Below are 275,810 nucleotides of genomic sequence, written 5' to 3' on the forward strand. Positions count from 1 at the left end.
GCAGCAGCGTTGCTTGGAGGGGGGCTGTTGGTGCTCGCGGGGCTCGGAATGGCTAGGCTAGTTGGCTGAGGCGGCTAACAGTGCAGACTCCCACGATGCCAGTGGAAGTTTGGGCTTTCAGAAGTTTAGCCACAGAACCACCATGAAACATTCTCGCTCTCCTCTCTACGCCCGCCCCCTCGCTTTTCCCAGCCCCGCCCCTTTCTCCCTGCGCAGTTACTGACAGAGAGTTTAGGCCACAACTGAACGGAAACGTGGGGGCAAAGCCTCTCTATGGAGGCGGGATCGGAATCGGTGGGAGCTCTTGGAAGGTCCGTCTAAGGGTCCATGCCAAGTCATGTGATTCACAAGAGGTGGAGTTGTCGCCTTTCTCTTGATGACATCACATGCTCCTTCAGCAGGACGCAAAAAATTAATAAAAAACCAGACTGACCTCAAATAATAAGAAAAAACAGGCTGGCCTCTCGCTCACCATCTACAGCCAGACGCTATTTAGTGAAAAAACAGCCTCGGTTAGTGAAGAAGAAGCATTATGGCTGCAGCGATGCGGTTTGCCCACTTTCGGACAGCGCTGGTCAGAGCCGCGGCAGGGTCAAGGGGATGCCACAGAAGTGCGCCCAAAACCCAATACGACGCCGTTATCATTGGAGGAGGTAGGCTGAGCGTTGAACTTTCTCCCAGGGCTGAGACTCTGAACTTGCGTGTAATGGCATTTGTTTTATGGCCTGGAGGAGGCCTGTTGTGTCTAGTCTCTCAGCTCCGTGCAGCTACTTAAAAAAACGCTAAACTGCATGTCTGTTTTGTGCAGACAAATTAGCGGAATATTTCCTAAAAGAAATGAATATAGTTTATTAGTCCGACCACTGAGCAGAATACCCTTCAGAAGAAACCGCAGACTTTGACCTAATCTTCCTCTTTTCCATAATTTGTGACAGGAGGTAATAATTAATAGAATCTTCTTCAAAGAAACATGACTAACTAAAAAACTTTGTTTTTTTACTTAGGACACAATGGACTTATCGCAGTAAGTATATGTTGCATTAAGTGCAACTTGTAACCTAGTGCTACATTTTAGTTTTGTCTGTACTATTTATAAACGCTGATCTAATTTCTTCAGTCAGCCTATCTGCAGAAAGGAGGCCTTAAAACAGCTGTCCTAGAACGCAGGCATGTGCTTGGAGGAGCTGCTGTGTCTGAAGAGATCATTCCAGGTACCTGCCTGCACAATATTTCAGTACCATAAGGTCCGTAAACTAGAGCACCTGTACTACAAAGGTGAGCCACCTGCCTGGGGTTATTCATGAATGGATGAAGAGCTATAGTAGAGCTATAGTTCACCACATTTTACCCCCCCCCCCCCCAAAATCTCACAGTTCAAACAAAGGTAGTTTCTCAAATACAAACTGTCAAGTTGTCATTTCTCAGCAGGAACTTATTTTACAGTTTTGTATCATCCTGAAGTGTGGACAGCTGTCAAACTAGTCATAATCCTGTCAAGAGATATACTATACTAGAACCACACCAGCTGCAAGACTGTTCTCAATTACACCTGCTACAGGTCCAATCAGCCCTGCATGCTCAGAACTCTGAACACATCTGTTTCCAGTTATTACGCAGTCATTTAAGCTATACATACAAAACCCCATCTGTTATTTCCAAGGGCTACATTTATTAAATATCATTGAGGGTAATAAGAATAATAATAATAATATAATTAAACAGAAGTATATAATGTAATTATATAATTATATATACAACATTTCTTACTGTCTGTGTTGTGGCATATTATTATGAAATGATCTCCTCATTTCTAATCTTGTCCAGCCTTGTCACTCCCAACGAAAATCTCAGCATCTTCATCTCCGCCACCTCCAGCTCAGCCTCCTGTCTTTTAGACAGAGCCACAGTCTCCAAACCATACATCATAGCAGGACGCACTACTGTCTTGTAAACCTTCCCTTTCACTCTTGCTGCTATCCTTCTGTCACACATCAGACCTGACATCCGTCTCCACCCACTCCATCCTGCCTGCACCCTCTTCTTCACCTCTTTTCTACACTGTCCATTGCTCTGGATGGTTGACCCAAGATATTTGAAGTCATCCACCTTTACAACCTCTACTCCTTGCATCTTCACCTTTCCACCTGCCTCCCTCTCATTCACACATGTATTCCGTCTTGTCTTTACTGACTTTCATTCCTCTCCTCTCCAGTGCAAACCTCCACCTCTCCAGATTCTCTTCCACCTGTTCTCTACTCTCACCACAGATTACAATGTCATCTGCAAACATCATGGTCCATGGAGCCTCCTGCCTGACCTCATCTGTCAACCTGTCCATCACCATTGCAAACAAGAAGCGGCTCAAAGCTGATCCCTGATGTAACCTTCACCTTAAACCATTCGTCACTCCAACTGCATGCCTCACCACTGTCTCACTATCCTCATACATGTCCTGCACCACCCTAACATACTTTTCAGCTACACCTGACTTCCTCATACAGTACCACAGTTCCTCTCTTGGCACCCTATCAGATGCCTTCTCTAGATCCACAAAGACACAATGTAGCTCCTTCTGACCTTCTCTGTGCTTCTCTACCAACACTCTCAATGAAAAATTGCATCTGTGGTACTCTTTCTGGGCATGAAACCAAACTGCTGCTCACTGATCTGAACCTCTCGCCTTAGCCTTGCTTCAACAATTCTTTCCCATACCTTCATGGTGTGGCTAATCAACATTATACCTCTGTAGTTGCTGCAGCTCTGCACATCACCCTTGTTCTTAAAAATGGGGACTAGTACACTGCTTCTCCACTCATCAGGCATCCTCTCACTCTCCAGGATTTTGTTAAACAACCTGGTTAAAAAGTCCACTGCCTTCTCTCCTAAACATTTTCCTCTGGGTTCTCTGGTTTCCTTCCACAGTCCAAAGACATGCAGTCAGGCCAATTGGACATGCTACATTGCCCCTAGGTGTGTGTGTGTGTGTGTGTGTGTGATTGTGTATGTCTGTCTGCCCTGCAATGGACTGGTGACCTGTCCAGGGTGTATCCTGCCTTCCAAAACATAAAAATGTCACTGCTGGTTTCATGACTGTGACATGTGACAGTCTTTTCAATCAGTGCTACTGTGTTTTAGTAATGTAAAGATGTATGTTGGGAATAATTTAAAACTGGGAATTGCCAATGTCTTAAGAGCAAGAAAAAACTAATATCTTTCTTCTTGCATGTTCTCAATGCACAGGCTTTTGTTTTTCCCGGGCGTCCTATCTCCTCAGTTTACTCCGTCCTCACATTTATCAGGATCTGGAGCTAAAGGTACTGTAGTTGTTAATTTCTGTGCTTCTGTGTAGTTTCAAAATAGCTTTTCAAATAATGATGTTTATGTGGATATGAGCACCTCAAAACTGACATGAATGATTTATGATGTATAAAGATATTAGATTTTCTGTGTAGCTGCAGTGTGTAATTGAAACAACAGCAACAAGTTGTTCTGTTTAGGGAATGAACCACATAGTCCTCAAAATGCAGAATGTGTGTTTGTGGTGAATGAATAAAGAGGCTGGTGCCTAAGTGTTACGATTGGCCCCTCCCAATCCTGTTCATGTGCTTGTGTTTACCTACCAATCCTGTCCATGTGATTTTGTTTTGTTTCCTGCCCGCTTGTTTTCAGAACCTGCCCTTGATTGTTCTCACCTGTATTGTCCATCTGTGTATTGTGTTCTCGTGCTGTTTGATCTATGTTTGCTATTTGTTACTTCCAGCCTCCGTTGTTTGTTTATGCTGCATTTCTTTTGTCATGTCTGTTCCCCGTTCAATACGTGTTGGCTCTGTGACCCTGGACTGTTTTGACTGTTTTGAGTTTGGCTTTGTCCATATAAATCTTGCTTCTCCCAGCATGTGCGTTCACCTCATCATCACTACCCAGCGTCACAGAAAGACCAGCTGCCAATGGACACAGCGAGAAAGCAAGACTCTGGTATGTAGTTGTTCTGCTGAGACAAAACTCCAGCTGTTTCAACGCAGTCCGAGTTAGACATGTCTCAACGCCACCAAACCGGAGACAGCAAATCCCCTGGCGCTGGGGGTACATGAGCATCTCGTCGTTCCCATAAAAAGGCAAAGGACAATCCTGTCTTGTATTATGATGATGAGAGCCCAGGTAAGCGCCTTGAGTCCACCTGTCTTGAGTTACACTGCAGGGAGGAGCAACCTGTAGCGCAAGACGAGGTGAGACAGAAGGAACATTCAGTAATCCCTTTATACAGCACTCGGCTCACTCTCAAGCGCCTGTTACTGTAGCTGCTACCCGCGGCATGCCTGTTCCTGTGGTCGCACCCCGCATTATGCTCGTGCCTCTGGACCGCTGCAAGTTGCTTTGCCTCCGGACCCGCCACCAGTCACTGCACCTCTGGACCCGCTGCCAGTCGCCGCACCTCTGGACCCACCTGCCTCCAAGGACGTCGCTGCAGGCCTGCCTGCCTCCGAGGACGTTGCTACAGGCCCACTTGCCTCCAAGGACGTCACTGCAGGCCCGCCTACCTCCGAGGATATCACAACCCCTTTGTTCCCACCCGTCCCCCTCTCGTCTGTGTCTGCTGCTCCCTGTGGGCCTCCTGTTACCCCTGTGTCTGCTGCTCCTCATGGGCCTCCTGTTCCCCCTGTGTCTGTTGCACCCCGTGGGCCTCCTGTTCCGCCTCTGTCTGCTCCTGTGTCCCCTGTTTTTTTCTGCTGCTTTGTTTTTGCCTTCCTCTGTTCCTGGTTTGGTTTTGTTTCCTGTTGTTGTGTCTGTACCCATTCCGGTTGTGGTTTCTGTTCCTGTCTGTCCATCTGTTTCTGTCCTGGTGTCTGTTTGTGTGTCTGTTTCTGTGCCTGTGTCTGTTTTGGTTCCTGTTCCCTTGTCTTTTGCTTGGTGTTTCTTGTGTTGTTTTCCTCTTCCTGTTGTGCCTCTGGTCGTCCCTCGTTCTGTGTTTTCTGTTGTTCCTCCCCGTCCTTCCTCCCGGCCCTTGTTTTGTCCTCAGTCTGTTTGTGTTTTCTCCTGTTTGTGTCTGTGCCCTTGGCTCCTGTTCCGCGTTCTCCTCCTGTCTTTGCCTCTGTGTCTGTTTCTGTGCCCTTCTGCTCCTACTGTTCCGTATTCTGTGTCTACTCCTGTTTTTGTTCCTGTTTCTGTTTCTGTTCCTGTGTCTGTTCCGTCCTCTGTTCCTCATGTCCCATGTCTTGTCCCTGCTCTTTTCGCCCCGCCTTCTGTCCTTGTTTAGTGCTGTTCCTATTTTTGGTCCTTTTGGTGTCTATGTTTGTTTTTTTTTGTTTGGCACGTTTCTGTGCTGCGCGCCTTTGGTGGTCCATGTGCTTTTGTTTTGATTCTTCCCGGTCCTGCCCCCTTGTTTTCAGACCCTGCCCTTGATTGTTCTCACCTTTATTGTCCACCTGTGTGTTGTATTCTCATGCTGTTTGGTCTATGTTTGGTATTTGTTTCTTCTGGCCTCCGTTGCTTGTTTATCCTGCGTTTCTTTGGCCATGTCTGTTCCCCGTTTAATCCGTGTTGGCTCTGTGACCCTGGACTGCTTTGACCCCAAGTTTGGATTTGTCCATAATAAATCTCGCTTCTCTCAGCATGTGCATCTGCCTCATCATCGCTCCCCAGCGTTACACTAAATTAAAATATATATATAAATATAAACACAAACCATACACAGGATACCCCAAGTCAAATGACTTCATTAAGAAAGAAAAATAAAAGAAAATATATCCTCTGCAGCACTGGTGTTCAATGCAGGACCTGGAAGACTACCACTCTGCAGAGTTTAGCTCCATCCCTAATCTAATACACATGATCCAGATAATGAAGGTCTTCAGGGATATCTAAAGATTAGATTCAGGTGATGGATCTGAACTCTCCAGGGTGGTAGATCCTGCAGGACCAGGATTGGGTGCTCCTGCTCTTTAGCAAACAAACTTAAATATGTAATTTTTATGCATATGTTAGGACACAGTTTCAGTTTACTTGCTGAGTTCAACATATTGAGGGGAAAAAAAAGACAAACTACAAAATGTAGCATAACTTTTGCACAGCCCACAGTTTGTTTTATTTTTTTCATCTGACATGTTAAGTTCCCCAAGCTTCTGGAAGCAATAGCTTTATGAAATGACAAACTATATAGCCAGATCTTGCTCAAACCTATACACTGATCAGCCAGAATATGAATACCACCTCCTTGTTTCTACTCGTATTGTCCATTGTAGCAGCTCCACTTCCCGTATAAGTGCATATAGTTGCACTTAGTAGGATTGTTCTCAGCACTGCAGTGACACTGTGTTAGTGTGTGTTGTGCTAGTATGAGTGGATCAGACACAGCATTGTTGCTGGAGTTTTTAAACACTGTGCCCACGCACTGTCCACTCTGTTAGACACTCTTACCTTGTTGGTCCACTTTGTCCACTTTGTAGATGTAAAACCAGAGACAATAGCTCATCTGCTGCTGCACAGTTTGTGTTAGTCATCCTCTAGTCCTTCATCAGTGGTCACAGGAGGCTGTTGGCTGGATATTTTTGGTTGGGGGACTATTCTCAGTCCAGCAGTGACAGTGAAGTCTCTAAAAACAGCAGCACTGCTGTGTCTGATCCACTCGCACCAGCGCAACACACACTAACACACCACCGTGTCAGTGTCACTGCTGAGCTGAGAATAATCCACTACCTAAATAATGCCTGCTCTTAGTGGTCCTGTGGTGGTCCTCACCACTGACGAACAAATAAAAGGGGGTTAACAAACAAGATATGCAGAGCAACAGATGGAGTATAGTCTGTAACTGTAGAACTACAAAGTGCAGGTATACAGTAGGTGGAGCGTGACAGTGAGTGTAAAAGTGGCTTTGATGTTATAGTTGGTGTGTCATATTTAATCAAGGAGTGAAGTAGATTTGGCAGTTGAAATTTGATATGTAGAGAATTTGCAATTCCTTGATTTTATAGCGCTGCGTTTAAGGAGGCAGCATGAAGTAGATTTTACAGTCAAATCAATACAGAAATCAGGTCACTTATGCAGAAGGATGGTTGATGAAAGTGATGATGACAGATCTTTGCTCTACCTCTATCTCTGCAGAAACATGGCCTGCAGGTATATATGAGGGATCCCAATGCCTTCACCCCCTTGCTGGAGGAGGGGGTCGGGGGGCGGCCTCCTCGCTCTCTTTTGCTAGGAACAGATCTGGCAAAGAATCAGAAAGAGATTGGAAAATTCTCAGAGAAAGATGCCAAGGTTATATCAAATGACATTTAATTTATATCACATGCTGTTTGTAGACCTTGTGTTACAATTCCACACCAATCATTGTGTTAGTAATAATGACTGAGTGCAAGTGAAGGCACCCCAGACATGAATAATAAACATGTCTTTTGCCAAAAGGTTTTTCCTGATTATGTGGCCCATTTGGAGAAACTGGCCTGTGCAATCCACCCACTTCTAGATGCGCCCCCTGTTGATGTCTTAGGAATAACCCAGGGACCTCTCAGAAAGAGAGTAGCAGCAATGAAGAGTTTGAAACCATTGGTGAAATCTGGTACAAGTCTCTGATCTTTGAATTAGTCAAATTATATTAGGCATTTATAAACCATACTTACATACATATAAACCATACTTATAACCATTCTTGTAATCCATGTTACAACTTTTGCTCTGAAATACCACCATCAACATGCTCTAGCTGAATAATTTTAATAAACTTTCAGTTTTTAATCAATATGTTTAATTTTTAGGGTTGAAATTGGGAGTAAACATTCCAGACTTCTATGAGCTTATAACAGCTCCAATTGTGAAGGTAGGTTGAATATATTTATTCATTAAATAAATTATATATTTATTCATTAAAAAGAAAATTCTTATTATACTTGATTGCGTCTTTTCTCTGATTATCTACAGGTATTAAATCGCTGGTTTGAGTCTGAGCCACTGCGTGCAACATTAGCCACTGACGCTTTGATTGGAGCCAATATAAGTCCCAGCAGTCCAGGCAGTGGGTAAGAGTATTAAAGGACTATTCATCAAATCTGTAACTCCCACTTTGTTTAGTCTCCCTTTGAAGTCTATACAAAGGGTGCCGTACATTCATAACTCTGCAGCAAGAGCTCTCACCCATACTAAGCATTCAGTTCACATCACTCCCATTCTCTCTCAGCTACACTGGCTACCGGTCCTGTCCCATATAATGTTTAAAATTTTACTATTCACTTTCAAAGCCCTGCATAACCTTGCCCCCCCTACCTCAGAGAACTCTGATCTCTTACTGCCTCTTGCTCTCTCAGGTCTTCTTGTAATAACTTACTTGCTGTCCCATGCACCAGACTTTCCTCTTTGGGAGGGAGGTCCTACAGTGCCATGGCCCCCAAACTCTAGAACTTTCTTCCTCAATCCCTCGGTGACTGATTTTCTTTCTCTACCTTCAAATCTGACTTAAACACTTTTCTCTTTCATGAGCATTTTTCTTCCTCCTTCACTGCTTAGTCTTAATCTTTTTCCCCTTTGTTATGTGAAGTGACCTTGGTATTGTGAAAGGCACTATATAAATGTAACATTATTATTATTATTATTTATCAAATCTAATTTCAGTATTTTTTCTTACCCCAAATATATTTGATTAGCAAAAACATGATTGATATCCAAAAGTTTCCTTCTTCAGTTTTACACTGGAGCTACAATGCTAATATGCAGTGATGTGCCAAAATATTACGACCATTTAGAGATGAAGTGAATAATGTTGATTATCTTGTAATAACGGCACATGTGAAAGTCTGGGACACATTAGACGGTACGCCAACAGTCGGCTCTCGTAGTCGATGTTTCGTACGTTAGATGCAGGGGTAATAGGCAGGTGTGAAAACCTGAGTGACTTGCTCTGGGTCAGAGCATCTCCAAAATGGCAAGGCTTGTGTGGTGCTCTCTCACTGGTGATGAGTACCTACTGACAGTGGTAAATACCGATGTCAAGATTTTGAGCGCTCAAGGCTCATTAGTACGCAAGGGCAGTGGACAACATGCTGTTTCGTTCTGAAAAGCTGCTGTGGCACAAGTTACAAAAACTTTTTTAATGGTAGTTATGAGAGGAATGTGTCATACCACCAAATGGTGCATCACAACCTGTTGCATATGGGACTGTGTAGGACAGTTCTGCCAGAGTGGGCCAGGGAATCACCACCAGTTATCACTCTGCACACTGCATGTCTAAATCATTACACATTTGTCACACACTGTGTTGTGGGGCCATTACAATTAGCTGTGCTTATGTGGTTTCTAATGCATGACATCGATTAAAATCGCATGAACAAATTTCAAGCTTCAACATGGTGGCTGCTATGGTATTTACTTATACAGTACACTTTTTTCCCATGTTTATAAATGGACAAACAGTGAATCGGACAACATGAGCAAAGGCTGAGTGACCACATTTTGGTAAGGGTAAAAATGTTGGAAATGTTTTACATTTTTCAACAAACTGTTTGTTTTACTGACTCTGGTCAAGATGTTTTGCTTTGTTTTTAAGTTTGTTTGATTGCTTGTGAAAGAACCTTGTGTTCTGCTGTAGGTACGTCCTCCTCCATCACGTAATGGGTGAGTTGGAAATGGAAAAAGGAGCTTGGGGCTATGTGGAAGGAGGCATGGGTGGTGTCTCCAAATCCATTGCTAGTTCTGCATGCTCTCTTGGAGCAGACATCTTCACTGAACAGGTTAGTATTTCAGGTTGTGGTAGATCCTACATCAATTATTATGAAGCTTGGCTGATGGTTGATTTGATACCAGAGTTATGCTATTTGATCTTTTTTAGGAAGTTGGGCAAGTTCTAATTGGTCCAGATGGCAGTGCCAAGGGTGTTGTGATGAAAGATGGTACTGAGGTTCACAGCAAGGTGGTTTTGTCCAATGCTACTCCTCATGTAACTTTCAGGCAACTTACCCCACAGGTAGTATAAAATTTAAAAATTGTAAAAAAAAATAAAATGACTGGAATTTGGTTTTAAGACTAGTTCCTGTCTGGTTGTAGGATGCTCTTCCTCAGGAGTTTATTACTGCCATAAATCAGATCGACTACACCTCTCCTGTCACCAAGATTAATGGTTTGATCATTCTAGTTTTCTCTTATGGCACTCAGAATTCAAGTATTCACATTTACATGTTGATATTAAATTTTTTTCCAGCAAATGATGGCTGGAATGATGGATTTCCCTTTTGTAAATTTATAGTGGCTGTTGACAAACTGCCAAATTTCTTGGCTGCACCGAACCCTGCTGATGGGAAACCAGGTCCTCATCATCAATGTTCTATTCACCTGAACTGTGAGAGTGTGGAGGTATTGGAGGCAGCTTATAGAGAGGGTCAGCAAAGCCGACCATCTTCAAGGTTGGTAAGCCAGAGTACATTGTCAAAATGAGATTAAATTAATTTAAGTAGTATTCAGTTCATTTTTGGTACAAGCTAAAGAAAAAACTGCAAAGCAGTTATAAATAAACATAGATCTTATATTTTTCTCAATACAACTATTACACATAATTAAATACACATTTAAGATAGGCAACTATAAATTTTGATATAACTAAGACATGCTACCAGACCCTAGGGCCAAACTTCTTGGGCCAAATTCCTGCTTTGCTTATGGCCTTGCTAGCTTTCAGATATTATTTTAGGGGGCAGTCATGGGTTGCTGGGTCAATCCCCAGCACTGACAATACATGACTGAGGTGTCCTTGAGCAAGACACCTAACCCCCAACTGCTCCCCGGGAACCGTGGATAGGGCTGCCCACCGCTCCGGGCAAGTGTGCTCACTGCCCCCTAGTGTGTGTGTGCTCACTAATGTGTGTGTAGTGTTTCACTTCACGGATGGATTAAATGTAGAGGCGAAATTTCCCAGTTTGTGGGACTAATAAGTGTCACTTAATTATATGCTTATATCTTACAATCTCAAGTTCTCTCACAATCTCACATATTTTTCAGGAACTGTGATCATATAACATATCACCGGCCACTATTAGGTACACCTTGGTTCAATTGCTTGTTAACACAAATAAGTAATCAGCCAATCACATGGCTGTAACTCAATGCATTTAGGCATGTAGAGGTGGTTAAGACAACTTGCTGAAGTGCAAACCGAGCATCAGAATGGTGAAGAAAGATCATTTAAGTGACTTTGAACGTGGCATGGTTGTTGGTGCCAGACAGGCTGGTCTGAGTATTTCAGAAACTGCTCTGAACATACAACACATAGAACCTTGAAGAAGATGGGCTACAGCAGCAGAAGACCAAACCAGGTGCCACTCCTGTCAGCTAAGAACAGGAAACTGAGACTACAATTCACACAAGCTCACCGAAATTGGACAATAGAAGATTGGAAAAGTGTTGCCTGGTCTGACGAGTCTCGATTTCAGCTGTGACGTTCAGATGGTAGGGTCAGAATTTGGCGTAAACAACATGAAAGCACGGATCCATCCTGTGTTGTATCAATGGTTTAGGCTGTGGTGGTGGTGTAATGGTGTGGGGGATATTTTCTTCTTTCTTTCTTCCTTAGTACCAAATGAGCATCGTTTAAATGCCGCAGCCTACCTGAGTATTGTTGCTGACCATGTCCATCCCTTTATGACCACAGTGTACCCATCTTCTGATGGCTACTTCCAGCAGGATACTACACCATGTCACAAAGCTCATATCATCTCAAAATGGTTTCTTGAACATGACAATGTACTCCAATGGCCTCCACAGTCACCAGATCTCAAATCCAGTAGAGCACCTTGTTGTGGGATGTGGTTGAATGGATGATTCACATCATAAACTAATCTGCAGCAACTGCGTGATGCTGTCATGTCAATATGGACCAAAATCTCTGAGGAATGTTTCCAACACCTTGTTGAAAGTATGCCACAAAGCATTAAGGTAGTTCTGAAGGCAAAAGGGGGTCCAAACCTTTACTAGCACCTAATAATGTACCTAATAAAGTGGCCGGTGAGTGTATATTAGCATTTTAATCACTATAGTTGTACTTCTAAACTACATTTTGCTTAAATCATAGAATATTTTAAGTACTCTTAAGAATCTTTCAACATAGGAATGTCCCAGTTCAATGATTAAACATGATTACTAAAGTAATTTTTAAAAATCTACCTACTCAATAAAATGGTAGTTGGCAATTAGTATGATGACAATACCTATTTGCCCCTGCTGGTCTCTTACAGTAAGAAACAGAACCTAATTCACATGCTCATTTACACTGTATGGCCAAAGTATGTGGACACCTGGCCTATTTATTGAGTTCAGGCATATCAGCTATGCCCATTGCTAATAGGTGTACACCGTCAGGCATAACAATATGACCATCTCCTTCTACGCACATTGTCCATTTTTTCAGCTCCACTTACTAATATAGTTGCACTTTGTAGTTCTACAGTTATAGACTGTAGTCCATCTGTTTCTCTGCATACTTTGTTAGCCCCCTTTTACCCTGTATATTTGTCATAACGAATTAGTGATAAAACAAGGCTAAGTAAGTTACTTGTGTTTTTTTGTTTTCCTATACATCATTTATATTCATTTTGTTTGTTGAGATATGCATGGCATCCCAATGAGAATTACATATAGGCATTTGCTGTGTAAATCTGTACTGTGATAGAAACAAATGTCATATGCAAATTGGTCTGGCTGTAACAGCAGTTTAAGTCTGTCTTAAGTCTGTAACTTTTCCTGCTAGGAACAGTCCAATGAACCTTATCTCACAGTTAAATTTCTAAATCTTGCTCCTTTGTTAAGTGATAATATTCTTTATTTAATATCTTTCCTCAGACCCATGATAGAAATGGTCATACCATCTGTGCTTGATCCAACTCTAGCCCCCCCTGGATGTCATGTGGTCTCCTTCTTTATACAGTTTACCCCTTACTGGCTGGAAGGGGGTCGTGCATGGATAGATGAGGACAGGGAGAAATTTGCAAACACAGGTCAGATGAAAATCAGCTGATTACTGATTAGTGTGTATTGTCCCTATTAAGTAAACAAAGTATCATAGTTTTGAAATATAGAGGTATTTTATGTTTACTGAAAAGCATAAAGTGTATGTAGAATATCACTACATAATACACGTAATACACATTTAAATTTACCTGTCTTATGAGGACATTATTGACTTCATTGGCCATTTTTTACCACATTTTGTCTTTACAGTGTTTGACCAGGTTGACTGTTATGCACCTGGATTTAAAGACTCAATAATTGGCAAGGAAATCCTCACCCCTCCTGATCTGGAGAGGGAATTTGGTCTCACTGGAGGGGTATTTCCATTTTTACTATCATTAAACAGGCATGATGAGTATTGTTCTTGCAGTGACGTCAGTTAAATAAATGCTGATATGTATCTTCCGGCTTTGTGTGACGCACCCTTTCAGCAGTGAAATCGTGCATCATTTGGATTGCTTTCAATATTTTTGAACAATATTGCAACATTATGCGATTTAGTTCTAATATGTTGCTAATATGTTTTCATTCCTTTTTCAACTACAGAATATATTCCATGGTGCAATGTCACTAGATCAGCTCTACTTGGCAAGACCTGTGCCCTCCATTGCAAACTACCGTTCACCAATCAAAGGGCTCTACATATGTGGCAGTGGTTCCCATCCAGGTCCGTAAATGAGTAAACAAAAAAAAACCTTCAGTTTTCCACTGAGTTTTGATAGATGTTGTCAGTTAATCTGTGTTATGTTATTCAGCCAAATTCAACAAGAACTTAGTCATAAATATGATGTTGCTAATAGAATATGTTAAAATATCAATATTATTGATAAGTTACCCTGACTCCTATTTACATGATGTTGTGTCTGCTTACCATTATATGCTATCTCTCTTGCTTAGGTGGGGGTGTTATGGGCTCCGCTGGTTGGAATGCTGCCTTGGCTGTCCTGGCTGACCTTAAACAACAATAAATGTCTAATGCAGGGTCCGGCAGCTGTGCAGTTCTACACAAATAAGGAGCCCCGGCTAACTAAAATGATTCATTGGATTCCAAAATTGACTAATTGGATTCTAAATTAGATTAAAATAAATAATAATGCTAAATATTTTCAGTCCATCCTGGACAGTTCAGAGAGCAATGACCAACCTCTCAGTGATAGTGATGACTGTGTTTTGTCAGAACTCTTGACTGTCTCTGCTAATGTTGACATTGTGTGAGCTCAGTTGACCTGAAGCTGTGTTGTAACTGACCAAAATGTGTAACATACAGTACTGTGGAAAAGTAAGAGACTATCCTTCATTTTTTTAATATCTGATCAAAATGACCATTAAGTGAAAGTTATCCATTTTTCAGTGTCAGGAATAAAGAAGAAACATATATTTAACAGACAGTTACACCAAAGACTCAACCAATTAAAGGAGCACTGTATGATTCTGGAGAATTAAATGTGATATTTGAACTCAACAGGAAAACAAAACACCCTCCCTTCAGGGCTCCTTCACATTGTCAAGACCAGCATGCTTTTTTCATATTATACTCCATGTAAGAGATGTTTGAGTAATTTTCTGTTAAATGTTAATTTTCTTTTCTGGCATTTAATAAGAATAACACATTCTGACTGCTTAATGCCTTAAACATTTCCTATGAAATACTGGGAAATCAAATCATATATGATTATGTATTCGATTAAATATTTTAGGTGTTGTTTTTTGTATTTGTTTCTTTCTTTTAAGGATTATGCAAGAATAAACATATGCATTTAATTCAACTGTTTACATTTATAGTATAAATAACACTAACCAAACAGAATCTTCAACAATCCCTGAAAAACACACTCACAATGTAACCTTCTCAACCCACTGTTTTCATAGCCTACTGTGTCCTTGACATACTACGGATCTTACTGAAGTGGGCTGTTCTAACTGCACAGCTTTTTCCACACAGATGCTGGAAATATGCTGAACTGGACAAGTTGCCTGTGAAATGTGGAATGGGGTCAAAAATGTCTCATAAAAAATAAAAATAAAACTGGATTCTGTGGTCAAATTAAACATCAAAAAGAAGTCACTCTTAATTTCTTTATGTATTTCAGGACCTCTTCACGTGAATTTTCCATGGAATGGAATTCTTACATTTTGATATATTTTACACGAGCAGCCGTATTTTGTGTTCAGTATGCTTAGATGCTTCCAGCATAGGAGTAACAAAGATTGCACACAGATTGTTGGCGACAAATTATATATATATATATATGTGTGTGTGTGTGTGTGTGTGTGTGTGTATGTATGTATGTATGTATATATATATATATATATATATATATAGACATTGCACTTGAACTGTGTACAATTGATCACTGTCAGGTGTTCACTCTGTATGGGACATTCAGAGAATTCCATGAATTCTCCAAAATATCTAAAAAATAAAGTGGTGAGATAAAAACAAAGTCATGTAGAGTGGTTTGATGTAAAATGGTGCACTTATTTCTTTAGATTTCTTTACGGTGTTGCTAATGGGAGCCAGGGGTCACAAAAATGTCTTGGGCACCAGGCAGCGTATTCATAACCATTTCATTTAATATCTTTCTATGTAGCTTTTAGAGGCTTTCAGATGTCTGCTTCCTATCATCACCACTGTGAACAACAGCAACTCTAAGTCTCCATGGAACGGAGAATTCATAATTATGTGTAAAATGTGACAAATTGATGGAATTCCCCTTACAATTTCCCCTTTGTGTGGTGTTATATACCAAAATCAGTCATAATTCATGTTTACATTACCATTTCATCCCTTTGAATTAAACAGGCAGGCCATTAAGACTAATACGTGTTGATGATGTTCTGATTGAAATCTCTGTACTACCTATGGATGTTAGGGCTTGTCTCAAAAGGCGCCCTAACCCCTGGAGTCTTGCTCAAAGTCCTTACTTTGGTCAACAATGTGCAAAAAGAAAGAGACAGCTCCCAGGCGCTGTGTGTAAAAGGATACATTTGATACAGACTCATGCATCACACAGGCTTTAAATGAGATTATTTGCTTATCTAAAGTGGCTCAATACAGTGGTGACCCTGACCCTACCACCTTGTGGGCATGTGCAAAGAGGGAAAGCAGAACTGAAAGTGTGTTAATTTGACAGTCCAGCCTGAAACACTCCTGTTAAATTAAAAGGTTGTGAAAGGTTGAAAGGGTGTGCTGAACTGCTGTGGACAGAATAGGTAATACAACCCCAATTCCAATAAAGTTGGGACGTTGTGTAAAACATAAAAACAGAATATGATGATTTGCAAATCCTTTTCAACCTATATTCAATTGAATACACTACAAAGACAAGATATTTAATGTTCAAACGGATAAACTTTATAGATTTTTGCAAATATTCACTAATTTTGAATTTGATGCCTGCAACATGTTCCAAAGAAGTTGGGACAGGGGCATGTTTACCGCTGTGTTACATCACCTTTCCTTTTAACAACACTCAATAAGCGTTTGGGAACTGAGGACACTAATTGTTGAAGCTTTGTGGGATTGAAGATCACGGGCATTCAATGTTGGTTTTCTGCTTTGCTGCTTACTTGCAGAGATTTCTCCAGATTCTCTGAATATTTTGATGATATTATGGACTGTAGATGATAAAATCCCTAAATTCCTTGCAATTGCACATTGAGAAACATGGTTCTTAAACTGTTGGATATTTGCTCATGCCCTTGTTCACAAAAGTGGTGAACCTCGCCCCATCCTTGCTTGTGAACGACTGAGCCTTTCAGGGATGCTCCCTTTATACCCAATCATGACACTTACCTATTTCCAATTAACCTGTTCACCTATTGAATGTTCCAAACAGGCGTTTTTTGAGCATTCCTCAAGTTTCCCAGTATTTTGTTGCCCTGTCCCAACTTCTTTGGAACGTGTTGCTGGCATCAAATTCAAAATGTGTGAATATTTGCAAAAATCTATAAAGTTTATCCGTTTGAACATTAAATATCTTGTCTTTGTAGTGTATTCAATTGAATATAGGTTGAAAAGGATTTGCAAATCATCGTATTCCATTTTTATTTATGTTTTACACAACGTCCCAACACCATTGGAATTTGGAGTGTATGTACAACAGGTGTCTTTCTGACCTCATAAAAACACTGGAATAAAAATATATTCACTGAGGGTGAATTGTATGTTTTAAAACTTAAACAGTGTTTATGTACTAAATCGAACTTTTAATCTCTTTAACAGTCAGGAACATTTGTTTTTTTCCGTGATATGTGCCCTTTAATCACTGCACTCGATTGCTCCTTTAAGACCAAAGAGTGGGAGGAGCTTGTGGCCGAGCCAAGTGTGCCGACGGTCGAGTCTCAGGAAGCGAAGCACCAACTACCACCTTTCAGAAAAGTTTAAACATGACGATGAAAACCACGCTTTAAATTTTCTTCACCTTGGGCTATGCATATATTTCTTACCTAACAAGTTTCAAATGAATAATGCTGGATGGTTGCGCTGATGAGGTTCACCAGGGATATATGCCGGTTACTGGGGCTAGGGAGTGGTAAGTCTCACGCCAAAGGAACTTTTAGCTCACTTCGTCAAACTTCTCCTCCACGCTGTCTGCTGGGCTCGGATGGCCTCGGACGCCTGCCTGAGCCTCTTTCCCCCTCTTTTAGCCTGCTACTGCTCCACTTAACTGCCGTGTTGCCCAGTAAAACGCCCTGAGCACACTCGCTACAAACAAAAGTGGAGCAGCAACTTGTGGGAACTCCAGACATGCTCGCTGCTGTGCTGCGGTGAGCTGTGTTGTAACGTTACGGTGTACAACATTTCCATTAGCTGGTGGCTAGTGTGGGTAACGTTAGCAACTGGTTGCCTGTTTTTGCTGCAGTTCCGTGCTTGAGTTGACGAGCTAACTAGTTTTTAACTCTTCTCAGTGAATTTGTTTAATGCACCTCGCACGCAAAAAGCCTTAAATGGCTCTTTAAATCTGGGCCAATTAACGTTTTCTTAAACGAGGTTTAAAATAGTCCAGGGCTAATATTAGGCCTGTAAATAACACCAAGTGAACATCCTTCAGTAAAAATTCATTTTAGTGTAACTGTGAAATTGCGCCGGGAAAAGCGGTCCTATTTCGGGTTAATGGTGTCTACACAGCGGTTAGCTTACTGTTAAATGAATGTGAGCTCTGCTGCCCTGCCTTCTCACGTCTGTCCATATGGCTTATTAACAGTTTAACGGTAAATACCATTGAGCTGCTGTTGTCATTACGTTTGATGTGGGTTTCGTGTGATAGCACTCGAAAATCTCTCCATATGATTTTATTCTGCCACGTGAGAAGTCAGATGGACATTGTGGATAGTGTCCTGTGGAAAAAAAACCTTTTATTTATTCAGCCATGGAGTTAGCCTGCTTTCTGTTTGGAGAGGCCATGTGGTTAAGTAAGAGCAGGAGGCTTCCCTCAGAATCTGAGTCACTACTAAGTTTAGATGAAGCTGGCTAAATCTGTGTGGTCCAGTGACTTGATATTTAAGTGCAGGACTCAACAGGATCAATCCATTGACCATCTCTGGTCATTATGCAAGGGAAATTAGAATTTATTGCTTGGCTTAGTGTGCATCTCAGTTTTAAAAGACTTCATCTAAGTTACCTTTACGTTGTCATCAGAGAATAGCAGGGGCCAGATCTGTTATTTCCGATGTCATTCTGACAGACATGTTGTAATGAAAAACACCGACTGTGACCTGAACCTCTGGCAGCCAGAACATTGATAATGTTGGAACAAGGTGGATGATGTTTGAGTTTGGGGAATGTGCCTCAGTGCCTTCACCTTCACCAAACAGGGTTAAAGCCGGTGAATGCACACATTGTGTGTTTGTGTGACGAGCCAATATTGATTTGACTTCCTGTGAGGAAAGCCTTTTCAGTGATTCTTTCCATATTGTCATTGTTTTTCAAACAGAATTTTTAATTGTGACAGAATTTTTCATTGTAGCCACTTTTGGGCATCTTAGATATAGACACAACACACAGGGGAGATCATAAACTGTCTGTGAACTAAAGAGGTTTCCTGGAACAGATTATCTTACTAGATGCAAATACTTGATTGACAAAGCCTGTCATTTTCATTTAGCCTTTTCCCCCATTCCCTTTAGAGCGGAATAACTCCATAACAGTGACTCAGGTTTTATCTGGTTGGATAGTGTTTCGTTTCACTTGACATTTATTAAGCATCTTGATTTATCTAAAGAATTTTCAAATTGAAATATGGACAAAATTGTGTTTGATATATTTTGTTTTGGTCTGTGATATGATATTAGTATATCAGTTAATATGCTCATATGATACAAGGCTATGATAGGCTAAAAATTTCACATTAGCGTGTCATAGTCTCATATCAAAGTTCCCCAGATTTCTCTGTGTCTGCAGCTTTGTGCTTACCTAATTTCATTGTACTTAAAGTTTGTATTCTGTAAAGTTATCATTAAATTAGAGCAGTGGAAATATGTTCTTAAAGTAAGTTAACTTGAACCGGTCCTAGATGTTGCATTCCAGTGCTAACATCTGGATCCAGAATAATGTGATTGTGGAATCAAGCGAAGCCGCTCTGGTTAGTTCTACTATGAAAAAAGGGATAATTTCATTCATTATTCTTTTTATGTCCACATCCTTTCTTGGCAGCCTGTGACAGCCTATCTTTACCTCATTAAGGAAAATTTAATACAGTGGAACTTGAGTTGGATCACTAGATTTCTCTTTCTTTAAAATGGATATTGGAAGTAAGGAATTAGACTGCATTCCTTCTGAGATATCAATTGCATGTGCTGAAATCAGAAAAAGGCATCCAGCATTTCAGGTTAACCAATTTTTGAATGAGATGTACTTGATAATTAACCTGTTTTTTACATTTCTGTGTATGGGAATGACATGCCTACGGTCTCTTCCACTTGTGTACATTCTTGATTTCCACTTCAGTTTTTTGATGTTCATGGAGTTATTTGACTCTTTAGAAGGAACATAAATCTTTTGAGTCAAAATGTGTTCTTCCTAAAATCTTCCATTGCTGGGGCTCTGTGGTTATAGAGACTTTAAAGAATATATATATATGTGTGTGTGTGTGTGTGTGTGTGTGTATGTGTGTATGTATGTGTGTGTGTGTGTGTGTGTGTGTGCATTTGCACATTATTATTCCCTTTTTTCATGCTCAGTGGTCTCCATTAGTCATTGGCAATTTCCACCTGTTATCTGAATCTGCATTTTTGAATGGCGCAGAGCAATCTGAGAGTGGATGTAAAGGGAAGGAAATGCTTCTGCCAATATGCCAGTCACCACTTTCTTTTCAAGGGTAATAGGGCAACTAGACATGCTTTTAGAAGAGTGCGTACCGCTCTATTTTGTATTTCTGTCAGCATATACCTATATTTGTTCAGCGCTGTTATCGTTGGACATGAGAGAGGATCTAAACCATCCTCCTCAGTTGTGCTGTCTTGTGCCTCCTGCACTTGAGTCATATTGTTGGCTAATCGTCTTTTTTTAAGCTGAATCAGGTGTGTTGAAGCAGGGGAAACAACTGTGCCGTGCAGGTGGGCCTCCAGGACTGGAATTGCAAAACACTGCTCTAGCATAGGGCGGCACGGTGGTGTGGTGGGTAGCGCTGGGTTCGATTCCTATCTGTGTGGAGTTTGCATGTTCTCACCGTGTCTGCATGGGTTCCCTCCGGGTTCTCTGGTTTCCTCCCGTCAGGCCAATTGGACGTGCTAAATTGCCCCTAGGTGTGAGTGACTGTCTGTGTCTGTCTATCTGCCCTGCTATGGTATCCAGGGTGTATCCTGCCTTCCGCCCGAAGACTGCTGGGATAGGCTCCAGCACCACCCCCCCGCGACCCTGACGGAGAAGCGGCTTAGAAAATGGATGGATGGATGGATGCTCTAGCATATGTTGAGTAATCTCCTCCAGGCTGCTATGGTCTACTGAGGGTTTGTGACTCTCATGTATCTGACTACAAGGCATGGAAGTGTTTCCTGTTGTTATAATGTTTGGCTTTTTGTGTGAAAAGCTCTGGAATGTCAGGAATGTGAATCTGAGGAACTCCAGGGTTTATGGCTGTATTATCTTCTACCACATCAAATCGTTTAAACACAGTGGAGGAAGAGCTTTGATATACTGTACCTAAATTTAACGTCTGACCTTTGAGCACTTGATACATCGTTATTGCCCTGCTGTGTATGTGAGACATCTTCGAAGTGACAGAGTGGATTAGAGAATGAAAGCACTCAGAGCTCAGGTTAAAGATCAGAAGGCTGTAGATTGTACTGTACATTCACCTCATAGCCATTAGTGACAGTCATATAATGGTGTTTGTCCTGTAATAAAGCTGCTTAGTGGTTGTTTTAATCTGGGCAGTTTGTCATTTTGTGGTTACATTGCAGTTCAGTGTGACATCAAGTTGTTTTGGCTCAGTTCTCGTGTTGGTGAGATGTAGCCGGATGAGAACATTTTCTGATTCACCTCTGTAGGGTCATTTGAGAAGCTGCTGGACAGCTGTACCTTACCCTTTTTGCAGGCCAGAACAGACCCTCAAATTACATGGTTTGTCACTTGTCTAATCTTGTAGCATGATCCAGATCAAACACCTTTTCTCTTTTAGGTATGGTTTTATAGAGCGTGAAGGTAGTGTTTATACAATTTGCTTGCTTATACAAATGTTATGTGACTGCTTGAGTAAATGAATGATAAATGGCTTTGTTCATTCTGTGAGAAGCTATTTATTTGCATTAGCAAAGACATTGGTGATGTGTGTGAGTAATTGCCATGAAACAGAAACGCTCAGGTGCTCAGACGACTCTATTGTGAAATTCAAAGTCACGAGCGGGACTTTGTAGGACCTTGTTAGCTCAGAGCAAATATGATGGAAAGCGCAAACCCCACACCCTTAGGCAAGGGAAGATAGATTTCTGTTTGTTTCTGTTGTCTGTGTTTGTGTAGTGGTCACATTGTTTAATCTTGTCTAATCGTCAAGCTTCTGATATTATAAAATGAGGTAGCCTGTATGTGTCCCATTAGATTTTTTGTTTATGTGTAGGGAACTGGTGTGGAAGATCACTTGAACCGTATTTTTTGTGTATGTGCCTACAAATAAAAATGTTAGTGTAGTTCTTTTGTTTAGACTGTGTTTCATCTAATCAGAGTGTTCACAAAGCCATGGGCAGAGCAGCCTGGAAAAATGCATAATGAGCTCCATTTAGCATTAATCGTAGATTCATTGGCTAGAGTATTTTAGCTTGTTAATTGTAATTCAATTCTAGCTTTTGTTTGACCCTCCTGATAACTGTGAGGCAAACCTGCCATTTCTTCCAATAACTTATAAAATATAATGCTGGAAATCTAATAATATAATGCTCTTAGGTTTTTTTACACAAAGGTGTCTTAAAGTTGTAGGAACCATACTAATTTAAGAATGTACAATGGTATGAGCATATATTAGAGCTTTTTTGTCATTATTGAAAGCATTGAAAACTTTTTAGTAGCTCTCAATTTGACCGCAAGCGCATAAATAGAAAAAAGATTAATAAGGTTGAAGACATAAAAGATAAAACACTGAGGTAGTACATACAGACATACTATTGCAAAATTAAATGATGTATAGTGCAAGGTGAAAAATATCTCAGGATGTTTACATTTAATAAGTATTTAAAAAAGATATTTATTGTGCTTCAGAGGAACAAAACATCTATGTAGTGCTGGGCTACTGTACTAAAATGTTGTTTTATTCACTTTATTGCATTTGTGACCCTACAGAAATAAATCGCTGCTGTCGGATCAAAACCTTCAAATGTTACCTTTACAGGAGAAGGATAAACATACTTTATTTTTAATGCAAGTCAGTGGAGCCAGACTTTTTTTCTGAGTCATTTTAGGTCATTTCATTTGGTCCATTCATCATGGAATTTACACACAATGTAAAGGGCAGCAGGCGTTCTCAAATTGTGTCAAAATCTGAAAAATGACAAAAATGGAGATACAAGATTTTGATTCAACAGCAGAGAAATGTAACATTTCCTTGTAATGCTAATACAGGTATATCTAGTCCCAGTTTCTCCATTTCATAAATGTTTACATATCTGTATCAGTATCGGCAGATACGTACATGGAAAAATGAAGCCATTGCTCCACAATTCTTATATGAGTATGTCTCTACTTTCAGAGGAGCTTACAGTATCTCTGAATTAGACAGTAAAAGACAGAATGTTCTTTGGACTACAGTGATTCACAGCAAACCCAAACAGCTTGGATCTCGCTTCTGCTTTTGGGAAAGTGGAGTTTCCCCTTCTATTCTCACATGACCTCATGTGAGAGGTACAGCTTAGTTACAGCTTTTCTCTGCTTAGCTGATCTCTACAGGTCTGTCCCAATTGGCTAATGTTGAGATTTCATCATCCCAACAGGCTCCAGTGACAAGAGGGCAGAGGACATGGAGACCAGTGCCACCTCAGACCACAATAAGGACACAGTCTTGCAAGTATGCCCTTTTCTCTTTTTTGGGCTTGTTAAGAGTTGTTGTAATGTTCTCACTGCATGAACAAGTTGGGCATAAGCAAAATAAGTAACAGTGTGTGCATGGGGCGTTCAGGATGTGTTGAATGGAGAGGAGGGTCTCAGTGAAGAGGAGAAGGCCCGGAGGAGAGCGGAGAGACGAAGAGCTAAGAGGAAGGTTAGTTGGTTGAGTACGTACACACACACACACACACACATACATACAAATTTAACTAACCCAATTAAACACATTCAACATTCAAATAAATTTTTGTTAAAAAATCACAAGAGATTGTGAGCTACAGTGAGATTACCTCAAGTGTAAGGTACTGTCCTACCACCTACACCTAGTGCAATGGAAAAGCACATGTAGGGGACATTTCAGCTTCATGTGGTAAAGCGTGTTAAAGAGGCTACATGAGCCGTGCTTGGTAGCTACGGTGTTCTTTTATAATAGCTGTTTAATTTAATTGCTATATAGTGTTTCATTGCCGGTCAGACGGGTAAGCATTTCAGAATAATGGAATAATATAGACATATCTGGCCCAAAGACTGTTTGCGCTGTAAGAATTTGGCTCCATGACAGATCTATTGATGACCTCTGGTCTTGGCTGTGCACACCAAAGCAGCCTTATTGACTGGTCACCCTGGATAAAATAGAAAGAAAGCTCACTAAAAGGGAACGGTTTAGAATTCCAACTGAGTCAGGCAGATTTTTATTGTGGAAACATTGTTATTATGACCTAGTCATTACATTAGATAAAAAAAGAATACTGATCTCATACAGTGTAGAGCTAGCGATGGTACTTTTGAGCAATGACGGCAGGATGACTGGCACATCAACACTTCAGCAACACATTAACAGCTACCCATTTCACATGCCTGTGGAAAGAGTATTAAGAATCCCTACTTACCTACTTAAGTAATGTACTGTTACTGTAGTAATACTTTACTTGAGCGCAAGTAAAAGTATTAATAAAAAGTTACTTTTCTGTATATACACAATCACAACCTGTTGACTGGGCTACATCATGAGAAATATTCCGTGCAGAACATGTTACGTGAGGAAAAACATTTTAAATGCTGATTCCAGTATGCTCTGCTAGTCCACATTTACTTCATACAGAATCAGAAATGTAGTTTGTCATTACTTGAAAGCCTCTCGCACAGTTAAAGACACAGACAAAAGCAAAGAGAGAGAGAATTAGACTGTGTTATGTAATGACTGTGTTATGTAATGGTGATGTCAGTTTATCTGTAAGGTGTACTTGAGGAGTAAATATATTTTCATAAATGCATTTTTAAGTAGGTTAAAGTCCAGGTGCAGTAACTTTGTTTGATCTGCAATGCAACCGAGTGATCTTCTGATTACAGGACTATTTAAACTCTTTTCTAGTGAGGCTGTGATAACTTGTGATAAATTGATGTGAGGTGATCTCTGTTCTGTCCGTGGCAAGAGGGTATGTGCGACCACCAAACTCCACACGTGGTCTTATCAAATCACTGTTTAGACTAATAAGAATAAAAAGCACAAAGTGAAGAACAAATCTGAGTTACTGTGGAGTGAGTTTACCTGAATGTAGTTACTTTCCATCTCTGGATACTTCCTGTCATCGATTAAGTCAGGGTTGATATTGGTGCTTTTTTTTTGTTTGTTTTTTACAAGTTATTAAAAACTAAATTATAAGGTATATTTGAAAACAACTAATGAGCTTTTACTTCCAAGCATGAAGGACGAATTTACAGCTTTTGCTTTAATTTTCTTTTCAGCGTCAGCGAGAGCGGAAGAAACTTGAAAAGGGTAAAAAGGATGAGCGCACTGTGCAGGTACCCAGCCTTTTCTCTTTAGCCTCAGTAAAGAATTTCAAAGGACTCCACAGGGATGACTGATGTGCTCCTGTCTCTATTGTTCATGGTCCCCCACATAGGCAGAGGACGATTGTGGCGGAGGGAGTGCAGTTGACTCTGAGCTGGAAGACAGTGATTCAGAGGAAGAAGAGGAGCAGGTGGAGGTAAAGGAGAAGGTGGAGGAGAAAGCAGAGGCTCTGTGTAAGGACAATACAGCAGCACCACTGGCCTCAGAGAACAAAGGCAACCAGCCATCCTCAGCTCGGCCTAGCGAAGAGGTACTGATCTCATCTCAAACACTGTTTGTTTTTCACAATGTCTCATGATCATCAAAGCAATATAAGGCTGTTCGAGGCCAGAGGGTTGGAAGCACGAGACTGAGATTTTGAAGTGGTTTAACAGGCCTTTATTAAACTTGACACTCTGTTTCATTTTCTCTTGTTCAGGAGCCGGAATGGGATGTAAGCAGTGCCTTTGTTGCTAACGCTGTTAGTCACATTAGGCCTAAAGCCAAGAGCAAAGGAGGTCGCAAATCCAAAGAGAACAAAGAAAATGAGGCCAGAACCAGGGAGGTGAGTGTGCTTCTGCAGCAATAAACTAATTGACACTGCCCTCCACAATTACTAACCCCTTCGTACAAGTGACTTGGTAAAGCAAAATAGGTTGTAAAAAAAAGTTAACAGCTTGATCTTAAATGGGCAAGAACGAGAGGAATCCAACAAAAAATCGAAATATATATATATATATATATATATATATATATATATATATATATATATATATATATATATATATATGTGTATATATATAATGTATACTTTTATAATACAAGAATATTATATTTATAAAATAATATAAATAGTACTTTTATGAGCAATTATTTTGCGATGAATTATAAAAATGCATGGGGCTCAGGTCAGAGGACTGGAATGGTCACTGTAAGAGCTTGATTCTGTGGTTAAGTGGTTAGTGAACCATAATGTGGACCTTGTAGTATGCTTTGAATTATTGCCTTGCTGGGGGATCCAGTCATGACTCCATCTCTGCTTCCTGCATTCATCTCACATTCTTGAGGAAAGATATGCTTCTCAAACTGTCCCCCTTACAGTGGATCAGATATGTGTACATCCTCTTCTAGGAAAGCTCAATTTGCTTTAAACATCTTAATTATTGCAGTTATAGTAGAGATGACTGTTTTCAGGTTGTGAAGGTATTTTTTAGCTGTTAATTTATTTGTGGAGCAAGTATTTCTCCTTTAATTTGTGCGTTCTCTCATTTTGTCTGTGTTTATACATGACTGAAGGTATTCAACCTCTTCAAATTTATATGTCAGTGAAACAGGAAGTCAATGACTGGCAGGTTCCAGGTGTTCTTAAAAGGGCTTGTGTTCATGATGAATAGAGAGATAGAGGTTTTTTTTCTTTAACTGAAGTTAACTGAAACTCATATTAGTGTACGATCAAAGTGGTAAACAGACAACTTTACCAGGGGTGTCAGTTATTTTGAGTTATTCAGGAATAGCTGTGTCTGCACTATGAAGGACCGATTAGTATTGTGGGGGCTCATTCTTGAAACAATGAGAAATATTTAAAGTAAGCATACTGCCTTAAATATGAAAAATACTAATTAAGGAGCAGCCAGAAATATCTGCTAATATTAATATCTTGTAGATTTATCAACATTGGCAAAAATACTACAGATAAATACATCAGTATTTAAAGATTTGGTTTATATTGTAATGAACAGATGAAGAAACGGTTCTCTTCTGACAGTTCAGTGGCTTCTTGCTCATGTGTAAGTTTTTAAGGAGAGTACTAAGCTTTGTCACCCTCTGTTCAGCTGAACTGCTGTATTTGAACACAGAACAGCATTGTGGTTAACATAACAAAAAGTCATCAAAGGTATCCTAACCAGACTTTTATCATTGGGATAACCTGTTAAAACTGTAAGAGCTCATTACCAAGCTACATAAGAACCAATTAATGGGAACAACAAAAAAAAAACACTCAAAATTCTCATTTGCACTTTCCCCAAGCTATATTATGGGCATTATTTGGGATTTTTAGTTCATTGTGCTATTACAGTATAAGAAATGTGACAGTAGTAAATATGGCAATTTGTAGTTCATGAATAACAATCATATTAGTCACTAAGCAATGTTAAAACTTTTGGAGTCCGTTTCACTTTTGACTATATTAATCATATCAGTAATATTATTATTATTATTATTATTATTATTATTATTATTATTATTATTATTTATTTTTTTTAATACTCCTTCAAATCATTATTTTGTACTAGTCCATAATTAAAGGGACATAAGCTAAACTTCAGTAGTTTTTTCTTGTTTATAATGTTTATTTGTAATTTTGAAAGCCAGACTGGCTCACTTGATATTCAGACTGTAAAATCACAATCTGAATATCAGGTGATCCTGCAAAATGGCTCTTGTTCTCACTTAGCGGTGACATAGTACAGTGAGAGTTGAAACGGAGCGGTTCCAGACTGTTGGGACAGGAGAAAAATGTGCTGTCAGCTTTCTGTCACCCAGGATGTGGTGCACCAGCTGTGACCTGCTGATGAAAACCAGTGTGAAGGCTGTGCTTTAACAAGCTGCTTCCTCAAATCATGTTTGCTCATGTACAGTCATCTAGTGATTCCTTCCTGATGCAGTGTCTATTGATTTTTGTCACAGGTCAGTGGATCTGAGTCTGTGAATAAAAGTGCCTCACTGACAGGTGTGTTATACACATACACACACACACACACACACACACAATGCCAAATCCATTGTTTCTCTGATGACCAAGCGAGAGATATGGGGGGGGGGCCTTTCCCCCCCTGTATGGCTAATATATAAAGCTAATTGAATGCTGTTATACTGTTCTTCCTCTTTTTTCATAATCAGTGACAAACAGCACTATCTTTCATTTCTAAATGTTATTTCTGTAAGTAAGTCTTTGTGGATTTTTTTTCTCTCCACTGCAGAAAAAGGGATCAGGCTGGTGCAAGAGGGGCAGTACTCTCAGGCTGTTAGTATGTTTACAGAAGCTATTAGATGTGACCCAAAGGACTACAGGTACCATCTAGCATAGACTTCCACAATTAGTACATGTTTAGTTATACTTCTCTGCTGTGTAATTATATGCCATGTAATTAATTTTGTCACTTTTTGGTATGGAAATTGCAGGTTTTTTGGGAATCGCTCATACTGTTACTACTGTCTGGAGCAGTACCCTCTGGCACTTACTGATGCTGAAAAGTCTATACAGATGGCCCCAGAATGGCCTAAAGGCTACTACCGCAAGGGAAGCGCCCTGATGGGCCTTAAGGTAGGTCTTAAAGTCAAGGCCTTTTACAGATGTAAGCAGCACTCACTGCCGTGAGTGTGTGTTTCACATTCTCAGATGTTCTCAAAGTGAAATTTGTCTCACAAACCTCTTGTGCACTGTGCAGCATTGTTGCTGTAAAAGCTCAAACTGGACTTGTCTTTTGTATTTGGATTATACCAACCAGCAATATTGATCAGTATGGTCGCCTCAGATTAAAGACCAAAGTACTGATTTAACACTGACTTGTAAAAACCTACCAAAACAGACGCTAAGCAAAACCAGCATCTAAACCATGCACATACAGTGGCACTTGAACCCTTTAGAATTTTCTAATAGAAATAAATTTGACCTAAAACTTTTGATTTTTGCACAAGTGCTAAAAGTAGATAAAGGAAACCACATTAAACAAATAAGACAAAAGTATTAAACTTGGTCATTTATTTATTGAGGAAAATGACCCAATACTACATATCTTTGAGTTTCAGAAGTATGTGAACCTTTTGGGATTAGCAGATAATTTGAAGGTGAAATTAGAGTCAGGTGTTTTCAATCACTGGGATGGCAGTCAGGTCTGAGTGACCACCCTGTTTTATTTGACGAACAGGGATCCATCACAGTCTGATCTTTACAACGTGTTTGTGGAAGTGTATCATGGTATGAACAAAGGAGATTTCTGAGGACCTCAGAAGAATTGTCGAGGCTCATCAGCCTGGAAAAGGTTACAAAGCCATATCTAAAGAGTTTGGACTCCACCAATCCACAGTCAGACAGATTGTGTACAAATGGAAGAAATTCAAGACCATCATTTTGCTCCCCAGAAGTGATCAACCAACAAAGAACACACCAAGAGCAAGGCATGTAATAGTCCTCAAGGTCACAAAGGAACCCAGGTTAACCACTAAACAACTAAAGGACTGTCTCACAGTGGTTACTGTTAATATTCACAAGTCTCACCATAAGGATAATGCTGAACAGCAGTGGTGTGCACAACAGGGTTGCTGCCAGTCTTCAGTTTGCTAAAAGTCACATGGACAAGCCAGAAGAACAGTTTTTTGTGGACGAGTGAGACCAAAATTGGTATTTTTGTTTTAATAAGAACCGTTATGTTTGGAGAAAGGACAGTGCAAAAAAGAGGTGAAGAAGAGGGTGCAGGCAGGATGGAGTGGGTGGAGACGGATGTCAGGGCTGATGTGTGACGGAAGGATAGCAGCAAGAGTGAAAGGGAAGGTTTACAAGACAGTAGTGCGTCCTGCTATGATGTTTGGTTTGGAGACTGTGGCTCTGTCTAAAAGACAGGAGGCTGAGCTGGAGGTGGCGGAGATGAAGATGCTGAGATTTTCGTTGGGAGTGACAAGGCTGGACAAGATTAGAAATGAGCAGAGCAGAGGGACAGTGAAGGTGGAGCAGTTTGGAGATAAAGCCAGAGAGGCCAGGTTGAGATGGGTTGGACATGTGTTGAGGAGGAATAGTGGATATATTGGGCAAAGAATGTTGGAGATGGAGCTGCCGGGTAGAAGGAGAAGAGGGCAGTCGTGGGCTGGAAGTTAGGGATCTGGCCCTGTGACCGGAAGGTTGCCCAGCGCCGACAGTCCATGACTGAGGTGTCCTTGAGCAAGACACCTCACCCCCAATTGCTCCCCGGGCGCCGTGGATAGGGCTGCCCACCGCTCCGGGCAAGTGTGCTCACTGCCCCCTAGTGTGTGTGTTCACTAGTGTGTATGTGGTGTTTCACTTGCATGGATGGGTTAAATGCGGAGATGGAATTTCCCCGGTTGTGGGATCAAAACAGTATCACTTAATCTTAATCTTAATCTTAAGAGGTAGACCTCAGAGAAGGTTTATGGATGTAGTGAAGGTGGACATGGAGATGGTTGGTGTGAAAGTAGAGGAGGCAATGGATAGGGCAAGAGGGAGGCAGATGATCCGCTGTAGCGACCCCTAAAGGGAGCAGCCGAAAGAAGATGATGATGTTTGGAGAAAGGAAAATGTGGCATTCCAGCATACAGTGTTATACCATCTGTGAAACACAATGGTGGTAGTAATATAATTGGGCCTGTTTTGCTGCATCTGGGCCAGGACGGCTTACCATCATTGATAGAACAGTGAGCTTTGAATTATACCTGCAAATTCTGAAGGAAAATGTCTCTTCACCGAAACTCAAGAGAATGTGGCCCTAAGCACGTTGTTCTACCAAAGAATGGTGAAAGAAGAAGAAATTTCATGTTTTGAAATGGCCAAGTCAAATTCCTGACTGTAATCCTATAGAAATATTATGGAAGGACCTGAAGCAAGCAGGTCATGAGAGGAAACCCACCGATAGAGTTGAGGCTGTTTTGTATGGAGCAGTGGGCTAAAATTTAAACAATGACAAAAAGAAATGGGGAAAATGTTTAAATTGTATCTAGTTATGGTTTAAATAGCAGTACTGGTTTGGTGGGGGGGGGGGTGGATTGTCTTGCAGCTTTTATTAAAACCTCTGTATTTTGAATTGGTTTAAGTTGACTGGTATGGGACATGCATGTAGACATAGTGAGTCTAAACAGCACTGAAGCAGTAATGGTGTATCTTTCTTTGCTAGAGGTACAGTGAGGCTGAGAAAGCTATGGAGCAAGTGCTAAAGCTGGATAAGGACTGTGAAGAAGCAGCCAGTGACCTCTTTTACTGCAAAGTGCTACAGCTTATGGTATGTGATTGGAGTCTGATGTTATCCTTCCAATATTATGTAAATCATTACTGTTCAGAGCTGCTTTTTTTTTCTTCCAGGCAGTGGCCTACATTCACAAAATCGCATATAATTGTGCACATGCTTATTTTGAAACAGATGCATACTCTTGCATCAGCTTGTCATGTAACTTACTGATGCTAGCAAGGAAGACAGAATAAATAATTCAGTGATAAGAATAATCTAATGAAGGCTGAAAAATGTACAAAAGTTACATCTTTTTGCTTGCCTTCGTTCACCAGGACCTTGGTTATGAAGAAGAGCAAAGTGTGCTACTGCTTGAGAAGTACAGCACAGTACAGGGTGTTCTAGCAGCCAGAGGTATGCCGATGAATGAGAATGAATGAATTAAAATACAGTGCAGTAGTCCTTTCAGCCACTTGAGGGCAGTGTTGCTGTAGTATTATCTGGTCATAGCAGACTACAGTGAGTTAAAAGAAAATGATTATATTATGTCTGTTATATTTGTTTATTTGACATTTATTTTGTTTTAACAGCTGCCAACCATGACTCTGCCCTTCTGCAGCCAGGGTAAGTTAAAACAGACCACAGTGTTTCTTGTATTTTGCCTTATTGCATGCATATTGCATGTGTCTCTCATGGGTTTGCTCATTAACTCTCTCTCTATCTCTATCTCAGAAGCCCTTGCCCTTCTCTCTGGGTGGGTAATGTAACCACAGAACTGACAGAGAAGCACCTGCGGGACCTTTTCAAAAAGTGAGACCAGAGCCCTGGGTCTCATTGGGCTTTGCTCTATTACACTAGCTGGTTATTTTTCCATCTTCTTGTTTTGGTCCTATGCTGACTCAATTCTGCCTGTTGTTGTTCCAGCTATGGAGAAATCGAAAGCATCCGAGTGCTACACGAGCGGTTTTGTGCCTTTGTTAATTTTAAGAATGCTAACATGGCCACACGTGCGATGGAAAAGCTGAATGTGAGTTCTCTTGTCTTTCAAAGCTTAATATTTATGCTGATATCACCATCACACAGAATACAATACGACATATATAAAAGACTATCTTAGCGTCTTTCATTTCCATGCCTTTACTGCTAGCTTTAGATTTGATGCATAGAATATTTAAGCAAATTTAAAGCCATTAATCTGGGCAATGTGTGTTTATGCCAGTAAAACTATCAAATAATATTAGAATAAATGCAGCCAGACAGTAATGCAGAAAATCAACAAGAACATTTTTTTCCATCAGACTTGAGATGTTCTGACATAGTGCTGTTAGTTTGTTTCCTGACTTCTCCTCAAAGCTTCACCTATCACATGGATTGTGATATTTCGTCACCACGACATCTAATTTAATGAAAAGCTATATTGAGTAGCCAGATCAGATTTTGCATGATACCTACAGTTAACAGCTGGTTTCCTTGAGGAGAAGTTTGGAAATAATTAAACACATGATAGACATAAAACCTTGACTTATTGTATCAGTGTTATTTGTGTTTTTTGTAATGTTAATGTTTTTTTTCTAAAAAATATATAGAATTATTTCCCACATAAATAGCTTTCTAAACCTACATTTCTCAAGTGCCTAAAACTTTTGCACCATTGTGTATGCAGTGCCTAAAATAGCATGGGTAGCCTGTCCGACCAATCACATGTGCCGCCTGGCTTGGATGTGAGGATGTTACTGGTAGGCTTAGATGTGCTTCATGACATTTGGTTTTATGTAGTAGGCACTCATTTTTTGGCCAGAGTAAAATTCTCTAGCTGTTAAATTTATCTATTTTTAAATGTAAAGGTGCACTTAATTCAGATCCTACGTCCAGCGTGGATCCGAGTTATGACAAGCTGGCTTGTGCTAGAGGAGCATTGTCTAGTTCTAAGTCATTCTTCTTGCCTCTAAAGCCAGCTTTGACTAATCACAGAATTTGTTGGTCCTTACAGAAATCAGGTTTGGGGTTCATTTATTAAATGATTGAATGCTAACAAATGGTCAAAAATGATGGGAAACTAAACCAGCTCCCCCTAATGGATGTTTCCAGACGTAAGCACTGAACTTCCTGTAGCATACTTCATGCCCTAATAATAATAAATAAATAACAGATCCATTTGGGCTTTTTTTGGACTTCACAATATAAGGATTTAATGTCTGTTAGAGGAACTGTTAAGTCACTTCTTGTATATTTGTATAGAAATTAATTAAAAATTTTTTTGGCCTAGTATGAAATGTAAAGGATTTCATCACATGAATTATGATATAAAATAGCTGACTTTAAATCACACAATTCAACTTCTTGAAAGAAAGCATTGAGAATGTAAGGCTTGGTGTGTTCACAATTTTTGTGCTGTATTCTGCATATCTTTAAAATAATTCTGTGGTATGATGGTACTCCATGACTGATGATGATATATTTACTTTTTTTTCTATTAAAAAAACAGGGTTATGGAATAGAGAACACACGGTTAGTAGTCCGTTATCCAGACAGACGTATCCAGAGACCTTTACCTGTTCCTACTGCACCTCAGGCTGCAGGAGCTTCTGGGTAACCAATCATAAGTCTTTAGAACTGCACTGTTTAGTTCATTTTAGCAAAAGGATGTGATGTATGTTACTTTGGTTGTTTAACCCTTTGGGTGTACGGATGTGTGTCTTTACTCTAGGCCGAGGCGCAAAGGTCCTGTCAATGGAGATGAGTGTTATTTCTGGAGGACCACTGGGTGTCACTTTGGGGACAAGTGTCGCTATAAACACATTCCTGAACAGAGGGGCAAAGACAGGAAGCCCTGGCAGCCCTGAATCTCCAGTTTCTCTCTCTGTCTCTGTCTCTTTTTGTATGTCTGTCTGACTTTCTGTCTCTGTCTGCCTCTCTCAGTCTATCTCTATCTCTCTGACTAAATGGGACTGCATGAGTTCAGGGACTTGTTTTTGTTTTGGATACACATAGGTTCTTTCAATGGGAAAAGGACCTGTATTGTCTTACTACAAATCTGGTTCAGATCAGAGATGACCTCAGTGCCTTTGGGCGTTGCTTCAGCACTCTGATATCACTGCCAGCTTTTCATGCTTGGGCAAGAGAGCGAAGAGGAAAGCGCTCCTGGGAACAGTGTGCAGCTTCTCTGAAGAGGGGAGGTTTGGGTGGTGCACAGAGCTGGGTGATTGACCAAGCCACAGTCACTGTCTGCTGAGGTCTGTGGTCAGGCCTGCTTCATCATATCGTCTCCTCTCTTCTCTTTTCCTGTGCCAGCACCACCAAACCAAAGGAGAGCCGCAGATCAGTTCTGACATTTCAGCTCATCCCGAGCAAATTCCTTTCAGACTGCTGAGGTGTGATGAGGCCTTAGCTACATGTTCTGCACAGCCTTAACAAGAGGAATCTTGCACAAAAACAGAAAATGCTACTATTAAAACCTCCCACTAAAAGATGCGTGGATTTTTACCAAAGAATAACACCCTGTCCTCTGTGGGGTTCAAATCAAGGTAAAAATAATCCTTTGCAGAGAGGGGACACGCCATTTTATATTTATGCATGATGATCATGTGGCTTTTTTTTTAAGGTTATGTTTAAATATACAAACACTCCAGGTTTAGTCAGCAGTGTGTTTGTGACCATATTTTGATCTATTTAACATCAAGAAGTAAAATGGTTGGATGGGAGAAAGCTAAATAAGTTCTGTTCTGTTTGCAAAGAGCCCTTGATGTATTCCTTTTTTTTAATGGACACTAATGTTAAAATGGGGTAAAGCCAGCATTTGCCAAAGAAATTTGGAATGTTGGATCATCTGTTATTTTAACATATATTTTGGTTTCATGTATTATTGCACTTTATACATCAATACACACTGCTATTTGAAATTTCAAGTATTGATAGATTGGTAGACAGTATATGTTTTAACAGAGCTTTGGTTTCTTATAGTAAGTGGATACATTTTCCCCAAGGTGTTGACTACAATTCTTAGTAATTATAAGCATTTTTAATCTCTCTTCATAATGTTAAGTCTTGTATGTTCGCCATACTTTGTCACGGCTATCAAATCTTTTGAAGGGCTATTGTTATTCATCCATCTTTACATGGTTTGGAACACAGTAATGGGGTGATTGCCACTACAGGCACTCTCCACTAACTGAAGATCTTTGCTGCCAAAAAAATATTCTGTAATGTGTATTGTCAGGGAGTGGACCTTGATGTTGGATTAGTTTTCTTACTTGTTGGGAAAAAAAATTACGAGGACCTCATTGTGTAAGGCTAAGGAAAGTGCTGTTTGCATTTTGTAGAACTGATTTACTGATGTTTAACAGAGGATTAACCAAAGAGACACTAATATTAACCCTGGGAGTGCTAGTCCTAGAGACCTGCAGGTTAGTGTTTAGTCTGTTCAGAAACACTTTTTGCAACTCTCAAAAGGTTTAACAGTTGATGAGCCAAGTTGGATTTGTTAGATGAAAGAAAACGCTAAACTGTGTAGTCTTTTTGACTTTGAAGACTAGAGTCTCACATCCCTAAGTAGCACAATGCTATAACAGACCTTCAAACCACTACAGGCCACACTACCCAACAAAAATGGTCAAAAGGCTCTATCGGAGCTCCTTTTTCCATTGCTAAAATACAGTACATTCAATCTAAATGTTAGCATTAATGGGAACAGTGATAATTTTTCACATTTCTAGTTCTTCCGAGTGCCTTACTGAGACCATTTCCATTCATGCTAGTCATTTTAAACATTGTATATTAATTTTGGGTTTGCTGTCTGTCTTTATGAAGTGGACCCCCAATGCAGAAAAGACAACTGAAATTGTAAGCACTTCATTGGTTGCAAACCAATAGTGTACCTGATCAATAGAGGAGTTTAACATCTTTATAAGTTTTGGATATTAAGGCCACTAATAAACCATATGCCTTCCATTATTGTTCATGATGATGCCATGAACTCCTTCAAAATTAGTTTTTCTCTGGTGGTAATCCATAATAGATTTTTACTCATTGTCTCCCTTGTGCAGCAGGGCAAAAATAAACATGAAGAATAATCTCAAATATTTATCCTTTCGCAGTATCTTTAAGTCATAGAATAGAATCAGAAGAATTGTCCCCAAGAGCCTTCACTTAGCGGCAAATGATGCAGCTGAAGAGGGCGCACTAGCTCTGTTATATTAGCAAAGTTTCTCTGTTATTACTCTTATATTTTTGTTTGCTATTTCTGCCTCATGTTTTATTTCTTTGTTTTTGTGGCTTTTAATGTTTTCCTTTGCAAATGCCATTTTGAACGCTTTTTTTCCCTCTGTAGATAACGGTGTTCCATCCTTAAGTGTTATGATATTCTGCACTGTATTGCCAAAGAGTTAATTGTAATAAATTTATAAATGTACTGACTCCTGATTTTGCTGTTCGTGTGAGTATTCCATGCTCTGTGTGCTCACATTACTAGTGTTTTGCATTACATTAGAGGCTTTTCTGCCTCTGAAAAGAGATTGGAGTTGAGAGATTGGAGTTGCTGCTCAGAAACGCTTCTCACTGGATGTTTTTTTTTTCTTCTATTTTTTCTTTATTGCACCATTTTGAGTAAACTCCTGAGACTGTTTTTGTGTGAGAATTGGAGGTCAACAGGTGTAGAAATACTGAAACAAGCCCATCTGGCACCAACAATCATACCACAGTCAAAATCACTGAGCATATTTTTGATCAAGTCACCGCTGGGCTCTGGAGCTGTGGAAACGCATTCTGGCATTCTGATTGGTTTGGCAAATGTCAGGAGAATATTACCTACCTGTCTGAATTATGCCAAGTGTAAAGTTTGGTAGAGGAGGGATAGTGCTATGGGGTTGTTTTTCAGGGGTTGACTCAGGCCCCTTAGTTCCAGTCAAGGGAAATCTTAATGCATCATCATATCAAGACATTTTGCACAATTATGTTTCTGACTTTGTCCGAACAGTTTCGGGAAGGCCCTTTTCTGTTCCAACATGACTGTGTGCCAGTGCACAAAGCAAGGCCCATAAAGGCATGGCTGAGTGAGTTTTGTTTGGAAGAACTTGACTGGCCTGCTCAGAGCAGTGACCTCAACCTCAGTGAACAACTTTGGGATGAACTAAAGCAAAGATTGCGAGCCAGGACCTCTTGTTCACCTCCTGTTCACCTCCTGTTTGTTCATCAGTCTGCCCTCACAAATCCTCTTATAGATGAATGGGCAAAAATTCCCAGAGACAAACTTCAAAATCTTATAGAAAGTTTCCCAGAAGAGTGGAAGCTGAAGCAAAGGAAGGACTACCTACATATTAGTGCTAATAGATTTAAAACGGATGTCATAAAAGCTCCTGTGGGTGTAATGTGTAGGTGTCCCAATACTTTTTTTCCATATTTTGTATGTATGTATGTACACACGTTTGTTGTACATTGTTGTACATAATGTACATTTTCTTGGAATACATTTGTTAAAATGTAATATTACCTTTATTAACCTCCCCTGACAATTAATAATCCACCTTAAAGAAAATACCAGATAGTGGTGAAACGCACCACATTTCACATTTGGTCATTCTGCACATAACGCATTCTGCTACTCTTAGCATAGAGTGTTCAAAAGATTAGATGGTGTAGCGGTCTTAGCCTGCTATCTTGTTCTAGTCAAATGCCACAAGTCCTTATTGTGGGAAGAAAATGCAACATTTAGATTTTGCTTCTTCATGCATAGAATCCACAATTACATATTGGTTGTGTTTTATCCACAATATTTCACAGAATTGTTGTACTTTCTCTTCCCTCTTACCACTTACAGACTCCATCTGTACAAGATGTTGCCAAACTGCTTAAATAGTATGTCATTCACCCTTCAGAGTAGACATGGGGAATAAACTTCAGAATTTCACTTTATGGCTGCTATGAATGGACAAATGCTTGGTGGTTTGCGCCAATCACCAGGGGGAGTTGTTGCACAGGTTAAAACTGATAGGTGAACGTGGATTCATTTGGAAACAAGCTCCTTTTTCTAATGAGATCACATTCACACTTTGAATTAATGTTGCGTTCATACAAATTATGCTTCCAGAAGTCACTGTAATTTGGGTCTGAGTGAATTTCTGCTACTCAGTATGAGTTCTGATTGGAGATGTTCCTTCTAGTATGGGGAAGATCCTTCTCTGTCATCACCAACACATAAAAGGGTGCTGCGGCTGCTGGAATGTGAAAAAGAGGAAGGGGGCATGTCCAGCAAATGTGCAAGTGGAAGATGTATCTGTGGGAAAACTTGCATAAATGAAAGCCTGAGCTCTCACTGAGGGAAAGGCTAAGACCTCACTGCAGACTGAAAGCCTGAGCTCTCACTGAGGGAAGGGCTAAGCCACTTACAGTGTTGTATATGTGCATGACCACTGAGACTGCCATTATGGCTTGGAGCCAGTGGTTTGTGGCCTTGGCATGTTTAAATTAAAAAAAAAAAAATTCTATTGATGATAATGTGGAGGACGTAAGGTAGGGCTGGACCAGAGTAATTTCCACTGAAGTTAAACTGCAGTTAAAATGTGTGAGGTCTGCAGTAAGCCATGGCTGAAGATACAATTACAGTAATACAATGAAGATGCGATTGTGTTTCTCTCACAGGATAATTATCTAGACCAAGACAATAATGATAATCTTCATTCATGTCTATGGTGTCTGCTTGGAAATGTGCTCAGATGCTGAAGTGCACTATAGGCCTTGTCCAAAAGTACTTCTGACTTCAAGGGTGCCCATTTAAGGTACATTTTGTTACTGTGATTTTATGCTTTGTTATGCTACCAATATTCCAACACTGATTCTTCCAAAGTCCATAAAGCCCCTTCATAAATTTGTATGTGTGAAGCTTTAAAAGGCGTACTTTAAAAAATAAATAAATAAATAAATAAGGCTCAGTTACCTCTAGCTCAGTGGGCTTAAGGGGCTTTGTACCTCTGTTGTGATATTGCTATGAGAATCTGATTGTATTCAGCCACAGGAGCATTAGTGTGTTCACATACTGATGTTGCATGATTAGTCCTGGGTCACAAACTCCAATTCATCCTAAATCCCTCGTCTCTCCAAAGAACTCAGTTCCACAATCCACTGCTTTCAGGCATTCTAAAAGCTTTTTTTACACAATTGCTTTTCTGTGTATGTTAAAACACCATAAAGCAGCTGAATTCACTAAAGAAGGGGTGCCTGGATACTTTTAGACATTTAGTGTATGTAACATGAATGAGCATGCAGGACTGAGATGGTGAAGCTTTTACATCTCTGTACCATCCACACCATTATACTCTGAAACATGGGTCACCAATCTTAGCCACAAAGGTCCGGTGTGGCTGCAGGTTTTCATTCCAATCTGGCAGAAGCACACCTGACACTACTTTTGGCCACAGTCTTAAATGAACTAGTGATATCAGGCACTCATGTTTGGTTGTAATGAAAACATGCAGCCACGCTGACCGTATGTGGATAAGACTGATGACCCTCACTCTAAAAGTAACCACTAAGATAGTAAGAAGCAGGGAACAGTATACACAATGCTTTAAAAAAATGTGACATTTCAGCACGAAAAAGTTAGTTACCAGGCTACCTTAAAAAGTTTAGAATCTATCTATCTGCTAAACACCATTATGGGCTATTTTCTTTCATTTTAGTTTACATAGAGCTTTTCTGCTTATCCTTGCACCTGAACATCTACCAAATTGAAGCCTTTAGGACCAAACTGAATCACACACACCTAATTCAGCTAATTAAAGTCAGATATTTAAGTGTCTGTATACTAGAGCGAACTTTATTAGATTAGCACCTGAACTATACAGTAGAACAATAGATTTCTCCTGACATAATGCTGAATCAGCTAAAGCCAGTGCATATGATTCCATCTGTCTTGTGTGGTAGTACAATCTTAAATGGCCCTTCATAGAGACCTGTCTTATAAGTACATTACAAAATTCTCCTTTTCTGCACAGAGAACAAGAGAGATCAGATGGTGGGGGTGAACAGAAGGAGGTGCTATACTTTAAAAAGGCAGTTGTTTATTGTTGGAGAGCGTGTATTTATTTCATGGCACCGCAAATTGTGGCTAAGGGCAGATCCAGGCTTCGGCGGGTAATTACAGAGGTGGAGGCAAGCAGTGCACCACAGCAGCGCCTCTTAAGAACGCAGTTTACTCCGCCCACCCCTTACACACATAGACACACACACACACACACATACACACACACACACTGAATCAGCAGCGGCTGGCCTATTAACATCCACGTAATGCACGTAGTGCAAACCGATGCACTGCATCATGAGCTTGCCGACTAGTCACTTATAACTTTAGTTGCTGTAATGTCTACTGTGCTCTTCTAAAGAAAGTGCACATCCTATAATTGTCTCTATAGAAGATTTGTATAAGTAGAGCTTTATACTGTATATAAGTATCGTGTTAATCTGAGGCCCCTGGCTGTTTATTTTCAGCTCTCACTCTCTCCCCGGTCATCCAGTAAGATTTCTCTTTGATTAGGGCTCTCTAATAGGAGCCTCGTCTTCCCGTCTTGGTTTACCCAAAAAGGGAGGGAGATGCAATCAAGCACTCAGTCACACAAATGCTGGCTCGCAAACAGCTAAATTGCTAGTTCTGGACTAACAACATAAACAGGATCCACATTTGCATTACAAATAATTTGACTGGTTGATTTTTTTTCACACTTCTTCTGTGGTGTATTTACATGTAAGTTGAAATGCAGGATTTACAGTAATTGTTGTTGATCTTACGCCCACCTAGCATGATGGAATGTGATTTCTACAAATACACGTGTCTTACTAAATTAGTTCCTCTGAAGTTTGTTTTAAACCTCAAATACACTTCATCAGCAACAGCAGCGGTCCTCATCCAGCCACAGACTTTCCTCTTATACTGCATGGGCTATTTGCAAAATGGAAGCGCAAATACCTTCGAAAACAACTGCTACTAAAACAACTTCTGTCTTGTCTTTGACAGTAAATAACCTGGTAGCCACCCTCAGTAATGAACCTAACACACTGGAAAATGTTGAATTATTTATTAGCCGCATAGATGAGGAGTTATCAAGTACTGCTCTTTATGCATTGTCTGTGATAATAGTCAAAAATCTTACTGGGAAGAACTAAGATTGAGTGACATAAGCGTTTAAAGTCCTGAGTCTATTAAGAAGTGTCTTAAAAGAGCAAATAATCAGTTAAATATTGTCTAGATGTCATCTGAATGACAGAATTTGCATTGTTTATTATTATATGGCAGAAATGCAGAAAGATTGACTTTGTTCAGCTACACATTCACTAAAGAGAATATTTAACTGTGCACAAGCTTCAACTTTCCAAAAAAAGTATATGAATGCGTAGCTGGACAAAGATCTGAATAAACATTTCTGTCGTTTAATGATGAACATGATGAGTACATGCCTTCACTGAAACAGATATATATATGAAAAATAATTCAGGCTTATAGTGAAGTTTTGATAAAGTGATGTGATTGTTCATATGTGTCTGCATGTCTGCTTATTATCGATGTCAGAACAAAACCATCTTAGTTTTTCATTTTTTTCACTTGACTGGAAAATGCCAGTTTCCCTCCGCATTGTGTCAAAATTTTAAGATATACCAATACAAATCCAAAATGACAGAGAATAATATTATCTTTCCTTTAATTTTATTGTAATTTAGGGATGTTTTTGTCTGTAAAGTTGCCTTTTTGGAAATATATATAAATATACACTGCTCAAAAAAATAAAGGGAACACTTAAACAACACACTATAACTCCAAGTAAATCAAACTTCTGTGAAATCAAACTGTCCACTTAGGAAGCAACACTGACAATCAATGACACATGCTGATGTGCAAATGGAATATGCAACAGGTGGAAATTATTGGCAATTAGCAAGACACACTCAATAAAGGAGTGGTTCTGCAGGTGGGGACCACAGACCACTTCTCAGTACCTATGCTTTCTGGCTGATGTTTTGGTCACTTTTGAATGATGGTGGTGCTTTCACACTCGTGGTAGCATGAGACAGACTCTACAACCCACAGCAGGCCACAAATGTGTATGTGTCTGCACAAACGGTTAGATGGTGTTGGGTGGCATTTCTTTGGAGGGCCGCACAGCCATCCGTGTGCTTGCCAGAGGTAGCCTGACTGCCATTAGGTACCAAGATGAGATCTTCAGACCCCTTGTGAGACCATATGCTGGTGCGGTTGGACCTGGGTTCCTCCTAATGCAGGACAATGCTAGACCTCATGTGGCTGGAGTGTGTCAGCAGTTCCTGCAAGATGAAGGCATTGAAGCTATGGACTGGCCCACCCGTTCCCCAGAACTGAATCTGATTGAGCACATCTGGGACATCATGTCTCGCTCCGTCCACCAACGTTATGTTGCACCACAGACTGTCCAGGCGTTGGCGGATGCTTTAGTCCAGGTCTGGGAGGAGATCCCTCAGGGGACCTTCCGTAACCTCATCAGGAGCATGCCCAAGCGTTGTAGGGAGGTCATACAGGCACGTGGAGGCCACACACAATACTGAGCCTCATTTTGACTTGTTTTAAGGACGTTACATCAAAGTTGGATCAGCCTGTAGTGTGTTTTTCCACTTTAATTTTGTGTGTGACTCCAAATCCAGGCCTCCATTGGTTAATAAATTTGATTTCCATTGATGATTTTTGTGATTTTGCTGTCAGCACATTCAACTTTGTACAGAACAAAGTATTCAATGAAAATATTTCATTCATTCAGATCTAGGATGTGTTATTTGAGTGTTCCCTTTATCTTTTTGAGCAGTGTATATATATGTATATAATCACTGCTGTCGGAACAAAACTTTGTATCTCTATTTTTGTCATTTTTCAGTTTCTGACATAATTTGAAAATGTCTGTTACCCTTTATATTGTGTGTAAATTTAATGTTGAATGGACCAAAAGAAATGGCCCAAAATGGCTTGGAAAACAGTCTGGTTCCATTTACTTACATTAAAAGTAAAGTATGCTTTTCTTTCTCCTGTGAAGTTGCCATTCTGGTGATACAAGGGTTTATTCCGACAACAGCGATAGTCTGTCCTTAAACTGAAAGCTAGGGAGTTCCATTGTTTTAACTTAAGTTTTCAGCTCACCAGAACTTTATATATTACTCAAATATTATTTAGCCCTACTATTTATATGAGTCACATAAAGCTGGTCTCTCACACTCTCTCCCTCTATGTGTATGTGTTTCACTAATGCACAGTGAATGAGCTGGTGAAAGACATGTGAGATGGAGAGAGAGACAGCTGTGGGAGGGATAAAGAGTGATGGGGGATGGAGGAGAGGAGGGAGGAAAGGAAAAGCGTGAGTGAGGACCTCATCACAGTGCTGCACTCTTTCCTTCATTCACTTTCCCCTCATCAGGGACTGATGTGACTAAAAGCAGCCAGGTGAGTGAACTTTTACTTCTAACTTTACCTCTGAGTGTCTGTTTCACTAAAGAAACCAGTATAAGACTTTTTTAAAGTGGGTTTGAGAGCAACTGTAAGTTTTATATTCTTCCATTTTCCTGAAATTTGGGCTACAATCCAGAATCTGTTAAAACTTAGCCAGTTTATTCACTGCCTTGGCACTTGCCTTTACTAGAGCCACTTATAGCACATGCCTTTCCCTTCCTGGACTGATAAACATGTTTTTGCTTCTTCTGGCTTATTCCATTTTGGGACATTTATGAGGAGAGATGTTTGTGTTACTAATTATATTGTCTCCACCTGGAATTTATGAAATGCATGATGGTTTTGTGGTTTTCACCTTTATGGATGTTTGTGGGCTCTTTTTTTTCTTTTTCTCCACGGTTCTGATGCTTGCTTTTTTGGCAGGTAGTCACTAAACGTCTCTTTCAGAGATGGCAGCCTTTCTCAAATGAAAAAATATGAATGTCTAGCAGTTCTTCTCTGAACTTTCACTGACTAAGTACATTTGTCTCAGATCTATTTAAGCCAGAAATATGCATCCAGGCAGAATTTACAGATTTGCTTAACAATATCAGGGGAATATCAAGGGAAATATCACAGGTAGGATAACGGTATGCAACTTTATCACTGTCCTTTTCAGAATTCTTTATTGGTAACTTTTTTCATTTTTAGAAACATAATGTGAAAGTTTTCTAAACTTTTAAAAAGGACTTTCTCATCTTCAGGGAGCCATCTATGGAAAGCTTCTTAATGGAAGAAAAGTGGTTGTTTTATGGCAGTGCTCACCAACTCTTTATCTTATAGATCTACTTTCCCAAAGAGTTGCATGCTGCCCCATGCACCTAACACTAAAACTGATGATTCGGCTGATTAGGATCTTCTGAACAAGCGAATTAGCTGGAGCAGGTGTAGTGGACTGTGGAACTAGGCTCCACGGGAAGGTAGATTTCCAGGACTCTTTTTGGCACTTTTATTTTGATAGGAATGAGTGCACAGTGTCGGTACAAACCCAAACAAAAGGCTGTTTTTTTGGAGAGAACGCAGTGACTCAGTTAAGCTAGCACGGTAATTAGTAGCCTTAATGTGTAATGAAAGGCAATTCTCCTCATTTCACTCTTCAGGAGCCTTACTGGTGCAGCCATGGCGCTGGGCCTCTCTCTCTATCTCTGTCTGACGTCTCTCCTCCTCCTGCGCGCTCACGCGCTACCCCGCTCGGGCGGCAGATCAGCGCGCGCACCGGCCGCCAAAGTCCGTCTGGCGGGCATTGGACGCAGAGAGAATGAAGGACGTGTGGAAGTCCTGCACAATGGCACGTGGGGAACCGTGTGCGACGACGAAGTGGACATTAAACTGGCCACTGTAGTTTGCAGAGAACTGGGCTTTCAGAGTGCACTCACGTGGGCACACAGTGCGAAGTACGGAGAGGGAGCAGGTGAGTGCAGTACACACTGTAAATGTTGCTTTGTGTGAAATTATTGATATATATATATATAACATTATGACCACCTTCCTGTTTTCACGCTCATTGTCCATTTTATCAGCTCCACTTACTATATAGGTACACTTTGTATTTCAGTGGTCAGAGGACGCTGCCCCCAGGACACTGTTGGCTGAATATTTTTGGTTGGTGGATTGTTCTCAGTCCAGCAGTTACGCTGGGTGTTTTAAAACACCAGCAGCTCTGCTATGTCTGATCCACTCAGACCAGGGCAACACACACTCACACACCACCGCCACCAGCGTTACTGCAGTGCTGAGAATGATCCATCACGCAAACAGTACCTGCTCTGTGAGGGTCCATGGGGGTCGTGACCACTGAAGAACAGGGTAAAAGGGGGATAAAAAATTATGCATAGAAACAGATGGACTACAGTCTGTAACTTTAGAACTACAAATTGCACCTATAGAGTAAGTGGAGCAGACAAAATGGACAATGAGCATAGAAACAAGGAGGTCATCATAATGTTTTGTCTGATGAGTGTATATATACAGTGAAAAACACAGCAGTAGGAAAGCTGTTGCAAAGAAAAGTCTTTACATTGACCTGTCCTTCCTTACAATTAAATTTAAGGCAGCAATAAAGATCCCCATTAAACCAAAGCAGGTGTAACACTAGCTGGCAAGATGGCACTGTCATTAAAACTAAACAAGCCAATGTAGCAAATACTGTACATTCACTCAGTGGGCTTCATGACAACCCTGCTTGAATCCCTTAAGTATCACTTTTAAAGTCTTTAGACATGTCTTTGTTTTAACTGTAGCATATGTCTATGATGGCATTATATGTTCAGACATATTATACTCATTATGCTGTTTCAGTTAGACAGCTATGGAGGTGTGAATGTTAATCCTTCATCTCTTTTTGCATGTTCCTAATATATCACAGGTCCTATCTGGATGGATAATGTGCGCTGTGAGGGTACAGAGAAATCTCTGAAAGAGTGCAAGTCAAATGGATGGGGGGTTAATGACTGTAAGCACTCTGAAGACCTGGGGGTGGTGTGTAGTCCTGAGAGAAGGCTGGATCAAGTGCATCCCGGAGTCTCTAGACGAGGCCATGCCATCGCCCTCAGAACCAATATTACAACCTCAAACCAGTGGCAAGACATCTATTCCAGTCCAAGGTCTCCATCTCCTTGGCATAGCAACGCTCATCAACAAGACTTCTCAAGGCAGCAGTTTTCTAGACAACAGTTCCATTCTCCGGTAAGCAGTCAGGGACACGGTGAAATCCCTGAATCTTTTCAGACCTCTTAGTACAAGCCAGGTTTAGGATTAGGTCCACTCTAATCTTCACCTTCCACACACACTGAAGCATAAATGTTAATGAATGTGCTCAGACATCATTCACAGACATTCAGGCTCTGTCATTCCAGTGGATTTTGGGAGTCTGTTATCAAATGCCTCTCTAAAATACCAAACACTGCATTTTCTTGAAATGTCAACACAGTTGTCAAATAGTTTAGTAGTGACGTCACTAGATTCATGCCTTCAACTTTTTTGCACCACAGCAGACCTCTGTTCAAATTTTTTTCTTTTTTTTTTCTTTCTTCAGTCTGCCAGTAAAGTGAAGATTGAAGAAGTTCGTTTGAAGCCAGTTCTGATGGTTAACAAGAAGCGTGCAATGGTGACGGAGGGCGTGGTGGAAGTGAAGCATGCTGGAAGGTGGAGGCAGGTGTGTGATAAAGGCTGGAGTCTGAACAGCAGCAGGGTGGTGTGTGGCATGCTGGGATTCCCTGATGCAGCACAACCCAACATGAACATTTACAAGTAGGTCCTTCTTTTTTTACCAAACTGTACAACTGTACACAATGAACAGTGTGTATGGTTGTGTTATGTTTTCATGCATTATCACACTATTTGTCATTTATAATATCAAATCATTGCCTGAAAGGGGAATTCATTCATCAAAGGGGAAATCACTGAGATTTCAACAGTCATTCAGTGTAGATTGATGTGAAATGCTCCATTCTAGAGAAACTTGCCAACTCAGATTTTGTCTACAGTGGTATTGCTAGGAACCAGGGGTTACAATGTCTACAAAGCAAATGTAGTCATTTTATTTGCTATCCAAAAGGACCAATGAACTTTCACTGGTCTTTTTACTTTTAATTTGTCCTTTTTTTATACTGTTTTGTTTTAATGTCTTTCTATCATGAATGGAATAAAAAACACATTTTTGTTAAAACCTCATCTCAAAACTATTATAAAATGATGTCTCAGGCATCAGATGACATATGCATAACCATATAATAGCTTTCTGTGAGGGAGCTTTTGGAGGCATTAAATTCTGGTTTATATCACCACCACTCAGTAAGTCACTATGGAAGGCACCATTTCACATCAAACCACTCTGAATGAATTTGTTTATTTGTCTTTTAAATTTACAGAAATGTTGAAAATCCCCTTTAACTTCTTGACTAAGCAGTTTTTATTATGATTCTATCTAAATTATGTTTCCTAAATCAGTAAAATTGATATTTTGAGAAAGAGAGGTTCGTTTTACAATTGTGATTGTGAATCACTTCATCTCAGAACCAGTTAATCTGTACATTGATTCAGGCTGTACACATCTTTAGTATAACCCACCTTGAAACCCATGAATATTTATTTAATTATTTCTACTTACTGATTAGAACCATTTTTGCAAAGTGAGGTTTTTTAAATTATTGCTTGGCAGTAAAAATGAAACCGCCTGAAATCATTTATTTATTATAACACAGAACATTATGACAGAGTACCGATGAAGGTTCTGCAGTCATAATGGAAAGTCTGACAGTAAACATACAGAGTGTGCTCTTATGTCACCTCCTCTCTTTGCCGGAGCAAATCTTATCTCCTCCCTCCGGGCGCCTCTTACGCCTCTGAGCTCTCAGGCAATGATTAAAAGATCTCTGCAAACTTACTGATGGTATCTACACACCCAATTCTGGAGATGAAACGTCTGGCTTAAGCCTTTAGGTTTCTGGTAAAAGGTCTAATATCCCTGTTGATTGTTCTTGCAGAGCGGCATCAGTCTGAAACCACAGGAAGTCTTTTAGTGGTGATAGCACCAGTTTGTTGTATTAATGGTTTTATTGTAGGCCTCCCTCATGACTTTCCATCTCAGATTCATCCTCTGTGCTGTATTTACCTTTGTGAACATGTAAAATTTTAAGATGTTGTCAATATATTGACAAAAATGAAGTATGACTCATGTTAATGTACAGTAGGCCTAAAGTCACTGTTATTAACTATTGAGTTTTGTATATGAAGGGGCTAGGATAGTCAATGCACATGTTTAGAAATCAGATTTCTTGTTCCAAAACAGTCAGAAATGGCATCTGTTTAGTATATTTAAACATCAAAGTTGAATAATGTACTCTACAGATTTGAAAAATTCTTAGATAGCTACTCTCTCTTGCCTTTAGCCATCTTGAGTTCTTCAGGGATGTCTGAATCTACTAAATAGATCTGTGTGGATTTGAGTAGAGTGGAATGATCAGGCTCTGTAGCACAGATGACAGATAGCATTATGTAATACTCTCTCTGACTAATAGCGTTAGTCACAGAGTGTCAGTGGAATGATATGCCTTGTACTGAGCAGTCTCATCGCTTACCAGAAAGAATAGATAATGACAGCCTGGTGGTGCTGTGGTTCCAGGTGATATTGTCAGCAGGAAATCGATTTAGGCCTATTAGTTATAGTACATCATCACTGTCATATCAAATCCACATTATTTTTACACTACTTGAATGTGGCATCTTTACATTATGTGGATATTTCATGACAAATGACCCAACAGAAACTGTCCAAAATTGCAAACAGTATTTGAAGTTAGCAGTGGTGCTATATAAAACCTCACATTCATTTGTTGATATATTTGTCAGGTTATCCGCCACCATTAGTACATCTTGCTTTGTTTTAATGTGCTATGAGCAATACATTTGAGAATTAATTACCAAACATCAATTACATCATACATTTAAATACTACCTCTGTCTTTAAGTCTGTTAATTTTGAAAATCTAGAGTCACAAGGAGAGTTTTGAATAAGGATGGAAGGTTGGACCTTCTTGATTTGACACAATCTTTTTTTTTTTTGTTTAAGCATTTGTTTTTGGCAAAGTGGCAAATGAGAATCCCTAGAAGACATCTTTAGGCCCATCTCTGTGGGTTTCTGCTTTGGGGTCCTCCCAAATGGCTAATATATACACATGTGCATTTGTAAAAGCTTGAGCCAATCTGTGGGACTGTGGTGGCCCTAGAACCCTCTCACAGCGCCAGCCACATGGACAGGAAATATATTTTTAGTGCTTTAGAATGATACTTTTTCTAGAACATAACTATAGGATAGCAGTGCAGCTGAGGAAGCCCGTTCCCTCACTCTCTCCCCAAGTGAAAGATTGTCTCATCTCAGAGTGTCTTTGAAGATGATTTTAATGCTTCTGGTGCATTTGCCAAAAATGAAGTAGCTGTGGTAAACAATTTAACACAATCAGCAATTCAGAAAATAGGCTTGTCAGAATTTGAATAAAGTATCATTTCTTCAGGTTCTGCTTCTCTTGATATTTGGCTGTAAAAATGTGATGCTTTTCCTTCTAGCTTTCCTCTGCCTTTTTTGGAGACTGGCTCAACAACCTTGAAACTACACTTTTGCACGACAAGTATTTCATTGTGCCATTTGAGTCTGCTATAATTTTGGCAGGCATTGCCTTTTCTTTGTTATAAAACCATCACTTCTAATGTTATGTTTCTGTGGTTTCCATGTTTTTATAGCCACAGCATATAGTCAGGACTTGTTGCTTGACTGGATATAGACTATTACAGACCACATCTAGACAGTGTAGTTCTTTCCACTCTTTTTGGCATTTTTTTGGTCTTGGTTGTAGCTGTTGTGACTGAATTTGTGTTAACACAGTAAATGGTTAAAGAACCCATTATAAAGATATTTAAGATTTTTTGTGACATAAGATTAAATTTATATTTATGCCAATAGAAAAAAAATGGCAGTTGGCATCTCAGCAATCAATTGGTGAGCCCCTCAGTGTGTTAGAAGAGGGAAAATACTAATCTCTCCAACTGTCTGACCCTCCAGGTCATGAGTTGGACACCCTTGACTTAGATATAAGTTAAATTCTATGGGAGGACAGTGCTGTGTCTAGAATTAGAGCTTATGGTGATTGCGGTGACTTCTGTGCAATCTTAAATTGGCTCTCCAACCTAGACAGCAAACTCACCCAGCACCTGACCTCACCATGTTGTACGTGCCTGCTTGGACACTCCACACAGTTCCAGACTTGGCTGAGACAGACAAGGCAGATTTTCATTCGCCCACTCAGCGTTTCAGAAAGTCTGAGCAACTCCACCCCCCATCGCTGCTTCTGCTGGATGCTCCTCTGAAGATGCTGTAATTATACGTTAAGGAGCTGAGGATTTCTAAGGTTCTTGTGTGAGGGGGAAAAAACGAGTGCTCAATTACAGCTGCAGTATATGGACTGCTGTGTCAGCAGCAACCACTGTGTGTCACCAGCGAGATTTGAAGACTTAAACCACAATTTGGCTTGATTATCCTCTTGCTTAACTTCTTTTAGAGCGAGATATTATTTTAACTTTTTGGTGACTGATGCGTCTTCCTGTATTTGCTGTTCTCTGCGGATGCTTCAATTAAATGTTCCTGTAATTTAGTTTTTTGATGAAGTGTCCTTCACCCATCCAAAAGAACTTTCAATCTCATCAGGCCTGTGATTGATATCTGGATGCAAATCAGGTGCACGTAGTAGAATTATTACTTTATTTTCTAGTATGTAGCCCTTTAAATATAGATAAGAAGAACTTTACTTGGCAGATTTATGTATCTTCCCCTGAGAAAGTTAGCACCATCTCAAATCAAATTACAATTTGGTTTTAAGCCCAGGAGTCTTCAGCTTAAATACAGCCTTGTGTGTTGTTTGTCAGGTAAAGTGTCACCTATGGAACCTGAAGACTGCAATCAGCAAATTGTATAATGTTGAGTGAGTCAAGGCAACAATTACATAACTATAGGAGGCTTACCAAGGCTAGTCCTCTTGACGCAGTGAACCTGTGGTCTAGCCATTGACGACAAAGACACTGCAAGTACATTACATTATATTGTTGCTGTCATAACAAAGCCTCATATCTCCAAAGAGGAAGCGTTATAGGAGAAGGAAAATACATGTTCTTAATTTTTAGAACTTTAAAGCAAGTTAATGTAATGAGATATTATTCCGGATAGCATATTGATCAATTTATTGTATTATGTTCATTCAATTATAAAGTGTTTTAGGTGGTAAAATCATTATAGTAAAAAAGGAATTATGGAAATTTGTTTCTACTTAAAGATATTTTTTTTCACAAAAGAAAAAAGCTGTACATGACAGCCAAATAAAATGTCTTCATAACAACAGATTTCACTGTGGAACGTATTCATACACTTTTAGAATTGTGATGGAATTGTGATTTTTGCAAACTTTTTTTTTTTTGTCTTAGTTCACCTTTCATACAAAAGAACAGAGGACACACTTTGCTCAGATCCAGTAAAGAAGAGAGAGTGTATGCACAAAATGATGCATAAAACAGTGGCATGATTGTTGTGTCAAAACAGACCAGCCCTCCCTATCATTAAGCTTCGCTGGTTTAGTTGTAAACCGAGGGTGGAACTCTGAGACTAATTACACAAGCAGGTGGGTATTTTAGTGCTAGAGACTGTCAGAACAAATTTAAAAACAGACCACTGCTGTCTGAAGAGATTCTTGAGGGCCGCACTGGGCCGAATGTCCAGATTTTCAAACTGTGCTTGAGCCAAGTTTGTTGACATTTTAGTCTGCAAGTGAACAAAGAGGGTTTATTTTGGACTTCTCACGCAATCATCAATTCATTCTGTGAAATTGATTCATCTGGCTGGTTTTGCACACATTTAAGTTTTTCTGATATGAGAACTTGAAATGTGGCTGTGTCTAGATGTTGAAAACAACATGTAAGTGCAGAGCAGCACACAAAGGAAACATCTAAAAAAAATTATAGAGCTAATTAAACTGAAAACCCCACAGAGCAAGTACTAAACTCAGAATAACTTCTTCTTTGTCATCAACCACAAGGCCAGTAGTTCTGCTGGACCCTCTGGGCCTCTGTAGTGACTACAACAGTTCAGCCATTCAAAGCTGCTGCTTTAACCAGCATCTCATTTACTTTTTTGCATATTGGAGCTTCTCATCAAGAAAAGGTAAGGGTAACATAGACTACACATGGAAAAACACAGAATATCTTCTGAGACGGGACATCAAATGTAATCACAGAGCACAGCTGACTGTGTGTTTAACCTATGTATAAAAGTCAGCGTTGAGAGATGTTTATTTGGAACAGATGATGATGCATACCTTCTTGCATACCATGTGTCTGTGCGATGAGTGCAGAGCCTCTTCTAAGGACTGTGCTGTTTTTTTATCATAGCTATGATGCTGGTCAGCTGGAGCTCTCTGGTGGTCAGTTTGTTTTGTGGGCAGCCTCGCCTTGCCCATTCCAGCATGCCAACACTCATGCTTCCGGAAACGTCTGTTTTTTGAATCAACATTTCTGAAAGCGTTCTCGGACCCCTGGAGCAGTCAGAAGGAGTTAGGAGTAACACCCACATTTGCAACTGAATTTGATATGTTTATTAGTTCAGGTGAATGCAAATATTGATAAATTGTTTATTCTTGCCCTCAAAGCATTCCCACATAACTTCAAAGCTTCAACAGCCTTTTCTAATAACATGTTGTTTCCACTTGGAAAGTAACTTGAGAGTTTTAACTGAAACTTGCCATCAGCATATGTTTCTAAGAATTGTCTGTGGTGGCACAGTCAGTCACTCTACATAGCCACAAATTTAATGTTTGCACTTGTGAACAACTTACACACTTGCACATCCATGCATGCAAACACAGGACATTCCAAGGGTACCCAAAATATCCTGTACGAAAGTAACTGGAATTGACTTGGTTTTGAGGAGTGAACAATGAGTTTGTAACTCCCCATTTACCACAAAAACACATGTTCTCCTGGACTTGTTTTGCTTCTAAGATATTTATATCTGCCATATTTTTATTGTTGTACCCCCAGAAAACTTTTCCTCTTGGCTGGATGAACGTTTGACCATATCACGTTCTATTGTTTGGCTAATTGTGCACATTTTACTAATGTATATTTAATTTTTACTAATATACATTGTCATTCTTTTTCCAGAAAAATATGGGATGAAAAAATGAAGGACCCTTCTACAAGGTATTAGCTGAAATGTTACATCAGTGTAGTGAACTTAGCTATTTTAATAAGCTGAAAGGAAATGTAAATGTAATGTTTATTATAAGATTTAGAGCTACTAGAAACATCTCTCTGGTGCTCTAATATGATATTTATTCACTTCCTGCTATTCCTTCTTTTTCCAAACAGATTGAGTTTCATAGCCAGAAAGAAGAGTTCCTGGGTGGAGAAGGTCCATTGCCTGGGTACTGAGTCCACTCTGTCAGAATGTCATGCCCAGCTGTCCATCCCCCGCAGCCCTATACCCTGTAGGAATGGCCGCCATGCAGTGGCCCGTTGCATACCAGGACCCCAGTTCTCACGCATGTCTTCAGGCAGGCCTCAGGCTCCACACCCTACCAAGGTAAAAATTTATTTTCTCTCCATTAAAACACCAAAGAGAGAAGGTTTTTCCACATAGAACAGGATTATTTTCTGAATAATATATTGATAATATGTGATACAATTTGTGTTGATATTCACTAACAAAGCAAAAGTCAAATATCAAAACCCCTGCTTAACCAGTGTCATGCATTTCCCTTTTCATAGCCTGTGGTGCGTCTGAAAGCAGGACCTCGTCTAGGAGAGGGTAGGGTGGAGGTTCTGCGTGAAGGAAAGTGGGGAACCGTGGTTGACCACCTTTGGGATCGTACCTCTGCCAGTGTGGTGTGTAGAGAACTAGGCTTTGGTACTGCCAAAGAGGCTTTTACTGGGGCATACATGGGCCAAGGTGAGATACTGTGTTATTTTTAAATGTAATTCATTTTTAATTGACTTTATTGCTCAGTATGAGGAAGGATACAAGGGTGGGCAATATGGCAAAAATATAGCATGATGACAACCTTCACATTACGTATAACAACATTTTGCTGGAATAGGTAACTGTGGAACAGTGAAGAAAAATTCAAACATGCTTATATCAAGTGAGAAATTAGCTTGATCTCAGTACTCAGGTCAGCCTGTAGTGGCTGTCTGAACTAAGTGATATGTAGTGGCCTTAAAGTGATATCCCAAATACATGCACGCCATATTTCTATCATAAAAAAATATTCAAAATCTGTTGCTAAGTACAGGCCTCACTGGAACAGCTATGTTTGTGTTTCTGCTTTCCGAAGTTTTAAGCCCAGCAGCTTTGCTAAAGGACTGGGGATCAAACGCGATTTCCATTCTTCCATTTTACCATAGTACTCTTTAGACATTTTATAGCCATGTATAATTTTCTAAGTGCAGCTGAGGCCACAAAACCATACACTGAGTGAAAACCAGGCATAAATTAGCATTCAGATGATAGAACAAGACTATACTGTCTGAGACAGTTATAATCCGACAAGCTGAGATTCACAGACCAGGCTGTGGTCACCACAGAGAAAAGTGCACTTTATTGATGGTGTGTAGGTTGTACAGAGTCTATGTTCTCCTTTTATACACAACAGAGATTTAAAAGGTCAGGAGTGAGAGTGTCTGTGCAGGCCTGTTGTCTGACGGGTACATGCTTGAAAACTGCCAAATTCCTGTCACGACTGCTGTAGACTTTGTGTGAAGCATATCACACTGTTAATCCAATCTTATATCTGTATATCTGTGATTTGCACATGGCATGATAATGAGTGACACTGCACCAAAAAGCAGTAAGGTCTGTAGAAGGCTTTCCAAAAGCCAGAACTCCCAGCACGATGAAAGTGAGATTATTTTTAATAGTGTGTTTGGATGACTTGCTGTGATAGGAGACGAGTTTTACATCAGTGAGAATGTATAGAGAATGGCCGCTCTGGCCTCATTTAGTCTTAAAAAGCGTCATGTGTCCCATCCCACGTGCACCCATTCCACCCACAAATGAGAGGTAAAAAAATGTACAAGTACATCCTGGCATTCAGATCTATATTCCTTATTATGCTGTCCAACCATATCCTTATTTTCTATATCTGGTTTACTTGGCAAAGAAAAATTGGTCTTATGTAGTAATTTAACATGCTCCTAAAATGCTATAATGGACATCCCATCAAGGAAAAACGTCACCAATGTGAATTTATATGTTGTTTAATTTTAGAGAGAGAGAGAAAAGAGGTCAATTTTTCTAAAACCACAATCATGTGAAACTCATGCAGTTTAATGCACTTCAGTGCAGTATGTCACCAAAGCCACTCCCTTTCCATTTGCCATTTTAGCGCTACTTAATATATGGTTTGAGCTTTGACTTTGCCATTTTAAATACTATAACTGTATGACTTTTCCTTATCATTTTAAAGGTGATGATCAGATGTGATGAGAGGAAACTGAGGTTAAATTACATATCTGCTGCTTTTCTTGATCACATCATCCGTTGCCAAAATTACAGGGACAATGGATGAGTGTCAATTTCCTGTTCTAACCAATGGTATATTTCTGTCCCTATATGTAATTTTCCCTATGAGGTATACATCCACATGAACCCTCAAGACTAAAACCAATCTCATGTGATTCCTTCAATGGTGAAATGGTTTCCCAGAACTCTGGCAAAACTGGGTGCTGGGCAGTTCTTCCTTTAGATAGTGTGGTTATCATGTTTGTCCCAGTAACTAAACAGTTGGTGAAGATTTCAGTGGTGAAGAGTTGAAAATGGCCTTTTGATGACTTGTAGAATTTAACAAAACACACCGCACTGCAATTTCATGCAACCACTTTTCTGTCCACAGCCACTCCCCCCTCCCCCTCCCCCCTTTGGAGCTTCAAACAGTTTTTCCTCAGAATTGCCTCGGCAGCTCTGAAAGATACAGAATATCTGTAATGTCACCTCTCTCACATTTGTGTTATTCATACTCACTCTGTGTGTGGTTGTACCTTATTTTCCCCATGCAACTCCTGTGGTCCCTATTGGCCCCAGTATACTGAATTGGAGTCTGGCCACGTTTTTGCTTGTTGAGAGTAAACAAAGTAGGAAATGAGGTGTGACCTCGCTTAGAACCTTGTCAGCCCTATCTTCACAGAGCTGGCAGATAGGCTGAGCTGATACCTGTTGTTTGCGATGTGCAGTTGTGATGAGAGTCACGTTTTATGCAAATGACCATGCATTTAAACCAATCTCTGTCTTGTTGGCTATACTGCTCTCACTTTGATATTCATTGAAAGGATGTAAGAGCAAAGGAATTCATCTCCCTGGCTTTCTGTCATCACCTGGTTGCAGAAAGTGCATACTTGGAGGCTGATTTGCAAATTTTGCATCACCTTTTCTTAAGAACCATAATATGGCAATAAAAACACAGACAGACAAATATGCCTGAGCCTTTTCCTTATGATTCAGTCAGTTACTCATGGGATATGATTGTTTTACTAACCATAAAGGTGTATGTTGTTGCTATCAAAACAAATCCTCCAAAGAAAAATTGCCAAAATAGTAAGAAGAAATAAAAAAAAAATCTAATTCTGAATGGAAGTAAATGAATCAAGATTTTTTCAAAGCATTTTTGCAACCTTTATATTGCCTTATTCTTTATGAAATTTCATGACAATGTACTCTCAGCTGCCATTTTCAAATTCCGTTAAAAAGTATTGTTAACAGAAATAATCATCTTTGAGCAAAAAATTAAAGCTAATGATGATGAATTTATGGTCTAATATTTTACAGGAACGGGTCCCATCCATATCAACTCAGTTCAGTGTACAGGAAGAGAGCACTCTATCTTGGACTGCTTCTTTCAAGAAGTCCAGCCCTGGACATTCAAACATTCTCAAGATGCATCTGTCAAATGTAATGTTCCTAAGACAGGATTGGAGACCATGGTTAGTACATTTACCAAGAATTCTGACTAAAGACAACTTTAAAATTTCTTCACTGTAAAAGATGCAGTGATAGTTAGAATTGTAAGAAATGTAAGGCAGTCCAGTACAGAACTTGACTGGGCATCAAAATGTGCTTCCACTGGTGCTCATTCAACCTAGCGATCAAAGTCTTTATTGTAAGAACATTTAAATCCTAAGCACTCAGCCAGAGTGTTGAAGTAAAAGTCCTTATTTACCAGAACTCTAACATTAAGCAGCTGTTGTCCAAAAATGGCAGCTTCATCACAGTTGGAGTCAACACTGTTCTGTTAAATCAAAACCTTTAAAGTCTAGATCTTATGTTGTATTTATTTATGGACGTTTCAAACTGCTATTAGACAGTATTTGTATTAACAGTCACTGAGGAATGATTGGTCTGTCACATCCATAGCTGCCTTTGTACTGTGATAACTGTTTGGTGATAATTATTACTGCTTATAATGTAGATATGTGCCAGTAACTAATCATTGCTTGTATCTCTGTGTGTGGGTCAGGTGCGGTTAGCAGGGGGCAGGGAGGCAGGAGAAGGACGTGTGGAAGTGCTGATGGATGTGGGGGGTAGGAAGCGCTGGGGAGCGGTGTGCAGTGAAAATTGGGGCATTAATGAGGCCATGGTTGTCTGCAGACAGCTAGGCTTTGGCTTTGCTGCTCGAGCCCATCAGGTAAGACTAAGCACAGGGCACTGTTTAAGAATACAGCACTTTCCAGTATTCACTGAATGTGTCACTTGTTCTATTTTCTCTAAACACCACCCCAATTAAGTCTGTGCGGCATGCGTTGTGTCCACACTGTTCATGTTTTGGAGGAACGGTGCTTTTAAGCACATAAGCTTTATACAGTAGTTGTTCTGTGATGGTGAATGGGTGGGACGGGAGCTTATAGGATGCTGGTAAATAGTGTATTTAAAGACATAAAATGTATATTTGGGAAGGGTTCTGGAAATGTATACTATATGAAAAGTGCCTGTCTGATGTACAGTAAGCTTTTCTAGCTAAGATAAACAACATACCTTTGAAGTTGAGTTCTCTTACTTTTAGAATCATTACAGCATATGCTAATTGCCTAAGAAGAGTTGCTTGTGAAATTTAAATGCACATATTTATTTTAATGGACCTAAAGGTAGACATTTCCTTCCAAATATAAACCTTTGCAATGATTTTGAGGTTAATTCCCTATATGATATGTTTCATGGAATGGGTAGCAGTGAAAAAAAGAAATCATTGACAGTTCACTAGAATAGTGCCTTCCTGTGCACAGGAGACATATTACTGGGAGGGAGACCCTAATGCTCAGGAGGTGCTGCTGAGTGGGGCTCATTGCGTGGGCACTGAACTGTCCATTCAACAATGCCGTCGCAACAACTACGTTCACTGTCCTCGTGGTGGAGGACCCAAAGCTGCTGGAGTCACCTGTTCTGAGAGTGAGTGCTTATCAGGAAATCTCATTCATATAATATATGGACCTAAACAGTTGTGTGGTATCCTTGTATCCTACCATCGTAATAGCTTAAAGTTATCAATATTGTTGTCAGAGAAGTTGTTAGAGAAGCTGTGATTTTTATAAATGTATTAGCCCAGATGTTTCAGATGCTGTCGAACCTTCGATACACATAAATTAAAATCTACTACTTCACTTTAACTTAAAATATTGGCTCCAGTATCAACGCACATAGTAGACATCACATAAAAATAATCATATTGCTTACACTAATTACACTAATTGTATACACTAATCTATTGCCCTCTCTGCTCTAGCTGCCCCTGACCTGGTTGTAGATGCCCAGCTAGTGCAGGAGACGGCCTATCTGGAAGATCGTCCACTACACCTGCTCACCTGCGCCCATGAAGAGAACTGTCTGTCCTCCTCAGCTACACGCATGACGTGGCCATATGGTCACCGGCGCCTGCTGCGTTTCTCCTCCCGCATCATGAACCTGGGCAGGGCCGACTTCCGGCCGCGTGCATCACGAGAGTCCTGGACCTGGCACCAGTGCCACAGGTGAGTCACTGTAACTAGGACAAAAGACCCCTCAGAAAAAGGCTTTGTGCTGTTGTTTTCATTATGAGTTCATGTATGTTTAAGGTAAAGAGATGGAACAAGGTTTTGACATGTTTTTGATGGAGGGTTTAATTTGATGTTGTGTTAGGCCCCTATATGTCATGAACAGTGTTTTGATAAAAGTTGAACTGGTTAAACAAAGTTAGGTTCTGTTAATTCATCTTGCCTCCTTACAAGTGGTTATTGTTGAGTGGCTGCCTTATTCACTGAATCAAGTTACTTTGACAGACATCCTGTATGAAATGTCTTTTTAACTATTACAACACTCCCCATTCCTCTAATGTATGTCTGCACATAAATGCCAATTTCCCAGTATTGTGTTTTTCCTCAGCTTTTACCATTACAAAATATACAAAGTTTTAAGACATTTCTTAAATAGGTCATGGAAAGCCAATGACATAAATTATTTCTTGGCAAAATCTACACCCACCACCCCCACCCCTCTATGTTTTCTGAAAATAATTGCAACTCATTCTATATGAACAAGGCGAGCTGTTGTGGAGAATGTTGAGGCTCTGGATATTCCTCTGCTGTATGTTCTTCAGTAATCTCTTAAATCAACAACACCATGGTTTGCATTTCAAAGCAGGTCATTCAGACCTAAATAAACAGCATGGCAAACATGACCCTGCTGGGGCATCAACAGCTTTTAGTAAGGGCTATTACCGGGGCAGCCAACACCTTCATGCTGAAGCAGTGAGGTCATTCAGTACCATGCCATAACAACACACTGTTCCCATTCACAACTCAGTTCTGCTAAAATGCAAGCTAAAGTATTTCCTAACATCCATTAACCACTTCAAGTCCAAGCTTATTATTCAGTTATTAATCTTAAGACTTATTGTTCCCAAACTAATATTCTAATAAACTAATAAGAATTCATCAGTAATTGCTATGAATCATATGTGAGTTGTCGAATCATGAGAGGGTTTAAATTAGGCATTGTTCAGTGATCACTATTGTCAAAGATTGATTTGATTCTGTATTCACAGGCACTACCACAGCATTGAAGTGTTCACACACTATGACCTTCTCACGCTGAATGGAACTAGAGTGGCAGAGGGACACAAAGCCAGCTTCTGTCTGGAGGACACTTACTGCCCTGAAGGTAAAAAAAAAAGGTTTAGAACTTGAGTAACAGAGAAAAAGCGATATTTAGCATTAGACACTTGATGGTCTTGATATATATATATATATATATATATATATATATATATATATATATATATATATATATATATATATATATATATATATGTGTGTGTGTGTGTGTTTACCACTATTTTTTCTTTTTATTTCTTATATATTTAGGACTTCATAAACGCTATTCATGTTACAACTATGGAGATCAGGGAATATCTGTGGGCTGCTGGGACACATATCGTCATGATATTGACTGCCAGTGGGTTGATATCACGGATGTTAGGCCAGGGGATTATGTATTCCAGGTAGGTTTGCTGTAATATTTAGACTGAAATTTATATTTTCATGTTGTATTACTGTGAAATTTCTGCTACTGTTTCAAGTGATTGAGGCTTTTAATTTCCCTAAAACATAGTATTTAAGTTATTTCAAGAAAATACGTGTTTTACAACACCAGAAATAAGTCAGTGATAATGGTACTGCTTTAAAAAGTGGACCTCCCCTCATGGTGCTGTCAAAGCTGGAATTTTAAACACTTTCTCTCTGTCATTAAGTTACATGTTAATCATGCAAATCATTGTGGGCAAGTCAGCACTTAGAAGCTTAGGTCTGTTTTCCCTGTAGTAGGCTCCCTCCATGCAGTGTTTTTTAGACGTACCAGCAGTAAAGGATGGGTTAATGGTGCGCTATGTTTTAATTACAGTGCACCTACATGCCTTGACCATTTTAAAGATTTATTTACTCTAAATGTCTCCAAGATAGAGCATATATATTTTAGGCGTGTTTTTCAAATGCTAATTACAAACCAGCATCATGCTGGAGCTATTTGTGGCGAAGCACATGTTGTGGTAATGCTAAAAGGTCAGGGAACCCATTTGGCCACATGCGTCTACATACAGGCCGATACCAACCAATCCAAACAAAGACACTGTGATCGCATCTGCTGTAGCTGCACACTGGAGGTTCAGTGGAGCTTAGAGAGAGTGCTGATGATTCAAACTTCAATTTCTAGGAAAATCTGGTGGTTTTTTCCTCAAGCTATTTGCTTTAATTATATAGCTAAATACCAAATTAAATAAATTTAAACATTACCTCTAAGAAGAGCAGAATGCACTCTATTACATATGGTTAATTGGGCACCAAGGAATTTACTCTGCTTTTACAAGCCCGTTTTTGCTCTGAAACACATTCCATTGCCAGAGAAGACCACAGTTCCACAGTCTAGATTGAAAGCCATACACAGTAATTTCACTAAACGAAAAACTCAGGTCCACATCACCGTACTTTTTTTTCTTTTATTTTGGACCTGGATGCAACGTGTATTTAAAATGGGTGTAGGTATCTTTATAGGAACTTCATTTACAGTCCAAACAGAAATGAAGATCAAGTTTTGAGTATGCCCACCTCAGTTTTTCAAAGAATTCTGTAGGGATATTTTTCCACACATCCAAAGGTCAGTCTTAAAAGTTGAATGCAATCTTTACTTTCAATCAAAACAATCCTAAACACATTCAGTTATGTTGAGGTTTGGATTCTGGGATGGCCAGTCCATCACACAGATTTTCAGATCTGAAGCAAGAGCAGAGCTTGTGGAACTTATCTAATGGTGATGGTTTTTGTGGTCTGCCAAGTACTGTTGTTAGAAGTATCTTTGAATGTGTTTTTCTCCAAAGCTCCTGTTGTCACTTATTTTCCTTTGACTGTTCCCTTCCTTATGGAAATACATTATCTTATATCTAACCTCCAAAAAATAAGTAACTTGTACTTTTGATTGGAACTTAACTAAATGAAGGGTGGTCTCTGATTTTTACAGAGTACTGTAAGCATAGTTTTTGTTGGTTCACAGAATTACTATATGTTTAACTTATGTATATAAGTTTGCTTTATGTATAGACATTAAAATACTCGGCTCAAATTCTCTCTCTGTGCTTTATTACAGGTGGAAGTAAACCCAACGCTGGACATGGCTGAGTCAGATTTTCTGAATAATGTAATGCGCTGCAGGTGCAGATACGATGGCCACAGAGTCTTCATGTATGGCTGTCATGCAGGTAGGAACAATGTTGTTCAACATATGCACAAAAACAAAAAAATATTAATCATCATACTTCTCACTTGTGAATTTGCCTCGTTTGCCCTTGCATAGGAGATGCCTATAGTGCTGAGATTGAAGATTTGTTTGAGCACCAGCGCCAGATCACCAACAACTTCATCTGAGCTGAGCGAGGAGTGCTGAGTGAGAGTGGCATGAGCTGGGGTGTCTGCTGGAAACATGGCCTTCTACACTATGAAAGTCTCCTCTTTACTGACCACAAACATATCAACTGGACAACATCACTCAAAGGAGGAAGGAATTCACAAGAGTCAAGGGTTGTTTTCCTACTGTTTTCAACACGCCCTTGTTGACTTCCCCTCATGATGAAGTGCGTATCACCTATCACAACACTGGCCACTTCCAGGACAGTGCAGGAAGTTACAGTGGAAAGTGTATTTTCCTTAAGAACATATATACCCTTTTTTGCAAGCAGAGGGCATGCATTTGAACCGATTTAGTGTTTTGCACACTAATGAGTTAATCTAAATTAACTAATGTTAACAGAAGCTAGACAAACATTTTAGGAGAAACATAAACTGGCTAACAAAGCTAGTAACAACGTATAGGTGGAGTAACAGACTTCATAAAACCCAATAATGTTATATTTGTGTTATATTCTACTTAAAAACATCAGATTTCAATGCATTTTGGGGAAATTCTCCCATAGAAAATTCTGCTACAGTGATGGTGACTCGATCTGTCAGTTCTCCAAAGGGTGATATAATGAATTCACCTGACCTGATGAAGTAATGGAACTGGCCTTCAGAGGGCGACAGGGACACCCACCTTCCCAAAGGATAAAAAAGCGAGGGCAAATCAGTGAGGGCATGTTAAGAACAGCAATGGAAAAGGGCCAAGTTCTACTAATGAGTGGGCAGGCAGAAAATGCAGTAGTCGTATGGGTAGCACCTTATTGTCTGACTAAAAGTGTTCATGCCAATCGGCCACCTGTTTTGAGAAGACTTTTAAAAAGAGATTTATTTAAATTTCCTGGGATTTTTTTTGCAAGGTTTTCTGACTGGTGGTTGAACCATTAAGAAGTACTTGTACGTCTGCTTGATATGTGTATTTGTTTTTTGAACAAATTCAAATTCCATACAAAGGCTGATTTAAAGATTTTTACTAACCAAGCTGTTTATCTGTATACCAAATACATTTATTTCAGATGCTTTCCAGTGAACTTTGGGGATTTTCTTTCCAATAGGTTGTAATGTTATTTGAGTGATGCACTTTATTGATCATCAGTATTGTGGCGGAAATGACCTAATCACCACCGGATCAGTTTAGGGCTCTTTCCTTCTTCCTCTTTTTTTTTTTTTTTTTTTTTTTGTTTTCTTCAGTAGTCAGTATTTATCCCATTACATTTCTTCCTTTCATTCTAGTTAGGTATGCTAGTGAATTTCTGAAGTCGTTATACCTTACAATATTCATTGTACAGTACATGCTACAGATTAATTTATTTAATACATTATTAAACTAATTTTATTTTTTAATGGAAAAAAGTTATTTTAATAGTAATCTTTGAATTCAACAAGCGTATGTAATAAATAGTTATTGTTTCAATTCTAAACCGTCTTGACTATTTGAGGTGCCTCAACCCAGCAGGGATCTGAAGCTTTTTTTTATCAGCTGGCAGAAAACAGACCTAGTTGTAAAAGTACCAGTTAGAGCAATGTTAGAAACAGTATAAAAACTTTATGGGATTTACATATAACCGTTCTGCCAGAAGCTCTGTATAAAAGACAAGAGGCCTGGATGGGGGACAGCAAAATGTGTCTCCATTTCCTGAGGCTCAGACTCACAACAGCTAAAATCAGACTCTGGCTTGTAACAAAGACCACAAGATTTACTTGGAAGGGAAGAGAACTTGTTTGGTGGATGGGCAAAAATATTTTATAAATGTTGTTAGCAATAGCTTTATTCTTACTTTTTGATAGGGAAATTGCCTATTTCGGGGAGTACTGTATTCTTTTCATAACTATATATTGTATCAGTTTAGGTATTGTGTTCACTGTACACCATGGCTGTAACAGCAGTTAGTGTGTATTTTATGAGTTCTGCAATTTGTTCCTACTATGAATCCTTAGCTTCTTTGTTCCAGAGATATTTTTTTTGTTTTTTTACCTTTGATGGACTTTAATTACAGCCACAAATTATGTAAACCCTTCAGATTATCTGTAATTGTCCAGCTCAAGAGCAATTTAAATTGGCCTTGTTGGCAATAAAGTCCAAGTGATCCCTTCACCAGAAGACTTTGCAGCAAATATATTTCACTTTATCCACCAACTATTACTAGCTTGTTTTAAACAACAGCTGTGATAAAATACCTCTGTATTATGTCATGTGTCCACCCCCTCTCCTTAGCTATAAAACCACCATAAAGCCATACATGGTAGTTACTATATTTTACAAGGTGCTTTCTGACTGGTCTGTGATACTGGAAACATCATTTTCTACATGTTAATACTTTTTATTATGTATTCTGTAAGTTAATGACTTTTTATTCTACAGTTGATATTTATCAGACAAACCCTTGTTGTACTCTATGTATTGAGGTTGTGTGAACTGGAATATTACTTGGTGCTAACTGTACAATTTCCTGAAGCTCTTTAATCGGCTGAGAGTCTAAACTATTGCTCTTTTATCCCATATGTTGTGCTCTCAGGGATGAACTGTGTGTGTCCTCAGTTTTGTTCAATATCTTCAACAGGTTTGTGGTCAGAATGAAAGGATCTGAAGCTTACTGAAACAGTTAGCAGGTGATATCCAAAGCCATTTCAATATTTCAGATGCTGTAAGATCCTGACTTCCAATGTAACGGTTTTGGTCAGTTTGTCAGTCAAAAAGGTCACTGGTCAGCAGTCTTTGCACTAATGATGAGTCAGTGCAAACACTGTGCTCTAATGTGAATGAATATAACTGATCAAATGTAAGCCACCAAATTAGTTTCACTCTTCTTGCTTTGTGTTGGGACAATATCAATAAATTAACATTAAACACAGTGTGTCTCTGACCAAGTTCCTGTGCACTGTAGTTGGAACGTCTGTTTCTGTCTGATTTTATCAAGTAAATGGATGTTTCTTCAAGCATAATCTATAAACAGGGCATGGACACAATGATTCGGATCAGTCAATTTTTAAAATATAAAAAAAATTATAAAAAATTATCAATTAGATTGTTAGGCTTAAATTTACTGTTGTATGTAAATATTTGGGCACCCTTGGTCAAAATACTTTTTTTTTTTTTTTTTTGCTGATTTTCTAAGTGAAAATTAAACAAATAAAAAACATTTTTAAATAATTTGGGCTGTGAGAAATATATGGCACATTTTATATTTTCCAGTTTGGTAGAATATGTAAATAAATAGAAACTGTACGCTAACATTTGAAGATAATTGCCACGTTTAAATTCTTTTTGTCTGTAGATTCTCTAGATTGTTGACTTATAAAAAAAAACATGTAACTTGACACGGGGGTGTTCAAACTTATGAAAACTTCAAAGGCATTTTCTTTCTAATTTTGAGAGTCTTAAAACCTGCTAAATGTTTCCATGAGTGCATGAGTATGACAGCCTCAAAATGGTCTTTTCTTGATGGTTGCACCAAATGATATTTCATAAAATGAACAACTCTGGACAACTTTTGTTAGTATATTATGATAGCACTGTGAATGCAGTGTTTTGCAGTTTTACTCAGTAATGCAGAGCACTATGCTAAATACAGCAAAATAAACATATGAAAAAAAATGAAGTAATTTTAATTTAGGGCAGAAAATTTAGCCAGACCAAATAAGTCTGGGCCATGTCATCCACCCACATACATACTTCTAAGCCACATTAATTTGGAAAATTTGTTCATTTATATACAGCTATTATTTCTTCATTAAAGAAAAAAATGCTGCCTTCACTAATGTGGTTATTATAGACATGGGAGTTTACTTAAAGGACACAGCCAAGAAAACCTGGGGGTGGATTTGAAAGAAAGCACCTTGGCCACTCACTACAGTGGAGCTTATCAGCCAGCATCAGAACGCAGGCCTGCTGAGTTTCTGCTCCATTTACAAACAGACTGCCACTATGTTTTCATTTTGCACATGCAAACCCAAAGTACACCCTGTTTCCAAACACATGGTTTTATATGGAATGTCAGTCTCCCCACCCTGCTGAGAGATAAAGACATACTACAAGGATTGAGTGTGCAGATGCCATGTCCATAGACAGCACGAACACACAGATACACAGGAGTTCTCAAACCATAACGTCACTGGCTAACAGGCTTTTCCTTCACAAGCTGTGTGCTAAAATTAGAGATGACGTGATACAACTTTCGCTTTTCCTATATTGATACCAATGTGTAAACCTTGAGTGTTAGCTTACAGCGATCTGATATTTTATTTCTTTAAAAACGGCTAAGCTTTAAGATTTAATTCATGCACTTAAATAAAAAAAAATCTACAAAAAATAAAAACTTTTGGTGAACCTTTGCCAGTGAATAGGGGATTAAAGGTTAAGCCACTCGAAACTGCTTAAATTCTGAAGCTGAACTACATTAGCTTTAACGCCAGAGTGCAGTCTGATTCTGTGCCCCAAATAGTCCCCTAATCACTATACCCTGTATTCAAAAGTATGGATCACTGTAAAAAACACTATTATAGTAAACAGATTCTGTTGCATAAACACTGTAGCTGGACTAAGAAAAGCTGCATTATGGGTATACCCTTTTTGCTAGAGTTCATCGATTGTACACTTCTTATTGTGGTGCACTGTAAGATTGCTTGAGTACATTAGTGCACTGTTAGTGAACAGGGCACAATTTAGACACCCCTTTAATACTTTTCCTACAGCTCTGCATAGCCAGTCAAATTTATTCTTAGTAATAAACACAACTTAGAACCTGCTAGCTAAAGAAATCTATTTGGACTGCACCTAAAAGTGACATTGTCACCTCAAATTCCAAGAGTCTCACAATTTGTGCCAAATCTGCATCTCCAGTTAGTCCAGTACTGGAGAGCTGACAGCATACTACTGGTAAGAAGCTATAGTATTTGGTATAAACAATGGATTTCCCCACAGTTGTGTATGGGTTCATATAAGGGGTAAAAAAATACACATTATTCAAATTTTAATGACCACATTTATTGAATGTTATCAACAATTTGTTGCAGCCTCAGCACCATCTCTAAATTGCATATTAAGTAAAAAGGATTCTTACCATGCCAATATAAACAGCAAGTGTCCTACACATAAGGTCTTTAGCCCTTTTACCTAATCTCTTGCTATTGCTGAGAAAAATCTTCTTTAATAGTATGGTAACCTCCAAATGAAGGACAGTCTGCACATTCAATGTGTCATTCTATCCTAAAACATTGCACACTTACAAGGCAGCCCATTCTTTTATTGCATACATCTCTATTCTAAACATGCCACAGCTTGACTGACACACGCGATTTGTTCATTGGAAGTGTGATATTTTACGGAGGCACTGACGGCTTTACAGGCTTTCCCAATAATGGCTTCCTGTGCGCACTGAGCCAGCGCTACAGCATTTCTGTGGAAAGTGATGGAACAAGCAGAGCATGAGGCACACAAATAACATTGGCCTTACTCTGAAGTGTTACCCTTATTTAAACTTGTTTATGAAAAAAAAATGTTATTTTACAGGGCGTGACTGAGTCATGACTGCCTCTAATCTGTAACAGAGTGGAATCTGACATTGTCATTGTTATGGGCAGTAGATCAGAAACAACTCATTGCCGAGATGATACATATTGTGTATGCAGTACATGGGACAGGGCGTAGCACTGCACATTTATGCTTTTACTCTAGGGCAGGCCAGCATTGCCAATGTAATTGAAAAAAAAAATAAATAAAACACTCTATTTTGAAGGTGAATATGGCATTTATAAGTCCATTGCGCTGAGTCAGAGCAGAGGATCAAAACAGTACAGGCTCCAGTAGAAGAGTTTTGCCTGAGTGTATGATAGAGTTCTTAGAGAGCTAATGGGAATTTGGATTGGACTCTTCTGAGTGCTTCATGCCACAGAATATAACTGCAAGTCCCATATTCACCCAAAAACAGGCCAACATTTATGTCTGTATTACATAAATAAATGTTGGGTATGTCTTGTCATGTCTATATTGAGTTTAGGCTAAGGTACTCACACTTTGTGGCAAAAAAATAAATATAATAAAATAAAATTAGCAAAGAAATCACTCACCATTCTTTCAAATTCAGTTCACATGTCCTTATTACGCACAGTCTTTAACGTTACATATTGCATGCACTTGCATTTGCACATGTGTGTATTTGGTATGTTTTCAGATGAAAAATGCCCTAATTTGCAGGAAAACCAGACAAGAGGACCTACAAATATTTTTTTTGTTACTGAGTTTAAAGTTTTAGGGTTAGGTTTAAAGTTAGCCTTAGTTAGAATTAGATACTAATATTATATTACTAATTATAATGAAACAAAGATTTGGTTACTTGTCCTTGTATTCTCAACGTCTGCTATAAGTGCATTCAAATCCTGTAATGTGATGCTCAACTTGGCATTATTGATCAACAGGGCTACACAGTTGCGAGAAATAGTATGATCATTCTCTTAAAGGGGAAATCCACCAATTTTTTTTTTTTAATTTACATTGTCATTCAGATGTTTAGATTTAAACAAAATCATTCACGATGGTTCGGTGTGAAATGTGCCTTTCTAGAGAAATTTATCGAGTCAGAATTGTTCATCATTATAATAGTAGGAAGCAGACGTCCGAAGCATTAATGGCTCTAAAGCTACATCCCGTTAGGTTATTACACAAAATGGTTATAAATGCGTTGCTTGTTTAGTGAGTTTTATTATTACAGGATCACTTTCGTGTTTTCTCTCAAAACCACATTCTCAACTGAGATCAATGTGCGCAAAATAATGCACTTCTGCTGCTACTAGTCTGTAACTACAGCCGTTCAACACCCCTAACGCCAGCAGCAGCTTTTGTTTAGCTTATTTCTATGATTTTCATACCTATTTTGGAAGATGGTGGAGTGTAGAGAGGACTTCGAGGAGACGTGTAAATAAATTTGAACCAGAACACAAATGAGTAGGTAGATATAAATTTTTTAGTGCGTGGCCTACATCAGTCGTAAGCTAGGGGCTAAGCTAATGGCTAACAACGACTATTTCACTCACAAGTGTTTCTTACCTTTATTGCAGTTTCTGTGGTGGAAAATACAACAGAGGGAACAGCTATGTTCTTTAGCAGCCTGTACCTGAAAAAAACTGGCTTTACATGTTTTCACTGGTCTTGAGTAAAGTTAACGTTAGTCTTCATGGGTGAAGTTGTTCGACTCTGCTATTTGTGTGTAGCCCACAATTAAGGATTTCTGGCACTTGGCAACCGGAAAAAACGCACCACACTGTGTTTTCTCCATTTATTTTTGCGTCCAGCACAGTTTACCATCACTCTGAACAATTACCCAGCGAGGTCCAGCTGTGAACTTTCGCAGCTTCTCTGATGAATATGTTAAGCCTGCTCACATAAGCTCTGAGTTTTAGGCACAGCATGCGACACAACACCGCCAACCCAAACAACGCAAAAGGCGTGCAGGGCAGAGAGGTACAGGCAGGGCGTTTTATGGAAAAACAGTACCCAATTAAAACAGATATTTTTTAATATTGCAGTATTTTACCATTGTCAGACATATAAAAACATAAAAAACACATTTAAGTTTCCTGGCCATTTTGAATAGCAGATAAAATGATGAATTTGTAGCATAGACATAATGATGTCTAGTTCTTAATACTATAGTGGACACTTTTGACCATGTAAAGGCACATTTAACACCAAACCACTTTGAATGACTTTGTTTTCATTTAAACCATTGAATGATTAAGTAATTTGGCAGAGTTTCCCTTTGACTGTGTAACAGTATGCATGAAGAATTTGCCACTGGAAGCGAGCTAGACAGATTTGTACTGTTTACTCATATCTTAACATGATGTATTACATGAAAAGTACTCCTTACTCCACTGGCTGAAGGCCCTCAGACAGCCATGCATGTACATTTAGAGCACGTGTTAATATTAGAAATACAGAGATGTAGGGGAAAAGCTGTGCAAATACAGACATCAACTGTTTTTAGAAATGCAGTATTGCAGTTTTGCGATATAGTATGAGTGCTGCAATATAGTAAATATACAGCAAATTATGATCATTTTATACTAAACCTTATGTATATAAGTAACTGTATATAAGACCCCACATTCCGGAAAACTGCATGTGTGAGTAAAAGAGAGTGAGAAAAAGACAAGGAGCAAGACAGAGAGAGAGAGTGAGAGAGTGTGTGTGTGTGTGTGTGTGTGTGTGTGTGTGTGTGTGTGTGTGTGTGTGTGTGTGCCAGAGACAGAGAGAGAAATAGCACCATTCTGAAATTGAGTGCAAACAGCCCTTCCAGTACATATGCATTGCTCTGGGAGGACGTCCCAACAATTACAGCTATATATACTGAAGAAAATGAGAGCTGTTAAAAGCACTGATTATAGGGTGGAAAAGGGACTGAGCCAGTCCACTGCCCGTGGCAAAGAGAAGGATTTAGCAGGTCAGGAGGCTCCCACTCAGGGAAGCAAACAAAGCCTACAGTCTCACATTGAAAAGAAAAGCTTTGGGCTGCTGGCACGAGGTATCAAAGATGTTCAATAAATCAGACTGATTTAGTATACTGATGAAAGCAGTATAGCTAACAACCAGCTGCAGCAATCAACACGGTCACTTTCTACAGTCTGATTTACTCTTTTTCCTATGCAGAGAAGACTGGAAGCAGGAGTGGAGCTTTTAACATGCTAACTTTGGTGAATAGTTAGCAAGATACAGACAAGCACACGTGGCTGTAAAATGACACGTACCTTTTTTGCTCATTAATGAAGAAAACAAAAGACCTGACCAGTGAAACCTATGGTGATCTAAAGCTGTATTGTAGTGCTCTTCTGTTTTTCCAAGCTGTGTTCTCACTGGCGTTTTTAGGCATGTCTGATAGACCTGTATAATTGTATAATAACATTTAAAAAAATGCTAACTATACAGTCTCCATTCAGCTATGTTGAAATATGGTCCTCTTCTTTAAATGGCTTACAAGGAAAAATGTAGAGAAGATCATTATAAATGTGTCTCCATCTAGTGGTGATGTGTAACAGTTAGCTGAGTAGGAACAAAGTTTATAACTAAAATTTATGAAGGTCTTAAACAACTATGAGCACTATCACACTACATACACACAAAAAAACAACAAAGACCAAAACAAACAAACAGAAAAACCCACAATTGTTCTCTTATTCAGTCTTATTTATACTTTCACTGAAGCTATCTAGGCATATGGTGTTTGCTTATTCTGGGATATGAGGTCAGAATTTCAATTTGGATGATGTTCATACTGCTGCATGCCAACCCAACAACGCAAGTATTGAATACAGAGCCACAGTGCAACATTTAGCTCCTTGCCATATCTCTCTCCATCTCTACACACAAACCTGTCTTTGTGCCCCATGCAAAGTTAATGGAAACAGAAGCAGTGGAGAGATTTCCCTTTAACCACCTCTCATGTGTGAAACTGTTCCCTGTGGGTAAGAGCACTACGAACACATTAACTATTGGCTGGTCTTGCGCTTGAAAATGCCACACTTGGTCTCACTCCACTGGCTTGCATAATTGAAAGCGCCTTTGCATGAAGATATAGCCAAGATGGCATATCAATGGCAAATTATTTCAAGGACGTATTAAAAAAAGTATGCTACCCTTAACAGGTTGCGTCAAAGTGTCATTGGTCTGGCAGTGAACAGGACTTAAGATAAGTTCAGCCCTTTTTAGGGGATTTCACACCAAGATCTTTAAAATGATCAGATTGTGTAAAGTTGAGGAACTACTTCAAAGGTGCACACTGTAGAACCTTGTAACTTCCAACAGTGATTTTACTATTGATGTTGTTAGAGTGACCTATGTTTACTCAAGAGACATAGTGACGTTCCTCAAGGCAAGTCTAACTGTAATGGCTGCAAAAGAGTATGCGCACACACACACACACACACACACACACACACACACCCATCCTGCCCTGATGGGAAACACATGCCTCTTCTCTTCACAAATAAAAACATGCCAATGACTTTAAAAACCAGCATCCTTATCATCCCTTACACTTTTACACATATTTTTAGCAGAACTTAACACCATGCCCTCACCTCCTTCTGAAAGGATGCGTTGTGATCTATATGCTTTCAAAGCGGCCTCCTCACCACCAAATGCATTCATGTTAGAGCTAGACGATAAAATGAAAAGAATAATTATTGTGATATAAACTTCCTCGATAGAAATATAATAAATGTTTGACAAATGCTCAAAATAATAGACCGTTCCCACAGTTCTGCATTTAGATGGAATTTTCTACTGCAAGGGAAGCTTGGGAGTAATGCAGTGTGATACATCATTGACGTACTGAGCCAGCCGATATTTACTCGGTTGTTGTATTTGTATGCACTAAGCTGATGTTGTTGAGAAATTAAACAGTTTAGCACTTGTAACCAGATAGCCTATCACTCGTCACCAGACGGCTAAAAATAACGTTTTCTTTTTAACTTAATATATGAATAAAAAATTGCAACCATGCTGTGCCATCTAGTAAAAACAGCTAACTTCCTCCCACAATCCCATGACAGATTTGTGAAATGTTCTGCTGTTTGGCAAGTGTTTGTTATGTTCTGATCATAAAACAGTTTAAAATGTCAATTAACCACTAAGGAACAAAATTCAGTCTTCAAACTTGAATGAAATAACGATTTGACATTTATCATGATAATTATCAATATCGACTGATATTATATTTTTTATTGTGATAAATATACATTTTTATTGTGGTAATCTATGTAAATAGATATACTTTTTATTGTATTTCTCTTATATTTTAACTTATGTCTAGATTTATTTCTATTTTTCTGCATAGTATGTGTAAGTTTATGTGCAATTATATGTGTTGCTACTGCAATATTGCAATTTCCCTTCAGGATCAATAAAGTTCTATCTTATCTATCTATGTATCTATGTATGTATCTATCCATCCATCCATCCATCCATCCATCCATCCATCCATCCATAAATAACATTTGTGGCTATATTGCCCAGCCCTAGTTCATGCTGATTGCCATCAGCAATTTAATATTTGCAATCTTGAAATCACCAATCATTATAAGTTATTAAAAAGTGACACACCAATCACAATCATCTCAAAACTTCCTTTCTTTGCCAAATAAAGACAAAATTCAGACAGAACTCCTAAAAACAAACCTGCCTAGGCAAAGACAGGAATGTCCCCACGGAAGTACATTTTTAAACTAGTTGAGTCTTTGGGCTCCTGGGAGGTACAGCAGTCTACAATGCAAAAAAATAAATAAATAAAATAAATAAATATATATATATATATATATATATATATATATATATATATATATATATATATATATATATATATATATTGGCAAGTCATAGAATGTGTTTTTTTTCACTTATTTCTAGTCATTTTTACTTTAGTAAGTCAAATTATCTGAGGAATACATGAAATACTTCAAGAAACATGCTATATTGATGACCGTGCTGTTATTTCATTCCATGAAAGACCCCCCACCTCCACAAAAGAATGTCAAAACTATTAAATTAACAATCAGATTTATACTGGTGTGAGGCAAGTTAAACTTTATCTACTTCACTGTACTTGTTAAAAAACATTGTGAAATCATAAATAATATTCATGATCAGTTAGCTTTCAAGTTTTCTTAATTTAACAAGGATGATGTATGTGAGATTAAACAAGACTGTACATTGCTGAAGTTAGTGATTAAAAACATTGTGTTTGAAGACAAATATTAATCATTATTACATTCTTTGAGTTGTTTCATTATATATTGCTAAAATATCTTGCATAAAACATACCAAGTCCTCAGCACTGACTAGTTCATCAGCACCCTGACTAGATCCAGTGTTAGCTTTAGCATTAGCTCATCTGAAGGGCTATCATTGATAAAACCTCCACCGTGTTAGATATGGAATCCTGCTGCTTTAACTTTGAGCTATTAAAAGATTTCTCTGGTCTAATTGTCGTAAACAATGGGCCTCTTTTACCAACATCTTCCTAAGTTTGTTCTTAAATTTATTCTTCAAAGAAAGTTCAGATTCGTGACTCATTCTTGAATTGCAGAAGTGTTTGCACTTTTGTGCTCTTGAGTGTGTGTAGATTCTGTTCTTACCTAAGAACAAACCCCAAATAGGAAAACATTGGTTAATGTCAGAATCTTCATGAAAACTGTCTAAGTAGGTTTAAAAAGAAATTTCTTATTAAGAACAGTTAGTGAATGAGGCCCATAGTTTCCAGAATTCTCTTTTATTTCTTTAATTTATTATTTTCCCACTTCTCCGGTATTCCATAACCTGCTATTACTGTTGCGTAAATACATTGTTATATACTGCTCCATTAAATACAATAAATTCATCATTATTTAATGGAATTAAATAATAATAATTATATACATTGCTGTGCCCCTGAGTTGTTATCGGGATGGGGCTGTTTCCACATAAAAAAAACTGAGCTACATGCAAAAGGCCCTTCATGAACTCTGAAACCACTGAGGGCCAGGCCTCCATGTCCTATTAACTAGCTAGGACCTAGAAGAGGTGGAGCATGAACCCATTTTCCAATTGATGAAGATGATGTTTATCCCTAAAAGCTTGATTTGCACAAGCCAATTCATTTGCACACCAAACCTATCAGTATGACCTTTCACATGCATTCATAACAAAGGAACGTGCAGCACACATAGGTCAGTTGTCCATTCATCAGGTGTTGACCCTCTTGGCTACTGTAGCATTTGACAAGCTCTAATATGTCAATTATGGAGTTTTGAATGACAGGAATGGTATGGAGAAAGGGTAAGACTCTTATTACTTTTGAACTTTATATTAATAATGTCAGTGTAGACAAAAAGGTCTCAGTATCCATTTGAACATTACATACATAAAAGCGTGATTTTTGATTGGCGTGATCAGTAATACAGTCTTACACACTTTTATCCAGATACTTCACCTCTCCTCTTGTTACTAAAAAAGGGAAAAAAAGATTATTTCCTTTAAATGTCGAACATCTGGCATATTTCAAAATAAAAGCTTGTCAGAGGTGTCAAGTTGCAGTCACTAAGCTGTGACTGGATTATTTGTGTTTAAAGGAATGATTGAACAACAGGTCATTTACCGTGATTAATCACAGAGAGCATAAGAGTATGTTGAGCACAGTTTATGCTTATTCAGTATTCATTCAACTGTTCAGCTGTTCAATCAAAGAGCATTATAATGAATGCTGGAGTGAAAATGTAATCACATCATTAATGTTATGAAATGACCTCTGGACAAGAATTAATCCTGTGGTAGAAGGCAGGTCTAAGACTAATTGTACATATGCATTAGTAAAAAATTAATGTTAACATGCAGAATTTACCCTTTCAAAATAAGTCATCTTGCTCCTGTTGCTTCTGCTCCGCTTTTAATTAAGTGGTGTCCAAATTCCAGTTCAGCCCAGCAATTGTGGTGTGAGAGGTTGTTATAAAGGTTCAACAAAAGTACTAAAATGAGGTTGCCTGTGCCGTCTCTATGTGAGATGAGATAATCTTTAAAATTGACCGGTATTTTTGTTTTAAATTGCTTTCCACGTTTTTTAGGAAAGGAATAGGGGGCTGGATAAAATGAACCTGATTTTAAAAGCCCTGGAAGCTGTTTGTAGACAGGCACATCAGCATATCAAGATAAACCAGCACAGTCCTGCATCTCTATTCACCCTCAGTGTAGATAAGGCCTGAGCTGTATGCAAAGCTGAGCAAAGTGACATATCACTTGGTTTTACTGCATAACAAATAAATTCTGCTCACAACAAGGCTCTTACAAGTTTGCTCACCATATAAAACACATTAAACCAGTGCACAAATTGCATTTTAGTCCAGTGGGACCTCTTCTGCAACTTCATATACCTAAACCCAAATTACCGTGAAGTCTAAGATTAGCTTATAGTATCAGCATCAGTCTTATTTTGTGATGCCTTTTAAAAGCAGACACAACCTATTGTGGAGTTCGATGTTTAGTAAAGCAGTTTTGTTTTAATATAACTCTCTTTGTGATCATGATCACTGAATTTTTGTAATTATAGATTCCAGACACTATTCTGGTTAATCGGATCTGACTTTTCGTCTTCCAAAGTGAAGTTAAACAAACAGAAATCATTGAAGTTTGAAAAAAAGGAAATTTATGAGTGTTGTGGAGAAATCAATCAAGGTCAAGGGAATGTGTAATTAATATGGCGTTATGAAAGATTGCCCCAGGCTCTCTCTGTGGCGTGCCCCCTCCCTCCTGCTGCTTTGTTATTTATCTGCGCTGTCACACTGTTGTTGTGATTATGGATGTCATACAGCAATAAAGCGCTTAGAGATCAATATTCCCTAAATTAAAGCAAAAAGTGAATTTCCGCAGCTGGCCACACTCCTGGGCGGCGGGAGTTACCTTGTCAGATTATCATAAATTTCACCCGCAGATCAGAGGCAAGATCCACAAGAGCCTTTTGATCAGTGACTTCCAGCAGGAGAGGAAATGCTGAGGTCAGAGTGGGGAAGTGAGGTTAAATCATGTCAACTGTTCTGTATAAAAATGTCTCTTAGCTTTAACAGCTCAGTGAAGTTTATTAAAAAGTTTAATAACTACTGTTTACAATATTCGTCACATTAATCAAACCCATATACATATCACCAATCAATAATTTTGAACCATATCATAATTTAATACATGAAAAATAATAATATAAAACATGATGCTACTACTTATAAACTTTATAGATGTCAGCTAATTTGTAGAAAAATTGTAGATTTTTGGAAATTTTAGATGGTTCCAGTGTGGTGTCCTTAAAGGGGAATTCTAATAACTTTTTCAAAACTTCTACATAGTTTAATGAGATGTAAACAAAGTCATTCAGAGTACTTTGATGTGAAATGTTTCACTGTAGAGAAAATAGGACCCAGGGGTCAATGTCTATAACAAAAATATAGCCATTTTACTGTCCAAAATGAACAATCAATCTGCCACTGTTTTCTGAGTTTTTAAAAATAATGATGATGATAAAATATTGGTCAGTTTTATTGTGGACTACTTTGCCATAAATGTATTTAAAATATGTTTAAAGGCAAAAGCTCATCACAAAACGGTCATGAAACAATATCAGGCTTTATGCAACATATAACCATTTCATGAAATAACTTTCTCTGAGGAAGCTTTCAAGGGCATTGAATGCTTAGTGGTCTGGTTCCTATCACCACTGCTGTGAACTATAAAGACTATAGGATGAAGCACTTTACATCTAACCACTCTGAATGACATTTTAATCATTTAATTATGCTGAAAAGTTCAATAATTGGTGAACCTCCCCTTTAATGACAGTGAAGGCTGTATAACCTTGAGAAAAAAAGTTATAATAAAATTAACATCCAAAATGCCTCATATTTAAAAAGTGGGGATCAAATCTTGAGGCAGATAACCTACACTTAGAAAAAGGGTACTGTATAGATACATTTTTGTTCACCTTTATGGAGACAATGTAAATGTACCCTCAGTGGTCAAACAATGGTCTAACAATGGTCTTATTTTGGACCTTTAAGAGTTTTAAAGGTACAGTCTTATGGAAAAGTTCAGCACCCCTGGTCAAATTACATGTAAATACAATTACACATGGGTTACCCGGGCCCAACCCTGGAGCCAGGCCTGGGGGAGGGGCTCGCCAGCGAGCGTCTGGTGGCCGGGCATTTACTCATGGTGCCCGGCCGGGCCCAGCCCGAAGGAGTTACATGACTCCCCCCTCCCATCGACCCACCACCAATGGGAGGGGCAGTAGTAGGGGTTCGGTGCGTTGTGGATCGGGCAGTGTCCGAAGGCGTGGGCCTTGGCGTTCTGATCCTCGGTTGCTGAAACTGGCTTTTGGAACTTGGAACGTTACCTCACTGGCAGGGAAGGAGCCTGAGTTGGTGCGCGAGGTTGAGAGATACCGGCTAGATATAGTCGGGCTCAACTCAACACACAGCTTGGGCTCTGGGTCCAATCTCCTTGAGAGGGGCTGGACTTTATTCTTTTCTGGCGTTGCCCATGGTGAGAGGCGGCGGGCAGGTGTGGGCTTTCTCATAGCCCCTCGACTCGGTGCCTGTATGTTGGGGTTTTCTCCGGTGGACGAGAGGGTAGCTTCCCTACGCCTTCGGGTTGGGGAACGGGTCCTGACTGTTGTCTGTGCTTATGCACCGAACAGCAGTTCAGAGTACCCAGCCTTCATAGAGTCCTTGGGAGGGGTGCTTGAAAGTGCTCCTCCTGGAGACTCGATTGTCCTACTGGGGGACTTCAACGCTCACGTGGGCAACGACAGTAAGACCTGGAGGGGTGTGATTGGGAGGAATGGCCTCTCTGATCTGAACCCGAGTGGTGTTCAGTTTTTGGACTTCTGTGCAAACCACAGTTTGTCCATAACGAACACCATGTTTGAACACAAGGATGTCCATAAGTGCACATGGCACCAGGACACCCTAGGCCGCAGTTCAATGATTGACTTTGTAGTCGTGTCAGCAGACTTGCGGCCATGTGTATTGGACACTCGGGTAAAGAGAGGAGCTGAGCTGTCAACTGATCACCACCTGGTAGTGAGTTGGATCAGGTGGTGGGGGAAGATGCCGGTCAGACCAGGCAAACCCAAACGTATAGTGAGGGTTTGCTGGGAACGTCTGGCAGAAGAACCTGTCAGATTGATCTTCAACTCACACCTCCGTCAGAACTTTGACCAGATATCGGGGGAGGTGGGGGACATTGACTCAGAATGGGCCATGTTCCGCTCCTCCATTGTTGAAGCGGCTGACTGTAGCTGTGGTCGCAAGGTAGTTGGTGCCTGTCGGGGCGGTAATCCTCGAACCCGGTGGTGGACACCCCAGGTGAGAGATGCCGTCAAGCTGAAGAAGGAGTCCTACCGGGCATGGTTGGCCTGTAGGACACCAGAGGCAGCTGGCAGGTATCGACAGGCCAAGCGATCTGCGGCTTCAGTCGTTGCCAAGGCAAAAACCCGGGTGTGGGAAGAGTTCGGTGAGGCCTTGGAAAGTGACTTTAAGTCGGCTCCGAAAAGATTCTGGCAAACCGTCAGGCGACTCAGAAGGGGAAAGCAGTGTGCCACTAGCACTGTATATAGTGGGCGGTGGAAGGAATACTTTGAGGACCTTCTCAATCCCACCGACACGTTCTCCAGTGAGGAGGCTGAGTCTGGGGACATGGGAATAGGCTTGTCCATTACTGAGGCCGAAGTCGCTAAGGTAGTTAAGAAGCTCCTTGGTGGCAAGGCTCCAGGGGTGGATGAGATCCGCCCTGAGTTCCTCAAGGCTCTGGATGTTGTGGGGCTGTCTTGGCTGACACGCCTTTTCAACATTGCGTGGACATCGGGGGCGGTGCCACTGGATTGGCAGACTGGGGTGGTGGTGCCTCTTTTTAAAAAAGGGGACCGGAGGGTGTGTTCCAACTACAGGGGAATCACACTCCTCAGCCTCCCTGGCAAGGTCTATGCAGGGGTACTGGAGAAGAGAGTCCGGCTTATAGTCAAACCTCGGATCCAGGAGGAACAGTGCGGGTTCCGCCCTGGTCGTGGAACACTGGACCAACTCTTCACCCTCTCCAGGATTCTGGAGGGTTCATGGGAGTTTGCCCAACCAGTCCACATGTGCTTTGTGGATCTGGAGAAGGCATTCGACTGTGTTCCCCGGGGTATTCTGTGGGAGGTGCTTCGGGAATACGGGGTACATGGCTCTTTGCTACGAGCCATTCAGGCCCTGTACAAATGAAGCTGGAGTTTGGTTCGCATAGCCGGCAGTAAGTCAGACTCGTTCCCAGTGAGAGTTGGACTCCGTCAGGGCTGCCCTTTGTCACCGATTCTATTAATAATTTTTATGGATAGAATTTCTAGGCGCAGTCAAGGGATGGAGGGTGTCCGGTTTGGTGACCTCAGGGTCACATCACTGCTGTTTGCAGATGATGTGGTCCTATTGGGGACATCAGGCCGCGAACTTCAGCTTTCGCTGGATCGGTTTGCAGCCGAGTGTGAAGCGGCTGGGATGAGAATCAGTACCTCTAAATCCGAGACCATGGTTCTCAGGCGGAAAAGGGTGGAGAGCCCTCTCTGGGTCGGGGATAGGCTCTTGCCTCAAGTGGAGGAGTTCAAGTATCTCGGGGTCTTGTTCACGAGTGATGGTACAAGGGAGCGGGAGATTGACAGGCGGATTGGTGCTGGGTCAGCAGTGATGCGGGCTCTTTACTGGTCTGTTGTGGTAAAGAAAGAGCTGAGCCATAAGGCAAGGCTCTCGATTTACCGGTCGATCTACGTTCCCACCCTCACCTATGGTCATGAGCTTTGGGTAATGACCGAAAGAATAAGATCGCGAATACAAGCGGCCGAAATGAGTTTCCTCCGCAGGGTGTCTGGACTCTCCCTTAGAGATAGGGTAAGAAGTTCAGTCATCCGGGAAGGACTCGGAGTAGAGCCGCTGCTTCTTTACGTCGAGAGGAGCCAGCTGAGGTGGTTCAGGCATCTGGTTAGGATGCCTCCTGGACGCCTCCCTCGGGAGGTGTCACAGGCGAGTCCACCTGGGAGGAGACCCCGGGGAAGACCCAGGACACGCTGGCGCGACTATATCGCCCAGCTGGCCTGGGAGCGCCTCGGAATCCCCCTTGGAGAGCTGGTAGAAGTGGCTGGGGAAAGGGAGGTCTGGGCTTCATTGCTTAGGATGCTGCCCCCGCGACCCGAACCCCGGACAAGCGGAAGATAATGGATGGATGGATGGATGGATGGATGGGAACGAATGAATGAATGTGCAAAAATTATGGCATATGTATGTCGTATTATGTTTTTATGGTTGAAATGATCAAATAAATAGACACTGTGCACTAAAATTAGCTGAAAAATATCACAGTTACCTGTAGAGGAACTTATTTTCACTTTGAAAATCAACAAAATATGTTATTTGACCAGGAGTATTCAAACTTTTTCATACACCTGTACACTACATTCACTTTCCCAGACAAAATAATCATATCTGAACTTTTTCATAACATTATAAAATAGAAATTAAAGCTAAAGTAAACTATGAAGTCAAGACATGGTGTATGAAGTCAATACAACTTAAAAATATAACTGCAACAGAATATGGTACAGTTATGTTAGCTAATTAAAGGTGCTAAAGACCCCAGTGATCTGAGTGATACCACTCCAGTCACAGTTTAGCACTTTTTTTTAACGTTGAGGAGCAAATTAGGAGGTGGACGCATATGGAAGACTGGGAGGGGCCAATCATGACACATTTCCTTTTGAGAGTGCATTATGTAGAAGGAATTACTGTAAATAGATAATAAAGTTAATTATGTATTATTTACTAAGGTGCTTGCTGTTCCCAAAAGACTTCTAAAACTTGTTCATAAAGCATCTTAAATACCTTCTGGAGTCTACCTTACAGTATTTCATTTCACACTGTATAAGATATTGTTGAATAAAACAACAGCGATTCTGATGAGTGATTTCAAACTTTGAAATGCTAATGTAATGCATTTTGTATGAAATTCTGAGGATACATGGAGTTTCTTGCAGCACCCATCTGACCTAACAATGCATTTTACAGGTCGAGCTAGCTGAGGTGCATAAAACACTCTGCCTGACTGTGCTGAGGCTGAAGATCTTTCTGTGAGATCCTACTGGACCACTTCCCTCAGATCAATAGTCTATTAGTTTGGGTATAACATCAGCTTTATCTTGTGTTAAGCTTCCACGTGAGACAGTCTTTCATCATGTGAGTCGCTGTGGCTTTACATTCAGTAAAAGGTCTAATGATGCAAACATCAGCATTTAAATGCCTTTTAATGAACTTCAATGGAGGCCTGCAAGGCGGCAAATATGCTGATGTAATTGAGCTGATTTTGCTTGTGTTCAAATTGTTATGTAGACCAGATTCCTTGCAGGCAAAATAAAGACAACAATGCATATAATTATTTCTAGTGAGGAGGGCACATAAAAGCAGTGCTGAAGGAGTTTGAAGGAGGATGCAAGAGGGTGCTATCAAGAAATTAAAGAAATCCTCCCCTGTCCTCTGACTTCTGCCTTTACATCTCTTTTGGATTAGTATTATAATGTGAATTATAAAAGTTAAAAGCCTGACGTCTGTATAATTACATATTACTTATACTTTGCTCCAAACCAGTAAACTTTTTTTTCTAAAAAAAAAAAGGAAACACTTTATTTGGAGTGGTCCTTTGTAGATGAGTAATAAACTCTTAATATGAATATTGAATAATATGAACAATAATAAATAAACAAACAAATAAATAATAAAATAATGAAAATAAGACAATAATGGTAAAAAAATAAAAATCAGGTAAAATAGTTGCAGGCAGTGGAGTGGAGGTGATTAAAGAGTAAAAATTTAAAATGACTGAGTGACACCAGCGAGCTGAGCTTTAGTGTTTCCTGTAGTGAGTTCCAGCTCACTAGAGCACTGTACCTAAAGGCAGATTTTCCCAGTTCAGTTAAAACCCTTGGTACCTGGCATGTGATCCAACCACTGGAGCGAGTCTGATGAATGCCATTATTTACAGATATCACTGAAGTAATATATTCTGGCATCAACAACTTACGGTATCAGTGAAGTTGCAGTAGTGAAGCATCTGAATACAATGAAGTAAATATCTTGTAGATGCACTGTTGACATTAAGCAGATTTACTGTTAATATGCCACTTCCATTATGTAAAACCTAACCCATCTCTGGCCCTAATCTTAACCCCAACCCAAAACCTAATCCGAACCCTCATATGTTTTTGACATTTAGAGTCCACTAAATGTTTGTTTCATCTAAAACCTGTGTGTCAAACACAAGGCCTGCTGGCAAAGTCACGCCCATAACATGTGCTTTTTGGCCTGTGAAATGATTTATATACAGTCCCCGGCGTGCACTGCAACATAATTTGCATTCTGAGCCCCTTCCCTTCCCAACCAATCAATAATCTATGGACCTGTTGGTTCCACTAAAAGTAAAGATAAGATGCTTGGTGTCTAATTTAAGTAAATAGGCAGTTTTAAAACTGCCTAAAAATTTGTCTAAAATTATTTCTGAATAGGTATTCAGTGCCTATTTTGCTGTTGTAGTTTTGCCATATTTTGTTTATAACAATGGCCAATTGGGGTCATGGCAAAATGTTAAGTAAAAATTAATTAAAAACACAGCTGGCCCATGGATTTGCTAAGATCTTTTAATATGGCCCTTTTAGTGGTTGAGTTTAACATCCCTGATCTAAAAGGACCATTCAAAAAGTGAGTATAGGGCTTTATTTGGATGGTGGGTCATTCTCAGCAACACAGTGACACTGAAGCAGTGGTGGCGTGTTAGTGTGTGTTGTGTTGGTGCAAGTGGAGATGAGACAAATGAGCTACTGTCTCTGACTTAACAGCTACAAGGTCGACTAACAGGGTAGGAGTGTCTAATAGAGTGGACAGTAAGTGGGCACAGTGTTCAGAAACTCCAGCAGCACTGCTGTGTCTGATGCACTCATACCAGCAAATGTATACAGGCATGCCTAACAGCTGTAACAGCCTGCTTTATATAGAGTATTTGTTTTTTGTGACCTTTGGACCAGTGGCCCCGTTAGCTGTTTTTGTGATACTGAAGGAACCCTCTGATCCTTATGTAAACTGTTCTTATCTGTTTAGCTTTGAGTGAGAAATCATTAGGGTCCCCCTTAGCTTAAACATTCTAGACTCATAACGTCAATTCATATAGAGGTTTAGATGCCACATTACTATTTAAATTTGGTAAAATATGAAGAATATGTTAAGATAATACCAAATATACATATATATGGATGAAAAGATCCAAGATGTCAAAAATATTTCCAGTGGACATAAATTAACCAAAGTTTCATCAGTTGCTCTTGCGAAGGGCCTGCAAACCTCCAAGCATTTGAATTCAGGTGAGAAACCTTGCAAAGATTAATTGCAGTGAGGAACCACTTCCTTCAAAACTCATCCACGCCTGCATCCGGGCAGAAGCTTTTCCTGCCACCACACTCCTCACGCCCATCACCGGAGATAGACAAATCTGTTCAGCTCCCGTATATGAGTCCTCCAAATCGATCTGTAATTAATTTGAGCAGATCATGAGAAAGATGACACAGGAGAGCGTTAAACCACCTCATACTGACAGGTTGCTTTATCTCAGCCAAGCAATTTTTGTTTGTTTTAGCCAAAGGCGTAAACTGTCAATTTGAATCCTCAGAGGTAATTGTTTTGATTAATGTCTCCTTCTCCTCCTCAATGTTGTCAGACTGCGTAGTGGAGAAGATTTTCAAAGCATATTTCAAATTAACCCCGTATTATTTAGGCAAGCGCACTTTTCCAAGACACAAATACACCAGCTTCTGTTAAGTAACGTTCTTGTGAGCACGTTCCTGACTGGCTCTGTGACACTGATGTGTTAAGACATTTGAGACGTGTCCATTTGTCACCACTCTTCTTGAAAGCATGTACAAGCTAGAACTGTTACAAATCAGCATTTGATTTCTCTTATTGATTTGACAAATCCTGAGGAGATGAAACCCCTGTGTCAAAAAGAGTGATGGAGAGCTGGTCTGACAGGTTGGATCCAGGCAAACAAAACATAAATGAATAAACATATTTTGGCAATGCTGAAAATGACTAAATTAATACAGATGCAAATAGACAAGTAAATAAACACGAAACATAACAGCTAATGTCATATGATCCTGATCATTCTCAAATTACTGATTTGGCATTTACCATGACAAAACAGGCATGTTAATTGCACTGATATGGAGAAAATTTGAGAGTTTCGAAAGATTTGTGGAAGGCACAATGTTTCTGGCAGCTGTTATTAATCATCAATAAAATATATACTTTCAGCTACACTCTAAGCAAAAATGGTTTTATATGGTGCTCTAAAAGTGTTAAAAAAGGTTCCCCATATAACAAGACTCAAATAAGCATTCAAATATATAGTCATATTCAAAGTTTACCCCCACCCCCATGTTAAATTACATGCTTTGTAGTTACACATCCTCTACAGAGAAACATACATTTTCACTTACACTCAAAAAACATAGAATTGACAATTTAATTGTTATAAAGAACATGTTAGAAGAGCATAATTATCCCAAGTATTATATCAGCCAAAGTCAATCAAGTCAAATAAAAGAGACTGAATTAGATTTTTCTGCCTTTTCCATCTTATATCATAAAATTATTGTTTTTAATCTGGGATTTTATTGGCTCCTGTCTCCATCTATTTGCACATGAGGCTTGTCTTTCCACTTTACTTACCAATTCTGTGTTGTCTTTTCTGCTACACTTTTTTCTCTTGGGTGCATGCTTATATTTTGGTTAATTGCCTAGCCTTGTTAATAAGCTATACCATATTCTCTATAGCTGAGTGTGGTGCTAATCTGACTGGCAATTACCTGTTAAACCAACAGTAGGAAGATAAGTTGGACCAACATAAGTTAAATCAACAACAGTAAATCAAGTTCAATAAAAATCAATTTAATTGTGTGGAAATAAATTGAATAATTCAATTAAGTTCAACTGAACTTTTTAGTGTAGAATCAAGGAAAGGTAATTTGATTGTGGTGTTTAAACATTTGATCGTTTGAATATGAATGTATAATAAAACCACTGCACCTCCCTTTAAAGAGTCTACTAATTCCATTATACATTTTTATGTCCATTCTGATTCTGATAGTGTGCCACACATATGACCCTATAATATTGAGTTTATATATAGCTATACCTATTGCCACACAGGAAAAAAATTCTAAGGAACATGCTTCTAGCACTCTGTTGGCCCTGGAGAAAGCTCATTCTAAACTATTTATTTCCTTTATTTCCTGAGATCAGCTATAAAGGACAAACACTATTAAGCTAGCCAATCAATAGAGGGAATGAGGGAACATCACTGCTGTTATCCCTCCCTCACACGAAACAGATTTATGTCTCTGCCACTGAGGCATAAATCATATATTCATATATTAAATTAAAGTGTGATGGATGGTGAGTTGAGAAAGTTTGTATAAAAAAGTGTTAGAAAAAACATGCTAAATATTACTTTAAGAAGCAGGTACAGATACTGGACAAGAAATATTTTTCACCTTAAGATATTTAGATTTTTGAAGAGCCTGTAGGGGTGTTTTGTTTGTTTGTTTAAGGTATCACATGGCTTCAACTAATTTCAACAAGTCAGAATCATTGCTGCTTTCGTGGAATGGTTATAGCAGACAGTTCTAAACATGGGCACTAAGACAAGCTAAAAACCTTTCAAAAGAACAAAGTTCTCAATAGATGCATATTGAATATATATCACCTGAAAACAAACAAACAAAAAAACAAAGACAAACAGCAAATAAGATCTCACCCTAATGTTGCCTAAACTTTGAGCTCTGCCTTTAATCCAAATATGCTCGTGTAGTGTCCAAACTCTCAGGTTCACCCAAATAGGGCTCATTCCCTGCATGGGAACTATCAGTGTCTATATAGGATTATGTCATGCATTATGAGGAGCTGTGATGATAGGTGCATTTGAGGTGTGTGGGAGAAATATGGCAGCATCCATCAGGAGGTAGGCAGGCAGGCAGAAGGAGCAAGTGGAAGAGAGAATCTGCCAAGGACATTTTAGTGTGCTGTCAGGCTTAGATGATGTACGGGCCTGCTAATAAACCAACATCCAAGCATATGTGTTCTCCTTCACCACAGGTTGAGGAAAGACCAGCAAAAATCCACTCTTGAAACAAATCATATTGTAGTACAGAAGCATAGGAAATCAGATGCAGTATAAATAAAACGACAAATTACTGTTGTATGACACAAAAGAAACCCCTTATGATGATATTTACAAGTTTAAACAAATTGCCTCACAGCTTGAGGGCTGAAACAATGTTATTTATGATTGTGATATTAACATCAGCTCCCATCCACAATCCTGGAGGGAGCCCATTAATTTTTCCCCTGCATTTGCTGAGATAGAGGGCATTTTTAAATGTCTTGGCAAACTCCACTCTTTAAAAGTTGAAATGCGATTTCCATCTCAGACTCAGACTGTCCTTGGCTCTCTGTATGAAGCACTTGCCAGGCAAGGTAATGATAATTGGCACATCAGGCTTAATTGACAGTAATTTGGTCTGACTAACACCAGTGAGCTGGTATCTCTTAGATGCACATTTGAAGGGCTCCATACAGCAATAACTGCCCTGTTTAAAGCAAAATGACACACCAGCTGATTTGTTCAAAGGCTCTTGATGTGAACATCAACATTAACTTCTAGCATTTCCTCTGACCTCAATTTACATAACTCTAGATTACAACATCAAGCAGTCGCCGTAGGAAATCATAAAGATCATGTAAACAGGAAAAAGTAAATCATTTTGCGTTAGGGACAAATTAAATGCCACGACTTGGTCATTACATGTCTTAGTATTGCCACAGGTATTTACAAAAAATCTTGCTTCAGAATTTACTAAAGCAAACCTAATGACGGCTTACAGTGGTTGGAATCAGGTTAAATGGCTTTTTCTCATGTTTACATCTTGCCATGAAGGTCAATAAAGGTTTTATGTATGCTTTATAAACATGAACTGTTAAGTATTATACAATGTATATATACACTTCATATTTCATGTGACATTCAAAACAAAATTATTCTTAATATTTGTAGTGGCGCTATAAGTCTGCTCTAGTTCTTGGACGTGTTACTAAATTGACACAGATTGGCTATTAAAGGGCTATTGGACATTTTTTGCTGTCAATGAACATATCGTTGCTGTCAAGACAAAACCTTGTATCTTCAAAACAGTAGTAACTTTTCAGGAGAAGGAAAAATGCTTTTAACTTTGAATGAAAGTTGATGGGATTTTTTTTTCAAGTGATCCTGAGCATTACAACTCCTTCATATATCATGAAATTGTTACACATTGTAAAGCTGCTAATTTCCTAAACAGACCAATAATTAACACATATATAGACAGAAGCAGCAACACTTTGTGGTATTTGATGTAGTCTATTATCCCGACATATATGCTTGTAAAATGGGCTTTTAGCAGGAAAATAACCCCATGGAAGATCCAGCACCACATTTCATAAAATCATTTACCATTTTAAACCAACTTACAAAAAAAAGTGTCGTTAAGTGAACTACAGACACTTCCGTCTGCAATTTGACACCAATAGAAGCTTTTTTCTGCCAAGCCTAGTTAGTTGGTGGTTTTGGAGACATGTTCACCCCAGAATGCAATAAATGTTTGCAACTGTCCAGTTGTGATTTTTGTTACTCTAACTATCCCCCTCACTCTGTATGGGGGTAAAATATGTGTGTCTTCATGCAGTCAAGTTCATCCCAACTCTAATTACTGCTCTAATAGTTTTCAGGTGTGAAGCTACGTTTAATAACCATCGCTTGGTTTTTAAAGGCCATCAACTTTTTTTCTCTGATCTTTCTCATGATGGTGGATTATTGGAGTAAGATGTTTGGCCAGTATGTTGCTTCATATTTATACACTAGTGATACAAGACGTTATGTATAAACACTTAAAAGTTCATCAGGAGTGGTATAATGTGAATGGGAATATATGTAATTAGCATTTCATAAGAGTTTATAGGGGTGCCAATAATGTGTTTTCTTTGCCTAATTTTGCCTTAAAGATTAAAGTGCAAGCTCAAGCTGACCAAGAACCAAAGAAACTGGATGTAATGCGTTGCTGCTGTCACAATAAAATAGATTGGACAAACATTCATAACGCTGAATGATGGTTAATGGAACAAATTTTGGTCCAAGTAGGTCTAGCTCCGCCCTCCTCACACGTCATTGGCTGCCCCTTAAATATTCAGCGAAGCTTCTCGTTATTGGATGGATTCATTAACAACTGATTTCATAAAGCAATTCCTTCAGAAGTTGTGCGAAAGGACTATTGTTAAAGGACCCCAGAGACGTACAGCGTGTCCACTGAGAGCCAGAGCTGAGGACGCCACTGCCTGCCCATCGCTGCCCATCGTCTCTCCTCGTGTAGGTACAGCTGCTTATCCATTGCGTGCTGGCTGGGCTGAGAGACTCGGCGCTAAATAAAGTTAGACTAGAGCAGCGTGAACTCTAATTAGATGAGTGAGGTGTCCGGTTTAGTGGCTAGCTTGTTCATGTTAGCACTACATATTTGGTGCGAGGTAAAGTTTCTATAACTTGTTAAGAAGTGGTTGAAGTAGAAACGCGTGGACACCGTTCGCCAGATGTCGGCTTTTAATCCATGTGCTTCTGGGAGTCGCATACTTACGGATCTGCTTTCTGTGGTTTTGTGAGCTCTTCTGCCGTTAGTGCTGTTCGCTGGGCTTGAACTGTGCTTAGTGTCTGTGGTTCGCCTAGCTCCAGTCAGAGTGCAGAGAGCTGTGCGTTGCTAAACGAGCTGTGTGAATCCCGTGTAACTCTGGAGAAAAACGCCGGCATCATGACCTCCGTGTTCTCGAAGTTTTCTCGAGTTCCTGGCTGTGAGTGTGTCCTTCACACTCTTGAGTTCGTGTGCAGAAAGTAAAGGTGCAGTTTTGTCGCAGTTCTGTCACGATGTAAGGATGCAGGACAGCCTGCGCAGGCTGAGGGCAAGTGAGTCATAGAGCCAGCGCACGAGCGCTTTATAATAGGCTGCGTGCTTTTAAGCTCCTTGTGATAAAAGATGAGGTTTTTGGTGGCACAGGTAAACTTTCAGCTTTTTATTAATACTACACCTTTTCCAGTGGGAGACATGACGATATTTGGTTGTCTTTGCTGAAACTCATTCTTTTCTTCGTTATTCTTATTAGCCAGTAGTTCGAATACAAACCTGTTATTGAAATTTAGTAAAGTTCATTGAGCTCTTGCAGGGATAACCAGACACTAGGGCAGCTGTTTATGTGTAAAACCCTTCATTTTAAGTAAAAATAGATACTTATTTAACAGCCAGTTGTGCTTAGATTAAGCCTAATCTTGGACTAACTTGTAACGTCAATAGTAATCCTCTCTGTTCTAGGTTTAAGCTTAATTTGGTTATGGGAAACCAAGCCTGTATGTTTAAAATCGCTGGTTAAAGTTAACTCTATGAGAGATAGCTGAGAATTTTGCTGTGTGTACCGTATATACGCCATTTTAAAATATAATAGATAATTGTACAGTACTTGTTCCTTCAATAATGCTTGTGAGTCTGGCATTGGCCACCACTGCAGTGAGGTAACGAGAAGCATCATCAATGCCTCCTCAGCATGGATATCGGAGTCAAAGGACATTTAACCTCGCTTCTGTGCTTTATTGCTGGACAGTGGTTGTAAATATGACCTCATATTTGTGCAGTCTAAAGTTCTACCAGGTCAGAGAACTTCCTTCAGCACTAGATACAGTAAATGCATGTACCCTGTTAATCAGGAGCATAGCACTGCAGCATCTCTACTCCAAGCCCATAGATGTTCTCCATCAGCAGGATCACTATAATAAATATGACACGTTTGTTTTCCAGCTACCATGTTTTCCCCAGCCTGCTTCCCATCTGATCATTTAGTATAGTCATTAAGCTGACTGTAAGGGTTCGCTGTAAACCTTATTTCTTATTATTTTGTGTCTTGTGACCTTGTGAATAGTCTAGCTGCTTCCCCATCCTGTCACAAATGTTCACTTAAGTTCTGTGTTATTTAATGTTATAACATTTGAACTTTCTGGGGAGAAGTTGAATCAAAGGCACATTATATTGATTCTGCAGTTGCATGAGTTTAGAACTCTAGTAAAGTGAATGAGATTTGGTGATTTGGGGGCTTTGCAGTGGGCTGTAAAAATAAGAGCTGTTTTCTGTCTAAAGTGTCTGTCTCATGTTCAGCGACGCAGACAGCCCTTTCTCTCAAGTCTTAATTTGGACCTGTCTTCACTTGTCTTCACTCTCTCGATTTATTTTCTTTCCCTGTAAGTGGAATGTTGACCAGGTAATTTTCTCTTAACAGCAGCAACTATTCAGGCTTCTTAAAGTCAGCTGAGGGACAATCTTGTTTAAGGTATTGTTTTGAGCAAAGGCCGAACAGATTGTATAGTCAGCACAGGGACAGGGAATGAGTGTGGGGTGGTCTCATTGTGGTTCTTTAATTACTGCACCATGGGTGGTGTATGGCACTACTGTGAAAAATATTATTTTTCACTTTGGATGCAGTTGGTCTCAAAATTTCAGATACATTTGTCAAGTAATATTGCTTCACACTACAGTTACATATCAGTTTTACAATAATGCTTGTCGTGTTGTGTGGTCGCGACCCTGAAGTAGAAGCAGCTTAGAAAATGTTTGTGTATGTGTCTGTGTGTGCTGTGTGGTCTTCATGTTGTTGATGATATGATTCTAAGTAAGATCAAAACCCAGTTGTAGTTATTTTTAAGGTTAAAACGAATATTTAAAAGTAATAAATACAGAGATCTGAGTGAGTGTAACCTGTAATTTCCGATTCATAGAGTCAGAATTATGTGTGGAAATGATCTTAAACAGCATTACATTGAGTAATAAACAGCCTTCAGTGCATGAAATTTCTAGAAAAAAGAAAGAGAGAGTTGGGTGTTGTTGACATACATTGACATCAGTTCCATTCTGTTTCAGTGTAAACTGAAATTTAAGAGCGTCCATAGACAAGCTAGCTGTGATATTCTATACCAACTAACAGGAATTTGAAGAGCACAAATAAATGATATGGATTCTAGCAGGCCTGTCACAACTATTATCACCTCATTGCTGTCATTTGATATGGTAACAGTTGTTTAAGCTGGCTGTTGTCATTTTCCACAGTCGTTGGATTTCACAATCATGTCAAACAAAATGTGAATTGGATGCACTGATTTATGACAAATACATGTACGAGCATGAATAATCTTTGTTTTTTGATAGCTGTGTAGCTATTTCTAACATTTTTAGCATGTATGCTGGCAGAATTATTTTATTTGTTTGTTTTCACTCACATAAAGAACATTTTTTTGTTTTGCTTAACTGTACACAGAATTCTGTGTTGCTGCAGATATTTGTATTTGTATTTGACAGTGTAAGATGTGCAGGTAAGCTGAGTCATCAGCCACTTTTGCCATTCCAGGCTTGAAATTTACTTGCAAACAGTAAAGAAGAAAAGACAATTCAATTAATTGTCCCATTTACACAAGCTTACAATGCAACATCTGATTAACAAGGAGTTGTGAAACATTAATGTTATATGTTATGGGTTTAGCAGGTGACCATGTGTCTTTGGACGATAGCACTTGCTCTGGGCGTGATGGGTCAGTCCTGGGCCCAGCGCTCGGAGCCCATGTTTGCAGTGGTCACTCAGAGTGTTCTGCCCCCTGACTACGAGAACAACCCCACTCAGCTTAACTATGGTGTGGCCGTCACTGACGTGGATGGAGATGGAGATCTGGAGATATTCGTAGCTGGGTGAGTTACATGTTTGGATAAGGATATTAAGGTTTCAGAAGGTAGAACCTGCCAAGAAGGTAGAACGTGAGTTATGGATTTATAAAGATGTTCATTAACTTGTTGTCTAGAATCTAAACTTGATATTTTTTTATAAGCTAATTCATTCAGTGCTGCTTAATTGAAAATGCATTTTGTTAATATCCAAGCAACACAAATAGCAGCCAGGAGCTCAGTTTACCAAGAGGATGCAATTACTTCAATTTGTGATTTGAAAGTGATCTTTCATGAGAAACTGAATGATCTTAACAGAAATAAAGTGGTTTTGAGAAAGATTTAGACTGTAGTGGATGTGTGTTGATGAAAATGGAGGTAATTGGACAGTCCTACCTTGTTTTGGCATTTTTGCAGTGAAGTGGACAGAGACTGATAGAGCCCTCAGGCTTTTGCTTTTCCTGTGATACACTGCAGCTAAAGAGGAGGCGAGCATACAGGAGATCACATCATTAAAAGCATTCTCCCAGAGTGTGATTAAATAATATATTTAAATAAATATTGTATAATGTGACAGGAAAGGAAGGGACGATAATTTGTGATTTCTTTGGTTTTACGTAATTCAAATGTGTGTATTATATATTTATATATTTTGCCTTTCAATTTACATTTAGTACATCAGTTTTTTAATCAGTACATATTGGGTAATATGACAATATTTCATCATTATTGGGAACATAATAAATGCTTTCTGAGCATATCATGCCCAGAGTTGTGATGGCTGTTTTAAAAAACAAAATATTGTGATACATTTTGTGTATCGTGAAAATGTCTATATATTTTTGCCATTTCATCCACTCCTACGTTGATCTGAAAATATGTGCTAAATATTTAAATGTTTTTGAAACCATTCTATTTGGGAACATGAGGCCTCCACTATATATATATATATATATATATATATATATATATATATATATATATATATATATATATATATATATATATATTTATATTAGTTGGAAACTAAGTAACACAGTCCAAGTGTTATAAGCACAATTGTGTAGTAACAAGTTGTAAGTAAACTGATTTAGCTACAGCGACGTCTGCCTTATAGCAATTCTTTGATGGTTGATTTTCTTTAGAAATTAATCGAAATCAACCAAATGATAAGACAAGTATGATTTTTGTTAATATTTTATAATAAATATCTCACTCCACAGGTACAATGGGCCAAACCTGGTGCTGAAGTATGATAAGATAAAGAAGAGGCTGGTGAACATTGCAGTTGACAACCGCAGTTCACCATACTACGCACTCAGAGATCGACAGGGAAATGCAATTGGAGTGACAGCGTGTGACATAGATGGCGACGGAAGAGAGGAGATCTATGTTCTCAACACCAATAATGCTTTCTCAGGTACTGACATTGTGAATACTCTCACAGAAAGACACAAACTTCATTTAATTTAGAATTGAAAACACTAAATGTACTTTATCTGATACAAATTTATGTATTGAATTTACTTAAATGAAATGTACATCATTTCCATATGAAAAAGATATATTACATCAATACAGTTTTATCTGTCAATTTACTTACTTTTGCCATTAAGATGAAAGTGAATAAACTCAGAAATGATTTCAGTCAAGTAAATTAACTGCAGTTGTTTGTGTTAAAACGGTTCTCACTGAAATGGAAATGCTATTCATCTTTTCCATATTTTCTCCTCTGACCAGGTCGAGCAACTTACACGGATAAGCTTTTCAAGTTTCGCAGTGGACGTTTTGAGGACCTGCTAAACGATGAGATAAATGAACACAGAGACGTGGCCAATCGCATGGCAGGTCGATCTGTAGCTTGTGTGGACAGAAAGGTAACAGCACCTCTCCAAATCTCCCCTGATGAATCTCTCAAATGGACTGTGCCATTGCTCCATTGCCAACCTGGAAAATCTTAAACCTTTGTTTTAGCTCTTGTGTTTGAACACTGAAGGAAGAGCTTTAAACTTCATTTCTGTGAAACCTCAGATCTGGGAAAGAGCTGGTGTGGGAGAGCCAAATGCGTGTATTGATCTGTAGCTGGACACGGGAATGGTCAGTGCTGGGTGTTGCTTCTGAGGGAGAGTGAGATGGGCAGACTGTTAGGTGACATTTTACACTCCATTACTGTCTTCATGTTTCACCCAGAGGAGATCACAGGTTTCACTAGCTATAACTCAGCAGCCCTGTTGAGTCCCGCCTCTGCCAGCCTGCCTGTATGACAGTCAATTTGTGGAGAGCTATGATATTTGTCTCTGACAGCATATCATGTGGCATGATAATTAGATAAGGCAAGGCCTCATTTGTTTTTTTTGTAGGGAGACATAGAAGTAGAGACATATTGCCCTAATTTGCCTTTGTGCAGGTGCATTATGACAACTGGACATGCCAGCATCAGAGCCGCACTGAGACCTAGTCAGGGAGGGCATGATAAATTGCCCGAAATACTATAGCTGAACCTGAGCTTCATATTTCTGGCTTCCACACTGCTCTCCACTGCAGTCAGCAATGAACGATGTCCACTTATCCTGTGGAGCAGCAGGCGAGGGATTGAAATAGATTTTTTGACTGCAGCTTCATTTGACTGAGCAATAAGAGGATGCTGTTCTACAGCCTTGTGTAAGTGATTTAGCCCAGCTGGGGCGATGGTGTGGAAGTGAAACAAAGCACAAATGTGTAGGGTCCGGGTTTAAATGAAGTGGGGAAAAACACTTGATCATTTTGTAGCATTAAGGCCCATTTCAGAGATACTCTGGGAAATTGAAATGAACTTCTAATACAGAGAGAATGTTTCTTTTTTTCTCTTTTAGAAGTTACTGTGGTGCAAGGTCATAGTCTAAAATGACAACGACTGAGATATTGTGTGCTAAAACTCATAGAGCTCTTGTCCTATTTATCCATAGACTCCCATCAATGTGAGGGACAGCTAATATTCAATGCATTTTTTAATATTGGGTTCTCCTTGAAAATGAAGTGCTGTCATTTGTCTCTTAAAGGTGGACAGGGAGATGTATTGACCTGCTCCTGGAGGGGAGATAGATTGGCCCTCACTCACTTCTATCTGCATGGGCTGGTAATTATCCATGGGCTTATGGCTGCCTCTGGAACCCTTCCCAACAGACGCAGAAGACATTAGAGCAAAGTAGTAGCATTTAACTGGCAGAGAACTGGCTTTTTTTCAGACTTAATGGCAATGTAATAAAGTGTGGAGGTAAAAAGTAACAATATTCTGGCCTCGGGGTAATGGAGAGACCCCTTCAGGCCACTGGACTGCAGTACTTAAAGAACTGAGTTGCAGATGTAGTTGAACTTCCCACCTTCCCAAACTAATCTTCCTGTCTTTGCTCATTTCCACTTATCTGATATATTAAAATTGGAGATTACAACATTGTTTCCTCTTTAAATCTGTTCTGAAATCATTCATTTATTCATCCATCATCGTCAACCACTTAGTCCAGATAGGGTCGCGCTGCTCTGAAATCAGTTGTTTTTAAATAAAACATTTCTTGTATGACAGCCATGTAAAAGTATAACGCTCAAACTGCTCAGACAATCTCTTGCCCTATAGAAATACTTACACAAAAGATTTGCAATTTAACATTCACAAAAAAGATGGAAAAAAAACTCAAAAATCACTTACAGCAGTATCGAAATGAAACAATACTGAAGTCTCAGTAACGGTATCAGAAATGAAAAGGTGATATTTTGGGACCTCTAAATAAAATAAAAGAAAAATGTGAGAATAAAGATCGCTAAGAAGCCGTAATTTACAACTACATTACAGCTGACTAACAGTTAAATTCAAGACGGCCTGAAGTATTTGGAGCACACAACATATTATTTTAACCCCTTATTCTTAGCTGTCTGTGTTGACCTGAGTTGAGGTATCAGTAGAGTGCAGGGAGCAGCATAATGTGTTTGACATTTACATTCTTATGCCTCATTAGCACTGCAGACACTAGGTGGTGGTATTTATATACTTATGGTTACATTTCTTTATTTCATCATTTGCCTGTGTGGAAACGCAGGGATTGCGGGAGACTTCATTGAAACTGTGTGCGTAAGTTCATTTACGTGGCTCCTTCACTGAGTTCATGCCCACAGGGACTCTGCCTGATAATGGGGTGTGAAATTAATATCCACGGGGTGGGTGCTGGAAAGTGCGGGGAATGAGGAGGAAGGGGGTTCTGAGACTAGGGAGATGAAGGCAGCCGAGTCCAATGAGGTAGTAGTTAGCAATTGGAAATGGCTATAAACATGCTGTGTTTTGTAAGAGCACAATCATGTGTTCTGATTTTGTGCAGTGGTGAACATCTTTTAACCTGGTATGTGCACACTAAGTTTGCTGATCTGTACTGATGTGCTCAAAGATCCAGGGCTTTTGTCCCTTCCTCTGTGTGTTTACATTAAAGACTTTTCACATTTTAATTTTAGCATGTTTACTCTGCTTGTATGCAGGTTTAGTCATAATACAATGCTCCTGCATTTAGAATAAAAGTAGAAATATAGATCTTGTTAAGTATTATTTTGATGAATGGGGTCTGTTTGTTGTTTTATCTGTAGACCTTGTTCAACCAAATATTATACATGATCCGTAATAAATCAAAGTACTTTTACTTTGCACTTTACTTTTACGTCCACTTTGTTCACTTCTGCTTGTCATGCACTAGGATCACAGTCATTGACATTATAATCCCCTTCTAAGAGGCACTATCATTCACTCATGCCTCTACCCAAACACACCTTAGCTGCCTTGCAGATTTCTTTCTCATGGACATCTAAAATGGCTAAAGGAAATATTTCTGAGAAGATTACATGTACAACCCCAATTCCAATGAAGTTGGGACATTGCGTAAAACATAAATAAAAACAGAATACGATGATTTGAAAATCCTTTTCAACCTATATTCAATTGAATACGCTACAAAGACAAGATATTTAATGTTCAAGCAGATTGATTGTTTTTTGCAAATATTCACTCATTTTGAATTTGATGCCTACAACACATTCCAAAGAAGTTGGGACAAGGGCATGCTTACCACTGTATTACATCACCTTTCCTTTTAACAACACTCAATAAGCATTTCGGAACTGAGGACACTAATTGTTGAAGCTTTGTAGGTGGAATTCTTTCCCATTCTTGCTTGATGTATAACTTCAGTTGCTCAACAGTCCGGGGTCTCCGTTGTCGTATTTTGCGTTTCATAATGCACCACACATTTTCAATGGGAGACAGGTCTGGACTGCAGGCAGGCCAGTCTAGCACACACACTCATTTCCTATGAAGCCACGCTGTTGTAAAATGTGCAGAATGTGACTTGGCAGTGTCTTGCTGAAATAAGCAGGGACGTCCCTGAAAAGACGTTGCTTGTATGGCAGCATATGTTGCTCCAAAATCTGTATGTACCTTTCAGCATTAATGGTGCCTTCACAGATGTGCAAGTTACCCATGCCATGGGCACTAACACACCCCCATACCATCAGAGATGCTGGCTTTTGAACTTTGTGCTGATAACAATCTGGACAGTCCTTTTCCTCTTTGGCCCGGAGGACACGACGTCCATGATTTCCAAAAACAGTTTAAAATGTGGACTCGTCAGACCACAGGACACTTTCCCACTTTGCGTCAGTCCATCTCAGATGAGCTCAAGCCCAGAGAAGCTGACGGTGTTTCTATGTGTTGTGGATATATGGCTTTCGCTTTGCATGGCAGAGTTTTAACTTGCACTTGTAGATGGAGCGACGAACTGTGTTCACTGACAATGGTTTTCTGAAGTGTTCCTGAGCCCATGTGGTAATATCCGTTACAGAATGATGTTGGTTTTTAATGCAGTGCCGCCTGAGGGATCGAAGGTCAATGTTAGTTTTCTGCTTTGCTGCTTACTTGCAGAGATTTCTCCAGATTCTCTGAATCTTTTGATGATATTATGGACTGTAGATGATAAAATCTATCCCTAAATTCCTTGTAATTGCATGTTGAGAATCATTGTTTTTAAACTGTTGGGACTATTTGCTCATGCAATTATTCACAAGGTGGTGAACCTCACCCCATCCTTGCTTGTGAACGACTGAGCCTTTCAGGGATGCTCCCTTTATACCCAACTATGACACTCACCTGTTTCCGATTAACCTGTTCACCTGTGGAATGTTCCAAACAGGTGTTTTTTGAGCATTCCTCAACTTTCCCAGTCTTTTGTTGCCCCTGTCCCAAGTTCTTTGGAACGTGTTACAGGCATCAAATTCAAAATGAGTGAATATTTGCAAAAAACAATAAAGTTTATCCGTTTGAACATTAAATGTCTTTGTAGTGTATTCAATTGAATATAGGTTGATAAGGATTTGCAAATCATCGTATTCTGTTTCACTATATTAACTTCATTGGAATTGGGGTTGTAAGATAATTCACTTGTATAAGGAAGAGGAAAGTCAAAGGAAAATAAGGAAAAAAGCTTCCAAAACTAGAGTTAAAAAAATGACTCAAGGATGCAGAGACAATAGGATGTCTCACAGTTGTGCAAGATTTGATAGACCCTCAAGGTGTTTCTGTCCATGTAAGAAAACAACTAAACTCTATATATCTGAAAAGTTAAAGGATGTGTAGCAGTCAAGAACCCAGTGAAATAACATTTGCCCTGGAATACCACAACTGACATCAGTTGGATTGATGAGCATAACTTTGTAGCTTGGATTACCTGGATTGCGAGAAGCAAAAGAATCAGCCAACTTCTAAGACTTAACTTTGGAGGTGTGTGAAAATATTCCTGCAGATTTCTTTGAAAAACTGAAAGCAATTCTCTTAAAAAGAATGGAAGCTGTAATAACGGCAAAGGATGGACACACTAAATTGCTTAAAATATTTAGCTGTTGAGGTTTCAGCATAGTGTTCTTTGAAATATATGTTTTCTGTTTTTTGTCCTTGAAAAATTAATGGCTTGTACTTAATGGCCATGCTGAAAATTACATAGATGAAATGAAACAATCATTAAGGAACCATCTACAGCTCTGTTGGTCATTCTGGACTAAATTTTTAGCTTCCTACAAATTAGTGTATATCTCTGAATTTGTAGAGTTGTAGTTGGTGTAACTTTTAAACACTACTGTATAAAAAAGTCTGATTATGATATTGAATGCATCGATGTAGACTTTTTCTTTTGCAGTGCCTCCAAGAAATTATTTTTCCCACCCATAATATACACATTAAAGGCAATTTGTCATCCAGTTTGAATTACTTTTTCTATGTATTTCTAATGTGCTTCATTTTTATTCTAGCGTATATGTATGTTTTGAAGACTTTCACTAACTTGTTTCTGTACTGGTCTGTACTGATCTGTTCCCTGATGTGGCTGTTTTTGTTGCTGTCTTCTCTTCTGTCTCAGGGAACAGGACGTTATGCCATCTACATTGCCAATTATGCCAGTGGCAGTGTGGGGCCACACGCTCTGATTGAAATGGATGAGACTGCCAGTGACCTGTCCAAAGGCATTGTTGCTCTCTCCAATGTGGCAGAACAGGCTGGGGTCAACAAATTTACAGGTGTGTTTAAGCATTAGTGTGTGTGAGAGAGGGTTATCCATTACTGGAGACCCTCTAAAAGCAGCTGACTGAGGGAGCAGTGTGCTTTGCCCAGTGGCTGATTTACACCAGAGCCCAGAGCTCATATCAGCTGCGAGTCACTGAGTTATGGACAGTGTTTATCGGCTAAAGCAGCCCTAATAGAGAGAGCAGGGCCCTGGGAGGCAGCGCTGCCGCAGGAGAGAGGCAGCTTTTGGCCCACTCAGCTGTTTACTACAGTGAAAGTCATAGGACGCACAAGGACGACAGAGCCATATTTCAACTCGGTCTTGCTCAATGAGCCAAACATTCCATTAATCAGTGTACACTGTGAAGTGGGCTTTGATCCTCCATTTGATCCTCCAAAGCTTGTGGAAGGCTGGGCACTGGGACAGAGGGAGATGGAGTAGAGAATGTTGCTGAAAGAAGGTCATAAAGAAGAAAATCCTGGAATTCCCTTCAGAAAGAGGCTCATTTGAAATGTTTTAGTGCAGGAAAATCAAGTCCTGGCTGGTATATCGTTTGGCTGATGAAGTCAGTCAATATTAAGGTTACAAAGATTTATTGATATCAACTATAAAACTGATATATATCATAATGAACAGATAACCCTAATAAAAGGAAAAAATAATAATCTGTGAGGATTTCAATGATCCTATGTGCTTTATGTCAGTATTCATAGAAATTGCTTATCTATAGTAAGGTCCATAAATATTTAGATGGCAACAAATTTGCCACAGCATACTGGAGTTTATCCATTTTACATCATGTAAGGTCAGAAAGACAGGTCATGGAACAACTGTGATGGATGATAGTTTTTTCTGGTGAAGAAAAAACATTTTACTACAGTCGATGAGATCAGTAATACCCTCTAGGAGACAGGTGTATCTGTGTCAAAGTCAACAGTCAAGAGAGGATTTCATTGGAGCAAATACAGAGGGTTTACCACAAGCCGTAAACCATCAACAAGCATCAAAAACAGAAAGACTAGATTACAGATTGCCAAAAAAAATCTAAAAAAGCCTGTACATTTCTACAATATCTTATGGACGCAAAGATCAGTTTGTACCAGAATAATGGTAAGAGAAGAATCTGGAGAGGTGACGGTACTATTCATCCGTCAAAGCATGCCACCTCATCTGTCAAGCATGGTGGAGGAAGTGTTGTGGTGTGGGTATACATGGCTACCAGTGGATCTGGTTTTCTTGTATTTATTGACTGCTGAAAAAAAGGAGCAGGATGAATTTTTGAGTGTATAGGGCTATATATTTCACAGTGCAGATGGGCAATGACCCGAAGCATACCCAAAGAAACAACCCAAGACTTTTTTAAGCAGAGAAGTGGAAAATCCTGGGATGTGGAATGGTCAATGGTCAAGTCAGTCTCCTGATTTAAATTTAATTGAGCATGCATTTCACTTACTCAGGGCAAAAGTGGTATTAAAAAAAGAAAAGGTATAATAGCCCAAGAAAAAGCAGTAACTGAAGACGGCTGCAGGCCTGCCAGAGCATCACCAGGGAAGGAAACCAAGTGTCTGGTGATGTTCATAGGTTCTAGATTGCAGGCAGTCGTTGACTGCAAATGATTCAGTTTATAATTCTGTTCACACATTCATGATTCTGTTTACCCAATTTGGGTGAAAATACTCTCAAATTCAAGCTGAATGTCATTTTGAGCTCATATTCACAATTATATTAGACAGCTAAAATAACAGTAATCTTGTTGACGTCCACATATGTTTGGACCTGACTGTATTTCACAGTAATATGGGCTGACGGGATAAACCTGAACACAAAGAATCGTCATTGTTTAAAATAACGTGCTAAAATATTTAGGAAAGATCAAGGAGGGTTGTAGCACTTTTTATCTAAGCCTCTATACCTTTTTTTTCTGCTGCTATACCTTTCAAACTTTTATAGTGGATAACCATATTACAAATAGTAATTTGTTTTACAAAATAAAAGTAAAAAAATCTACTGCTTATCCACAAGACATTTGCTTCAAATGCAAAAAGTTTCATAATTACAACCTGTCCCAGCTTACTGTAGTGGGTTAATGTCAGAAACATGAGTGGTCCTATTGTTCTTTGTATTTTACAACCCACCTAGCCCTCATCAGTTATGATATTGCTAGATTTTATACCTTTTACAAATTAAATTACATACAACAAACTGCTTATTTAGGTTGTATTAGTGAGGATATTCAACCTCCATTCTTATGAGTGTACCTTTCAGAATGTTAAACTTCACTGTTTTTTTTTACATAAACCATCAAAGCTTTACTTTTTGTGCACAGAAAAACTTACTTCTAGCTTATTTCTGCTCAACCGGAGGTGTGACAACATACCCTACAATACAACTCTACCTTTTCTCGGCATTATTTAAAATGTTTCTTTTACAGAAAATTTTGTGAGTTTAAAAATGTTTATTTGAGAAATATGACATTAAGAACTTACAGCAGTATTTGACAGTTCCCAGTAAGCAAGTGACAATCATATCAGTACGGCAGTGTTTAACTAAAGAATTAGAGCCTGTTTCATTTTTGACCATATACAATTATTGATTTCAGATTCATTGTGAATAACTCAAAAACGTGTTGTATCACTCTCAACATTTGCATATCTGTTGTAAACAGATGCTCTGTTAGATAGGTGAAAAGCCTTTGTCAAGTAACAGTATAAATATTGTCTAATTTTAAACGTGTTTGACTTGTTACAGCGGAAATGCTCAAATCGACATGGTTTACACATTTAGAGTCGTAGTCCTGTTTATGAGGTGCTGGAGCAGTAGCGTGAGATGTGTGCAGTGTGTAGATGCTGTAACTGTTTGCGCTCTTTGTAATATGACTAAAGGCAGGCAGTGTGTGTGTGTCAGCAGAAACCGTGGAGTGCCTGCACAGAGAGAAATGGTCTGGAAAAGCAGCAATGATTGCACATTGCTTTTGGTGATGGTAATGTCTCTGCTTGTCTCTGCTGTGTGCTGTAGGGGGACGGGGTGTCGTGGTGGGGCCCATCCTGAGCCACACCCTCCCCGACATATTCTGTGACAATGAGTACAGCTCCAACTTTCTCTTCCGCAACAATGGAAATGGGACATTTACAGATGTGGCTGCACAGGCAGGTGAGCTGAAAAAGGAATAGTTTCCTTATCATCATCATCATCTACACTGATACATATCCAGCTTAACTGCTGGATGTTCATACATGCAGGAACAGTTGCAATATTTGATAGCAAACTACTTAATGACAGTGTTCATAAAACTACGCAGCTTCATAAGCCTGTCATGACAAAATGTGCATCAATATCTATACTGATGTCTGTGGTCATAAAAGAAGCTTTTGTCCATTTTGATATGAAGTTGATATAACACCTATGTCAGATAATGTAGACAGTGTATTGTAAAGCTAAAAACAATAACTGAAATATGAAATACTGTCAAAAATACACTACCACAAAAACTGTCACAAAAAAGAAAATGTCAAAATATAACAAGAAGTGGAAAAGCATTGAATGAAACTGAATGTCGTTACACTTCGTGAATAAATATTTTTCTGTAATGGTACTTTTTTGAGTAGAATTAAATTTCAGTACTTTTTCTTGAGTTCATTTCTAATAAAGAACTTTAACTTCGCTATTTTAAATTTTAATAATGTTACAGAGTATGCACAAGTGTTTCAGCTCATAAACCAAGTTGCAAAAAAAGAAATTAGCAGCTCCCAGCCACAAACCTTTTAAACACTGATGAGAGTAGACATGTCAAGTTTAATGCAGACAAAACAGTTTTCTGTTTAACCAACACATGAGGAACATACTTTGTCCAAACTGTCATCTTCTCTTTTTAAATGTACTAAACAAAAATGGCATTATTACCAGCTGCCAAACGTTTCCCAGAAACCAAAACCTGTCAAAATCTCTGCTTTTCACAACTCAACCACCAGTTTGAGGAACCAGCAGTGGCCAGACTGGCTAACTAAACTTGCCTAAATAAATACTGTGTGTACTTTACTGTTTTCTATTCACTTTGTTGTTTTAACATAAAAAAAGCAGTTATTTATTTACCTTCAAAGCTGCTGTGTCTATTTTATTGTGACTGTCTGTTAACTAACTACTAGAGTTAACATAGGTGTCAACCCATATGGTTTACTTGTATAACATACAGTTTTGTTACAGCTTTGGAGGTAAAGAGCCATGTATAGCTGGTATATAGGAAATATAGTGTCAAGTTCCCCATAAACTCTGGCTAGTAATTCAGTTGTTCTCTGATTGTTTTTTTCCCAATTTCCTCCACTATTTAGTCATATCCAGCTCCACCCACTAGTTAGGACTCCCATTATCACACAATACCACCAGTGCTAGGAGGGTGAAGGCAAACATGAGCTTCCTCCAAGGCATGTGATGCCCACCACTGTATCTTTTCAAACTGCTAGTAATGCAACATCATTGCACAGCTTAGCACACTTGGAAGGGAAGGCTAACCACTAGTTCTTTCCATCCTACCCACCTAAAAAGAGCGAGGCCAATTGTGCTCTCTTGGACTCCTGGCCATGGATGGCTGTAGCTTCACTAGGGATCAAACTCGCAATCTCCTGATGATAGAGCCAATGCTTTTTTAAGGTTAAAAACGTCATCTTAATAACATTTATAATTCACATTTGCTGGTTAACTGCATTTTGCAGTTGTGAATGATAAGCAAAAATACATATTGACTGAGAAACATTTCTCCATTTAGTATTTTTTCATATAAAAGACAAGACAACTTGGCCTTTTGTTTTCTGATGGCTGATGCTCCCATGGTTCACAAATTTACAGGGTTAAAGGCCACCTCAGTGCGAAGCAAAATTTAACAAATTCATTTTTTATGTTTTCATGTTCATTCTCACTTACATGACATGGCTTTTTTGCCAGCCACTTGTCAAAATTGTTTTCTCTGTATTATAAGGTATATATCTTTGTAGCGTCATTCTTATGACCACATCTACTGGTTTAAAACTAACGGACCTAAACAATAATGTGATCAGACCGCAGATGCGGGGTGGGGTGGGGGTTATGAGCAGATATTGTAATGTTCGAGGCATTGGGGCAAGATGCAAGTGCAAGTTACTTTTATTTACACACAATGCAGAGTTCACAAACACCAGGGCATAGGAGAGTATGACAGATAAATCCAGAACAAGATAAAACAAAGCAAATGAGAACTAAACAAGGAAACAATAGCAACCACGAGGGGAACCACACAACAGGATATAAAGACACACAGTACTAGGAAACCAAGAAATAGGCAAACAGAAAGACCAGGACAAAGAGTGAACGGATGTTACAGAAGCCCCCCTCTAACGCGCAGCTCCCAAGGCACGAAAAGGAACACCAAGGGAGCTGGCTCAGAGGGGGAGGGTGAAAACAAGAGTTGGACAAGAGACTGACCTAAGAAACAGACAAGAAACTAGGCAGAGGAAAGCACAGGAAACTGGACAGGAGAATGGGCAGGAAACCATGACTGGACATAAGACTAGACAAAGGGCTGGACTGGAGAACAGACAGGGGGACAGACAGGTGACTGGACAGCAGACAAGACAGGAGGCTGAGCTGGAGACTGGACAAAAGATGGGACAAAGGACTGGGTAGGAGGCTGGATTTAACATAGACATGGTTACAAGAACAGACAGTGTCACTGGTACTGGAACAGACACATGAACAGGAATGGGTACCAAAAGACCAGACACAAAAACAGGAACACTGATGAAGACTAGTACAGGCATGTTCATGGTGATAGGGATAGAAACAAAACTATGGAGTGGAGATTGGGCAAACACAGAAGGAAACACAGAATTGTGGTCAGACTGAGTACAGAGCTAGAGGTATGGTCTGGCAGGGAACTGAAAAGGTGGGTGAGCAGGGACCAGAACAGGACGTGGAGGAGACCTTGGAACGTGGCGTGAAGCTGAATCGGGAGTGGGGCGCTGAGTGACTAGTGCTGGAACGGGAGTGGCGCTGGGAGGAGGAATGGGAGTGGCCCTGGGAGCAGGAACGGGGGACATATGGACCACAGGCAGGTCAGGAGACTCAGAAGCCATGGGATCGTCAGGAGACTCAGAAGGCGGCTGGCAAGGAGAATGTGACAGATCCAGAAGAAGATAAAACAAAGCAAACGAGAACTAAACAAGGGAACAATACCAACCACGAGGGGAACCACACAACAGGATATAAAGACACACAGTACTAGGAAACCAAGAAATAGGCAAACAGAAAGACCAAGACAAAGAGTGAACGGATGTTACAGATATACTGATTTATGTGATATTCTTATGTTGTTCACATGTCATACGTGGACAAAACATATATTGTTTCGTGTGAGAAACAAGTGAAAACTTGAGCAAAGTTTAAGAAGTATTGTGCTGTAATATTCAGATCGTGGTTCAGTTTGATTGTCGAAAAAACAAAAGTTGCCACATCTGGAGCATGACTTACCTCCTTGGTCTCACCAAACCACTCTACTCTCTCTCTCTCAGTCTACACAGAAAGATGTGTAAATGTGCACTAGTGGAACAGACTGATCAGTCTCAGGACGCAAACCATTTTTACATAATATCATGATTGGCTTTAGTTTTGTGTGTACAGGTTATTTCCAATAGTACAGGCAGGTCAACTAAGAAATTGTGATTGTGAGTGCTGAAATACAAAGAAGCAACTAAATTATTCAAGTAGTTTTCTAATAAGCAGCTTATTTATTTTTACTTTATTGTTTTTACCTTTAATCATAGTAAATTATTATTACAGTAAAAGTACTCCTGTATAAATATTTATAGAAGTTTATGTTATCTGTCATTAAGTGCTTATGTAGATGTCATGTAGTCTTTTATATACTGCTTTTAAGCTGAACCCAGTTTTGTAAAGGATGACATATGCTTGTTACAGGAGTTGAGGACCCAATGCAGCATGGCCGAGGGGTAGCTCTAGCAGATTTTAATCGGGATGGGAGGACAGATATTGTGTATGGAAACTGGAATGGGCCACATCGGCTCTTCCTGCAATTAAGCAACAACCGCAAACAGAGATTCAAGGTGAGTTTAAGGCTTGTTGATGTCTGTATCCTGATATCTGTCATGTGCCTGCATAGTGATTTGTGCCTGTTTCTTCAGAAGCCTTTTGTACTAACTTTGTCTTTGGCTCTAATTTGGACTCTACCTTCTATATCTCTGATGCATAAGAAAAATCTTCCTACCTTAAATGTGTACCTCGGGTCCAGGCCCAGATCATCCCATGGGTTTTAAGACACGTACCCAGGGGTCACTAGGAAAAGTGAGACAATATATACAGCTGTTTTGACTCATGGTGGGAACTTTACTAGCGGCACACTGAAAAGAAATTTGATCATTTGATATCAGCCACATCTAAAAAGCTAAAGATGAAGCCAAGCATGTCTGTATTTTTGGCCATTGAAGGCTGTTCGATTTTGTAAAATCCTTTGAATGTGGCCAACGACAGGTCTCAAAGGATGCATTTGGTGTAACCTTTGAGACCTTCAATCTCCCACAGACACACATAGCTTAAACAGCCACAAGTGCCATGATGCTGCAGCACCAGAGTTTGTAATGAAATGTAATGAAGTGTAGTTTGTAATGTAATGTTTTTATACATAGGTGAGGTGTCAGTACTGCCTTCTCAGGCCATCTCAAATATGTGTGAGTGAGCTCCAGACATTCAAAAGATGTTCGTGGAGAGCCTGATACTTCCACAGAGCAGAGGGTGCCCGTTTCCAAAACCAAATATAAAATATCAGCCACTCAAGTTAAAGAAAAAAAAGTTGCCGCATCCTTGTTAACAGTGGTCTGCAAACTGTCATGAGAGGGAAGACATAAATGAAAAAAAAAGCCAGTGCCTGCCATGGCAGTATGCTTTAGCTAGGATGCATAAGTTTTAGCATAAGTTTTTTTCCAAATAGGTTATGTACATTCTAGCTGTCTGATTTTAATTTATATTTTCTTAATTGTGGTCAAAGTTTTTAGGGATGTATTCTTTGTAGGGAAGTGAGGGATTAATCTTACTACTGTTTGTCTCAATTATAAAAAAATAAATAAATTAGCTTATAGCAATCACGTTCCTCACACCAAGGTTGGTGTGCTGCCATCATGGTGCTGGATAGACCTTGTGTAACCTGCTTATAAATTTTAAATAAATAAATAAATAAATAACAAAAACACTGACCACTAAATAACATGTCACCATATAGGGGCCCACCCAATATCTGTGCCCAGGGGCTGGTAACTTGATGATACTGCTCATGTCCTATAACATACCTCATACTTTTCTTAAAATGAGAGACAAACAAAATAGCAATATCAAATATAACAAAATGTATTATTTTGTAAATACCAATAAAATGCTGTGACAGTTTTACACTCATAGCAGCTTGTAGATTAATATGTTTTGAAATATAATTGCAGAGTCACTGAAGATGTGTATGAACAGTTGAAAAAACAAGCCATGTACTGGAAGGTTAAGGCTCCATCCAGGAACGGGCAAAACAGCACAGATGTTTTAAGAACCCTTATTTTTACAGCCCTTAAAATTGGCCTACACATTGCAGTGATAATAGGAGCTTTAAATCACAATTAGGTTTTGTATTTCTTGAGTAAAAGCATAAAAAATATTTTGTTGACCTTTTCTGGGATTACAGTAACAGAATTATTCATAAATAAAACATTTTAGCAATTTTGATGATTTACATTTTACAATTAAATTAATGTTAGCTCATACATTCCTTTGCTTTCAGGATGATTAGAAATTTAAATCCCTAAACCAGATAAATTACCTTAAAACTAATAGTTTAGTATTTTTAATAATGTTGTAGCCTACTAATAATCTGCAGGTGGAAAACTGATTTCTCATTGATTCTCAGTTAGACATCAAACTGACTGTATGATGTCTATGTGAAGAACTTTTATAAATTTAGAAAATGTCATGTGTCACACATAGTACAGAGTTTTAGAGCAGTGACTCAGCATTTGTCTGAACAGTCTGTTTTTTGGTGAAATGTTCTGTTATTGTTTTATAAGCACCTCATCACTCTTCTTGAGACAAACATAGCTACTGCATCCACGTCTGGTTTTATGGTCCCTAATGATTACTTGGCAGTTTGGACCTGAGGCTGGAGGAGAAAGTGCTGATGGAGGAGTGATTGCCCTCCATACCCATGACTGTGCTTGGGGGCATTGTTATGACCACAGTACACCTACTGACACAGACATACTTACTTACATCTAATTTATTTAACTAATCAAAATGCATGTCTATATTCCTGGGTAAAGATTAAACCTGGTCTCAGAATCAGAATGACTGAGTTAAATATTAAATAACACTGGATTCTTTTTGGTAAACTTGTTTTATTTCAGAAGTAGGTTTTATCTATGTCTGAAAGGCTGAGGAAGAAGCTCCACCTAATTGGGTATGAAATCCAATTTGGTGCCTCACCCCAAAAACTCCTTTAGTTAAAAAAAAAGAAAACACCACAATAGGTGAAGCGAGCACTCATAAGGTAAAGTACAGATTATACCTTTAAATGCATTTGAATGTATTAATCTGTGTTCAGCGTTGACCTTCTTTTGTCCTAAATAAGATCAACTAGGCCAAGACGTTGCTTAATAAATTTATGGGCATATGAGATATGGACCATGCTTTACATCAATTACTGATGTAAGTGCTCCTCTTCACCTGTTGTGGTCTTTAATTAAACTTGCACACTATGTTATTTAATTCTAGGGTATCTAATACTACTTACAAACATTTCAGTGCTCATAACTCCTGCTTGTAGTATGGCTCTTTCACTATAACTACATTGTCAATACTCTATATGCTATAGCCACATTCCATATTACTCTGCAGCATATTAAAATTGTCTGCATCAATATAGCTATAAGCATTTTCCAAGAACACATTCAAACAAGAAACTGGCAAGTTAATAGTTTGTATTCATGCCAAAATCAATTGCTACTATACAGTGCAAAAATGACCCAGCGCAAGCTGTTGAAGAAATGAGGTGAAGTTATTTGCTTGTTCTTTAATTCAGCAGTATGGGTGTTTGAAGTAGGCATATCCAAGCTCACTGTATGAAGTCAGTTAGAATGAAATGAAACGTAGGTTTTGTGTGGAACAGTACGTAAACCTGCTGTGGCTTTAGTTGTCTTGGCATCTTTTTGGTGTTATGGTTACTGATTATTATTTGTGTCCACATAGATAGTCAGGAGGGAGGTGTTTTATGGGGGTCACATGCTGGGTTAATGTCCTGTGGGAGCATTTGTAGAAAGGCGTCTGCAGCTGAAACGCACTGCTAGCTCCTGTGACCTGTGCCATCTATAATTAAGAGGTTCTGTCACTTCAGTGAGTTCCTAATTAAATCTGAACAAGCAACTATGGACAACTTAGGCACAAGAAAGTGCAATTTGGGCAATACAGGCCAGTTTCACACATTAACTCTTAAAAGTTTGCAGTTTTTACTGTGGTTTGGCTTCTATATTTAATATCATAACACAATTACATAATTAATTGCATAGGTAATTGCATAATGAATTACATTTCCATTCAATTTAGATTCTGTACTGATAGGTTAGAGTCAGCACTTCTTAAAAAAATCAAAATGAACAAAAACATGGCACAAATGTAAAATGTGAATTTCTTTTTACATCACTTTTGCCATCATTTATTTGCTTGTTTCCACTGGGGAATTCCACTGATTTTTCAAAATTTGTACATAATTCAATGTTTGAGATGCCAAGAAAGTAATTCAGAGTGGTTTTGTGTAGTTTATTGTGGAGAAACTTACTCACTCATATTTACATTGCAGTTGTGGTCACAGGAACCAGGAACCACAATGTCTGCAGTGCAAATATAGTCATTTTATTTACTATCCAAAAACACTAGTAAACCTACAGATGAGTTTTTATAATGCTGACAAATTTTGCTGGTGAATTCTTTGGTGGCTGTTTTGCTCTAGAACACCCTGCACAAACTTCTCCACCAGGAACAGATTTAAAAAAAATGTTTTAGTGAAATATCTAATTGCAAAACTATAGAAACAACATCCTGATCATCAGACAATGAAATCATAACCAATTGTGCAACTGCTTTTGGAAAGGAAGCTTTTAGAGGCATCAAACTTCGGACGTCCGGTCCCTCTCACCACTACTGTAAACAATTCTGACTTTGTAAGTTCCTATGGGACAGAATATTTTACTTTAAACCACTCTGAATGGATCTTTCAAAACTCAGTGAAATTTCCCTTTAAATGATCTACAAGTGAGAAATGATTAATACAGCACTATGCTTTTGTTATTGCTGACTATGACTGTAACTTCTAAGAATAAGAAGACAGTGCTGCAGTGTCAGCAGTGCTTCACTATCTTGTAATAAGAAAATGTATACTTGACAGCTTACTGCTCTCTTTAGCATAAGGGAGTCATAGTACCGCAATGACCGAAGCAGAACCTAGGAAAGCTTCACTTTAATTTCACTTTTGCTCCTTGCCTCCCTTGTGTGAGCCTTGTCCAGAACTGTCCATCGCCTCTCCTTCACCCAGAGAGGACAAGGTCACTGTGTGGGACTCCTTGAGCAGACTTTATGAGCCTTATAATTAAAATGAGGGGTAAATACTTGAGGGAGTACAGGGCTGCTCTATAACTCTTCCTGGACTTATTGCTGCACCACTGAAGCATGGAGATATCAGTTACTTCCTGCTGCAGCCAGGTCTCTGGCCTGTAAGATTTACCTACAGATTTACCCCTCAGTGATTACATCATTCATTATTTATTTACTTATTCAGGTTAAGGATGCACATAAGATGTATTTGTTTAACTTTTTCTCTCTCAGAGGAAATGTAGTGCGTTTCTCACTATCTGCTCTAACCTCATTCTTGCTCCTTTCACACGGAATAGATGAAAGTCTGATTAAGTTGTATGCGCAGCCTTTGATATGCTGATATCCTTGTGTGTGTCTCAGGACATCGCCTCGCAGAAGTTTTCCATGCCATCTCCTGTGCGCACGGTCATCGTGGCAGACTTTGACAACGACAACGAGCTGGAGGTCTTTTTCAATAACATTGCATACAGAGGGGCATCAGCCAACAGGCTATTTAGGTAAATTACATAAACTATGAGGACCTCACCTCAGGTCTCAGTAGCTTAATTGAATCAGAGAATAATAAACTTGCAATTCAGTTTTAAATGTTAAGTGTCGGTGGACATTTTAATATCTGATCAAAATCTTTCAGGTAAAATGAACACAGAAACAAAGCATAGCTAAAAAACATTATGTAACCCAAAATTATTCTTTAAGGCAGGAAATAATTATGGAAACACCCTGTCTTGTTATGGATTTATGAGTAAGGCTAGACAGGACAGTTAGCCAAAAGGTCCTGCAGCCAGGCCACAAACTCACAGTCCAGCACCATTCCATTCCATTCTAACCTGGAGCACTACCTGATGGGAAATCCCCTCCTTTCCCTATTCCTGTGTCCTTTTCCCCTCTTCCCCTAAAGATAATATTGGATCTAGGAAAAGAACATTTCCCTCTCAGGCCCATACACAAACCTTGCTAGATGACCTCCGCGTTCAAGCACATGGAGTAGCTCACTTAATCTAATTAATGTAACCATAGGCTTAATTTTATTACTGAAAAAGCCTGTCTGGCATACAAATACATAGTCCATTCTCAAGCTTCATTAATTAAATTGGCATAGCAGGATTCATTTACCAAAGGCAAGCTTGTAAAGGAATACTACCAGTGAGACCTGTTATATAACAAGTCATTGAACAAAAAAAGAAAAGAAAATGAAATATATTTGACATGGACGCATACAAATATTGCTTTGTGGTGTTGAGTTGTTTGAAGTGAAAGGACAGTGAATCTAATAGCTAAGTGCTCTGGCAGGGTGTCCCGAAGAGAACATGGAGACCCGCAGATAGAGGAGCTGAATATTGGGGAGGCAGCTGAGCCAGAAGGGAGGGGAACAGGTATGTGTCTTTGGCTCAGCAACTCTAGGAATATTTGTTCAATAATTATACCCTGCTGTTCTTGGATTGGGTGATGATTTAAAACATGTACCCATTCAGTTGCATAATGTTATGTAATCTTTTGAATCAAGTGTTTTAGAGACTTCTTTTCTGCACATTTCTTTCCAGAAACTTTCCACAACTATGTGATCTTTCATGGCTATTGTGGTATAAACCATAGTGTTGCTGTTTGTTTATTATTAGCAAACTTATGCATTATATAGACTCAACCTTTGTAATGTAATCATCCCAAGCACAGATTCATGTGCTTTCTTTACCACTGGGTGGCATTAGAGGTCTACTGTGGTGTCTTCCTGCTGTTTATAGTCAAACAGTATGACTCTAGTTCAGCTATAATGGTGATAATCATCAGATTTTCACTGCCCAAAGAAAAACAAGTATTTCCAAAACGATAACTTTAAAGGAGAGGGCAAAAATGTTTTTAACTTTAGTGTAAGTTAATGTAATGTGATTTTATGCCATGGAGTTTTGGAGCATTTCTATTGGTCCATTCATTATGAAACTTTCACACGATGTAAGTGGCACCTGTTACATTGTGTGAATATTACTGAGCTCAAATTATGCAGAAAACTGAAAATCACAAAAACAGAGCTAATTGTTTTTAAAATGCAGTAATCATTATGTGTAATTTAAGGTTTAAATTCAGGGTCTCTTCAGTGCAAGTGATTTCAGGGTGAGTCAGTGATGGAGACTCAGTGGGTTAGCAAGAATTACGTGAATGACTGACCTTTTCCTACCAAATATTTGCTCTGTGTATTTTAAGTTGGAGAGCTATCTGCCATGTTAAATATTCACCAAAATGAATAATTCAAATCAGATTGTACCTCATTACTTTTCTGATTTATTGAGCATGTTGAGTATGTAGAAAGAACAAAATCTTCCATTGCAATGACGAGACACTGGGACTTGTTCCACGTCTGAAAAGTTTGTGTATTTGTCTTGTAGGAGCTGCTGTGACTGATTTTGATGGAGATGGACAGTTAGATCTGCTGGTAACGCATGGAGAGAGTGCAGCCCAGCCCGTCTCTGTGTATAGAGTCATCCAGGTACTCCTCTGACTGACACCTTCACAGCTCATGGAACAAGCTGCTAATGAGGGGAGAACTTGCAGATGACTTTTAAATGTGGTTCAGCTGCTCATGTAAATGATGCAAAAGAATAACCATTCAGTACTCAATTTGGAAAGCCATTTATTTCTGTGAGGTTGTTGTTTCTTTTTCTGTTTCAGATTAATTATTCATCTGAAAATCCAGTTTCCACATTTTTATCATCTCAATGGGATTTATCATCATTGATTCCAGAGATTCTCTTCTGACCTTCTCATGGTGTTTTTCTGTCCTCATAGGGATCATCTAACAGATGGCTGCGTGTGATTCCTCGCACGCAGTTTGGGGCTTTTGCTCGAGGGGCCAAAGTGGTGGTCTACACGAAAAGAAATGGTGCTCACACACGCATTATTGATGGTGGCTCTGGGTACCTGTGTGAAATGGAACCTGTAGCTCACTTTGGGCTTGGTATGTGCCATATTTCGAAAGCAAAATCTTTATAAGTTTCTTTATAAGTAAATGAAATCTGAATGGGTGAACCTAGACTGCTGTAGGCTGAATAGGCTGAAATTCAGGGGAAATTAGATTTTTGCACAATATAGGCCTGTAAAAAGAATTTCTGGGTTTTCATTTTAATGAAAAAATATGACTATATAAAAAATGCAGACTATATATTGCAGTACTATGTTGGTCTAAAAGACACTTTGCATTATTTTCTATTATTGTTAATTACAACAAACTTATATAAAATACAAATATGCTCATATCTATTGCATTAAAAATCTAATCTCAGTGTACTTAAAATCTTATATATATGCTATGAAGGCATTCAGCCCCTGATTTCAAACAGCAATTGTAAGTATGCAGTGAGGAATGAAACATGCACTCTGCTGATTCCCACTATGATGTAACTTATGTTCCGTGATGGTGCTTGTGTCATGTGTGATCACAGAGCAGTAATATTATCCTGTAGGACGAGGCCAGCGTTTTCAATATCCTCGCTGATTGGAGGTCAGTGACGAGGTGGACACTGGGTTACAGGTGTGGCAGCTGGTGGTCAGCGCAGGCTCCTGCTCCCTCTGCACGGCTCGCTTACAGATGCTCTGCGGAGCATGGCTTCAGCAGCTCATCAGGGAGCCATCAGGCAGATTTGTAGCAGTGCTAGGGAGCCAGTTGGAAGCCTGGATGGTTCTAAATATGCTGTGAAAAACAAAACGCTCTCCATCAGTGGTTACACGATCGCCCTGAGGGCCTTTAAATATGTGTGTACGTGTCTGTGGGTACAGCCAGGCATGTATATTTAGTATTGGAGCGCTAATGTGTGTATCACAGCTGAAAGACAATAGCAAATCGCACCAGGAGACTTAAAAAGAGAAATGTTCTTTCAAGTGGTTAGACTTCTTGATTGTTAACAATAAAGCTGTAGATTGTACATTTCCTAAAGTGTGTCATGTAGAACCTCCTTTTCTGACTCATCGTTGTGCAATCATTATACACTGAGCTGCCACTTTAATGTCTAGTACCTGCACTTACTGGCCATTTCGTCAGGTATACCTAACATATCGTTGTTGTCGGAAGAAAAAAGAAAAAGAAAAAACCTACTGTACTTTTAATGTAAGTCAATGAAACCAGACTATTTTCCAAGTCATTTTGGGCCATTTCTTCAGGTACTTTTACACACAATGTAAAGGGCAACAGGCATTTCCAAATTATGTCAAAAACTGAAAAACAGCAAAATTGGAGAGACAAGGTTTTCTTCTGACTGTAGTGATATACAGTAAGTTGCAAATGTCAGAGATCATTACTTATTAAATTTCCTAACAAAATTGCCATTAAGCTCTTAATTTTCCAGGAGATTTTTCTGGGGAGACTAGAAATAAGATAATACACAGATAATACATAAGGAAGTGGAAAGTTTATGATAAATTAGTGAAAACGAGTTCCAAAACGTATTAAAACATCCAGAGAAATTGAGAGTTCAGTGTTTGCACAGTATGCACAGCATGCACAAGACCTGATAGACCACCAAAACATTCACCATCAGATAAACAGTACTTAAACCTTTCATCTCTGAGAGATAGGACAGCTCCAGTCTTGCATAAGATCTGAAAAAAGAAAACAAGTTTCTGTCCTATGAGAGGACAGCCAACTGTATGAGTCTGAAAGAAGTGTAGCTGTCAAGATGTTATAAATCAAACAAAGAATCTATAGTTTTTAGAACAATGGAATGACCACCCCAGAATCCAGACCCCAGCATCATTAAATCTATTTGGAATGAATAAGATCACGAGAAACAGAAAATGCCACCAACTTCTGAAGACTGAATTTTGGAGGTGTGGAAAAATATCCCTGCAGAAGACTCTCGAAAAGGATGGACACACTAAATACTGGAAGAAATGAAATAATATTTTTTATGGGTCTTCCATGTAATTTTCTGTTTTTTTATAACACTGAAACATAAATAACTTGTATTCAATGGCCAATTTGACTGTATAATGAATAAATAAAGGGTGATCTCTGACTTTTGCCCAGTGCTACGGGCATTTGTAGGATTTGTAGGTTTTCAGTTGTTGATTGTAGTACATCTGTTGGCATGTGCAATTTATTGGCTCTAAAACCTGACCCATAGGACCGCCACTGGTCAGATATTACTTGGGTAGTGGACCATTCTGAGCACCATGTTTTTACACACTGTATACCCTCAAGAGTCACTGTAGTTTATAGTCAGTAGTCATGTTAGTCACATTCTAGCCCTTTATTAGAGGTCAGTTTCTGACCACAAGACCTTTGTTGGCTGGGTATTTTTAGTTGGGGTACCATCATTTATACTTGATGGACTCTATAGTAATATTGAGGTATATAAGAACCCCAGCAGAGCTGCTGTGCCTGATACACTTGTACTAGCACATTCCTACACATGAGCTTGCCACTACATGTCTCAAATAATAGGTGGTCAGTAGTAGTTCTGTGGTGCTCCCTTTCTACTGATTGATGAAAAGGTGACAGACAGTTATGTAGCAACAGATGGGCTACATTCAATAAGTGTACACATATGGCCTGTGTACTGGATGAAATACCTAATGAATTTAGACACACGCAGGTGTACCTAATAAACTGGGAAGCATATGTAAAAAAGGGAGAGCTTAATGTTTTTTTATGGACCAGAGTTTTCTGCATAGTAATCCTCCTGGCCCAGCTGTCTTCCTTAACCACTGCAGGTGAAATGTCAGCTTTTCTCTCATGAGGGGCACCTGTAGAGGTAGACTGAGTCCTGGCGGGAACCCCGGCGGATCTGTTTACCTTAGAAATGATGCTTTAATTAAAGACCGGGAAGGCCCTCAAAGCCTCTTTCCATGCTTGACTAAAGAGTGGAATAGAAGGAAAGTGGAGCTGCTTGCCCCCCTTCTACCTTCTCATCTCTGCCCCTTTGAAGTTCTGCATCTCTCTTCTGCTGTGTTTGTTTCTTTTGGACCGCCTCAATGGTGATCACCATACATTGCCAAGGTCTTTGGTGTTGCCATGCCAACTGCGGGACCAGCTAACCAACCTCTGTTTGTGCCATTCCCAGCAGTGACTATCTGAGTGGTGTACAGTGGCATGTGTCAACACTAACTGAATATACGTAAATGTTTCAAGCTTCTAATGCAGAGGAGTCTTTGTGTTCATGTGTTCATCTCAGAGTTGAGCACTTCCATGGAATGCTACCTGCTATGCCAGTGGGCTCAAAAACATTATGCTCTCTCATACGCTATTAATCATGAGAGACCTGCTCTCACTGTATCAAGTGAGACTGAGGCACCATCTGAGACATGTTCAGGCCTTAGTGCTCACGGTGCTGTGTACAGCTGCAGCCGAGCACATTCCTGTGCATTTGTTAAGAGCCTGCAACTCTCATGCCAAACCGTAGCCTGCTCCAACCTGGCTTTTGCCGAAGAGCTTCTTGGGAGGCCTTTTCTCCTGAGTGGAATTTTTCCATTGAGAGCCTTACATAAAGAGAAGAAATCACTCATTGTGTCTCCCAACCCTGAGGGGAAGTTACAAAGGCAGACTGTTCTCAGACTGCTGAGAGGCTTTTTTTCCCTCATCCTCGCCATGTACTTCACCAACAGGGAAAGACGTGGCCACCAATGTAGAGGTGTACTGGCCTGATGGACGCTCCGTGGCCAGACCATTGGAGCTCAGTGATCTGAATACAGTGTTGGAGATCTTCTACCCGATGGCTGAAGAAGAAGAAACTCCAGCAGTTGAAATTGAGGTGTGGGCAATCCCTGGTAGTTACTACTTTATACACTGACTAAAGTGATGATTTGAATAAAAACACTTCCCCTTTCCATATGACATACCATTATCTATAAAAGGATGAAACTATGTCACATAGCTATAGGAGCAGATGTTCAAAGCTAAATTATATTCATACTTTTATCCAATTTCATAGATAACTATATGTTATACAGTGCCAGACACTACAAAAGCATAATGTTCATAATTTCAGATTGCTTAACAGCTCAGCACATTTTGAGTCAAATGTACAGAACATGCCTGAATACTTTAAATGCTGCAATATTTGTTCGATAAGTTCATTAAGCGTGTTTGTTTCTGTATTTAGCATTAGGAATCTGCTGATGCTTCTTTTACAGGAAGCCTGTAAAATACTATTTGGTGTGTGACTTAGGCATTTGTCACTTGTTAGCTACATTAGCCGCATAGATCCATTGTAAAACGGAAGATGCACATTTCAAACACCAAATACATCTTGGCCTGATTGGCTATAACATTTGGCATAAGCAGAAAATTGTGTAAAGGTGTTTCAGAATAGTTCTTACAAATGTTATTTAATGTTTTTATTTTTTTATTATTAACATATTTTATATGTTTTGTTATTTATTTATATGTTCTGCAGTGTGGACATGGATTTATTGTCAGTGAAAATGGCCGTTGCACTGGTAAGATTCGTACCCTTTGAGGAATGTCGTCTTGTGTAGCCCATAATCAGTGTTGTACCTTTGACTGTTCTACTCTTAGGAAGTTGGTCTGCCCCCTGTGTGCAATCCCGCATTTCACTGTACTTCCTTATAACTCCCAGATCAAGATGAGTGTACGCAGTTCCCATCTGTATGTCCCCCTGAACGTCCTGTCTGTACCAATACCTATGGTAGCTTCAAGTGCCGTGCCAACAAGAGGTGTAACCAGGGATATGAGCCCAATGATGAGGGTACAGCCTGTGTGGGTGAGTAAAAAAGCTGGAAACCAAGGATAATAGTTGGAACCATGAAGGAAGAAAGGTTTTCCAACTGTCATGTTGCTGTGAGATTTTATGGATTACATTAAACTGAAAAAAGCAGTGAATTTCATTGATTCAAATGTGTACATAATTTCCATGTGAATAAAATACAAACTGAAACACAATTGTGTTAATGTATTTTATTGATGTGGATATAAGTAAGTCAGGTAAATTTAGTGCATTGTTTTTTCACAATTATGACTCATTTATTGCTAAAAAACTGGCTAGCTTTTTTATAATGCTCATGTCCATTCCTGCTTCAGAATTTTCAACTTTCCCTGTCTTCAGTCTGTCCTATGGTCTTTTTCACATTTTGATGGAATGAAAACAGTGGGCTCTATTTTCATGCAGCTGCATGTATGGTTAGTGGTTTAATGCGACACATTGGTAATTTGGTTGAGCATAAGCCAATATATTTTTGCTCTCGCCCAGTTGCTGTTTTGTTGGCCAGGAGTGAAGGCTTGCGCTCACGTGGGTGGAGTAGCACAGCTGGAGTGTGACACTGAAAATCTGCCACACAGTGGTATTTTCGACCTCACAATGGTCCCAAATTGCGCTTGTGTTACCCCAAACCTACTCTTAATGCAGAATGTTATTTTCTTCACTTCAACTGCAAGCTTCAAAATCTGTTTAGTAAAACTGGTTCTTGTGGATTTACACTAATTGTATCATCAAACTTCAGTATAAATAACCACCTAAATGCAGCTGAATTAAATATTTTACCAATTGCGATTAGGAACAGAAACAGAAAAAGTTTATTTTAACTGGATATTGCTGAAGTATGTCTGTTAATAATGTATCAGTTTTTACCGCTTTACAAGTGTGGAGTTATTTTCCAAGTTACAATATTATTTTACAACAATCAGCCCCACCTCCTTGGTTCTCTACTCATTGTCCATTTTATCAGCTCCACTTACCATTTAGGTTGCACATTGTAGTTGTTCAATTACAGACTGTAGTTCATTTGTTTCTTTGCATATTTTGTTAACCCCCTTTCACCTTATTCCTCAATGGTCAGGAGAGCACAGAGCAGATTTGAGTGGTAGATCATTCTCACCATAGCAGTGATGCTGAAGTGGTGATGTGTTAGTGTGTGGTGCACTTGTACGAGTTGATCAGACACAGCAGTGCTGCTGGAGTTTTAAACACTTTGTCTGCTCGCTGTCGACTCTATTATCTAATTAATTGGTCTACCTTGTAGATGTAAAGTCTGAGACAGTAGCTCTTCTGCTGCTGAACTGTTTGTGTTAGTCAACCTCTAGTCCTTCATCAGTGGTGACAGGTCACTGTTAGCTGGATCTTACTCGTCCAGCAGTGACACTGAGGTGTTTAAAACTCCATCAGTGCTGATGGGACTGTACTTTCCCCCTTTCTCTTCACAATGTACACCTCAGACTTTCAGTACAACTCTGAGACGTGCCACATTCAGAAGTTTTCGGATGACACTGCCATTGTGGCTTGTGTAAGGGGAGGGCAGGAAGAGCAGTACAAGACCCTGGTGAAGGACTTTGTGGAGTGGTGCTGTGGGAACAACCTGCTTCTGAACACTGCCAAGACCAAGGAGATGGTGGTGGATTTTTGCAGGGTTAGGCCACCCACACAGCCAGTCTCTACTGAGGGGGTTGAAGTGGAGAGGGTAATGACCTACAGGTAACTCGGTCTGCAACTGGATGATAGGTTGGACTGGTCTGCCAACACAGACATCCTGTACAGGAAGGGGCAAAGTCGGCTCTACTTCCTGAGGAGGTTGAGGTCCTTTAATATCTGTAGGAAGCTCCTGCAGATGTTCTATCTGACTGTGGTTGCCAGCTGTCTTTTTTATGCTGTGGTGTGCTGGGGAGGAAGCATAAAAAGATGAGATGTGACTGGACAAGCTGGTCAGGCGAGTGGGTGTGGAACTGGACTCTGTGGTCAAGGTGGTTGAGAGAAGGACATCACACAAACTGCTCTCCATTATGGAGGATGATGGCCATCCACTGCACACCATCATCATGAACAGGAGGAGCATGTTTAGTGGCAGGTTGCTGTCCCAGAGCTGCTCAACCGACAGATTCAGGAGATCCTTTGTCCCCAGAGCCATAAGTCTCTTTAACTCTTCCCATGGTGGCCAGAAGAGAAGAGAGATGAGAACTGAATCTGAATCTCATGTTAAATCACGACTCATCATAGGTCTTACATCTCATGCTTAATCTTATGTTTCTTTGTCCATCTGCACATATGTATACCATGCGGCACATATTGCACTTTCTGCATACCTTATTGCGCATCTTGCACATCTGGACACTCCACACTAGACACTTTATATTGGTAACAATATCTGCACATATTTATTCATTCAGAATGGTCATTATATGCAGTTACCTGTACCTCCTTGTGCAGTCATTATTACACTGCGTCTTCTACCTGCGTCTTGTTATATTGTTTACACTCTTATTATTACTGTACTGTGTTGTGTGTCTGCTACTGTCTGATAAATTTACCTCGGGATCTATCTATCTATCTATCTATCTATCTATCTATCTATCTATCTATCTATCTATCTATCTATCTATCCATCTATCTGTGTCTAATACATTCGTACCTGTGCGGCCCACACTAACCCGCCACCACCATATCAGTGTTACAATGCTGTACTTCAATGTTGTGATTGATCAGTGTATGCTAAGATAAACATATGTGCCACAACCACACATGCCAGTGCAGTAATAGTGTGCCTTATATTTGCCATTGCATAATAATCATGAAAATGATATCAACTGCTCTGGCTTTTCTCTTTTCTCTGTGCTTTCTGTCTGCAGCTCAAGTAGCATACTTTGGGGGTAACAGGTCTTCTGCCTTTAAACTGTGGGCTTTTCATCTCTGGTCACTCTCTCTAACTTTGCTGGCTGTTCATTTTTCCTGCCTGGAGGCCTGACGACCAGATACCTCTTCTCTTCCCTCTCACTGTCACAATCCCTCTCCTGTGCGCTGGGAGCTGACTATGAAGGGGACTCTCTCTGGATTCCTCACTCATTCTGTGGCCGCTGCTGCATCTCATTTTCAGCTCTCATTCCTCACAAACCTGTAGAATAGACACTGAGCATGCCCACAGGAACCTACAGAAGATACCTGTTTAAAAAAAAAAAAAATCACCATTGTCACATCTGGCAGGCTGTGAAGAGAGAAAGCCATCGCATGGAGGATAAACCTCTGACTAAATATGGAACAGACAATTCATCAGTTCCTCCCACATTATTTGGTGTATCCTTTTCATACACAGCCCTAATTTTGTTTCAGTGCGATAATAACGTGAAAATATGTGCAAGTTACATTTTGAAATATGTGCAAAGACTCATCAGCAGTGCTTGGAGTTTAATATTTAATATAATAGATCAGCCTTGAAGTTGCTGGTGTTGATTCAATCAAAACCATGTGCACAACTATGGTGAAACGGAAATGAAACTGAAATTGGATTTACGCTATTTGCTTTTGCAAGACAAATAGTTGAGGCAGTTTTCTTGAACTCTGTGCTGCCATATTTTTGTAAAAGGCATTACAAACTCCTAATTGGCTACTAGTAGTTGGACTGGGAGTGTGAAGGAGTCAAGAAGTTTGGATTTGGCCGAAATAAGATCTTTGAACACTGTGCTCCTGTAGAAAGTGGTCATGTTTTATTATTTATACTGCCTGCTTGTTGCTATAAAGTGATTAGCTCATGTTGGCTGTGCCCAGGCTTCAGTGTGACTGCTGCTTTTTAAGCCTCTGAGTGAGAGGTGAAGAGAAACTGTTGGAGACAGTGAACATATGCCCAGCCATCTGCTTTATCCAAGTTTACAGTCTGTAAACACTGAATAATACATGCCCAAGTGTCGCCACTACACAATCTTAACTCTGACCTATACTCAGTCCATAAAAAAGAGTGGATGTCACTAGCTTCTGGAAAGGATATTAACTCTGATGTAATCATGGCAGGTAGTTAAGTGTGCATCACTTTAATAGGTCTTCAGTATTCTTATTCATTTATTCTATTTAAGTACCACTGTAGAGGAGACACAGTGTAAAGTCCAAAAGACATGCAGAAACAAACAGGGCCACAAAAGCTGTGAAGAAATGTGCTGCTGAATTCAGCCGTCCCACCAAAGCACTGAATACTGCTCAGATTTCAGGTTTTCAGTTTTCTCAGATCTGATTTGACTCAGATATACAGTAAATTAAGCTTATTGTTTCTCAAGAAAAAATAATAGTTAAAGCTAATGGCATTGTTTATAGAGGACAAAACTGCCCTCAGTATCACTGTTAGGACAAAAGCTCATATCTACAAACTTATAACTTTCACAGAATAAAAATACATTCTTAACTGTTAATGGACGTTAATGTAGAAACAATTTATTCTGAGTATTGCATTTCTGTTGATCCATTCATGATTACACACTATTAAGGACTGTTGGCATTTTTAAATTATGTCAAACATTAAAAAAAATAAACAAAATTGGAGATGCAAGGTTTTCCCAACAGCAAGTAGATGACTTATTGTAGATGACTTATTAGCATCACATATTTATTCAACCAATCTAATGTCCAATGCAGAATGTTTTCTATATCACCCATCAGTTCTTTTAAGAATACAACCCCAATTCCAATGAAGTTGTGACGTTGTGTAACACATAAATAAAAACCGAATATGATGATTTGCAAATCCTTTTCAACCTATATTCAATTTAACACACTAAAAAGACAAGATATTTAATGTTCAAATGGATAAACTTTGTTGTTTTTTGCAAATATTCACTCATTTTGAATTTGATGCCTATAACACATTCCAAAGAAGTTGGGACAGGGGCATGTTTACCACTGTGTTACATCACCTTTCCTTTTAACAACACTCAATAAGTGTTTGGGAGCTGAGGACACTAATTGTTGAAGCTTTGTAGGTGGAATTCTTTCCCATTCTTGCTTGATGTACAACTTCAGTTGCTCAACAGTCCGGGGTCTCCGTTGTCGTATTTTGCGCTTCATAATGCGCCACACATTTTCAATGGGAGACAGGTCTGGACTGCAGGCAGGCTAGTCTAGTACTCACACTCTTTTACTATGAAGCCACGCTGTTGCAACACGTGCAGAATGTGGCTTGGCATTGTCTTGCTGAAATAAGCAGGGACGTCCCTGAAAAAGACGTTGCTTGGATGGCAGCATATGTTGCTCCAAAACCTGTATGTACCTTTCAGCATTAATGGTGCCTTCATAGATGTGCAAGTTACCTATGCCATGGGCACTAACACACCCCCATACCATCAGAAATGCTGGCTTTTGAACTTTGCACTGATAACAATCTGGACAGTCCTTTTCCTCTTTGGCCCGGAGGACATGACGTCCATGATTTCCAAAAACAATTTGAAATGTGGACTGTGTCAGACCACAGGACACTTTTCCACATTGCGTCAGTCCATCTCAGATGAGCTCAGGCCCAGAGAAGCCGGCGGCGTTTCTGGGTCTTGTTGATGTATGGCTTTCGCTTTGCATGGCAGAGTTTTAACTTGCACTTGTAGATGGAGCGACGAACTGTGTTCACTGACAATGGTTTTCTGAAGTGTTCCTGAGCCCATGTGGTAATATCCGTTACAGAATGATGTCATTTTTTAATGCAGTGCTGCCTGAGGGATTGAAGGTCATGGGCATTCAATGTTGGTTTTCTGCCTTGCCGCTTACTTGCAGAGATTTCTCCAGATATTATGGACTGTAGATGATGAAATCCCTAAATTCCTTGCAATTGCACATTGAGAAATGTTCTTAAACTGTTGGACTATTTGCTCACGCAGTTGTTGACAAAGTGGTGAACCTCGCCCTGTCCTTGCTTGTGAAAGACTGAGCCTTTCAGGGATGCTCCCTTTATACCCAATCATGACACTCACCTGTTTCCAATTAACCTGTTCACCTGTGGAATGTTCCAAACAGGTGTTTTTTGAGCATTCCTCAACTTTTCCAGTCTTTTGTTGCCCCTGTCTCAACTTCTTTGGAACGTGTTGCAGGCATCAAAGTCAAAATGAGTGAATATTTGCAAAAAACAATAAAGTTTATCCGTTTGAACATTAAATGTCTTTGTAGTGTATTCAATTGAATATAGGTTGAAAAGGATTTGCAAATCATCGTATTGTGTTTTTATTTATGTTTTACACAACATCCCAACTTCATTGGAATTGGGGTTGTACATTAAATTATGAAATACCAAAGTTATCATAAATCCAATCAAATGGCCCTGACCTATTTTAACCATAAAATCTGCACAGTGGTCTTTTTATTTCATCTCTATGATGAGGATGCAAAAGGCATCACAAGTGTGCTTTCTCCCCAAACCAAGACCTTGCTATGCAAACTTTCCTAGCTTTATACATTCAGATTCCAGTGTTACATAGCCTGTTTGGTAAACATATTAAAAATCTTTATCTCCCAGATGCACATGCCTTGAAGAATTCAACAGGCCTGAAAGAACATAGTGAAAATGTTCAAAATGTTTTTACTTTCAAAGTCTATATTCACTGCATTGCTGAACCACTGTATATTATCATTATTCAAATCAGTCATTATTAAATGGAAAGAGATAATATATTTATGTTCTAATGTAGGCTATAATTAATAACTCCAGTGAGATATGTTAAGAGTTTGGGCAGCTGTAGCCTGATTTTTCTCCAGAAGTGGCTGACAGGAGGTGGAGAAGGACACAGTTTTCTTTTACATTAAATTCTGCATTTTGTGGTTCAGTCACAACATTTAGAATCAAACATGGCTAAAGTCTTAGAAAAAGCATTTCATTTAACTAAAGCTGGCGGACATGTTCTGTAAAAACAGCGTAATTCCAGTAATATGTGTACTGGTGACAGAGCTGTTTTGTTTTTTTTTTTACTGCAGTACATTCCACAGTTGCATAGTGCTGAAAAAACACAACAGGAAAAAGAGCACCAGTAGCTTTCAAAAAAATCAATAAGCAAATATAATATTTTTACGGGATATGCAAAAATGTTCTGAGCAAGTCTCCCTTGATATTCTTTAGTGGAGTAGTAATGGTCATTATCTTCCCAAATGACATGTTGAGGTCAGCCTTTGGAATGAGAAGCTCCCCATGGTGAGGCTCTTAAAGTGGAAGCAAATGGAGAAAGCAGGCAAATGTGTGTTCTGTATTGAATGGTGAAGGACGTTGACTGTAAACAGACTCAGTCTATATTCTTTCAGATGTATTGAAGGAACGTCTGTCTTTTGCAGGATTAAATGTTCATGAAGATTTCTCTGTATAAAATAAAGTCTGGAATTTTTTCTTGTTTGTGTCGTTCTGGTGTACTTAGTGTTCTTTTGGAAAAGCATTGTAGAACCTGCTTGTCTCCAACAGTGCAACCTTGAATGATGAAGCTCACAGGAAACTGTGAAGTGAGTTTAAAAGTGTCCACAGGACTTTCTGCAGAAGGTGACTAATTCTTGAAGTAATTTGAGCATGTATGAAAGACAGAGAGACAGAGGCAGTAGCTACAGAAAAGGAGGGAGGGTGGGAAGAGAGAAAGAGTGAGATTAGATCTTGCAGAGGAGAGCCAAACAGACTTAGCCTGCCATGATGTGAGGTCGCTGTCTGTTTGTTGTTTTTGAATGCAACATTAGATTCCTAAGGCCTGTTCAGGCCTTTTGAAAGGCTAGTGCCTTTGAGGGCCAAAGAACACGGCAGGGGGCTGCGCTGGGCCATGGTCCATTTCTCCCATGGTTCAGAGCAAGTGGAACACAGTGCTCACACCACTGACGTACCTGTTTTTCCAGGTGCTGTCCTCTGGCCATTTGCTGGGCAATTATCCATCAAGGTAAACGAGAAACATGGGGTCCAAGCGCTAAAGGGAAGGATGCATGACCATTTCAGGTCAGCTCTTTAAAGTACATGGTAAATCGTAACAAGGCTTGATATTATAGCCATATGCTGAAGTAATGCTTGTGTTCTGTGTGTTTTCAGTGGAACTGTAGATCCTGCCTGGTAATAATATAACATCTTTGCTATTATGAATCAAGGACCACAGTTGAAAGAGGTCTGGGACTTTGTGTTACTCTTGACATTCAAAGATGCAAATTGATAGCAGAGGTATGAAGAATAGCAAAATGCTCAAGTAAATAATGACCGGTACATTGTAGGAAGGGCAGTAGAAGTGATATACAACATTGATGTTGTTCATTTAAACTTACAATTTGCCTTGTTTAATGTAAAGTATTTACCTGAGCTGAATGAAATCAGTTAAATTGCACGTGAAGTATTTTTAAGTTAAAATGACAAACCATTTTTACAATGCAAAATTACCCAAGTACCTTTTAGTACAAGTACATAGGTACCAGTCAAAATGAAGCATCTGTCTTTCAATGAACACATGTAGCCAATCAGATCAGAGATCATTACATAGATCAGTCTTAAAGGCACAGTTATACATTTAGCCTGTTTGATTCTAATGGTTAAAGAGAGGTTTGAAAAATGTCATGCAGGAATGCTTTGAAACACAAACATCATGTGTGGGTAGAGAGGAAAAGTAACAACCTCTGGTCGACATGCATATTGTCAAACCATCTAAACCGTATTAATTGATGCTGGTACCCCTAAAATGTACACTGTTCTTTTAAAACCTTAACTTTAGCTTGTATGGCATTTGACAGACCTTCTTATCCAGAGCAATATAGTTTTAGGAGTCTCGTCCAAGGACGCTTATTAGTATAGTGTAGGAGTTTACCCAGGTGGGGGATTGAACCTCAGTCTACAGCGTAGACTGCAGAATTGTTACCCACTACACTACACCAGCCACAGTCATGAACACAGCACACATCACGCTTTTTTTCTGGCAACTTAAGGTCTAGAAATCTATGGAGAGCTAAAAAGTTTCTGCTGTTCAATCAAACATAGGAAATATATTATAAACATTTGCTTTCGTACTCAAAAGAACTTTAAATTATTCAATTTCCATGGAGTTAGCCAGTGATGAAGTGCAATGTAGGCTTTCCTTTTTTCCTTTTTCTTTTTTTTGTGCTTTTTAGATCGGTGGGAGATGAATGTAGTTGAGGTAATGGACTGTGATGGCCATGAGTAGCCATTATAGAATCCTAGTGTTGGCTATAATATCCAAATAAAAAATTACAAAGACTTCAAACATACTCTTCCTCTGCTCCACAAACCTCTTAATGCAGTGGTTGCAGACGTGATAAGGTAATGATTGAATCAGTACCTGTCGTGATAAAAGAGAATGAAATGCACTCAGAGATAGCGTGCTAGGGAACATGGCAGAGAGATCTACAGAGAAGAGGGTGTAGCTGATAGCATCACTGCTGGATTGGTGGATAAGTCTCAGTCTGGGAGGCATGCTGCACTCCATCAGTGAGTCTCGCATTCGCCTGGCACTGGCATTCCTCATGCAGCCCAGGCCTGTGCCAGAGGGGCTCTTCCACACAAGCTTAGGCACTGGAGTCTTTACAAACACGCTGCCTAAATGGAACAGAACATTCAACCTCTGTGGCTCTCTGTTAGCTGTAAAAGCATATTTTGGGAACAAATGCAAAACATATTGTGCGGATTAAAGGACTTTCTGAATCTATTATTTGTTGGAGTTTTGTAAAAAGGCTATGCCTTAAAGAGTCAGTTTGCTTCACCACACTGTTTATTATGTTTTACATGTTTAATGTTTAGTCATTATTGATTATTATTGACTATCAAAAGGCCAAAACTAAAGTACAACTACTAAAGTAAAATCTACTGTGAGATACATACCTGTCACGATTGGCCCCTCCCAGTCCTGTCCATGTGTTCGTGTTGTGTTTAATTCCCAGTCCTGTCCATGTGCTCGTGTTGTGTTTACTTCCCAGTCCTGTCCATGTGCTACTTTGTTTTGGTTTTCAGTCCTGCCCTCTTGTTTCGTGACTCCACCCCTGATTATCTCCACCTGTGTTTGCACCTATCCCTCATTTACCCTCATGTATTTAGGCCCTGTGTTTTCCCCTGTGTGGTTGCAGGCCTTTGTTTAGGATGTTTGTATGATGTTTGATGTGCTGTTTGAATTATTGTTTGTTGATGTATGTATTGTTTGACATGCTGTTTGGGATGTTTGTATGTACTGTTTGAAGATTTACGTTTTGGTATTTACGTTTGGTTTCGGTCACTGCCCTCATCGCAGATCCTTCAGTCCGCAAGATCAGCCAAACTGTCATCTGTCCTGATCCTTCTAGATCTCTCAGCAGCTTTTGACACAGTCAACCACACAATCCTTCTGGACATCCTCACCAACCTTGGAATCACTGGCTATGCATGGAAGTGGTTCAAGTCCTATCTGGAGGATCGCTCTTATCAGGTAACATGGAGAGGGTTCACATCCTCTCCATGCAGGCTCTCCACTGGTGTCCCACAAGGCTCGGTCCTGGGTCCTCTTCTCTTTTCTCTTTATACTAGCTCTCTTGGTGATATATCTTCTCATGGCTTCTCTTATCACTGTTATGCTGATGACACTCAACTGTTTTCTTTCTCACCAGTCGCATCTCGGCATGTCTGTCTGACATCTCTTCATGGATGGCAGCTCACCACCTGAAGCTCAATCCCAGCAAGACTGAGCTGATATTCATCCCTGCAACTACAGGTCCTCATCATGATCTCACCATCTCATTCGAGAACTCTCTGATTGTTCCGTCTGTAGAGGCAAGAAGTCTTGGTGTGACTCTGGATGGACAGATATCGTTCTCGACTCACATCGTGAACCTGAATCGGTCATGCAGATATCTCCTGTACAACATCCGTAGGACCCTTCCTCAACCGAGAGGCCGCCCAGGTGCTAGTGCAGTCTCGTCATCTCGAGGCTTGACTACTGCAACTCGCTCTTGGCTGGTCTTCCCATGCAGGCCATCAAGCCTCTGCAACTCCTCCAGAAGGCGGTAGCACGGCTCATCTTCAATCTGCCCAAGTTCAGCCACGTCACCCCACTGCTATGCTCCCTTCACTGGCTTCCTGTAGCTGCACGCATCAGATTTAAAAGCAAGCAACCAAAATGTATTTATATAGTGCTTTTTACAACAGGTGTTGTCACAAAGCAGCTTTACAAATCAATAAGTATTACAGAGAGAAGAGAAAAGAAAAGAGAAAATCCGGGTCCGAGCCCCCATGCGCAAGCCAGCGGCGACGGTGGCAAGGAAAAACTCCCTAAAAGAGGAAGAAACCTTGAGAGGAACCAAGACTCAGAAGGGGAACCCATCCTCCTAAGGTCGACACCGGATAGCAAACATTAGTATGAAGTATTATAGTAAAGTGGGAAAAGAGAAGATCTGAGGGTGAGGATTGCACAGCGCTGTAAAGCAAGAAGTTCAGTGGTGGTCAAACCAGTCCAGAAGGCTGGTGAGCAGCGGCACCAATCAAGGCAGAAGAGGCAACAGCATCAGACGCACAGGATGGGCAGCTGATCAGCTCGGCAGAGAAAGGAAAGAAAAACACAGAGCCAGTTCTGTAAAGAGTGGCTGACCACAGATTACAGTAAAACAGAGCAGTAGCGACTCCAGCAGGTCTAGACCTGACAGGGAAGACTAATCACCAAATGCTTGACTGTACAAATAAGTTTTTAGCCTAGACTTAAAGATTGAGGCTGTGTCTGATTCCCGAACATTAACAGGAAGATTATTCCAGAGCTGGGGGGCTTTGTATGAGAAAGCTCTCCCCCCTGATGTAACTTTATTAATTCTAGGTACCAGTAGTAAGCCAGCACCTGGTGATCTAAGTAGGCATGATGGTTCATAGTGGGAGAGGAGCTCACTCAGGTACTGAGGGGTGAGCCCGTTTAGAGCTTTATATGTCAGTAATAGAATTTTATAATCAATGCGAAGTTTGACTGGTAACCAGTGCAGGTTTGATAAAACTGGACTAATATGGTCGAACTTTCTGGTTCTTGTGAGGACTCTGGCTGCAGTGTTCTGGACTAGCTGAAGCTGGTTAAGGCTTTTGCTGGGACATCCAGACAGCAGGGCATTACAATAATCTAGCCTTGAAGTCATAAATGCATGAACTAGCTTTTCTGCATCCTGTAGGGATAATGCATTTCTTAATTTAGCGATATTGAGGAGATGCAGGAAGGCTGTTCTAGTGATATTAGTTGTGTGTCGAAGGACAGATCAGCGTCTATCACGACACCAAGATTTTTAACAGATAAGCTTGATGCAACTGAGAGATTAAGTTTTAAGTTAGACAGTTTGTTTCTAGCTAATTTTGAACCAAGAAGCAGGACCTTTGTTTTATCTGAGTTATGTAGCAGAAAATTTCTTGACATCCAATCTTTTATGTTTTTATACAGTCCTCAATCTTGCCATGTTTAATTTTAAGTTTGCTTGATATATATAACTGTGCGTCATCGGCATAGCAGTGGAAATTTATGCCGTGTTTACTGATAATGGTGCCTAATGGTAGCATATATATTGTGAATAATATAGGTCCTAAAACAGAGCCTTGTGGAACATCATACATTACTAAAACCCTAATGCTTGCCTACAAAGCCAAAAATGGACCAGCCCCTGCCTACTTGATGGCAATGGTGAAATCTTGAACTCTACCATGAGCCCTTCGAGTACAGCTCGGCTTGACCTGCCATCCTTCAAGGCACGTGGAAGACAAGCGTTGAGAATGTTCTCTGTACTGGCACCCAAGTGGTGGAATGAACTCCCACTGGCCATCCATACAGCAGAGTCTCTTGCTGTCTTCAAACACAGACTGAAGACACATCTCTTTACACAGCACTCCTTTTTCTCTCTGTATCTACAGTGACTTTTAGTTTCTAGCAGTATCTGAGCTCCAGACTGTCTTTTTCTCTAACTTATTGGTACCTAGCAAAAAGACTTTCTCTAGATAGACAAAGCACTTCTTGTAAGTCGCTCTGGATAAGAGCATCTGCTAAATGCTGTAAATGTAAATGTTTGGATTCTGTGTTTCTGTTCATGTCTGACTTTCGATCAATCTGGGTTGGCTCAATGACCCTGGACTGTTTGGACGAAGACCCTGGATTTCCCCCGAAGAAATCTTGCTTTTCTCCGCATATGTGTCCACCTCCTTATCTCCCCCATTACAATACCCATTGAAAAGAAGCAAGTAATTTGTATACTTTCAAATTTGCAGTCAAAGCTTGCCATTAAATTAACAAAAACAGAGAAATGTTTTAGCAATAACTCATGGACTAAAGTTCGTTTGTCCTGTCAATGTGTGGTCCACTGACTATTTTTGGATTTAGATGAATATGTTGCAGGTTATGAAAGGATCAGTCTTTTCCCTAGATCTCTCATCAGTATGCCATAACCTTGAGCTGGATTCTGTGATAGGACTCAATACTAAATATATCTGACAACAAAGCTCACTGCCATTGTGTATACTTAGGAACTTTGTGTATGCTGGATGTTCAGTAAGAGACACAACAAAACCTGTCAGTAATTGAGGTTTAACAGCTTTAGCCAAAGCTAACATGGCAGGCCTTCTGGGGGAAAATGAATTTCGAGGACTTTCCAAGTGTAGGCCAACCATAATAAATGGCAGGTTTGAATGTAGCCAGACACAGCCAGACAGTGAAAGGCAGAGAGATTGTGCTAATCGCAAGGTCTGCAAACGTGTGCGTGGTAGCTGTAAAACCAAATTTGGAGTGTTCCGATGATGGATAAATGCTGCTTGTTAAGATTATGAATGAGATGCTTTTCGTACTGATGAGTTTGGTGAGTGCCCGCTTGGTCTCAATTAAGTGTGCAACCAAGAATGTATGAATAGAGGGCTCCTTTTTCTAAGAGTGCATGTCTGGAAGGTTGTGGGTGGATGCTGAGGGCCTGTGTTTTGGCTGAGCGAACTATGCTGTACTGTAACAACCACTATACTTTTCTGTTCTAATCAAATGTTAGAATAAGAACCACTTGATATTGAACAACTAACAGACACAGTGCAGTGCCTGTTAGTTGTTCTTTTATTCTTTTATTTATAAAATATTAGTCTATTTTTCTTTATGCTAGGCTGTCACAGTGTCTTTTATGTTTGCGTTATTGGACATATTTATAGTAGTATGTCTAGTCCTCTGTGTTTTGCCATCTTGTGAGTCCCACTGTTCCTTTCATTTGATCCACGCTTTTTCAGATTTAGTTTGCAAAGCTGGCATCCATTCTCCAAATTGGAATGAGTGAATTTTTACTGGCCCAGCCTCTTGTGGCCAATCTAAATATTTGAGTATTTCAAACATTTTCCAGCCAGTCTTGATGCTCCTAACTAAATTATTGCAGCTTGTCTGACACGAGCTGGACAGAAATATCTACATTAATCAGTGTAAGACTTGTGCCACTGGGTGGCTTGCATAGAGATAGAGAGCAGGCACTGGCACAGAGCTTAGAACGGATCACCAAGAAATTTAATACCAATAAAATTCACATCTCCTGTACAAGCCACCAAGGGGGCGATGCATTTATTATTGCTACTAATGGCAAGAATAAATAGAATGTTTTAGAGAGCAAGGCCTTTTACATAGTCCTGTAAGACCCAGTGGTTAAAGAGGGAAAGCCTATTTATTATAGTGATTTTGTATTCGGGATGATAAACAGGTGAGGTTAGAGAAGATGAGATTAAGCCTGATGCTTTAGTTATGGTCAATATTTGAATCAGTTACATTTTAGACATGAATATTTAGTTGCCAATTCTTTTTTTTTTGTTGTTTCATTTCATTGTGTTACATTCTGCTTTGTGTGGTTAGATCGCTGACTTTTGTGGTTTAGCATTTTCTAACAGTGTAGCAGAATGCCACAAGCTTCAGTTCCTGTGCTAATAAACACTGACTGTTAGTTCTGCTCACAGTTCTAAGTGTTTTTTCTATCTAATACTTTTAAGTCAATATTTAATTGAACCTTTTTAACTTTTATTTAAGTGTAGGTTTAGACTACATGCTTCAAGCGCTTGGACGTGTCTTAAAGTCTTCCAATTTTTCTTCCAATTTCTGATCACGGATAAAATAGGACAGATCTGGTCATCTTACATGTGACTTTTGAATGTAATATTGTTTTTTTATGTGAATAGGGACATGTTATTTACAGTATTTGATATTTGCATACTGTACAGTATTTGCATACTGAAATTTTAATTGAAAAGCACCTATCTGAAGACTCAGATGACTACCTAAACCATTACACATGCATTTAGACAGAGTATAGAGAGACACAGGCCCAGGCAGGTACAAAAGAGAGCCTTTTCTTCCTCTGAACAGACCCTGCGTTGTGTGATGCCACAGTAAAAAGACTGGAAGCTGTTGTCAGATGTCCTAAGATCCAGCACTGACCTTTCCCTACAGGTGTGCCTGTTCTTAGTGGACAGTTACTCAAGTCTGTTTCTTTAAGGCTACACAACAGCAGGAGCCTAAAAACCTGGCCCAGGCTTATCTCTGCAGGCTTTATGAGAGGGCTCTGACGGATGTGTTGCTTTGCATTTTTACTTTTTCCCCAGCCTGACAACAGCAAGGACAACAGAACTCTCTGTCCCAGGTTATTTACAGTACGCTTGTGTGTAAAACAGGCTTGTTTCGCTGTGTTATCTTTAGACCAAAGCTGCTCTGAAGACTGGGTTTAACAATAACTATTTTTGTGAATATTGTCTTTGTGCTTATTATTGTTTCAGGATTTTAAACTCCAGGGAAAAGCCAAATGATTTTCCCATTCTTGCATTCGAGGGCTCTTTTCATCACACAAGAAGCAGGTGAACTTGTTCTTCTGAAGCAATATTCTGGAGGAAGAACAGATCCACTGCTAATGCTCCATTATGCTACAGAACAAAAAGCGGCCTGGAGTTGCCAAAGTCGTAACTCTAATCCTCTATCCCTGGCATGGAATACTTAACTGTCAGATCAAGGACAATATCATTTCCTCGGAAATAAGAATATATTGCTTCTTCTCTCGCCAATACTGGAGCTTAATGTCAGGGACAGAGCGAGACAGATTCCATTTTGGTGCTTGCTTGAATCACCCAAGTCACCCTGCTTGTAATGTGAAAGTGCCTGTATACGGGATGGTATGAGTGCAAGGTGACAAAACACATCCCTCACAATTTCTGGACTACAGAACAGACTCTCAAAACAGGCCCTTTGTGTTTATCATATTTAAAGTGCAGGCAGTGTGTAGCTTGTTTATTTGAATAAACTGGCCACAGTCATTTGCTGTTGTGATTTGACATGTGAACAGAGCAATCCTAGAATAAACAAACTCTATTGAAATATAATTTTTATTATATATTTTAACAATGATAAGCAAACAACAATAATAAAGTATGTGGAAAAACCGTCACAAATCTGTCACTGTCCTTGCAGCAATAATGAGACACTAGCTCATTTCATATACTAAAATAATCATTATGTTTTGAGCATCTATACTATACTGCTGTCTGATAGGAAGACAGGAAATAATCATCTATACAAAAATGAGACTGTTTACACATTACATTATACAGGCTACAATGGTAATAAGTAAACTTTGAGCAGAGTTTTCCTCCAGGATTCCATTTAGTCTTAGTAAACTTTACCCTAGCAGTGAATGTGCCAAAAAATGTAGGATGCTTCATTGAATTGGCTGGACTGTGCCCTATACATGAGGAATGATACATTCCTGACTGAAATAGAAAGCTTCTATATACAAACATATGGTACCATATGTCGTTTTAATGTATGTTAAATTTTTGTGTCATGTTTTTGTAGGAAATGTTTTTTAAATATGTGCCAGAGGGGCACCAATGTCCATGGTGAGAGTCAATGTCAGCCAACCATAAGCCAATCCAAAACATACAATGTCACAGCCTTGTCTAATCCATTATAGCTGTCTTACATCAACGATAACACAAATAAAACTGGCATTAGCCTTCATTTGTCCATTTTTACTAAATTCAATAATTCAAGTTAGCATTTGCTTCTTTGCTTTTCTTACAATAAATTACAGTTAAAAAAGTTTACTAAACTGTGCATGCTAAAAACTCTCACCTACCCTTATACATTGTATAAATCTGAAATATCCCTGTATGTCTATATACACTGTACCCATATGTCCATGACCACACTCTCATTTTATACATGCATACATGAACACACAATCTTTATATTTAACTCAAGGGCCTTTCATAACTGAACACCAATACAGAGGTTTCACTTGGAAACTGACGTTCTACTTTTTGGCTACACAAAAACAGAACAAATCTCATGCATCTATAGTGCAAGTCATGTACAATTTACAGACGGCTCTCTGGCTGTCAGGATTTTCCAGTTGGTCAGCACCAGGTTGGGTATCCCCACAGCGATGAAACATGAAGGCAGTAGGCACAAGGAGGTGCACACTAGAGCAGTACTGATCTGATGGCCAGCTCAGAGACCAGCACTGGCTTACTGAGGAGTCTTGGGGGGATAAAAAAGGCAACCAACCATAGGAAAGATCAGAAGGGGTTTTAGGATAGCCAGGTGAAAACTGAAAGTAAGAAAGAAAAGAAACAAATGAAGCAATATATAAAGAAAATAGTATGCCATCGACTTTATCTACTTAAACTTAAGTAACTCAAAATAAGGCAAAAATTATGAATTTTCCATACATATCTGCAAAAAGGGCGCTTACTGTGCTTAAATAACTTTCTGCTACATGAACATGGATTACAGAATTCGCAGCACCAACTGCACATGTTCAGACTATAACGCGCTCCTTGTAAGCAGTATATATATGGATCAACATTCTTTTTCAAATAATAATAATAATATAAAAGTATGAGATATATTGAAATAGAAGAATGAAGAATGTGAAAAGGGACACAAAAAGAACTGTTTCCATAGAACTGAATGAAAAGACCTCTGATGCAAAGATTTCTTACATTTCCATTTGCTTTGAATCTAATCAGTCTCTCTTTCAAATCTGAGTAAACAACTGCTATTCATACTACAAATCATAGCAGTGCTGTTTGTTCCAGGTTACTTTGAACTCCCATGTTGTGGCTGCAGTGCCCAGAGTGCCACTAAATTAATGAAGATCAAAGGGCAGGCAAAGAAAACTGGAATCATATCACAATCTGTTCTCATTCTGTGACATAAACCCGTCATATTCCACATAGAGGGAGTGAAAGGGTTTTTTCCCTCTATAGACTAAGCTTGAGTGTGGATTTGGATGTACAGCCTTGAGGCTATCATTAATACAAAATTTACCAACTGCATCAGAATGTACATAACACATGATGACTTCAAAGCTGTTCCTATTGTAGAACCCATATAAAATAGCTGTTGATTTAAGCTCCTCTAAATGTACTTTATCTGATGTTCATTTGGAAGCCTGACCTTGCTCCGCCTCTCTGTTCCCCTCATCAACTGTGCAGCTTTGTGTACAAGCAGAAATGATGATTAGCTTTCATCTCAGAGAGACAAAAGGCCCCAGAAGGGCTGAAGCTTGCTTGCTTTCCCAATGAGGTGAGACGCTGGGAGAGCTCTGTCTAGCTGGGCATGCTGCCCACACCACAAAACACTGAGCCACTGAGCCACAGGTGAATGGTGGAGCTGGCTGGGTGAACGGAAGCCTCAAGCTCTGCACAGGTCAGGACTGGCAGTGAACTGCATCAGTGCCTCTAAAAAAGACCTGGTAGGTAGGCTACTATCCAGTATCAACCCAGCTGCCAAATGCAAAACTATTTCTCAAAATGGACAGGAATAGATGGATAGCTAAACTAACCTTAGGAAAATATCTTGATTAAAGCATCTTCGTAATGGTAACTATATGGACGGCAAAAAAACAAAACATTTTTAACTTGATTGCTGGTAAACGTAGCACAGAGACCAAGTTTGTGGCTAATGGAAATGCAGAGGATTGGATAATATGAAGGGACAGGGTTAAGGAAGGTTAAGTGTGAGTTTATGCTCTTTGCTTTTGCGATGGTTGGCACAGCAGAGAGACAGAGGAAGAGGAAGAAGTGACATTTACTTCCTCTTCATTTAGAATCTGGTGCTCTCATGTTTCAACATGCGGATCTTGGGGAGCCCCCTGGCCTCCCGATACCCGTACCCCTGGTGCTGCTCCTCCAGTCACCGAGCACTGCTGCTGGACGTAGAACTACCACTGGAGCTGGAGCCACTAGAGCTGCGGTCTTCAAAGATGGAGATTTCTATCTACACCATTGTAGTCAAGGGTTATAACAAAGCACAAACACATGAAGCTGTTATGATCAATTTGAGCTCTAATATTTCTGTAAAGAATGTCCATAGTGTATAACAAAATATATTTCTTCACATCGGGTAAGGTCATTAATATGAGATGTGCAGTGGTGTACAAAAGTCAGATTCATTCATTTATTTTATTTTCATTTAGAACAACCATCAGATTATTAATTTTTCAGGATATATTTCTGAGGATAAGATTAGATATAAGAAAATCCTTTTACATTAGGAAGGGTAAAGTAAAAAATATGTGAGAAAACAGAAGTTTCCAAAACTGAAAGAAAACATTAAAAGGTATAGAGAGAATGGGACTCTTAACAAATGTGCAAGACATGGTAGACCACCTAAACTGTCAACATGAGATAAACCATGCTTAATTTATTCATCTTTTAGAGAGAGGAGAAAATCTATCTTTTTTCAAATCTGAAAAAAAAAAATCACAGGTGTTTTTGTCCATGCTTCCACTGTGAGAAGACAGCTCAATGCTATGGCTCTGAATGTGTAGCTGTTAAAGCAGTAAGATGTAATATTTTTTCTAAAATTTAGATAACACTACTGAGTATGGAGAAAAAAAAACACATTAAAATATTTTGTGCATGTGCTGCTGCAAGTCACCCTGTAAAGCCTAGAATTATTTAAAAGGCACAGGCACCATTAGAAGAAGTATCCTCAGAAGACACGTCCTTCACCAGGTTTTGTCTGAGTTTTCTTTAAATATTCTTTCAGTGCACTCACAAAAATCAGATTTATCCACTTGCGGTGTCCAAAACATAACCAGTGTTCTTCTGAAGAATGTTCTTCAGCAAGTTGCATGCAATTACATATTTCCACCAGAGAGATCTCCAAATCCTACATAGTGTTGCTTTAAGAAGCCATTACTGAGGAAAGAACATAGACAAAAAAAATTACAAACCGAACAAAGAAGCTAACTGGTGTTTTCAGAACAATTGGCCATGAAAGAGTACATGCTGGCAGTGTTTGGGATTATGTAGATCCAACCAACCAAACTGAAATTTGAAGATGTGGAAAATATCTCTTGAAAAGAATGGAAGCTGTGATAAAAGATGGGCACATTAAATATGATTTTTGTATTTTGTAGTTGTTGAGGCTTCTGTGTAATTATCTGTTAAATACGTTTTTTCCCTAATGTTGAATGAATACCTAATTGTACTTAATGACTATTTTGATTGGAAATGTAATAAATGAAGGGTGGTCTCTGGTTTGCGCATAGCTGTATTATGAATATTCATAAAATATTCATAATGCATTTATATTCATTCTCCAATGGTTGTGTATCATTCATATCCCTATCTACCTACTATACAGTCTTGCCTGAGAAGTGAAGCATGTTCTTTCTGCACAGTGACTTGACATTGATGTCTCTGTTGGAATGCCCAAGGCCCTGTGAAAGATTTTTGGTGGTCAGTGTGGAAAGATTACTGCTGGCCCACTGCAGCAGAGGTGACAGCACCCATGAGAACTTGCATGAGCTGCTGCGGTCTTGCCACAGGCAAATGGAATCGTTGAAAGGCACAAGGACATCACTGCCAGGCAAACTTGATGGTCTACTGGAGATATTGTCATTTCCCAAAAGAAAACACCACAAATTGTGGAGCTTTAAAGAAATATTCCTGGATGGCAATTAAAGCATTCTGATTAGAGCACCGTACCTGGAAACCAGATAAAAACTAGGTCAGGTATGTAGGAATACATTTGCATATTTAACGGTGAAGGACACACCCAAATCAAGGTCCAGTCATCCCTTGGGTTATAGTGAGGGCATATTACAGCAGAAGACCTAGTTCATTTATTCATTTGCTTATGGTTCATTATAAATGGCTATGTCACTCATGACATTCTGTTTGCTGCTGAAGTTTTTTCATGTTTTCACCAATTTTGATGTTCTAGTCAGAAGCTTGTCCACACTAGTCACTATATATATTTGTGATGAATCATGAATTAATCAACAGGTTTGCTGAGCCAAGGGATCATGCCTTTGCTCCTTCCTTAAACAACCCCAATTTATAATCTCCTACAGAGTGCTTATTTTGTGCAATTAATGTAAATGTGTTGGCTTCAATGAAAAGAAAGTTCAATAACTGCTTCCTTTCACCTGCCACCTCAAGCTTCATGTTGTTATTGTGGTCCCAAGACCATCTCCTGACCAGACTGGATTTAAATCTATAGGTGCCACCAAAAGATTTGTTAATTTTAACTGAAGAACAAAAGGGAAACAAATTATTCTCTTGGTGGTCTTTGATTTATCACAGGTTAATGTGTGAAACAACATGATCTCCCATCAGTGTTCAATATGTTGGTAAAATAAACATAAAATGCAACATGAAACATTACAAAATGAAATATTAAAGTGCCATAAAAGAAACACTTGCTGTTTCTTTAAGAAATTTTCAATGGATGGTTCATTTTTGTAAACGTGTGAGTTTGAAGAACCTTTTAAGTTTAAAGAATCCCTATGCAATGTAAAGATTCAATACCAATCAAAGGTCAGCCCTACAAAATGAAAAAACCCATTTCCCCAGAATGTCAGCCTGCATTATGTTATAAAGGATACCACTCTCATTCCTCTCTCAATGGGGTCTGTAATGAGTAGGCCCCGAGGGGCGTAGATCTTCTCATTCTGCTCCTGAATGTATGTGGAGATCTTCTTCAGGACCTATATGGGAGTTAGAGAAGACAGAGATAACTTGGGTTCATTAAATCACATGGAAAAGAAAACATGAAAACATCACTATAGAAGACCATTTACCAGACTCATATGGTTTCCATGGAGTGCTTGAGCTCAACCATTAGACATACAAACTACACTAAATTTCCAAACTTTCATTTTTTCTCAGACCCATAGTCTAAACCAAGGAGAATTCCATCATGTAATTATATATTATTTTAACTCCCATAACATTTCATTGTAATAAATATCTGTTTAGAACTTACAGAACCTCTATTATAACCTCTGCTAAGAGGCACAGCCTTTTTTGTAGTAGATTATAAGGACCATTTACAACTTCAGTAAAACCTGATGAGAGGAGTTTATTTAGATTTCTTTAGCATATGATTTTAGATTGTGAAAGTAGGCATCACATCAGGTGCTTGCCTGCTGCTTCACAGCCTCAGTGGGGTGAAACTGTGCGGTACTTCTCTGTTTGCCTTTCCACTCTACATAACCAGCTGTGAAGAGCAGCAAGATGATTCGAAGAAGGTGCAAAGAAAAGACACTTTGATCTGGTCTGAGTTCAGTGACCATGAACAAACCTTGCAATGATTTATGATATAATAGCTGTTCTTAAAAGCTTATTCAGCAAGGATTTTCTGCCATGCCTTTTAAAGTGTTCATCATGCTCCCTCATGCTTTCTGTCAACTACGGTTTCACAGTGAACACAGTAGTGTGCTTCCAAAACGTCTGGGGATTCCAAGGCCCCCTTCCCACAGACTTAACGCTTTTTGGTAATAATGATGTATTTAAACCCAAGACATTAATTGAGATAGTAAGGAGCTAAATATGTATAAAATCATCGTTTATAGGATCATTTCTACTGGGAGTTGGCACCCAAAGTTTAACTCATAGCTTAACTTCAAGTTGTGATAGATCTTTTTAAAAAAAATTTTCAAGTGTTGTTGAAAGACTTTAGAGATTAATTATTTAATTCTTAAACAAATACTCATTATTCAAAAAATGCTGCCACATATTTTCATGTCACTACAGATATACATAGAGGGTCAGTCTGTAAGGAAAGCATTATTTTAGCCACACCCCTGCATTCTAGAGCAGGATGTGAGACTGCATCCCTGTCCTTCATGTCCACATAGTCTATAGTTTTGAATTGCTTGTCCAAAAAAGCCCAAAAATCAATGTATAACCTTAAGAATTATAACTACTAAAACACATTTCTGCAATTATGTGAATTTTTTTTGTGATTTAATGTAAAATATTATGATTTTTTGAATTTTTTGAATCTAATGTTTTTGAATTAGACTCAAAAATAGCTAAAATTGTCAGTATCGACAATAACAGTCTACATTTAGTAAAGTTTCTGTAGTGTTATGATTGTTCTGGTAGTGACAGAAATGGAATGTTCAATCATTTGTTTTAATTTATTAAATATGATTATAGAGAGAGGGTCAAGTGGGTTAAAAGTCCAAAATGTGTTTTCATGTTTTGTATCTCTTAATCACTGAATTCAAGTGATTCATTCAGTCACATTCCACAGGTGTATAACATCACCATGTCTCACCATCGCCATGCAGTCTGCCTTTACGAACATTTGTGAAAGAATGTGTCGTTCTAAAGAGCTCACTGAAATTGAGCGTGGTACTATAATAGGATGCCACTGTTGCAACAAGTCAGTTTGCAAAATGTCCCCTCCTAGATATTCCATGTGGTAATATAGAAAAGTGGAAGCCTTTAGGAACCAAGGCAACTCAGCCACGAGAGACAGATCACATAAAGTTACAGAGCAGGGTCGCAAAGTGCTGAGGTGACTCAATAACTGCAAAGATCCATACTTCCTCTGGCATTAACATCAGCATGAAAACGGCATGACAGGAGCTTCATGGCATGGGTTTCAATGGCAGAGCAATTGAATGCTGACCTCATATTACCAAACAGAATACCAAGTGCCGGAGGGAGAGGTGTAAAGCATGGCATCACTGCATTCTGGAGCAGTGGAAGCATATTCTGTGGAGTGATGGATCCTGCTTCTCTGGCAGTCTAATAGAGGAGTCTGGGTTTGGCAAATGCCATGAGAACATTACCTACCTGACTGTATTATGCTAACTGTAACGTTTGGTGGAGGAGGGATAATACTATGGGGTTGTTTTTTAGGGGTTCACCTAGGCCCCTTAAGGGAAATCTAACGTGTCAACAGACCAAAACATTTTAGTCAATTTCATACTCCCAACATTGTGGGAACAGTTTGGGGATGACAACATAACTGTGCACCAGTGCACAAAGCAAGGTCCACAAAGACATGGATGAGTGAGTTTGCTGTGACAGAACTTCACTGGCCTGCACAGAGCACTGACCTCAACACCTTTGGGAGGAGCTAGAATGGAGATTGTGAGCCAAGCCCTCTTGTCCAGCATCAGTGTCTGACCTTAGAAATGGTCTTCCAGATGAATGGGTAAACATTTCCACACACATGCTTCAAAATCTTGTAGAAAGCTTTTATATTGTTAAAAAATAAACCTTGTATGTCTTTAATACATTGATAAAGAAAACACAATTATTTGTATTTTAACATTCTGAAAAACTAGAAAAAATGTTTGATGGACAGTTTGTATGGTTTAATATTCTCCCATGATCATGAACAATAACAGTAATACGCAATAATGTTTGGGGGTACAATAAAAAGAGGTCAGTGTGTTCTTTGATTTATGGACTTTGGACTCAACTCCAAAGACACTGCAACCTCTCATTCTTTTCCTTCACTGCCTTGACGTGTGTAATCACTTGTCTTTGATGAGGAAGATGCTTATCTGGGTAGCTTTAGGCATGTGTGCACCCATCCATGTCCATTCATGTGTGGCCTTCTGTCAGCTGGAGCAGAAAACAAAAATATTCTTCATGGGTGGGGGTAGTTTCTCATCATTCATTTCAGATGGGGTTCATTTCTCAGGCTTGGATAAATAATGTTCTGCATAGGTTCATGAGATCTGGTGTGCAAAATCTGACCAAAAGAAAGCATGTCCACTTTTGAAAAGCTTAAGCATGTGAAATGAGGGGAAAGGAGGAAGAACACAGGTTCGGCAAGGACCTTATGTTTATTTGATGTCCGCTCCATCTGAACAATTGGCAGGTAAAGCATGCCTACCGGCAAACAGGTGCAAGCACTTCAGCACGTAGTGGTCACAAAGCAAGCTTATACTGAAATGGAGTCATTGGTAAGCATGGCAGATCCTTGCATATCAAATCTTATCAGAATGTCTTTAGACTTACATTCACAAGCACTTTACATCTGCTGTTCTGAATGCATCTGTCACACCTGAATGAGGCAGCATGTCAAAACTGAGCTCAAACTTCACTAATGCTTGAAGGCCTCAGGTGACCCAGCCTGAACAGTTTTCTCTTATCATCAAAGCTGGTGAGGCTTCGTGTAAGGATTTCTGAGGCCTATGTCTCAACACAAAGAGATAAGGGGACTGCTTGATAACTGCAGATTGTGATCTAAATAGGTTACAGGAAGTACATCTGAATACCTTTTCATAGCGTGTCTCCATGCAGAGGAAGATGATGTAAGCTGAGGCACAGGCCAGACAGCCCTCCAGGTAAGAATGTCCACCAATCTTCTCCGCTTCTGCATAGTAGTTATTAAGTGTCTTTATAGTGTCCTCAAACAGTGTCCGCTCGATCTGTCAACACAAGCAAACACTGTTAAATTGTCAGCTCCTGCCACTGTACTCCATCTCCAGTCCAAAAATACCAGTGCTCCCGATTTAGAAATGTTTTTACTGTTCATATCAAAAAATCTCAGTTAATAAATTATTACAGTTAAAAAATCTGAATGAAAAAATATGATAACTTTCTGCTGATGTTTTGAAAAAGCACCATTATGTATGCCAAAACACTAATTTTACAAACAGAAAACCACTGTAGAACTTCATTAGTAAATGTCTCCTCTAAAGTACTGCACTCTCTTAAATCTCTTTTGCATAATACACTGACACACTGCATTTCCCTCATTCAAATCATGAATAAATATGAATAAAATATAATACATCAACACAATGTTGTGCCTTTAGTGTACATTCTGCTGGCATCACTTGTGCCATTCATGGGTAAATGATGTATACATTTAAATCAAGTTTGTTCAATGCAATTGTGGTTTTAAATCTATTGCTTGTCTAGGGGGCACTTACTTCCACTATCATACAGCACTGAGCACATGTTTCATTATAGCCATTAAGTAAACGTTTCCAGAACATAACACAGAAACCTCACAAACTATTTTTTTTTTAAAGCATTTATTTTTTTAATTAGTGTGTACGCCCTTTACTTTTATTACAGCTTCCACTCTTTTCGGGATACTTGCTTTCAGTTTTTCAAAGAAATCTGCAGGGATATTTTTCACGCCCTCAAAATTCACTCCTTAAAGTTAGTTGCATTTTCTGCATCAGCAGAAATTCAGCTAATTCCATAATACATGGAATGTTGTTGAAGACTGGATTCTTTTCCTTTTCTCAGTAATGGCGCATTGACAGCTACACATCCTTTCAGACCTGTAGGGTTGAGCCTTCTCACATTGGAAGGATAGACAGAAACGCCTGTGTTTTCAGATCTGAAGAGTGGAGCTTGATCTCCTCTTATCTCTCAAAGCTTTCAGTATTGTTTATCTGATGGTGAGAGTTTTGGTGGTCTTACACAATTGTTAGGTGTCACATTTACTCTTTATATTTCAATATAAAGTTGTTGTTTTTTCATTTATTTCTTGTTGACTTTCCCCTTTTTACGCAAGTTGATTATTGTGTATTTAATCACCTCAGATATATCACCTTTAGCCATCTTAGATGCACATGAGAAGTACATTTGCAAGACAGCCAAGGTTTGGGTGGTTGCTTAAATGGCCAGGGGCTGCTGGCGGGTTTCATTAGACACTTCTATAACTTAAAAATAGCTAAACTAGTTTTTATTGAAGTCCCTGTAGTGCCTGCATAATAAGCCTGGGTGTGTAATAAGCCTGGGAATTTAAGGTGTTAATACTACATATGATAACATGAGAGTAAAGCCACTGAATCCTTTGGGAACAGTTTTTCTTGGGCAAACACAGCTGTAATATGTACGCTTTAAGACTAGAAGGACAAAACAGTTAAAGTGACAGAAGGTACACAAAAGTAAAGAGCAGACAAAATTATTATTTGATTTGATTTTATACTAAGTGTTGGGGGCCTTTGTTTAATTTTCTGTTAAATATATGTTTCCTTCTTGTTTCTGACATTGAAAAAAATAATAATTGTAAAGAGTGGTCTCTGACTTTTGCTCTTTACTGTGTATTATTTAATCCCATAGTTACCACATGTCTTGCCAATACTACTCAACATGTTCCATAGGTACCCAGGTACTAATTCCTTAGAATATTTTACATCTGAGACATTCAGACTAAAACACACATTTCTTTGAGGGCTACACGTTTCTGAGTGCTAACAGCCTTGTCAAAGTAAATAATGTGATACATAACTCACCAACCCCCACATCTGTAGGTACACTCTTCTTTGATTTGCTATATTGATAATATAAAGATTCTTTGAAGATTAATTTAACAGATTCACAGATGAGCACAGTTTAACCATCCAAAAAACTATTTAAGCATTCAGATGGTTCTTTGAGTAGTCATGGTCCTATATATAACCATTGCCTTTACTAAAGAAGCCTTGAAGAACTTTTTTTAAGCGTAGGCCCATGTGTTTGCCTTTTATATCTGTCATTCTCTTTCTGCCTACATTGTAGAGGAGCCATAGATAATTCTAACCTGGCCTGTCAGACAGTGGCTGTGGTTAGTTAATAGACTCATGAAGCCTCAGTCATCTCCAAAAGCCACTCACCCTGCTGTCCAGCTCAGCAGGAAATTTGGTCTGGAACTTGCAGACAGTGCCCTCGCTGTAGTCCCTCTGAATGAACACCTTGGTGGCCAACGAGGCAGTATGCCTTAGATCCTGAAGGTTATGAAACTAACAAACAGGGATTATACTGTCAGAAACAGCAATACATTGCACATGGATACAAACACACACAAAAAACATACACTCAAAGTGTAAAATGATGTATTTCTCTGTAGACGTGTGAATTTGCTCACCATAGAAAAATATCCCAACGGCATGCATCATTTCAAATAAACTTGTGTAGCACCACTGAAAACCACAATACAAACGATAGAACTTCTCTATCTTGTAAAGAGTTTCTTTTCATTATTCAACACTTTTAGGATCATCTGAGTTAATAAGATTATTTAAATATGTGTACATTTGAACAAAATTTTTTCTCCAATACGTAAATTTGTACATTTAAAGAAATGCCAAAAGCACTTATTGAGTTGTTACAGAGCTATGTATGCAAAAACAATCTTCACAAGTTTTGGAACTAGAAAGATTTCTATTTAAAGAATCAGTAACATTTATGGGAAAGTAAAGTAATCTAATCCATCTGCTGGGATTCCATTTGAGCTTATGCAGCCATTTACCACAATGTGCTTTTTACTCTTTCGGTCTAACAGACAGAACAGGTGGCGGCCAAACGGAAATAGTTCAATACTGAATTACTCTAACAACAGAGGCTGTAGGCAAGTGATCCATTTCACAAATTCCTGCTTCAAATAACATTACAGTTTTGAATAATTACATGAATTAGTTACAAGTTCTCTCTGGACTCTTGGGTATGTGCTATGGTATATCATGTCACCCAACACTGAGCGGCTTCCATATACACTATACGGAAAGAGGTGTTGGGACACCTATGCAGTATACCTAGAGAAGCTTTTATGACATCCCATTCCAAATCCACAAGCATTGATAAGTTTATCTCCACTTTGCAGCTATAACAGCTTCCAATCGTCTGGAAAGTTTTCTACAACATTTTAGTTTGTGTCTGTGGGAATATTGTCCATTCATTCAGAAGAGCTTTTTTAAGGTGTTTGATGGGGTTGATGTCAGGGCTTTGTGCAGGCCAGGCAAGATTTTCGACACCAAACTCACCCAACCATGCCTTTATGAACGGAATTCCCACAAAGTTGAAAGCATATAATTATCCAAAATGTCTTGGTCTGCTGAAACATTAAGATTTCCCTACACTGGAACTAAAGGGCCCAAGCCAACCCCTGATAAACAACTCCATAGCATTATGCCTCCTCCACCAAACTTTACACAATGGAGTCATGCAGGTAATGTTCTCCTGGTATTCACCAAACTCAGATTCATCCATCAGACTACCAGATAGATAAACGTGATTCATCATTCAGAAGAACACATTTCCACTGCCCTAGAGTCTAGTGAGGGCATGTTTTACACCCTTTCCCATCCCCCACACTTGGCATAGTGCATTTTCATCTTCAGCTTGTGTGTAGCTACTCAGCCATGGAAACTCTTTTCATGAAACAAGAATCAATTTGGAACTCTTTAGTGAGTTATTCAATGGAGGATAGGTGCTGTGTGCTTTGCATTTGCTGGTCCCATTCTGTGATTTTGTTGTTCCTAAATGCTTACATTTCACCATAATAGCACTTACAGTTGACAGGGACAGATCTAACAGGAGAAAAACCTCAAAAACTAATAATAATAATAATTCTTTATTTTAATATAGCACTTTATCAAGTACCCAAAGACGCTTACAATTCAGAGTACATAAATAACACACAACACAGACAACAAGAGCACAGTAATACATACAAAAAGACAAGGCAGTATATGGGCAGGCCCAATGAAGGAGCATAACAAACTGAGGGCAGGTTATGAGTATGTTGAGGCAAGCCAGTTTACATAAGAACAGTAATGCTGTACAGTGGCAGGGACATTGAATGTTGAGGGAGGTTATAGGCAAGTGGGAAAAGATATGATTTCAGGTTGGATTTGAATATGGAGAGTGAATTGGATTGTTTTACCAGTAGTGGAAGAGAGTTCCAGAGTTGAGGGGCAAAAAAAATGACTTGTGGCAGAAGTGGCATCTTTTAAATTCACTAAAGTGGTATGTTTAAAGTCATTGAGCTCATCAACATGACTTATTCTATTGCCAGTGTTTGTCTATCGAGACTGCAAAGCTATGCACAATTTATACTCCTGTTAGCATTGGGAGTGGCTGAAACACCTGAACTCAATAATTAGGAGGGGTGTCCCAGTACCTTTGTAATGAATAACAGCACTGTGTTACAAAGCCATTGTTGGTGGTTTGCAATTACAGCTTCATTATGTCTACAGTAAAAAAGTGATTTGGTTTTTAAAGCATTGCTCTTGGCAAGCTTTTTCAATTTCCCAAGGTTGCAAAGGTCCCTCTGATGGACTGTTGTTTTGTTGAAATATTCTCCCCAGATTCAATTTCTTGGCCAATAAAAATTCACTTTAAAAATGTCCCAGGACATATAATATGTCCCTCCTGGGAGCTGCATTCATGTTTCTTTCAATGATGTGCACTGCCCCACTATTGTTTGCAGAGAAGCAGCTCCATATCATCATCAATGATTTCATTGTAGGGTGCAAGACTGGAGGTGAGTGTGATACAGTTCATTGATTATTGTTCTGTGTGTAACTGTTGTTCTTTCTGTTTTCAGGTCATCCTGCAGTTCTTTTCAAGTTGTGAAATCTTCCATGGTATACCTGTCTGAAGACAATTAGTTTCTTTTACAATTAGTATCTCTTTGCTATAGCTCCATAGCTTTTTATATTTAAATGTTGTTTAACAATATTATCACTGAGAACATGAGAAAGCTTGTTCAGATCAGTAGCCTCAAAGTTTTATTACACACTTCTATAGCCTAGCAATAGCTTAGCCAATTTGCGTCCATGTAGTTATTGAATAATAAGCCTTTGTATGTAACATGCCTGAGATTTTAAGGAGTTAAAATAGCCATTTTCTTATCATTTTATAGTTTATTACTATGGCCAATTGCAACTAAAAATGTTACTTAACCATTTAACCGCTCTGTGAATTTCAGTTGATGACATACCCCTGACTTTCCAGAGCCCTACCATCTTGCAATAATGCTATGAATTGTTTCATGGGTCAGCTGAGAGCTCATCAAAAGTTTGGCCATAAGCCCTGATTCTCACCCTGTACTCTATTTCCCCTCTAGTCCAGGAAGCCTAATAAACCCTATAAGCACATAAGTCTTTTATTAGCTCACCACATCAGAGGAAACTCACAGACAGCGATACAGCAAAGATTCATTTTCTGAAGACATGACCTCATTAGGGTAATTGCCGCCCAGAGATTGGACACTAAATAAAGGATCCTACTGATAATGTTTTGCAGCTTAACTTCTTCTTCTTCTTTCAGCTGCTCCCTTTAGGGGTTGCCACAGCGGATCATCTGCCTCCATCTTGCCCTATCCATTGCCTCCTCTACTTTCACACCAACCATCTCCATGTCGACCTTAACTACATCCATAAACCTTCTCTGAGGTCTACCTCTTCTCCTTCTACCCGGTTTTGTAGCTTAACTAACTGTGGTTATTACATCCATCCATCCATTGTCTAAGCCACTGTTGCGGGTGGGGGGGTGCTGGAGCCTATCTCAGCAGTCTTCGGGCGGAAGGCAGGATACACCCTGGACAGGTCGCCAGTCCATCGCAGGGCGGTTATTACATTATATTGCTAAAAGTATTCACTCACCAATCCAAATAATTGAATTCAGGTGTTCCAGTCACTTCCATGGCCACAGATGTATAAAACCAAGCACCTAGGCATGCAGACTGCTTCTACAAACATTAGTGAAAGAATGGGTTGCTCTCAGGACCTCAGTGAATTCCAGCATGGTACTGTGATCGGACGCCACCTGTGCAACAAGTCCAGTCATGAAATTTCCTCAGTACTAAATATTCCACAGTCAACTGTCAGTGGTATTATAACAAAGTGGAAGTGATTGGGAATGATAGCAACTCGGCCACAAAGTGGTAGGCCATGTAAAATGACAGAGCAGGGTCAACGGATGCTGAGGTGCATTGTGCGCAGAGGTAGCTGTGAAAGTAACTTTCTGCAGAGTCAATCGCTACAGACCTCCCAACTTCATGTGGCTTTCAGATTAACTCAAGAATAGCATAGAGAGCTTCATGGAATGGATTTCCATGGCCGAGAAGCTGCATCCAAGCCTTATATCACCAAGGGCAATGCAAAGCGTCAAATGCAGTGGTGTAAAGCACCGGCAATGGACTCTAGAGCAGTGGAGACATGTTCTCTGGAGTCATGAATCATGCTTCTCCATCTGGCAACTCGATGGACGACTCTGGGTTTGGCAGTTGCCAAGAGAACAATACTTGTCTGACTGCACTATGCCAATTATAAAGTTTGGTGGAGGGGGGATTATGGTGTGGGGTTGTTTTTTAGGAGTTGAGCTTAGCCCTTAGTTCCAGTGAAACAAACTCTTAATGCTTCAGCAGACCAAGAGATTTTAGACAATTTCATGATCCCAACCTTGTGGCAAAGATTGTGGATGGCCCCTTCCTGTTCCAACATGACTGCGCACGAGGGTACAAAGCAAGGTCCATAAAGACATGGATGAGCGAGTTTGGTGTGGAAGAACTTGACTGGCCTGCACAGAGTCCTGACCTTAACCCGATAGAACACTTTTGGAATGAATTAGAGTGGAGACTGTGAGCCAGACCTACTTGACCTACACATCAGTGTCTGGTGTCACAAATGTGCTTCTGGAAGAATGGTAAAAAAATTCCATAAACACACTCCTAAACCTTGTGGAAAGCCTTCTCAGAAGAGTTGAAGCTGTTATAGCTGCAAAGTGTGGGCTGACATCATATTAAACCCTGTGGATTAAGGATGGGGTATCACTCAAATGTGAATTTCTTTTGCATATATGAACACCAAATATTAATAATAATTCATGGAGAATTTTATTTATCTAATAGTTTACAGCTATATGCATTAAGGCTAGAGACTGAAGCATGAAATGGTCATTAGTCATTTTGGCTGTAGGCTTAACTTTGTGTGGCACTAGAGGAACTAGAAGGACAGTCAAAGTCAGGTTACAAAATTTCTAATTAAGGGGTATGAAGTTTAATTTGTCTGCACTGTTGATTTTAGAATTAGAATTTACAACCATTTGTTACTGTGTTTTTGCACATTGTGAAATTAGACCTCTACATTTAACCCATCCGTGCAGTGAAACACCCACATACATGCACGCTAGTGAACACACACACTAGGGGGCAGTGAGTACACTTGCCCGGAGCAGTGGACAGCCCTATTCATGGCACCCGGGGAGCAATTGGGGGTTAGGTGCCTTGCTCAAGGGCACTTCAGTAATAGACTGTCATCCAAGGGGATCAAACAGGCAGCCTTCCGGTCACAGGGCTGGTTCCCTAACCTCCAGCCCACGACTGCTATGAGAAACATCAAAGCAAATGAGACATAATTAATTAGACCCACACTTCCATCAGCAGAGGCGATCCTCAGGAGATTTGTGTTCTAACATAATGTACGGAGTTAGGGCACTGATATATTGCACTACCAGTTATATAATCTTGTAAGGCTGGAGTTCAGATAAAAGTGTCTGTAATTCAGCAGGTGTCGTGTGCTTGAAGACCACCCACTCACAGAGCAGTTAGAACTGAATCAAAGATATCAAAGTTGAATGGTCTGAGTCCTCATTCAAGCCAGATTGGATACAATGGAACAACACTCAGGTTTGTGGGTATTATCGATCTTTAGGATTTCCCCTCAGTGCTGATGTATCCTCGGTAGAATTACTATACAATAGTTCAGACCTGTCCAGCTGAAATTTTAGAAGACACTGAGAGTGGTCCGGCATGTTGCCAGCACTGAAGTAGTTTTTTTAGTAGCCAGGAAGCACTGCAGAGGCACATGAGGAAGAGTGACGGGCAATGGCAGACACTCTCAAGTATTCAGGGCGCTCAAGTATTCATTTCTCTTCAGTCATAAATGTGAAACATCAACTGATTTTACACAGATGCAGTAAGTGATGCTGCACTTTTACTGGTGTCTGGTTTCCTCGCACACAGTCAGGAAAATGGCAATGGCCTCCCAGTGCACAGTAAGAAACTGCACTGGTGCCAGAGTCTGAACTCGTTTTCTCACAGCTTTACTCTTATTTCAGTTTATCAGTGTTTGGCATCTCTGTTTGGAAGAGTGGAGCATGCTGATCAACTAAGATGGACAGTTGTTTTCCTGTTCTGCTTGGCTAAGGGGAGAGATGAATTGACAGAGATCATTTGACTTGCATATTACTTCAAAATCCATGAATTCATGAAAAACAATAGATAATGTGTGTAAATGTGTGATATGTGATCTGGCATATTTTGAACTGTAGCACAATTTTTATGCAATTACATGATCTTGCCCAGTCACTTAGTTGCTTTATTTCTGGGCAAACGTTTTTGTTGCATTATTTATGTCTCAAAAATCTGAGTACTGACTTTATTGTTCAAGTTTCTTTGCTTATATATCACGCACATAGTTCATGATTAGTATATCTCATGTAGAGTTGTATGAAAAAGTTTGGGAACTCCCAAATTACATGTTTTGTTTATTTTTCCCATTTTTATGAATTCAAAAGAAGTAAACAAAACTTCTGCAACAGGCTATTTTTAAAAATAGCCTTTTTATATAAAAACACATGCAAGTACTTTCATTCCGAAAAATGTCAATGTCTGCAAAAAACATCTAGATAGTAACTCATTGGGAGATCACATGGCTCTCCACCTATTGCCATCTACCACTAAACATTAATTCCAGCCCTCCTCCTCATCTTAATTCTAGTTGTCACATCTGTTTGTCATTTCATTAGTTAGATATTATTTAAGCCCAGGCTTTAGTTTAGTTCATTGCAAAATATTGCCAACTCCTTCTGTTGCATACTGAGCTTTCTTTGTCTGAAAAGCCTTTTCTGTGCATGATCTGTTTTTTGTGTTTTGACCTGCCTTTTTGTGTTTGCTCTTTTTGGTTGAACTGCTGTGTAATATTTGCTCTCTTGGTTTTCGATCTTGGACTGGTTTTTGGTCGATCTCTGGATGTCCCTCTTATTTTGGTTACGCTGCTCTTTGGTACTGACCCTAGCCTGTTATGACTATGCTCTTTGTAATACTACCAAACTGTCAAAGAAACATAAACCATGTCTTTTTATCTGTGGGTGTCTGATCTGTGCTGACTTTGTAACAGCCAGAGGCATTTTGGAAACAAGGGATATGGACTGAAAGTAACAATGGAACTTACACTCACCACAATCACAAAAAAGTATGTTTGGATAAAAAGGAGCATCATCTGATGAAGAGAACACCTTGCCAACTCTTAAGTATGGGCAGATTATTATGCTTTAGAGTTGTGTGGCAGCCAGTGGCACAGGCAACACTGCAGATGTATATGGATTAATGGATTCCACTAAATATCATCAAATTCTGGAACTAGTCAGTCAGGAAATTGGAGCTGACAAGCATCTGGCCTCTACAACAGCGCAATGTGTGCCTGTGAGTAGATCTTAAACTGTTCATACAAGATGCTCAAATAAAATAACAAAACTAGAAGTCTTCTGAAGGAAGAGTGGGTGAAAATTGCAAAACAAGAATAGAAAGACACCTACCTGGCTACAAAAAGCTCTGAAGGAGCTAATTTACAAGCTCTGAAGGAGATGCTTCTAAATATTGAGTTAATATATCTTTTGCATATGCCACAATAACTATTTCTATGTTTTTTTTTTCTTTTCACTTTAAAAATTAACAAGATGTGTAATTTGGGTGATTGTGCCCAAACTCTTGCATCCAACTGCACACCACACAAAGACATTGTAAGATGACTCTATCCAAGTAATAGATCTATAAGGCATCATATTCCAAAGTTATATTCATGGATGGTCACCTGTTCCAAACATATTCCAACCTTATACTTATGGATGTGGATAAACAAGTCCATTTTTCTGTATAAGTTCAAGTAGGGCCAAACTACTTATGCCAGTCTGAGAACACAGATGTCCTAAATGTCATAATATTTACCATATTCTTGTTTATTAAGTACTAGGAAGGGATTGAAACCCTATGTTTGATTTCCATGAGATTTTCTTGCCTTTAAAGGATTTTGTCTAGCACCTGTTTACAAAATAAACAAGTTAAGGTCATATCAGGGTTATAAAATAATTCAATTTATGAGGATAACTTAAATATATGTTGATTAAATAGTCTACTTGAACCACTTACTCCCTAGGCTTATTGGTCAGTTGTTAAGACTTGTTAAGAGTACTACAATACTTATTATTGTGAGCCCACATGTGGTCAATTAGTGTTTAAAGGTTTGAGAAACCATTATCTATGAAGTCCACAGTGTAATAAAAATGTAATGGTGCTGAAAGAAACTAGTAAAAAAGTTCCAGTAAAAGGCATCTGTCACTTTAAGCAGAATAAAAGAGAGAAGAAAAGAAAAATGTACTATAAAAGAATCTGTGAGCATAATCTGCATGTGAGACCTGTCATTTGGGAACCATATGAATGCTGCTGCTTTTTAAAGGCCGGCAGAATCTGCCCAAGCCGAGGAACCACACATGGCCACCCAGTCACATTTAACAAACGAGTTACAGCTTATTTTAGCTGTGACTGATTGTGAAAGCCATTATATACTGTAGTGGGACTGTTTTGTGTCTCATACCATGGCCTTATTCTTTGCCTCTCACTCTCCCTTCAAGGGCCATACTTGCCTGACCAATTCTGTCTCTCTCAGTTTCACTTGTTTATGATTAACTGGAAATCAGCATGACGGCATTCCCCAGTTTTGTCATTTTGATTTGAAAAAGACCCAGAGAAAGAATATATGTATGGTGACTATTCAGGTTTTTTCTGCACAAGAGTACCACAGAAGGAAAACTGCTTCCACAATAAAGGCAGTGCAATAATACTGGGCCCTGACTATCCGGACCGCAGCAGTTCTTGCCTCCCGGGTCTGGCAAGAGGTTCCACAGCATCAAAATGCTGATCACAACATTTAAAAACAGCTTTTCCCCCAAGCAGAACACATTAAAAACACATCATAAGGACTACTAATGCATGTTTATAAGTTTACAGAAGTATAGTCACACACCGCATTCAGCCTCTATACAGTTTCACTTCATTTTACTGCTTCTGTTATGCATGTATCAGTTGTATTATTTAGATAGTTCTATACTCTGTTTTATACTATAAGCTGCCAGTTTATTAGGTAAACCTACCTTCTATGCACACTCACTGGCCACATTATCAGACATTATCATAGCTACCATATAGATTTGTTGGTATATGATTACTGATTATAGCCCATCTATTACTACACATTTTGGTGACTGCCCAGTGCATCACTGGCAAAGGGTCATCACAGGACTATCACTGACTAGATATTATTTTGGTTGTGGACCATTCTCAGCACAGCAGAGACACCAAAGTTTCAGTGGCATATCAATGTGTGTTGTGTTGGTACATGTATCAAGTACAAAAGCATTGATGGAATTGTTAAACACCTTAACACTAAAATGACTAAAGCTACTGGGTTGAGAATAGTCACTGCTGGGTTGAGAATAGTCCACTGACCAGAAATGTCCAGTAGTACTGAAGTACTGTAGTCAGAAACTGACCACAGATGAAAGGATAGAGTATGACAAACAAAATTATGCATGCACAAAGATGAGCTATAGTTTCTAACTCCAGGATTATCAAACAAACATCTGACCCATGAGCAAGTTTACCCCAACCCCAACACATGCTCCAATCCTTTTTTTCACTTCTATTAAGATTAAAATATTATAAAAATATAAAACACCCACACTGATCACTTGTTCAGTCGCTATCAGAGATAGAAATGTAAGCGTAAAAAAAATTCTTGCTTTGTCTAATATAGAAGTGTCTTTTATTCACAAGATAACATCATTCTTCAACAATTCTCTGCATTAGTTGTCCTCATTTTGACCACTGAAAAGGCAAAGCAAATTTTCATTTCTCTATGCAATTTGCACTATTATGTTAGCGTCAAGCTGACATATTTGCATCTCTACCTTAGACTGCTTGTAAGAAACAGTCAAGTAAAATGTTCTTAATTAAATTAATGGCATTTAGCAGATGCCCTTATCCAGAGTGACTTACAAAATTGCTTTGTTGTCCAGTCAGAAAAATACAAATAGGTTAAAGTCAGAAGCACCCTTGAGCTAAGATGCTGCCAGAAACAAAAGCCAGTGCTGACATCTAGGAAGAAAGATACAAAATAATAAAATGCATTTCAAGAAGTATTTAGATTAAGTGCTTGATAAAAAAAATTCAGTTTTCATTTCAAGACTGTGAGGAACTTGTTAGGACAGCCAAATTGAAGTTCACTCCACCACCTGGATTTCAGGACAGACAAGAAGCTTGAGGGATCAGTTCTGACCATTGCCATAAAGGAGGAAAGGGCTGGTCCATTTTTGGCTTTATAGGCAAGCAGGAGGGTTTTAAATCTGATGTGAGAAGCCAGTGAACGGAACACACCAGTGGAGTGATATGATTGAATTTAGGAAGATTGAAGACAATCACATCTCAGAGGAACTGACATGGCCCGAACCACACGGGTGATAAAAAAGGCAAAACAGTGCCTCTTCTAACTCAGACGGCTGAAGAGGTTTGGCATAACCCCCTGCATCCTCAAAACGTTCTACACATGCATGATGGAGAGCATTCTAACAGGCTCCATCACCAGGAGGATTCTAAAGGACTCCACCTACCCAAGCCACCATCTGTTCTCACAGCTGCCGAGCGGGAGGAGGTACAGAAACATAAAGTCCAGAACCAGCCAGTTCCGAGACAGTTTCTTCCCCCGGGCCATCAGGCTGCTGAACAGCCAGTAGTGCTGGTATATCGGCCTGTCACTGCACCTCTGAGTCATCATCTCCAGGGACAATCTACACTTTGTCCACATCTTATCAGACTCATTCTAATCCTCTGCACCTTCAATCTATCAAGTCTGTACTTACACATATAGATTGGCATCTTGTACATCTCATATCCATATCTTGTATAATCTGGAAGATTTCTATATCAGAATGCTATCCTGTGTACCTGCATCTCATTTATCATCTACCTCAGACTGACTGCACACACGGAATGTGTACAACAGTATATTTCATAGTTTTATTTCATAACTTTACTGTACAACTGTACATTGTAATAGTGCAATGCTAGTGTATATTGTGTATATTCAAAGTCAATATATATATTTTTTTTTCATTTTTTTTTTCATCTTAGATATTTATATTTTTTTGTATTAAAATTCTATAAGGGGAAGATTTTCACCAGTGTAGATGTGATGTGACAATAAACGTGATCTGATTTGATTTGATTTGATTTGATTTGACAAGCTGTGCTGCTGCACTCTGGATCAATTGCAAGGGCTTGATAGGCCGCATAGGAAGAGCAGCCAGAAGTTATTTGTAGTAGTCAAGCCTTGAGATGACAAGTGACTGAACAAGCACCTGGATGACCTCCCATATGAGAGAAAGGGTTGAAATCCTTTGGATTTGTAGAATAGAAAATGATCACACTAAGACTTCTTGCATCTCCTGACGGAATGTTCAAATAGTTCTCAAATGAGATGGAAAGACCAAGACTTTTGCGAGCTCTCCTTTTGATCTTGTAGACTTGCAGTGAATTTTTTAGGAAAGTGTCATGAAATCAGTGCAACTCAAATAAAAAACAATGTTCTCTAAATAAAGGTTCTGAAAATGCTGAAAAATCTGAAAAACTGCAGCTTGCAAGAGGCATTAAAGTAACATTATTCTTTATTTCTTATGATGTAATTTTACGGTGAACCTTTGAGTAAATTTAGTAGCCTACCTTATTATGGGTTCATGCCAGTTTCTTCCCTTTCAGTGAGATGCTACTACTTCTTTATGTATCATTAAGGGTATAAGGACAGTTTAGTAACTTTCTTTCACCTTTATTAGCCTTTTTTATGTATGAATTTCTAATAAAGTAGTGAACAAATACATTTCAGAAGTGTTCAAAACACTCAGCATGATCCACCACCCAAATATTATCTGGTCAGTGGAGGTCCTTCGGTGGTCCCAACAGCTGGGATACAGCCAGTAACTGTATGCCTTTAACATGCAATTATAGTAGATACACCTGATAAAGTAGCTTGGTAGAAGGTAATATACATTAAGTCAATATCAAGGACCACTATGTCCTGTTTTGTAGTATTCAATGGAATCATTTATACCTACAAATCTTTTATATATCATTAGGTAATTAAATATAGCAGACAAGCTAGTGAGCTGCTGCTTCTTTTTTCTTTTTGATTTTATATATCATTAGGTAATTAAATATAGCAGACAAGCTAGTGAGCTGCTGCTTCTTTTTTCTTTTTGATTTTTGCATTTAACTATTAAAACTTGATCCATACTTTTTGTAAATTATCACATATATTATGAATTACAATCCTTCAGTCACCAAAGCTTGCCTCATTTTCAGCTGATTAGCCCATCAACCATCTGATGCTTTTCTTTTCAATGTCTGTTTTGCACCATGGGACTGAAGACAGTAATCTCATTGGCCTTTTTTCAGCTTATCTCTGTTCTTGCTAAGTCACATTAAAAACTATTTAAAAGCTTCTTAGTCTCAGTTCCTCTGTGTTTTTTGATTATACAAACTACAGAACAAAGAACATATGTTTAACTGCCACTACTTGTTTCAACATCACGCATGACAACCACCTTTGCTTGTCTTTTCTCTAAGCATTAGCACTCCCTCTTCCACTGCAGATGGTTTTAGAACAAACTAACACACAAATCCTTCCAGTGTCATAATGTACTGGTAAAATCTGAAGCTAGAGACATTTCATGCACTTATCAACTTCTTTTATAATGAGCCTCTCATCCTTTATTTTTCATTGTCACATATATATTTCCATGGATATTCAAAAGCAGCTCTAAATATATTTTGTACGCTTTGGGTAAATTAACCTAGAACAATCCTGCAAAAGGCTAAGTGAAAAATCCCAGTGAGAGTCCTGCTAAAAATTACATGTATAATTAATTAGATGTTGGCATGCAACCAGAGATGGCTGTGTGTGTGTGTGTGTGTGTGTGTGTGTGTGTGTGTGTGCCTGTGCGTGTGCCTGTGTATGCACTACTAGCAGCTCCTTAGCCTGGAAATACAACAAATCAATAGGGCAACCTCAACAAACCCTGCTGTTTCTCCTGCATGAATGGATGGCTCAAGAGGTCCATCCAAAAAAACATGCATCCTCAAATGCAGTCTGATGTAGCAATACTGAGCAAATACAGCATAAGGCATTGCGTGATTGAAGGCCCTCATTGTACTGTACTGAATGAATCAACACTAAGACAGAGGGAGTGAACCTAATACAGCAGCTAGCTAAGAGGTAAAGGCATTAAAAGTGAAAGAATCTGGATGGTATATTCTATGGGAGATAGGAGATCTTCTAAGTGGAGTTGCAAGACAGAGAGCACAGGGAGAGCATTACACTGAATGTTAGATTAGCCAGTGGACCAGAGGAGAATATCATTTGGAGCATACAAATGATTCACTATGCTCTAATGATAATGAGATGCTGCACAGCAGAATGAGAGAGGAAAAAGGTAGAGTTGCCTTGAACAGAATGTAGGACAACAAGACCACAACAAGCCTAGAGCAATAGAATGACTCTAATATTCATGACAGTTTACTGAAAATGTGAACATATTCCAACAAATTTTGACTTGCTTTAGTTTAGAGTGACCTTTCCCAAGTGAGAATTCGCTGACATGTTAATTAGGCCTGACACATTATGAAAGTGGCATTACATTTAGATAAGATCTCGAGAAAATAGGAATAATAAACAGCATCAGCCATCAACAATATTTTAGGATGTTTCAAGACACTTTCATACACTTTGACGTGTTCTTTTTTTTAGGCATGTCTTTTGAAGACATGTCTTAAGACAACATAGTTAGGACTTAATGATCAGCTATTGTATTTTGTATTGAACATGGTGGAGGTGGGCTGCTGTGCAGTCAATAGCCTAAAAATAAACCATTCGCTGTTTGGAACTGCCCAGCGATAACTTTGGTATAAAGAACTATTGAATATTGTTTGGAAAGACAGATTTCAATGGGGACCTTAGTTAGACGCTACTTAAAGGGGACGATTCTGCATAATTCAAATGTTGAAATGTAAAAAATGTCATTCATAGTGGTTTGAAACACACTGACAGTGCTGAGGACCAGAGGAGGGTGGGTTCCTCTTCTGAGTCTTGGTTCCTCTCAAGGTTTCTTCTTCCTGCTCTTAGGGAGTTTTTCCTTGCCACAATCACCACTGGCTTGCTCATGGGGGCTTGAGCCCTGATTTTTTCCATAAAGCTGCTTTGTGACAACACCTGTTGTAAAAAGCGCTATATAAATAAACTTTGACTGTTTTGACTTGAGGACAGAAATCATGGTTTGCATTGTCTACAACACAAATATACCCATTCAATTTACTATCCAAAACCACTGGTACACCTATGACCTTTATGTGTTATGCTGATAATAATAACAAACATATTGTTAAAAAAACCTTTTTTTTAGTTTTCTTCCACAAACGTTTCTGCTATGAATGTTAAAAAAAACCTACCTAGTTTAACCCTTTAAAATCCTAAATTTACATACTGAGGCTTATTATTTAGTAACAACAGAGACATCAGTGCAATCTGGCTGAGGGTTACGAAAACATGTAATAAAACGTAAACTGGCCATTTAAGGGGTTAAAGCAAAACATTATCTCAAATCTATCATAAAACGTGGCAGTGTGTTTGCAACCAGCTTTCATAGGCATCAAAGGCTTCAGGCGTCCGATTCCTATCATCTCTGAGCTTCTCCAGAACAGAGCATTTCACATCAAACCACTCTAAATGACCTTGTTTATCTAACATCTTAACGGCGGAATCGTGCAGAAATTTAGAAAAAATGGTGGAATTCCCCTTTAACAGCCATGTCACAGCGCGTGTACACCATTCATTTGTTCATTTTGTTAAAAGGTTTGAATAAAACCTCGCCTGGCCCTCTCATGTTTGCTGTGTACCCGCAGGAGCTCACCTGTGGGTATGTTCACCGTCTTTGGCTTCAGTGCTTCAGTCAGAGCTGTCAGCAGCTACAGCAACAACACGCGCTGTCTGCCTGAACACAACACCGTAGCTGAACTACTGAAGTTAAAAGGATAAGCTAGCAGAGGGGTCGCAGTTAGCAAAACTAAGGAGTGCTACTGACTGGGTTAGGACACAGTGAACCCAGAAGGGAGCAGACGGAGTGCGAAGTGGAAGCCCCTGTCCAGGGTGCTGAACAGCCCCCCCACACCCCCCTTGCCAACCTCAGTTAATCCAGCCTGTTTGTGTATTCCGTGGTAACACTGTGGTAACAGCGCGTGTTTAACCTCAGTCATTTACTGCCTGAGAGAAAAATGACAGACACGTTGTGGTCCAGCACATATAGACTGCCTTATTCTCCTCAGAGCCTTACATCCCGTTATCGCGGTAATCACGGCATACTTAGCACACCAGGGAAAGTCGCGTTGATTAAATCTACAGGGTGCAGTGCGTACAGCAGCCTAGCACTTTTTCCAGGAACTCAGAGGAGGAAAACCGTTTTTTCCCTACGCTTCCTGTAGCCCCTCTATCGCCAGAAATCTCGGAAGGAGCTCAGAGGAGTGCGTGTGATTAATGGTAAATGGTTCTTACCTCTGTCGCCATGTTGCCATGAGACGGTGGCGGATCTGTCCCGGTGCTGAAACCGTTTCCACTCGTGGGACAATAGCACAGAGGTTGGCGCGAGGTTGGGACGAGCTGAGTGGTGAGGGTGGAGGCAGCCGCGAGCACAGCTTTAACCATCGCGGAGGAGTGGGGGTGGCTGCCTGCTTCACACCAGCTTCAATTAATTTTGGCGAAAGCAGAATAGCTCATCTTCAGAAATTATAGGGGGGAGTTCAGCGCCTCAGACAAGTGTCCTGGGGGGATTGGTGATTAGTGGTTAAAGCTCTAGGGGAACAATGTATTGTGGGTGTTCCTTAAGAAACCTGAGAACAATAGCAATACTACAGGATGTTCTACAGGATGTTATATCCTATAAGCGGTTAACATTTACGTTAGGATATTACATAAGTGTTACAGATTACTAAAACCCACCATGAAATTATTACAGATTGTTGTAGAAGTATTGGTAACACTTTTTAAGTGGCCATTACAACACCCTTATTAAGGTGTATCAAGCCAGATTTTAATTCATCAGTGGTTGCATTGAGCATTTTCGCAGCACCAGTACTTGGTTATATGTAGTATATGTGATGATCTTTTGCACATAATGTATCGACATATTGACAGAGGAGACCATGATTCTCAAATAGGAGGCACATAACAACACAGCTTGAACAGAAGGGAGGTCATTACCAGCCATCATTTTCTGCTTCATGGTAGTGAACACACTTCCCAACACAAAATGACACTGGTAACACATACACACATTTTAAACTAACATAACATGGACAAGAAGAAGAAGCCCCTTTTCCAGAGGGCACATGCCTACCACGAGCATGGCTCCATGAATCAGTAGTGGAACACTGCAGCATGATGACATCCAACTAGTGCTTTCCTCAAACAGTCTGATGAGACTCAAGATAAGTTGGCATTGACTATAAGTTTCGTTGATTCAACTCACCTGTCAATTGCCAGGTTCAGTAAGTGTGTTTTTTTTTTTTTGAGTTTGAATGATCAAACTGTGCTGGACATTGGGCCTCCAGGAGAGTTGAATAGGATGTGCCACAGAAGTTAATACTTTCTTAGGTGCAATTGTTAGCTATAAGTCCTGCTTTGTTGTTGTTTTAATTAGAACCAATAGGCAACTGATGAAAGGTACTGATGAGAATGGATTGATGATGTACTGAGGGATTTATTGATGTATTGATGAGAATAATGTAGAGACTTGCTGAGGTTTTTAAGCAAAGTGCTGATAAGAATCACATTAAGCACACAATTACTGCACACTATTTATTGCTTAATAAAGAAGCAGTGAGCAGTCAGTTACTTAACAAGCCTTAGTAAGACCATTACAAGGGGAATGTAACGGCCAATTACCATAACCAAACTATATAATCTACTAAAGGTTACACAAAGTGTTACACATCTTATAGTTTCCTACTATACTACTACATATAAAGGTTACTTTGAATAATTTGAAATAATTTAAGTCCAGATTGGCAGGTAATTGTCAATGATAATGATATGAAAGTGATTGACATGTGTGAGCTGCTGGATAATGACAATAGAATTTATAAATTTACTGCCAAGTCAAGTCAAGGCTTATTGTATACAGGATCAATGGTGCAAGTCTGGAACTGCTGATGGTCCCAGGGAGTTTAAGAGGTTAATTGATATAAATTTTCGTATGGGGTGCCATTTCTTAATTTGTTAATAGAATTTTATTTAACAAATAATTCTTTTTTTCTTTCTTTTTTTTTTTTAACAGGTCCCATAAGATTCTATTTCCACCACAGGAGGGTACAGTTTGAGTTTACTTTAGGATATGTGTTAAAAGCTTAATTTCTGTTCAATGTTTGAGAGCAGCATGGGGACCAGTCCAACTCATACATCTGTGAAGCAACCTGCATAATTCACGAGGAAGAGCAAAGCCTTTTAAAAATGTATCATTCACATGCATCAGCTGTCGGATAGCCTAGAGTTTTTACCAGTTCTCTGGTGTGAATGTATTAGATGAGAATTCATTATTTCTCAAAAGACCAATACGGCTGGTGCAGATGAGGAAGATGTCCTCTTTTAAGTAGGCTTATAAGATGTGGTTAACTGAACACATGCATCTACCATTTTGCTTGTAGTGAATTTAACTTAACCCTTAATTAACCTTTAACCCTTAAAAGACCTTCCATACCCTAAGAATAGCTCAATCAGTTTGCATTGAAGTCCCTGTAGTTACTGAATAATAAGCGTTAGTATGTAACAAGCCTGCGATTTTAAGGGGTTAATCGGTTAGATGAATAATTGTTCACAGAGATCATTTTCCTTCACTCATATAAACTATGCAGGATATCCACGAGAACTGGTTGTGATATGCTTATGAATTTGAAAAGAGTTTGTAAAGACTTTGAAGAGGCTTAAACATATTATTCATTTCTCCACGCATGCCTTTACTTTGATGTTTGAGCTACTGAACAGCAAAGTTGTTATCTTAGCATAAATGTGTGCACCCACATCTCCAAATACAGGCTGTTAAATCTTCACTAATTCCGGTCAAATAACATTGTTTGCTCAGTCTAGAAAGGTGCATGTAAAGACGGACTTATTTGGATAAACAACATAATATAATGCTGCTGTACATAGGGAAACATTATTATACAACCCAATTCCAAAAAGGTTGGAGTAGTGGGAAAGATATAAATACAAACAGACAACAATGATTTACAAATGACATGTATTCACCTTAAACAGTACATAGAAAAGATGTTTGATGTTTCAATTAATTAACTTTATTGTTACTTGTTTGCTTGTTCTAAATTTGAAGACGTTGAGAAAGAAGCCACTGTGTCAGCATGTTTTTTAACAATGTTCAATGATTGTTTGTGAACTGAGGATAACAACTGTGGCTATTGTTAATATGAAAAATTTTCCAGTGGCTATTGCTTGCTATAAAACTTTAGCTGCTCAACAGTCCAGGTTTTCATTTTCGCATATAGTGCTTCATAATGTGCCATGTGATTTCAGTGGGAGACAAGTCTGGATTGCAGGCAGCCCACTCTGGCATCCCTGAAAAAGACTTTGACTAGAAGGCAGTATGTGTTGCTCTAGAATGTGCCTCTCAGCATTAATGCTGCCATGCTATTGGTATAAAACACCCCCAAACCATGATGTGTGCTGGTTTTTTAACTTTACACTGGTAACAATCAATACAGTCCTTTTCCTCTCTGGCCTGGAGAACATGATGTTGATAATTTCGAAAAACAATCTGAATGTTGGACTCGTCAGACCACAGCACATATCTATGAGCTATAGATTACCTATAGCTCAGAGAAGTTGTTGGAACTTCTGCATGTTGTTCACATGGCTCCTAACTTGCATTTGTAATTGAAGCAACAAACTGTGTTTACTGACAAGGTAGCTATATGCCTTAAGCATGTTAGTTTTTATTGCAGTGCTATCTGAATCAAAGGTCACAGGCATTCAATATTGGTTTTCGGGCCTTGCCATTTACAAATTTTAGGAATCTTAATAAGGTTATGGATTGTAGATGATGAAATCCCTTGCATGCATTGAGAAATAGTCTCAAACTCTTGTGTTATTCATTGTCCCAGCTTTTTGGATTTGGGTTTGTTGTGAATGCAGTGGTATATAAAAGCAACAGAGTACTGTTAATTTATCAGTCTTTTTCAGTATTTATCAGTCTTTGAGTTGGTTGCATTTTCTGCCCCTCACTATTTGAGTAATCCCAGTTACAAACTTAGTGTCTCTCCACATCTCAAATTGGTGCTCTTGTGTCAGCTTTCTTTTGTCAATTTACTTTTCTGAGTAATGGATTCTTGACAGTTACACATCCTCTCAGAACCATAATGCTGGGTTGTCTTCTCACAGTGAAAGAATGTACAGAAACGTTTCTGAATTATTTCATATCTGACACAAGAATGGAGCTTGATTTTCTCCTCTGTCTCAAAGAGAAAAGCTTTAAGTGCTTTTTAATATATTTATTTAGCTATTTCAGACTTGCAAAGCTGCTGGAACTTTGAATTGACATGAATAAAATATATTGCAAGAGCACAATACCTGAGCCTCTCCAATGAAAAACGGTACATTAATCATTCTACCCTTTTTGGATTATTGGTTATTTTGCTTTCTATTTTGTTTTGTACAAGCTTTTTACATTAAAAAGCTAAACTATACTTTATTTTATATAAAAAAAATCATAGATACGGTTTTGGTTCCATGGGTTTAATTGTCAAACCAAGTAAAATTAAAGAAGGCAGTTGCAGTTGTGTTGATGTAATATATTCTCTTTTGATAGATTTGATATTGAACATAGTGCTGCTTTTTTCTAGTTTTAGGCTTGTGTATGTTTTATATTGTTGCTGTCTGAAAAAAAAATCACAGGAACATGTAAAATCCAAAATAGTAAATGTACTTTAAACTTCAATGCAAGATAAGGCAAATGGGTTTTATTCTAAGTGATTTTGGAGCATTATTTTATTTTTACTTTTTTTTTTTTTACAAAACTTCTATTTTTATATAATGTAAGACAAATGCAAAAAATGCAGCTTTGTTTTGTGTTATTGGACAGTGAGAATACATTTCCTGCTTTTTTCTGATACAGAAAAATGAATAGTTTGTATTTAATTTTACATCATTTGGACACAATACTTGACCTTTACATTGTGTGAATATTTCATGATAAATTAACCAATTGAAACATTTAAGAACATTGAGATAAGAACATTTCCTTTAGTACACAGGAAGTTTATATATAATAAAATATGTACTGCATTTTTTTAGAAAGTGGGGCTCCTCTATATGCTAGTAAACAATATTAAATTATTTTCTCCTAAACTGGCTGAGTCACCATATTTTGAAGCAAGCAGAAAAAGGAGTTTTCTCTGTTTCCAGCTTGCTCCAGATTGCTTGCAGGGAATGCAGATCAAAACAGTGGAAATTTCTTCCAGAGTGTTCCATCCTCAGCATTTCACTAAAACCTCAGTTGAGTCAAGCTGTTTCTAGCTCATCTTTAGTTATACCTGCATGTTGAATAACAAAAGCATTTTTGCCAAGAAAATCAAATTCATGTTTCGGGTCACTGCAATCTATTTTACTTTATTCTTTGGAATCAGAAACTCATTTACATTTAATTGTGCATTGTAACACACAGTTCATCTCACTGTTACTATAGTGAATGAAAAATCAAGCCATAAGTGTGCTTTGTGCAAAGAGAAGAACTTTAACCAAGCAGGAGTCCTCATATTAAAGTAAAGGGGAAGAAAAATGCTAATGCTAATACATAAAAAAATAAAAACTAGTCATCTGCATAAATCAACATAATCTATTATATAATTACTTCAAATTAATATACTGATATCAAAAGTTAAATATTTATTATTTTATTAGTTGAAATTGAATTTTCATATCAATTGAATTTTCAAACTGAAAAAATACCACAGGGTTAAAAAGACACTTGCCACTGCAACTTTATAAATAGTTTGTATTTACTATGTAATGCTGTTATCATGTTTTTCATTAATGTGGCCCAAAGAGCTTTAGACCATAGGCGGGGTCTTATTATAGCCACACCCCTGTATGTTAGAGAAGTAACTGCTTCCCTGACCCTCATGGTCACATGGTGAACAGTTAGAGCCCATTGTTTTGAAGTAAATGTGTCCCAAAGTCTGAAAATCTGTGTGTTTAAGAACTTTAAGAACTGTCACAGCTAAAACACATTTTTACAATAAAGTAAACTTTTTTGTTCTAATGAAAAATATTATGATATTACATGTGGGCAACTGTTCAGAGCTGTATATGCTCAAAGTTATGCTCAAAATGAGCTAAGAAATGCAATACTAAAGCATTCACTACCAAAACAGTGGTGTTGTACAGTTTTGTACAGTACAATTTTAGTGGTGTTGTGATTGTTTTGGAAGTGACAAAATGGAATGTTCAATCATTTTCTTTAATAAATATATTAAGGCATAGAGTTATTCAAAGCAAAAGACCTGTAATGCTGCACAAACACAAGAAGACGCTTGCAGATCTTAAAAATGGAAGTCTGTTTAATGAGAGCGTTATCAGTATGTAAGTCCAAGTATCAAATCAAATCAAATCAAATTTATTTGTATAACGCATTTTACAACGGATGTTATCACAAAGCAGCTTTACAGAATTTCAGAAAAGACAAAGTTTCAACAGTACTGTGAGAATGTACAGAATGTACAGAAACCCCCCAGTGGGCAAGCCGGGGGCAACAGTGGCAAGGAAAAACTCCCTCAGAACTGAGGAAGAAACCTTGGGAGGAACCAGGCTCACCAGGGGGCACCCATCCTCCTCTGGTCAAACTACCTACAAGTGATTATACTACTAATATTAACAGCAGTAATATTGATATTAGGAATATCTAGGAGTCTATGAGAACATCAGCGTAGGGTGGGCAGCTCATCCAAGGTAGTTGGTGGTAGCTGGGGCGTGGGCAGCTGGTCTGAAGTGGGTAGCAGGAGGGCTCAGCAGTCAGTCGTCCTTCAGTGTCCAGCCGGACATGTGGGCGGTTGTATACTCGGAAAAAAAAAAAAAAAACACACTCTCAGGGCAAATCTAATATCTTAGTCCAAAAACCAAACAGGGGTCAAAAACCGGAATAACAAAAACATAGAAAAGGGCAAATCTAAAAGAGGATTCCAAATCCAGAAAGCAGGCAAAAGGTTCAAGGCACAAGTCAAACAATCAGAAAAATACTACTCAGAAGTCCAAGAAACCAGAAATACCTGGTAAAAAGCAGAACAAACCAAGGACTATTTAAGGTCTAAGACAAACACAAGCACAGGTGAATTGAGTTAGAAATCAGGTGACTGAAAAAGAGGTAGTTGCACATGATTGGAGGAATTGGTGACATCATCAGGACTAGAATTATGGGAAACGGAGTCCTGGAACATGCTAGGCAAGGGAGGAGAACCCAGAAGCATGACAAGACCTTTAGTCCAAAGTTCAAATCAGTTAAGAGGCTGAAATAGAAGCACTGACTTTAAATCAGTTAAGCAGAATGATCCATACATAAACTTGCAGTGCAGCAGAACAGCACCCTACTTCACGCTGCCATTTAATAAAAGGCATGTACACATGCACATGCACACACACGCACACACACACACACACACACACACATACACACACATATACACACACACACACACCACACTCTGTGGTGTCCAGTTTATGAGCAATTATAATTCAAAAAGCATGATTTTCAAATAATGTAAAATTCTTGTCTTTATTCAGAGCAGTTGATTCAGTAACGCTCAGGGGAACAGAGTGCCAGTTCTGGGAGGATTTCCCAGACAGTGGAAAAAGAAGTCTGGAGACAGGAGGACAGTGGGTGGCCACTTCTCAAATACTGACCAAGACACACTCCCCACATGCTCTTTGACCCTGCAGGAATTCTAAACTGTCTGCACAACATGATGGCAACTGGCAGTGAACTCCAGTGTAATGAAATTGGGCCAAGATAGCGTCCTCTCAAAACTCAATTAGGACTTTTGAAGTCTTGTGTTATTTCAATAAGTGACTTTATATGGGGTGTTATGTGTGTGTGTGTGTGTACTTGCGTGTGTGCGTATGCACGTACATGTGCAAGGCTGGTCAGGCTCTGCGCCATTACAAATATCTTCTGCCTAACTGTTGACTTAACAACAGGACGAGCCGACTGGAATCTGATCAAATCATGTTCCGTTCGGAGACAGGAAATGAGAATTCTGAAAATGCAAATATAAAATATTATTAACTTGGAATCTCTGGAAAAGCAAATAAGCACTGATCAGAGTCTCCATGTCTGGAAGCCCATGGGTCAAGTAAACTTTGTCTCTTTTTTCCTCTGAGGTATTCCGATGGGCCTGGAGTTGGCAGTGCTTGCAGCATGTCTTCATGAATGTGTGGAACATTTGATCATAAATTGCTGAATTGCGCTATCAAATCTCACTGGCTGTTAAGAGGAAGCAGCAGAAAGCCCTCACAGACATTTTTTGCAATTCCTCTTGAATTACAATGACGCTGCTTTTTGAGGGGAAAAAATTTAAAAACAAAGAGGCCACAGCAGGGAAGAGTGTTGGGGACTGAGATTACTCTGTGTGTAAAAAGGAGCATTATGGTACAGAGAACCATGTTTGCAGCTGGAAAAGTAACACTGTGGCTAAATCATGAGGAGGAGATGGAGATTTGTACAGGACAGATGGGAAAGGGAGAGTAATGATGACTCGGATAGCGGAGGACAGTGTTGAGCCTGTGAGAGGAAAGGAAGAAACAGAGAAGCTTGAAACTCTGCTTTGTGGATAAAAACAGCAATCAGCCCAGAGCTATTCTGGGGGTGAATCTAATTAACAGAGATTGTGCTGGGATTGCACTTCATAAGGATTTGTTTAGGAGTCACACATGTTTTAGGGGGTTATCACAGCTTCACAGCGTACATAAAGTGTCTCATCTATACAGATTATATCAAATTGACACTTTTACATTAGCTTGGATTTTGTAAATAAATGTATGTTAAATTTAAAAATCCCAGTTACACAGTTGCATATAGTTAAAAATCTTTCTCACAAAGTCGTCAGTTGGAGATACAAATCAAACACTATCCTGAAAAAATTTTATAAAGCATTCATACTATGAGAAAGAGAGGTTTTGTTTGATTTTTTGTAAATGACATACCATCGTGTCTGAAATATTGCATTTGGATAGCCATGTCAGATTTATTTGTATTGAATGTTTTACCCTAGTCAGTGTGCCAAAGAAGCTAAATGGGATAAGCCAGCGATAACAATATTCACAAAGAAATTTTAAAGTATGTCAAACATAGAACATCAAGAAGCAAACCAGGAGTTCATGCTGGGGTTTACCGTTTCTGAAGCTGATTAGGAGTTCAGGAGCAAATTTAATTGACTAGACATTGACATCTCTGGAACATGCATGGGTATTAAAGGCTGGAGCATCTAAGTGAGGCTTTGCATCACAGAAGGGAACTGAACAAGCAAATGCATCCACAGTGATCAAGCAGATCCAAAACAAACCACCAAGTAAAAATTCCCATCTGGCATCACTGGACCAGGCCTAAGACTTGTAATAGCATATTTACTTTTTATTTTATTACTTCTATATTAACAGAATATAACTTAATGTTTGCTGCCTTTACTTTTCAGCTTCAGCCAAATTGTTCCTTCAGAGAGTCTAAATATTGGGTCATATGTGTGAAGAATCCATAAAGAAGACCAACAGTAATGTTTGAGTGTCACACTCATGAAAAAAATAAATATTCAAGCAAGAGTTTATTTTCTGTTTGGACATGAATCTCATGAAACTGACTGAATCAAGTTGTTAAGTCTGTGTATATGGATTAGCCATTAATGTTAAATTCTCGTATGTTTACTAAGTTTATAAACTGTAGATGGAGTAATTTTTATGTGACAGAATGATGTCATTTAAAAAACAAGTAGTAATGGTAATGTATTATGCAACATATCTCTTTAGTGGTCAACATAAAAAATGCACATAGTGTAAATGTACATTTATATGTTCTCAATAAATACATTTGCAAGATATACACTAACCAGCCACTTTACTAGGTAGACCCCAGCCATAAGTTCAATGTAATTATGACTTGGATAAAAATAATTAGCAAATTCCCACTAGTATAAACAGGGGATTAGACTTCTGTTGCCAGCATAAAGGGGAATAAGCCCCGCTTCTCTCACCATCCAAAAATAAATAAATTGTGACATGGTCACTCTAGCTTCATGCATCCTCTGGTTTTGCCAATCAGTGGTTTGCACCCTCCACTCACCACCACTGCTAGCATCACAATGCTCGCAAATGCAGCGAGCAGGGTAACCCAATTCAGCATAATTATGAATTTGTAACTGCACTGCCCTGTAAAAATATACAATTAGTTGTGGTGTGTTGCCATGATTGCATTATGTGGATGTTTCACATGTTTCACCATGTTATTATATATAAATCCTCCATTTAAAATGTGTAAGCTATCATTTAAACTGCAGTTTTTGGTGAAGACTTTTTTCAAACTGCATTATTGATGCAAAAATTATTAATCTTCCAAAAATTATTAATCTTCTATCAGGATATATAATAAATTAGCTTTTTTTGTAATGCTGGAGGTGGTTAAAGATGCAGAAATGTGATGCATATTTCAGGGTTTCATATGGAGCTATGAAGACCAGGTCTAAAAAAAGCAAGTCTGCAAGATGAAAAAGTGAATCATTAATCTCTGTCTATCTATCAGTCTTCTGATCTGAGCAGAGATCATTTTCACCTCATTAAAAGAAATGACATCCTGACCAAAGCCTGTGCTTCCTTTTGGTTAATCCCTCGGAGCCCAACACACACACACACACACACACACACACACACACACACACACACACACACACACACACACACACACACACACACGCAAGTAAACCATCAGATGGTGTGGATTCAGGCACAGTGTAAAGCTGGGTCTACATAAAATCAAGGCCTTTCACAGGGCCCTGGAGAGCACCTTAAAAGGGAATACAGAGGCTAACTGCACTCACTTGTAGGTTTACATTTCCATTAAGGTGAGGGCAGAGCAGGGGAAAATGTTTTGGTTCCGACTGCTCTCTGACACTGCAGTTTAAATATCTTTAGGCTGAGGTATTGGAACATGCTGCATATACTGTTGCCATGGTTTCAGCTGTAGTAGTTCTAGCTGCAGAAATGAGAAGAAATGAACAGGTAAAACGTGTCATAGGCCAAAAATAGAACTTCCATGAATAACTAATGAAGATCCGGCCGACACACTGACAAACAGGAAGACACACAAACACACAGGAACACAAATAAGCCATACACAATCCCACTGCACTGTAAGGGAAAACCAGGTCCTGTTGGGAATAACAGGAACAATGTAAGTAAATGAATGGCAGTCTGGGGTCCCCAGTAAAGAGGTAATCATCATAATGACATTTAATTTCATGCCTTAGTTACACAGACATTGTGTCCTGTTGTGATCCTGAGATGTCCTGCGTGGATTTTCCTCTGGCGGTTTGCAGCTCACTGAGCTGCTACATGTCTGTATCTGATTAATCCGATATGATTACTTCAATATTTTCATTCTGCTTGAATGAACTCAACAGTTATGCTGCTCCAGAATTGAGAAAGATCATAAAATAGCTTCATTTTGTTTAGAACATCTTTGACCCTTGTATGATATTAAAGGACATACACATCCTTATCATAATACAATATAATTTGCATAATCACACACACAAAAAAAGTTTTCCTTGTGAAGCAGATGTTAAAAGCAATCTGCATTTTCATGCATAGCATCACAATTTACAGAGCAGGACATGCAGGGAACATCTGCTAGTTCAGTGTTTGTCTGTTTGCCTGTCGGTGATGTGGGAAAGCATGAGAGACAGCATTCAGGAAGGCAGAGATTAAAGTGGCATTACTGAACACAGAGAAAGTGCCATGTTTAGATCCTAATGACTAAAGGTGTTTTGCTTGGGAGCTTGTGGCTGACAGCATGATACAGCAAACCTTATGAAACCATCTGTTGAAATACAATATGCTTGTTCCTTAAGGCCAGTGTTTCCCAGTCCTGTTCTTGGAATTGGAACAAAACTGCAGGAACACAGATGTCCATGAGAAGAGTTAGTGACTCCACTTTAATCAGCAGACCCAGTCAGAAAAGAACAATGCACTACACTATGAATAAAGAAAGACGTCTTTTCCGAGTCAAAATATCGCAAACTTCATCTCACTTTTTCATTTTTTATGTAGGAAAATTGGGAAACAATGTAAGTGAAAATTGGGAAAAGGGCTGTTCATCTTATAAAAAAAAAAGGGACAAAAATGTTAATCATTGCTATAGATTCTTCGTTTTTTTTTGTTTTTTGTTGCTGTTCTGTGTCTCCTTCCTGGTACTGCCCCCTTGTTATCTGCTCCACCTGTTTGTGCTCCACCCCTCATTAGTCCCAGGTGTTTCTTATTTTTCCTCAGTGTATTTATACCCCTGTGTTTGTTCAGTCTTTGTCTTGCATTGTGGATGTTACCTTGCCTTGTGGTTTCTTGCATCTTATAGTTTGTTTTTTATTGTGGACGTCTTTTTTTCAAACCTGTTACTTTGGATTATAATTTGAATAAAAGCAACTCGCATTTGCATCCTGCCTCCATACCTCAGCCGTTACAATTGTTAATAATAAACAGTACACAACTGAGATTGCTGCCCCCAATATATTACAATGAATAAATATTAATGAGTCTTATGTATTATTTAATTATTGAATTTTTAAAAGAAGGATGACAGCTAATCCTTTGCCAACTAATCTAGAATAATTTTGCTACTACACATTCTGCAGACTGCTTGTTCAAATGTTCCTGTGCTTTAGTGGCACAGCTGCCACTAAAGTACTATTACAACTAATTGCTATATCTGTAAATCCCTTTATATTGTAGTTATGTTTAGAGGTTTTAATATACACCAGTATTTGGCTATAAAAGTTTGAGTCATTGATAAAGGAGTCAGACAAGGCTGCATACTATCACCATACATATTCAACCTATATACAGAACACAGAGAGGAGAAGCAGGACTGGAGGAAAACGATCAAAGATTCCAGATTTGTGGAAGAAACATCAACACTCATAGTGGAAAATCTGGATGACCTGAAGGCCCTTACCAGGTAGGTTAAATGAAAAGATGGGACTTCATCTCAGCATGAAGAAGACTAAGGTTATGATGAGAGAAAAGACTGCTAAATTTACCATTAGTGGAGAGGATGTGGACAGCTTTTGTCTGTTCAGATCAGTTCTTAACAACAAAGGATCCAGCACTAAAGAAACACAACACAGATTGGCATTTGGCAGATCAAGGATAATGGAGCATAAAATATCTTCAAACGCAACAATTCATCTCTACAAAGATCAGAATTGTCCTGCCTTCTCTGTGATCCTTTATGCAAGTGAAAGATGGACAATAAACAAGCGAAACAGGAAAAATATTGAAGCATTTGAAGTTTGCTGCTGGTAAAATATTTTGAGAGTACCTTTGATGGCAAAGAAAACAAAAAAATGGATCATCACTTTTCACTTGAAGCCCAGATAACTAAACGGAATTTATTTTTGGTCATATTGTGAGAAGAACTGTTTCACTGCAAGAGACCATTATGCTTGGAAGAGTTGAAGGTAAAAGAGGAAGAGGACTACAAGATGCATGGATACAATTAGAGAAATCATGAGCCCAAAATTCAGAAGCCTAAAGACATAAATAGAATATTCAGGCTTTTAACTCTTTTTTTTTAAATCATTCATGTTTGTGGTGAATAGAAAATGAAAAACAAATAAATGCAAACATAGAATGTTAGCTAATAGTTCAAGCTGCATAGTTTAAGTTCTGTGATATATTTAAAGTGCAGAGTATTCTGTTTGTCTGCTAGAATGATTACTCTGTGCTCTAACCACTAGCACTCTTGCCTCTGGGAGAAAAATCACTCCGTCACAAAATCTGGCCAAACTGCTCACATTATGATCTGTCACTTGGCTCACAAAGTGCTTCTAACAGCCAGTGCAATCCATGCTTCTTTTAGATTATGAAATCATTATTTCATCAGGAGGTCATCAAGATGTTAGAGGAGAAATGGCACTCTAACATGATGGGAGAGTTCTTTAAGATACTATCACAGCATTCTGTATAGACAGTTATTTTGGTACATGGCCTTTGAGGTTTAAAATCCAGTTCTGACTATTTTAGATGACTAAAATTAGCCATCCTCTTACCTCATCAAAGACCCACACAGACTATTTCAGGCTGCTTTCTTTTAAAGATAAAAGTGCCTGTATTGCAGAGGATTTCCTAAAATAAGCGCAGCTCAATACAAAACAAAGAATAAAAATCCTATTATCTCTTGGATCAGAAATTGACTTGACAGAAACTGATGAGGTGAAGATTGCCTGCAAACCTCCAAGAATAGCAATAATCCATGCATGAAGTGTTACTGAACCATAAAAGATTTCACGTTGGATTTGTTCAGTATCAAATTCTGAACTGGGTCCAGAATCCGAGCTTTGATACAGAGAGTGGCAAAATCATGGATGATTTCCTGTTATCATATGGCAGAGCAGATGGACACAGCCTTAGTCCTTGCCATGAAACACACCAGTGGCATGTTTCCACCAGCCCACACAGAGCAGTATGGGTAACAGTAACCCTGTATGGGACATGTTTCCTGTTTCATCAGCCACTCTGTCATTCAACACATCGGATCCAAAGGATTACGTGAAAGAAAGCTAAGAGTTTCTATATTTGGAGCTTATGGTGCTTTAGCTTAGGTCAAAGAGGGCTTGAGGCCAGACAAAAGGTTCAGCACCCTCCAGTGGCCACAGATGAACTGAAGGAAGCCACATGAACAGGAACATGGCTCAAATCGTCACTGATGTTTGAGTTTTTTTTCTTCTTTTTATTCTTCTTTTAAACCCTTGCTTTGGACACTAAATCACATAAGTGGATATTGAATGCAAGAGGAAATACCAATGTAGTGATATATATATATATATATACTGCTCTAAAACATAAAGGGAACACTTAAACAACACACTATAACTCCAAGTAAATCAAACTTCTGTGAAATTGTGAAATCAAACTGTCCACTTAGGAAGCAACACTGATTGACAATCAATTTCACAGCTGTTGTGCAAATGGAATAGAAAACAGGTGGCAATTATTGGCGATTAGCAAGACACACTCAATAAAGGAGTGGTTCTGCAGGTGGGGACCACAGACCACTTCTCAGTACCTTTCTGCTTTCTGGCTGATGTTTTGGTCACTTTTGAAGGTTGGTGGTGCTTTCACACTCGTGGTAGCATGAGACGGACTCTACAACCCACACAAGTGGCTCAAGTAGTGCAGCTCATCCAGGATGGCACATCAATGCGAGCTGTGGCAAGAAGGTTTGCTGTGTCTGTCAGCGTAGTGTCTAGAGGCTGGAGGCACTATCAGGAGACAGGCCAGTACACCAGGAGACGTGGAGGAGGTCCTAAGAGGGCAACAACCCAGCAGCAGAACCACTACCTCCTCCTTTGTGCAAGGAGGAACAGGAGGAGCACTGCCAGAGCCCTGCAAAATGACATACAGCAGGCCACAAACTTGCATGTGTCTGCACAAACGATTAGAAACCGACTTCATGAGGATGGTATGAGGGCCCGACGTCCACAGATGGGGGTTGTGCTCACAGCCCAGCACCATGCAGGACGCTTGGCATTTGCCAGAGAACACCAGGATTGGCAAATTCACCACTGGCGCCCTGTGCTCTTCACAGATGAAAGCAGGTTCACACTGAGCACATGTGACAGACGTGACAGAGTCTGGAGACGCCATGGAGACCGGCAGTTTGGCAGTGGGTCAGTAATGGTGTGGGGTGGCATTTCTTTGGAGGGCCGCACAGCCCTGCATGTGCTTGCCAGAGGTAGCCTGGCTGCCATTAGGTACCGAGATGAGATCCTCAGACCCCTTGTGAGACCATATGCTGGTGCGGTTGGCCCTGGGTTCCTCCTAATGCAGGGCAATGCTAGACCTCATGTGGCTGGAGTGTGTCAGCAGTTCCTGCAAGATGAAGGCATTGAAGCTATGGACTGGCCCACCCGTTCCCCAGAACTGAATCTGATTGAGCACATCTGGGACATCATGTCTCGCTCCATCCACCAACGCCACGTTGCACCACAGACTGTCCAGGAGTTGGTGATTGCATTAGTCCAGGTCTGGGAGGAGATCCCTCAGGAGACCCTAACCCTAACCCTCATCAGGAGCATGCCCAGGCGTTGTAAGGAGGTGATACAGGCACATGGAGGCCACACACAATACTGAGCCTCATTCTGACTTGTTTTAAGGACATTACATCAAAGTTGGATCAGCCTGTTGTGTGTTTTTCCACTTTAATTTTGTGTGTGACTCCAAATCCAGGCCTCCATTGGTTAATAAATTAGATTTCCATTGATTGTTGTGTGATTTTGTTGTCAGCACATTCAACTTTGTACAGAACAAAGTATTCAATGAGAATATTTCATTCATTCAGATCTAGGATGTGTTATTTGAGTGTTCCCTTTATTTTTTTGAGCAGTGTATATATGTGTGTGTGTGTGTGTTACATTTATCTGGATTATTTTGCCTGTTATTAATCATACTTAATAAATCTGTAGTTTTGATGTCAGGAAGAATAATCAGATGTTTAATTAAAGCCAGAAAATGGACTATTAAAAGGAAACTTAATACTGCTTCTGAGAGAAAAATGAAGCCAAGGCCTTTTAAGAGAAATGTCTTGTAATCACAGATGCTAGAATGTACAAATAATCAATTGCAGGTACAGATCACAAAATGTTGTTTGACAGAGAGTCAAATCATTAGGACACAGTCTAAATAATTTAAACTATACGGTTTTACAGTAAATTCATAGTGATTCTCTACAATATTATTATTTATTGTATTTTTTGAATTATTATTGAATTATATTGAAAGAATAGTATGTGCATGCCTCCTTACACAGATATATTGCATATTAATTATGTTTAGAACAAAGAAAGAAACTAATAAGAACAACAAGCATCATTCACTCTTAATAAGGACCTTAATATTCCCACACAACATGGTTGACTGTATCCAGATCAATTGCTGAGCCAACAGACATTGCACGCACTGCACAGCTGGAAAGGCCCAAGCAACTACCTCTCACATTACACTGCCTATCAGTCTTGTATAAGAAGAAGTGCTGATGCATCATGGACCATTTCAAAGTTCTTGCCTTTTTTGTGTACCAATGTCGGTATTTTCCTTTTATGTAAGTGTGATGCCTCCTGATTGTAGGAAAGATCAGTAAAAAGCATTTCACCTCTCAGAAAATGAAAAAAGCTTTGTAAAGTTTTATGAATCAATCTACAAATCATCCAGGAACTTTTAGCTATAAGACTGTAGAAGTGACTCTCAAATGCTAGCTTTTTATTTATTTATTTATTTATTTATTGGTAGAGTCTTTGGTGAAACCATTCAAAATTTCTCTGTAAAAATACAGTCAATTACTGGGTATTAGTTGCATTACTTTCACAGTAATTTAGTGTACCGTATTAACAATAAATAACAATATTAACTGTCACTGAAAGCGAAAATAATATAATAAGAGAGAGATTTCTGCTAATGTGCACTTCCAGGGCTCTGTGACAGATGTGAAAGCCAACTCGAATGAGAAATGGGGAGCCGAGCTCTTCAGTAATGAGGTACCAAGAGGACTTTGTTCTTTGCTCTCTTTTTCAATCTTATATCCATTCCTTGCAAAAGGTGTAAGTCATGGCTCATTAGCCTAGCACTGGACTCCATATCATGGATTCTATTAGCGTCCTTACGAGAATCTTGCACAGTCCAAGTCCCCTCCCTGTTCTTGGAAGCGCTGATTTTTTTCTCCCCCACCTAATCAGTTAAAGTTCAATGCTAAAGGCATTGTACATGCTCTTCTCATACTGGTCTCCTTGCACCATGGGGAAGAGAAATGGGCCTACAGTCTCTTCTCCATCACCATGCTTTAAAGAAGTGAAAAGGACAGACCCCTCAAAAGCATGTGAGTGGTGGGGGCAGGGAATAATAGATTGGAGCCCAACCCTTCCACCCCCTCTCCGGATTAACTTGTCAGGCATCCCCCTCCCCTCCCTCTCTCCCTTTCACTTTCTTTGTCCTTCACTCCATTTTATGAATGATTTGCCAACCCCACCATGCTTTGAAGTCATGTCTGTTTTCCAAACTGTCAGAGAACACCACCCTTTGCCTTGGACCTCGCTCATGGCCAACGCGCCAAAATCTGGGCGGCCTCATTATGGTGAAGAGGTCGATAATCACAGCAGTGTGCGCGCGAGGAGATGACACCAGGGAACCATTTCCTGATCCTGTGCTGCATGCTGACACACCCATGTTCTACTTCCCCATCCCCTCTTTGCACTCCAGAATGGAACATTAAGGGAAGGCATTGTTCCTCAGTGTCTCTGCTAGGAATCTTTTCTTAAGCCAAGTCTCCAATATCATCTTTATTTTTGGAGTCTGCACAGAATCCACCAAACATAGGTTCCTAAATGGTGGTTTGAACACAGGCCCCACCAAATCCACAGTATTGTACATACATCTATAGTGGCAAGCAATAAAACCAAAGTGAAATTAAACTTTGCCCATGCTGTGGCTATACTTACGACCCAGATTTCTTCACAGTGGTGGTAATAGGAACCAGAGCTCATTATGTCTGCAACACAAATACAGCCATTTTATTTGCTGTCCAAAATAACCAGTGAACCTACACAAGTATTGTGAGTTTTCATTTGTAATGTTGATAATGGTAAAATGCTGTTAAATTGGAAAGTACATGTTTTCTCTGGGTACACTGTAAAAAAAAAACATAAAAACAATCTGGCAGCAGGGGTGCCAGCCAGACAAAACCCAATAATTAACAGTAACAATGTGTTTTTTTCAATGATGGTAAAAATGTAAAATTACTGCCATTTAATTTCCTAGAAATACCACCATTTTCTGTAATTTAACAGTTTCCCTAGTTTAATTACAATAAACACACTGTAGACATAAAGTATTTTACCATAATAATAACAGTAATAACCATTAAAATAAACGTGTCTAACATAAATAATAAATGTCTATGAAATAAAGGTGAGCCTTTGTTTTTGTGAATTGTTTTGTGATTGTCCAATCAGATTTTTCCTGCATATTCTGCTCCATCATGAATGTATTTTTTTAAAATGTTTTAGATCAATAGCAAATCTCAAACCATCAAAAAACAGTGTTGCAGGCATCAGGTAGTTCATTTGTTAACATTTTGTATAATATCTTTCTGTGAGGTAGCTTTTAGAGACTTTGAACACTTCAGATGTTTGGGTCCTATCGTCACCACCAATTGTGACTCTGTTATCAGCACCACTAATATTAATCACCACCACTCTATAGAATGGCGCACTTCATTTCAAACCTCTCTGGCTTTGACTGTTTACATCTCAACAGCTGAATTATACACACATTTTGAAAAAGTCAGTGGAATCATTTAGTTTCTCCTTCAGTGTAGGAGGGTTTGCATGCTTCACACTGTATTGACCTAAAATTAAGGCATGTGCTGTAATTTGTGGAAGGAGAAATCAGCAGATGGTCTTTCCTAATGAGTAGACCATTGTTGATTATAAATGTTGCTTTCCTGTTCATTATTCTCTCTACCACAACCCAGCCCCTCTATAGTTTTCAAGTGTTCCACTCTTGATTTAGTTCTGGCACCTGAACCTGCTTGAACATATGCTTTTTTGGAAAAAAGCCTTAACTAGTAGAGAACTTTTACATTATCTGGAGGCAAAGGAGTAGGAGTGAGGGGACACATTTGCTACTATGAAACTGTACTGAAGTCACGGAGCTGAACAACTGCTAAAAACAATTCTGAAAGGGACTCAAGAGGCTTATGGGACAGCATATTGGATTATTTCTTTTTATTGATGTGACAAATTGCATTGAACAGTATGGAAACACATGAAGAAGCGCTTACGTGTGTTCTCTGATGAAGGAGAAGTGAGCTTTTTATTTGCCAGCTTCTTGTTCAAATTTTCAAACAAGAAATGGTGCATCAGTTAAATTCTGGCGCTAATAACTGCCACACCATTTAAGGTAGACCTAGCATCAAACCAGAAGCTGGTGAATAAGAAGCTGACCTCAGCCTCATTGTTTGCTGCAGCTAAAATTGGGCTGATATGGTAACATTACTGCCCTATCTCAGGTGTTTAACTTGTGTCCTGGGACAGTTTTATTTATCTTTTTTTGGTGGCATTATGCTGAAATGAGAAGACAAAATAATCTACATTAAGGTTAACACTGAGAAAGTTCTAGTATTACAAGACTGAGACAAGACTATTGTCAATGTTAGTGGCTGCATCGTAAACAAGACACTCTGGAACTTTACATACTACACTATTCAAAGCACTCCTAATGGTGGTATACTATCTTTACATACTATTTAGTGTGACATTAAGCAGTTTGGGACGCAGTCAGACACTTACTTTACCTGATGTTTGAGGGTGTTTTTGACGACTTGAACATAGTTAATTTTAACGTTAGCAACCCAAACCCTCCTATACTGAAACAAGTTATACAAGCATTTTCCTAGCTATAATTAGCATTGTTGCTATTCGTTGTGCTCTCATTACTGACCTCAGGTTGAAGGCTAGTGAAAGCTAACCTTACTACCACCCAGATGCTCTAATGAGGCAACAGCTGAGGCCAGTGATTTTCATAGACAAAAGCGTTTATTTTTGAACAAGCACCTCAACACAAGTCTTAACAAAGGCTAAAAGGAGGCCCAGCCCCACGCAACCAACAGCATAGCATTAAATCGTATGGTAGTCTGATTTGCTGGCAAAACATGCTTTCAAAATCATTTTTGTTCTCCCTCAGTATAATTATTGAGTGGGACAATTGCAGCTGTTTCCAATATTGGGCGGGACACATCCCAACCATCCACCCCGGGTTCCTATGCCAACGTCTGGAGGTCCTTCTTACTCATGCATTATAGTTACACCAATAGTTCTTTAAAGAATCATCCATGTAAAGATTCTTTAGGGACCAAAAAGAGGTTCTTCTATGGTATCATTCCAAGGAAAGCTTTTTGGCATCTTGAAGGATATAAAAACATTACTCATCATTCAAGGGCTGCTGGCAAAAGATAGTAACATGGTGAAGTTCCATCAGCTTTTATGAATTTATGCATTTTTCCTTCTGTTCAACATCTGTTCCAACATCTGTTCCAGAGGCCAGTTTTTTTAGATGAAGAATGTGTAATGACATAAAAAGGTTATCGGACTGCTTTGTATGTTTCAAAACCAGATGCCACGATTGCCATAGCTGGAGCACTTGCTGTACACCAGCAGGGAAAGGTGAACTTTTCTATTCACAAGAGGTAATTCTCTCAGCTGCAGTGACTGGTCTGATTTAGCAGAGAATAAATCCAGGCCAAGTTATCTGGATATGTATATGAGTGCTAACCATGTGATGGGACAACTCCTTTCCCATTGCAGAAACCCTTAAACAACCCTTATAGCAAGCCAAGAGGTCAAAGACTGCATTTCTGCAAGCATGTTTCTCTCAGTTTCATGCTGTCTGTCTTTTTAGTTGCAAAAATTTATATGTTAAAATGAAATTGCCAATAAAAAAGGTTTTATGAGTTTCAGAGCACAGTAAAAGCCCTGTGTGGGATCACATTGTGCTCTTGGAGTAGAGCTGATCTTAACCAGGCTTAATATCCAATCAAATCTGCAACCCAGGAAATGAAAGAAAATGACAGATTTGATTGTGAGCACTAGCACATCTTGGACTGGGATCAAGAGTAAAGGCAGCCATTGACAACAGGATGTCTCTGCTCTTATACACGTGGGGCAGAACCACTTAGTGACTCCAGCAGGAGTCAGTACCTCGTCTATCAATGCTCTCAAAAAAACAACTTCAAGGATGACAATGATAGAAGAGGCAAAACAGTTGTGCAATTACACATGACCGGATCTAATTTTCCTTACAAGCATTTTCGTCACTCTCAAATCAATCATTTTTTTCTCTTCAGTTCATGTCAAATGGCCAGTAGAGCTGATTAAAGCACTTTAGAAGTTATGACTGTGATTTTGCAATCCTATTTAAATGCCATCTTGTAATTATGTAACTCCTTATATAGTTACATACAGAATGACATGTATATTCAATTTACATTTTGTTTCAACAGGTTCACATATAGGGCACACATTGTTACTGATGGGAAGCAAAGTTCTCACGAAGCATCAAAATGTTTATTGCCCCCTTGAGGAGAAATGTCAGCCTGCTAATTGTGAGTGAGTTTAATGAGTTTAGTGAGTGCATGAGTGAGTGAGTAAGTGAATGAGTGAGAATGCCAAAATAATTGTGTGTTCCCCTTTCTGCAAAGCAAGTCTACACACAACAGGTTTTCTTAAAATTCAAATCACAATATCTCCCCTTTCACTTAAGGGACATTTGTGCTACTGATCAAAGGTTTAGAACCTCAGAATTCTCAACAGACTTTCTACCTTTGAGTAATTTAAAATTATGCATTTATTATTGTTGCCAATAAATGCAATTTCTTTTGTCCATGAAGTCACTATTTCAGAGATGCAAAGCTGTATTACAATAATGGTATGTAATGAGTTCAGATAGGGGGGGGTGGGGGGGGCATTCTGCTGGTGTTTTCTTACTGCATTGAAAAAAGTATTGTTAATAAACATCAATGCATGCATAAATGCAAGTTAAGACTGTGCTACACACAGCAGAAGCCAATGTCCAGAAATGCTTCTGACTTCTCTGAACTTGATCTGAAATTGACTGATGCACAATAGAAACATGTATTGTTTACGGAAAAATGCATATCATCTTGTTCAGGCCAAAGAATAAACCCTTAAAATAAAGTTCAAAACTAACAATTTATGATCCTACATTTTACAGCATCTGCAGGGTGAATACAATGGAAAACATCTTGTATGAATAAATAGATGAAAAGATGATAAGAAGAGACTGATTGGGTGATAACTGCACACATGTAATGGAAATATATGTTTAATGACTAAGAAGGTTCTAATGCATTATAGTTGTGGGGAAAGTTAGTAAATTGAATTGTGTTTTAAAAAGAGGAAAAACAAACCATTGCCAAATGTTTTATTTTAAAAATGCAGTTTGTAATAGCTTAATAAAATAATACTTTTAAGTGTGGCTACATTTACAGTATGCTGAACTTATTTTATATCTGGTAATGCGATTATATGGAAGAAAATTTAATTTTCTTTTTTTTCCCCTAAAAGTGTGGGGGGGAGGAGTTTAATGATAGGATCAATGGTTACGAATGATTAAACATTACATACAGACTACAATCATTCCTGCCATTCCTGCAGTGAGGCATTCTTTTGGTGGAAATGCATTCCGTTTCATTTAATACATCAGTGGGGTATATATAATAAATTGTACATTAACACATAGTCAGTGGAAAGCAATCACACTACTTTCCTGATTATGTAATCAAGTTTTAAGTCCTTTATAGCAGAACAAGTAACTTAAGTTAAGTGATACATTTTTGATTCCATAGCCGGGGAAATTCCACCTCGGCATTTAACCCATCCGTGAAGTGAAACACCACATACTCACCAGTGAACACACACGCTAGGGGGCAGTGAGCACACTTGCCCGGAGCGGTGGGCAGCCCTATCCACGGCGCCCGGGGAGCAGTCATGGACTGTCGGCCCTGGGGATCGAACCAGCAACCTTCCGGTCACAGGGCCAGATCCCTAACCTCCAGCCCACGATGCTGTCTCTTTGATACAAGGAATCAGCAGACTAAACTAAATGCAGCAGTATTTGATTTAATAAGCTTTCTTCACAAGAAGCAGTCACTAGTCTTTTTTTCTGTGCATATGTTTTTCTAAATTTAAATCTACATTACATGGCACCTTACATAGTGTTCTCAGCACCTCACTGAAAATGAATTTATCCAGAGATTTGATTACATTTTCACATCTCTAGTTCAAACATGAGAGCTTGGCTTATTGGTTTAGGAAATATCTTTAAAATGTGTTTTTGGACACTTCGGCAAAATATAACATATAACAGATGATCAGAGTAAGTCTTGGTCTGTTGAAGTTCCGCAATGTTTTAAAAAATAACATTTCACATAATTTAATGTTCAGAACAAATGAATCATTTTGTAAAGATAATATTTTTTCACTTGAAGAGAGCAGTTAGTTCAGAGGTTCTGTTCCTATCTCTGCACAGCCATCCTCACAGATACAACATCCAGCCAAAATGGCCCAGCTGTTCGCCATCCGTGTTGGAGGGTTATTTTAAGACTGATATAAACTTATCGAAATGAACACTGCAAAGGACATCATTTTAACTGTGAATAGTAAAAAGGCAACACAAAGTAGCAAAAGAGGGACCAACCTTAAGACAGAAGATTCCTCATCCCAGATAGCATAATAACAGCATAATGAATCATTCCTGCCTGATCTGGGTTTATCCATATTTTCAGGACATCTCATGACCTTTCTGAGGTAAATAGGTTAACACATATAACCAGGAAAGTGCAAGGTGTTTTGATAAGATAAGCATTCTTTCAAAATAAGCATTATGATTAAAGAATAGCTGCCCATCTATCTTATTGTGCCCCCTGAAACCTCTCAGAACTGACATAGGAATGCAAGTGTAATATTCTATGATTATGCTGTTTATGTTGACTTGGCAAAATGTTGCTCTGGACAGTGTTACACACTGACCTCCTGCAGGTTCTCTACATCATGGCCTAACTGATTGACCAGATAACATAAGATGTCCACATTTTTCTGTGGGGGATACATTAAAGCTACACACTGCAGAGTTTTTTCTATTTTCCAGACAAAAGTAGTATATTTTATCAGATATGGCTGATTTTAGACCCAGCTATATTAGATATCGCTACTATCTTGCCGACAGCATAATGCCCTAGTGCTGAAAGTAGGTCAGACTGACACTGCAAATAAGCTGCAGCCTGACATGCCGTATTACTGACACAATATCCAATCCTCCACATTTATTCATCTTTCTCTACAATGCTTTTCAGTTTTAAAATCCATGCAGTCCAGAGGAGAAAATGGACAAAATCTAGTCAATAATACACTAAAGAAAAAATATCTTACATTTTTATATATGCTGTTGTTTCCTGTTGCGGTCCATTTCTAACATCTGTGTGAGTTTATGTAGCTTAAACAGTTATAATTCATTTTCACATGCCCACATTCTAACTGTTCTTTAAGCTGTTTTTGTTACTGTGCCTTTAAGACTGACCTATATGTAAATGACCTGTGTTCTGATTGGCTACCCTATCTTGTGCTAATCAAAAACCGATCTAAACTGAAACATTCACTGTATGTTGAAGAAGTGGATTTTATGACATAAAAGAAGAAATGAGCAGAATAATTTCCATAATACAGTGTGGACTTGGGGTAAACGGTAAGTGTGAATGCTTTAACCTTGTTTACCTTTTTTAAACTCTAAGGAAGGAAAATGTGGTTTTCCATCATATGGGCTAATAAACTAACAGGCTAGAAAAATTATTTTAGATCCATATATCTATAACCAAAGGATAACTCAGTCAGTTTGTTATAGTTACTGAATAATAAGCCTTAGTATGTAATATGCATGGGGTTTTCAGGGGTTAAACATGTTTTAAGAAGGCAAGGAAAATAAGGGTTTTTTCTATCACATTGGTACTTTGAAGAAAATGACTAGGTCAAAGGTGGTAATATGGCAAAAGTACAAAACCACGATGCTTTAAGAAATGTTATGTCACAATACATACACATTGATATATATGGTAAGTTGGAAAACACAGTAGCGCCACATTAAAAAATATTATCTAAAACTAGGAATACAATGATTTGTAGTCAACACTGCACTAAATACAATTAAACAAACTAATTATGCTTTCTATGCAATGAAACATGTAGCTGGAAAGTGTTTTCAAGTGCTGATATCCACAGTATGCTCAGCATGTTGTAACATTATTTATCTTGATCACATAAATACTGTCACACTGCCCAGCCCTAAGAGAAGCATAAGTGGAAGTGCCTTACATACCATGTTAAATATCTTTCTAGGTATGTTCGGCCTTCCGCTCAGTGAATATGTCTCGTCAGTTCACCTGTTAATCATCGATTGAGGCCCTGATGGAGACATTGTGGAGACAGAGACAGAGTGTGTATGCAGTAAATGAAGCATTTGTTTTTAATGCTTGGACAGAAGAGTGCCTTGGTTTTTCCTTTCGTCCACCACATTATTCAATACCAAAGAGCACCTTCGCGGTTTTCTCTGGGATCTTCCAAGCACTCCAATTCTGTTTTCCATCATATGGAGTGACACGTGAGGTCCAAAATATATTGCTTTAAATATCATGTTAAATATTGTCCTAGGTTTGCAAACTCCTCCAGTAGGCATCTTCAGTTCACATACCAATCACTAGTCTTCACATTCTCCTGCTGCTTTTGGAACCTCTTGCATTTTGAAAAGGAAAAGAGTCATTTAAACATCTCCCGTGTACATGCTCGCAGAGAAACAGATTCTAATACTTCCTGTAGAAAAAAAATGACTGTAGGTGGACCACCTGGCTGTTTCAGCAGAGTCAGAGGAAAACTGAAGAGCTTCATATTTTCATCAATAAGCTCTTCTGTCTTTTGAATACTAGTCTTGAGAAAAGTGCTTATTAGAGCTATTATCAAGGCTTGGTCCAGGTCCAGTTTCCTGCTGGTGTTGAAGAAAAGCTGCACTGAACACTGGTCTCATTTCATTTCTCCTCAATGTGCTCTGACCTCAGCAGATATGACTACACGGCAACTGTGACTGATAAAATGTACCGTGAAAGAACCCTCAGTTATTACACAACTGGGTTCATACATTGATGTTAAGGCGGGTATTGACTGATTCTGTTCCATACTTTGGACCATTTCTAACTGGCTTTTATCAAGACTGAATAAACTTATATGGAGTTGGCTTGCAATATTAATCACTCCCAAAGACCTCCAGATTTCAAATACTGCACATGTTAGGAGGAGCACTACAAAACTGAATTGAACTGAATTGAATTCAGTAATGATAGCAATAGACCTAGACACATTAAGATGATCTCACACAAATTCCAACAAAGGAGCCTAATTAGCATTAGTAAAGACTGAAAGTCTTATCACTTAAAATAATGTCTTTCAACTTAATCTCTATCTGACACAAATGCACCCATTCAATTGATTACCCCAGAAAATAACTTTAATACATTTCTCTATACTTAGTGAAAGAAATGAAAACATGTTGATTCAAAACACATTAAATAGAAGCCAGTGGGCAGGTGTTGAAGCATACAATACAAATGCAGCAGACAGAAATTATGTTGAAAAATCCTGGTGCATACCTTTAACAAGTATTCCACTGTTGCTCTAGCCAACCCTCTTCGCTGCAACTCCATCTTGTGGTGGAGGTGGGGCATGTGTCTCCTGGACTAAGTCCAGTCAGGCCTTCAGAGGGGTCATGCTGAGCACTGCACGCAAAGCCTGGGAGCCGGAGCCAAGATGCATTTTTAACCTTACAGTCATTCCTCGCCTCGGAGCAGCTCCCTGGCTCCTCACACTGAGAAGTGTCCCCACTTCACATGCAGCTGTTGGACACAAATACCAAGAGAGAGACAGAAGAGATCGATAATAGTCACATTACTATGCCACTGAGTCTTTCTAGTGAATGAGAGGAAAGATCTAGCACGCAGGTGACCTTTTCGTTTTTTCAGTGCCCACTGATATTTAAGCCCTGAGGTGTAAACCTATAAAAAAAAGTCCCTAATGAGACAAAATTGCTTGCATTGCTTACTTTCCAATGCTCTTTTGTCAATCACTAACATGCTTATTTTACTGGTGATATGATATTAAATCATGACCACTCTGTATATTCAAAATACACATACTCCACACTCTTTGCTAAAAGAGAGCACTGACGATTAAAAAGCACCAAAAAAGGTTATATAACATGTAACAGTAGCAAAACCATCGTTAATATGATGTAGAATCATTTTTAAAGTTTAAAAAAAATATCATGTGGGGTCCAAAAGTCTCAGAACAAACCTGGGAATAAACAAAAGAAAATTTTAGAATTTTCAAAAACTTAAAATGAAGAAGAAAAATTCAAGATTCTGTACTATTGCTAGATCACTATTAAAAGTTAAGCAAATTTATGATATGGACCATGTTTGAGGCCTTTGTATAAAAAGGTAATCTGATCTTCATTCATCACAATACCATCCAACATCTCTTTCTAAATCAAGAGCAATAACAGGGACTTTCTCCCCACTTTTCTGCAGTAACAACCTCTACTCTTCTGTAATGGCTTTACACTAGATGTTGGACTGTTGCTATTGGCATTTGAATACACTCAGTCACCAGAGCATTAGAGGGGTCATCTGATGTTAGTCAATTAGACCTGGCTCATAAACAGCCCTCCAGCTCATCTTAAAGGTGTTCGATGGTGCTCCATCATATGCAAGGGAAATGCTTACAGTACAGCTGACAGTCCATTGGCAAAGACATTTACAACACTTCAGCCAATGCTTGCCGTTGCTCCTGGTGACCTTAGCCTTTTGTCCAGCTGCTCCATTCTACTGTCACTGTCTTTTCAATAGATATTATATGACTGTGTGCATGCAATTAAACACAAGCCACTAATTAGGACAACACTTTCGGAAATAAATTAATGCCCTGAAAGTGAGAAGATAAGGTAAAAAATAACTAAATAAAAAAATTATAAAATATGTTCGTGAATCAAAGTTTCACTGCAAATGTTTTCTGCTGGTGCAACATACAAATACAAAATAAATATTTCCAATATTAGCTATCCAAGGCCTTGCTCAAATGCCTTCCCTTCAGACATCACTGCTATCTTCAGTTCCACATGTTTAGAAAGGCACATATGTAAATGAAGCAGGTATGCTTGGCAATGGTGAATGCATATAAATGGTATTGTTTAAAAGAATATGCATCTAAATAAAGTTAATGTCATAATGGTGTGCAATATTCTGACATTACATTGTTTTAAGTGATGAAAAATCATATTTTAATCACACCTACAATAATATTAAATTAACATAATCTTGAATATAAATGAATGACAGTGTTTATGGATTTTGGGTTTGTTCAGTATTTTCTGCATACTACTGAATTTAAAATATACCCCAAAATACTGAATCAAACATAAAAACAAAATAATAAATCAAATGATGACAATTTGTCAGAAGTATGACAGATGTTTCCAAAATGAGTCACTGTAAAAATACAACACAGAAGGTAACAAATGATAAAACATTGTGATGTTGGCAAAGAAGCATCAGTGAAAACATGTATGCTCTTACAGAACTGTAGCAAAGTACTTTGTGGCTAGCTAACCAACTGACCCACCAGGAAAGCATCAGCGGAGTGATAATTTCAGCTAGTCTTCACATGAACAGGGGTAATTAAACACTCCCAGGCTCACTGGCTAATTAAACAGGCCCATACATCAACGAAGTGCACACAGTTATCATCAGGCGCAGGTAATTACGGCAAGAAGGCTAACTTTAGACCGTAAAAGGGATATGCAAAGGCTTCTGAGCAAGCAAAAGAACCTAATATACTTCTACACTGCTCCAGCCACCACAATATGAAATGTAATTTAAAAGCTTCATGTCACTGCATGAATGAAACCTACCAATAAAACTGCATGTGCACTACCACTAGCTTATTGCTAAGATAATAACAATTTAGCATTATTGCAATGATTTTGGTTTCAGGTTGGCTTTGATATCTAGAGACCAAACTGAATAAATTGCAGTCACATCTTCATTCTGTAGTCTGTGTCAAGCCCATAATAAGTACTCAGGTTTAATGTGTTTTTCACTCTTAGAAAAAGGAACAGCTTTTTGGAAAATCACTGCTATTGCACCTTGTGGTAAACAAAAATGTTCCAAAGCTGATACATTTTGCAGTACAAAATTTTTTCCTCCAAATGTAGCCAGATCCTCTGAATTATGAGATCATGAAAGAGCCAAAATATGACATTATTGCTATATGCAAGCTAACACTATTGTGCATTGAACTGATATCACAAGACAACCTCACCAAAATACTCCATTCAAACCAGTGTGCTTTGTCAAATGTGGAAGTTAAGTTGCTTTGGCAGTAGTAAGCCACAGTTTGAGTAGCTGGTGTTAGTATATAACAATTTTGAAATTTGATAGTAGACTTTAATGCAACATAATTTCAGTGTGCAAACACTTGTTAACTTGCTCGTAGTTAAAATATCATTTATATTTTGACCACTAAATGACCTTGTAATTCATAGGATCCATTGACACCTGGGAAGAAAATGTAGCTTAGCTTACACTCAGAAACACTTTTTTATTTCCACATTTTTTATTCATACTTGAAAGGCACCATTCTACCAAATTAGTTAAAGCTGCAAAAATAACAAACAAAAATAACTAAGTAAATAATTATGGCATGATCTATTTACACCCAAGTTATTAATTGAGAAATAACCTAAATATATACCAAATAATTATTTATAGGCTACTCTCTTGGAAAGTAGCTGTCCCAAACCTTACTTACATTTTGATTTTTTAAATATATTTTTTCAATATTTTGTAAGATTTTTTTCTGAAGTTGAAACATTTAGATTTAATGAAAAATGCTTCCCCATGTTTTCATGTCACTACTAAAAACAAATAGTTTTAATTCATAGGTGGAAGCTTATTTTAACCACACTCCTACAAGTTAATGCTGGAATTAATGCCTGTCACTTATGGCCACACGGTAAGCAGTTATATTCTGTGTGTCCAAATGTCTGAAGATCAGTGTATAAAATTAAGAATTCCATCTACTGAAACACATATTTTCTCCAATTATGTACACTTTTTAATAAAAATATTTTGCTGATTTTGTATGTGCACCACCGATCAAAGCTATGCTAATCACGCACTGACATTTCTAGACATGTATTGTCACTAGTATTTATGTTCAGAATTAGCTACAAAACTATATATATATATATATATATATATATATATATATATATATATATATAATGTATATATATATACAGCTGGGACAGGCTCCAGCACACCCACTCATATATATATAATATAAGAAATAAAAGACAAAAAAGATAAAAGGGAGATACAAGAATGAGCCCTCAGGCTCAGCCACAAAAGGTCGCATCATTCTTCAAAAAAAAAAAAACAGTCAGCATAGATACATCACGTAAGACTGATATTATGGCTAGCAGGAGAGTATGTGCTACATTATGGGTAATTCACATCATCTCTGCTCTAGTGCACTGACCCTGTACACTCTGTTGGGAAATCTATTAGACAAGTGAGAAGAAAACAGACAAGATTCATGAGGATGAGCTATCAGGTCTTTTTACAGTGAATTGAGGGGATCCGTAGTGTGGGTTACACTACACAAACACAGCAAATGCAAATACAGCAAGAGTATGCAATCTAATACAAGCAACAATGCACAATCCAACCAAGGCCAGAATGTAAAAGCCACAACTCTGATCCCTCATACTCCTCATATTCACTGCACAGAGAGAGAGAGAGAGAGAGAGAGAGAGAGAGAGAGAGAGAGAGAGAGAGAGAGAGAAAGGATAAACTTACTTGTGGTCTCTGCATGCACACATCCCTTATAAATTCGAGGCAGGGGGTAAAGTGGGCAGATAAGGGTTTATTATCACAAGAAAATGATCCCAGTTCCATTTTCAGATGTAATGGAGTGGACAGAGCACAACATGTAACGTGTTTTGATATGCACCCTGTGTGTTTTCTCTTGTTCTCTCAGCTCTCTGGGCAAAATCTAAGAGCTTGTCTCACTCAAGTTTCCTTCCACATAAAGAACCCTTACTATGACATATTGTTATGGCAACAAAGTTCAGACTCACCTCACAGAGCACTGGAAAGGGAAATGAAATTGCTAGAGGAAGAATGAAAGACGTGGCGTTCTCATAAGCCTCCATCTGCAGGCCAACACTGAAACAATGTGGAGCTGTCTAGGTCCCAGTTTTGTTTCAACACTGCCGCTGACTGCCAGGACAGGAGATCCACATTCATCTATTCTGTTCTGATACCACAAGCAATTGGCAAAAGCAGTTTACATTGCACCCTGTGGAAGAGTTTTTAACACAATAACTATATTAAAGCAATGAACTGCATATGTCATATAAAACAGATGTCATAAGCAAACGTAAGATAAAAACATATTAGATAACAATATTTACACAAACACACATGCGGCCCCACTCACGCACACCAGCAGTGTGATTTCTAACACTGATGTTCCAATTTGTGCAGAAATTGCTGACACAGTAACCCACATTGCTGGCTGCAGTGCTGTGCCAAGCACCCCCTCCCCCTCGAATGGTTTGTGAGACAGCAAGGCAACATTGGCATTTTCTCAACTCAGAGTAAAATTCATCATGATGTCTGTCTGAGTTTGCTTTAGCACAGTTTTAGACAGTATTTTAATTGAATTAAATGCAACTTGTGCAGGAGAAGAATCAAATTTTATATATAACGTTCATTAAACTACAATCTATACAATCTTCAGATTCTGAGTCTGAGGGTTGCACGATATATTGTTTGTTACTCATCAGTTTGATATTGGCCTGTTTAATCCTCAAAGATGTTCACAAAGTGCTTCCTGCAAGTCAGAGTTGAGTCTCGAGTCTCTGGGATGTGAGTGCAACAACTAATCCAGCTGATGTTTTATTACGTTTTAAAGGAATGTGATCTTACTCCTAAATCTTCAGCTACATTAGCTTGTGCGCTTGCAAACTTGCCATCCAGACTACAGACTGTGCAACTGTCTAAATACCGTGTTTACTGTGTATGGCGCTTCATTCACTCTAAGAGACTGAAGCTTTATTCATAATGATCCTCCACCCAGCATCGCCAACTCCTCAGTAAGGAAAGTACCTATAGACTGTCCTAAAAGTCGCTAGAAGTCGCTAAAGGACATCATCACCTAATTTGCATAATGCTATTTGCGTGTATTTGAAGCTGTAGAATAAAAGAATAACATTGTGGGAGAGAAAAAAAGTAAGTAAAATGCACACTAAATATGTTAGAACTACAAATGAAATCTGAATAAATGAACTTCTTCTGTTGATTCTTTTCATTTTTTGCCTTTGAAATAGGCGGTCACTTCTAAAAATAACTTCATGACTTTAATTCTTTGTCTAGACGCACATTACATAAATCATTTTTACGTAAATACATGAATCAATTAATCTGTGTAGTTAAATAATAGTATATCAAATTTAATCAAAAGACTGTTGTGTGGGGTGGAACTGCTGCTCTACGTTCAACCGTCCTCCTTTATCCGGGCTTGGGACCGGCAAAGGGACCTTGAAAGAGACACTTTGACAGAGTTACTTAGTCCATCCATCCATCCATCCATCCATCCATCCATTATCTTCCGCTTCTCCGGGGTTCAGGTCACAGGGTTGCATCCTAAGCAATGAGGCCCAGACCTCCCTTTCCCCAGCCACTTCCACTAGCTCTCCAAGGGGGATTCTGAGGCGCTCCCAGGCCAGCTGAGCGATATAGTCACGCCAGCATGTCCTGGGTCTTCCCCGGGGTCTCCTCCCAGGTGGACTTGCCTGTGACACCTCCCGAGGGAGGCGTCCAGGAGGCATCCTAACCAGATGCCCGAACCACCTCAGCTGGCTCCTCTCGACGTGAAGAAGCAGCGGCTCTACTCCGAGTCCATCCCGGATGACCGAACTTCTCACCCTATCTCTAAGGGAGAGTCCAGACACCCTGCGGAGGAAACTCATTTTAGCCGCTTGTATTCACGATCTTATTCTTTCGGTCATTACCCAAAGCTCATGACCATAGGTGAGGGTGGGAACGTAGATCGACTGGTAAATCGAGAGCCTTGCCTTATGGCTCAGCTCTTTCTTTACCACAAGCCCGCATCACTGCTGACCCAGCACCAATCCGCCTGTCAATCTCCCGCTCCCTTGTACCATCACTCGTGAACAAGACCCCGAGATACTTGAACTCCTCCACTTGAGTCAAGAGCCTATCCCCGACCCAGAGAGGGCCCTCCGCCCTTTTCCGCCTGAGAACCATGGTCTCGGATTTAGAGGCACTGATTCTCATCCCGGCCACTTCACACTCGGCTGCAAACCAATCCAGTGAAAGCTGAAGTTCGCGGCCTGATGTCCCCAATAGGACCACATCATCTGCAAACAGCAGCGAAGTGACCCTGGGTTCACCAAACCAGACACCCTCCATCCCCTGACTGCACCTAGAAATTCTATCCAGAAAAATTATGAATAGAATCGGTGACAAAGGGCAGCCCTGATGGAGTGCAACTCTCAATGGGAACGAGTCTGACTTAATGCTGGCTGTGCAAACCAAACTCCAGCTTTGTTTGTACAGGGCCTGAATGGCTCGTAGCAAAGAGTTTTCCCCTTCTGAGTTGCCTGACGGTTTGCCAGAATCTTTTCGGAGCCGACTTAAAGTCACTTTCCAAACTCCTCCCACATACCGGTTTTTGCCTTGGTGACGACTGAAGCCGCAGATCGCTTGGCCTGTCAATACCTGCCAGCTGCCTCTGGTGTCCCACAGGCCAACCATGCCCAGTAGGACTACTTCTTCAGCTTGACCGCATCTCTCACCTGGGGTGTCCATCACCAGGTTAGAGGATTACCACCCCGATAGGCACCAACTACCTTACGGCCACAGCTACAGTCAGCCGCTTCAACAAGGGAGGAGCGGAACATGGCCCATTCTGAGTCAATGTCTCCCACCTCCCCCGATATCTGGTCAAAGTTCTGACAGAGGTGAGTTGAAGATCAATCTGACAGGTTCTTCTGCCAGACGTTCCGTTCCCAGCAAACCCTCACTATACGTTTGGGCTTGCCTGGTCTGATCGGCATCTTCCCCCACCACCAGATCCAACTCACCACCAGGTGATGATCAGTTCACAGCTCAGCTCCACTCTTTACCCGAGTGTCTAAAACACATGGCCGCAAGTCCGATGACACGACTACAAAGTCAATCATTGAACTGTGGCCTAGGGTGTCCTGATGCCATGTGCACTTATGGACATCCTTGTGTTCAAACATGGTGTTCGTGATGGACAAACTGTGGTTTGCACAGAAGTCCAAAAACTGAACACCACTTGGGTTCAGATCAGACAGGCCATTCCTCCCAATCACACCCCTCCAGGTCTCGCTGTCATTGCCCACGTGAGCGTTGAAGTCCCCCAGTAGGACAACAGAGTCTCCAGGAGGAGCACTTTCAAGCACCCTTCTCAAGGACTCTAAGAAGGATGGGTACTCTGGAAGGCTGGTGCATAAGCACAGACTTTTCGTCTTTTCATAGGAGTTATTATGGATCACGCTTTGTCTGACCTGTCACCTAGGACCAGTTTGCCATGGGAGACCCTACCAGGAGCTTTTGCTCCAGACAACATAGCTCCTAGGATCATTCAAGCACGCAAACCCCTCCACCACGATAAGGTGGTGATCCATGGAGAGGCAGTTACTTAGTTTTCTGTCTTTTTTTAGGTTTATTTTTTATTTTTATTTATTTATTTTTTTCAATTTATTATTTTTTTATTCATATTTACATCCCGCTCTGTAAATAAGGGGGCGGGTTTTGGGCATGCGCAGTTCATGTGCAGTGTGGCCGTGGAGCAGTGTGGGTCTGCTCTGACTGTGAGACCGAGCGCTGTGAGTGCTGTGGGACGGGGCTCACAGCAGCACCCGCTACTCACTGAGGACAGTAACTCAAGAACATGTGTGTTCACCTCAGAGTCTCCAAAAGTCTCCAATAACACCAGAAAAAGTCGCTAGATTTGTAGTTTTTTTAAAAAAAAACTTTCGAAGAGGGGGAATAGTGTGATGGGCATGAAGGGGAGGGGTTGTGGGACAGCGATGTGAGCTGATGAGGATCAGGTGTGTAAGTAGAAAGGAGGGGGGGGGTGGTTTGAAAAGGGGGGGAGAGCATGATGCCGTTGGCTGGAGCTGGGTGCGGGGCTTTGTTGTGGTGGCGTTTCGTCAAAGAGTTTGAGGACTCGTGGTAGAATGGGGCAGCTGGAACGTGGTTGAAAGACTTTTGTGAACTTTGTGCGATGAACTAAGCTATTATTTTGGGTGACTATTTAATTAATAAAAACCGAGCGAGACGCTGACCGGAGAAGGGCAAATATTATCTGGACGACGACGGACTTTGGGATTCCACGGCGGGGTCTCGACGGCCACCCGGTGAGGGAAGTCTGGAATATTTTTATTAAATTTTGTAGGTGTGAATGTGTGTGTGAGTGTGTTGTACGTAGTGTATTGTTATTTAACTGCTCAGGGCTATCGACCTTGTCAATCACAGTACAGGGTGTATCGAAGTGTTTTATCACAAGCGTGTGTGCGTGCAGTGTTAGTTTGGTGTGATATTTACATTTTGGAAAGAGTGGCACGTGTTGCAGTGAAACATCCTGGACTGTTGAGGGACTAAATGTTAGCCCTTGTATGTTTTAACACATTTGATTGTTAATAAAGACTGTTATATGGAGACAATTCATACTTGCTGTGTGTGCAGGTGTGTTATCGGGCTCACCCGGACCAGACCGGGTATTTAAAGGTGGTGGCAGCGTATAATATTGGTCCAGTGGCTGAAAGCCCTCTAGTGGTTCCCAAAGGGAATTATAGGTATTCCTTTATAGGTATTCCTTTAGGGACACCACATAAAAAAAAGTGGGGGGGTCATTACACTGGTGGCAGCGGTGGGATAGTCTTGTTTTTTGTGTGTGTGAACATATAGGGTGCCAAAATGCATGAGCCTGATTAACCTGCAGATACAGTTAGTGGTTCTAGTCATGTTCCCCAGTCTCAGCACTCTCAAATCAGCCAAGTTCAGCGTCCAGTATTTATGCCAGAGTCCTTTACAGGTTCAGGGCGTGACTGGTTTGACTGGTCAGAACAATTTGAAATGGCAGCTGAAGTAAATGGTTGGAATGATGCGTTTAAACTTAAATTTATGTCTTTACTTCTTACTGGTAGAGCTTGAGACATATATAGTGGGCTTGCGATAGAGGAAAAGAGCAGTTATCCAAGTTTGAAAGCTGCCTTAACAAAATGTTTTCAACCATGTGATAGTGCTGAGTGGAACCGGGTGAATTTTATAGGTAGGAAAAGGCTGCCTCAAGAATCAGCTAGGGAATATGGTAATTCCCTAAGGCGTTTAGTTATTAAAGCTTATCCGACGGTTGGTGCTCCAACTCAAGACCTTCTGGCTAAAGATCATTTTATTGCTAATGTTGGGTCAGCTGAATTGCGTATTCAGTTACGTACTGCCAAGTTAGAAACATTAGAGGAAGCTATCAATGTAGCTTCTGAATTGGAACTTCTACGTGGGTTGGAGCAGTCTCCATTTAAACAGCCAACCCAAGTATTGGTTAATACAGCTGCTGTCTTAGACTCCCAAATGCATACACTTTTGGGAGTAGTAGAGGGCCTTAGACAGGATGTAAAAACTCTTCAGAATGCTGTCAAAAATCTTCAGTCGAGAATTGGTGAGAGTTTTCAGAGTTCTAAAATGTATGAGGGGCAGAACCAATGGAGGATTGTGGGGGAGAGAGCTCCTGAAAGGGGGGGTCTGTTGGGAATGTGGATGTAATCGTCATATTAAGAGGGATTGTCCGTATTTGAAGGGAAACTAGAGGGAGCTGGTTCAGCAGGCCTAATGCCAGCTCCCTCTGTTTTACCAGGTCAGGGCCTATCATTAGTGATGCCTCCAGGGGATTATGGGCTGGGGGTATATGTGTCCGCCCAGGTTGGGGGTCATGATGGACACCTTTTAATAGATACGGGAGCTCAGGTGTCCATTATTTCTAAAAGAAATTGGTTAGAAATTACAGGGGGTAGATCTGATCTCCAAAATTATGAGGGTCGAGTGGCTGTAGCTAATGGTGGTGAGATGGAGATTTTGGGGAAGTGGCAGACCGTATGCCAGTTTGGAGCCCTTGCCCTGGTAGTAGAGTTTTTGGTCGCTGACATACCTTTGGGGATTTTGTTGGGGATGGATTTTCTTCAGAAGTATGGTGTGGTCATTGATTTGGGGGGGAAGCAGTGCACTATTATGGGTAAAAGATTAACCTTGCTGTTGAGGGAGGGTGGGGCTCACACTTACTCTGTGTCTGTCCATAACGATGTTGTTATCCCTCCTAGGAGTGAGGTGATCATTTCTGGGATTGTGGAGGGTTTGCCGGGGGAAAGCATGGAGTGTATGTTTGAGCCCTCTTCTTTGACTCAGGGTGATATAATGATTGCGAGAGTGGTCTGTCAAACTAGAGGTGGTTTTCTCCCTGTTAGAGTGCTTAATGTGGCAGATAATGCTCAGACATTGAGGCAAGGTATGACCCTGGGTACCCTTGATACGGCGGTAGAAGTAGAGGGGACTGGAGAAGTAATGCAGAGAGTGGATCCCAAGGTTGGTATTGATGGATGGACCATAGATGATTTGGTTGCTCAGTTACGGTTGGATGAGAAGGGGTTTACCTCTAGTCAGGTGCATGCAATACGAGGGTTGTTGGGGTATAATTTTTCAGTATTTAGCAGGAATGAGGCAGATTTGGGGAGAACTCATTTGACACTCCATGAGATCGATACAGGCTTGGCTATACCTGTTAAGTTGGCACCCCGTAGAGTTCCACTTCACTTACAGCAGGAAGTGTCTGACCATATTAAGGATATGCAGGAGCAGGGTATTATTCAGCCATCTTGTAGCCCTTGGGCGGCACCTGTGGTTCCTGTGCGAAAAAAAGACGTTGGCCTTCAGTTTTGCGTTGATTATCGCAAGTTAAATGAGGTCACTAGGAAGGATGTGTATCCCTTGCCTAGAATTGATGAGGCCTTGGATAGCTTGGCTAATGCTCAATGGTTTAGCACCTTTGATCTAGCAAGTGGGTATTGGCAAGTTGAGGTGGCTTCTAAGGACAAATGTAAGACAGCTTTTACTACTAAACATGGATTATTTGAATTCAATGTTCTACCTTTTGGGTTAACAAACGCCCCTGGTACATTTCAGCGGCTGATGGATTTGGTGCTAGCAGATCTGCAGTGGACCACTTGTTTGGTCTATTTGGATGACATTATTTTGTTCAGAAGGGCATTTGGGGAACATTTGAGCTGGTTAGGGGAGGTTTTATATAAATTAAAGTTTGCTAACTTAAAAGTGAAGCCTGGCAAGTGTGATCTGTTTGCTACTAAGGTGCAGTACTTGGCCCATATTATTTCAGTGGAAGGAGTTATGGCTGACCCTAAAAAGGTAGAAGGAGTAAGAACCTGGCCAGAACCAACAAATCAGATGGAAGTTAGGAGTTTTTTAGGACTTGCTTCTTACTATCGACAGTTTGTACGTGGGTTTGCAGAGGTAGCTCGGCCCTTACATCAACTCACAGAAAAAGGAAAAAGTTTTCAGTGGGATGAGGCCTGTCGGAGGGCATTTGAAGAATTGAAGGTTTGTCTGGTAACAGCTCCAATATTGGCTTATCCTGATCCAAAGAAAGTCTTTATCCTAGACACTGATGCTAGTGATTTTGGGATTGGAGCGGTTTTGTCGCAGGAAGTGGATGGGGTAGAAAGGGTTATAGCTTATGGTAGCCGAGCTCTTTCTAAAGCTGAGCGCAGGTATGCTACCACAAAGAAGGAATTGTTGAGCATGGTGGTGTTTACTAAATATTTTAAACATTATCTGCTAGGTAGAGAATTTATACTGAGAGCCGATCACAATTCATTGCGGTGGCTTCACAATTTTCAGGGATTGGAAGGGCAGTTGGCTAGGTGGGTGGAACAGTTGGCCAGCTTTCAGTATAAGATTGTGCATCGTCCAGGGCGTCAGCATGTGAATGCTGATGCCCTTTCCAGGTTGCCCTCTTTGTTGACAAATTTGGATGTTGAATTTAGTAAAAAGGGTGAGGAGCCCACTTCTGGCGGTGGGAATAGACTATCCGAATATGGTGGAAGGAGCACTCCCATGGTACAGGTCGTGAGCCAGTTTAGTATGGGAGGAGGGACTCTGGAAATGGAATCAGAGCATTTGCCTCTAGAAATGGAATCGGAGGGTTTGGCCTTAGTACAAAAGGGAGACCCAGAAATAGGCCTTTTGATACAGTTGAGGAAGGGAATTGGGGGGTGGGTTGAGGTTGTTCAAAATCACCCCTCATTACAGAAATATGCTCAGGTGTGGGACCAACTGCAGGTGCAGGGTGACTGTTTGGTGCGAGTGGCACCATCTCGCCTAGTTGAGCCTGCAGTAGTTCAGATTGTTCTTCCTAAAGGTATGGTTCCAGCAGTTTTGACTATGCTGCATAATGATGTGACTGGGGGACATTTGGGTATTCAGAAGTTAAAAGATAAAGTAAGGGCTCGTTTTTATTGGCCAGGATGGTCAGGAGACGTAAAAAGATGGTGTAAGGAATGTGTCGATTGTGCATCACGTAAAACTTCAGGTCCAGCCCCATGTGCCCCTCTTTTGCCAACAGTTACCTCAAGACCTTATGAAAGGATAGCTTTAGATATTCTGGGTCCTCTGCCTGAAACACCACGGAAAAATAAGTATATTTTGGTTATTGGAGATTATTTCTCAAAGTGGACAGAGGCATTTTCTTTACCAAATCAAGAAGCCAAGACTGTTGCAAGGGTGTTGGCAGAAGAGTGGGTTTGTAGGTATGGTGCTGCTCGCAGTATACATACTGACCAGGGGAGAAATTTTGAATCCCATCTGTTTGGTGAATTGTGCAGATTGTTAGATATGCACAAATCACGTACATCTCCGTACCATCCTCAATCTGATGGGTTGATTGAACGTTTTAACCGCACTCTCCTATCTATGTTGTCTTTGTATGTGGATGCTAACCAGCAAAACTGAGATGCACTTTTGCCCTTTGTAATGATGGCCTATCGAAGTAGTGTGCATGCGAGTACTGGATTCACTCCCTATAAGGTGCTTTTTGGGAATGAGATTGCGCTTCCAGTTGATGTTCTTTTGAAGGCTGGTTCGCAGGAAAAATTTCAGTCTGCAGATGACTATGTCTCTAGTATGGCGGGAATTTTATCCACTGTTTGTGATGCAGTCAGGAAGCACCAGGCTAGGGCCTCATGGAGCAGAAAGAAAATTTTGACATTAAGGTCAATTTTCAGTATTATTCGGAAGGGGAATTAGTTTGGGTGAGAAATGAGGCTAGGAAACGTGGGGTATGCCCTAAGTTGCAGAGACGGTATCGAGGCCCTTATAGAATTCTGGAAAGGTTCTCAGAGGTTTTGTATAGAGTCCAGCATGAGGAATCGGGTTCTGAGATGGTGGTGCATTTCACTCGCTTGAAGCCTTATGTTATGCCATCCTTCATAGGTGCGGCTGACTCTCAGGATGGTGGTTTGGAGAGACCTCCCCCAACGGCCGGTTGATCTTCGCGGCAACTGGGAGAAATTAGTGTGCCATCGATGAATGGTTATGGGAAAATCTGGACCTTCAAAAGAAAAGGCCCTCCCCCAGCATCCGCTCCAGCCTCTGGCGCCCCAGCGTCGGCTCCGGCCTCTGGCGCCCCAGCTCCTGCCCCGGCCTCTGGCGCCCCAGCTCCCGCCCCAGCCTCTGGCGCCCCAGCTCCTGTGGCGGGTACCTCAATTGCTATGTCAGCAATTGGGGAGTTGGAGAACGTTGTAACATCATTGGGCCCATTGCCTGTGGAGAGGGACTGGGATTCTCGGCCTCAAAGAATACGAAGGCGGCCTAGATGGGGGAATGACTTTGTGTTTGAAGGACTCGGGGACGAGTCCTTTCAAAGAGGGGGAATAATGTGATGGGCATGAAGGGGAGGGGTTGTGGGACAGCGATGTGAGCTGATGAGGATCAGGTGTGTAAGTAGAAAGGAGGGGGGGGGTGGTTTGAAAAGGGGGGGAGAGCATGATGGCGTTGGCTGGAGCTGGGTGCGGGGCTTTGTTGTGGTGGCGTTTCGTCAAAGAGTTTGAGGACTCGTGGTAGAATGGGGCAGCTGGAACGTGGTTGAAAGACTTTTGTGAACTTTGTGCGATGAACTAAGCTATTATTTTGGGTGACTATTTAATTAATAAAAACTGAGCGAGACGCTGACCGGAGAAGGGCAAATATTATCTGGACGACGACGGACTTCGGGATTCCACGGGGGGGTCTCGACGGCCACCCGGTGAGGGAAGTCTGGAATATTTTTATTAAATTTTGTAGGTGTGAATGTGTGTGTGAGTGTGTTGTACGTAGTGTATTGTTATTTAACTGCTCAGGGCTATCGACCTTGTCAATCACAGTACAGGGTGTATCGAAGTGTTTTATCACAAGCGTGTGTGCGTGCAGTGTTAGTTTGGTGTGAGATATTTACATTTTGGAAAGAGTGGCACGTGTTGCAGTGAAATTTACATCCTGGACTGTTGAGGGACTAAATGTTAGCCCTTGTATGTTTTAACACATTTGATTGTTAATAAAGACTGTTATATGGAGACAATTCATACTTGCTGTGTGTGCAGGTGTGTTATCGGGCTCACCCGGACCAGACCGGGTATTTAAAGGTGGTGGCAGCGTATAATATTGGTCCAGTGGCTGAAAGCCCTCTAGTGGTTCCCAAAGGGAACTATAGGTATTCCTTTATAGGTATTCCTTTAGGGACACCACATAAAAAAAAAGTGGGGGGTCATTACAATATCATGTGACAGAGGCAGGCTAGTGGGTGGAATTGGATATGACTGAAAATTTTAAGAGCAAATTGGGCAAAAAAAAATCGGTTTTAACTGAATCTGTATTTTGTCTCTTGCTGAAATCTCATGACCAGTCGTGAGTCAGTGACTCTAAGTCCAAATCAAAATGTGACTAGCGTTTCTAGAGTCTGAGTCGCTGACTCGTAATTTCTTGCAAAACTGTTTATGTGGAATATTGCCTCAGATATTACAAAAATGAAACTGTTTTGATGTATTGAGACATTCACATGATCCAAGAAATGCAAATAATTTTGATCAAAATAATCAAGTCCTTTCAAATGTTTTCAATAGTAATCGCAATTAAATAGCATTTTCTCTACATCATGCAGCCCTACCACACAGATACATGAATATGTTGTATTTCTTTTCCTCCTGAGCTCTTATGGTTTAATCTCCCATACAGAATGTCAGTGGAAGTTTCACATCCTCACCGAGTCAGATCTCAGTGGAAATAAAGCCCAGAGAGAAACACACCCCCAGGCCTCCAGCTCTCCTCTGGCCCACGCTGAGGGCCGGCTCCGGCCTTTGAGGCCTTGCTATTCTCTGATCTGTCTTTTTGAATTCTGCTCCATGACCGCAATCTTTTCAGGGGTCCTTTAAAAGAGGTCCTCCATGATTGGAGGAAGCACAATCTGAAGTGAAGTGCGTTGCCCACAAGCACGCCTGACTCCTGGCTGCCGTGCATGTGTGGTGACCCTCCAACGGTGGTGGCCTGTAGGCTGCGAGCCAAGCAGGGAGCTTGCTGAACTGAAAAAAAAAGAGAGCCTGAAGTTCCTGGGATAATAAATAAATTGTTTTGTAGCTCCCCATCCAAAACCTGAAAGCTTGTCTCAGTATGTGAGTCAATTTAAGTAAATGATTATTTAAACGTCTGTCTGGATTTCAGTCATTTATTAATGAAGCCTATTTGAGGTCTATTCTAATTCAAAAATGCAAGAAGAAATTTTTCCGATGATATTTCTGCATGTGCTTTTCCAATGCCATTATAGCACATGATTTTCACAGAAAAATGTAAAAGACCTCAATATGCATGTTAGTAAAAATGAGTGTTCTGTACTATACTCTTTAGCTCTTAAAAAAAGCTAACCACAAATAAAAAAAAACAGATCTGGTATAACCGAACACGGTGCAGCCTGGCTGTGCTGACCATGCATCACAAACCCCCTCAGTTACGAGCAGGATTATAGTTTTTAGCCAGTGGGGGCTTTGACCTCAAACTGTTTGCAAACACAGAGCACAAAGCAGAGCTGTATCACCTGATGCAGTTGAGGCATGTCGGGCGAAAAATATTAAAGTGTCAGGTTCTGTTAATTCTAAATCGCTTGGCACTTCACCTTCCTCTTGATCTGTTCTCAGACGACTGCTCATTGTTTATTAACCCACCTTGTGATGTGAATTTGGATTATATGCAAACAGCTGCTTTCAATCACTGCTGCTAAACAACTCGTGCCTGTACTGGCAACCAAAGAGTGCATCAATTACTCACATACTGAATTGTATCTATACTCTTAAAAACAAAGGTTCTTAATTCTTGGCTTAAACATATGTTTCAAGTATGAACCTTAAATTGATATAGAACCTTTTAAAATTATGTAGAGATTTTTTTAAACTTTACAAATTCTTCTCAGTCATATACAGATGTATGCAAAAGTTTGAACATTCCTGGTCCAAATTCCATGTTTTGCTGATTTGTGAAAATACATTAACATATCCTCTACAGAGAACGTAAACATGGCATTTTATGTTTTTGTTCTTTTTGTAATGTACATAAAAGATCAAATAAACCATTATTCTGCTTTAAAATGCACAGAAGTGTTTTCTGCTGAGGACATGTACTTATTTTCACTTAGAAATAAACAAAATGTTATTTGACTAGAGGTGCCCAAACTTGAAAATGATTTTATTTCATTTACACTTTATTTTTAGTGCATAAGTCACCTGGCAAAACCTGACCCTCTTCTTCCTTCAACTGGATCTCAAGAAATTTGTGATTTGTTTAGGTGTTGAATATTATCCATATCTTCCAGGTTGTCTTTTGCAGCTTCTTTCATTGGACAAAAACTTTACACCCACATGCAGATATGTTTCATTTAAGATCATTGGACTCCCTTGAAACAACCAATCTGGAGACATGTGGTCTAGGCCCTACAATTATCACCAGAGATGGGTACTCAAGTCAGCAACTCAAACTTAAGTCATATGTTGACTCAAGACTCCACTCAGACCTGCCCTTAACTGACTTGTGACTCGACTCAGATTTGCTCTTAATTGACTCGCAACTTGATTCAGACTCAAGACTCTTTTGAACACATGTACAAAAACTAGGAGCACCCATATTAATGCAGTATATGAATAAAACTAACTTTACATATGTATGACTTCACTTGTCAGTTTTGCTGTGTTCATGCACAGTCTTTACTACAATGCTATTCTGTAGTTTACAGGCATCAGCTTGAATACGCCATGGTCATTTTATTTGCTTAAAGCTACACTATGTATGAGTCTGGGACTTGAAGTCCTCTCTGGTGGAGATGTGTAATTGCATGCACCATGCAGAAGAATATTTTGCAACATTGATTATGCGTCAGACCTTTTAACTGAGCAGATGAATATAACAACCTAAATGTCAAGTTGGACCTTCCTTTTGAGCTTGTGCATGTAACATTATTACATAATGTGTGGCTTTAATTTTGAGGTATTTAAATGTAATAAGATTTTATCCCAAGTAATTTTTCACCATTTCTATTTGTCCATTAATTAGGAAATGTTTACATTTAAAGGCCAGCTGTTTTCCAATGATTTAGATGACAGCAAAAAACACATTAGGTCTAATGAATAGTATGAATTAGTGTCATTTGCCTATCAAAGAGTACAGGTGCATTTTCTAGTACAAACTTCTGATATGAATTACACTGAGAATCTTCTTTTTTCCCAAAAAACTATGAATTGTGTCTTTCAGTGTCTGGTTCTCAAACAAAGCACAGAAGTGACAATTAGTAAATCAAATATTTAAGTTTTATAACAGCTGATTTTTCATTTAGCCTCTGTAATCCACTTGTTTGACAGCTTGGTAAATGAATTAAAAACGGGTCTTTCAGGTGGCTCACACCCTAACAGTGCATCCTCCTCAACACTGGATCATCATAACCAGACTATTAAAACAGCTCTTCTCTTTCCAACCCACAACTAAACAACTTTACTCAAAGCTGCCCCAAGAAAGAATAACTCTGATGGATATTATTTCCTCTGTTAAACAGGCATGGCTTGTCCAGTAAACATATTTGAATTGTATACTCTGAGAACATCCATGTCAATATTTTGCAGGAATAAATGGACATTGTGAGGAAATAAACACTTTACACATCTGTATGGCTTTGTGGATTTTTTCCATTCTTCAGGGTTTCCTTGCATGGCTTATCAAGAATTTACAGAGTATTTCTGGGCAGCAGGCCATTTCTCCAGCCCCCTGAGACCAGCCCTTTTTATGACCACCCAAATACATCTTAAATGCAGTTGACCTAAAGTGTTCTTTCAGGCCTGTTGAACCTAATCTCTCAAAGCCGCACACTTAAGTTCCACTCAACTCATTCCTCACTCACATCTTACATGCTTGTTGCTGACGTTTTAAGACAATTAAGTTTTGGCATAAACAGTGCAGAGAGCATATTTAACCCTGATAACTAACATTCCATTGAAAACTGTTATGCCTCCTTAATGGTCCACGATCAGTCCTATTTTAATTTATGTCATAAATACATGCCAATAAATGGGTTTATTTCCTATGAACAGATCACATTTTTGTCAATTGTGCTGCCAGATACTGAACTAGACCCACAGCAGATTGTTACTAATCAATACCAAAAATAGTGTGGCAGGTTCATAATGTTCAGTGTGTCAATTAAGAGCATTAATTCTCTACCATTTATTAACTGGGTTGTTCTTAGAAAGACTTTTATTGTGAAGGTGAGGCTGTGCTGTGTTCTGTTAATGTAGTCAGTGTACTGAGTCAGTCTAATGCTGATGGCTCAAAAAGCAAAACATAGTGAGGCTTAGAGCAAGTTGTTAGACAAAAATCTTATGTGCTGTGTGTTAATAAAGCACAATGATTTGTGCATAAACTGAATCTCTTCTCTAATAGTGGAAAATACTACAATAACATTGTTATTGAATTTGATCATACTTACTACAATTAGACAAATTTATCTGATGATAAATGAGCAGAGTGGAGGTTGTAAGTTTGGGACAGGGGTGCACAACTCCAGTCCTGGAGGGTTGGTTGTACCTGCTGCAACACACCTGATTACACTTATCTGTTAATTGCCAGGTTAAGTGGATGTGTTTGCAGAGGGAAACCTCCAAAGTGTGCTGCACACAAGCCCTCCAGGACCAGAGTTGTGCACCCCTGGTTTAGGACCTGGCCTATTTAAACAACATACAAGCACTGATATGGCTGCATAACAAACTGCAGTCACAGACAGGCAAGGAGAAAATAACCAGACTGTTTAAATGAAGCCAGCTTATTGGACACAAATGGGTGCCTGTTTATGTGTAGTGTATTTAGTAAATTACAAGAAATTGTGAAGATCTAGAAGCTTACAGTCTCAGCAGAGGAGTTCTAGTGTGAATGATTGACACAAGAGACCCTTCTCATTGGGGTTGCAGAATGAATTATATTTCTCATCTTCCTCGCCATGTAAATTTTACGTTGCAAAGGACTCTGGTTACAGAAAGTCAGCGATTCATGAAGTCTGAAAACTGGAAACAATAGCACAGTACAAATGGCGTTACTCGCACAGAGCATCTACTACTAATCAGAGTAGAGCAACAGTAACTCATTGAACCAATGAATACATTTATACTTCATCTTCTGCTTGTATGCAATTTCAAATCTCAGGAAAAGCCTAATGCACAGGAATGAAACACATCATAGTAGCACTTACCTGTTTTTAAAGTCAGTATGAAATCAAAATTTTACCTTAGCCCAAGTCCCTTGTCATATTAAACACGATTTATTATATATCATTTAAAAGACAACATATTTGTTTTCCTATAAATCTTTGATTGTAATGTAGTGACTTTTGCCCACTGTGTAAATATCTTCTGATTTTTGATTATGTCACCAGTGGGCAGGGGAAAACAATATTAGCCAACTTCAAGTCAGCCAACTCACACACTGTTCTCAGGTGACCTAATACTCTATTTCGGTTTACTTCAAGTATTATACGCTGACTCTGACAGTACTGAGTAAATACAAATAAAGAACAGCACCTCATATCTCTATTTTTGTAAACGCCTGTTGCCCTTGTCATTGTATGTAAATTTCACGATGAATGGACTGAAAACTGGCCCATAATTACTTGGAAAAAAGTCTGGATCCACTGACTTACATAGAAAAGTAAAGTAAGTTTTTCCTTCCTCCTTTCCTTATCATTTTGGAGATACAAGGTTTTGTTCTAACAGCAACGATACGTAAACATGTAACATTTAACATACCACTCACTGGACTTAAACACATTTCAATGAGTTGATATTTCAGAACAGTCTATTCCCACCCAAAGTGTGAAAAGTTCTCAAATACACTCAAGCTGACAAAGTCAAGATTTTCAGTAAAGCAGTATAAAAACTCCATAATCAATAATCAAAGTGTTTCCTCAAACCTAACATTGTTTGAATATCTAGTCAACTCAGTGTATGTAATGTTTTGAATGATTTGTGTGTTCATCGGTGTAGTTAGTATGACCTGAATGGAATGCAATTATTGATCCTCAGAAAAGGAGTACAGAGCAGAGTCTGCAGAACCAATTTAAAGGGTAAATACACATTTACTTCATGGTAACTTTAGAATTCCATTACAGACGAGTATCTAATTTAGTAGAACAAAAGTTACTTGTTTTTTCTTTTTGCCCATGAAGTGTGTTTTGCAAAGAGGAGAGGATAGAATAGTAGAAAAATCTGTTTTTGGAAGCTGAACATAAGTGCTACCCAGCATGTCATTAATAAAACCAAGAGGAAAAAGTCAGTAGCTCTCAGCATCTTTCTTTCATTTTGTCATGTAACAAAAATAGTTCCATGAAATAATGCAGAAGTGGCATTTTTGTAAGATAAATCTTTAGAGTGATTAGTGGTTTTACTGACTGTGAAAGGTCACTATACAGAGTGCTGAAGGAGAGCATTCCAGGTAATGTTTAATTCTAATTGTTTTTGGTTTTTTTCTCTTGATATAACAGCAGGTGTCACAGGGTAATTCACACTGCAAATGACTCATGGTCTGACAATAAACTCTTCTAAATATTTGCCCTGATAACATTCCTCATCTTCACTCAGAGGGAATAAGACTCATTTATAACTGCTGCCTCAGTTATTGATTTTTCAGGGGGCAAAGGTTGAGGACACTTTTTCTACTAGCCTCTGACACAATCTGGGCAGTAGAGAGAGTTTCCATGTGAGAGAAAGAGTGACTAAAGCAGAAACTCAGAGAGCACTGCTAGCCAAGTACCATTTCCTTCCACTGAGAGCAGTATGGGGAGGGGAGCTCCCTGTTATTAACTTATTCAGCAATGAACCATGGAGGCGTACGGCATGAGATAACCTGTCTTGATTTTTCTGTGTCTCCGACTATATCAAAATGCACATCTCCTGCATCTGTCAAGGAAGGACCGTGTAATGGTGTAATCTTTTCAATCATTATCGCTGTGCATCGGGTCAATAAGAATTTTGAGTGATTGCCAATCTATCTGCTCTTATCAGTTTTACTGGGCTAAAGGCAGTGTTTTTACTGTTCTGCTGCATCTGGAAAGAAGCCTGTACAGACAACAATAGTGTCCATTATTCAAGGCTTGCTCTAGTGTACCTTGGCATCTTTTGACTAGGCCCAGGATATTTCTCTGACTTGTGTCACCTGGCTGCATTTCTTTTCTACTTCAGTGACACTATGCAGTGGTTATGTCTCCAGCATTATCTGTCTAGCCGGAGAGACACACATACACATTCCTCAATCAGGCCCACAATCTGTCTGAACCAAACATTACGACACTACATTACAACATTACTGCCAAATTACGGTGACAATGATGAAACAGACTGAAAAGCAAGTTTAATTTCAAAAGGGAGCATTGGAATTGCATGTTGCTTTGTACATTATGAATGAGCCCCTGATTTGCTATTCTATTACTTCATATGTTTGTAGTGCTCATTTGGGGAAAGCATTACTTTTTAAAATATTGCTTGAATCTTGTTAAAGCACAGGACAGTGCACAGTGTTTTACACTGTTGAAGATACTGATCGGTGGGCAGGTGTATATATATAACAGGGGCATATTGTGACAATTAGAACTAGGCCTTCGCATGCCATAAACATCAAAACTCTGTCAAAAACAAAGTAAAAACACCTCTACAATATTATGGTGAGAGTGGGGGGAAAATGCTTTAACTCAGCTTTTGTATAGTGTAGTGTGTTTTAACCTAGAATTTTCTCATCTGTGAAGAAAGGGTCATTTTCTGGCTGTTAATTCTATATTCAAATGAGAAGATTCTTATAAGCTGACCAGAAACATTCGGACATGTGATCGGGGTCATCATTGCTTTGATACTGCTGTGTATAGAACAAAAGCGACCACAGCATTGTGAGACTGCGTAGCCTAACATAGCGGAGCTGTGCCAAAAAATGCTTATAAGTGCTAGTTTATGTTCATTTTTACATGCCACTCTTTCAACATCACTTATCATGATTGGAACCAGTTTACTACCTCTGTACAAACTTGCTGTTTTTGAGCTGAAAGATATGAGGTGGAAAAAAAGACTAGGCTAGTAAATATAAGCTGAGGTAGCAAACCATTAGCATTTGTTTGTTTATCTAAAAGACTAACTGCTTTTCTCTGTATGAATGGTGTGTGTTGATGTGAAGTATCAGCACCAGCCAACAGCTGATGGGATGCAAACATTTGTCCAGAGAGCATGTTACAATCTAGGGCTTGAAAGCATCACTGTAACGTGACATCCAAAGACAGCACATTTATTCTTGTTTTCATCCGAAATGGTGTTCACTGTGACATCACGTTAGAAAAAGGCAGAGGCAGTGGTGAAGGCATATTGGTGGGTGTGGTTATTTTAGTGGAGGGTGAGGCACTACTTTGCTGAAGGAAATATATGAAGAAAATATTTTGTCTGTTTTGAAAAAAAAAAACAGCAGAACAGGATTTCTCAAATGGAGCATGAAGTGACAACGCAATATGTAAAGTGGCAAGAATAGTGTAGTTTTGTTTTCTTTGTCTCCTTTCTTTTCTGCCACCTAGTATCATGTTCGCACTAAACATTTTCATGAACATAAACATCTTCTGGCTGTTCTCAATTAAACATGTACATCTGAAGCTTGAAACAGACATATCAACATACAATATATTTTACCCTGTAGCTGTTTACAGTAACTCCATCAGAGAAGAAGCCTGGCACAGAGTTTGTTTGTGGTTAATCAGACACTTCAGGCCTTTAGTTCCACTCCTGTAGTCCTAAACTATGGGACAGACAGCTTGGCTGTAAAAAATCCTGGTTGTAAAACATTCTACTGGGTGTTTTAAGATTTTAACCCTTCCGTTTCAATCAAAACATGAAAAGAGTCAAATAAGAGTAATACAGCAATACTTGCAGAATTTCAATGCAACAAGCATGATGTATATATTGAATACAAATGGATAGGACTTTTTTTTTCATAGAAATCTTTAATAGAAGGCCTGAGGGTTCTGCATTGGGTTTTGCTGTGTGGCCTTCAGACATATGTATCCATACACAGAACAAGTCAATTGCATCATTCAGTGAACTGTGAGTACATTGCAAAAAGTAATGCAGTGAATTTGACTGAAATCAAGAAAAAATGCATGGTTTGCACATAAATCAATGATATAAACACAGGTAACACTAGCTTAATTACCTTAGCAATTACCTTAGCAATAATTGTAGATGTAAATAAAAGACAGTATAAACTACAGTATAAACTCCTGAAACTGATGCAGATGTGGTGTGAGGTCTATGATTAAGGCTTATCTTGCAACCTGTTAAAGGTTGCAAGATAAGTTGGAGTGGGCTGCAGTATGGCAGCGAGGCCCCCTGCTGCACGCTGCTTACAAACCAAAGGCAGGGCCCCTGTGTGTGTGACGGCAGCTGATAGAAGACGACAGAGAGAAAGCCTGATTCTATTCACATCCAGGCTGGGCATTAGCATATCTCAAACAGCGTGGCCAAACGTCCTGACCACCTGTAGCTGTGCTGAATCTCAATACTCTAAAAAAGCACTTCTCTCACCACATGCTTTACTTCCTAGTAAAAGAAAACCTGAAAAGGAAGGGAAGAATAAGTGTGTGTGTGTGTGTGTGTGTGTGTGTGTGTGTGTGTGTATGTGCATGTGTGGCTAAGCACACTCCTCACACACTGCACTGCAGGCCAGGCCGTGTGACTGCCTGTAGGAGTGTCCGGACAGTGGGGGATTGCCAGTGCAGGCCAGGGTACCGCCCACTCTGCAGCAGTTGGCTGTGGTTTTGGAAGGCGGGGCTAAATGAGGACAGGAGAAGCCTGTGGGAGGTGGAGTGGACTTGTAGCTTTGCTAGGGGGCTGTCGGCTGGTAAGGCCAGCAATCCACTCCTCTTCATATACTCTAAGTGCACCTCAGTTAGAGTAGAATAGAGCACAGCAGTTAGAGCTTCATAAGCCACCTGAAGCACTGAAAGCATTAGCCTCCTAGAGTGGAAGATTAACAGGACAATATTGAACAAGAAGCAAAAGGGAGCATACTACAAGACATTTCTCATCAGTCCACAGCTTTTCTATCATCTTATTCCTAACCAAGAAGAAAGGGATTATTGTTGGTTTTCTTTTTCTCTCCCTCTCCCTTTTGACTCACAGCAGAGCTTCAGGAGCATGGCTGGAGAGAAGAAGCATGTGTGCTTGGCCAAGTTTCTAACGTTGGCTCTAGGACTTTTCTTCATCAGTTTAGATGTCTCAGCAGAGGAGTACGACTATTATAGCTGGCAGTCCGACAACTTTCAAAATGGGCGCTTTTACGCCAAGCAGCCTCAGTGTGTGGACATCCCGGCTGACCTGCGCCTCTGCTACACTGTGGGCTACAAGAAGATGCGGCTGCCCAACCTGCTGGACCATGAGACCATGCCTGAGGTGCAGCAGCAAGCGGGCAGCTGGGTGCCCCTGCTGGCCAAGCGTTGCCATGCCGACACACAGGTGTTCCTCTGTTCTCTGTTTGCACCAGTCTGCCTGGACCGGCCCATCTACCCCTGCCGCTCACTGTGTGAGGCCGTCAGAGACAGCTGTGCTCCAGTCATGGAGACCTACGGTTTTCCCTGGCCAGAGATGCTCCAGTGTGAAAAGTTCCCCATTGATAATGACCTCTGCATCCCCATGCAGTTCTCTGGGAACCATGCCACTCAGACCCCAGGTAGGACTCTAATGGAGCTTGAAGTCATTATTTTTGAGGTCAGTTGTTGTCCATTACATGCAAATCAAAAATCATTTCTACAGTTACTGAAACCACATAGCATTCACAGACTCAGCTGCAAGTCCAGATAACTTTATAATAACTTATTCGTTTTGCATAAATATTATGTTTTTCATGCATTTTCCGAGCTATAAGTCTCAGTGGACATGGAAAGAAGATTACGGGGCAGTGCTAAATGTAACTGTAAACTAAATTCATCTAAAAATAAATGATTAGTCATTAAAATGCCAAAACACAATGCAGAACAAAATATATTCCAACTCTGTTCCAATAATATTATATCATGAAGTCATCCTAAAAGATTCTGTCCGCTAAACAACAAAATTCAGAAAATGCACCCAGTTCCTATACTGAGCAACTATTAGTAATACGGTGATTGTGAACTATAATTGAACAATAACTGTGAGTAAATCTACAACAAAAATGAATATTGAAATCTTCTGATTCTGTAATTAACTTGAAAGCAACTATCAAACAATTTTCATTAGAAACATAAGAAAATGCTATCAGTATTTCCATGATTAAAATCACAACTCACCATCTGTAATATTGTCGTGAGTAATGTGCAGTAGTGACCACATTAACTGATAAAATAATTGGCCATATTTGCTTTCACAGACTGGAAATAAACACACTTAGATCTTCTTGCTCATTCTTACAGTTTATCTCTGTAAGCTGTGAGCGTCTCCAGAAATTGAAGTGAGGGAATTCACTGTACGCTTTTAAAGACAATAAGTACTTTGAGCTTTCACTATCTAAAAATGGAATCTCATTTGGAATGTGAAGGGGGAATTCCTGTTGTGTCTGGCCTTTCTCTTCTTTTGTTTAATCTGGCAGTTAGGTAGCCAATTAGCCAGGGAGCCAATTACTGTGGATCACTAATTAGTCTGGATGGTCATACATTAGTTAGCATCATTGAAGATGGAAAAGAATGGAGATAGGAGCTGAAAAAAGAGGGAAAAAAGAAAAGAGGTGGAGTGAGAGCACACAGCCATGGGAAGATTTGAGAAGTGTGTTCTTCTTGGATCAATATTCATATCATTTTTGCAGACATAATAGACAAAGAAAATAAGAAATCAGGAAAAATAATATACATGCACAGTGAATTCATTTCTTTTTACTCTGAATCAGCATTTTTTTGTCTTTTAATAGCGGCATTACAATAGATATGCAGTATACAGAATACTAAACAAGAGACTTCAGTGAAATAGCAATAGCTCTGTTCTGCACCCACAAATTAAAAGAAAGTGATAAAAAATGGAAAATGTCAATGTTGTTCTACAATATACAGGAATCATTTTGCTTGTATATGCTCAACATTTAGCTTTTTGCTTTCTGCTCTGTCATTGCTCTGAATGACTTGGTATATGACTGGTATAATGGAAATTACATATTGATGAAATGAATATGTTGCTGCTGTCAGAGCAAAAACATTTTTCAGGCTTTGGCATAATTTGAAAATGCCTGTTGCCATTTACACTGTGTGTAAATTTCATGATGAATGGACTAAAATAAATGACCCAAAAGTCTGGTTATATTGACGTATATCAAAAGTAAAGTATATTTTTTCCTTGTCCTGTAAAGTTTCCTTTTTGGAGAAATTAGGTTTTGATCCAACAGTGATACACAGTGTTCACTTCTCTACCTCTGGGCCCAAATAATTAAATAATCATTTAACTTCAGTGTCATTTGTCACTTAACTTTAAAGAAGTTAATATGACACTGGCAATTTCACTGCGCATCAGAATGTGTAGTCTATTATTCACAACTATGGGCAAAAGAATTAATATGTATCTGTGGGCGCTGGCCGATGAAAGGCAAGAGCATGTAACACATTTTGCCTGAGGGAAATATAAATCTTATTTGCTTTCTGCTCTAACTTATGGCTACTTTAATGTTCTGGTGACACAGACTGTTTTCCAGAAAGAGGGCTATGCAAAAATTTACCTCCCCTCCCCCAGTTAAGTAGCTTGGCTTCTGTTGTTACAGTAATCTCACTTACATTCTGTGAAGAGTTCCCTAAGACACTGACCACATAACCATAAGTGTGGCTCGTCCAGTGTCAGTCTGTGCTCTCTTAACTAACTCTATTAGGCTACGAGGCCCAATTCACACTGTAGCCATTCTGCAATTACATGACATTGCATGGTTCGAGTGTTTGTGTGGAAAGTAGCAGAACAGAGTAAAATTCACTTTCCGCCTCACAGCTGGAGAGCAGCCAAACGCTCGCATCAGTGTCTGTTTTGGTGAGGGTGCACGATGATCTGAAACAGCAGTCTGCATGGCCTAGTCTGGACTGTTCCCAGCAAGCTGGAGAAGAGCGTAGCTCCAGCGCACACTGAGCGGCAGCCCGAGGAAAGCACAGGAATTTTTCTTCTGTGGTCTTAGGTGAAGTCCAGGGAGGCCAGTTCACAGCCAGGATCCATGTTCCTGAATTGGTATCTAGAGACTGCCATGGCTAAATGATGGATACATTCTGGTAAATGGCATTTTTGATGTGGGGGAGCAAAGCGAGGGGCTTTCTTCAGACATTAATTACTCTAGCAGAAGAGCATTTTTCAAATGTGAGGCATGAGACTTGTTCTCTCAAATCTAAAGCCAAGCTGACTGAGTAACCAAAGTGACCCACTGTTAAAGCACTGAGTCATCGATTTGCCGTTGGTTGAATAATAGAAGTTTTTTGTTTCTTTTTCAACAATGTTAGCGGGAAGTGAGCGGTTAATGCACACACACACACACAGACACACACACACACGTGTGTGTGTGTGTGTTTCAAAGATATATATGTATATATATATATATATATATATATATATATATATATATATTCATTCTTTTGAAAGGTTCTTTGACCAAAATTGCTTTTTCTATGGCAACCTTTTGGTATCCTTATTTTTTGAGAGTTTATGATTAAACTGAAGAATTCTGAAGAGCTATGATGTCCAAATAACAGCCAAATAACATGTAGGCTGTGTGGTTGTGCCTGCTATTACTTTCAGTAGCTGTCCTGTATTGTAGAGTGCTCAGCTAATTCTTTTGGTTGATATAAGCCACAAGCACTCTGGGGCAACATCAAAATAGGCTATGGAGAACACTTTCTATTTTTTTAGAAAATGTACGTTCTATTATTCATAGGATCCTAGTGAATGCAGTTCGAGCTGTGTTTTTTGGATCCCTAGGGGGTCGCTTGAGAGGAGATATTTAAACCAGCCTCTGTCTATACACCATGCACATTTAAACAGATGTGTTGGGATTTGTGACATAAATTACACGCCATATTTCATCCTGAGCGTAGTGATGTTTTATGTCATATGTGTTACTGCTCATAACTTCAAGGGTCCAAATGGGCCATAAAATTATGACCTCTGAGTAGTCTAAATGGAACTTTATTCCCCAGAAAAAAAATAATAATAAAACAAAAACGTCTCCTCTACAGAAGCACATGGGAGAGACCTCACTGGAAAAAAACATAAAGGCCTAAAAGGATGTCATGTCATAAATGAAGACCTTTGGCTTCCTTTTAACAGCAGAGAGTAGGCCAACAAACCACATTCTGCCCTGGCGACATACTCAGTGACAGTGATAGTCCTCAAATTAGGCTCCGTTCCTCAAACCCCTCCAAAGCATCCACATGGCTCACTGCTCACTGTGCAGCAGCCTTCAGGAAATGTCCCAGTAAACAGTGGGCAGGCTGCAATCTTGAGCTAAGACTTCTCAGCATGTGATATACAACTAGAGTTTATTACACCAGGTTTCCTATTTCAGCTTAGATGAAAACCCAGGCAGCAGTGCTGCTGAATACACGGTATTTTCAAATCAAAAGTTCTTTTAAATGAGATTTTCAGTTATCAAGCAGGGATTTTTTGTTTGCCATTTTTATGTATTCAGCATGTTAAATAGCATGTAACAAGATATTCAGTGTCATGTCATTTTCAGAGGTGCCTCAGTGTTTCACTAAAGCTTTTCCTTAGCCCCTGTTAAACTTTAAGTGACTATTGCCAGTTCCAGATAGTCCTTTCTTACTTCCATGACTTCAGTCATATATAAAAATCTGAACACTTATAGTCAAATGACACATTTTGTTAATTTTAAAATAGTTTATCTTCTACAGGGAACAAACTTAAATATGATATTTTCCTGCACATTGTACAGCACTGTTTATTTCTTACATTTAACATATTGAAAAACAAAGAACATGAAAGATGAAATATAAATATAATATATTTTATTTTTAATATTTTTATTTTTTTCACTATATCAAATTCAGCAAATAAACAGTAAATGTGCTTTAAAATGTGCAGAAGTGTGTTCTCTCTAGAGGACCTGTTATGTTTAAATTCAGTAAAACGTGTAATTCGACCACATAATGCACACATAATTTACATTTTAGGTTCATAGTCATAATAGTCATATTTACTGAATAATAACATTGTAGTTACTCCATGAAAAACATTAAAAGTAATAATAAAAGAATACACCTGGAGAGGATGGGGTTAAAATATTAGTAGGCCTGTGTAATAATGTGCTAATGAAATAATTCGTTTTATTCACATGTTGCCATGACCAAGATAAGAAAAGCCTAAAGGAAATGACAAGAAAATTACACAACAATCAGGAAGTATTCAACCAAACCCTTGACTGAATCAGCTGTAAATAACTTGTCTTAGTCTGCTAATGTGAGTCAATCAGTAAATCCGCAGCACACACAGAAACTTAGTTTGCCGAATCCCCACTTTGCTCGTCAGACACATGCTTTGGCTCTGCTTCAAGAAGGCAGCCTGCCAATAAACCACCCTGAAAAAGTGAATAAATTACTCTGTCTCAAATAAGACATTACAGCTCCAAGAGTGTGGCTCTCAGGCCCAGTTAGCGATGGTGCCACGAGTGAAATCCCAGAGTGTCATCAGCAAACAATCACATCTCTGACCTACCGGTTTGCAGCGCTCTCAGGGAATGTATGGGAATTTGTGCACTGGCACTGGTTAGTGCACACAAAGGGGGGCTCAATTCCCCACCACCCAAACACTAAAGCCTAAAGAACTCTGACCCTCCTTATTATCTTCCACTGTGGTTGCGCTTGTGAGTGAGGTGATAAACCCTGACCCTCGCTTTTTAACCTGACAGTGGGAATCAGGCAGGCAGCCGTGTAACTGCCTGCCACCAGGAGTTTCTGTTGTCTTAACCGGAGCAAAGGGTTATAGATGTTGCGTTGAGCAAACGACAAAATCACATTTATTTCACACTGTGAAAAAAAATCTAGACTCGGCAGCAATTCCAGGAGGAACCCTGTGACTCTCACCAACCACACGTTGCAAGTGATCATGGTTTGTTCAATCTGAACAGCCTCCTAGGAACAGTCATTTCTGTATTTTTAGCTGTTTTAAGGGGTAACCTTTCCAAATCCTCTCTAGCCACATCCTGCATAGCTTCAAACCTCTCTGTTTAGTAGATCAACGAGGTGATAGAAGACCTGAAGGTCCACAAACAGAGCATGCAACACTTTACAGCAATACTGCTAGGATTAGCAATAAAGGAAATAGCTAGGGGAAAGAGCAAACAGCGAAAGAGAATACTTCAAGGAATGTTCATACAGGGCCCAGGAACACAGGGACCCAGCAGAGGGTACAGTATAAATGCTTGATGCTTCAGTCATATGTAACGCCTTTCCTACACTCGTACACTCTTAAAATGAAGGCTCCTATAAAGGATCTTTGGAGCCAACTTTGTGAGAAGAACCCTATGAGGTTTAAAGAAAAAAAAAGTGCTCATTACTAATGACACGCAACCATCTCTGTCAGCTGCACACGTCATGAAACTCCTGGTCTAGTTCATTACCATGTATGCATACAGTACTATACAAAATTTAGAGACCCTTTGTTTATTTAATTTCTTGTCAAAAACAGTCATTGAGTACATTATTCATTTTTCAGGAGATATCAACTTGCATGAAAATAAGTGAAAAAACACAAGTTTCTAAAAACAGAGTTCCAAAAAATGATTCAAAGTCATAGAGAACATGGAGCTCCCAACAACCATGAAAAGGTAGACCACCTAAACTCTCACCATGAGATAAACAATAATTAAAGCTTTCATATTTGAGAGAGAAAGTCAAGCTATAGATCTGAAAATATGTGTAGCTGTCAACAAGCTGTTAGAAACAAAGAGGCAAAAAAAAGAGATAAATTGCAAATCAAGTAAAGAAGCTGCCCCAGAGTCTAGACCTCAACATTACCTAAGATGTTTGGGATTACTTTGATTGTGAGAAGCTGCTTTTTTCTTGATAGTGAATTACTTGTACTTAAGGGCCAATTTGCACATTACTGTACATTCTTATTCACAAGCACTTTGTTATTCCTGTTTATATGGTGCTTTATTAATTGTGAGAAAGTTCATCTTTCAGTCTCTCTGATTTTGTTTTTAAGATATTTTTTTTTTTCAAACTTGCACATTAACATTTGAAATCTTTTCCCATGACTACCAGAAACTAATCCTGTTTTTCTGCTTTGACCTGAGACTTCATGAGGCCAAACATATTTTGGTCAACCTTTGTTAAAGCTTATTAAAACACAAGACTGTGCTGACAACCTCTGGCTATAGTACACTAGTAGGCCAGAGTCTCCTTGCATTAGCTCAACTTGAGCTGTAAGGTTCTGGCAGGCCTGTGCGCTACAACATTATGGATTTGGCAGACCACTACTTTCACACCAATGGCCTGTAACAAAGTCGATTTTTGTAGAAAGCCCTCATCAAAGTGTTTATGGCTGCATAGGCTTGTTAGGATTTGCTTGTCTTTGTGGAATAAGCGGAAGTGCATGACTTTCCCCCTTACACTGAGGAAATCAAACATACAGTCGCAAGCAGTGGTCGCACTCATTAATCTGAAAGCTATGGATTAAGCACCATTAGTGCTGGCCTTTAGTCTCTGTTTGAGAGTAGCAGATTGGTGCGTCCCGCATGCCTCTGCACTCTGCTCTCTGCACACCTCACACTCCATTAGAATGCATATCGCTGCTGTTGGAACAAAGCCTCATTTCTCCAAAATGGTAACTTTACAGGAGAGGGAAAAACATGCTTTACTTTTAATGTAGGTCAGTGGAATCAGATATTTTGCCAAGTAACTTTAGGCTGTTTCTTTTGGTCCATTCATCATGAAACTTACAGACAACATAAAGGGCAACAGGCGTTTTCAAATAATGTCAAAAACTGGAAACCTATAAAAATTAGTTTTGATCTGATAGGAGTGATATACACAAAAGGAAAGCTAGGATTAGACTATGATTGACAGAGAAATCATTTTTATATTGAAATTGGAATTTGAAAGAGCAAGAACTACAATACAAATCTTTTTGGCCAAAAAAAGGCCTGGATCTTAATTTGATCTTAATTTAAAATGTTTGTAATTTAAATTGCAATTAGATTTTTACTCAAGTCATTCAACCCTTCCAAAGACAATAGGTTAAATTCAAAGATTAAACTTTAAGTTTTATTTATGAAACACATTTAAAAGAATTTGCAATTACCAAGGTGCTGTACACAAGATAGGATAGAAAAGTAAAAAAAAAAAAAAATTGAAAGACAGCAAGTTAAAGAGAACAGCACACAACAATCTCCTCATCCATCAACAAAAGCAAAAAGCAGTGTTTTCAGACTGGACTTGAAAACAGAGATGGAGTAAATTAACTCTAAAGAGTAAATGCCTGATCTCCCTTACGTTTCACCCATGTCCTGGAAATGGACAACAGATTCTGTGAAGATCTCAAGGACTTTTGAGTAATCAAAGCTGAGAGCAATCTTTAGTATTTGTTGGACCATTTTGAAGATGATGGTCCACCAGCCAATAAAGTCTATAACTTACAGAGAACTTGTCACTAACAAGTTGAATTCAGAAAAGGGCACTTTTCCCCAGAAGATTTTTGCCATGCCTGTTCCCTTAAAATATACAGATATTCAAATTCAAACATTTTTATCGCCTTAATTGCAACACAAACATTGCAGCAGAGTCCTGCTCGACGTATCCTCCCTGCACAAAATAACATTTGACAAGATGGAATTTACAAAGTGCTTACAAAGTGCTTCGTACTTCAGCGGGCATAACCATTGGCCTGTATCTCTCTCCAGCTGTGTCTTACAAGACTAGTGTCAGGCCTGAATGAAGTTAAAATATAAAGACAATAGATTATTAACATCACAAAATGCTAAACTAAATAGAGCCATCAAAGCACTGTGGAAATCAAATGCTCACAATCAGTTTTTTTTACATCTTTTTATTGTTCTTTTGTTCTTTTTCTGACAGTTTCCAAAGCATGTCCGCCATGTGACAATGAACTGAAGGCCGACACAGTGATGGAACACTTCTGCGCCAGTGACTTCGGTAAGACAGATTCCAGCACTACATGAACACATACACCAATATGTGGAGAAATTAAGCTGGAGGAAGTGGTAGGCCTGCGATTAGATACCAGTGGGACAATCACTGATTAGTGGAATGCTGTGTTGATAGTACTGGCTAGGAAAATGACAACAGTTGCTTGCCTGCTTAGCTAATTTCTCTAAAGTGATGAAATAAGCTGCGTGATTTGGCAGCATTCAAATGGAATGGTGAACTCTACTGTGTGGGAAAGCAACCACTTTTGAGCTGTCACAGTAGTTTTAGAAGAAAAATAATGTTCATGTCATCAGATATGAGAAAAGTGGCGAGACAAGAATGATGGTGAAGGATTTAGAAATTCTTTTGCTATTTATGCCAACATCTTTCTACATCTCTTTAAATGTACAAATTATACTGAATTGTATTTAATAGTTCATAATAAAGAAGTCATTTCTTGCATGTAAGATGCAATAGTATAATAATACTGTATTCAGAGTACAATCAATAAATCGATCATTTATTCAGAAATAATTGTTATCTGAATTCGACTTTTAAGTATGGGATCCTCAGCTATGGATACACCTCATACCGACCTATCAGAGGTGGCTTTCTCAGAGCTCATATCTCCAGCATTGACAAACCTGAAAGCCACTGGCATGGCCTACCCTAAAGAGACCAGAGCGTTATAAAATAAAGAGGCTTCATTCATCCCTCGGTTGTCTTTGGCTGTGAAGTGTGTTTCACTTGGATGCAGACGCCTCCTTTGTATGTAGCCACTTTTAAGTATGACAAATTACCCTCACCACCGTGTTGAGTGGGAGGACTGACTGTTCCTGCAGAAATTAAGAGAGAAAGAGAGCAATCTTATTTGGGAAATATTTGCCCCTGCTCACAACCAAACATTTCAACATTTCTGACCCCCCCAATCAGCTATTTCAAAATAAACCTAATTAATAACAGTCTTTTGCTGTGTACAGCATAATTTGTCTGACCTAAAGTGCCTTTCTGAAGTATTCATTGGTTGTCTATATGCCATAATTTATAACAGGATTATACTTCATGGTAAAATACTTCATGGTCCATTTGACTCAATTGGATGTTGTGGAAATGTTCATTTCTGCAGTGTTGCTTCCAGTAACATTTAGCACATCATTGCTTCTGTGCATGGTACTTAGCCAGCACACGTATCACTTGATTTAAGGCTCAATTTAGCACTGAGAAGTCCATTACTGAAAGAAAACTCCTTGTCTCTATATATTCATTGGCCACTAAACAACACCAATATTGTTATGGATTATTGATAATACACACACACACACACACACACACATCTTCCAAGTCGCTTCTCCTTCTGGGTCCCAGTTATTGATAATACATTTTTATTACTTGTTTATTTTTTGTTAGTACACTAATTCAGAGTGAGAGCAGCTTTCTCTAATGAGCTTGAAGACTCAACGAAACAGATTACTAATAAAAAAAGAGGCAGAGGGGTGTGGGAAAAACTGGATTCTTAGATGCATGACGATGCGGACGTGAACGATTCTGTATCGATTCATAAATATAAAAAAAAAATATTCTAGATGTATAATCCATACCATAATGTTGACAGAACATAAAAAGCGGAGCTTGGAAGTGGGTAAGTGCAGCACCCGGACAGTCTGTGTGGCGCATAGCAAAAACACAACTGGATGAGCGCCACATTGATTGACTTCGTCTTTGCAACTTTTTAGCGTTTGACAGTCTCTCGTTGCAGAAGTAACATTCCAGGAAGCCAACGTGCTTATAAATGCCAATAAGTCCATTAGTGTCCAAATGTTCATCTTAAATATCTGTCTTTTCGTAGCTTCGCCTCTCATAGTGAGGCAAGACTTCGTTGCTATGTGACCTGCAGTCTGCACGCCATTTCTCAGTTGTTGAGAACCAGGGCTTTCGTGCTATGTTGCACACTTTGGAGCCAAGATTCGGCATCCAGACTCTAAAATATTTTACTGACACAGTGACCCCTGACTATCTACAGTGAGACTAATCACTGAATTAAATGGGTAGAATGGCTATAACATGTGCTGTGTGGACATCCGTTACCACTGGATATTATGTCACTCTAACAGTGTTTAACCATTGTGTTGCAGATTAGTGGCAGCATTGTCTTAAACAAGAGCAGTGAATGAGAGCCTTCTAGATCACTTCCATTTGATTTATTAATAAAAGATATTGGAAGTAAAAGCACTATGGATTATTACAAATACTTTGCTTTAAAACTACCCAAAATAGAAATCCTGTATAGAAAAAAGATGCATCAAGAGGTAACGATAATTGTTTTATAATCGCATCGCAGCCCTCTGAATCGTAATCAAATCGAGTGGTCAGGTGCCTAAAGATTCCCACCCCTACTAACCCCTTAAATGGCCAGAGCTTTATTACACACTACTTGAGAATAGCTCAGCCAATTTGCATTGATTCCAGTAGTTACGGAATAATATACATGTAACAGCATGTAATAAGCCTGGGATTTTAAGAGGTTAAAATAAAGAGAATTATCATTGCTTTTACAAACAAAGTTACTTATTTTCAGCATTTTAAAAGTGCTACTCCCAATGTCCCTTTAAAGCTGGAAATAGAATGTTAGTCACTGTGCATGACTGGAATTTAAATGTCACAATACGCATTGCCAAAAAACACCCCTAAATGCTTCCATGGCCAATTATTGCCTACATTATGGATAGGACAGCTTTCAAATGTGTTTGTGTTTGAGAAAGCCATTACAGATTTACAGTGCAGCCCAACTCAAAGCCAAAGAGAATCAGAAATCATGACGAAGTTTCCCTCTATACTGTGAAGTGTTTCTAATAAGTAAAATATGGCATCTGGGAGTCTCTGAGCTAGTTCAGCATAAATGAAAGGGTGGGGGTGATGGGAGTGGAAGGTGCACCGTCACAGCCAAAAACCAGAAGATGTTTTAAGTCTGAGCGCAAGTCATTACATTTTGATGGAAGATTATTGGAATGTTATATAACATGATAAATCATTCTTAATACAACTTAATGCAAACTAATAGGTGAAAAAAGTAAGAACTAATTGAGAAGATCATTTACACTATGTTGAAAGAAATGACCTATTTAACCAAATTCTTGATTCATCAAACCATAAAATCTAGTCTAATCTAGTACTTACACAGTTGGCAAAGCAATGAACTACACACAGGTTAAATGAGGTTACTTGCATCAGATTTTCAAAATGCAGCTGTATTCTTTTGTCTGCTACCATTGTGATTCATTATATCTTTCCAGTCAAGTTTCAGGTTCCAGTTTACAAAGTAGTTTTCCTGCAGCTTCAAACTCTACAGATAGAGTGCTAAACAAAATGTTATGTGGTATAAACATTACATAGTAAGTGACTAATTAGTGTAAAACACAATTACATGTGAAGGCACAAGACAAATGTTATTTTCATTAAAGCACTGGCCTGTGGTTTGGAGCAGAATCCAGAGCTGATCACAGCAGTACGTACTGTATGGAGGTATAGCTGTCAGATTGCCAAGAATGACTTCAGTATAAATATACATAGGTTCATGTACTGCATTAGTCATTTGCTCACCCTCGCTCATTTCTCATTTGTTTTCTGAGCACTTTAATGTGCTCTCCAGAATGAATTTCTTTTTAATAGTTTTATTGGCCGAGGACCACCAGAAAAATGGGAACTCTGTCAAGATTCGGTTATTGATGTTCTTTCTATCTTCGTTTGTTTTTATATTCTAAAACAAGTCCAAAGTTGTGTCTTCAAACAAGCACATCAGCACCTAAATGCCAAGTGATGCACAGAGATTTGCGCAGATAGGCCTACTGACAGCACTCACTTAAACTTAATGGGTAAAAATAGCTTTTAAGAAATTGCAAGGAATGTTGTTGTTCACAAATGAAAAGGTTCAGCATCAGCTTCCCCATTTATACCACTAAAAAGCCGAGCTTCTTTTTTATTCATTCTTTTTTTTTATCATTATTTTAAGCTATCCAAGCTCCCGGGTGTTAGCACTGTTACTATATTTCTCTCAAAACCTCTTAAAGAGTGAGATCTGTTTTAGCTCAAGGTGAATACCTCTCCCTACCTGCATTCATCCGCCCTTCAGACCCACCGCCTGCAATTTAGACCAGCTCCTGTTTATAAAGTGGGTTCAGCTTGTCATCACGATGTTGCCCAGGCAAGTTTAAACTCAACAAGCATTATGGCTTTTGGAGAGTACCAAACTCAGATGTCAAACCTATGCACAATTACACAGTGTTATGGATTATTATCTCATTCACAGTATAATACGTATGTTTTGGTAACTGTTCTCTTAGCAAAATGGCTTCTATGTCGTAGTATATGTTGATCTATAAAACCAAAAAAGGTTCTTTAAAGAATATATGGGTCATTCTACTGAATTGCTCAGAGTCAGAGTTGAAAACACACTTCGGACATTTAACTGACTTGCACTGGATTAAATCTTTTTGCTTTAAATGACTCTATACCTTAATTATGTTTATGTTGTTAAAATAAATGCTTGAATATTCCATTTTGTCACCACCAAAACAATTATAACACTACAGAAGCCAAATGTTTTGGTAGTGACTGTATCAATAGTGATAATCTTAGCTAATCTGCTAAAAAAAGCAGAACTCAAAAATGCCAGAAAGTACATGACTAGCAAATACCACTTTGAACAGTTGTACATGCATATTATCAAAATATTATATTAAAAAGTTGACTTAACTATAAAAAAGATTGTGTTTTGGTATTGATAGTTCTTAATGCTTCATATTGATTTTCAGGCTGAGGGATATATTTACTTTAAAACAATGGAATCTAACTGCTCACTGTGTGGCCATGAGGGACAGGGATACAGTTTAACTTCCTGCTCTAAAATGCTAAAATGCAGAGGTGTGGCTAGAATAAGGCTCTGCCTATGGATCACTATGTGTTTTGGTAGAGGCACAATATATATATATATATATATATATATATATATATATATATATATATATATATATATATATATATATATATATATATATATATGTCTTAATGTATTATTATTTACATTTTCAAATATTCAAATATTCAATAAATATAGAAAAAGATTTTAAAATTTAATATATATATGTGGAGTTTGCATGTTCTCCTCGTGTCTGTGTGGGTTTCCTCTGGGTTCTCCGGTTTCCTCCCACAGTCCAAAGACATGCAGTCAGGCCAATTGGACATGCTAAATTGCCCCTAGGTGTGAGTGTGTAAGTGAGTGACTGTCTGTGTCTGTCTGTCTGCCCTGTGGCGGACTGGCGACCTGTCCAGGGTGTATCCTGCCTTTCGCCCGAAGACTGCTGGGATAGGCTCCAGCACCCCCCCTGACGGAGAAGCAGCTTAGAAAATGGATGGATGGATGGATGGATATATGGATATATATTTATATATATATATATATATATATATATATATATATATATATATATATATATATGTGTGTGTGTGTCTTAATTTATTATTATTTACATTTCTTATAGTAAATACAATATTTCAATGTAATTCAATAAATATAGAAAAAGATTTAAAAATTTAAGAATTATTTTATTACTTCCACAAGCTGAAATTTAGGCTTTAAGCTGTTTGACAGCTAATTACGAATAGTCCATATACAGTGAGTTCTAAATCATGAAGCTAATTCACAATAATAACATAATAATAAATAACCAGCCTTGATAACCTTGCGGTAGCAATGGTAACATAATTAAAATGACACACATGAAAAAGTGCAAAGAACTTCCAAGAAACTTTTTAAGCATTCATATGGTTCTTTCAGTCATTATGGTTCTGTCTATAGGAGTTCCTAAGGAACAGCTGAAGAACCTTTTATTTAAGAGTATATGTGAGACTGGAGGATTCTTGGCTTGGTCAGTATTCAGTGGTTGGTATGATTGGTCACTGTGCCACCCAGATGGTCCTGCTCTGTTCTCTCCACCGCCTGAGAACTTCTCGGCCCACACGCTGTCTGTGTGGGAGCTTCAACATGTGCTCTTTAATTGGGTTTTTTGTTAATCGTGCTATTTGCTTTTCCATTATTGCATTCTCTCAGTCTAATGACTCTCGCCAAAATGTTGCTGTTGAACTAATATTTACGCTGTTGCCAAACCTCTCAGAGAGTGAAGCTGGAAATGTATCCATGCCTGGGTGAAGCCACTTCAACTTGCACTGACAGCAAGCATGTAGCGATAATGCATGTGTATGTATCTGTACTATGTTTCTATAAAACAGAGGATGAGGATTAAACTGTTAAAGATTTTAAGCATTATAAAGCAGTCCTTTAGTCAGAGGTTAAAGTTCATTCTCTGAATTCACATTTTTGAATTGTAGCATTTGCACTTTGGTAAAAGTGTCTGGGACTGGACTCACAAAAGTGCCATGGGGAAGAATTTTGCTGCACATTTATTAATCATTAATTACATAATTTAAAAAAGGTGATAGTATTTTATATTTCTTAAGAACAATTGTAAGAACAAGTGATATTCTTGAATTTTCTTTTTAATTTTCCTAATACCAGTCTCACTTAAATTGACAAGGTTAGCCCCATAAACTGTATCATCTAATGAGTTTCACAACATACATTTTATAAAAAAAAGGAGATTTTTCCTGTGGGTTCTTTCCTCAACTGTCACTTCTATTGTTTGTTTGATTAGTTCTCTTGAACACTTGGTTTTATTTTGTGATTAAATTGAAAAAACTAAAATATGGCATAATTTGTAAAATGTAACATGACGCTGACAGTCTACATGACAAAAAATAATTAAGACTACTCTTAATCAAATATTTGAGATCTCACTGTTTCATGTGAGAACATTCCTATGAACTTCTTAGTGTTTGTCATAAGATTCTTCCTCATTTTTTTTAGGAATGCAGCCCTTAATTCAGGTCACTTGAAAATCTCATTAATCGCTATCATTTGACTTAGTCTTAATTGTTTGGAAAGAAATTGAGGTTAGCACCAGCTGGCAAAGAGAAGGCCAGATTTTCTTTATATGACATGGTAAAATATAGAGCATTTAATCATCTAATTGCATGTCAGAATGAACATTTATAATACATTAAAAGTCCTTACGATTTTCTTTGGCAAGGCTGCTTCTAAAGCTGGAGGCTCTGTGCCTCTGCAAAACAGCAGTGAATGAGATGGGGATGTGCTAGGGCCACTGAAGGGGTGTTTCACATCTGTCTTTGAAACTTTCCATTCGTCTCTCCGTCCTCTCCCGGGTGACTGCAATTAGTGCTGTCCACAGTTAAATGATGCTCCTCTGGGGAAGTGTAAACTATTCCACTGAATGGGAATACCCAGGCTCTTCCTGTGCGCTTCTTGTGAAATGTCTTGCTGCTTGAGCTAGTACAAATGAATGGAAGAACCAGTGCGACACAGGGAGCCCCCAAAGTGGCAGGAGGATTTCACGATTTTTCCGATGTGTAAAGATGAGTGACAAGCCATATACACACAAACAAAGCCTTTTTCCATTGACACATGGTGCTCCTTCAAGCCCAGTGAATGTCATTTGTTTTTAAAAGATCTAATCCTTTCATCTTTCCTCCAGTACTCAAGATGAAGATCAAAGAAGTTAAGAAGGAGAAAGGCGACCGCAAGCTTATCGCGGCGCAGAAGAAGAAGAAGGTTCTGAAGATGGGCATCCTGCGTAAAAAAGACCTGAAGAAGCTGACGTTGTACATTAAGAATGGAGCAAACTGCCCTTGTTCCCAGCTGGACAACCTCGGGAGCAACTTCCTCATCATGGGCCGCAAGGTTGACCAGCAGTTACTGCTCATGTCTATCCACAAGTGGGATAAGAAGAGCAAGGAGCTCAAGTACGCCATCAAATACATGAAGTCCCATCAGTGCCCAACTTACCACACTGTCTTCCAGTGACCAATGACCACATCACCAATCCACACCCTTACAATCACTTTTTTACAGTTAGCACATACAATTCTTTTTATTCAAAAGCTGCCTTTGGGAATCATTCATTTGCTAATGGTCTGATACTTCAGCAATGTTAATATTTCTTCTTTACTGTTCACTGTGTATATGCTAAATGAAAATGCTTTATGACACAATCAGTACATTCATACATGTTTTAGAGAAACCAACTCATTTTCCTTCATTAGAGCAAAAGATAAAACAATATCATTCCCAAAGAAACTGTTCATGGTGGAATACCACCTTCTGTCCGGTAAGCAGTTTCCACAAAAAGTGGCACAAAATTATCAGGAGTGATAAGAAAAACGTCAAAGCCATGTTAAGCTGATTGTGCTAATGTCAGAGTGAGGGAAAACAATCAGTGAGTAAATATTTGATTAAAAAGCATAAAGAGTATTCACTTCGAAAACATAGTGCCAGCTAGCTTTTCTTGTTCTGTTTTATTTTGTAGATATGGGGGACAAATGCTATACTGTGTACTGTGTAGATAAGATTATGGTTATGAAAAACCTTCTAGAATGCAGAGCCACCCAAGATGTGGCTCAAGTTGAGAAGGGAGAAGGATAACTGATTGCAGTTGTTCCTGATTGTTGGTCAGTTGGACTATGAGCTGTACCTGGACCGTTTCCCTTTGCTGAAAGAGCGTCTCACACCAGCCAGCCGGACACAGACTGTGGACTGACCTAACAGTTTGGCTGGTGAGATTGCTGGCCTCCTTTTTCTTTGTTTTTTTTTTTTCCTTTGAAATATGAAACATTCTTTTATTTTAACTGAAATTATCAACTGCTTCAAATATACTTTTTATAGTTTGAAAACATCTGGCAGGCATAGCATCTGGATTCACTGTTTCTGAAATAAATGTTAAAATCATTATGCTAGAATTGTCATTAATCAGCACTGAATAAGGGGAAAAGATCTTTTTTCCTTCTTTCTTTCTTTCTTTCTTGCTAACGGGCTCATATACTACATTTGTTGTTGTTTTTCAACTTATGATGTGCATTTTTGTTCTTGGATCAACATTTTGCAACTTCTCCCTCTCTTTATCCATTAGAATTAAACAGGCTGTTTGGTGACTTTGCATTTAAGACTTTTATAAATGTAAATGTCCTCTGTTCTGATCAAATATACCCTAAAACAGTGGTTCTTAAACCAGTCTTCGGGGACCACCAGATGGTCCGCATTTTGGTTCTATTCTGTGCTTTGTGAGCTTGGTCACTCTGAAACTCATTATAGCATTAATGCTAACTTGCTGTAGGCTGAATAAGTGAATATATGTAAAATTACTGGATTTTTGTGACATCAAAAAAGCAATGTATTAAAACTGGGTTGTTTTTGCAGCTCAGTTTCCATATATGGACCATACTGAGTGAAGAGAAAATGGTATGTTTTGAAACCTAAAAAAAAAAAAAAAAAAAAAAGGAAAATTTGTTTTCCCATCATATAAGTCCTTAAATTTTTCAAGCAAAACCAATTAAATCCAATTGCATTTTTTTTCTCTACACCAGAGATTTGTTGCCAAAGATATTGTTGAATTAACCAATCCCCAAATGAAAGGTGGTAATAAAACAAAGACTAGCAAGATAACATCTGACAGGACTTAAATGAACCATAGCCTATTTTGAAACGGGCAATTAGGCTCAAAGAGCTGACTCGGCGCAATTAGAAAAGACACTCCATCTGTTTGCTCTCAGCACCAGTTGTGCAAGAACAGAGGCACATAAAAGCTGCCATAGCTGGAATGATTGTTGCAGTCATACTGCAGCCTGAGGTCTCTGAGACCTGACCTAATGCCCTCTAATACAGCAGTGACTGAGGCTCTGCTGCTGGAGCAGAGGATTGTGGGTGTGAGGCTCTGTCATGAGCAGCCTGCTGTCTGGGGGAGGTCCGCCCAGCACACAGTAGGACCCTGCGCCTCTCATTAGCCTGCTGGCCAGACTGACTCACAAAATCCCACGCTCGCATTCAAATAGGCAGCCAATCAGCACATGCTCACGCTCCCACACAGCTTGCATCACACCTCACATTCACTGCTGCCTCTAACACACACTGCAGTCCCTAGCACTGCCATTGGCACTAAAGCTGTTTCTGACAGCCATTGAGAAAAAGAAAATGCTTAAAAATAAAGGCTCCTTAGTGGATCTTGGCTTGGATGTATGGGCTAGGAAAAAATATCCATTTGGATAGGATCTTTACATAATTTGGAAGTTTTAAACTTTCAAGAAAGTGCTCTCGCACATCTCATATAAAATTTTTTAAAGAATCAATGACCAAAAAGTGCACTAAGGAAACAAATGTTGTTCTTCTTAGGGACCACTCCAAAGGAATCATTTTTAAAAGTGCATCTGCTCTAAAACGCAAGTACCGCTTTTAGTTTCATTTATGTTTGTGAGGATTATCTGTGACATATAAGCATGGTAATTTAGGACATTCTACATTTTTATATATTTTTTCAAGCAAATCTGCTGAGAAACAGCATGTGGTTTTGGCAGTATCAGCAGAAAGCGGTCATATTCCAAAGAAAATGTCAAATTTCTTTAAAAACAAAGAAGAGAGTAATGCTGAGGACAGAATCAGGACGTGGAAATTGTCCTTTAAAATAGTGAATGAACATTATGAAGTCATTTGCTTTGGCCCTTGTGACAAACGTAACTAACATAGCCACTCAAAGCACTGCAAATATAGTACATCTCATAAAGAAGTACAAATCTTAAAGAAAAAACATATTTACAAGACATACTATGTACAGAACATTCTAGAGACCCTAAGGTTGAAGGGTTACCCAGGGAAAATCAAATCAAAGGGGGGTTGGGGGGGCAGGAGATAGCAACAGAGACGTGAAAGAGAGAGCAAAAGAGAAAGACAGACAGAGAGAGTGTCCGGGGAAAAAGAGCCTAGTCATAGGAGCTCATCAAACAAGCCGTCTGTCTGTGGGCCTGGCCTCCGACCCTCGTGCCTCTGTCATCACCTCCTCAAAGGTCGCTTACCATAATTAATAAGAGCCTGACGACTGCAGAAGGGCCAAACAGGGGCTCGCATTGTGCCAGATGACCGATAATATAAACAGGCCGTCACAGCAGCAATCAAAAGGTAATTTAGATCCTCCGTCAGCTTCTGTGTCAGACTGATTTCCCTGAAAGGTTAATATCACTGGGAATGCAGCGCCTCGCCAAGAGCTCTCCTTGCCTTTCATTCTCTGTCTCTCTCTCTCTCTCTCTCTTTCTTTCCTTCTCTGTTGGCTGGGATGGAGAATAGGGCCTTTGTATGCTTCTGTTGCTGCTGCAGTGATAGTATGCACCTTTTCACGGCTTCGCTAGTTGCTAGCCATGTATGTTTTGAGGTCTTTAGCCTATTTTGATTCACCCTGACACAAATTATTCACCTTCTGTTGCTGGGAAACCCATTCAGCACAATGTGATTCACCTGTCACAAGTGTTCACCGACTGGTGCATTTCAGCAGTTTGGAAATGCAGTGGGTCAGTATGCTTGTAATGTCTAGCCTAAGAAAGCCACCTTGGGATTCATTACACTGACCAAACATCTGTAGCTCTGGCTGCGAGCAGACTTGCTGATGACAGCGCCGTGGGCCGCACTGTTCTGTGGTTAAGCAAGAAGCTCCTCTCTAACCAAGTTAGAAGGTAAGAGTGCTTCCAGATGGCAAGGTGGTTGAGTGACCAGTCAGTCAGCTGAGAAATTTAGTCAGAGACATAAGAGCTGATTGTGAAAAAAGCATTCAAAAAGTTCAAATTTGTTTTACATGAATATAGCACATGTCAACAGAGATTACAGTAGAATTATAATTAGTTATATGGCAAACTCAGTACATATGTTTGTTATTGTCTACAAATTAGGAGTTTGAGCATGTGTTATTGTCCACAAATGAGGGCTCTAGTTAGGTTAAGTCTATTCTCTCACTGCTGAGTACATAGAGAATTCATGTTGAGGTAGCATCTGACTGGCACATGCGGTAGTTCTGCATAGCCTCTCCCTGCACTCAGCAGTTACCTGGAAAATTCCTAGAGTGACTATATTTGATTTATACCAGACGTAAGAACAGAACACACACATAGACTTCCAACCACACTTACAGGGCATGTGTGCACACATTCCAACCACACAGTTGCTTTCTAATGATTATCAATTAATTAAATAAATACATTTCAACCTTCAATGGTAGCCATTTTTCATGATATGCAATGAGCATAAGCCAAAAGTAAGTGCAAAGAACTCCGATTACAGTTTTTCTTGATTGCTTACACACACTTTAAGACACAGTGTTAATGCTCTCAAATGCTCACATTAACCTTCGCAAACCACTATAAATATTTAGCTAATGAGCAGAATAAACCTTTGCCTACAAAACTATGAACGCTTTCCTAAAAAATAAAACATTAACTTCAAAATACTAAACAAATCATATCAGTTTCAACAACAAAACTGGTTTTTCACACTGCAAAGAGAAATGAAGTTGTCACATTTGCCTCAATGAAAAGACACTTCATACGAATATACTGAATAATTCATACATGGCTTTATTATGTGTGTTTTTAGTCTTATTAGTGTTTTTTTTAACATATTGCTGTATGTGATACAAAATACTGTAGCGTCCCACAACTTTCTTTTTTGGCAAAGCATCAACGCACCAAGGGAGTACTGGACTTGCAGTAAGAGAGACTTTAAACTGTAAATAAGTTGTGGATGGTACTAGTGCAGTTTTGTTATATTTGTTCTTCTCTGCTGGGTTTTGGAGTAGTTGGTGTGGTCTGTGTCTACTACGAACTTGGGGTGTAGGGTAAGAAGTGACCTGCCTCCTATCTCCACCGAGCAGTATTTCTCCACTGCTACTGTGTTCATTCAAAGAACATTTGCCTAAAGCACTATGTCTCCTGCATCTTCTTCTTCATCGATACCACATTGGTGTCAGAAGCGGGACGTGCCCCACAGCTGTCTGGAAGAGAATGCCACTTCTACTGACTCAAAGGTAAAATGGTGGAGATGGTCGAGCCTAGTGGAGGACTGTCCGGAGAGGTCATGAAGCGGTGAAGGCATGATGAGGCATTGTTAGCAATGCTTTGTGCAGGTGCCAGCAACATGGTTTTTCAAGGCCAGGTGTCAGGGCTCCAGCCTACTCAAGCAGCAAACTCACTGGCATCTACGCTATGGTGAGTGGCGGAAGAGGCAGAGAGCAGCTGAGGGAGCTCCACTGCTGTTGTTACCACACCCAGTAGTGCAAGGAGTGATGCTGTGAGCCGCACTGAGGTCCACCACGCTGGGAAGGAAGATTCATTCAGATTCAAGATTCATCTTTCTGTTCTGCCAACCCAGGGAAGAGGATAGTTCTATACTAATAGTTCTACACTTTTAAAAAAAGATGGTTCTTCAAGGGCTCTTTAGTAAAGACAGTGGTTTTAAACAGAACCATGAGCACTCAAATAACCTTTTGCATGCTTAAAGGGTTCTTTGCATCTTGAAATGGTTTTTCAGATTGTTACAGGTTGTACATGGTTCTATATAGAGTCTTTTTGAAAATGATTCTATATAGCAGCAAAAGGGTTCTTCCATTGTTCCATGCTTGACATTGTAACAATAGAAGAACCCTTCTGCTGCTATATACCTCATAGTCTGAAACTTACATCACTGTAGCCTGACATGTCAGACAGATAACTAGCCAGCCAAGTTAACCACGGACTTACTGGAATATGAGTCTCTGCAGTCCTATCAAGTTCTATCTGTTATTTTTCATCACAATTTTTTTCTGTTTGCGAGGTGTAGCTCAAGTGTAGTCATGTTGTATTTTCTGAATGTGCATCATGTTTATGAGTTTGCAATGCAGTTTACTGTATACTGTACTGTGTATAGAGTATCGTTGGCTACCGTAGAGGAATGTCTTTTACATGCTTTAAATGTTTAATCTGTGATTAATCTAGAACAGCCAAAAGATGTTCATGTGAGCTCCCTTAGCTTTGTGCAGACATTCTACTAGAATTCCAATGTGCAGACTCTTTCAAGGTGCTCATGAATAGCTCTTAAAATAGTGTCATTTCAATGGAGTTTTAAATTAAAGAAATGGTCCAACCACTTCACAGATTGCATTTATGCCCAAAGAAGCTCTGATTTAAAGCCTAAATAAGTTCACTTATAATTTCATCACCAAGCCTAAAAGAATGGACATTTTCATCCTCTGTGCCAGCATGTAATTACGATTCTATATAAACAAGTTATTTTTAGGAGCTCATTAAGAATGTGGATGTTAGGTGCTAACGGTACATTCGCTTATGCAGTTTAAGACATGCACTCAGATGAGTAAGTCTTCTGCCAAAGCTAGTGTACACTGTCTTGAGGACCAGGCAGTGTGTAAATTGTTCAGCACCAGTACTCTAATCTAAATGGAAAGTTCTCTCTGGCAGCTGTGCAGGACTTGAAACAAGCTATTGTGACCCTGCAGCTCAGCAGCTCTCCCATGTAAAGGGGAACTAATTGTGTGGTGTGTTTGTGTGAGAATTCTTGGGGATGTTTCTCATCTCCCACTGCTGACAGCATAAAAGCGGTTCCATTATATACAATGTTACTTAGGATGGTCTCAGGCTGTGAGCTTGATGGGTATGCTGTTTATCATAGCCTGTCAAATATGAGGCCCTAGAGCATATGACCTAAACGAAGCCCTCTGTATACTAGAACTAACACCATGTGAAGACCATGGACCAAATAAATAGATAAAAATTTAGCAGAGGGAATGGAAAGCCTGAGTGCTTGTGCTCATGCCAAAGATTAACCCTTTAATGCATAATGAGAACTTCCCTGCTCTACACAACATGGGTCAAATGCATTAAGAATCAAAAGACAGAATTTCTTTGGCTTCATAATTTTGCATTGTGCTGCTTTATACATAGTTAAAGGTAGAAACTTGGAAAGTGCTTCTTTTTGCTTCTTTACTGTGTATAAATGACTTAAACAACCTTTAAAAGCAAACGTCTTCTTGTGGTCTGGCTACAGAGTGAAAAATTGACCTGTAACATTAGAGTAACTAATTGGCAGGATTTCCTCCAGTATAGTGCTTACTGCTAACATAAATACTACATGGAAATAGTATGTATTGTTGAATTTGAGCTAAATATCGCTTTTTCAAGCTAACAGCATGATCACACTATTAATTACAACACAGTAGAACTGATTACCAAGCACAATATATACACAAATGCTGTTATTGTTTTAGTTACATGGAGTCTTTAAGTTTAAAAAGTTTACAGAAACCCAATGTATATTGTCAAATATGAGCATGTTTTGTTTGTTTTTTTTGTTTGTGTTTTTTGTTTTTTGTCTCTCTCTCTCTCTCTCTCTCTCTCCTGGTGTCTCCCTTCACAGATCTACCTGCTTTTGCCATCAGTCCTGTGGAGGGCCTCTGACCAATCACACTCTCAGAAATAAAGGTATTAAACTGTCACTGGGGTGGAACCCTGAAGGGTACATTTCAGTGCCTTTAGTCAGGGAACATAAGTGAACCATAATCCATTGAAATTTCATTCTCTCCACATACCCTGTCTTGTCTCCAGGATTTTTATTTCACTGTTTTTGTTTTTAAACATTTGGTTATGAAAAGGTACAAATATGTTTTCACCTGGAAAAAACTTATTTGGGGTGCACAGCTGTACCTTAAAACCACTGCTGTGCCTTTGCAGGAACATTTATATTGTTTGTACCATGATGAACCAAAAATGTATCTGTACAGTACCTTTGTTTCTAACAGTGTAGAATCTTGGCTGGTGTAATTGGGGCGAGGAGCCTAATGCTTAAAAGCCATTTTCGGGCTGGCTGAGAGGACTGCTTCTACATGTGTGCTGTATTTTAGTTTTTGATTTTAATCTCTTGAGTTAAGTGTGTGTTTTTGTTTTAGGTATTTTGCCAGTACTTCCTTCACTTTACATAAGCTTGTTTCTTGTGTTGGTGCAGTACTTTCTTTTTGTGCATTAGCTGGGGGATCAACCAGCAAACCCCCTAACTCTGTTACAGAGAACTTTGTCTCTTATGTTAAGGGTATACTTATATTGGGTAGATCTCACCAGTACATTCCCAACTCAGCTTACAAGAGCTGCTTAATTGCATGTAACACATGGGGTTTTAAGCATGTACAAGGGGTGTGCATGCATATTTGCACCATGTAGGATTCTACTGTCTAGTTCCCCCCAGGTTAGAAGGTTGGGCAAAGTCTCATGTACTTTTTATTACTGGTCAGAGAAGTTTATGTAATTAGCATTTGTTTAATTTTGTTAGTGTAGGTAAGTATGACTTCATGTTTTAATCCATTGTCACCAGTTCATCATTTTAATGCCACATGCTAATGATCCCACAGTTATAACACTGTTTTAATGTGACATTATAGGATGAACCAGATAACTGTATAAGAAAAAAATATAACATTTACAATGTATTACAACATCTTTGGGCTGGTAATAAAATGTAAAAAAAAAAAAAACTAATGAAAAGACTATAAATAAATAAAAGCTTATTAACAGAAATCAGCAACCACAAGAAATGCTGGGAAGCTCTGCCTCTAGTGCTACAATATTCAGAGACAAGCTGACAAGACAACATAAATTGGAGACAAGACAACATAAATTAGAAGTCACTGTGCAAAATTGCTTTGCAATTATAGCTAATTAATATAAATGCTGGCATTTTAAATTCTTTGATAAGGAAATAGGACTTGTACCTTGTACCGATAGAATAAATCACTCTACAGCAGATCTTCACCACTCTCTGACTTTCTTAATCACAATGCTGGGCAAAGTGCAGTGTAGACATATCTAAAAGAGAACCATTGTCTATCTTTTTTGTTTACAGGTGTTGGTATACATGAATTGGTATGGTGCATGCACCGTATAATGCATGGGAGAATTACTGTCTTCCTTTTTTTTGACAAATGATTAGACCTTCAATCCAAATTATGTGCCATGGACTTCAACAAACATGCAAAGTTTTATATAAACTGTATATCTGCTGTAAGGCAGGGACACCCAAGATAGTGTGATGATTTATAGGTTACTCAGGTTATTGCTTCAGATCCATTACAAGTCAGTAGAGGGTCCTTTCAACGTGTGTTATGTAAGATAGAGGTAGTGACACAAAGTCGCTAAAAAATTTTTGAATGAAACATGTTCCAAATGATTTTCTTCAGTGAGCATGGAAAATGAGTAAATGGTGTATTTCACCAGTATCCCTGAGTCCCTGAGCAAATAAATGCTGTTGTAAATGCTGGATTAAGTGAGCAAATGCATAGCAATTGAATGAATAGAAGACTGAGCGAAAGAATAAAACAGACAGTGTCTAGATAGTTGAATAGAGCTGTAGACAGTTGAAAAACAGGAGTCACAGTGAGCCACTCCACAAATGAATCAGCAGCAGTGGGCAGACTGCATGGGCATCTTACTTGAAAAGCAGTCGAGCAAAGAGGCATTGCTTGACTCATCTATTTTAAAAATGACTGTAATGGCATTAGCTTTAGAGGAGCACATAAGCTAAGAACAGAGCATCTGTGATGTCCATCACAGCGTCCCAGGCCTGCTGTCCGCTTCACAAAACAAACATGTCTGCCTAGGAGATTTACACCACTGTGGAAAAAAACAACATTATCCAATAAATAAATCTATTTCCCAAGCGACTTAATGACAATCCTGCACTTCTGTCACCTCATTGTCAGCCTCATCAATGTAGGGCCTCTGGGGGTCAAGGTTGTCGGAGAGGTCACAGGCAGTGATGCTGTTGGTTAAGCCGATGTGTTTTGGCTGCAGAATTGTGAACTTTGACCTCAGGGCCCTGAGTCCAGGCCTGGGAAGAGTGGACAGCTAGGAGTTAACACACAAAACCTCACAGCTGTCTTGGTGCTCTATGACTGCTAATTGACACAAACTTTAGACTTTGTCTTGTTAGCCTCCTTTCAGACGTAGAACCAGGTTAATCAATGGGGTACGCAAGTTGGGTGAGGGGGGAAGTGTGTGGGGGGGACAATGGCCTGGGCCCATTCAAGGCCTCCAAAGCTTCTCTATGTACTGCCTGAGGAAGCTTTGACAAATAAAGCTATTCTGTGGCATTGTTCATTAGCAATGGCTGACTGCCATAGCTGCTCTTGCAGCCCACCTCTTCCAATCCCCCCTTAAACACAGTTCCCATGTGAGAAGGGGGGTGAGCACAATGCCTCTTTTGGGGCAGTAATACAGCTTTCTATGAGAGCGGAAGAATTGGGGTCATTAAGGTTGTGCCACCCCCATTCTAACCCTTACCTCCCTCACTGCCCTCACCACACACCCTCGCTCCCCCACCACTCTCTCTCATTGATATGAATTTGGGTGCTGTGAAAAGGTGCTGGACTGACAGGGGCTCAGAGACTGATAACCTGCCAATCAATGTGTCACTCAGACCTGCCAAACAAACAGGTATATGACAGACACTAACTCCATCTCACAATTGGGTGGCACAGTAATCCATGCCCACTGTCTGAAGACTCAATGCAGCGTCTGAGGCAGTCACAAAGACCACCAGCAAGCCAAGGCTGGAGTGGAGACTGGCAGCGATTCAAACAGACTGCCTCTTCTGCACTATGGCTTAGTTAGCTGCCAAACACAATGCTACATTGTTGTGGGTGATCTGTGGGAACTGGCCTGATGAAGTCGACTGCCTGTGATGCATCTGTAGAATTTATATCAAATTTGAATTTGTGTTGGAACACAATGGAGAATGGGATAAGAAAAACGGTCCTATTCCTTCTAATACTTGTGGAAATAAAAGTGTATGGGAAAGACAAAGTATTTGGTCATGGTGTTTTGAGTGCTGGGTTCTGGGTTTGATTTTTTACCACTTTTAGGCAATATGCACTGTCTGGATACTTCAGCCAAAAGGGTCATTTTTTAAAAATTGGATGTATGACTAATTGAAGGCCTCTGCACTGATCTATTTAGGCAGTCTTTAAGTTGTTAGAAAGGGGGAAAAACAGCTCTTTTTGAATTCACAGTTTTTGTGACGTTAAAACCAACACATTTACAAACACCACCTTCAATTCAGTTTTCCATGTCCTTTGATGCTGAAGTTATAAGGAGTGTTTCACCCTGGACTGCTTTTCAATTGAGCCACAATACATGGCAGCTAAAAGTTAATTTGCATTTATCATTTATCAGTCTTAAAGGCACGATAACACATACAGATTATCTAACAGATAAAGAGAATTTGGAAATGGTCATATAAAAATTAATGAATTTTATTACATTTTTGCTTGATAAAACCACATAAATGTTGTATGTGGAAATGTAAGTGAAGGTTTTAAAGAGCATGCAACATTTTCTGCATACACAAGTTGTAAATATCATGTAATACACCCTTGTTGGCAAAACTTCTGGTATTAGTCCACTGTTCTAATTTGCACTTTCATTGTTAGACAGTATGCATATACTTTAGCCTGCTGATGCACAAAAATAATAGCCACCCTAAAGCTGGTTAAAAGAGGTTCTAATACAGAAATGAAAGCTTATTGAATCCAATAATAAATAATACAAACAAAGAATAAAAGCCCTGACTTACCTCAAATTTACAACAGTACATTCACCATCTGTTTACAGACACACATGCTTAAAGTCAACAAGCACAGCATTTGGTGTACCTCAAAGAATTATGTTCCATGGTCTGATGTTGAATCGTCAGATAAACTACAATCACAAGATTGTATTCAACTAGAGTGTTTCACGTCTGTGTGTCACTACTCAGAGCAGGAAAATGATCCAGATTTGATGCTTGTCTGTGATTGCTGGGGCTGGTGGCCTCAGCAGTTATATATTTACTCAAAACAGTAGACTTTCAGTGTTAGGTGGTTCATAGCATTACATAGCCATTTAAATAATCTGATCAGGGTTTCCCAATCCTGCTCACCTACTCCATGCATCTGGTGGAATGCTTATTGGACGAGGTTCTCATGCACAGTGTGACATTACACAAAGCGCTTATCACAGGTATATGTCTCCTGTGTTGGGGAATAATTCTCAGTCAATAGGAAGTGGATGCTGTGAGGACAAAGACCAAAGCAAGTCACACATATTGCTGATCTGGAATGATATGCACTTCCTCTTATTTAGAGTAGCATGCTGTTTAAATAAAATAGGCAGTCCATGTTCATTATCTCAGACTATGTCTTCCTGGTACTCGGACACTCTGTGCTGAGACATCATGGGTTAATGTGCATGGACATCAGGCCTGCTACCTTGAACTAACTTCACCCCTTGGCCATAATGTTACTATACGCCACTCGCTCTTATCAGAGGAGCAGACCTGCTACTGAGATGGAGTTTAGTCCTTTTAGTGTCATCTTTGTAGCTTTGTTTGACTTTGAATGTTGTTTTTTCTTGTTCAATGATAAGATCGATCTTTACTGCTGGATATGCTATGTGGTGGTGAATGTTGTCTAAATAGGTTTAACTCAAAAGAACCTACGTTCACAGTTTGCTCATGTACACAAGCATGTGGTCAAAACTAACATGCTCATGGGAAGGAAGCTGTCTCTGAAGAAAAAACTGCTGGATAAAGCATTGCAGAGCAAATCAAATGCTTGTATATAGAACTGTTTAATCTGTAATTTTCTAGAGGAGGTTCTGCAATGCAACTTCTAAGCGATTTAAAATGCAGATTCATATAAGATAAAGTGTATTACTTCAAAATACCACACAAGGCCTAGACTAAAAAGTTGTAGATTGGATGTTAGGCACCACACTCAATAACAATAACAACATGGTGCATGGCCTTGTCTATAATAAGACTTTTAAATTCACTCCATTCAATTATTTGCCAGACTTGTGAAAACTATGGGTATGATTGCAGAACTCTACTGGGTTAATCCAGCTCAGGCGTCAAAAAAGAAATTATTGATAACAAGATATGGAGCAAATATGTGTGAATTGTAAAGGTGTTGAGAGCTGAACCTGGGGCTCCACCTGCAGGAAGTGCTGTTCTACACTGTGTCATTACTGCTGAACAAGTCTGAGACATGGAAAGCGCAGACTTGTGATTCACGGCTTTTCATTAAGCACACGGTCACTGCCATAATATCTCCTTCTCACTTTTTAATTTACATCACGGCTCCGCCCAAACACATCCATCTATTCAGGAGTGTCACTTGAAGGTTATCGCCTGCCAAGTCACGGTGTGGAATGATTACTGTGCGTCTTCAAGACTCTAAGGTGAAGTAGACACAGCAGAAGAAGGAACAATGGGGGATGAGAATGTGGTTGTGGCCACTTTCTTTGCCAGAGCATTTAAGCACAGACAGAGAAATGAAAGCACTGTACATGACAGGTTGTCACAATGCCAGTACTTTGACTTCAATACCAATACCAGCTGTAGTATTACAGTGTGCGATACCAAAACAATGCTATGGAACAGAAAAATAAAACCTATAAACACTGAGAATGTTATTGTTTGACTGGACACAGACCTATGAGGATAAGTGGCTTAAAAGATGAATGGCTAGGGCTAAACGGTTCTGTGTTCAATTAGCTAATCTAAGTAAATGTTTTGAGTTTTGTGAAATACGAAAACAGTGAAGCTGTTTTTGTAGTTTTATTACAAATGGACTGAGGAGTGAACAGTATGTTTTCAAAGAATTGTTCACCATGTTATCAAAAAGGCATTGAACTTCATGCAACAGTACCAACAACAGTCACAGACAGTCTAATCAACAGAAGTAATGCCACAGAAGAACTGTTTTTGGTTCCCTAAGGAATCTGGATGATTTTTTAAAGACATTTTTGTGAATGAGAAGTTTGAAGAACCTTCACATAATGCTGTTAAAGCTTTTTCTTAGAACCATACGTCCAAGCAAAGAACCATTTAGGAACTTTTTATTTAAGAGTGCGTTGAAAAGGGGGAGAAAAAGTAGCTGTGGCCATGTTGCAGGAGCGAGTTGGTTTCAAACACATACTGAAATGATTTATGATCAACTGTACTGCTCTTTTTCAGCTTTTTTTATTTTAAGTCAGCTTACTTGGGTTTGGAAAATCTCTCTCCCCCTATTTCCCTCTGTCTCATTCTCTTTGTTTCTACTCTATATATGTTCATACAGGGCGCAAATTTGAGAACTCTATTTATGTGTGCAGTGATCTCTCTCCAAGGCGAGTGATCATGCACTTCAAAGCAGTTGACAGGGTTTAAGCCCTTATCACAGATTCCAAGGCCGGAGTGTCTCTCTGTTTATGCCGTATGCTATAAATCATGTGACACAGTTTAAGTACCACAGGAATTGTTGAGGGTAGTGGTAGGAGCCAAAGCTGGAAGATCAAGCTAAAATCATGCCATTCTTAATGGTAGTACTGAACAAACACACACACACACAGAAATTGGCCCTCCTGTGCTGAGTCAAACCTCCCTCCTGCCTCATAGTGCAAACACAGCCAAACTTTAGACTGTTCAGAGCATGCAGACAGTGGGGAAGTAGTGTAAGCAAGATGTTTGAGGGTTTTGGGGGGGGTGTTGGTCACGTGCAGCCACAAGGACAGGGAAGCCTGCCTTCAATTCTTCCTTCTGATCTGACCACTAATATTCCCAGGCAACATGGCATAAAGAGAGTGCACACAGGAAACCAACTCCAGCCTCTGCTCTCCACCATGCTGTCATGATCTACCACATAAAAAATGTATGTCAAGGGCAATGCTTTCTCATCCAAGAGCTGATCAACAGTACTCTGCTAAAAGCATACTTTCAGATATTCAGATCCATTTACTGGCCTGATGTTATAAAAGAAGTAAACACAGATCAGAAAGTGTAATTAAGCATACAAATAAACAATATAAATGGCCAGGCTGTAGGAAAGCAGGTGTACTTGTCAAGAACATACTGCCTCACCTCTTGGCTGCCAAACCCTTCCTTTGTGCTATTGGCTGCTGCTCAAACCCAACTGGCCTCCGAAATCAGCATCTCACACCAGCTATGTGATAAGATCTCACTACAGCTTACAGCACACACACACTCACAGGTAGGTTTGGATTTCTGATTGCTCTTTGGCACCACCTCTTTCACAGTGGCCTCACAGTGAACTGCATGTCAAACTGTATGCATGGTATACACTCAGTATCCTCTTTAGGTAGCAAGATACATCTTTCTTGTATGTCAGTCTATTTTATCAGGTCTGTTTACTATACAGGTGCACTTTGTAATTCTACAGTTACAGACTGTAGTCCATCTGTTTCTCTGCATTAATTTTGTTAGCCCTCCTTTCACCCATTCATCCAGGGTCAGGACCCCTACAAGCCCACCACTGAGCAGCTGGGCTTTTCAATTTCAGGAGTCAACCACAAATCCACATAATTCCACACAATAATCTTGATTCCAAAAGAAGTCATTTGGCAAAAATAATGAGTGAAATATTAGCTATTTTACCTAAGCAAGGAAACTGGAGAGGCAATGCTAGCTAAATATGGTACTGTGGTATTGTCTAACTAAGGTAGGTAGATGGTTTACAATACAAAATCAGGGTCAGAACAGTCCATGGTCAGAGAGCCGATATATAGAGCAGAAGGGACAGACATGACAAAGAACATTAAAATCCAAATACTTAAAACACTTCGAAGAGAACAAGCAAAACATCCAACACAAACATATCCAACAAATCAAAAAGACCAACAAGAAACTAAGGAAAAACTCAGGGATTTAATATAAACAGGCATAATGAGGGATAACCAGATGCAGTTGGAAAAGGTGGGAACAATCAGTGGTGGAGTCACAAAACAAGGGGGCCGGACTGGGAAGAAATCACAAAAGCACATGATAGGACTAAGGTAAACAAAAGCACATGATACAAGGAGGGGCCAATTGTGACAGATCCCCCACCAAGGCACGCAGCACTCAAGCTTGCCATCCCCCCAAAAAAAAAACTCCACACACACAGAACACTGAACAGGCACAGGACACTGAACAGGACCAGAAGGCACAGCAATAGAAATGGGAGCAGAGACCAAAGGCACATAATCAGGAACCGAAGCAAAAGTGGGAACAAGAGCAGTAACAGCCTGGAACCGGCACAGAAGCCGAAACATGAGGAACAGAGGGCACAGAAAGAAACAGGAGTGGAAACAGACGAGACAGCATCAGACACCAGAATAGACAAAACATGAACAGAACGAGGATGAAACACGGAGGGAGGACGAGAAATGACGCCGAACAAGACAACTGGAGGCACAACAGGACGAGGGAAACAAGAACGTAACAGACCACACAAACAAGAGGGGAACAGGAACCAAGACTGACACAGGCACAGAAATGGACAGACAAACACCGGGACAGAAACAAAAGGAGAGACAGGAACCACAACAGGAACAGGAACAGGCACAGACATGACAGAAGGGAACAAGACAGGAACAGAGGAGGGCAAAAACAGGAGAAAAACAGCAGAAACAGGAGAATCACAGACACAGACAAGGGCAGGATGGGCGGGAACAAAGGGGCTGTGATGTCCACGGTGACTGGTGAGGCGCAGGCTTGCCGTTGGTAGCGTCCACGAGAACTGGTGTGCCACAGGATGCGGCCATGGGATCAGGAACTCAGGCTGGGAACAGTTGCTTCAACCTGGTGGAACACAGACACAGGACCCTCTCGGCCGCTCCCAAGGCTCACTCAAGATATGGGAAGCTCGCAGTGGTGCTTGAAATGCACCGAGTACCATAGTAAAGGGTTATCTGTATGCTCCTTCCTCACCACGTTTGGCGCAGCAGGTCGCTCCTCCCTGCAGCAGTGCTCAAGCCAAGTGGAGCTAAGGCACTTACCTGAACTCTCACCATCCAAATCAAAGACAGGATGGTCCTTCGCTTTCCTACAGGATCGACGAGATGCTCTTGTTCCCTCAGCACCAGGGGATTTGCTGTCTCCAGCTTGGTGCCATTGGGACATGTCTAACTCGGGCTAACAATGGAACAACCACACACCAGAGTCTCGCGTCCTCCCTGCGTCCTTTGGTTGCTGGTCTTTCTGTAATGGCTGGGAGTGTTGAGGCAGACGCATGTGTGGAGACAAGTGAGATTTATTAAGTGCAAATACAAAATCAGGGTTAGAACAGTCCATGGTCAGAGAGCAAATACATAGAGCAGAAGGGACAGACATGACAAAAACACAAATTCAAATACTTAACAAAACACTTCAAACAGAACAAGCGAAACATCCAACACATCAAACATATCCAACAAATCAAACATCAAACAAACAAAGACCAACAAGAAGCTCAGGAAACACACAGCGCTTAAATACAAACAGGGATAACGAGGGCTAACTGGACGCAGGTGGAAAACACAGGTGGGAACAATCAGGGGCAGAGTCATAAAACAAGGGGGCCGGACTGGGAAGAAATCAAAACAAAAGCAGATGACAGGACTTTAACCTTGGCAGGATTAACTGACTAGTTCCTAATGATCTGAGCATTCAGCTCATATCACTGCAGCATATCAGATAAATATACTAGTCCTACACGATTAAGTGATTTATAGACCAGTAATAGTACCTTTAAATCCATTATGTTCTAACTTAAAGATAACTGGCATAAGGATGTAAGAATGGGGATGATGTGTTCCCTTTTACTCCTAGTGGGACTCTGGCACCTGCATTTTGAATTAACTGAAGCTGTTTGTCTTTTTTGGTCCATTACAGTTAGGAAACCATTACAGTAATTAATCCTGGTGGAAGTAAAGGTGTGGATGGGGTCTGGTTTGGTTAAAAAAAATCACTAATCATATTGATGTTCTGAAGGTGATAAAAAAGCTGATTTAGAAATTGCTTTGATATGACTGCTAAAACTCAGAATCCACCAGTGCACTTGTTCTTTAAATTTCAGGGCTCTCAAATCCAGATAGGCAGCTAGTCTGTGTCCCATTCATTTGGGGAATTGCTATTCCCCAAATGAAATAATCTCTTTGATCTTTTAGATTCATTTTAACTTAACAGCAGAAAGTTTTGTCCCATCCAGTAAGTGATGCACTCCAGGCACTTACAGTGTGAGTCAAGGGGAGCATAGTTGTTTGGAAAGAGGGCCAAGTAAATTCAAGTATCTTCTGCATAGCTGTGGTAATACATTCCGTAGACTTGTAGGATTTGGCCAAGAGAAAGCATGTATAAATTAATTAATAGCAGCCCAGTGATGGAACTTTGGGGCACACCACAGGTCATTGGCACACCCTCAGAAACATTATTTTCAATTTTGACAAAATAGTTCCTTGCAAGTATGAACTCAACTGTTTTAGGACAATCCCTAAGAGTCAAACACAGTTCTCTAGAATATCTACATGCTGCAGTGCAAAGTAATGTGCTGCAGTAATGTGATTACAAGAATTTAAACTGTAATGCATTACCTTATTTCATTACAAGAAAAAAGTAATCACATTACAGATACTGAGGAATTTTACTACCTGTGTTATTCCTGACTCTGGCAGAGCAATGTTAATTTAAGAAAATGCATCCTAAAACATACATTTCCTCAATGTAGATTAAAGATTAGAAGCGTTTGTCCTTGTATGTATTACCTGCGACAGATGACTGCATGACTTTGTATATTCACGACTGTTAATATGACCATATGACCAGCAAACTGTCACAGCATCTATTCTCTGTAATATGAAACTGATGGATAAAATTAATTCAGAATTAGCTCTGTAAGCCTTGCATTTTATTCATTAATATAGTTTCTTGGTTTTCAAACAGCATCAGCTGTTCTTAATAACAACCAGCAAAACTGGTTGTGCCTTGTTCACATACACTTTACAGTGATTGGTTATTTCCTTATTTCCTATAAAGGTTCCTAAATGGCTCCTATGGTGTAAAAAACTCAATTGTTATGAAATTTTACGTTATGTTGAGATTCTCTAACTTTTTAAAAGGTTCTTCATATTCACACATCACATTTTCAAAGTTGTGCTTTGATGAACCATCCATTGAAAATATGTTTTTCTATGGCATTGCTTGAAGTGCAACTATCAATGCTCAATTATCATTAATGCTATGATCTAGATCGATGATAAAGAGATTGAAAAAAAAAAACTTTCTTGTAACATATAATGCTGAGGACCAAATCAGATAAGTCAAAGCACAAAGTGTTCTTGTGATATTTCAATATAATTTAATTGGTGTTAAGAAAATCTCTGCATGCTATACATTCATTTAGCAAATACTTTTTAAGACATGTCCATTGTAGGTGAGGAACCCCACTTGGGATATTACTAAGACTTTCCCTTCAGTAAATTAATCTGATCTGCACCAGCATGACAAACTTTAATTAACCCCTGTTCGTCTTTCTCAGTGTGTTTCCTTCTTCTAATTGCTCCCCGCACATCAGACATGAGAAGCCACTGTGGAGTGACCGGATGTGTGTTCATTAACCAGCAGTCCCAAGGCAGAAACAGCAGTAGGCTGGTGGAGAGTGCATGGGGAGCAGGACTGACTCCAGGGCTGTTATTGTGAGGCTCTGTGATGGTCATGGGGATGAGGTATTTGTTTAGACAGTCTGAGTGAGTTCAGGTCACTGGGAGGGAAGCTCCTGGCCACATGGCCATCTCTGAGAGTACAGGACACATGTGCACTAATTACAATGCAGCACATCTTCATTACAAATGCCTTTTTTCCAGATTAAATCAGACTGTTGTATACATTTGTGATCTGCAAATAGTCCAAACAAACCTACACAATGTTACACAGATAGTCATGTACAGGGTCATTCCAGGGTCTGTGAATTGCAAAACAAAAGAAGAAAAAAATGGAAGTAAACAAAAGTTTGGTCTTCATATTCTCTAATCAAGATTTTATGAGCAGTGTGATCATTTGCTGAATTTATGAGGCAAATTCCAAGGAAGTTTGGAAGTTTGGCTGCCAGGTGTGTAAAGAGCAAACACTGGCTACATTATAGACAAAATTAGAGTTTTAATATGGTTGCTATTATTGTATTTATGCTATGCAACATCCTTTCATCCAATTTGGTTGCTAACCATATGTCATACAGTGTCAAAAAGCCCATAAGAGAGTCTTCTTGAGATTGCCTAACAACACAACAAAGTTTAAGGCTAGTCTGTTATATTTTAGCAGTTCGGACAATCTGAGAGCTATTCTCTGTTGTTTCTATGGTTGGATTTAGTTTTTTGGCAAACAGAGCAATGTTAATGTTTTATTAAAGCAAAATATATATAAATTGTTGAAAAGTCTCTGTTACAAATGAAAACCTAAACTTTGCTTTGAGTACCTACTGTATAAATCTAAAGGCTAAATTATCAGTTGTAACAGACTGTGGGGCTGCTTGTAACAGTTGCTGTGAAGTCTGATATACAAGCACAGATTAAACACAGTTCTATACAGTTGCAAGAATTTGCTACATTAATAAAATGAAGGCAAACTTTGGACACCACACATGCCTTGGCTAATGAGTTACATACAGGGCAAAGTAAAAGGACTAAGGTTTGCTACATTAGTGAAGCTCCCTTTTCAGAAACTTTTATTTATTTTAATTGTCAATCAACCAAAAGTCACAGTTACTTATTTATTGTTTTCATTATATGACATTATAATTTGAAATTGCTAGCTGCCCTTCACAGTGTGTGAGCATTTCATGATAAGTGCATCAAAAGGAATGGCTGAAAACAGCTTGGAATAAATAATTTCCCTATTAACTTCCATTAACAGTTTTTTTCCTTCAATTTTTTCTTTGCTTGTAAAGTTTTAGGCTTTATTCCAACAGTGATGTAAGCTAAAAGATTATAGGGCAGTGTACAGTGCACGTGCAGCACAATGTACAGTCCTGGTTTGTGTCATGTAATGTTTTCTAAAACGTTCACTGCTCTAGCAGCATTAAAACACCACGTCATGATGTCACAGTGCAAGCATTTAGCATGAGAGAGCAGCAATGTCCTGAATATGACTCAACACCCCAATCTATGGCCAGCAAAGCTCCTGCACAATGTACACATCACTCATTAAGGATAACACAGTGATGTTTGATTTTTACTACTATTCATGTCCTGTGTTAATAAAAATATATCCATGTATTACTGTACCATGTAGCCACAATGAGTTGTGCTCTACTGCTACTGTAAACCTTTGGTCTAAGTATTATTTAGCATTATTTTAATTGCTATGTATTTCATTCTGAAGGTATATTAAAGAGAAAATCACTGATTGTTTTAAAAATTTAATGGTTAAGATGTAAACGAAGTTGTTCAGAGTGGGTATATATATGGGGTGGCACAGTGGCATGGTGGGTAGCGCTGTCGCCTCACAGCAAGGAGGGCCTGGGTTCGATTCCCCGGCCGGGTGATCAGGGTCCTCTCTGTGTGGAGTTTGCATGTTCTCCCTGTGTCTGCGTGGGTTTCCTCCGGGTTCTCCGGTTTCCTCCCACAGTCCAAACACATGCAGTCAGGTCAATTGGACATGCTACATTGCCCCTAGGTGTGAGTGTGTGAGTGACTGTCTGTGTCTGTCTGTCTGCCCTGCGGTGGACTGGCGACCTGTCCAGGGTGTATCCTGCTTTTCGCCCGAAGACTGCTTGGATAGGCTCCAGCACCCCCCACCCCCTGTGACCCTGATGGAGAAGCGGCTTAGAAAATGGATATATATATATATATATATATATATATATATATATATATATATATATATATGTAAACAGAAGACAAGTGTAGGTACCCTTGTGATTTTGGATAGTATTTGCATTCCAACCCCTGGTTTCTGGGTTTCTGTCACCACCACTGCAAAGAAATCACCACTACAGAGTCACCACTTACCCGGTGAACTGACCACTCTGAATCACTGTCAATGAGTGAATTATGCAGTGTTTGGTTTTTAATTGGTAGAGTTTAAAAAGTGATGTGCTCTGAGGGCATTGCGTGTCTGTTAAGCTTATCAAACATTTTAACAGGAAGAATGACACTCGACGATAATGAAACCTAAAAGTGATTCATTTCAATGAATGCTTTACATTCTGACATCAGTCGGGTGCAACAGATTTTTTTCTAGTGTGATAAAGCTACATTATTAGCCCAGGTATAAAGATACAACAAACACTACACACTGGATATTTAACTACTGTCTGTGCACTTTGTCTCAGGCACTCAACACCTCCACATAAAGTAGGAATACTCTCGTGCTAGCAGTCAGAAGCCAGCATGCTGATGGCCTTTTTATTTTCTCAAAGCACTCTGTCACTGGCCAGCCCCGGCCAAAGCTGCTGTCAGCACTTGGACTTCACAGAAAAGTAAAATCAGCTACTCCTTAGAGGCTTTTTTTTTCTTTAGACTATGGCCAGATGTGAACCTTAAATTTGTTTTTCATGTAAATGTCATTGTTTACAAATATACATTTTGTAAAATACAAATACAGTTGAAAACTAGCCTAGCTAGCGTACATAGCAACATAACTAAAACAATAATCCAACTAGATAAATACCATTTACACTATGTTAATGGTGCTGTCTACCTTTTTTAATGTAGAAGTGTTCTTAGCAGTAATTAGTTGTAATTTTCACATGATTTGCATTTGTAGAACAACATACAGTTTTAATTTCAGTAGAACTTGCTATCTTCATGGCTGATAATGGTCAGTGTCAATGGTTTCAGTGTAAATTTTATATATTTTTTAGTAAAAATTGCACATACATTGTTAGTTACAGCCAAATGTATATCATTGTACATGTTTAAGTATACATACATCTTAATTACTTCCTGCTGGGTAGACAGCATTGCATGTAGACTACACCTCTACTCCAACGGAGTGGCTTTAAAGTGAATTACTACAGGACACGGTAGTCTCCAAATAGAAACAATCACCTGACTGTAAATGATGAATTCTGTTTCGCAGTTTCCACATGTCCAGGGCCTGGCACACACCTGACGGAGTTGGAACAACTGCTGTCATTTCCAGGAAGCGTGCAGTGGGAACAGGCTGGAATGAATTCCAGTACAATGACCGCATTCCCACATCCTGGGAGCACTGCAGCCACATGCACCATGAGTCAGAGCTCGGAGGTGAGCGCCCCGGCTCCTCTGGACATGGAGACAGCATGTCCGGACAGGGCGTGGCAGCAGGGTCAGCTGCTCCACACTACAGTGTTATCTGTGTAGTAAGGCATGGGCCTGTGTCCTGGAATGTCTTCACCCCAAGGGAATGAATAAGACTTCCAATCTGAGATCAGACCCAAGAAAAGAAGTAATAGAAGCCCACAGTTTCAGATAATGCCTTGAAACTGGATAGAGATGAGCCTTTACCATGTACAGTGTGTATTATGCTGAAAATCTCTGTACATTCCTACTCAGGGTAAATTATTGACACTTTGTAGTATATATTGAGAATTTGGCTTTCTTCTTACAAAAGTAGATTCTACATTCCTCCCATATTTAAGATAAAGTTTTTAAAGATGTTTGTCTTTAACTCAGGAATGGGTATGTGGGCCCATATACTACATGATGTAAAAAGAAAAGTAAGTAAATCTGGTTGCCTTAAAATTTAGAGTTCATTCAACTTCAAATAATAAGTAAAGAGACTGTAAAGCACGGATTATTGTTCTGTTAATGGTTTTAAGTTAAAACATTCAAACAGTTTTACAGTGTACAGTTAAAGGGGTAAAAATCCACAATATGAAACATGCATTGCCTGCCCCTGTGCTACCTGGGACACCTCACATTCAGCAGTGACAGTCAGCAGTTATTCTAGGCTTCTGAAGTCTGCTGCACCTCACTTCAGCCTCTGGCTTTTCAGCCACCATAAATCATTCATCTAATCTCATCTGACCCACTGTGGCTGAAAAAATGCTCTCTTTTGTTTAACCTGGTCAGCTCTTACTGCCATAAATCTTCTGCTCTGTGTCTCCATCACCTTACTCACAATCTTCTTGACAACCAAATTGACAAGAACCACAAAGACACTGCCTGCAGCTGAGAGAGAGAGAGTGAGAGAGAGATGAATGATAGAGTAATATCAACTATAGGTGGGACAGACACACTGCAGCAAACAGTTTATAACTGAAACAGATAGCCGGAGGAGAAAACAGCAGAGTACTCTGAGTTTAGGTAAAATCAGTTTTCATGCTGGCACTAGTATAAAGTTTAGGATTCCAAACACTGTATGGAACACAGTCATGTTGGACCAGGAAGGGGCCATCCCCAAACTGTTTCCATGAAGTTAGTACGATTTTGTCTGAAATCTCTTGGTCTGCTGAAGCATTAAGAGTTCCTTTCACTGAAACTACGTGGCCAACTCCTGAAAAACAACCCCACATTATAATCTCCCCTTCACCAAACTTTACACTTGGCACAATGCATTCACACAAGGATCGTTCTCCTGACAACCACCAAACCCAGACTTGTCCATTGGATTGCCAGATGGAGAAGCGTGATTTATCACTCCAGAGAACACATCTCCACTGCTCTAGAGTCCAGCATTCGATGCATTCGGTGCTTTGCATTGCGCTTGGTGATGTAAGGCTTGGATGCAGCTGCTCAGCCATGGAAACCCATTCCATGAAGCTTTCTACGCTGTTCTTGAGCTAAACTGAAGGCCACATGAAGTTTGGAGGTCTGTAGCAACTGACTCTACAGAAAGTTGGCGACCTCTGCGCACTATGAGCCTCAGCATCCGCTGAACCTGTGCTGTTATTTTACGTGGCCGACCACTTTGTGGCTGAGTTGCTGTCATTCCCAATCGCTTCAACTTTGTTATAATACTACTGACAGTTGACTGTGGAATACTTAGTAGCAAGAAAACTTCATGACTGGACTTGTTGTATCCTGTCACAGTACCATGCTGGAATTCACTGAGCTCCTGAGAGCGACTCATTCTTTCACAAATGTTTGTAGAAGCAATCTGTATGCCTAGGTGCTTGGTTTTATATATCTTTGCCCTTGGAAGTGATTGAAACACCTGAATTCAATGATATGGATGAGTGAGTGAATACTTTTGGAAATATAGCGTACCTATAAAGAGACAAATAGAAAAATTTTAAAGTAAATAAAAGAAAAAGTAAATAAATAAATGTATTAAAACTATTTTAAGGTAGCAGAGTTTCATAAAAAATACATAGACTATGGAGCAGGTCTGGCATTTGGAAGCTGGTACTGTAACAATATGAGTTCACAGTTTGTATCATGATCAACTGGGAACAGTATGATTTTGAACTTGTGGTGCATTACCTCTCAGTTATGTGCAGTACATCTAAAGATGGCTGTGACGTTTCTGCTACAGTGCACACAGAAGCCACAGCATGTAATGAGTAGCTTTAATAATGCAGGCAATGAACAGCCAAAGCCAAAAAAGGCTTTAGTAAATCTACGCCTATATGTTCAACATTTTGCACACATCTGCTCATCCAACATTTTTCTGAAACACAGAGATTGTGGATGTGAATGTAGATTTGAGCGATATGACTTGACTCAGACTCAAGTCACAAATTTGATGACTTTACACTCGACTCGAGAAAATCGAGTAAGACTTGGGACTGGACTTCAATATCAATGACCCTGACTTGGACTTGAACCTCATGAATTCTCGAGACCCAAAGTGAAATGTAGAGAGAATCTGACTCTGTACACAGTCAATTATTTTTCAAGTGAATTAATTAGTTTCCTACCATATAAACAACACATGTCATCAAAGGTCTGTTACTGTGCTCATGCTCAGTTTATTTTATTTCGGTAGACGAGTGAAATGTTAGAGCTCAAATTCGCCCCCATAAGCTGGAAACAAGCAAAGCACCAACATCATTAAAACCCTCATTCAGCACTTAAACTCAAGGCTTACTGGTAAAACTTACCTGGTGAACTGATAATTTTTCCTTGTGGTACCAAAACAAAAGAAACACACTCTCCCTATCTGACCAATAACAGCATCTGCAGGTAAAGCAAGCACATTCACCACAAGGGTGAAGTTGACTTTTTATTCACCAGCTTTGAATTGGATTTTTTTAGAACATAACTGCTGCAGCACTTAAAGTGGAACAGAAAATTCAAAGAAGAAGCTGGTGAAAACAGTCAACTTCAGCTTGACATATTCACCATCATTTTGCTGTCTTTTTTGTAAATGTTGTTCGTCTTGATTTCTGTTGTTGTCTGAATTCAATTCGACCTAGCATTTGTTTATAAGTTGGCTTTATAAGTTGGCTGAAGTAGTCTAAATGCTAAGCTCATTCTTTATTTTAATCCTTTGTACCCAATGTTCCCAATTATAAGTTCTTTTTTTTCATTCAGAATAATTTCTTTTCATGTGTAGTTGGACTACTCTTTGTGTATACCAGTGTGCATGTCATGGTTATCTGTGTACCCTTGCTTTTGTATACTTGGAAGTGTAAAAATAAAATAAAATGATAAAACCCTAATATACAGTCATACACTGCTAACATGCTGTCATTAAAAGACTATAATTCCATTACCGTAATTCAGTGTGATGGCCTCAAAATTAGATGAAGAATGCATACTGACTTGTTTAGGACTTGAAAATTAGGGCTATTGACTTGGGACTTGACTTGAGACTCATCTGTACTGACTCGGCCTTTGAATCGAGATTTGCATAAGTTGACTTAGAACTTAACTTGTGACTTGAGTGTGAAGATTTAAGACTTGCTTTTTACTAGCAACTTAGTGACTTGTTCCCACCTCTGAGAGTGTCTTCTGGGGAGGGTTTACATTAGATGTTGAAACATGACTCTGATGATGTGATTGTAATCAGTCACTGATTACAAATGTCACTCACCCCAATGGAATTGGATTGTGCCTCATCACTGCTTCACAGAGCAGTGCTGGGGGCTTCATACACTTCTAGCCAACTCTTGACATTAGGTACGGTGACCGTCAGCTCATGTGCAGCTGCTGAATGTCCCATTCTAATGGCAATACGTCTCTATGGAGATTGTACAGTCTGTGCACGTGCAACTAATCGTCAGCAGTGGGTACACTTTAAACTCTTTTCAGAGAAGCCATAAATGCAATTTCCACCTGTTTTAGAGGTCCTTTGGTTTCTGCAGTATACATTTTTTTCTTCACATTGCTAATGCACATTACATTGTGATTCACTAGCTAGAAAGCTAAAAATGAACTTGATTTTCATTTTTGTAGGTCAGCAAGCAAATCAACATTTATAAAATTCTTTTTTATTGTGTTTAAATGCTAGTTTTTATTGTGGCAATTATATATGATTTTTCAATACGAAGAAAGCTGCAGTTGTGCCTTCGACTTTATCTTATATCTACACATTTTAATCTGTCAGTCTGTTGAGTTGTGTGTAAAGTGGGGGGTGGGCGCGAGTGGAGCTGGCAGGGCTGTGCAGTTCTGAACTGTACCACCAGCAGTGTGAGGAGTGTATGGCTCTCTTGTGCCTGCTGGCTCCTGGCTGGACTGGACGTGCAATTGACACTGATTTAGCAGCGAGGCCCAGTTCATCTTTTCAGAGCCGTCTCAAACAGACCTGTTGACGCAGAAGGGCATGTAAACAAATCTGCTGCTTCCTGTGAAAACTGACTACGCCACCCAAAATGTGTGCCTTCACTTACTTATGTAGTCACCTTTCATTCACTTTCACACACACACAGTTTCAGTCCACTTCCAAGTTGGTGGAGCGTCTCCCGCTTTTCATTTTGAGGAGCTAAAAATGTGTTTTACAGACAGTCTTCAGCCAAATCAAATATAAAAACATAAATATGAAAATAAGCGCTCTGAAAGACACATAGACAGTGGAAGGCACCTGGGGGGTTGCTGGTGCAGAAGATTTAGGAGTCTGTTCTGAAACTCTGATGGATGTGATAGACATAAGCTTTGTAGTATCAAATAAGCTTAATGTGTAAAAAGTCTCCATCATTAGTAGCTTTTTCTTAACTCCTGAAAGAGCCAATGTTATTATTATTTTTAATAAAATAGATATATAAACATATAAGGCACAGTAACAAAAACAGCTTTTTTAATTCTATGTGATAAAAGAAAGTTGGTAAACAGTCATGGAAAAATGATTGTTTTTGGTAAAACACCTCAGAAACATCCTAAGTGGAAGCAGGAAAAGTAAAATACAAGAAATTTAAAACTCTCAGGGTTTGTTTGCTCCTCAATTTAGTTCCTCAGTCACATAACTTCATGACTTCTGGTGCTGTGCTAAAGTCAAAAACCACCTTTCTTCATTTATTGAATTACTAGTCAAAGCAACGATTAAGTACAAGTCATATTTTCTGAGGAGATTGTATAGAAGATAATCCACTTGTGTAAGGAAGAGGAAAGTCAAAGCAAAATGAATGAAAAAGAAAATGGCACTCCTAACAACCACACAAGACCTAATAGACCACCAGAACTATCACCATCTAATAGGCAGTACTTTCATCTTTGGGAGAGAGAAGAAAAACAAAGAGGCTCTCTGCATCCTTCCACTGAGAGAAGACAATTCAACACTATGGGTCTGAAAGGATGTGTAGCTGTCAAGTAGCCATTACTGAGAACAGAAATTAGATATTAAAAATCAAATAAAGCAGATGCTGTTCGGAACAATAGCCTGGCTACCCCAGAGTCCAGACCGCAAGAGTTCATTACTTGGGCGTTGAAATTGCAACTTCTAAGCCTGAACTTTGGAGGTGTGTAAAAATATCCCTTCAGATTTCTTTGAAAAACTGAAAGCAAGACTCCAGAAAATAATGGAAGCTATAATTAAAGGTAGACACATTAAATACAGATAAATAAATATATTGGTAATATGTAAATTAAATTTTTAAAAGTTTTCTGTTTTTTCTTCTTTTATGTTTCATTCTTTTCTGACAGCGACAAATGAATCCTTTTCACTTGCTTTTTTTAATAGGAAATTAACTGGATGTTGGTCTCTGACTCTGAGAGTGTTGTTAATATTTGCTTCATAGTAGTTACCACATAATTTAGTGTAATTACTGAATAAATAGCATAAAGATTAATAACTCAGTGAGGGTTTAAGGAGTTGGTCTATAAATGTTTATCAGTCTCTGAGTTTTTTCACTTGTCTGTCAAGGGCTTTTACAACTAAAATGTATTGTTTTTGTGAAGCATATTACATGACAGACTGTCATGCCACATGCTATTTAGAAATTTACCCTGTCATCTGTATCTATGTGCTTCTGGTTCCAGTTAGCAGACATGAGAACAGTGGAAAGGAAGTGTTCCTAGGGTTTTTTCAGTCTCAGTTTTGAGTGCACTTCCATCAAGTTGATCGTTCCATTGACAATTTTACACTGTGTCAGTCGTGTCCTCTAGCTGTTCCCCTATTACACTGGTTGGTTTTGAATTGGCAGTCTACTTTAAAACGCTTGGCCTCCCTCCTCACACAGCTGTCGATCACCACTAAATGGCCTAAAGCTAATACAGGATTTAGGAGCTCTAAGAAGTTCCCCTAATAAAGCTTTTAACTTTTGATGTATGTTTAATCCAAATAAGCCACATGCACTAAAGCATGCCCTAATGACTGGGCCAATTGTTTGAAATGTACTATTTCAAAGCATTTAGCTCTGCTGCACATTTATCTATGGGTTAAACATCAAATTACATAAGCTCATTTGTAAAAACATATTAGTCATTTCAAATTGATGATTGAAGACTATTCGATGAGTATGTACCATAAAATATTGGCTAACAGAGAAAATATGTCTGAAGGCTAAATGCAAAGTGAGCCAAGCTGCTCTGCCAGTGTACCTTAGCAAATTAAAGAGAGTTCTAAGGTAACAGTTCCATGATGCCACAATTTGTATGATCAAATAGGCTACAGGCCTGTTAGCTGGCCTAAGCTTTTGGCAAGCTTATCATGCAAAGAGAAACACCGAAAACATTAAGGCATTTGAAATATATATGCCTCTCTTCCACTGTTGCAATGGCTTTCAAATTTCAGACTTGACTCAGCTTTGACAAAGCTGAGGGTTCAAGGACCAGGTCCTGGCTATTGATTCAGGGACAGGACACTGATCCCAAGAGAAGTGAAGGCATAAATCACATGGAGGTCTGGAGGGGCTTATCGAAAACAAACAGTTTTGACTGTATCCTAATTGCTTTACTGCTGGAACTGGGGCAGGAGCAATTGTAGGCTTTTTTGAGAGGTTATTGAGTAATGAGCAGGTCCTCACAAACCAACCCACCTCTACAGAGCTAAAAGCCTGTCAACTTACTAGCTTAAGGAGGCCCCACAGATAGTCAGGCAAGAAGTTATAATCAACTTACTCACCCAAAAAAAGATGGCTTTATTGGTTTCCTGTCAGGGGCCACAGCCTTTGAGCTGGATTTATCTCTTCTCAGAGTGAACAGGAGATAAGGACTGTCTGTACTTGGCTGAATGTGCCAGCAATGTGTACACATGTCAGAGTGGTTTTGTGCCTGAGTGACATTTAGAGCCTGCAATTATGTCCTGAGGCTTGTGTCTTCACTGTACTTAGGTTAATCAGTCTCAGGCATCGATCGGAACGTGTGAATTTTTAAGAAATATGGCTGCACTGAAGTTTTCTCACATTCACACTATCACCTCTGGCTAATGGGGGAAAGGTACAGTGGGCATTTATGCCAGTAACATTCCAAATGATTTGTACATAAATCTGTCAAAAGCATAGGCCTGACTAGTTCAAAGGTTAAACCTGATAGGTGAAATCTACATGTTTTCACATAAAAAGTGTCTTGTTCCTCAGTTAATCACTGAGGGGAATGTGAGTACTTATTACTTTGAATATGTCAGCAATTTTAGCCTTCTGGATTATTCATATTTCCATGACAGCTAGAAACAGAACAGCATATATATATATATATATATATATATATATATATATATATATATATATATAAACTCCAAAGTGCATGTTACCAAGTACCTTGCCTATGCTCTATATCTCAAGTTATGGACTATCTCAGGTTATGGGTTTGTCATATGCATTAAGCTTTTCTTTACTATCTCTTGCCCAGATGATGTATCACATTCATTCTGGGCCAGTCTTTGATAAAGAGTGATTAATTGAAATGTCAGGGTTTTTATCTCTTCCAGTAAAGCAGCAGAGGAGCTCCTGGGTTTTACCATCTGCTGAACTTCTATCACTATTTGATTAGAGTGAAGAGGGCTGGACTCTTCCTCCTGACGCTGTCATGATAACCATATTAATTCACTCTAAGTACTACTATCCTAATGAACAGGTCATATACAGAATACCTGTGGCACAAGAACTTCTCTGTAGAATAGGTGTTTATACAGGATCCTTAATAGCACCTACATGACTTTACCCAACTAGCAGATGCAGAGGTTTACCCAACTAGCAGAAGATGGCTAGTTCATGTCTACTTTACCTTTAGAAGCTATCAAGGAATCATTCTATATATGTCAAAGACTAAAGACCAGGTATATACACACAGAGACCCCTTGAGCCACTGTCCTTTTGCCCTTGAACTGTACAAGTGCCATATTGTTCGACATTTATAATAATTGTTCAAAAATTGCTTTGGCAAGGCTCAGCTCATCTTCACTCAGGGAATAGAGCTAATGGGTTGGCTGGGTTCCACAAGCTTTGCCACTCTGGGGCTCCCCTTCTTGTATAGTATGGACCACTTATGTAGGTTTTGCCTCAGACAAAACCAACCTGTAATGAATACACACCATCATCATCGTGATGGAAAGCACTGATATAACAACAGTTATGTCTCTCAGGAGATTAAAATGTGAGGCATTTGTTGCATGAACTGATTTATGATGGTGTGCTGATATCTATAGTTTGGTTTTCTTGGTCTCACCCAAAGTATGAAATGAATATACTGTTGTATTTTAGTTTAGTTCACTTAGGGTCCACACTGACATACCTGACAACAAAGTAAAAAGATTCATAACTGATTTGGCAGGTTTTGTGATGTTTATTTGTTAACAATAACTGGAATAATATCCACCAAATTTTCACCAAAACTGTACTTTGGCCTGTCTTGTTTTAGTTATGTCTTGTGATTTCCCATCACCTATGAGAGGCTATGTATTGCATTGTTCTTCCCACAACGGCATAATTATTTACACCTAAGTGCACAGCGATTTGTGTGTTTGTGAGTTCCATGGCTTTGAATGTGCCTGAAACCTTCTATTTTAAAATTACCAATCAAAAGCTCATGAAGAGATGCTAAAACATCCATCCATCAATCCATTTTCCAAGCCGCTTCTCCATCATGGTGTCCGCCAGTCCACAGACAGTCACAATTTAGCACATCCAATTGGCCTGACCGCATGTCTTTGGACTGTGGGAGGAAACCAGAGAACCCAGAGGAAACCCACACAGACACAGGGAGAACATGAAAACTCCACACAGAGAGGACCCCGGATCACCCAGCCGGGAAATCGAACCCAGGCCCTCCTCACTGTGAGGCGACAGCACTACCCACTGCGCCACCGTGCCGCCCGATGCTAAAACACACCCGTATAAAACAGTACCAGGAGTTCATCTGTTGCATATTGCAAATAAGGTATGCAAACAGGAGACAATGGTTTGTTCTGTGTTTGGTCCATATAGACATCTGGCATGTTCTTCAAACAAACTGCACCAGAATTAAGTTGGAACTGGACCAAGACTTTTATCAGTCCATTTTTTGGTGCACATCATAATTAGAAAAACAGCCATTTCAACGGTTTTCAATTGTCTTCAAAAAAAGAAAAGAAAAAAAGCACACTACCAGAGCAATCGCACCAGGGTTCATTTTAATCCCAATAATCCTGACAAATATGAACTGCCCCCAAAATGTCTGTGCATGGGCTATGCTAAAAGCTGACCTAGGATCTGGAGCAGGAACTTAAAAGGATCTGTACAGCTCCCCCTGATGATCACGTGTAGAAGGCCTCCCTCTGTTCTTCAAAAAGGAGTTGTGGTATGGCATAGAATGGAAGAAACAAGAATTTTAATCCTTTATAGGCTTTTCCCAGTTGTTATTAAACTTTTTGATGTGAAACGTGATGAAATAATTCAGGCCTTTACATTATGGAAGGAAAAGACATCATTTTGTGGCTGCAAATGATGAATCGCAAAAATCGACGATGTGAAATCCATGATTGATTTTGTCTGTTGAAGAGTTCTAATGTGGTTAAACTGTTCAAGTTTTGAGTTACTCAGAACTAATAAACATTTAGAGGTCATAGTAGAGTAGTCACAGTGGCTTAATCATTATTTAGAGGTTATAGTAGATGGTGTAGCAGTTGTATACTGTAGAGCTAATGAATGTTCAGGGGTCATAATAGACTGTGTAGTGGTTTCACAGGGCTAATGAACATTTAGATGTTTTATACTGTATTCTTAACACTGGTGTTTCCTGGAATGTAGTCAGGAACTGCAGACACACACAATTTTTCCACAGAGATGGAATTCCAAAGCCTTGCCATATCTCCCGCTGCTTGTGAAGAGAGGGATTAAGCTCAGCAAATACAGCTACATGCATGCATAGCTCTACACACACATCCACACTACATTCTTCATGAATAGGCATGGAGAAGAGGCATTTCCAGCCAAAAAAAAAAAAAAACAAATAGCAAAAAAAAAAAACAATGGTAAATGGGTATAAGGTATAAAGGGTTTTATCTTTAAAGAGTTTTATAATTAAAATATTAAAAGGAAAGGAATTTGTTTATTAAAAGGTTATTACTTAGGTCATAAGCACTTTAACCTATCATTAATAAGTAGCAATATATATTATTAACATATAACTATAAGAATATAGATAATATGGAAAGGTGACAAATGGAGATGACAAGGTAAGATAAGCCACCAGCAAGATCTTAGGATTAACAGTATAAATTAATGTGGGCTCACTATTTGGCAGGCCACAAGTCACAGCTTGCTATTTTTATTCATGAGCTATACCTGCTTGGTAATGATGATAATGTGCTTATGACCTAATTATTAACAATTAATAAACAAATTTTAAACCCTTTATATTGTGAAGTGGTACCCATACGAATACACAAAACTAAAACAACATAATAGTGATATGCATTTAATGATGGCTCTAATATAAGATGACACCAATTTCTTCACCGAGATCTCACTAGAATTATTAAAGGGATTTTAAAGAAACCGAACTAAACCCATGAATGAGAGGAGAACTCATCCTTTTCCACTGTCTTTCTCAGCCGATAGTCAAGGCTGAATTCATTGTAAGCAACAATCTGCTTCATAATTTCCCCATGGCTTAGAGAAACTGCAGTGTGAATTAAACTCAGCATCAGCCAAGCATTGGGTGACACTTTCACACGCTCAGCTCCAATCTCAATCTGAAGAGCTAAATTCCCCCTTGCTGGCTCCACATGCGGCTGATTGTGTGGTGATGAATTGATTCCATCACAAGCAACAAGGCATGGATCACTGACATTCTGACATTACACAGAAGTTCTCTCCACCAGGGAGTGACAGGAGCTCTGCTTTGAAGTAGGGTGAGACCACAGCTATCATATACAAGATTACAAGACCCAAACATGAAGTGGAGGGTAAAAGCAATCCACCTCTGGGCCTGGAGAGATTCAGGGGAACGCTCACACAACCTGCTGACTGAGCTGATCCAGTTGTGAAAGTGTCAATCCTCCTAGTGTATATGCAGGAGATAAGAAGAAAGGCATAGAAACTAAGTTCAGTTGTGGCTCCTGCATACATGATAATGAGGGAAAGTGAGAAGAGCTGAAGAGAATATGATATTGGTCTGCAGTGCAGATCAGTATATTTTTCACTGTACAGCACTGCCCTCTACTGTCAACAGCCACAACTGACAGGTAATATGAGCATAGCCAATATGGACTATAACTTTTCACTGCATATAAAATGTAGTGAAGAATGAATACATGGCACCACTCTTCTTAAAAGAGCTCAGTTTCCACAATAAGAGCTTCCTTGTCAAACGTTAATGAAAGTGTATGCTCATTCACAGTAAACATGTATGCTTATTATTGATATAAGAGAGGCTTTGACTTTAATGCAGTCTTCTGTCTGGCATGAATTGACCTATTTGGGAGTTGTGAGAAGAGATAGCGATCTGATTATGTTCTGCTGAATTGAACTGAGGGGGAGGTTAGTGTGCACCTTCCTCTAGGAGAGGTGCCTCTCTTTTACTTTTTCTTTTTTTCTCTTTCCCTTTCATTCTTTTGTAAAGAGCAAAGACCAACCATGGAACCATCACTGAAAATCTCCAAAGAAGATTGGCTGCCATTCAGAAACAGCATGAGCCATGAGGGCAAAGACAGAGGACAGGAAATACAGGGAGAAAGAAAGACATAGGCAGCCAAAGCAAGACAAGGAAGAGCCTCACATAGGATAAGGAGAAAGAGAATGAAAGAGTTGCTGAGAAATGTAGACGAGGCATTAGAAACACAAAAGAGGATAAGATACAGAGACAGAGAAAATGGACTCAAACTTAATTACACTCTAGATGTAATTGTTCACAGTTGAGAATAGGTTATGATTGGAAAAACTGCTCCTTTCAGCCTTCATGGCTCAGATACTAAGGAGAAACTCTAGAAGCAGTCTGAGTTCATCTTGGCCACATTCACGGCTCACTCGTTCAAAGTCGCTGCATTGCACAGGCATGAGAGCACTTAGGCCTGAGCATTTATACGGCTCAGAGAGAGAAAGAGCAAGCAGCCCTTGAACTGAGGACAAGTTCCTGGGCTGTTACAGAAGGAGAGCCTGCCAGAAAGCTTCTATTGTTTCAAATAAGAGTGCAGTAGATTTGTGAAAAGGGACCGAGGGCACAATCACACAAGAATCTGCTGATGATGTGTGTACGTGACTTGAGAGATCCTCAGCGGAATTTAATTAACTCTTACAGGGCTAAAATGAACACTGCAATTGAGATTTTACCCTGGGGCTTGTGTAGGCCTATGTTGTCTTGAGGAAGTGAGCTGTAAAGGTTTATGCCTACCTTGGACATTAAGCAGAATAACAAGTCTCTTTTGAGTCAACAAGAGAGGCGATAACTCACAGTACAGCAGGGCTGGTGGTTCAAGCTACTGTCTCCCAGGGGAGGCTGTGAAAGTCATTACCTGAGCTCCACACAGCCCCAGCACACAGACCTCTCACCTTCAGCAGCCATGAATTATACAGAGCAGGAGCCAAATGACAGCCAGCACAGGGGCAGTCACACACCAGACCTCCGGCATGGAGACAGTTGTACAGAGTGGGTCACTGGTTCCCAGCTCTGGTCCTGGAGTTCCCATGCCCTCCATATGTTTGTTTCCCCTGTACTCTTAAAAGTGAGGGTTCTTTTGGAGAAATACCATGGAAGAACCACTTTTGGTTTCTTAAAGAACCTGTCAAATGATGGATCATTAAAGAGCTATGAAATTAAAAGACGTGTATGAAGAATGATACTCTTTTCTATAAAAATACCTCCACATAATGTGAAAGTTCTAAGCAGTTTAATCCTCTGGGGTCCACAAACCTTTGTGTCAAATTTGATATATGTTCCTCTATCTTTTTCAATAATACAGTGCAGAAATACAGTTCAGACATTTACTGAATCTGTAGTCTGCCTATTCGACTCTCTCATCATGAGATTGTATGTGACTAACATGAAGACATGAAGAGAGGTTGAGAAACACGTCATCTGCCTCTTATCATGAGTAAACAGTGAATTCATGTATCCTTCTACATTTTGTGTGCAACTGACCAATAGACACTCTAGAAATCACTAAGGACTTAGCCATCACATCAAAAACTCTTCATTCTTTATCCAGTCGACATCGGAGACACGTGTGAAATGGTGTGCTGAAGTTGCTGCAGCAGTTTTGGAAAGCAGCAACGAAGATTACAAAGCATTTTGAAATGAAATATATGGGTATCATGTTGTAGGCAAGTGCCCTTAAAGGCAACTTTAAGACGATATGTTAAAATAAAAAAAAAAGGCCTTATACCCCAGAGGGTTAAGGTTTCTCCAGGCCTGTGCACATAGATTTTAAGGGCAGGAGCTCAATAAGGAAAAAGGACACTCTGAATGTGAATGAAAGTTAAACTAAATTTTTATCCACAGGCTTGCAGCAAGTTGCAGTGGTGTAAGTGGGGAATTACACCATGGTCTCTAGTGTATCTATGCATGTGTCTGGGTTTCCCTAATCTATCTGTGAACATGCTGAATTTCTCTCAAAACTGTACTTCTAAGCCAAAAACCTGCGGTTTTTTGCTGTTTCTGCCTAATCACAATTGGCTATAGAGTCAAGAAATATTGTCTTTTCAATTGCACAACTATAAGTTTTTGCCATATTTAGTCTATAAAAAAATTCACACACTAACCTTACATGTCAATCACAGGCTTAGCAATCTAACTGGAATGGCACTGACTACTGAGTGCTATCCACAGTGACAGGCCTGAGGTTGCTGTGGTGTGTTTCAGGAGAAATACGTTTGGTGGGGGGGTCATGAACCTCAAGGCTCAAAAAAAAAAAAAAAAATACTAACACACCCAATTCAACATAGTAAGGGTGTGTTAATTACCTGATGTGTTGTGTGTATTAGGAAAAATAAGAATATATGATATGAATATATGAGAAAATATGCAGTGCAGGGCTTCTCCAGAACCAGCACTGGATCTTCTGAAGTAGTGTACAGTATGAGGCACACAGAGGCCTCTGAAGGGAGAGAAACTGAAGATAAGCTGTCAGTTCCACGCCAACAGGCACGTAAATAGTGAGTTTTATGCAATAAGACAGCAGAGAAACATAGTGCTCTTGTGTAATAAAAGATAGCATGGCCCTGAGAGAACTGTCACAGGTCACTTAATTCTGTTTGAACTTTCTTGAAGTGACATAAAAGTTTGTTATAGTCTTAAACTGTATATTCTTTTGCAATGCAAAAGTATTAAAAAATCAAAGCATTTCAGCCATAATACTAAGCAATACAACATTAAACCACCATCAATTGTAATAATGTGATTGGTTGTATTTCAGCTGTATTATTAAGCAATGCAGCTTATTCATTTTATATAATATAATAGAATACATATAATTTCATTAAAAATCAAAACAAACCAGCACAAACTTTGTACAGACACTAAACCTTTTTTTCCAATTCAACAAAAAAAAATCCAATCTGGCAACACTGATTTTATGATTATTCATCTGAAAAAAACACAGAAATATGGGCTAATCATTCTCTCACCCTCTAAAGGTTGCATGATGTACCTTGCGGTACCTAAGATGTACTTCATATATATTCTGATAAATAACCAATAAATTTGGATATTTCTGATTAGATATATTACCTATATTAACAGGCAGTGGCAGTTTTGAAATTTTGCAGGCACTAACAAAAAAATAAAAAGTTCAAGGTTTGCATAAACACTCCTTTGCTGGCTGTATTGTGGGTAGTTTATGGAAAGTGAATGTAATGCAACCTTCCATTAGCACATTCACATTCATTTTCTGTTGATTAATTACCAAAGGGAGGATGTGTTGGAGGAATGCTGGTTAAGCTCCATAAATTCACTAAGGAGAGTAACCCTGATGAAGCATAAATTACAAGAGGTAGAGGATGCAGAAATTACTGAACATGAAACACTTAATGATATTCAGCACTGAGTTCTGTCAGGGGTGAGCTAAAAGGCCTGTCTGACGTGTGACTTTATATAGTAGAGTTTTTTTTAACCTCCAAGCTGTAAGACTTGAAAGCACTTTTTTTGTAAATAAAAAGCAGACACTGAGGATAAAGTGGCAGAAAAGTGTACTTACTTGTGTTTGTGTGCATGCATCTGTGTCCTAAGTGTGAGAAGTCCTGTTCATTTTCCATTGTTTGCTCTGGCCTGGTGTCTTGGCTCAGTGGAGGGTTCAGCTGGATGAGCTTCTCAGCTGGACATGAAATTCATGAGCCAGTCTGTCATCACCCTACCCAGCCTCGGCGATTCTTACACACCCCACCGAGCCACATTCACACATGCACATTTTTGCTTCTACACTCTTTCACTTTTGCAACTTTGTCCAAAGTTGTAGTTGAAAAAACAATGGATTTCAAACCTTGCCGGTTTTGAATTTCCACATGAATGAAATATATTGTATCAATACAGTGTCTTTTAGTTTATTTACCATAAGCAAATACTGTGTTGAAGTATTTTTTTTTGCTAATGTGAAAATGATTGTGTGTCTAAGAGAAGCATAGCCTAATTATAATAAAGACATTCAAGAAGCATAACGTAACAATCTTACAGCTACCGGTCATACACCTGAACCATAACGACAATAACAATTGCAGAAAGTCCCCATGAGGCCCAGCTGCTGCTGCCTTGGCCCAGTCTATACTCTCTCAGTCAGGCTGTAGATCCACCACATCTCCCTGGAGGCCCCAGACTCCAGGTAGAGGGGAGATGTCATGTTCAATGGCACAGAAAAGCCGTCTACCTAGAAGCTGTACACCTACACACATCTGCAACTGAGCGCAGAATGTGTAGTGAAAACAAGGTTGGAGGTGGAAGGAAGTAGATTTATTTATGTATTTCTTTTTACTCTCGGCCAGCATTTGTGAGGCTACAAGATATCTACACAAGATTGTCAAGACAACTAACATATATCAATATAAACGTTTATCAAGGCTTCTTCAAACAAGCATCAGTTGCCATAACATTTTCTAGGGTTGACTAAATTAAGTAAGCCTTTATAAATGGTAATGAACCTTATTGATTGTTGTCAAGTCAAGTCAAGAGGCTTTTATTGTCATTCCATCTATGTACAAGTACACAGTGGAGTGAAATTACATTCCTCCAGGAACAACACGGTGCAACAAGGAACAAAAAGTACAAAGTGCGAACGTGCAAACATTGTGTGCAAACAAAAAATTAAGCTAGAAACAATAGATCCGATAAATTAAACAGACATTAGACACTGTAAATAGACAGGACAGTGCCTCACCAACAAAGCACTCATTCTGGACATGAGGTAGTGGAATAAGGCACAGAGATATTAACATGCTGTGATCTGTGAGTCACGCAGTCAGATGACATACAGCAGTTACTAAGGTAGAAAAAAACAGAGTAAAACAGTGTAAACACAGTGTAGCAGCAATGATCCAGATAGTGCAAGTAGAGCATCAAAAGAGTTGTGTGTGTGGAGTATGTGTGCGTGTGTGTGTGTGTGTGTGTGTGTGTGCAGTATGTGTGTGTGTGCAGTATGTGTGTGAGGGGGGGAGGGGGTTAGCTCAGTCTTTGTGAGTTTAAAAACCTGATTGCTTGAGGAATAAAGCTGTTGCAGAGTCTGGCATTGGTGGCACGGATGCTCCGGTACTTTCTGCCAGACAGCAGCAGTGAAAAAAGTCTGTGTAAGGGGTGGATGGGGTCGTCCAAAATGCTAGTGGCTTTCTGGATAAAACATGTGGTGTAGATGTCCATGATGGAGGGGAGAGAGACCCCGATGATCTTCTCAGCTGTCCTTACTATACGCTGTAGGGTCTTGTGGTCTGAGGTGGTGCAATTCCCAAACCAAGCGATGATGCAGCTGTTCAGGATGGTCTCCACAGTCCCCCTGCAGAACATGGTGAGGATGGGAGAGGGGAGATGAGCCTTCTTCAGTCTCCACAGGAAGTAGAGGTGCTGCTGGGCTCTCTTGGCTATGGAGTTGGAGTTGGTGGAGGGACCAGGTGAGGTTATCTGTGATGTGGACACCAAGCAACTTGATGCTCCTGATGATTTCCACAGCAGAGCCAGTGATGTTCAGTGGGGGATGGTCACCTCGCACTCTTCGTAAGTCAACAACCATGTCCTTAGTTTTGTCTAAATTCAGAGACAGGTTGTTGGCTGCGCACCATTCCGTTAGCCGCTGCAGCTCCTCTCTGTACGCTGACTCATCATTCTTGCTGATCAGACCCACCACAGTCGTGTCATCAGCAAACTTGATGGTGTGGATTGAGCTGTACTTTGCAGTACAGTTGCGAGTCAATAGAGTGAATAGCAGCAGACTGAGCACACAGCCCTGAGGGGCACTGGTGTTCAGTGTGGTGGTGCTGGAGATGTTATTTCCTATCCTGACTAACTGAGGTCTCTCAGATAGGAAATGTGCTCAGAGAGATGTTGAATATTTCCATGAGAACATCAGCTAGCTGTTCGGTGCATTCTCTGAGCACTCTGCCTGGTATGCTGTCGGATCCTGGTGCTTTTCATAGGTTGACTCTGTGTAGAGCTCTCCGCACATCAGCAGTGGACAGACACAGTACTTGTTCACTTGGAGGAGGTGTGGTTTTCCTCACCGCCATGCTGTTCTGTGCTTCAAACCAAGCATAGAAGTTGTTAAGCATGTCTGGAAGGGAGGCATCACTGTCACAAACAGGTGGAGATGACTTGTAGTTGGTGATGGCCTGGATGCCTTGGCACATGCACTGTGTGTCAGCAGTGTTTTGAAAATGATCATGTATTTTCTTTGAGTAGGCACGCTTAGCCTCTTTGATGGCCTGGGAGACCTTGGCCCTTGCCACCCTGATGCTTGCTTTGTCCCTTGACTTGAAAGCCTTGTCGCGGGTTCTCAGCAGCATGCGCATGAGTTGTGATGGGTTTGGAGACAGTAACATCATCAATGCACTTGCTGATGTAGCCAGTCACTGATTCTGTGTACTCCTCCAGGTTGGTGGAGTCACCGGTAGTTGCTGCTACTCTGAGCATCTCCCAGTCAGTGTGTTCAAAACAGTCCTGAAGAGCAGAGATAGTTTCTGGCGGCCAGGTTCTTACTTGCTTCTGGTCTGGTTTGGCACAGCTGATGAGCGGTCTGTATGCTGGGGTATGGCCTGGCTCTGACAATCGCAAACTCCAATAGCGGTTAGCAGTGACTGGAGACTAGCGCCACGTTTTTACACCATTCAGTGTTGATGTAAACACACAGGCCTCCACCTCGAGTCTTACCGCAGCGTCTCTGTCCGCACGGAAGCACAGCAGGTCATCGAGCTGAACGGCTAAGTCTGGAGTGGAGCTTGTCATCCACGTCTCCATAAAAACGAAAACACAGCAGTCTCTGAACTCATGCTGGGTAGCCCGCTGAATCCGGAGGTAGTCCAGTTTATCCTCCAAGGAACAAACTTTAGAGAGAAGGAGCGATGGAATGGCTGGTCGTCTGGGGTTAGCCATTAGCCTAGCACACACACAGGCTCGCTTGCCTCGCTTCTGCCCCCTCGTGCATCACTTTCGGCCAGCAGGCTCACGCAGCGCTGTGGACCGTAACAGGCCTAGCTCGCGCAGCGCTTCCTGCAGTTCACTTGGAAGCAGAGATTGTGGCTGATTTCTCAGCTGTAATGATTAAATAAAAGATTTATGTAGCCTAACGAATGCCTTCAGTAAAAAGAGTTACCGATGTATTGCCACTCGTGACTTTTCCTCAGCAAGGCCAAAGTAAGGCAAGCCAGAGTGTCACAGGTGATTTTCCTCTGCTGTATGCAAGGCTTTGGCTTTACATGTACTATTACATTATATTGTGCTACATGCATGCAAGTAGTCTTAATGAATAGACCCTCAGTCTTATATATTGCTGCTGACATGTGAAAACCTCTAAATTTCCATTTTCTACCCCATTTGAAAACAATTGTTGCTTTTCACTTTGTGCGAATATGCTCCAAAATATTATCAAGTTTACAGCAACCATCTCTCTACACTGTTAGAAGTAAAGGTACTTTGAAATTACATTTTTCATTCATCAAGGTACAAACAATGTAAATGTTCCCTCAAAGGTACAATAGTGGGTTTAAGGTCAAACTGTGTACCTTATGTAAGTTTCTCCAAGTGGAAAAGTACATTTACGCACCTTTTCATAATCTAATGTTTCAAAACAGAACAATAAAATAAAAAGCATGAAGACAAGACAGGGTGTGTAGAGTCCGTACAGCTTAGAAAACATAATTTCAAAGGATTTATGGTACAGCTATGTTCCCTGACTAAAGAT

The 275,810-nt window shown here is 39.4% G+C and overlaps 6 protein-coding genes across 13 annotated transcripts; 5 read left to right on the forward strand and 1 right to left on the reverse strand.

Annotated features, from left to right (window-relative positions):
• The first annotated feature begins 330 nt into the window (after positions 1-330).
• On the forward strand, positions 331-15,039 carry pyroxd2 (pyridine nucleotide-disulphide oxidoreductase domain 2). The gene is made up of 16 exons (XM_017724311.2): positions 331-653; positions 1,005-1,024; positions 1,118-1,211; positions 3,241-3,314; positions 7,099-7,254; positions 7,402-7,555; positions 7,752-7,813; positions 7,915-8,012; positions 9,575-9,716; positions 9,815-9,949; positions 10,030-10,102; positions 10,229-10,385; positions 12,814-12,968; positions 13,192-13,298; positions 13,528-13,648; positions 13,879-15,039. The coding sequence occupies exons 1-16, from the start codon at positions 533-535 to the stop codon at positions 13,947-13,949; spliced, it is 1,740 nt and encodes a 579-aa protein (XP_017579800.1). The 5' UTR covers positions 331-532; the 3' UTR covers positions 13,950-15,039.
• Positions 15,040-17,301: 2,262 nt separating this feature from the next.
• On the forward strand, positions 17,302-36,715 carry zgc:123010 (uncharacterized protein LOC641500 homolog). Of its 2 annotated transcripts, none has more exons than XM_017724290.1 (16): positions 17,302-17,516; positions 23,401-23,474; positions 23,586-23,666; positions 25,259-25,315; positions 25,417-25,614; positions 25,783-25,908; positions 28,032-28,074; positions 28,325-28,415; positions 28,527-28,668; positions 31,247-31,351; positions 31,633-31,711; positions 31,888-31,921; positions 32,030-32,107; positions 32,222-32,324; positions 33,783-33,886; positions 34,005-36,715. In XM_017724290.1, exons 1-16 carry the CDS (start codon positions 17,459-17,461, stop codon positions 34,138-34,140), a joined length of 1,509 nt encoding a protein of 502 aa, XP_017579779.1. In that variant the 5' UTR covers positions 17,302-17,458; the 3' UTR covers positions 34,141-36,715. The 2 variants fall into 2 exon arrangements, with proteins under 2 accessions (XP_017579779.1, XP_037394841.1); XM_037538944.1 differs by lacking the exon at positions 17,302-17,516 and adding an exon at positions 17,607-17,751.
• Positions 36,716-43,691: 6,976 nt separating this feature from the next.
• loxl4 (lysyl oxidase-like 4) lies at positions 43,692-64,073 on the forward strand. The gene is made up of 15 exons (XM_017724282.2): positions 43,692-43,742; positions 44,888-45,198; positions 46,153-46,472; positions 46,822-47,036; positions 53,487-53,525; positions 53,694-53,907; positions 54,093-54,273; positions 57,145-57,299; positions 57,833-58,000; positions 58,596-58,758; positions 59,093-59,336; positions 60,389-60,504; positions 60,708-60,844; positions 62,479-62,590; positions 62,686-64,073. The coding sequence occupies exons 2-15, from the start codon at positions 44,907-44,909 to the stop codon at positions 62,754-62,756; spliced, it is 2,427 nt and encodes an 808-aa protein (XP_017579771.1). The 5' UTR covers positions 43,692-43,742; positions 44,888-44,906; the 3' UTR covers positions 62,757-64,073.
• Positions 64,074-89,712: 25,639 nt separating this feature from the next.
• crtac1b (cartilage acidic protein 1b) lies at positions 89,713-130,402 on the forward strand. 4 transcript variants are annotated; one of them, XM_017724248.2, is made up of 16 exons: positions 89,713-89,808; positions 93,006-93,208; positions 94,405-94,601; positions 94,922-95,058; positions 100,600-100,756; positions 103,759-103,893; positions 107,686-107,831; positions 112,762-112,898; positions 113,692-113,774; positions 114,780-114,880; positions 115,180-115,348; positions 118,990-119,135; positions 119,781-119,823; positions 119,964-120,107; positions 127,935-128,031; positions 128,122-129,978. In XM_017724248.2, the coding sequence occupies exons 2-16, from the start codon at positions 93,015-93,017 to the stop codon at positions 128,144-128,146; spliced, it is 1,911 nt and encodes a 636-aa protein (XP_017579737.1). In that variant the 5' UTR covers positions 89,713-89,808; positions 93,006-93,014; the 3' UTR covers positions 128,147-129,978. The 4 variants fall into 4 exon arrangements, with proteins under 4 accessions (XP_017579737.1, XP_017579742.1, XP_037394201.1 ...); XM_017724253.2 differs by lacking the exons at positions 127,935-128,031; positions 128,122-129,978 and adding an exon at positions 130,313-130,402; XM_037538304.1 differs by lacking the exons at positions 127,935-128,031; positions 128,122-129,978 and adding an exon at positions 122,960-124,802.
• Positions 130,403-136,805: 6,403 nt separating this feature from the next.
• Positions 136,806-163,908, reverse strand: golga7bb (golgin A7 family, member Bb). Of its 4 annotated transcripts, none has more exons than XM_017724213.2 (6): positions 163,710-163,908; positions 147,894-148,019; positions 145,554-145,706; positions 141,912-142,013; positions 139,188-139,287; positions 136,806-137,618 (listed from the first exon to the last, which is right to left on the reverse strand). In XM_017724213.2, exons 1-6 carry the CDS (start codon positions 163,857-163,859, stop codon positions 137,599-137,601), a joined length of 651 nt encoding a protein of 216 aa, XP_017579702.2. In that variant the 5' UTR covers positions 163,860-163,908; the 3' UTR covers positions 136,806-137,598. The 4 variants fall into 4 exon arrangements, with proteins under 4 accessions (XP_017579702.2, XP_017579721.1, XP_017579693.2 ...); XM_017724232.2 differs by having other exon boundaries at positions 139,188-139,291; positions 163,710-163,907; XM_017724204.2 differs by having other exon boundaries at positions 136,806-139,287.
• A 51,791-nt stretch (positions 163,909-215,699) lies between these two features.
• sfrp5 (secreted frizzled-related protein 5) lies at positions 215,700-233,840 on the forward strand. Its single transcript, XM_017724191.2, has 3 exons — positions 215,700-216,561; positions 224,915-224,992; positions 232,588-233,840. Exons 1-3 carry the CDS (start codon positions 216,030-216,032, stop codon positions 232,914-232,916), a joined length of 939 nt encoding a protein of 312 aa, XP_017579680.1. The 5' UTR covers positions 215,700-216,029; the 3' UTR covers positions 232,917-233,840.
• Positions 233,841-275,810: the final 41,970 nt, after the last annotated feature.

The sequence above is a fragment of the Pygocentrus nattereri genome, chromosome 5 (assembly GCF_015220715.1).
Source record: "Pygocentrus nattereri isolate fPygNat1 chromosome 5, fPygNat1.pri, whole genome shotgun sequence".
In the NCBI taxonomy this organism is placed as follows: Eukaryota; Metazoa; Chordata; class Actinopteri; order Characiformes; family Serrasalmidae; genus Pygocentrus; species Pygocentrus nattereri.

Coding starts and splice junctions, on each gene's coding strand:
- pyroxd2 (XM_017724311.2), top strand. CDS start 533: ATGGCTGCAGCGATGCGGTTTGCCCACTTTCGGACAGCGCTGGTCAGA. Junction 7,556..7,751: donor GAAACCATTGGTGAAATCTG/GTACAAGTCTCT, acceptor TTTAATTTTTAG/GGTTGAAATTGGGAGTAAAC. Junction 12,969..13,191: donor GGAGAAATTTGCAAACACAG/GTCAGATGAAAA, acceptor TTGTCTTTACAG/TGTTTGACCAGGTTGACTGT.
- zgc:123010 (XM_017724290.1), top strand. CDS start 17,459: ATGGTTGCGCTGATGAGGTTCACCAGGGATATATGCCGGTTACTGGGG. Junction 23,667..25,258: donor GACGAAGAGCTAAGAGGAAG/GTTAGTTGGTTG, acceptor TTTTCTTTTCAG/CGTCAGCGAGAGCGGAAGAA. Junction 25,615..25,782: donor CAGCTCGGCCTAGCGAAGAG/GTACTGATCTCA, acceptor TCTCTTGTTCAG/GAGCCGGAATGGGATGTAAG.
- loxl4 (XM_017724282.2), top strand. CDS start 44,907: ATGGCGCTGGGCCTCTCTCTCTATCTCTGTCTGACGTCTCTCCTCCTC. Junction 53,908..54,092: donor AGGCTCCACACCCTACCAAG/GTAAAAATTTAT, acceptor CCCTTTTCATAG/CCTGTGGTGCGTCTGAAAGC. Junction 60,505..60,707: donor GGACACTTACTGCCCTGAAG/GTAAAAAAAAAA, acceptor TTATATATTTAG/GACTTCATAAACGCTATTCA.
- crtac1b (XM_017724248.2), top strand. CDS start 93,015: ATGTGTCTTTGGACGATAGCACTTGCTCTGGGCGTGATGGGTCAGTCC. Junction 100,757..103,758: donor TGGGGTCAACAAATTTACAG/GTGTGTTTAAGC, acceptor TGTGTGCTGTAG/GGGGACGGGGTGTCGTGGTG. Junction 115,349..118,989: donor TGTAGCTCACTTTGGGCTTG/GTATGTGCCATA, acceptor CTTCACCAACAG/GGAAAGACGTGGCCACCAAT.
- golga7bb (XM_017724204.2), bottom strand. CDS start 163,859: ATGGTTAAAGCTGTGCTCGCGGCTGCCTCCACCCTCACCACTCAGCTC. Junction 148,020..163,709: donor ATGGCAACATGGCGACAGAG/GTAAGAACCATT, acceptor CCTGTTTGTTAG/TTTCATAACCTTCAGGATCT. Junction 145,707..147,893: donor CTGCTGAGCTGGACAGCAGG/GTGAGTGGCTTT, acceptor TTGTGTTGACAG/ATCGAGCGGACACTGTTTGA.
- sfrp5 (XM_017724191.2), top strand. CDS start 216,030: ATGGCTGGAGAGAAGAAGCATGTGTGCTTGGCCAAGTTTCTAACGTTG. Junction 216,562..224,914: donor CCATGCCACTCAGACCCCAG/GTAGGACTCTAA, acceptor TTTTTCTGACAG/TTTCCAAAGCATGTCCGCCA. Junction 224,993..232,587: donor CTTCTGCGCCAGTGACTTCG/GTAAGACAGATT, acceptor TCTTTCCTCCAG/TACTCAAGATGAAGATCAAA.